We start from the raw sequence: 271,636 nt of genomic DNA, 5'->3' as shown, positions 1-271,636 counted from the left end.
ACTCAGAGTCAACCATCTATTTATAAATTCTGTAATGTTTGCGGCTAGTGTCATTTCAGCAGCCACTTAATTAAGCATGTTCAGTGGTTTTTAGAGCTTAGAGGCTGGGATCCAGGATCCTAAGACCACTTTGTTGAAGGCTGGAATCATCTTGTGCATGCGAAAATAAGGAAATGGCAGTCCAACCAAGTGACTCAAGTATTATGTAAACAGCTGACCATTTGGACTAATTTTCAAGAGTCTCTGTCCCTTATCATTAGCAATATTCAAATTAAGTCAAAACACTTACAGTGCTTTTCCATTTCTCTCAGACTAAATAGATTTCGGTTACTGCTCTACTGGGAATGAAGCTAAACTTTAAACAAGTTAATCTTAATGGGTTGTAAAGCAGCTTTTCTCCATAAAAATGTAAGCTACTTAAGAAAGCGTTCAGGTCAATACCACGTCTGCATGTCCACATACTTCTCCTGCCACAATCTATACATTTATTTGTGGTTTTATAAAAGTCAATGATACATTCAATATGTAATAAGAGCAAAAACACCATCTCATGTCATCACTTCTCCAGTGCAAATTCTTATGCATCACAACAGGAAATTCTGCTTACAGTTTGAGGGTACCAGCTAGGTCCACGGTTTTCAGTGAAGTGTTCTCCCTGAATCACAACCATCTCCTTTGGCCTTAAAAAATGTTGAAGAGATTGAGCGTGCTTAATAGCACATAGCAAAGAGAGGATTTCATGACAGGGGGTGGTAACCAGACAGATGTGATATAAAAATAACTATATTATGTTCTTGAGGAATAAAACAAGTATCTAAGACGGCTCAGCTCAACTTGACTTTATCAGCTCCTCAGGATGGAAAAGATGTGTCCAGGAGGGTCTAGACAAAAGGGATGCTTTTGTGTCTGTGGCTTGAGCTCTGGCAACCTGCCTCTCCACTCACCCTGCATTAAGTCACCACAGTAACTTGACTTCTTTTGCTGGATTGCCTACAAAAACCAGAAGGAAACTCTCGCCTCAAGATTGCGCTGCCATCTGGGAGCATGATGTGGGGCAGCAGTCTGCTACTTTAATTACATCTATTTGTTTAAAAAAGATGATGCTGCTCATTAAACAGATCAAATCCCTTCAGTTTATCCATCATGTAGGCTACTTAGATGGCTAAGACTGGCCCAGACCTGGATTGAAAGTTAATGCTGCCCTAATTTACCACTGTCTTAGCACTGCCTTACCTCCCACTACTCAGACGGAGCCGATATTTCTTACTGTCCTCAGTCTCTCAGCAGCAGAGCTCCCAACTGTAAACAGGCGGTAAGAGCCCAGCTGGCTCAGCAGAACTGGGATCCAGGAATTGTTATCTACTGTGCAAAAGCCAAAAATAGCTTTGGGGAACATAACAGAAGTGGCCAGAGCTGCTCTCAGACTGTACCACTAGTCTGTTGTATTATTGAACTCCAGAGATCCCAGTGAGGAAATGCTTCTAAGAAAAGCTAAGGGGAAAAAAAAAAAACCTCATGTTTTCAGACACACATGCTTTCAGGCTTTTTTTTTCACGCCTGAAAGAAAATCTGCTTGTTTGATTTCTCCGTGTCAGGTACTGAAGTAACAACAGAGTACTCCAGCGCAGCACAGTGCTCTTTTCATGCACTTACTAGCAGAACCCTTCTGCGCAACTTCCTTTTACATTTAACCTGTGCAAGAGTTGTCATTGAAACAGACTGAGGAAAAGTGCAATATCAGATAAGGCACGGTCATATCCTTTCACAGAAGCAATTAAAGGCCATAAGCACTAATAATTCAGTAGACACCTAAAGTTTTCTTTCCTGACTCGGTAGTGCAGTTGACCCATCCTGCACAGAGTTTCACCCTTAACCATATGACCTACTTTGTAGCTTTTTTTTTTCTTTTGGTACCGGTTTTACAGCCACGTAAAACCTCGTCAAATCATTCCTGCCCTTTCTTAACGAAACAAAACTTCTTTAGGACTGCTTGCAGTCTCGCAGAGGCAGAACCTTTACTGCGCCTCTGCTGCCCGGGGCGGTGCTTGCGTTCCGTCCTAGGACGTAGTTTGAGACACAACAGCACCATCTACCGAGACTAACCTCTGTGAATCCTAGTATGCCTTGCAAAGTCTGTTAGAGAAAAGGTATATTCAGCTGGTGTAAATACTTTGTTATTAGTGAGAACGTGCTGAGTAAAAAAGGAAGAGGAAACTTATTTTATCTTGTCATGAAAACCATTAAATTTTACCTGTGACTGCTGCTTTTCTCAAAGCTGAGGAAAACATTGCTCCCATCTCAGCGCTCAAGGTTAAGAACAAAATCAGTTATTCATCATATAACAGATATTTTGTTCTTAATTTTTGCTGCTGCACACACATATTAAAACAAAGGGGGAAATAAATGTATTTGCTTCACCCTGGTAATATAAAACAATCTCATACTGAGATATACAATCATTTAAACAAGTTTTCCACACAAGTAAATAATTAAGAAACTACACTTTTTCTGGGAAGGTGGTGGTTTGAATCGGCTTCTTTGTAGACTAGATTCAGGTGACACACAATAGTGAAGTGTCTAAGCAGCAGCAATCGGATGACATTCAGCCCTAGATACTGGATTAGCTTAATATTTCAAAGCATTTTTCATCACCCTTTTATGGCTTATAATGCAATTTCTCTTAGTCCCGTATCAAATAATCAGCCACAAGTGTGGCAAGATGATCTTTTAGTATTCTTTTTTTAATCTCATATATATTATTTCTAGGCACCCAGCTTAATATGTCTTGACACTGTCTTTGAGTCAGTGCCTAAAAATGCACACTCTGCCTGGCTGGCTGCCTGGATGATTTGCTTAAATCTGCTTTTAAGAAAGACTGAAGACATTGAGATTCTGTCTCACTTAAACAAATAAATACAGTCTGCTTTGTAGAAAGCAGATACCGTGTACTTCCTCTTCCTCTTTTTGTTCCTGTTTAATAGGATCTGGAGACTGATTAAAGGAAAAAAAGCCCCCAAAATTCCTCTAAGAGGTTTTGAAGGAGATAAAACTAGAATCATGTTTGTAGCAGGTTCTACAGAACTTCGCTGTCTCTGCTCATTGCTTTTCTGTACCTTGATGCGCCTTAGGCTACAGTAATAAACTGATGCATACTGATACATGGTGTTCAAGAGGCATCCTCTTTAATCAAACAACTGAAAATCCATCAGCAAAAAGAAACCTGGGCCAAGAATGTAATCCACCTCCTTTCGCATTTCCAGATGCATCATTTGCATTTGTCTGGACCTTGGGTACGGTCAGCTGCAAACCTGAATCTGCATGTCAACATTCAATCTCACCTCACTATCTCACTTTCCTGACTCCTACTTAGGTTTTTAAGTTTTTGGATCTGAATTTTAAGGATTGGTTGTATTAAGTAGCACAACATAGCCAGGATGACATTGTAAAATCTCTGTAGTTTCATATTAGCATTTTAATACACGTACAATCATGACGGTGCGATTAGCAAATGTTACAGGAATGACAGAGCAATTGCATGCAAATTGCACTAAGAGACTATTCAAATTTGTTTTATCTGTTAGGTTACTAAAACCAGGACAGATGCCAACTGCTGCCCATGGACAGGAAGCATAGATGCAAGGACACAGGCTGGTGCCTGCCTGGCCGGGAGCAGCTCTGCGGGAAGGGACCTGGGGCCTTGGCGGACACAGGCTGAGCGAGAGCCAGCAGTGTGCCCTGGCTGCAGGGACGGCCAACAGCGCCCTGGGCTGTGCTAACAGGGGCACGGCCAGGACATCAGGGGAGGGATCGTCTCCTTCTGCTCAGTACTTGTGAGGTTTCATTTAGAAAGCTGTGTCTGATTTTGGGCCCCTGATACAGGATGGACATCAATAAACCGAAGCGAGCTCAGTGTTTAGGGCCTGGAACATTGTCCTGTGAGGAGGGCTGAGGGACCAGGGCTGTTTCAGCCTGGAAAACAGAAGGTGTTGGAGGGACCCAGTAGCAGTTTTCCAATACGTACAATGAGGTCATTGAGAAGATGGAGTTAGGCACTTCACAGTGGTGCACAGTGGGAGGACGGGAAGCAATGAGCGTAAACTGAAACCAGAGAACTGCAAACTGCATATGACAATAGTGAAGGAGTGGAACAGATTGCCCACAGAAGTTGTGAAGTCACCAACCTCACTGCTTTTGAGCAATAAGTCACTGTCCCTGTATGCACCTTCCTTCTTTCCTTAACTCAAGTACTGTACATGTTGTCATTAGTGCCTCTTCGCTCTTCACTTTTATTGTACAGTAGACACAAGCACTGGCACCTTTTAACTATCCATATGCTCACCTGTGATAGTTTTAAGTGTGATGAACACACCAAGTTTAAGCTCTAACAATCTAATCACAAAAGGAAAAGCAACTCACTCCATGCTTTGTTCAACACTATTACACATACTAACAGACAGAAACAACAGCAACACCACTTAACCATTTTGCATACGTGGAACATTCCTGCAAGTTTTCTTGACGATGGAGATGAAGATATTATGAAAGAATTTTATTACTAAGACTAAGGTTTGGGTTTACAAATGTGAAAAACCTCTTCAACACTGCATTGTCATCAATGTAAAATGGAAGCATTATACTTAGCTGATGTTTGAGAAAAACCTCCCAAGTCTGAGGTGCAGCTGAAAAAAAAAATCCTATCAGTCATCCAATTAGGTTGTGGTGGGTTGCTCTTGGGAGCAAGGAACATCTACTTGTCCTCCATTTGTGCAGAGCCTAACACAACAAACTCCTCATCCATGACAAGGGCTCTCAAGCACTGCAGCAACATAGCAACATAAATCCAAGGGTAGGCATAGTAGACTTATACTAGTGTGTGTTATGAATAATGGAATGTGTCCCTTGGCAATAAAACCTGTGTCAGATAACTATCACGCCAGGTATGTATATGATTATGTATACAAAACTGGATCCAAGTTGGATAGCTGCTTTAAAAATATCCTTCAAGGCCACATTTTTGAAGTTCTTCAGTTTCACATGAGCAAAGGCACATAAGAAAGAATAATCTTTGCAACTGCATGGTTATCCAAGTCATTTATATGTACAACTGTTTTGTTTTTTTTCCTAGCAGCATCTTGTCTGCACTGTGAGCTCATTAAAACACTTAAAGATTAACATCAGGAAGGTGAACATGAACATTGTATGCATGCATGATCTTAAGGCCCTTTCAAAGTTTGGCTCTAAGATTACTGACAGCAGAAATTTTGAGAAATCCCTTCATGTATGCTGGTTGATGTTAAGGTATGTTTTCCATTCCTGAAGGACCCTGCCAAATCTAAAGGAAGGGAGAAGGGGGGGAAGATATAAAGTACTCATTGTTCCTGCTTGGGTTCTTTCATTTTATCATTTACAATGAGTATTGTTTTACTTCAAAAATGATCATACAATAGCGAAGAGAACTTGAACCCTTAATACAGCAAGTGAACTTCATCCAAGCTTTATGCATATGAATAGTTTCTGTAACTTTAGTTTAACTTATTACAGGTTTAAGTTGAGACATGATAAGACATTTTGTTAACTCAGATCTGTGTGTATATAACTGATTTTTTTTTGATCACTTCTGCAAAGCATTTGCCCCACTCACTCAAGCATATGGAAGGGAGGTACCAGCAGTACTCAGAAATTTATTCTGTTTGGATTCTAGTTAATATTATTACTATTTCTCCCTCTTCTTCCTTCCTGTGTGCTTGGCATCCTGCACAGGAAAGGGGGGGAGGTGGGGGGGAGGAGAAAAAAGTAGAAACAGCAGTATCTTTGTGGTGGGCAAGCAATGGAAATAATGGAAACAGCAACAGAAAGAAGCAGTCTGGTCTGAGAACGGGAGGTTTTTCTGTTTTGGGGGTGGTTTTTTGTTATTTTAATAAGAAAGAAATATTCCTTCATTTTTTCTAAAAAGATGAGACTTAAACTGTTTTACATATGTGAGGCTCGTGGTTAGGAGTTGAAAGGGAACTTGAGGGAGTTGTGACGTTGGAGTTAGGGCTACAGAGAAGGACAATACCTGAGTCTGAACAATGGGACAACAGGACCAAAATGAACTGGCAGGAGGAAAGAGAGAAGAAGGTGGAAGCACAGGCAAAAGCATCGATGTTATAATGGAGCGAAGGAAAGGGCAAAACAAATTCAACCTCCCTGATACAAAGGATTCAGCAGAGCCACAAAGTCAGGTTACATAGTTATAAAATACTACTGTCAGAGCAGCAGGATCAGTGCCCTGTCCCCACAACACAGATAAAAATACCAACCCTGTGCCAAGGGCTTCACACATCCACCTCACCCCAAGCAAAGGAAGCTAGACATACATCTTATTTTGAAAGTTTTTATTGCATTCAGTATTGTGTATTTTTGAAACTAAGTGTTTTCTGTCAGCTGTACATCCAAATTCACAAAGTCTGCATGGGTGGGGAGCAGGTGGTGGCAATTACAGTTGACAGTGCAGGGTAGAAGTCTTGTGATGTTTTAGATAGACTTCTGGTCATAAATCCTGCACAGATGCACAGAGAGAGCTGGCTGGACCTGCAGGAACTATACTAAGCTGATCTCAAGCTAGGAGGAGTTTGTTTGTTCTAATTAGTTTGTATTGTGCCAGGACTGAGATGACTAGGACCCCAACCACCTGAAGCAAAAGCCATATAGTATTCCTTGTGCTGTAGACAAATACTCAAAGCCAGAAGAAACAAACCCCCCCACACACACACACACACGAGAACATGCTTGGAAGTTCACAAAAATATTTCATTATCACAGTAACTGACAGTGTAAAAATATAGTTAATGATTCTTTACCTGCTCTATTTCATCACAAAAAATACCGTGCGTACGTTCTCTGCAGCTTCCCAAAGACACAGGCTGGATGCAGCTGATAGTCCACTGGCCAACTATATCTGCGAGCCTTGAAGCAGGAGAAAAGATGGCATATTGCTCAGGAGCCAACCAGGGCGTGATTCCCTTGATGGCAGCTCCATGCCACAACCAGCTGGAGAAAGGGAGCTGCTCCCACAGCACGGCACAGCACAGCACACAGTCACGTCTGCACAGCTGGGCAGTCTCATCTCAGTTTGCATGGGGCTTTCAGGTGATCAAAGTTCAGAAGATGGGCTGGTGAGGAAAGCATAGTTGTCACAAAGTCTTAATTGCAAAATGCCTACTTCAGTCATGGAAATGCAACCCTGTGAAACTAGCCAGTTTTCTCACAGAACTTTGGCAGTAATCAGCTATCTTCTTTCTTAAATCTCCAATAGTTGAAGGTGACATGGTAACGACACAGATATAGAACATATTTTTTAAAAAACATGTTTATGTCTCTTTTCCCCTTGCAGAACACAGTTTATACTGTGTTTTTCTTCACAATAGTGCCTGCTCCAGAGTTGGCCCAAAATATTTTCTAAAAATAACACTGTCATTCAGAAAAATAAAATGTTTGAAGTAATTCCTTGTTTACTAGGCTAATTCCAGATATTGTTTGACAGTATGAAGGATGGAATAAAGATGTCCAGGTACTCCTACTAAAGAAAAACAAAACAGCATTTGAGCTAACCTACTTGCCAGAAACGTACCTTAAGGTCAAAATTAGCATTCATGTTCTCTGTTTTTAAACAGAAAGCCCTTTCTCCTCCACGGGTTACATGTTACCAATTTCAGCTTTCAACTAATTTCTCAGAAAAGGCAAAAAATTAGACAGCATGATACAAATGTAAACAGCCATCATTTAAAAAGACAGCGAGAGAAGGTGTGGTTGGCCCGATCAGTCATCTTGCAGCACAAAAATCACTGAAGTTGGTACCTCTGCATTTCTGCACAGGAATGCAGGTTACGAAGTAAGATTGGGAATTACTGTCCATACCCATTCAAGTGGCATAGCTTACTCCTTAGCTGTTATATTTAGGCCAAATAGTTCTCTAGACAGGATACCCACTGAAGAAAGAAAATAAGGATCTGTGAAGTTCATGTATAAGGAGAACCTAGCCCTTTTACGGACCTGAAAAAGAAGTTAATCATGTCACTGTATTCTACCAAATACAGATAGTAACACATGGTGGGGAGTGGAAATTTCTCCCAGGGCCGCAGGGGGACCTCAGCGGGGGGCCTGGAGCCCCTCCTGCCCTCCTCCCGCTCTCCCCTCGGGGCTCGCAGGGCTGTTTCTCACCCCGTTTCCCTCAGCCCTGGCTGCCGGGCAGCGCTTTGCCCTTTCTTACCCAGGCTTTCCCCGAGGCGCCCGCCTGTGGCTGAGGGGCTCAGCTGTGCCCTGCGGTGGGGCCCTTGGAGCCGGCTGGAACCGGCTGTGTCTGGCACCGGGCAGCCCCGGCCGCTCCACACAGGGGCCGGCCCTGCAGGCCCCACTGCTCCACACACACCCCAAAACCTGGCCATAAACCCAAAACACTGGCTTGTACAAGGTCACTTTGTTGCAGGAGTCTCCATCCTTGGAGATACTCAGATCTTGACTGGACCTGGTCCTGACTAGCCTTGCTGGTGCTGCTCTGAGCAGGGAGGGTGGACTAGTTGATGTAGCTGGTCCTTCCCAACCTGAACTATTCTGTGACTGTATGGAAAATGGTGGTCATCTTTAAAATTAGTACTCCTCCAGCACTACTGTTAAAATTTGCAGTAAAACTGTCATGGTTTAACCCCAGCCGGCAACTCAGCCCCGCTCAGCCGCTCACTCACTCTCCCCCGGTGGGATGGGGGAGAGAATTGGAAAAGTGAGAAAACTCGTGCGTTGAGATAAAGACAGTTTAATAGGAAAAGCAAAAGCCGCACACACAAGCAAAGCAAACCAAGGAATTCATTCACCACTTCCCATGGGCAGGCAGGTGTTCAGCCATCCCCAGGAAAGCAGGGCTCCATCATATGTAACGGTGACTTGGGAAGACAAAAGCCATCACTCTGAACATGTCCCCCCCTCCTTCCTCCTCCTCAAGCCCTTTATATGCTGAGCGTGGTACGACATAGCCGTTTGGTCAGTTGGGGTCAGCTGTCCCGGCTGTGTCTCCTCCTAACTCCTTGTGCACCCCCAGCCCCCTCGCTGGTGGGGTGGTGTGAGGAGCAGCAAAGGCCTTGGCTCTGCGTAAGCACTGCTCAGCAGTAACGAAAACATCTCTATATAACAAAAACATCTCTTAAAGTGAAAGCCATGCACGCAAGCACAACTGAAACCAGGACAAAAACTGTAAGAAGGCAAAGCCATGTCTTCTGAATCTGGGCTGCAATACCAAACTGGAAGCTTTGCCTTTATCAGCTGAGCACCAACATTGCGGGGCTTTAAGTCCGGAAGCTTTTTGCTCACACCTGACACCTGTGGATACACAGATGCCTTTCCTCTCTGAACAACAGCCTGAGGCACTGGGGATGGCAGGGGGACTGGCAAAGGGAGAGGAAAGGGGCGTTATGACAGCACTGACTAGTTTTAAGGGGGAAACTGTGCAAATACTTACTAGAAAATAACGTATTAACCTTGCAAAGTTATTTATGCATACAAGTCAAATGCAATTAAGCAACAAATGCCTCAATTGAAAAAATGAGCAACAGAAGAGATTATCGTATTTGTCTTTTAGTCATGACACTAATTTAACTTGACTCCGAGGTTCAAAATATACCATTATTTTGGGTTGGTAGCTCACATTTCATTGACAGTTTTTCCCCAAAAGGATACCAGTAGGGATTTAAACTTATCATTAGAATTTTGAAAGATGTCAAAAGCTTGGCAACAGCAGTATGGCCCTCATTCAGCATTTAGGATAACCTGGAAAAGGCAATCCTTTCCCACTGTTTTCAGAGCTATTGCTCTGACCAACCTTACCTCACGAGTTTAACTGATTTTTTTTTCCTTTCTCTGAATGATCTTGCAAAATTATTTGTATGAGCAAACATCCTATATGTGAAGCAATTCACCTGAGAAGAAAGAAAAATTAAGCATGCTCGAGAAATCTAGCATGTGAAGTTACTTGTCTCCAACTTGCCGGGAGCACCAGAGAGGCCGCTGCGAGGGGGAGAAGGCAGGAGGGACATGAGTGAGCAAACAGCAGCTCGCAGCGTGCGTCAGCTTTTTGCGTACAGGTCAGCCTTCATCTTAAGACACAAAAATTTCTGAAAACACTCTCAGGAAATTATCTGAAGTGCTTTTGAATTCAAGCAGGATGAACAGAAATAGTTAAATATTTTAAATGATAAATAGCCTCTTAAAATCTCCGTTTTGGTAGTCTTAAATTACAGCAGATTATGGGGAAGCTTGGAAAGCTTCAAAGCTAAGGGACCAAGCTTTTCACATTGAACAGCATCGTATGACTTTTAAATGTGAAAAAAATAACTTTACTTGAGGCAAACATCAGAAAATAATAGTTTTTTAAAAGCCTCAAAAAAAAAAAAAAAGTTCTGAAGGTAAGATTTCCTTGAGTCCAAAATTCAATAGTGAAGGAGACTGGGGAGCGCTGTGTTTATTTTGAGCCTGAGATCTCCCTGTCTTAAGGAACTCATAATAGTCACAGCTGAGGAAAAACCTCTCTGCATCTACGTGCTCATTTCTCCTTAACTTTCAGCCTACTGTTTTGGGTTAGTGTCCCAAAATTTCATACTGTAACTCTGTAACTTTATATATTTTACAATGTCAAAGCCTTTGTCAGTCTGAGAAACTATTATTAAGTGTCCAAATGTGAATGCACGTGCCGCTAGAAAAAGGATCTTAAAAAGTGGTTATGGTCCATTAACTTTTAAAATGTTCATTTAAAGAAGTGCCTATACCATAGATTTATTAATGAAAATTACATATAATTTTAAAATATACATCAGCTGGAAAAATGACTTACAGATTGCAGGACATTGGTGAAAATATCTGTTGCCATATGGAGACTATTTATGGACTATACTCACAGTAATGGCAACGTATGAGAGAAACAATCACAGTGAATTATTTCCCCTTTCACAGGTGTAGATAATATAATAATGGAGCTTCATTTCATTTACAGACTGACAAGTGTTAACCTTTATGAGATGCTGCTGTTTCCACTGTTGAAGGAAACTGAAAGTTCACATTGAATGGAAATGTCATTTTTAAAATAAAATGCAAAAGGCAAATCATTTTGCTACCTTAGTTGTAATATGCAAGTTGGCTTTCCTAGATGATGGGACTTTATAAAGAAAAATAAATTATACTTTGATGATATGACTAACTGGTTCAGCTTTGGGAAGTAATTAACTAAGTTAAGGTACTAACATGAATCTCACTGATAGAGTTACCTAGGGAATATTTTCTTCTCAAACACCAGCAGCGCAAACTCATCTCAGGACCAGAGGACCATATTTGGTTCCTTTCAGACCTCATAATTGCATCACCAAAACCAAACTCTGGACTATTGTATAAAATAGTATGCGCTCAAATTCATTGCATGAGTTTACCTATGCACCAAAAGTTTACAATGAAACTTTTAAACGTAGAAGTACCCTTTAGGGCTGTCCATATATCCCATCATTTTGCTCTGTACCCAGTTCCCAGAGATTTTAGAGACTGAAGGGAAGAAGTAAAAGGGCGTATTGCAAACATGCAGAGAGAAAGCATTTCCCAAGCATACAATTATTCACAAGGAAATCTTCTTGTTATAATTCTTTACAATATGTACATTTAAGCTGTGGTAACACTGAACATCATCTGAGAATAAATCCCTTTCCAAAACAATCTCAAGAGCCACATTGTCACCCAAACTAGAAATTTCCTGGGCCGAACGGGTAAAGCTGGAGCCCATTCAGCCCAGGTCCATCTGGCATGACCAACATCACAGAGGAGAAGAGAAGGTGAAGAGGCCAAAGTAATCACAAGTGGTGAGATTAAACAAATGCCTTTGAAGAAATATGGGGACAATTTTGAAGGATACTTGAAGAGGTAAATAGTGAAAATTGTCAAGGATAGCCCCACGTCCTTCACCTAGGGGCTAAGTGTACACAGCAACAGACACAGAGGGCACACGCTGCCAATTTGTGGCAATACAGGCATTGCATGGGACATAGGGAGGAAGTATTTCAGAAGTGGAAGGCCTTTCTCAAAATGGATTTAAATCTTCCTAGTAATTAGAAGTGAAATTAAAATTCTTTTCAAGCCTGATAGGGCTTAAGATTTCCCTTAGAAAATACACTCAGCAGCAGACATAACTGAAAAGGCCTGTGAAACACTGGCAGGAGATGCCTCTGACTTGCCTGTGCGAAGCATTGGCTTTACAGGCCACAAAGGTAGTCACGAGCCACCTGCCGAGGGGGGTTGACGAGACACAGGTTGTCAGTAGGTGAGCAAAGAAACAGACTTGAACTGATTCAGGGTGTGAGGAAGTGCACAGAGGAAGTGAAGCCGCCTCATACTCTCACTCTGAATGAATTAAAATGTTAAGGTACATCATAGTGTCCGCTAAGAATAAATGAGGCCAGGATGAAAATGTGCGTTCTCCTGCATGCGCTGTCATGGTCAGTGGTACACAAGCAAATCAGGCTGGCAACTCCTAGGTGTAAATCAAAAATCTGTAATCATCTTTGGGAATAAAAGTAGTAGGTGCTCAACAGTGCAAAATGCTCCTGACTTTCCCGTAGTAAGAAACCCTCATCTCTATTACAAGTCCTAGCAAAACAAAAGTAGGGCTCAGAACAAGTTTTTTCCTCAGGTTCTCCTTTAAAGGCAGTGTCTAAAAAATGACCTTTTATATTACAAATGTACCAACAATGCAGTAACACAGCAGGGTATCAGTGTTAGCTTTCTGCAGTAGATTTATCAAATTTAGTTTGCAGCTTCTGTTACACCAAAATGCTTATGCCAAAAATTCTCCAAGAATCCAGAGGAAGTACACAAAGACACATATCAGCTTTTTCAGACTTTCTACCGTATTGCTACACGTCTTGCACACACTGTTTACATTATCTCACACTAAAAATTCTTGTCATACAACTCAATTACCAAATCACAGTTCAAGACAGCTATCTGCTTCATAACGATTTAAATATTTAAAGCAACCAGCCTCCATAAATATAAACATCAAAAGCTACGTAAATATATGGGGAATGTAAAGCGTGTGAAAAGTTGCAGACAAAGCAATAGGCTTATTTATCAAAGCAAAGAAATCCTCGAGTATCCTCAAACTGTAACCCTAACAAAAGTATATCTTGGAAACTGTTCTCATAATTTCACCCCCTACCTCCCTCCTCCCTCCCCCAAAACAGCAGGGAAGATGGGAGAAATGACATCATAGGTTTTGCTTGTCAAAGAGCCCCATAGGCAGCTAAAATATTACACAGTAGTTTTACATAACTATTGCTAAAGCCACAACAACATATTCCAAACTAGTCTCAAGCACTTTTCCAACTGGAACAGATTTTTCTTGCTCTGAGCTCATTTAAAAAGGAATTTTGTCTTCCCTTAGCACTATGTGCAATCAAGCCAACATAAGAAGCCCAAACAGTAAGTTTTCATCTACCAGTATGGGGACATGAGAGAAAATGGACATTTAACACTAATACCAGATAATAAGGCTGTTACATAAAATTCAGTAAGCTCAGTGGGGAACTTTTCATGTGCGGTTCCTTCAAACCACTAATTAGTAGAAGAAGCACACAGAATGTGCATGCCCCCTACGTTCTTCCTTTTATTGGAAGGAAGCAGCAGGTTTGATTTCTTTTTTAATACACTGAGATCAGCATCATTTAAGACAAGTACCAAAACTCATTTGTTGACAACCTGCTGAACCCTTGCGCTGATTCTTGTGCCCATCTTTGACATTAGTGGGGAACTGCAGAACACAGCATAAAGAAAATTATAATGATCTTGCCAGTGTTTGAGTACCTCTGAATAACTTTCTCCTTTTTATGGGTTCTCAGAAGACATACAAGTGGGAAGCATGTACTGTAAATCCCCTTCCACGAGCCGGTCACTCCAGACGGAGGAGGGGCTGCGTGGGGTACAGCTGAAGTCAGTGAGCCCTGCCAGGAGCCAGTAGCTGCCCTTTCATGCAGCAGTATTGGGGCCATGTTGTACTTTTTACAGCTATGTCATGAAATGCAAGATGCCATTCAACAGTGCTGTAGAAATGTAATAAAATCCTATCTTGGATATGTTTAAGCATTACTTTCCTCAGAAGTTACTGCTGGCAAGCTGCTAATGCCTCCAACTGCACCCTGGACAGGCTCATCAGAGGTGACCATACACCTTCTCTTGGCTTCAACTAATCCAAAAAACCTGTCCAGCCACCAGATTTACTACTTTTCAGAACAGCACAAATGGGTACTAGGAAAAAATATTTCTATTTCTTTTTAAATGTGAAACTTCAGCCATCACATGACATCAAATTGCATAGCATACACTAAGATATTTCACTCATTCAATCTCTCCAAACAACAGCAACTGAATTTTATGTATGCTTTCACCAGGGTGCCATCTCTCTGCCCCCACCCCCAGCAGTTTCCTTCCTTATATAAAAACATGTTATTACTGTGGGAAAATTGAAAGAAGATAATTCAAAAAACCAATACTATTAAATATTTGATTCCTTGGAAGCTCTCAAATTTATTTAGATTTATCTCTTCTTTCCCAAATTTTCATTTTTCCAAATATCACTATGAAAATTTATGATTCAATAAATTGTTTTTTATTTTGATATCATCATCTTGTTTATCAGCCAGAAGTGACTATCACGGTCTATCAGCCTACACGAATGCTACTCAAGGGAGTAGGAAGTGAATGCTAAGCATAGAAGATAGACCCTTTCACTCTCATTACCTATGTTAAAGAAAGACAACATACATATTAAAAATCAGAAGTCATATTAAGTTGGAGAGTATTTGCCCTAAAGAAGTATGCACTAGGTTCTTAACCCATACCTGCTGTTTTCAGAAGCACCTGTTCTTTCCTCCATCCCTTCAGACAGTGTGGGACAGGTATGTGTTAATACACACGCATTGACTGTGTGTTTTTCTACACACAGGGAATTAACACTTGATCTAAATATAGTAGGTTTAGTTCAATCATAACCAATCTCAGAAGAAAAAAATAATCAAATATTCAACTAAAGCATGAAACCTGTCATCAAAGTCAAGCATTTACTATGTCCTCAGCCCATAGCTAATTTTTTGTTCTTTAGTGCGTGTTATATTCAGTCTAGCATTTCACTTTTTAATATCAAATTATGTATTACAGAGCAGTGGCAGAAGACTGTATTCAAGGCAGATAATAGTCTCCTACTTGAAACTTTTCTCAATCCTCCCTTTTTCATTCAGACACCAACCACATTCCCAGAAGACCCCAAACAATATTCATTTCTCACCACTATTTATAAAGGTTTATAAGAAGTTTTGAAAGAGATCTGTCAAAGTATATTAAAACTACAACATTTCCAGAAAAGCTCCAACCGAGTAACAGGAAGCTAGGCATTAACAACCTACTGAACTTTAAGCTCTTAACATGCCATTTTTCCTGGACTGTTAGACTCAAAAAAAATCAGAATCAAAAGGTAAGGATGGGATTAGGCAAAACTGTAAGTCTAATGCAGACTCGTATCTGTGATGTACAGTTTTATAACTTGACCTATTCTTTTGTGAACTTTCAGAGCAGTGAAGATCTATGGACATCCTGAACCAGAAACTACTCCTTTGCAGAATTTCATGACAAGGTTATAGCACAGCGTGGGAATCTCAGATCCTCAGCAGTAAAATAGAAGAGAAAAGAATGTTCCTGCTAGCTAAGAAATAGAGACACCCCAATTCCAGGCAGCTGCTGTGGAGAATAACACATCCCTTTTGTGATTACAGGATGCATAACTACATGGTTACAGCTGGTTAGCTGTCATGGAACTAGACCAAAAAGATGTTAGTGGCAGCAGCAGCAAAGTAGAAAATAGCATAGTAGAAAAACCTATAGACATGATATCAGGGACATTACAATGAGGTCATTGGCCTCCACCAATAACACTGGAGATCAAATACTAGCTTTGTCCAAAGACCTCATCTCTCCTGCTGAAAAGGAGTATTGAGGTAAAGCCCTAAGAACGGTCTTGAGGGAGCATTGAGTGAAGCTAAGGCAAGAATAACATAAGCCTCTTTTTTTAATGTGTTGCTCTTATCATTCTCTACCTTTTCCATCTAGTTTTGAAAAAAACATTTGTATGCTATGCACATCCTATTGCCAGCTGTGAGTGCCCACATACCAAGTACATGTCCTTTTCACTGTCAATTTGAGTTTTAACTTATCATTACTGCCTAAGGTAAGGTTCTGCATGCTCCCATTAACCAACTCCATGTGGCTCTTGCCAGAATCTTGGAGATGCATTTCCACAAATCTCTGTTTTCCAGCCAACCCCAGCAAGTCCCATCAACCATTAACCTAATGTAAAATTCCATGTTCTTCTTACCCACTGAGTTGGCAGTTTTCTGTTACCCTCGAAATACCCCACATTTCACACTGACCTGTAACACCTGTGTCCCAAGGTATCTGCACTATTGCTGTTGTACCACATCCTGGTACCTTTAAAGATAAATCCATTTAATATTGAGAGCTCCACCTAAAATTGAATTCAGGAACCACAAAATTCCAACAGAAACTTAACTCTGAGCAGGGGCTGCAGAACAGACAAAGGTGGCATTCATTTCGTTTGAATGGATGAGCTGGGATTAGACAAGCTATATTTGCCACGTCTCTACAAAAAAGCACTGGTCATTCCAACAATAAACCAGGAAGCACTCTTAGTATCCTTCCATTTTCTCATACAAATCAAAGCAGAGCAGTGACTTGCTGACAAGAATTCCAAATTTAAATAAACAATAAAATTCATGCTTCCTCACTCATCACAGGCCCTGAAAAGGACTACTGCTTTGTGTTCCATACAACTGTATTTACTTTGGCCAAGAAAAGCACCAGAGCGGTATCTTACCGTGCACATCAAGAGTTGTAAAGGATAGCCTGGCTGGAAAACTGGTGCCCTCTGTAAGATACACACAGTTGCATACCAGCAGTTATTCATATCAAGTACAGATTTATATGTGTAACTCCTTCACTTAGTAAGAAATAAATAGATCCTATAGATTACACTACGGAAATGTTCACTTTTAGTTTATTATTGAAGAGACTATATGAGCACATTCTGCGTTAGAGAAAGACTGAGATGAGGAAGAGTTAAGCAAGGGGCTATGACAACCAGAGGTGAAGTGAGAGAAAGAGACAAGTGAAAGAGGGAGGTAAAGATAAACAGAAATCAGGTATTGGAAGTGCAGTTTGTAGAAACAAACAAACAAACATATGCAATTGGAACTGGGTAAAAAAAGAAGTGAAAGAAATATTTTGAACCTAAACAATGCAAATCTTGTCTCTTATTCTGCATGGGGCTTTATACTCCTTTCACTCTGGTTATTCCAGAGCCATGAATAGGTAAAAAGAACCAGTAGCTGCAGCCACAGTAGGAAAAGTTCATTTGAGGTTTTTGGTATCTCTATTTCTTATTCGTCTCTAACAAAGCCAGGTTCAAATGACTTGTCTGGAGTGCAATTATCCTATAAAATATTTTGATATGGGCAAAGATCTATAATGGAAACATTTTACTATCTGCTTAGTTTCCAAGTTGCAGCATAGTTCCTTCTTCTATTCTTCAACTCCTCTTTATGTAGGAATTGTAAAACCTTGACACGTTATCTGAAACTTTATCAGACATGCAGGTGCTTCAAATATGCCCAGGTGGGAGACAACGTACATGAAACTTAATATGCTGTCTAGGTTTTCGTTGCAAAGTCTGATTTAGAAAGTGGAGAAGCATTTAAACATTTTGAAGAGCCCTCTCCAACCCGATGACACAACTAGGACCCCAAATTGTCAGTTTTTCCGCTACAGCAAAGGTTGATATAGTGAGACATACAGCTTCTCCCTGTCCTAGACTTAGATCCCCACTGGTACATTCCACGCTTTATCACGTGTTACCAGGACTCTTGGGCTGCCTATTGAGAACTCCAATTTTCAAGTCTGTACAAAATTATAAATAAAACTTTTGCTATATTTAGCATGCATACTTAGGTATGTAAACATTAAAATCAGTACATTAGAGCTTTTATCAGTCCTGTTCCAGCTGTGTCTGATGTTAGACTGTATTACTGAAACACTGAATGTTGAGCAATGTTACAAGACACCCAAAATACTAAAGAAAATAAATATTAATTAAAATAACATGCACTGTTGCATCTAAGATGATAATAACATTTTACCATTTATTTTACTTGCTAAAAATAACTCCCCCCAAAAAATCAAAGCAACATCAATAAATGTTTGTTAATTTAACCTGAAACTACAAGATAAAACAAAAAAATTCTAGATGAATTATTAGCAGTGGAAATAAAAAAAAACTTTTTGATGTAAAAATTGAAAAGACTCAGGTGTTCCCAAACCTTACCAAGTCATGAACTTTATGTTCCAGCCACAAAAGAAAAACAAAGATCAGTAACACATAAACCAGAGTAACAGAAGCTTGCTTCCAGCACAAACATTGTCAAAAGTCCAGCTCTAAAATCAGACACATTCTTGGTTACTGTTATCAGTTTGGATGTTACACTAAAATGAATTTTCACAAAAAAGAAATGTTAAATTTAAGCTTAGAATAAATCCTGAGCAGAGAAATTCCCGGAATAGCAGCTCAGATCTCCTATAAACAAAGCAGAACTCTGCTTATAATACAGGTTGCTAATGAATGTTAATGGTCAGCATGCATGCATGACAACGTAAAGCAGTGGGAATATTTTGAACACTGCTTGTCTACTGAGGGCACAAGTGTGTGTTTTAATTAATGGAGCACTCCATCATTATTAGAAGCATCTGTCCTAGGATCATTTGGCAATTGATTGAAATTCAGACCCTACCAGCAGTTATACAATTTGTTCATATTTTATTTCCACAAGAAAATAAACCTGCAGGTGAATTTGTTCCAACTTTAACATGGTTAGTAATTTTAGAAACATTAACATGGCTTTTTAAAAAAAATATTCCTACATTCTCTTTGGAATTTTTCTCTTTGAAACAATATGTGCCTACATTTCTGCAGTATATACGTGTATAAGCATATGCAAAAAACCCCATTTTAATTTGGCAATGTGGTTGCAAAGTTGATCTTAATGTGCTTTTTCCTATGTCTTCCTACATATATATATATGCAAGTATATATATATGACAGTGCATTGCATTATGTCCACTAACTCTGTTTTCCACAGGATGCTCACCGGACCAGCCATGGGTGACCAGTATTCCTTTACAGAGCAGTTACTCAACATTTTGCCTTGTTCTTGCTGTTCAATGCACTGCCTTGGGCTGTATTTACTGCAGGGTATGATTCTCTAATTTTTTTTTCTAATACAGGATAGAATATTATTACTAGAACACAAGTGGCTCATGAAAATTAATTTGTATCCATACCCTGCAGTAGAAATATCCCCAACTTCCAGAGGAAAATACAAGGTACAACCATATCAACACTGTAAGCACCAGTCAACTCTCAGTGCTCGTATTCTCACTGTATTCCATACAGTGTAGTAATTCAAAGTCTAGTGGACTTCATTGTGGACATAAGAAACATTATCACTTAACTTTTGCAAGTGTCTGCTCTTGATTCAGTTGCAATTTTCACAGTATTTTTAAAGGTCTTATATCATAATGAGGTTGGGATTTTTTACCCTCCCCAGATGAGCAGAAGACTAATTAATATGAAGGTAGCCTCCAATTAAATGTCCAGTCATTTCTTCAAAGTACAAGGCTGCTAAACTTTAAGAAAGGAGAAGATATCATCTCCTTTGCTCTTTCACGTTGTTTAGTCTTCATCAAAGAAATTTTAGCTCATTTCCCCACCCCCAGGTCCACCTGAGACAGATATCCAAAATGGAAAATTTCAGTTCAAACTGTTAAAGCCTAGCAAAAACTTACAATGGGAAATACTGAGCATTATGGATTATGTTATCACCTAGGCTAATAGCATGTCCAAAACATTACCTTTCAAATACTCCAAGTTACACATGTAAATAATTTAACAAGCTTGCCAGTGAATTACAGGTCTTTTTCGTGAGTTTGGATGAAGAGAGCACACAGCTGTCAGAAGGCTGGAAAGTGACCTGAAAGCAGGAGTTTGCTGCCAAATTGTTTCAGCAGTACTGATGAGATCCAGTTTTGGGGATGGTTCAGAGATTCTCACCATCTTAATCTTGGGCCATTGGAGTCCAACACCACAACCTTTTTAGATCATTGCAAATTTGTGGCGTCTTTTTCCATTACCATACAACAATATTTATGTTTCAATTAATTCAGTAACTACAAACTCCAAATTTATCTGCCTAAAGAAGAGCCTGAAAATTTTGCCCATTCTTATGGGGATGATACATACTCATATGAATCAGAAAGCCACATAATTTAAACCACATTTTCAACTGTTAAGCGTTTCTTCACCAAGATGTTCATTATTCTGTGTGTGCGTGTGCGTGTGTGTGTGCGCGCATATAAAACAAAACAGACATTAGTCCACATCCTGCAGCTGAGCTCCCCAAATGCATATGTGAATGAGTGGATATCGTAGAGCAGGAGGAAACTTTGCAGGGAAAGGTAAAAGAATCAATTCCAGGGCTTAGAGACAATTTATAATTACTGTAGGTATTACCTGGTCTTTACCTGTAGCCAAGGGCTGGTGCTGCACATCTATGTGAAAGGGAGTAAGTTTAAATGTTTTATAGCAGCAGTAAATTAATGGTTAGTAAAAACATTTTTATGAGATGTGCATAAAATAGCAGGTGCTTTCCAGACAAAAAGAAACTGCCCAAGTTTAGTGAGTTTCCAGCTGAGTGATATTTGCTTTAGTCTGTCATGGCATGATTGGGAATATACGCAGAGTATCTCCTAGAAGAATGATACATATTTCTGTGAAAGAGAAAAACACATTTTCTGGATATGAAGAAAGGTATGCATTAGAAAAGCGTGCCAGTATTGTCAGCTCTAAGATATAAAATAGAGAAAGATGAGGGACTTAGCATTAGCTATACTGAGTATCATCATGCCTTTGAAGCAACTGAATCCCAGAGCAGAAAAACAGTCATGCCTCACGTGCCTTGGAAAGAAATTCACAGCAAAAAGCACACGGCAAGGGAAGTCAGGGGATTGCTCACATTTTTAATCGGCTGCTTTACATGCAAAATCTCTTGGAACCGCAAGCCACGTGCTCACGTATGCCATGTATGTTCACACACCCAAAACCCCTCCTGTGCCCAAGACCTGCAGCACCAGGTTAACCCCTTTCCCTTGCAATACGACCCCAAAGGCAGGCACCTCCCACAACAGTGACGTGGGGCATAGGGCACCCACCAGCAGATGGAGGACTTGAGCTCAGTTCCCTCAAAATAGGGAAATTCAACACCCATGTTCGCAAAATGGTAAAACTTCATATATCCTCTTGTGACTATGCCACCATACATCAGAAAATCCAAGACATTCAGAATCAGGGTGACGCAAGCGAGTTGGAGCCTGAATCCGAAAGCTCAGTGTTGGGTATAGGTTGAGGTCATAGTCGCCAGGAGGCATGATTCAGGCCTCTCTGTAGAGAGTGAACATCCCCACTGTCTTACCCTCACCCAGAGGAGTTTGCACCCTGCCCACACCTTCTCTTCTTTTGGGATGTGGGTGTTCTTAAAGGTTGAGAAAAAAGCTGTCGCTGCTTTTGGATAAGACTTTTTGTTGCGTACATCCCTCTGTGTTAAGCTGGGAATGCAACACAGTCTATCTGCCAAGAAGTGCAGGCTCGTCACGCTGGCCTTTTGCCAAGGATGGGTTGTACAGAATCACAAGAGAGCTTTAACAGGAATGAAGTAATAACACCAAAAAGAAGACAGATGGAAACTGGATTGATCTGATCTTTCCACTGTTGGGGTAGTATCTTCTCAAAACACAGATACACCCAGGTATGCAGCTCACAATCTCAGTTTTCTTTTGCAGGTAGCTAGATTTAGTGAGACCTACTGCAAGCTTGAAAAACTCTTCTCACTCTGACTGTGAAGCTGCTTTATGCAGCTACTGGAATAATTAGGGTGCAAGTTCATCAAACAAGTTTAGACTATTTTTAAAAGCATACTAGTATTTCAGGGCAGGGAAAACCAATGAAGTGGAACTTTTTAATGAATAAAAGCAATTTGCAACTCTAAGTCCAGACTTGCTACCAATCTCCGTAATATGTTTTCCTCTAAAATCATTTAAAAACATTGCAAAGCATTAAATCTTGCATTCGAGAGGTGACAATTCACTACATATAAGATGTCACATACCAAATTCTGTTGAAGGAATTATTTCACATTTTTGCTAGAGAAAACAGTGTTATGGGTATAGTAGAAGGCACCAGAATCCCCATCTCGGGCCCATGGGGAAAGTATGAAACCCTAACTTTATACTTCATTACCAATGAATTATACTCCCAGTAATCTGTAGTACACTGGAGGGGGATATAGATCTGTCACAAGTACCAGACTTAATATTCAAAATCTTAAGAGTGAACACAAAAACGTTTGGTATTGGTGACATAGACCCTACCCTGTGTCACCACAGAGCAGTGAGGAGTCCTCTAACCCCCCATTTCATGGCTGCATCAGGATGTAGGCATCTTAAACCGCTGGCATGCATTAACTAGCTATCAGCAAACTTCAAAAAGTATTAATAATGCCTTCTGTCAACCGTCATTAAATCAAAACTCTGTCCTTCCTCCCAAGCATACTGCTCCCCAGTAACTGCCAAGTAGGTAACTTTTCACAGTGTGTCACACTGAGGGTATCTAATGCAAAAGGGTGGAATTGTTGACCTGAATCACTTACAATAGCTCAGTTGAGCTTTTTTATGGAGTAAGGGATGTAAGCACACATGAAACGAAGACCATATGCTTAAAGTAAAAAATCCCTTCCATTCTTTATTTTACAATCAGGTTGTATTTTACAGCCTTATTTAGATTTATGAATAGTCAATTCTATATTTATAACTATCATAAAAACTGAGCAGCTTATTGTTTTTGTAAACCTAACCTCAAATCTAAGCCAAGAAAAATAAAACTAAAAGGTTTCTAAAAAAGGAACATTGTTCACCGACAGAACAGATAGAAAAATAAAATGTCTAAAATGACATGAGCTTTCCTGGTCAAGGGAAAGTAGTGTCACGCAAAAAGAAAATATAGTTCATAATCAAGTTTGCCACCTGACTTTCTGTAAGGCTTCTAAGCCCTCAGGTCCTTCCTTCAGCTTAGCCCGCTCGAAGGATTCTAACCATGGGACACAAGTAATTATGCTGACCACCTTCCCTCTCTGTCTTTATGGGAGACATAATTTATCACTAGGAGGTATGACAAATTCAAGAAACTTACACCCTTGGAAAACAGTCTGTGCTGTGGTTAAGCTGCAAGGCTTGGGAAAAGGGAAAGTGGATACTCTTGGTAATGCAAGTGCTAGACTGAACAGGAGGCTTGGTTGAAAGATAACAAACCACTCAGTACACGTACAGGTTCTTTAGTAGGACACATACCTCATGTTCAAGACGGAAAGAAAATTCTCTTCCACTAGCTAGTACAGTGAGGCCATCCCAAAAAACACTTCCTATATTTGAATTGACAAAAGCGACATCAACTATTTTTTCTAGTATTCAGAAGGTTAAGACAAAAAAAAAAGTAGTGTTAAAGGTATGTCAGTCCTACAATTAATGTAGGCTCCTGTTGTGCTGGAAACAGCACTAATAGCTTCTCCCATAGATCATAAAATTACTGCACTGAAGCCTATTCAGAATCCTTTGACAGTCATGAGAAAACCCAGCAGAGAAGTCTGGTACAGACAGCAATTGTTTACAGTAGCATGGAGATGGAAAGGCTCCCTGAAAAAGCAGCATGGCAGATTTCTCCATAAAGCACAGCTACCAAAATTTAATATATACTATACAAACTGTAACTAAAATGTTAAATCTCTGAATTTTAGGGAAAGAATTTATAAACTTTTCTAAAATCCTGAAATTCAAAACTTAGCTTCAAAGGTTTCCAAGAACTCTTTCCATTTAGGCTATCTCTCTCTACTAAAACCATACATCACGTATTCTAAACACTGCTATTGCATTGCAATGAAGCTGCTGCGCGCTAGCGGCTTGGACGCAGGTCGCCACACCTCAGTCATTCTACTTTTCCCAGGAGAGATGGGGGTCACTTCCCTCTATTGTGGTCACACCACTTCCTAGATCCCAGAGCTAACAACACCTGGACTCGTCGAGTGCACCCACAGCAAGTTTGCCAACGACACCAAGCTGTGTGGTGCTGTTGACATGCTGGAGGGAAGGGATGCCATCCAGAGGGACCTTGACAGGCTGGAGAGGTGGGCCCATGCGAACTGCATGAAGGTCAACAAAGCCAAGTGCAAGGTCCTGCACATGGGTCAGGGCAATCCCAAGCACGACTATAGGCTGGGTGGGGAATGGATTGAGAGCAGCCCTGAGGAGAAGGACTTGGGGGTGTTGGTGGATGAGAAGCTCAACATGAGCCGGCAGTGTGCGCTTGCAGCCCAGAAAGCCAGCCATGTCCTGGGCTGCATCAAAAGAGGCTTGACCAGCAGGTCGAGGGAGGTGATCCTGCCCCTCTACTCCGCTCTGGTGAGACCCCACCTGGAGTACTGCGTCCAGCTCTGGGGGCCCCAGTACAGGAGAGACATGGAGCTGTTGGAGCGAGTCCAGAGGAGGGCCACGAAGCTGATCAGAGGGCTGGAGCACCTCTCCTGTGAGGACAGGCTGAGAGAGTTGGGGTTGTTCAGCCTGGAGACAAGAAGGCTCCGGGGAGATCTAATTGCGGCCTGCCAGTACCTAAATAGGGCCTACAGGAAAGCTGGAGGGGGACTGTTTATCAGGGAGTGTAGTGACAGGACAAGGGGTAATGGCTTTAAACTAAAAGAGGGCAGATTTAGATTAGATAATAAGGAAAAAATTCTTCACTGTGAGGGTGGTGAGGCACTGGAACAGGGTGCCCAGAGAGGTTGTGGAGGCCCCATCCCTGGAAGTGTTCAAGGCCAGGTTGGATGGAGCTTTGGGCAACCTGGTCTATTGGAGGGTGTCCCTGCCCATGGCAGGGGGGTTGGAACTAGATGATCTTTGAGGTCCCTTCCAACCCTAACCATTCTATGATTCTTCTTCTGACACTATCCAGAAGGCTGACGGTAAGGAGAACTGCCAGGACATAAACCAGGAGAAGCTGGAGTTCAAAACTGAAAGTTAAATGTTCAGGCAGGGCAGAGGACTAAGCAAAGAGGTAGGGTTTGAGGTAAAAAGGAGGCAGGAAGAAAAGCTATCAAAGCAGCAGGTACAGGCAAAAGAGAAGGGAAGAGCAAGGAAGAAATGCAAATGCTGGAATATTTGAACTACTGGTGATTTTAATGGAGGAGGGCAATAATGCATCATCCCTTTCTTCTCAAATGCAGATTCTGTTTACAAGTTCTCCTCTGTGTGTGGGCTGAAGAACATGGTTAGGAAAATGCAAAGAAGGTTGCAGTGTACATGCCACTTCTGAGAACTATTAAAACTCAAACCTAACCAAAATTGGACCAGCAGGTCATCAGTCTAGACCTTTCCAAGAATCAGAAGTCACTCGAGCTTTTTGTTTAAAACTATATTAGTTTTCTTACAGCAACAGAGAAGCATTTACAACAAAGTAACAGCAGAGGCCTCATAACTGCGCTAGCCAGACAACTCACCAGTATGTTTCCATCTCCCACTACAGTTCATGTCAGAGCCCTGCAATATCCCCAGCTGCAAACTGTAATAGTGATGGATGAGTTATGCAGCTGATACAGAAAATCAGAGTGCACAGCTTGCCTTACTTCATCATTCCTCAGATATTTAGCATAGCTTCCCCCTCCTTCCACAATTCACAGAAAGGCAGATGGCTACATTTTTCCCTGCTTTGATGGAAGAAAAGGACTATCAGCTCTTTGCCTTTATTTAATAGTTGTTTCAAGAGCTTTTCAGGAAAAAAAAAGACGACGACAAAAAGCAAAAGGAAAAAACCTCCCCAAAACCAAACCGCTGCAATATTTCCAGGCCAGCAGGCATAGTCTGATTAGGCCGCTTAAATGATAGCATGGATTTCACTCTTACTAGTGGATCCTTTGACATACAAAGCTAGGTCAATCTTTCAGTAATGAGTAATAGTGGTTATGTATCAAAGTTTGTAACCTCTCAACACGAGTAGGTTTTCTTGTGGTTTTTTGCTATGTAAAGAAGATCACTTCATTGCTTCTTTTGGCGTTACTAAATGTGCGTTTGGGACGAGGAATGCAAAAGGGACATTTTTAAAATCAGAAACATACTGGAGTAACTACGTTACTATTTGATATTTTTAAGCAGTCTACTTAGTGACAAAGCAATCACCCATCGGTTGCCCATCTGCCTTGGAGCTCAGTGGAGCTCTGGTGTGAGTGTCGTCCCATATTCCAGAAAGCTATACACAGCAGGAGTGGAAAGGCCAGAGGATTCACATCTTTAGTAAGCCAAGTCTCCAGTGGATTAAGACCTATTCTTCTCCTTAAAGGATGAATGTACATATAAATCCCAGTGTTTCCATAAAACATTTATAGTTTTAGAACAGCAGAGCAAACATGGGCCAATTGCAGGGATTTTATTGTGTTTGCCTTCTGCAGAAATGTGAAATCTCAGTCATTCTCCTTTTACAAGAGCTTTTGCAACATGCACATGTGCCTTGCTGAATTAGCAGTGGTACTGTCTGGAAAACATATGTAATTAAATTGATGTAGGGAAAGAAAAAAACCAGCCCACTGTCTTGTTCCTAAAAAAACCACTCAAGTATCTGAGAAACAGGAGCCAATGGATGCAGATCTTATTAAATAGAAGACACAAAAAGTAAAGAGCAGCATAGGTTTGGACTGAATTTTCTGCCTTCCAAAGAAGTAATGCTTAGAATGCTATAACTCTTCCTGCTTTAAGGTTGACCATCACTTTAAAGCAGTGTGGAAATGCATTGGGTTGTTTTATTTAACTTTTGGTATGGTTTTAAACTCCAAGAATCAAAGAATTGATGAGGCAAAACCAAAACAAGTGTTCAGTTAGTCACATGAAGTACCCAGCTAGTTTTGTCTCCTAGGTCCCTTTATAACCTATGGAGCAACCACCCAGGCATGAGAACTTCAGATAACATAAATCAACATCCATAGCTCCACTGAAGTCAGAGCTATGCCAATGTACACCAATTGGCTTAGGAGGACAAAATTATTTCATCAACTAAGTCTGTGCACTGCTTGCTCACAATTATTTACTTATTGCATCTCTCCCAGAATTACAGCCAATAGAAAACATGCTCCCTAGCAAGGACTAAACAAAAGAAACATGTACATTTACTGGTATTTTACAAGCATTTTGCCAGCAAAGTTAAGACATTAAAATGGACATTGCTTCTGAATGGAATCTGAACAGTTTCACTAGGCACATGAAAAGATAAACAATCATTTTCTTCGACTTAAAACATTAAAGAAATAGGATGCTTAAGAACGAAGGAAAACATCCTTCCCCGATACTTCACATGTAAACCAATTTCCTCATCTGTAGGGTTAACAGTGAAAAAGTAGGGACCTAAAATGGAACAGGCATCTTCCACTACTGCCTCTCAGGAAGATGGTGATCTGTATAATGTCTCAGGTTTTGGTAACTGACATTTTTATGGCATATTTTGATGATAATGTTATTTTGCAGCTTCAAGAATTGAACACAGGTGTCTCTTTCATGACAGACATACTTTTGAGGACTAATACAAGAATTGTAACTTAACTTATGCCACTCAAAGGTCTATCATTAGAAAAATGATGTTTACAGGACAGCAAATGTGTATTCAAAGCAGTAAAAACACGCATTCCTTCATCCCTAAGCATGACAAGTCTATCTCCAAAGTATAGTGGCCCCCACACAAAGCTTGTGCTTCTTACACAGCCTTTCACAAGAAGTTCCCAAGGAACTGGAACCCTTAAGAAAAGTGGTCTAAAGTGAACTTTAGGAGAAGAATGCACAAGCAAAAGGCTTAGCATGTCTCAGCACTGGCTCAAGGACCAAGATCAATCTTTTCTTGCAAGAAACAGGAGAAGTAGCCATAGGATATGCACTTTAAATCACACTTAGAATCTCATGTGCTTCATGTTAAAAAGATGAAAAAAAAAAGAGTCTTCTCCTACTCAAGATTCAATTTCACACTAAAAGAAGAAAATTCCTCTACAAAGAAACTGCTCTCATTGAACAATATTGCATTGTATCTAATTTTAGTTTGTATATTTTCATAGGATCATATAGAAAGATTAGTAGTCTAAAGTTGGATCAGCAGATTTGATGAGAAGAGGGGAAAACATCCTTCAGCCATATCATCTCTTTCTGCGAGTTTGATTTTATATTTAAAATTCTCCAAATTCTGTATCTTCCGTAGTTACCTAAACAGAACAACAAAATGCTGAGGCCAGAAAGTCCAGAAAAGAAGAAACAAGTATTTGGTGGACAAACCCTTTTTTCCCCCTCCCAGCAGGATTGTTATCACAGTATATCTCTTGCCACTTGCTACTTGGAAGCAATCAGCACATCAGGGGCTGAAATGGTACCTCTGAGGAAAAAAGGAAGAATGTGGTCCTTTCTGTAAACACACCCAAGTTCTCTAATGTATATAATGTTTAATAGGTTCACGTTATCTGGGAATTAATCCTAAAACAATTTATCAACATACCTGTTCATCTGGTTTGTTTAAAACCGTTTTCTCCCAAATATACAGCCCACTTCATTTCCTTAAGCTTAAAAGAACAAAATATTTAGCATTTAATGTAAATAAAGCTAAGTGTTTCTACTGAAATGCAATACAAGTTAGCTGTAATTTCTGAAAGGGACAGTGCTTTAAACAAAAAGAAGGAAGAGTTACTCAAATCTCTAAAGGAAAACCAGCATTTCAGCTGACTGCAGTGAAAATTTGAACTAACTCCACAAGCAGCCTGTTTTGTTGGACAGTACAGGTGAAACAAAACCTAAACCATCTGTGCTAGGAAAGGATGAACAACAGGACTGGAAGCTGTGCTGGTCAAGCTTTTAATTACTACAGATGGCCAATAAAACAATACACAGTATACAGTTATATACAGTAGTTCTACAGACACATGGAAAATGGAATTTAATGAAAAAAACCCCTGTTTCCTTTCTTCGTATTTTCTTTGCTTCACTGGAGGCCACTGAACGGCCTTCTCTGAGCATTATGAGATGTGTATTTCTAGCCATTTTAAAGCCAGAATTAGTGTTGTTTTCACGTCGTCAGTCAGAAGCCAAGGTATATTGGGCTGTTTTCTACGCAGAGATTTTCCTCCCCGCCCTGCTTTTTTGTGTGTTCTTCATTGCTCTTCCACCCACTCATGGCACCTTTTGCCACATCTTCTCTGCAAGTCCAGGATCCTGCACCCATGAGAGTGGGACACCTGTCCACCAACAGGTACTGTGGATTCCCTGCGGGAGCTGCAAGGAAAAGGAAGAGAGCAGCATTTTGCTTTCATTTTCCCCTCAATGGAACAGGAGGTGCTGGCCCAGCTCTCCTTGTTCTTTTTCTCCACCAAACCTAGTACCATGCCTGTATATTTCTTTAGACCAAACACCATCATCAAGAAACCACCAGATGTCAGTGCCCAATCACATTTTTTTTTTTCCCCCATTTCCCACTACCGGCCACTGCTGAAGCTTTTACTGGTGGCCAAACATTGGACATAACAATTGTGCCTCACTCCTACACCAGCCTTGCTGGCTGTTGGTGTGGGCCCACTGCTGGGACATCCATCACATGCAGAGCAGAGAGAGTCACCATGAAAGGGAATTTCCCATTTGCGATCCATGAGGTACTATAAAAGTAAAAAGAGAACAAGAAACTGCCTTATTCTCAGAGAAGGCAACAAACTGGCCTGCAGATATAATAGCTACTTAGGTCACACACAGACAAAAAAAAAAAAAAAAAAAAAGATAAAAACCCAAGTGAAACAGGAAGATTTTCCTGTGATATATCAGGGCTGCATTTGTATCCCAGGCATCAGTTTGTGAAACTGATATTGTATTTCAGCCTCCTCTTTGCATATCATTTTAACTATTTATCTCACTATAATTTAAGGTAATTAAAAAAAAAGTGTAAAAGATACACTTTTTTTTCACATTTGCTTGCACAAGCAACAAACACCCATACTTTGAGTGACAATACTTGCTCTGCATACAGTGCGTACAGTGCATGGCTCTTTTATGACTACCAGTGTATCACAGCCTGCTAAAGACTCGAAACAGCTCCCATTCAGCTATTTCTTTCTCGGTAAGCAGAGACACTGCATGATCCAGTGGCAACCTGCTCATCTTCACCTTCTTACCATTTTTACCACAGCAAACGGTTGATTTTGCAATGGTAAAGCTGTTGTCCTGCAGGAAAATACAAAAACAAAACCAAAAAACACCACAAAACAAAACAAACCCCCACCACCTTTTCCTCTCACATCTCTGCAAGATTTGAAAAAACCCCAGCTCCTTCCTTCCCTTCAGAAGAAGATCAGAGGGGTCAAGAGAAAAAAGCATACATTTCTGCACGAAGCTGAACTCTCTCTCAGCCCAGTCCTCCTGCAGAGTGACTCCAACTTTCACCCTTTGCTCTCAGCTATGCCATCGAGGGCTCTGCCCCAAGCCAAATGTTTCCTATCCCTCCTTTTCTACATGGTCCATCTCACCAGCTGGCTGTGGGCAATGGGCAGTCGAGTGCTCCAAATGTGGTTCCCAGCTGTGGTATATGCATGCAGATATTTCCCACTAGTAACAGACCTTCACCTGGATCTGCCAAAGAAGGGAGCAGGACGAAGATGTTGGTGCTGTTTGTGATTTTGTGTGTGCTGAGTGTGTCTGCCTGTGATGATCTGTGTGGCCAGCCACGTGCATATGTACGTACATGTGGCATATGTGTGTTTGTCTATGTGTATGTACCCATTGGGAACACGTGCTCAGCCTTACTACTGATCGGACCTGGGGGGCATGGAGCTGCAGCAGCCTCCCTTCTATCAAGCTGCCACATTCAGACTCCCCATAACAGTCCCCTCCTGTTTGCTTTTCAGAAGGTGTCAAAAGCCTTTCCTGGGTTCTTCCTTTTGGGAATTTGTATATGACCAATCGCAACAGTGCTCTGGAGAGCATATCCCATTGACTTGTCTTGATGGGTTTCACACTAGGACACTGGAGCTGATGCTCTCCTGGGACAGCCCTGGGAGGCACCTTGACAGGGTGTCATCTACTGCTGGAGGGGACCTTTCTCTGAGTCCTTAATATAAGTTCCCGCCTGCCTTTGGCCCCCATGCTCCTCTAAGCTTCTGAAGATGGGCCTTTGATGGGCTCATGGCTCCTCGAATGGGCCTGGGAGTAGCTGCGTCAGGGTATTATTTGGGGTCCTTCACTGCCATTGTCTCTCTGTGCTCCTCTCTGTGTGTGCAGATGAGATTTGTGTCACAAAACCTACCAGCGATAACCATGAATTCCAGTCCTTTGGGGTGGTGGACAAAATGTCCTCAAGTCTTGCAAAGCGTGGCAGAACTTCTCAATCTCTCTGATACTTAGAGGGTCATACATGGAAGTCTTTGTATCCTCAGTTTCAAAAGAATAAATTTGACCCTTTATTATCCAAGCAAAATTTTCATCATTTGCTTTGTCACTGTCTGGATTTTGACTGATGCCAGAACAAGTTTTTAGCTAAAGTGGTGCTCAGCATTGCCGAAAAATCCTGATGCTGAACAGCAATGTCTGCTCAGAGCCTCAGGCCTCTGCAGAAACGCTTGCAAAGAAAAAAAAGTCAGGTACACAGTCCAGCAGAGCCTTTAGTTTCTCTGAGCTAGCTGTAGGGACCTGGGGCATATTTGAAGGGTTTCTGCTTTTCAGGAGTTTTAGCAGAGATGAATGGATCAGCTCTTGACTGCTCCTTCAGAAAAGTATACTTTTGTCTATTGCCAGACAAGAAGAGAATTATTTGAACAGAAATAGTTTGAAAAAGAAAAAAATACACAAAGAATTAAAAGACTGCATTTTGTTTTAAGTCATATTTCTTTCTGTTGTTTAGTTTTGTCTACATCTTAAATGACCGTAAGAAAAAATTAAACAAGAATGTCTGCATTCTCTAGTGCATTCTGTGCACTTCATAGATTTTTAACTGCTCTGCTTCCTGAAGTATTTCTATAAATAAATAAATAAATCACACACAGTAAGGAAAACTTCTCAAACTTTTAAATAAAACTTATTTTGAAAGCAAATGGGTAAAATTGCCACAAGTTTTGGACATATGCATTGGCTAGAATATTCTCCTTGCCCCAAATTCATGCCGGTTAGGAACCAATCTCAATTCTAAATGGTTTTAGAAAATCATTATGTGGCTTTTACAAAAGAACTTATGCTTCTGAACATCAGGGACATTGCAACAACAACAACAAAAAACAAGCTGGTATTTCTGCAGGGCTTTCCCCTCTTCCACCTTTCGGGACTTCCTTTGCACAAGCTCCAGGAGGTCAGACCGTCTCGAAACCCAGAAAGCCCTTTTTCTGTATTTGGCTCCACCTTTTGCCTGGACTGCAGAGAATCATCTTTCTCCCTCCTTTTTTTTGTACATTTCAATTCTTACCCTCGTTTTTGGTTTTCTTGTAAAACATGAAAAAAACTTGCCTACCTACTTTGCTTTGCTCTTTAGATCTTCCTTGAGACAGGAACTGAGGGTCGCACAAAGTGCTCCAGTGGCTATTTCTCAAGCAGAAGTGAGGGATCCCAGGCTCTCATAAAAGCATGTCTCAGTTATGAACCACTCCCGGTTCATCCTGCAGGCTGCTCAGTCTCCATCCACCTCATGTGGAAACCATGCTGCTCATCAAACCCTGTCCCCGGAGCCCTCCTGCTGCTTTGCCCCAAGCAGGGCTTTGCCTGCGCCGCTCCTGGCTCCTGCAACTCTGGACTCGGCCTCCTGCTGTAAGCAGAAGCCAACCACAGCTGGTCACCACAGCCCAGCTGGTGGGAACTTGGGGCTCCTACTGCCAGGGCTGCAGTTAAGAACAAGGATGGGATCACACCCAGGAGGCTGCCTTCAGCCGCACCATCTCTAAGCTGGCCATGAACCTGGGCAGCCACATGTGCCAGAGAGGGAAGGCCCTTACAACCCCTCATAGTAAGCAAATTATAATGAGCACAACACATTAAGACTACCAGGAACAGAAGTCAGAGTACTTGGCTAATGAGCAGGACAATCTTTTCGGTCGCTGAGTATGAGCCATCCAGTTAGTTCAGCCTCTGAATCCCTGCCAGTATTCTGTGATAGCATCATAGAATGGTTTGGGTTGGAAGCGACCTCAAAGATCATCTAGTTCCAACCCCCCTGCCATGGGCAGGGACACCCTCTGCTAGACCAGGTTGCCCAAAGCCCCATCCAACCTGGCCTTGAACACTTCCAGGGAGGGGGCCTCCACAACCTCTCTGGGCACCCTGTTCCAGTGCCTCACCACCCTCACAGGGAAGAATTTTTTCCTTATTATCTAATCTAAATCTGCCCTCTTTTAGTTTAAAGCCATTACCCCTTGTCCTGTCACTACACTCCCTGATAAACAGTCCCCCTCCAGCTTTCCTGTAGGCCCTATTTAGGTACTGGAAGGCCGCAATTAGATCTCCCCGGAGCCTTCTTGTCTCCAGGCTGAACAACCCCAACTCTCTCAGCCTGTCCTCACAGGAGAGGTGCTCCAGCCCTCTGATCAGCTTTGTGGCCCTCCTCTGGACTCGCTCCAACAGCTCCATGTCTCTCCTGTACTGGGGCCCCCAGAGCTGGACGCAGTACTCCAGGTGGGGTCTCACGAGAGCGGAGTAGAGGGGCAGGATCACCTCCCTCGACCTGCTGGTCAAGCCTCTTTTGATGCAGCCCAGGACATGGCTGGCTTTCTGGGCTGCAAGCGCACACTGCCGGCTCATGTTGAGCTTCTCATCCACCAACACCCCCAAGTCCTTCTCCTCAGGGCTGCTCTCAATCCATTCCCCACCCAGCCTATAGTCATGCTTGGGATTGCCCTGACCTATGTGCAGGACCTTGCACTTGGCCTTGTTGACCTTCATGCAGTTCACGTGGGCCCACCTCTAAAGCCCTGTAAAGGTCCCTCTGGATGGCATCCCTTCCCTCCAGCGTGTCAACAGCACCACACAGCTTGGTGTCGTCAGCAAACTTGCTGAGGGTGCACTCGATCCCACTGTCCATGTCGCCAACAAAGATGTTGAACAGTGCCGGTCCCAGTACCGACCCCTGAGGGATGCCACTCATCACTGGTCTCCACTTGGACATTGAGCCATTGACCACAAGACAGGCAACTAAGCAACACAGTAATCCTAATTAGACCAGTGCCTCACAAGCTTGTTTTTATAATCCTTCCTTTAAAATACAACAAATGGACCCTGCTGTTAAACAGCCTCTCACTTCCCCTACAGCAGAAGGATATTACAGAAACTTTTGTTCATTTCTCCATGTCAGCTATTAACACTTCCAAGAAGTTATTTTTCCTCTCCCATAGTACTAAACCAAACTACTTCCAAGTTAATATTATCTCTAAGGCATACTTAAAGACAAAAGCTGTTACTTTTTCTAAGGAACAAAGTAAAAGCGTGGCAAGGCTAAGGCTGAATAATGAAGTCGCCATCATTTCCATTTCATCCATTGATTACTTACCCAGAGGCTGCTTCTCTCAGATGTAATGATTTTTCATGCTAGCTCCAGCACACAAGATGGCATGTTGGACTGACATGAAACAGAGAAAACTTACTTTCCCACTCAAGTGTTTCAATATGGCAGTTATGTTTGCCAGATCCAATGGCTCCTTGCTGAATGAAAGTACAGCATGAGGTGAACACCGGTGTGCTCCTTTCAGTATTCTGCATGGCAATCTTTGTGGCAATAGTGACCAAGCTGGCAACCAGAGCCCACACCAGAACAAGGCATTTCCTAAACAAACAAACAAACAAACAAACAAACAAACAAAAACCACAACAAAAAACCTCCAAAACCCCAACAAAAATCGACCAAAAACCCCCAAAGAATGTAAACCCTCATTTCAGCCTCTGATAGCCATTAGAAGCACCTCCTTGACAAATACCTTAACACTATTAGGGCAGTGAATAAACTCTCCACTATGTCTTCAAGTATGAGCTCCTAGAGATGTGGACAGAAGCCACTGTCTTCAAATTCAGAAGTCCTGGAATTCTGCCCACACATACAGGCTTTTTAAAATTGCCACAGATGTTACAGATTTGTTCAGTCAGTATCAGGGTTTTTAGTCCTAAGTTAGCAAAGAATGTTTCCTTCTGTAAGCTATTTCAAGGTAGCAAAGACCAGCAGCAGAACAGATTAATGACAATTTGAAAAAGGCCAACTGCAAAAAAAGATGGTATTTTCATTACAAAGTATGCTGCTCTGGATGATGCTATAATCTAATATACTTTAATATGGGTCAAATATAAATCAACAACCCCACGTATTCAGCCTCTCAAGAAAGTAATATAAAGTGTATGTTTCATCTAGCACTTTACCCACTTTTTATCCGAGTTTAGAAAACAAGTGATAAAATGGTTATGATATTGAGCAGCCATTGCAATATTGGTTACAAAAATAAGCTTTCCATTCTCAGTTTCTGCAGAGCAATACTGGCATCCAGTGGCCACTTAAGTAAATCGTTAGTGACTGCATTCTGCAGAGATGGCTTGTCTCTATACCTGACATGAAAGGGTGCATCTACAATCTCAAGTCAAATACAACAAGACCATTCAGTTCCTCATAGCTGCCTATTGACTCTATTCTTTGATGATCAAAGCTATTATCAACAATTTTTAATAAAATCATTACGCTGAGACATACATTTTGTGCATGTTGTACAATCACAAGAGAAAATTTCACCTTTTGAACACCAAAGGGGTTAGATTGTGTCTCGTTTTTGTTTGGGGCTTTTTTTTGTTTTGTTTTTACTCCTTCACCTTTATAAATCCAGGCAACAGTAAATCCTTCAACAATTATGATATCATTACTCTTTCAATGCTTTTTGCCCCCTCCAGCTGAAATAAAATTAAGATGGATCCAAACAGCATTGTATTGCGTGGCACCTACAGTACCTCAGTTTTCATCAGCAATCATAAGACTCTGAAAGAAGCAACAGAATGTTCTAGTTCTATGATTTAAGTACTCAGAATTAGAAACCACAAGTTAGTCAGGCATCAACTGTTACCTGAGGGAACACCATGGAAATAGAGGATTTTAATGACCTTGACAATTCCTTGTCAACTCTCTCTGTAAACTGCTCAGTCGAAACTGGTGCTCTGCAAAGCCAAGCTGAGTGTCTACAGACTCATCAGCTGAATAAGAGCACCACGTGTGAGCAACTACCCATCTCCACAGGTCAGCTCATAACTAATTTCTATAGCTGAGACAATACAACTGATTTTCGTAGCTGAGGTCCCACTAGACCTGAGGTGGCTTTCTGGGATGGCAACTTTAACTTCCCTGTCATGGAAGCATGAAGGAGTGCAACACAAGGATAATCCGAGTGGAGCTCGGTCTTAGCTAAAGCAGATGGCCCAGCCCCTGCAAAAACAGGCAGGTGACTTTATCCCATGCTGGTGCTCTGGGAGGGCTCATTGTATTAGGTGCAGTTTAGTGTCAGTACCCACACCAGCCTTCTAGCTAACGCTGCATTCAACCTGTGAGACAACCCAGCATCCCCAGTACTGAGAAGCCTTCATCTTCTTCTGCAGAACTCAGAATGGACACAGCCACATCCACCAGCCCCCTGCCAACATGTACTCTTCTGTACTGCAACACCCGTGTTACCTGGCTGTTCCCTCACTGTGGGATTTTTGAGCACAACACAATCTTTGGCAACCAAGAGTTGATTGTGATAAAAAAAAAAATCTTGACCACATGAAAGTAGTACCAAGATAAGAATTAGACACACCAAGCGTTATGGGGCTATATAAGGAGTCAAACACAGGGAAAACAGGCTGAGAGAGTTGGGATTGTTCAGCCTGGAGAAGAGAAGGCTCCAGGGAGACCTTATAGCAGCCTTCCAGTACCTAAATGGGGCCTACAGGAAAGCTGGAGAGGGGCTGTTTATCAGGGAGTGCAGTGACAGGACGACGGGTAATGGGTTCAAGCTGAAGGAGAGTCGATTTAGATTAGATGTTAGAAAGAAATTCTTTCCTGTTAGAGCGGTGAGGCACTGGAACAGGTTGCCCAGAGAGGTTGTGGCTGCCCCATCCCTGGAAGTTCAAGGCCAGGTTGGATGGGGCTTTGGGCAACGTGGTCTAGTGGAGGGTGTCCCTGCCCATGGCAGGGGCGTTGGAACTAGATGGTCTTTGAGGTCCCTTCCAACCCAAACCATCCTATGATTCTATGATTCTATGAAAATTCCTGCCAAACTCCAGGCCAGGGCATACCGAGTGAACACAAACTTCTGGATTTAACAAAGGTGACAGGAATGCCCACAGAATGTAGGAGTGGCCAACCACGTCTCCATCACAGGGGCAGCCTCCCCTGGCAGCTCCCACCTCCCAGCTTTATAGAAGCTTTTTGAAACAAAAGCTTGCAAAAGCTGAACAAACAAGGAAAAATTCATTTTTCTGCTTTTTAACACTTGCGGAATTTCAGTTTCACACTTGCCATCTTCCCATGCCCCACCAAAATTTAGAGGCAGACACCCAACAAAGAAGGAGTTTCAAAATATGTTAAGGAAAAAATGGTTACAAACAGGTTGGCAATGTTTTTTCACATACAATTGCTATATAGAGCACAGTGCATTTAAGGGTTTACCTACTTTTCTGACCCAGAAACCAGAGTTATGTATACATCTACATAAGATGCAAGCACAAAAACGCTGGTGACAGTAAAACAAAGTATCTTTGGTGAATTCAATAGAATCATAGAATATCTCAAGTTGGAAGGGATCCATAAGGATCATGGAGTCTAACTCCCTGCTCCTTGTAGGACTACATAAAACTAAACCATATGACTAAGAGACTCATCCATCTTACTTGGTGATATCAATGCAAGTCAAGAGGACTCACAACAAAAGTCATGCTTTCTCAAACACAAGTGTGGGAGCTCAGCCAAGAAGGCTGAGCAGTTTCTCAGAGAGCACAGAACGTATATGTTGCAGGAGTAAAACAGCAGGGTGACTGAAGTACTCCTGACATATCTGAAAGCAAAATACAAATACCTTAAATCTTCCCTAGGAAGGCAAATAAAACATTAGAAATCTATGCTATACCTAATGGTTAGACAAATGGCTTCTGACTATTGGAGTTCTATGCTGGTTCCTCTTGTCTTGGAGTAACTACTTAATATAGCTCTGTGTTACTTGCATTGATTGCCTGACCCACAACCTCTGCTGTTAATCAAGCCAAGGAAATGCAACAAACACCAGAAGAACAAACCGAGGCAGAAGGTTGTATGTGTTGCTGTTACATGTGTTAAAGAGGAAGAGAGGCACAGGCTCAGGTAGGTTTTTTAATGGCAATGACAAGTAGCATGCCAGATCTCATTACAATGTGCAGCCAGATGGCTTGATTCAGGATAAGTACATCTCCTGCTTTTTTGCCCTACCCTTGAAGAGTATAAGCACATCATTACATACTTAATGCTTACAGAGAGTCTTCCCAGCATGTGCTTTGGTAGCAGTAGTTTTGTAGCTTTGTTTCCCCGTAAATTGTACTTTTGGTGCAGAACACCTAAATCCCATGCTGTAACATGATATACACCTTGGCTAAATTATTTTATTATTTGTCAACGAACCATGCACAGCTCCTGCTGGCCTGAATTTGCAAGCAGATTGACATCGCATTTTCAACTCATTATAATGTCATGGTATGTTGATTCAACCTGCTGCATGGCACACTCTTAGCTTATCTTTGTTCACAGAAGTTAGAAGTTGAAGAGATGGACTGGATCACTTGGCACAGTGTGGGTCAGAATTATTCCCCACATTCACATATTCAAGAACAGGTTATTTTGGTTGTTCCTTAAAGAAAAAAAATCAAACCCAAACCCAAACAAAACCAGAACATTTTAAGCTGATCAGTAAAGTGCCTATAAACTTGCTATCTGTCCTAAATCAACACATCTTCTTGACATAGCAATAAGGCTGACAGATGCCAGCATAATGGTCAGCTAGTATAGTTCAGCCACTTCCTTCCCAAGGAAGGACTTTAATAAGCCTCAGTGACACAGCCTACAATGACAAGTTGCTTGTGTTTTTCCTTGAAGTGTTGGATTCCCCACATTTTCCTAGTATCTGGCAGAAGCAAACCTGTCTGGAAGCCTTTCCAGTTCTCAAACTCTAATGCAAACATGACACGGCACTCTATTAAAGTCAACTAGTGTAAAATGCAATTAGCCATCAAAAAGGACTTGTTCAGTCCTCACGACCTCTCTATAGCAGGCTTCAAGCATTTTTCAAAATAACAGCTTTAAAACTTAACATTACAAAACCTACAGGGTTAAGGCTCTGTGACCCTGTTCTGAATCCAAAGGCAGAGATAAATACAACTAGTATATGCCACTGAAATTTTATGGAATATCAAGTTGCCTCAGGCACCCTTCTAAGCCAAACCAAGCTAAGCCACACTCTAACACTTTGAGACTGTGCTGCTCCTACTGCACTTGAAAAGCTCCCCACATGCTCTTACTCCAGACAGGACAGTTTCCCCAATGCCCATTCTCCAAAAACCACCCAGAACACATCTGCTTTGATACTCAAGCCATACCATGCACAGGAACACAGAGAAGTGTCTTACACATTCTTTGCTTCACATTTGCAATTACGAAGCACCAAAACAGCTTTTAAGTGCTTGGTCAGCTGTTTAAATACTCTGTGCAACTACCGAACAGTTTAAAAACAGGCAAACAAACAAAAAAACCTACCTGAAACCCTCATCAGCATGCAATGTTTTTCTTGTCTCTGCTTACAGGTGTACACACAAAGTGTTTGTAACTACTCGTGATGCCAGAGCCACACTTTTCTGCTTTAATATTTTCACCCAGAAAGCCCTTCAGAGTTCAGCTTTTCTACTATTGCCAGACATCTCTTCCTTACAGAAGTGGCAACCCAGTCATAGTTGCTCCATCTGTTGCCATCCTTCAGCAGTGTAATTCTGGCAGAACCTGACAGAAATTTGTCCTGATAAGGAGGATCCTAAAACTTTTGAATTGGCGCAATGATACTTTATAGCGACTCAATGAAAGGTCATGGTGATTGGAGGAAGTTCCTAATACTGTAAAAAGTCAAATGTCATAACCATCTTAAAGAAGGGTATCAAGATTCTTGGGAGCCACAGGCTAGTCAGTAAGGCTTCAGTCCCTGAGACGATTATTGAACAAATCTTTCCGGAAGCCATTTCCAAGCACATGGAAAGTAAGAAGTTGGTGCGGAAAAGCCAACATGGATCTAACAAGGGTAAATCATGCCTGACCAATTTGTCTCCCTTTCAGGAGGCAGCAACTGACTCTCTGGACAAGGGGAGAGCAGAGAATGTTGTATACCTTGACTTCAGTACAGTCTTTGGCACAGTAACCCTGGAGCTATTTTGGGGAGATATGGACTCCACATTTAGGGTAGTGTGTCCAGTTTTATGTTCAAAAAAACCCACAAACCCCAAAACCAAAAAAAAAAACCCAAAAAAACAAAGGCAGAACTTGTGCATCCAGTTATGAAGAATTTTTACAGATGTTCTGTTCATTTCTCCTTTTCAGTTTTCATTTTCTTACTTTATCATACTTAAAGAGATTAATCAAAGGGAAAGGAAATGCTTTCTATTCCCTAGGGTATACAAAAAATGAGGGGAAAAAAATTTTTATTTTCCTGGAATCTCATAGCTGTCATGGTAGTTGAGGATCTCTCAAACAGCCATTATGAATAAGGAGCTTTCATTCCCCAGATACATCAGCACAGACTTGTCACAAGTGTAGATAACTTAAAATATACTTTAAAAAACTGAGGAATTTATGAAGTGAAAAATAAATCTTTCCATTCCACCTGGATAACAGTGCATATATATTACCCCCTACTTTCCAGCTATGCTTCCACAGTTGCATTTTACTACAGGAAAATCATTCCTTATACAGCTACCTTTAAATAAGATAGTTTGAACTTTTACTTCATACAATGGTTGGTAGCTTCAAAGCTTGTTTCTTCAAGTCACTGCTTTTAGTTAGCCTAATGTTTTTCTTCTATTAAAATATGTTTTTCAACAATCATTAACAGCCCATCTCAGTTCCATTTTGCAGAAGGAAGCCATTTGTTGAACTATTTATGATGAAAGTGAATGGCAATAAGTACTTTAAAAATAAAAATAGGAAGGACTGAAGAGCCCTTCTTGAACAAAATTTCCCCCTTCACTTCTCACAATAATTTTAAAGTAACTGCAAAAGAGAACAAACAGTAAACAACTTTTTTATTAGTTTCTCATATTACTGTCTATTGCTCTATGCAAGAGCATTGTCTAATATTCACAGTAAGGATATACAAATTCAATCACATGAAGTGGTTCAGTTATACAGATGTTAAAACTCTGGGAATAATTCAATTAATTCTATACTGAAATGTTAAACTTTAACAGAGAAGAGGGAGGAAGTGCAGAGAGGGAAAAAAATTTTCCTGTGTTGGCCTTCACCTTCTCCTCCTTTCTCCCCAATGAGCTCTATCCCAACAGATGAATGGATTTAATCAAGTGCAGTAAGTGTTCTCTCCAGATGTTGTAAGTAGCAATTTTGGCTTCTTGTGCTCTTCCAAAAAATGTAAATCAACATTTGAATTTCATGCAAGTCAGCTGATGGAATATGATCTCATTCCTAAAAGGTTTGTACTGATAGACCAACCAATTTCTGTCATTGCACCATCATAAAACACGGCGAGCACATTGTTACCAAAACGAATATACCTTTGGGCTGCTGAGAAGTCAGAAACTTTTCACATTTTCTCCAAAATGACAAAACAGATAAAAATTGAATTTAATTACTCTGAGCAACTTCCCTATTTCAAAATTCACCTTGCAGATAAGAAACTTAAAACCAAGCCTGAAATACATAGCAACCTCACATCACATCCCTAAATGCTTATTTAAGGTCTACCATTTAAGTGGTATTCAACTTTGCAGGATCCTTCTTTCCTTTCTCACCTTCAGTGAAGATTTTACGATAGCCACATACGCTAGCCCTATACAAAGCCACAAATATCTGTTCTCACCTGTGAGCTAATTGACTGCTGACAGGAAGTTATAACACTGGACAGGATACTCCTGCCCTATTCTTGGTATCTTTCCATGGACCTTCCCCAAAGAGTCCTGACAGTTCAGTGGCTGCAGCAGTTGAGATCACAGGAATGAATGAGCCATGCGTCACACACTGTTGCTTATGCACCACCATTTCTTCTTTTTTTTTTGGTTAAAAAAATTCAATCATTTTGCTATATTGCTTAATACAAGATATTTAGACATCCAGATACTTCTGTACTCATACTACTAACTTTTTCAGCTACGTTCCTCAGACCTGTAATACCTGTACACATTGATGGGGATGTAATTGTGCTTGGGAGTCTCAGTCTGTGTTGGATCAAGCTATTTCTGCCAGAACAGATCATATAGTTCCATACATCTGCCCTGGTATCAAAAAGAGCTAGATAAAGAATGTAAGAATGGATTTTCTACAGATACTGCTACCTGTCACCAACAAGACAACTGGTGGTTTCTTGCAGCACTTTACTTGTGTATTTCCTCTGTAGACCTCCCAGCTTCCTGCTATGCTTATTCATTTTTTCAGCCAATACATAGCTCTATATCACTTGATCATATTCCTCATGAAAAACTGATTCTCAAAGGTTTTGTCTGTGATGCCATGTGTTCAGAAGGCAGATTTTTCAGACGGACCTTCCTATTCTTGGCATTTTAAAAAGTTTGGTTCCTTGTTTATATGACATAGCCCTTTATTATGACATTCCAACCAGACTGCCTTTTGAGACAGATAGGAGCTATGTAAAGAGTTCTGTGATGTTTCATTTGCTCAGTCTTCACAGCAGTTAGTTAAAAGTTGTGCAGCAAAATAGGCAAGACACTGCAGAAAGCCAGAATATCTGAAAAGCCCAGGCACCTTGACTTCTGTGCCAGGCTCTGGGGCACTGGGCTCCAGGTACAGAATGCTTGTAGCCCTGTGTCTGTTGGAGTAGGCTGTTAATCCTAGCTCAATTATCTTCATTCAGTCATTGCCAGTCTACAAACGCACAGACCAGCTCATGGTTCTTAGGTACATGGAGATGCTCAGAAACCATTAGGTTGCATTCCCCATATGAATGTTACCCTCTGCCTAGCCTGGAGAAACTGCTTCAGAGCAGAGAAACACTTGACCTTTCATGAATAGGTAACAATGGACTTGGATGCAATCAAAAGCTCAAGAGAACAGTCATTCCCTAACATCCATTTCAAGATGGGAAACTCTCTTTGCCTCTATTCATGAGGCAAATATTGCAACCTGTTTTGATATCGGTAAAATTGTGAAAGCTCAATAAGGGTCTTAGAAATGATAGGCAGCAAACCCAGCCTGTTCTGTAATCAACACAGTATACATGAAAACATCCTTTCCTACTTCCTGAAATTTCAGATTTTATTTAGACGGAATGTTTTCCAGGCTGTTGATTCCTAAATAGCAACTTATCATTGCTATCAAATTAAAGGAGAATTAGTAAAATAACATCTTTTTTGAAATATTGCCCATGCCTCCTTGAAAATGAGAAGCAGACACTTCCAGGTGATATCAAGTGGAAGTGGGGAGTACGTGCCAATCACTTCTCCCTGGTGTTCAGTGACAGGACACATGGGGATGATTCAGAGCTGCGCCAGGGAAGGTTCAGACTGGACCTTAGGAAGCATTTCTTTACTGAGAGGGTGGTCAAACACTGGAACAAGCTTCCTAGAGAGGTGGTCGACGCCCCAAGTCTGTCAGTGTTTAAGAAGCATTTGGACAATGCCCTTAACAACGTGCTTTAGCTTTTGGTCAGCCCTGAAGTGGTCAGGCAGTTGGACCAGGTGATCGTTGTAGGTCCCTTCCAACTGAAATAGTCTATTCTAAGTCATAAAAAAGTTCCTTAACAAAACTTTAATTTCCTATTATCTCCTTTATCCTAGAAACAAGCAATTCATGAACAATCACATTTGAGTTTGATTGGGTTATTCAAAAGCAATGACAATTCTGGAATTAAGAGTATTTAACTGCCACAGTTAAAGTAGCTACAATTAGGGTAGAGGAGCAACTTTCCATGGAAAGCTTTATGTTGGAACAGCAGGGCCAAGACTTTCAGATCTGCCTATAGCATTTGAAGATGTTAAATTGGGAATAAGTTATTGTAAAAAGCTTTACTATGCTTTAAAAAAAAAAAAAACAAAACACCATATATCCATTACATGAAGCATGCTGATGACACAGATTTGGATCAATGTTACAAAAGTACAGCATGGTCTCAGGAACATACAGTCCTTGGCAGAAACTGCAAAGGTTTATGCTTGGAGCTCAGGAAGCACCTGGCTTTTCAGGAACCCACTGCAGCACAGCTAGGCAACACATCTCCAGCTGCAGGGCAGCACTATGGCCTTCCTTCTCATACACCACACTTGAAAGATGTCAGGAGTCAAAAGAACTTGTCCTGCCCTCCACAGAAAATAGCTCTTAATTAGCATAAGCAGATTTCAGGTTTTTGCAAGTACCACTAGCAGGACAACGGCCTGAGCACAGCAAAGTGAGTTACACAGTGAATTTGAGAATAGCATTTACTTCACAGCAAGGGCTTACAGAAAAGTCCTAGAGAACCCTCATGTTTTATTTATGGTTTTCAATCTGCATTTCAAAGGGTGGGGTTTTTCACGTTTGTTTTTTGGTTGGTTGGTTGGGTTTTTTTCCAATAGGATTTGATTACTAAACTTAATGCTCGCACCATTTTAAACCTACCCATAAAGAAACATTGGATGTGGAATTCAAAACGTTTCTGCATGAGACTATACTGTAACCAACACAATGTCTGTGGTTGCTACTTACAGTTCAATTTTGATACCCTACAATCCTGACACATTCATCTTTCCAGTACAATTGGTGAGTTTGAAGTAGTTCCTCCCATCAGGACTTCTCACACCAGCACACTGAAAAGCAATTTGCATTATATTCCAAAAAATTTGCACCAGCTTACTTAAACTGATGGTGCTGCCTAAGGCGTACAGTTGCAGAACATGCAAGGAAAAATAAATGGTTGGCCTTGGACAAGGTTCTTCCTTTACCAAAGGTCAATGTAACTATGGCTGGTTGCTTCATCTGTGTTGCAATTCAACCCAAGACTGACAGACCTAAATAAGAAAAGAATGGCAAAGATACTAGCGCACAGGTAAAGGCAGGTTCATTCTCTACTTGCTGTTGTTACAGGAGGAATTTGACGGTGTTGCACAAAAATAAGAGCAGCTCAAAGTTTTGTCTGTACCATTCCACAAGTTGTGGCACTTCTAGCAAACCACATTTTGTTCTGCCTTTCACGTTATTAGACCCAAACAGGAACTGATATGCAACACTCATGTTATTGAGCTGAGCAGCTTTCAAAATGCCACCAGAATGCACAGCAGCAAAAGAAATCAGACTACTTGCTTTCAGTGAAGAGTGCCACCACCTCCCACAAGAGAATTTTAATTTTACCTCTCCGGAGTATGGTTTCCTTTTAAGAACATAATAATGGTATGCATAAAAGTAAATATCACATTACAAGTCCAGCTATGTAACGTATACCCAGTCATATAAATTATGAAGCTCCATAGCACTGTTTCCCTTTAAATAAATGATCTCAACTTGTGACTGGGACTGTAATTAATTTTTTCTCTTCCAACAGTCTGAAAAATTTATCCAGTGTCAGGCTCCCTCTGTGTAGCCTCAAACATAATTAGTGGAGCTCTTACTTTAATTAAAGTCTTTCCTAAGCCTTTTTTTTTTAGTATTTACCACACCCTGCCAGCTACTTGACTGTTGTGAAATGCAGCATTACACAGACTGGCAGGGTCTCCCCTCTTTCAGATCAGCAGAGTCGGGGGGCAGATGCGTGCCTTTCAGAACTCACAAGAAGATCTCATGCCCAAGAAGGGAAAAAAAGCTTTCCAGCATAAGACTTGCAATTTTTTCCATATGCTGGCCTCAGAAAGAGCTTGCAAATAGTTCATCAGCTTCAATAGGGGCATAGTTTTTGTCCAGGAAGGCTCTGCCAGTTAGGTGCTACCACACGCTGCTATACTTACACAGCACTACTTGTACCTGTGTGTTGTGTCGCCTCAGAGAAAGCATGTACTCCAAGAACCAAAGCAAAGCTATTTTTCTGGGGTTTTGTTTGCTTGTTTGTTTTTAAATGGTAGCTGCAACTTTGTAAAGCTGCAATGGCAGCTGCTTGCCATGTAGTGACTAATTGCGCACACTGTCATTAAAGCAGCTCGGAGCTGCTAAATCGCTGCAACCTGAACAATTACTTATGGGTACAATAGGCAAGATTACACACTTCTTTTCATGGAGAAGTTAAATAATATCCTTCCATTCTACATTATGTACTGGTAGCCTGATCTGAGTTCTCCCTGCTCTAGGCAGGAGGTTGGACCACGTGACCTCCAGACATCATTTTTAAGGCAAATAATTCTGTGATTCGACGTGGGAGAGAGAAGACAAAACTGTAATTTTATTATAAATTTTGTAACAAAAAAATAATACATTTGCCACATGGGTACTAACCCATGGGTGAGAAAGTGATTGCCTGCTTCTAAACTCTTCTGGCATAGCACCTGCTGTAGACTGAAGCTTTCCGGAACACAGTTTAGGTCTACATACACTGCAGCAAGTGCATCTTGTGAGATATACTTGAGAGATTTTTAATATGGTTACTTCCAACAGAGTTGATAAGATAGTTGCAATGATACTGAGTTAAGTGTGGACTACATCAGCTCTTGATGGATGACAGACTACAACAACGAACAGGAGCAAAGAGATCCCACCATCTGCTTATGAAATCTAGTGAGGTTTTGTAGACAGCAAGTAGATTATATTTCTATTAAAGACAGTCAGGTTTTAATTTTCCAGTTGTAGTTTTCACAGCATAGCATGTCCCATCAGTTCTTCCACACAAGCACAAAGAGGGATTTCTCTACACAGAATATTCTGGTTGCCAGCTCTCCTGCCCACAGAGTTGCACAGTCCTGCTGGATGCATGTTTGTAGGTAAACCACTAAACTGGAAAAGAATTATAGCAAGAAGTTGTGGGAACACAGAAAGCTTATAGTTCCAAGTGGTTTCAGTGTTTTACGATGCAAGTTAATATGTTTGCTCTCTCTCACTGCTTTTTTTTTTCTATTATCCAAACAGGGGAAGGAAAAAAATGTTTAAGATTTTTCTTAGTGATTATTTGATCAAAATAATGTTCTAGCAATGAAAAGCTGTCACGATGTCAAAAGTCTGCTTTTTATTAAGCAAACTATGATATGGAAAATAAGTAGTTTCCTGTTCATTCGTTCTTGACACCGACTAGAGGAAGTTCTGTTCTGCTGCTTAGCAGTCCTGAAGCATCTTCCATAGCTGCCTCAGAGGCTAAGAAATGCTTCATGAAAGCCTGGATCAGAGGAGGCTGTCCTCCTAGACATCCTATCAGCAGAGGCTCCCCCCTCCGGCAATTAAATACCCCTAGAGGTAGGACCCATTAGAGGATAATTAAGAGCAGGAACCTCTCCATTATTCTATCTAGTTTTTTCTGTAGTTATACTTGTAAGCCTAATTTAACCCTAGGTGGTAACCCATGTCCTATTGTCCTCCCACAACTTATACGCATGTTGTAGCATCAACACAACTCCATTTGCAGCAATGTTGACTTTAATTCCTATTAAAAAAAATAATCTTAAAGATAGTAATAATAAAATGGAGCCGCACACAGCTCTATTCACCACCGCAGTTCCCACATTTGGAAATACACTGCAGCCTGTACAAATTTGCCTTCCACCTGGAAAACTCACACGCCAGTTTTGAAGACACTGAAGCATTGGTTTCAATGCAGGCTACCTACATTGCTTTACACTACCAGTTTTATTGCTATTGCACCTAAGCCAGAACAACTATGCTAAGATATGATGTCAACCATTGCACTGACAGATCGTCAGTGCCTCTGTCCCATTAGTTCTTGGATATCTACTGATGGAAGTCCAGTGGGGTGAACAGTCATGGAGAAAACGTGGTCAAAGTTGCAAGCAACCAATATCCTCAAGCTTTGTAAATCATAATAGGCCAAGATCAATAATCTTTTCCATATTATGTCCTTGCAGCTGGCCAGCTGTTCCACAGATCATTTTTTACTTCTCAGAGCAGGTGGAATTACTTGTTGCTGGAATTGTTACAGCGGGATGGGTGGTCCACTTGGTATTGCAAGTCAGCAAATTAGGAATTTTTTATTCATGCACACCCCATTTGGTTGCTAAACAAGAGACAACCTTTCCTCTGCTTCTCTAATTCAGCTTTACAGCAGTGACAAAAACAAGCCTTCGACCCTCAGACTATCTTGCCAAGCCCTGAAAACAGCACCCTTGATATAGTAAAATTTACTTCCAAAATTCAAATAAGATGCAAACACTTGTCCTGACAGCAGAAGTTCAGTTTAGACCATTTAACAAACTCTAATCTGGGAAATTTATCTCTACAAAGATTCCTTCCCTTTAAACACAGTTTTCAGAAATAGCCAAGATGACAGCTCTAAGACTCATCAAATATAGCAAAGTTTCTGAAAATAGGAAACATCACCCTCCCAAGAGCTGGAAATACAGTTGCATTTACTAAAAGACCAAAGCAAAGTGAGATTCTTGAATTACATGAGCATTTCAGATTCTCCTATTGGAAAAGCTGACATAGTATAGAGGAGTACAATAAATAAAAAATGCGTACAAGCAACGTTTAGATACTATAAAAGTAGCATATTATCAGGGGAACAAGGAAACACAGGAGGGAGGAGAATAATTTTTAAAAAGGAGACAAAGCTAAATTTCAGACACATTTAGGTACTGCCTGCTGGAACATCTCAAGTACTCAATGCAATAGCACTAGGACATTTAATTAGCTCTCTTCAAATCATTATAGTTCTGAAAAAGTAGAGAAAATATAGAAATGACAATATTGGAAGAGACATAACAAGTTACAGATAGATCTTTTAACTCTGAGGTTTCCATTTGAAATTTCACTCAGCTCAGTCACTAAGCACTGCAGAACAAGATGACGGCCTGAATATATTCCTTAGGTTTGTGTCTATCCAAGACACTTACTATGGTAGTAATCCCACTCAGGCATGTGCTCGTTAATCAGATGCCCTAGGTAGACAGCATCTCATCAGATACAGTGTTCGAACCACCCACACGGAGCCCTCCACAGGAGACTCAGTCACAAAAAACGATATAAGCAGAACAAAAGCTTCTTTGGAAGAAAAGCAAAGAGCTGAACAAGACATTAGTCTCGCCACACCAATATCTAGCTTATGTTACTGTAGCAAGACTACCATGAAGGCAAAGCAGGGAAAAAAATTAAACATTTCTATGTGGTAGGAAAACACTTGTCTACCATCAAATTCAGCAGAAGTAATTTCATCAGCCATTTTCAGTTGTCAATAATATAAAACCAGACTGTGTGGTCTAACTCCACAAACAGAAAATGAAAAAAAAAAATCCCTTTTTAGGAGACAGGACCTATTTGTTTGGCAAGAAAAAATACCTTTTCCTAAAGGTCCTGGTTAGATCTGCACTTCCCAAGCTACCTCTACAGTCAGAAATCAGATCATATACTTAGAAACATATATATACTTGAATAATTAAAAAGTATCATATCACCATGGAAGACATATTACCAGTCTAACAGGTCTGAGATTATTAGAGCAATTAGTTACATGATGCTCCTGAGAGCAAAGAGATAAGACCTCAATGTGCTAACCCATACACTTATTATGTAGAGTAATTTTTCAATATTGTAACACATCCCATCTGCAATATCACTCTACAGTCAAAATTCTTTTAGAACAATTAATTGACCGATATGTGAGATGGTGCTTTAGCCTTAACAAGAATCTTAGCTCCTTTAAAGAATTTGTCTCAAAAATATTTTCTCATGAGCAAATTAACTCTTTAACAGCCATGCTTGATTTTCTCTTATTTTTAAAGTAGGGCTAGTTTCTTGGACAGTAGTAGTTTTTAATCATTGGCAAGGGAAGAAAAAATTGTTAACAAGGTTCAGAGGTATGCATCTGCAGCATAAAACAAACTAAGAATTGTGGCCAGGAACCTTTGGCAGCAAAACTGCTGAGACTATTAATTATAACTTTTGTTTGCATTGGCAGAAGCTACTAAAAAGTTAAAATATATGGTGCACTTTGATATCTTGGTGAGCACAGGGAATGATGCCAACTTCAACTCAGTCCAGTCTAAAATTATGTTTCAGAAGAAAGAAAAGCACTTACCCACAGATAATGCAGGGACTCCATTTAGTTAAGATTGATCATTGAAAAATTCACTAGTATTACGAATTTAGGCTATCCAAACTGGAAGGTTAGTAATGGTTTCCATCAGTTCTCCTTTCAAGTTTTAATATTTTTCAAGGTTAAACCACTTCTAGATTTTCAGCCAAAAGTATCAAAACCCAGTGGTTTCAAAATGACTGCTTCTACTTTTCTACTGTATACTTTGAGAAATACTGGAGGCTAGAGAAGACAATTATCGTCACTTGTACGTAATAAATACCCACTTTGTTATATATAACTTCTCAACTATTCCCACTCATCATCAGCATGACAGGGAGTCTGTCAGAGAAAGGCTGAAAACAGACTTCAATAACGCACATGACACCACCTGTCCCTTCAGCTACCTTCTGCAAGAAGTGCTCGTGTGCAGTATTGTACAAGCTGGCTACTGGATAAATGCCAGTAAAACTAAGAAAAGGTGTGTGTGAGTTGGAAGAGTGGGAGGGAAATGGAAAAGAAGGTGAGATCTCCAACGGAGACAAAGAAACCATCCTGTCAGCTGCAAAAACCCAATGCTAGCCCCTTGTAGAAGACTTTTTCCAGAGACAGTTTGTTTTAAGTCACTAGCATGATAGAAAATTTCTTTCACCATCCAAGCTTTTTCTCTTTAGACCATTTTTACCATTTTACTCATTAGGGGTCTTTAAAAAACATATGATATCCTGACCCCAACCCCTATGATGGTCATCTTTTTCCTCATCAAACACACAACAAGGAAGCATTGGTTTCAGTAATTTGCCTCCAGTTATGTTTGAAGCCAACAAATATAGAATCTATGTTACAGAAAAAAAGCACACCTTTCCAAATTTCACTTTTGGAATGTCAAATATCGGTTCAAAATTCAACCAGTACCATAAATTTTGGAAACAGCAGGCCAATTTTCTCCATCAGCACTATGCTTAGGGGCCATGAGCAACATTAACAGAATCAAAAGCAGAACTGAAGCTGATGTACTGAGCAGACACTTTTCTTGAGACATTAGTGTTCATACATTCAGGCCAGAAAAGGCTGGTCCAATAAAACATCTAAGTATGGGACGCAAGGCTTACTCTAGAAAAATCAGAAAAATCCCGTCTTTCAGACAGGCATCCTGTCTTGAATCGACAGGTCTGTCGGTACGGAAATCACTACTACCCTTTTGTCACTTTTTCCAAATGTTAATTTCTTCCACTATTAACCAAAGTCTTTTCAGTCTGCAGTATTATGGCTTTAGTTTCTAGTTGCTGCATCCCACCATATCTTTTTATACTATGAAAAGCCATTTCTCAAGTATGTGTATTTACTTTTTACCTAGTAAATCACCCTTAATTCCTTTTGGGAGCCTAAAAGCAACCGAAGCTCCTCAGGACTTCCACCGAATCGTGATGTCTGTCAGGACTGACTCCACAGCACAGCAGGATGCAGCATCCCGCCAGGCATTGTACACGTGCCAGCCAGAACGTCGTGTAACCCTCTGCTCTCAGTGCCCTTCTTAAATACTTAGGGGCTTTTATCAGATCCTCAGCATTCACCAGTTGATGATTATCAGGATCAGACTCATTACCTCATCTCTAAAAAAAAAAACCCCAAAAAACAAATCCCAAGAAACCCCAAACAAGCAAAACCATTCATGAAGGGCTGGCAGTGACTGCAATTGCTACACTGCTGATATTCTGCTCAAAGAGGTATATGATTATGAGGAAGTGCAGTACGAAAGAAAAATCCATAACCTCAATGTTATCACAGGTCAGAAGGCCAACCATAAGCTGCAGTTACACCAAGAGAAGTCAGAAGTAAACCTCTAAGTGGATTTAAATGAGGCTGATTTTCTATCATTAAAATTCCTTTAGGAGAAAGGAAGTGTTATACCAAACCAAGAAGTCAGAGGAATTCACTACTTTAAAATGAATACGTTTTATCACATTACCAAGATTTATCTTTGTATTCCTGACAGTCTCTTTTCTATTGACTTCTTCTAACTCACATTAGATGCTACTGTTCTAGCAAACTTTTGTGAAAGGTCACTGCCAGCCACTTCACTGCTTTAAACACAACTGCTTACAGGCTGGTAATTACCCAGGGTGCTCTATTTAGGATGATTCAGGAGGTTGAAAGGCTGTTTTCTAAACCCAGGAATTGCATGTGAGAATTTTATGGTGCAACCGAGCAAGCTTGGACGAGGGAAGTTTCCAGACTGCCAGGGGAGGGGGTAATGGGGAGGAGAGAAGCGGAAGGTGGGACTTCACTAACAAAGGGGCCTGTGCTACAGCTAAAAAGCAAGGAGAAGACCACTGAGAGGTGCCAAGACACTTATATTGACCTGGACATGGTTATGTAAAGTTTGCTGTAGCCCAGAAAGCCGCAGCATTGCTGTCCTCAAATCAATGAGCGGGTGTCTAAGCAAGGAGTTATGCTGTGCCGGTTTTGGCTGGGATAGAGTTAAATTTCTTCATAGTAGCCAGTATGAATCTATGTTTTGGATTTGTGCTGAAAACAGTGTTGGTAATATAGAGATGTTTTCGTTATAGCTGATTCTTTTCAAGGCCTTTTCTGCTTCTCGCACCGCCCCACCAATGGGATGGCCGGGGGTGCACAAGAAGCTGGGAGGGGACACAGCCAGGACAGCTGACCCCAACTGACCAAAGGGATATTCCATACCATATGATGTCATACTCAGCATATAAAGCTAGGGGAAGAAGAAGGCGGACACTCGGAGGACATTCAGAGTGATGGTGTTTGGCTTCCCGAGTCACCGTTACGCGTGATGGAGCCCTGCTTTCCTGGGGATGGCTGAACACCTGCCTGCCCGTGGGAAGTGGTGAATGAATTCCTTGTTTCAAGTTGCTTGCATGTGCGGCTTTTTCTTTCCTTATTAAACTGTCTTTATCTTAACCCATGAGTTTTCTCACTTTTACTCTTCAATTATTTCCCCGATCCCACCATGAGGGGAGTGAGCGAGTGGCTGTGTGGGGCTTAGTTGCTGGCTGGGGTTAAACCATGATGTATGCTCACAGCAGTGTCTATCACACTAAGGTGTCTGGCTTTTTTTAAAAACATAAGGGCAAAATGCTCCATTTCCAACTCGCACCAACAAGCTGTCTGCACCAGCCTACTAAGTGTCTGATTTTTTCCATTTCAAGAGAAAAACAGGAGGTTGCCAGTTACCACAGAATATCCCTCTGTTCTCCCCTTCTCAGATGCAAAATCAAACGTCACCATTGAGTGCTTCTGCTGTTTCTGCTGTCTCTACTGCTTTTACCTCTGCTGGTTTCTTCACTTGTAGATCAATTAGAAAAGTTCTTGCACAGAGGCAATAACTGTGCCTTTCTCCCTGCACACTTTCTTTCCTCAGCTTTTCTACAAGGGGACTTGGCAGATATCTTGGGAGATACCATACCAGATTCTATTTGCTGCAACATACTGGCATCAATTTTTAGGCAAGCAGAATTCTTTCTTCCTGATGAAGAGGCCATTGGATACTCAATGAGAATCTCAGCATAGTACACCCATTATCCCTCTTTCTCCTGCTTCTGCACTGGAGAAAGCATAGCTGAAAAACAACAGAAGAGAAGAATCCACAAATGGCATCACTCAAACCTGATTGCTAATGATTTTTAAGCTAACCACTACTGTCATAAAAAGGAGAAACTGGAAAGACTTAAAGAGAGGAAGAATGAGTGAGAATTGTACTAGTCTAAGTTCTGCAAACCAAGCACATATTTTCCAATATTCATCCCATCCATTCAATAGTAATGCTCTCATTGACTGAAAGATTGCTCTATTTAGCTCTATGCACAATACACATTGAACACCTCAGAGTGAGTATACTGAGAAAACTACACTTGCTAAGGGCAGGGTATATTAAATAGATACATACTGTGAAAAAAAAATCAGTTAAAATGCTATTTTCTTTAAAAGAATGCATACAAACATTTATCCTATACCTTCTAGAGACTGACTCCGGGGAATGCTCTGGGAAGGTGCAAGAAGGACTACAAATATGCTTGAACTTCTCCTCCAATCTGGTGGATGAAACTGATGCTTTGGAATGGTCATCATAGGTAGCACATTAAGACAAGAGACAAAGATACTTAAAAGGCCAGTTTGAAATTGGGAGGGAGGGGGAGCTGCTGCTTTTCAATTTGGCAATTAAGGGAAGGAGCACAAAAGCATTTCTTCTCATTGTCAAGAACAAAATAAAACAAAGTCAAGTCACAGACTTGATAGAATCTCCAACATGTTTACAGATTAAGCTATGTCACTGCCCTGATGACATCCTGGTTACTAATTTCTTTACCATCTAAAGCACTAGAAAGGTAACAAAGCAACTAAGGTACTTACATCATGGCAATAGCATTTGATAGACCTGAGAAGGGACATCAGAAGTAGAATCTGCATTAATGAGATCATGTGTGGAACTGGAGTCATTACTCAGTGAAGCTGCAGGAGACTTTGAAGTGACTGAGATTCATGCGTCCAGACAGTAGAATAAGCCTGTAAACGTTTCTTTCATCTTCCACCTAGATAAAGTTCTGTGGAAGAAGATCTTTTGGAAGCACATAACATTGTCAGATTTAAGAAGTGACCTGCCTTATCAAAACTTCATCTTGCAAACTTTTAGGAGGCAAGACAGATTCACAGCCAATAACTATTATTTAATTTCCATTTGCCAGTTTAAACACTCCCCACCCTTTGGGGTATCAACCATCTTTTCTTCTGCAATGGCTAAGCAAAAAAACAGCGAGGGCCAGACCTAGATGGTGTTACTATCAGCAAACTAGCATACAAGTAGACAATTTGCTTCCCCTTCCCTTGTTATTTTCCCTCTGAAATAACAATTTTAGAGACATTGTTATTTGTTACAGAACACTGAAAACAAGTTGTGGTGAGTTGACCCTGTCTGGGGGCCAGGTGCCCACCAGAGCTGCTCTCTCACTCCCCTCATTCACTAGACAGGGGAGAAAAGGTATAATGAAATGCTTGTGGGTCGAGATAAGGACAGGGAGAGATCACTGACTAGTTATTGTCACAAGCAAAACAGACCGAACTTAGAGAGGGAATTCATCTGATTTATTACTAAGCAAAACAGAGTAGAGGAATGAGAAATAAAATCAACTCTTAAAACACCTCCCCCCACCCCTCCCATCTTCCTGGGCTCAACTTCGCTCCCGGCTTCAACCTCCACCCCCCATCAGCGGCACAGGGGGACGGGGAGTGGGAGTTATGGTCAGTTCATCACACGTTGTTTCTGCCGCTTCTTCATCCTCAGGGGGAGGACTCCTCTCATTGTTCCCCTGCTCCAACTTGGAGTCCCTCTCATGGGAGACAGTCCTTCACAAACTGCTGTAGTGTGGGTCTCTTCCATGGGGTACGGACCTTCAGGAGCAGACTGCTCCAGCATGGGTCCCCCACGGGGTCACAAGTCCTGCCAGCAAACCTGCCCTGGTGTGGGCTCCTCTCTCCATGGGTCCACAGGTCCTGCCAGGAGCTTGCTCCAGTGTGGGCTTCCCACAGGCCACAGCCTCCTTCAGGTGCCTCCACCTGCTCCGGCGTGGGGTCCTCCACGGGCTGCAGGTGGAATCTCTACACCCCCTCATCCTTCCTCCATGGGCTGCAGGGGGACAGCCTGTTTCACCATGGTCTTCACCACAGGCTGCAGGGGGATCTCTGCTCCAGCGCCTGGAGCACCTCCTGCCCCTCCTTCTGCACTGACCTTGGTGTCTGCAGAGTTTCTTACATCTTCTCACTCCTCTCTCTGGCTGCAAAAGCTCTCTCTCTAAGTGTTTTTTTCCTTCTTAAATATGTTATCACAGAGGCGCTGATTGGCTTGGCCTTGGCCAGCGGCGGGTCCGTCTTGGAGCTGGCTGGCATTGGCTCTGTCAGACACAGGGGAAGCTTCTAGCAGCTTCTCACAGAAGCCACCCCTGTAAACCCCCCCGTTACCAAAACCTTGCCACGCAAACCCAACACACAAGTTTTCATCAAGCTGAGCAGCTTACAAATGGCAGTGGCACAAAGATGAAGACAGCAGAAAGTTGTTAGAAACAGCACGAGTGGGGCCGCTCCACAAGGCGGGTAAGCGGGCAGGGCAGCATCTTCATCTTCATGCACAGGTAGGGCAGCATCTTCATCAGGCCACAATCCTGCAGCACCTGAGCTGGTAGAGCAGAGGCAGGGGTTGATAGCAGGGTCCATTGAAAGTTCCAGATATGCTGAGGTGACGAACAAGGTTCAGGGTCTATCCAGGCAGTCTACTCAGGAGTAGCAAGAGACAGGGCCTCAGACAAAGCTACAACACAGAATTATAGAGTCATAGAACCATAGAATGGTTTGGGTTGGAAGGGACCTCAAAGATCATCTAGTTCCACCCCCCCTGCCATGGCTAGGAACACCCTCCACTAGACCAGGTTGCCCAAAGCTCCATCCAACCTGGCCTTGAACATTTCCAGGGATGGGGCCTCCTCAACCTCTCTGGGCAACCTGTTCCAGTGCCTCACCGCCCTTACAGTAAAGAATTTCTTTCTAATATCTAATCTAAATCTACCCTCTTTTATTTTAAAGCCATTACCCCTTGTCCTGTCACTATACTCCCTGATGAAGAGTCCCTCACCATCTTTCCTGTAGGCCCCTTTATGTACTGGAAGGCCAGAATAAGGTCTCCCTGGTGCCTTCTCTTTGCCAGGCTGAACAATCCCAAAGGATTAGGTCTGGGATCCATCCAGGAGACAAGACTGGAGACAGGTTTGGGGACAGGCTTGTTGTGGGTACATCTACAACATAATTCAGTAAAGTAAGGTCTGGGTCTAAGCTTAAAAATGGATCTCCTGTACCCACAGGCAGAGGGTGCACCTCTTGGAGCTCTCAGGGTCAAGACAGTAAGCACCCACTGGCCACTGCAAGACATCCAGTCCACTTCCTTAAGAGTCGATTCCTGGGGAGGAATGCTGCACTTACATTGCAGATACAGGCAGAGTTTCAGAGGTTCTTCTGATCCTTGTAACACATACAAAACAAAACAGTTCACCAATAATTTGGTCCTCTTTCTATGTTCATACACAACACTGACATTCTTCATGTGAGAACTCCTAGTGCCAGTAGCTAGTGATGAACAACATGCATGCTGATACATGACGTTTTGAATAACCTGGAGTAAACCAGCTATTCTTAAATGAGAAAATAATTAAGTTAATTACAAAGCATTCATCCATTCGAGCAAGATTTCAACTAAGAGTTGAAAATTCACTTGCCCAAGGCAATCTTTCACACATTTTTGTTCTGAATTCAAATTTTTGACACTAAAGCTTTAAAGAGAGGCCCTGACAAAGAAACCGTGCAGCAAAACTGGCTTAAGTGGGGATTTATGTGGTGATGAGACCACACTTGCTGGGTTTCCTTGAGTATTTGACAATAATTCTCCTCCCCCTCTGGGTTTGGCACTCATGGGGTCCCTGTGGTGGGTCCAAAGAAATGGTCTTACACTGAGACCTCTGGTAGTTTACAATGAAAAAATGTCTTCAGCCTGGAGACTATCCAAAGATAACTGCATAGCCAGTAATATTTTATTTCCTTTATTCGCTCTTGGAACTTCTGCATTAGACTTTGGCAAAGTGACATCACAGTTAATTCTGCAACATGCAGTCAAAAACTGCACTATTAAAAAAATTATTAACAGTTCACAGGTTACGACTCTTGCGCCCTGCAGTCATCAAAATTCTTAGAAGACCCAGCACTGAGTGCCAACCCAGATAACCATACAGACACATAGACTGAGGACAGAAGAAAGGGATATTTAATTCAAAATTGAAGTCTAGTCACATTTGTGAAATACGGACTGAACTGGGCAAACAGAGTAGTTTGGTTTTTCATTTGTTGGGCACAGGCTTCGTAGTATGCTATTATAAAGACACAAAGTTATTTCTATAGAAAGGATACCAAATGAACTCAAACTCAGAATGCTATCACCTGACACCATGTATGTGATTGCAACATCAAAATCAGTTAAAACATAATTTTAGGTTATTTAAAATTTAATTGAGCTAATAAGAGATGTGAGCCTAACACATGACAGCCTTTATCACGAAGGAAATAATCTCCATTAGACTTTCCCTTTAGTACAAGGCTGATAGTTTGCTAAAAATCAACTCCTGTCTCATTAAGCACAGAAATAATATTGCCATCTTGTGGCAGTCTGTAGGCAATACAAAATTTGGCAGCTTTCCACCACTTAAATTCCAGCAATAGCATGTCAGTGAGGACGAAAAGAACCAACAAAAAACCCAAAACCAAACGCAAAAGGAGTTTGGACAGCAATTTTATTTCATGGAGACACTGAGGCAGACTTCAGTAGATATACCTTAGGTATTCCTGGATATCTGGAATTTCAGTTTTATTGAACACAGCAGAAGATACTTGAAAGGCATCTTAATTCTGCATTCATGAGGTTTCTCTTTCTCTCTCGTCACCCTAGACAAAAGACCAAGAAGGCTATTAAATCTGACTCCACCTTAATCGTTGCTGTTATCCACCTTCATTGCTCACTATTTAAGTCTGTGTCCTTAAAAGCAGTATCCTGAATTTCCTCTATGCATCCCTTCCTGGGATAATAACTGGATGCACTCAGAGGAGGCACCTCAACAGTCTCATTTCACAATCCACAGGACAAAAATAAATCAGCTTTCCTGCCTTGACTCTTCACCACTCCCAGGAATAATCTGTTGGTCTTATCAGACTGTCATAATTACAAAGAGACAAAATTAAACGATGGATATTTGGGTTCCTAAGCCCCTCAGTGTCTGGGGAAGCAGGTTTCCTACAAGTTCAACCTCTAAACAAGCATTCGTGAAAACAGACTGAACAGTAGATCACATTACCAAGTGGTCTGGATTATCAACTACACTCACATATAGCAATACATATGCTTACAATTATACGTATAAAATCAACTATACATATTTACCACCATTATTCATGCCCTCTAAAATAAAAGGTAAACTCCAGTTGTGGTGAAAATGGAAGTTATATAAATATGCAACATATAATGTAAATTACAGAGTTGCCAAGTATGTGTACAATCAATGGTGACAACTTGTTTATAGCTTGCTAAAGTTCTGTTTAAGATAAATTACGGATGGCAGTCATATGGCAACAATTGTGGTCTTCAATTTTTAAATCACTTTACTGTTACTGTAAGGAACCAGTCTTCATTTTTACAATGCTTTTACTTCTCCACCCTTTGACTTAAAACTTCAGCATTATTTCTCAGCAGTCTTTTCTCATGTCTTTTGTAGGAGAACTTTCTTAGGGTATGCTCAGAATCATATTTGTGCCTCTTAAGAAATAGACTTAGGAGGTCTGTGACTTACAGAGAAACTAAACTTCTTGGGTTTGCTTTCATAATAAAATGTTTCAGAAAAGAGAAAATTATTTAAAAAGTCTTCTTGCAAGTCTTTCACTGTTAATAAAAATTAGTTCTATGAAAGTCATGAATTAAAAAAAAAAGAGTCAAAAAGTAGTTCAATAATTTTCTAAAATCAGCTGTAAGTCTTGCCTAAATATCCTTGACCATTGGCTTTGTGGAATAAAGAAGTCCTTGCACTGATAGCTTTTTCAGCATAGTAACACAAGTATTAAGACAACAGTTTTGATTCCAGTGCAAATTTGCAAAGAAAACCATCCTTTCAGATTTTAGGAGACTGCAGTTCTTACTCCCTAAGAAGCAATATTAGAGACACAGAAGAAAAATTACTGGTTTGGATATTTAAAAAAAAAAACACCTTAATTCTTACTAATGAAATAGACTTCCAAGCCCTCATTCACTAGTAAAATTCTTGCTATTTCCTTTCATTTAGAAAGTGATTCAGAATGTCTTTTATTTTTACAACATATTTTGTTAACAAGATATGAAATTTGAGTGCAATTCCAAAGTTAAATAGGCATAAACAGGTTGGAAGTGTATATCAGCAAGTCAGGAAGCAAAGGGACCTTCAAAACTCTTAGCCACTGTAGCTGTAAAAGCCAATTTATGTCATATAATACTAAAGTTTTTTTTATTGAAGATTCATTTTCTTTGAATACTAAGTACTTCAAAGGCAAGACCAACATACAAGGCAATCTATAAAAGCAGAAAAGCTTGCTACTAAATAGCACAGTAAAAGTCGATGTTTTTCTCATGTTTTTACTGCTAATAAAACTTACTAATTTTCCAGTCTAGCTGATCATGCAAATAAATGAACTTATTCAGAGATCTTTCCCCCTCAACTTTGGTGGCAGGACTATAATAAAGTGTTTATTTAAAAAAAAAAATCAGTGGAAAATTCTTCAGCATCTTGTATCAGAATCCTTTATTACTAGTTTTTCCCAGAAGAACATATTCTAGTGCTTTGCTTTTCCTACCTGTAGTAGTAAGCTGTGGTCATTTAAAAGCAAGTGAGATTGAAATAAGACTGAATGATAGGTCCCATTTCTTCAACAAACCTCAGCTCTGAGACAGACATGAAAATTACATCTTGTCCTAATAAGGCATTCTCATTCCAGCTGTCAGAGATTTGAGCAAGTGTTAAGTAAACTGAAATATATATTTACTAGTTACTAGAGCTTTTCTTTACATTTTTACCTTTTGATTTAATGTCTGCACCTGCTAGACACATTTGTTACAATATTCCAGAAAGGAAGGTATAGCATAAACTACAAAACATTCTGCAAATATCCTCTTTGCTTGGAAATTTCCTCCTTTTTCCAGAAAGAGTAGGGAAAAAAACCTAATGTGAAGCAGGATGGCTTTTTGGCACTATGAACTCTATTCATTAAGAGCCAGCTGTACTTCACCAGCTCCAACTCACAAAGCAGATTCACCTACGCTAACTCTGTAGCAATGAAAAGAGAGGAAGAAACCAACAGACTTCTGATCCCCTTTCAACTCCTACATTGTCTTGGCAAGAAGACTCTGCTAGGCTAATGCCTTTCTTCTTCACAGAGAGACATAATCAAGAAAGTGTGAAATCAGAATGTCTTTATTTTAGATAATCCACAAGAGATGTTGCTGTCAATGGCGCTTCACTCCCAACCCTACGGCTGGATTCTCCTCACGGCGTTGCAGACAACCAGCTCTAAAGAGTGGCGTGAGCAAGACGTAAATGGAAAGTACAACAGAGTTAAGAATCTGAATGTGGCACCTGAGGCACATCAGGGTCTGTGTTTTCATAAGCAACTATGTTATTGCTATGGTCTAAGAGTCTTATTGACATTATTACATTTGGCAGTTAAAGCATTTAGTTAATAGAAAAGGACAGAAACTTGTCTGGTTTTCATTGTGAAGGGCCAGTACCCAATGTCAGTTAGATACACGCCTGCGTCCCAAGCTGCCACATCTTTCACATCAGGATCTCATGTATGTTTCTTGGAGCACTCCTTCATTTAAAGTGACTGCCACTCCTCTCTTCCCAACCACCCTTACCAAAAAGCCTGTACATAGTCATGCAATCTGTTCCACGGTGTCTCAGTTATGCCAGTGATGTCCAGGTCCTGCATCCGCACACAGAGCTCCTGCACCTCCTGTTGGTTTCCCAGTTTGCTTGCACTCATGCAAGTGTGTGGGGTTGGCCTCTTGTCACCATTTTTACTTCTCCTGAGGGCTTTCTCCTGTCACCTTGCTACATGTACTTGTCACCCCAATCTTTGTTCCTTCTCTTAAGTGCAAGCTTTTATCACCTCATATCTAATTTAAAGCCCTTTTCACCAGGTTGTCAAGTCTGTAGACAAAGGCAGCTTTATCCCATTTTGTCAGATGGATCTCATCTGTCATTCCTTGAAAAGGGACATATAGTCACAAACACCAAAGCACCTTCAGCAACACTAGTCATACAGCCACTTGTTAATTTGAAAGAGATATCCATTCCTACCTGAGTCTTTCCCCTTCAACAGTGGGACTGAGGACAAAACAACCTGAGTTCTCACATCTTTCACTGTTACCTCCAGAGCTTCACAGTCGCTCTTGATTTGCTCTGGGTCTCACTTGATGGCGTCTTTGGTGTCCTTCAGGCAATCAATGAAGGGTGACAATCTGAAGGCCAGATTAATCTTAGCATTCCTCTAAAACACCCTGGATCTGGGCCACAGCAAGCTACAAACCTCCTGTGAGAGCATGCCTGACTGGCAGTTGGGTGTTTCTATCTCATGTAAAAATGAATCTCCAACCACTAATGCTCATCACTTCCTCTTGGTACCAATGCTCTGTTCAGGTCCAGCTGGCTCTGATGTCTCCCTTAACGGAGTTTGTTCTTCTGTGTTGGCTATTAGGGCACAATATCAATTTTGTAAATTCAGATCAAAAAGAAGAAAGAACCTTTCTCCTGCTGCTAAAGCCAGGAGCTTCCAGCCTCCTCCTTCATGGAAGTCTCTACCCACCTCTCCTTCAAGTGCGGTGTCTATCTGTGCCTCCTTCCTTATGTAGTGCGGCTTGGGCTCTCACCTCTGCAAACACTCTGTGAAGAACCTGTCAGTCTCCTGTTTGTCCTCCCTGATGGTGTGTGGCCTGCTCATCTCCTCCCTCAGCTCTGTCAGCTAGCAACTCAGTGCCTCAAACACAGCACACCTCCCACAGGTTAAACAACCATCACCAGCAGCCCTGGCCCCAGGGAGAGGCCCCAGGAACTCCTTCCAGCCCCAGACCTGGAGACTGGCATCCTCCCTCTGGAGTCCCACCTGGTCACGAGTGAGGGATTACAGGAATAAATAAGATGAACTTATGGGAGAGAAACTGCCTAAGTGAAACCCCACAAATATCAAAATATTCTTTCTAGTGGTGCAGAAGGGCTGAGAGAGCTGATATGGGTCTGCTCCTACTCTTGTTGAAAGGAGTAGAAAAGGTTTTAGCTATTTCACTTTTAAAAACAATGGCCCTGGGCTAAATTTGAGCTCGTCTGCAGTACACAAGAGAGTACACAGAGACTTAAGTATTTCAGGCAGGATAGCAGGGTGAGTGTTGTAAGAGTCAAGAGCAGATCTCAATGGAACACGCGGATTTTGATACAAGAGCACAGGTAGAAATATGGTTTATGAAACAGAGATGCTGGTGTTTGGGGATGGGTTATAGTTCAAATACCATAGGGTACTGGGATATCTTTAATACCAGAGTGAGTTCTGTACTATACTATGGACTGATTTACTTTAACTCTCCAAACTGAGCAATGTTCTCACTCTTTCGCTGTTTCCCCAAGTGCAGAAGCCTACAGGAGGCTATAGATACTTGTTCCTTCCTAATATACTCACAAGGAAGAGATGCTTTCTATTTCAATAGGAATCTTGGAGTGCACAAGAAAGCAATTTTATACCCTCTGGAGTTGCTACCTTTGCCAGTGGCACCACAGTATATGTGCCCACATACCTTCATCACCACTGCATCAATAAATCCAGCTCCATAACTACCAAAATAAGTGTTTCTTTATATATATTTATTTATACACACACACACACAGAGTGTCTGAGATTATGATTTTTCTTAGCGTCACAAAGCACATTCTTGCTCCTGAAACACAGGAGGAATGTCTTCCTCACAAGACCAAAAAAAACCAACCCCAAAAAACACCCAAAAAACCCAGAGAACTTAGAAAACATATAGCAAAAAAAGTTGGATTTATGATCTCATCTATAGTGTACTGAAACCCAAAACTGGATGTTCCAACTCCATGTCCTGATCATAGCCCTAGACCTGATCCCATTTTATGTTTCAGAACCTGCAAATGGTGTCAAAAGCAGTTTAAGGTCATTAAAAACCCATTAACAGTTTGGAAGTGAAGTCAGCTTTGTGATTTAGTCTATTCTGGTAATTGGATACATCTTTTCCTCCAAAAGATGGGTCACTGACCTGAGAGAGGTAATCCTTACAAAGGTTACACAATTTTGCAGAATGACTGCTGGATTAAGATCAATCCGACTTCAGACACTAAAATACTGTAGCCTTTACTCAGTGTCACACTAACTAAAGAAACCCCACTGACATAAAAGGCACTGTCTGCATGCTTCAATAACACATATATATAATTGTTCAAAGAAAAAAACCCAAACCCTTGCTATCTGTTCCAACCTAAATGAATCCATGAGTCTATTTCTTCGTAATGCAAAAAAACCCCAAATATCAAGATGTCATTCATATATCCAGATTTGTTTTCATCCTTTTTCTCAAAAGGATGATAGACATCAGGAATTTTTTTCTTCCTATAAGGCAGTCTATTTCTCGTTTACAGTGTTCCAGAAAGACATTAAGAACTTCATCAGCAAAACCAGCCGCTTTGCCAAAAGGATGGCGTGTACACAAAGCTTTTAGAGCTTTAAATCCCACCATGTGCCCACAAAAGAGGTTCCTTTACTATTCTGCACACCCCTGTAGCATCTGCTAATGCTTAACATAGTATTTAATTTCACTTCCAGTCTCAAAAAAAGCAGCAGCCAACATTTCCATGTTTAAGACACAAATCAAGAAAATATTCAATATTGTTAACTTCCCATTTAGTTAAGGGGACCCCCACTTAAAAAAACAGTCTCAGTAATTACTCTTGACAGATGATAGAATTTTGAGTGCTCAAGTGGAATCAGGATCCTCTGTGCTTCATACTGCATCAGCAGAGTAAGGACTCCTGCAGTACTCCTGCTTCCAAGGACCTAACTTCTAAAGCTGCATGCCAAGCCAATAGTGGGGAAATAAACAGAGCAGATGATGTGAATACTAACTTAATTGCTAAGAGGTCCCAGAGATGTAAGCAGATGGAGAATAACAGCTCACAGGGGATAATTCATTCTGAACTGCACCATAAGACTTGAAAAGGTTGTTTCTATCAAACATTATGGTTTATGCCCTAAAAAAAATTTAAGGCTTAAAAATTAAACAACTGTGGATGTTGCTGAGGCAAAAGCAGCAGGGCGATTGTGGACAGGAACAAGGAATTGTAAACATTTCTCCAGAGTTCTCACTTATTGCCAAGCCATATTGGTACAGACCTAGCTGCTTCTAAGAAACGCAATCAGCCCTGGAAGTAGTAACAAAAGTTGTACTCTTTATAACTCCAATTCTTCTTCTGTATTCAGTATCTAATTCCAGAACCAGATATCTTCTCCTGTCCCCATAGGAACTGTAAGTTCTTCTCCAAACCACATCTTCAATGAGAAGACACTTGGGCCAAATACTTCTGTCTAGAACCATAGAACCATAGAAATTCCCTCTATTTAATTAAATTCCAACTCAGAAGATTCCAGTAGGATGTCTAGACAACCACTAGCAATTTAGCTGAAAAGCTTTCTCATAATTGCATTAGGAAAATGCATGGCTTGCTGAGATGGCCTAATTATGTGTTAAAAGAGCTTTAAAATAAACTTTCCTAAAGGAAATATTTTGCATGGTTTAGTTTCACCTACTGGTCTGGTTGCACATCCTGTCATTATGCCACAAGTACCACAACAGAATGCACAGCTCCCCGCAGTAACTGCAGTCAGGGCACAGCTTTTTGTCTAGATGGCTTATACATAGTGCATTGTAGCCTAAAAAGACATAACAAGGAGCAGGATGTTCAAGAAACCGAAGAAGCTATGATTCACGAGGAAATCTAACACACCAGAGAAGTTGCAAGTGTCAGGTGGCAGCAAGTACTAAAAAGAATGATTTGTTAGAGTTACCTTCTTTGTATATAACTACTTAAGGTAGGTCAGGAAATAAGACTCTCTCATATATTTTTAGCAAATGAATTTGCCTAAAATAAAGACATTTCTTAGTCCTTTCTTAAGTCTTACCTTATTCAAAATATTTTTTTGGGAAAAAGTGGTAAAAATTGCTTTCAGCAACTGAAACCCGGAGTGTTTTCAAGTTTATTAAAAAAGAAATAAAAATAGACACTCCACCTGCCAATAACAAAAGGAGAGAAACCAATGTCTGGCTTAAGTTCTCATGGAAGCTTCTGTGGAGTTAGAAAGTTTTTTTCCATCCCCATCACCATAACCTTCCCTATAATCAAGCTGTGTTTGACAGTAAAGAGATAAAATATTTGCTTTCACATTTAAAGCAAGTGTACATGGCACACATACACAGAAAGTAATCACAGTTCATGTTTAAGCAAGGAACAAAAGTTTTCTCTGTATAGTCCTGTATTTTGTCCAAGTATCTTGTGATTATTTTTGAACTCCCATGCCACTCTATTTGCAGCTTTGATTGCCTGCTTCATTCCTTGTAGAGCAGAAGGTTAGACTAGATGAGCTCCTAATGTTCTTTACACATTTAATTATCCTAACGCAGGAATATATTACAAGTATCCTGACACAGGAGCATTATCCTAATAACGGAATATTGTAACTACCTCTTGGGTCTAGGACATTGTGCTTAGATTCCTCTCAAAACCCCATAGTTGTGCTACAGTCACAGTGATGAGCACATGCTCCTGCCAGCCCCAATACTGATTAAAAAAAAAATGTAGTTTCCTGTTCTAGACATAGAAGCAGTTTTAAACTTCTGTGGTCTGAACAACACTCAGTACATATTCCACAATACCAGACAACTGCAACAGATCAATGGAATTCCTTACCATGCTGTATTCTACACACTGCAGAGGCAGAGACAGAAAGTGTGTAAAAAAAAAACTTAAAAAGAAATAATAATAAAAAAAAATCAGAAAACCTATGATGTAATTTACTAATATCTCATGCTTTTCTGCTAAAATTTACATTCTCCATCAGACAGTGCGAACAACCTTGAACTACCCGACAGACTGAACACCGACTGTCTTTTGGACTTGCTTTACGCAGGTAGTTCTGCAAGCGGCAAAACTGTTCAATACTGATATATTGCCAGCAAATGAACAAACAATTGCCCTTAATATCCAGTAGCTATAAAGCTGAAATCACTGGCTACAGGCAATGTATTATTAGTGCACAAGTGCTATGGAGTACAGTAGTTAAGTAGTTACGGAGCACACTAAAACAGAACAGAAATTTATTCATGCATTCAGCACTTAAAGGGTTGCCATCTCTAGAGTCACTTACTTCTGAGCTGGTAAGTGTGTACATTTATACAAATATCTCCAAATCCAAACTGAAGTAGCTGAGCTCTGAAGCTGGTTTCTGCTGGATAACCTTAATTTTCTGACTATCCATAACCATACACAGAAAGCAAACATACACTTACTGTATTGCCTAGATTATTGCTTTCTAGTTTCTTGAATAAATTATGTTCAGCATGATCCATCATTATGATCCAGTGTCTTCTGAGTTTGTTTTTCTTAATAGAAAGCTACTAAGAGATTGACCAGATCTTTTCTTATACTGCAGCTTCAAATACCCAAACCATCAACTTTCCTGAAGAAGGGTCAGGCAGTCTGTGCCTGTCAGGGTGGGAAATAGAGAATCCCAGGCTGGTGAAGGCTAGAAGCTTGTGACTTCCGGCACCAGGAAGAAGGATCCTTCTCCACCTCAAGCTGTGCAGAACAGATTCAGTGCCCTCATAACCAACAAGGGTCTGGGAGCTCCGTTAAAGAAAGCACCCAAGCCAGGTAAACCAGGGCCATGCAGGAACACCAGAAGAAAGAAGCAAGGGATAGTAATAGGAGATTCCCTCCTATAGGAGACAGAGGCCCCCATCTTCCAACCTCACCCACCATCTAGGAGGGTATACACTGATCTGGGATGTTGCAGAAAGACTGCCAAGGCTCATCAGGCCCTCAGGCTTTTACCTCCTGATGCTGTTTCATGTAGACACCAAGGATAATGCCAGAGGTAACCAAGGGAGTTTCAAACCTGACTACATGGCCCTGGCAGTGACAGTCAACTGCCCACATGGTCCAGGTGATGTTCTTTTTGATCCTGCCAATGAGGGAAAAGGGCATGAGGAGTAGCAGATGGACCCTGCAGGTCAACATTTGGTTTCACAGTGGTGTTGATAACAGGATTTTAGTTTTTATGACCATAGGACCCTTTTTTTGAGGCTTAAGAATTTCTAGGACGAGATTGGATCCACCTAAGTGAGGTAAAAGCATCTTTACCATGGGTTGGCCTACTTGGTGAGGAGAGCTTTAAATTAGGAATGGCTGGGGGGGAGGAGTGAGGGGGGGAGGTGATGGCCAACAATCAGGTGAGGAAGTTGCCAATCATGTTGACGAACAAAGTTTGTGGGGTGATGTAAGTGGTAGGGACCTTGTAAACAACAAAACAGAGGGGCCCACCCCAAGCATATCCACACAAACAAGTGCCAATCAGACAGAATTATGGACAAAAATCTTTTCTGGGATATTAGTTCAGCTGGGTGCCTCTCAAGTGCACTAATGTGTGCAGCATAGGAAAAAAATAAGAGGAATTAGACGTCTGCGTGCAGTTGCAGTTGTGATCCCACTAGGGTTAGAGAGAGAGATGAGATTGCAGCACTCCACTCATGCAAGGTGTGTATGGCTACAGGCCTTTCAGGAAGAAGCCAGCAAGGAGAGAGTTGCCCTTTACGTGAAAGGGCAGCTAGAAAGCGTGAAGATCTGCCTTGGGACAGATGATAAACCAGCAGAGTTTAAGGGTTAGGATTAGAGAGCAGAACAACATGGGTGATATTGTGGTGCATGTCTGCTACAGATCATCTGAGAAGAAACAAGACAAGGACTTCTTCAGAGAACTGGAAGAACCTCAAATTTGCAGGCACTGGTCCTCATGGGGGTTTTAACCACCCTGACATATGCTAAAGAGACAACACATCAGTCCCTGGGAAGGTGTCCTGGTTTTGGCAGGGATAGAGTGAATTTTCTTCCCAGAAGCTGGTGTAGCGCTGTGGTTTGGATTTAGAATGGGAATAATGTTGATAACACACTGATGTTTTTAGCTGTTGCCAAGCAGTCAAGGACTTTTCAGCTTCTCACACTGCCCTGCCAACAAGAAGGCGAGGGGTGTCCAAGAAGCTGGGAGGGGACTCAGTCAGGACAGCTGACCCAAACTGACCAAAGGGATATTCCATACCATATGACATCATGCTCCGTATATAACTGGGGGACATTAATGTCTAACTTATAGTAGCTTTGTTTTTAAAATATTTTCACACTGCCTGGGCAGACAAAATAAGGCTGTAAGTATAGTAAGAATGCCAGTACAAGCCTCCTCCAGGAACTATACTTGTCATTAAACAGCTGACAGCTAAAACTGGAATTGAAGCCTATATCTCCTGTTTTGCATAATACTGCCTACAGTATAAGCAGTCTTTCTCAAAAGTTTTATATTTACATTTACATATATGTTAATGCCAGAGGCTTCTCTTATTCTAGAATATCCTGAAGATAACTTTGTCTTCTTCAGGCACAGAAGCTTCCAGGCAAAAATCCCTTTCAATATTGCAAACACACATATTTTTGAATATGTGGAATAAATTTTCGTCACATCTTTAAATCTTAAACTTGCAGGGAATACTCGTGTCCAAAAGTCATCAGTTTATCTCATAAACCAGAAGGACATCAATTCAGCTGCAATTAGCTTTTTAACTCTATCTCCCTAAGATTAACCATTCAGATAGTCAGCTAGCCCAAATCAACTTGAACAACTGATCATACATGGAAACTGCTTGTGCACTTCTCTTTTCCAAACATCTGCTTTGTGCCTGTACAGCAGATGAAATATCTACACATATGGAAAGTTTCAGACATAGGGTCACCATGTAGGCCAAGATAATGAACTTTTGTGCTTAATTTTTCTAGAAATAGATTATTGTATGGTTCTACTTGCCCCACTCTGGCAAACCTCAGCCAAGAGATAATCCTAAGCAATATACTTCATAACGTCATTGTTGCCAGTTTTAATAGACAACATGCATGTCAATAATCACTCCCATCACTTGTCATATCCTTACTGCTGCTTAACTTGACATCAGAATTTTATAAACTGTCAACAGTTTATCTAAGACTACAAGTTTCCATAGATTTTGTTTTAGTACCACCTGCAACATTTGGGAGGTTTGCAAAGGCTGGGCTCTGTTCCTAAAAGGGTTTCCCTTTGATCTTTTTTGCCGCCTTTGAAAATGAAAATAATCCTTTACCACCTCAACACCATACCAAAACAGCAGGAATATTTAACTCATTCTGTCATGGAGTTTGTATATACAGAAGGCTGTACAAAGGACCACGGACATACCCATTCCTTTTGCAGCTTTCATTAGGAGCAGCAATATTGAAGTCTGAAAGTCAACCATAGACTTAGTCATATGATCCCCCTCCCAGTTTATGAGATGAAGGACAAAATTGGTTATGTCCAAGGCAGACTAGGAACATTGTAAAGCTGGTTCTCAGAAAACTCAAGCGAGTGCCCAGAACAAGCTGATGTATCTAGAATTTTATAGTAGGATCTGTGGAAAACCTAACCTCTGAAACAAGCATTCCTACAAACAAATTTTCAGACCTTAATTTTCCCTTGTACCTCATGCATTGAAAATATGCTTAATTTCTTGTAAAGACACAACTGGGTAAATATTTTCTCTCTCTTCCTCCAGAAGTATACAGGGTTTGTATTCAGGAAGTGAAAAAAATAAAAATGAAATCTTGCCTGTTTAGAAAGTCATTATTTGTGAAAGTCAACTTCCAGCAACTAATCAGCTCCTTTCTGCACTCTTGCAAATTAGAATGGAAAGGGAGAGAGGGATTAGGACAAACACTAAAGGGCAATTGAGGAAGAAAAGCCAAGTGACCAGTAAAAATTTATAAGGTAGCAATAGGATTGGAGACATTGGAGAATTCTGCTCTCTAAAGTCTTCTATGGGCTACAAACCAGAGAAAAAGAAGAGGATGACTTCTACTGCTTTGCTCAACATACCACTGAACTTCTCTTTTTCCTTCTTTTGTTAAAAAGTACAGAAGAAATTCAATCAAGGCCACGACAAATAGTTGAGAGAACAATATTCAGCAAGCATTTTGTTTTGTTAACCTTCAGATAACTTCAAGAATCAATTTATAAAATTATTAATGAGCCTCTGCCAGGGCTGTGCAGTAACATTAAAAAAAATAAATCAGATTGTGTTTCAAGTATTCTCTAACAATTATACGGACAAAGCTACGGTCAGACTGCTATGGCAGTGAGTTTGAAGAGCAAAGCCAGAAGAACAGACCAGTAACCACAGCAGTAGAAAGTATTCTCAGTACAGAAAACTGATGATTCGCCACATGCACCCATGGTGAATAGCCAAGGGGATAAAAATACTTGACAACCTAGCTTTGTGATAAAAACAGTTGGAGGTTCCCACAGAAAATAAATTCCTGAGAATTGCCTAGACTTCAGGTAACAAGATGAGTCCCAGTCACCTCTTGTGAGTGAATATAAGGAATTCCTTTTAGCATAAAGAAAAGTCTCTGAGGCTTCCTGCAATTAGTCAATATTGCATTAATGCCCTTTTTCCTTTGGAGAAAAAAAAAGGGAAATTATGTGTGCAGATGCAAAAAACTTGCAATCAGTCTTCTCCTGGTTGCACACTGAAGACAAACCCTGTGTCCTTTCATGAGGTAGAAATATACCTACGGCATCAAGAACCGCCACTTATATTACTCATCCAAAGCATTGCAAAATTTCTCAGGTTAACAAATTCAATTGCACTACAGAATGGAAAGAGAAAAAAAAACCAAAACAACTCTGTGCTGTCATCTCATGACTAAAGTCAGATTTCACTGGCTACCAAAGGTTTGAACTATCTTCCATCTGAAGTCAGGACTATCATTACACGGTTTGTGCTGAATACACGGGTAGAAAAATAAAACACAAAACAAATCCTGTTTGAGTACACTGACAAATTCAGTAAAAACACAGTCTGAAATGACAACCAACCAAAAATACATTACAAGACCAAGCGCAGAAATTCTCCATAGTTTGGTAGAAGTTCATATATGTTTTATGCATAGACCAGAGACAACCTACAACTCCTCACCAGCAGTTGCTCCATCCCTGGAGACAGAAAGGTTGTTTTTAGGAGGTTCCAATCCATTGAGTTTGTCCAGAGAGGAAAAGTTTGTGATCCACAAGTTAAAAACACATTGGGTACATGCTTCTCGTAACCAGTGACTGCAAGTTTCATTTGTGTTGAGTTTTTTTGCCTAGCCATCTGTCGCCGTGTTCATTGCAAAAAGCAGTAGTTTGGCTTCAGCTCTGGGACATGAAGGGCAGAGTTGGACATTGCTCAGCATCACGGAAGATACTTCACTGCTGCCAAGGAACTGTTCACAGCATCTGTCTCTGCAAGGCAACTACTGCCAGTGGCCTAAACCCTGTTAACTACAATCAAGTTTAAAGCTAGCAATTTATATCTTGTCAGCCTCTTTCCAGCTTCCCTCTGTATCTTAACTGTGAATTGACGCCTCACATCCCGAAGCAGGGTTATGAAATCCATACCGGAGTCCACATCAGCAGCAGGCTGCTCTCCCAAAACAGCCAGGTTTCCCAGCACCACTGCCACGTGTTCCCAAACTTGTATTTATAATGTTTCTACTCTGGTTAATTTTTTCAACGTTTGTCATAGCTTGTCCTACTAGCTGGGATGAGCAAACAGGTCTGCCAGTCAGCCAGTCAACTGTTCCCTTGCTGCACTACTACTTTACACAACAGCATCTTGCAGCATTTAAGCTCTTTAAAAAGGCATCTGGGGCACATGAGATTTTAAAACACCCACCAGCACAGAAAAGACGGCTGGCCATTCAGTTCTGTCCAGGATTTCCTGCACCACCTGCAGCATTACCTTGTATTAGCCACGACGAGAAGAGGCAGCCTGCACCTCCCCTTCCAAGTATCACTGTAATTTTCCACAGCTTAAATGATTCTCATGCAAATCACAGGAAATGCCTCCCAAAAGTCAGCTCCCCCTTCCTTTCAGGTGCTGAGGGAAGGCTTCCTCCTCTGCATGGGGCAGCTCTGCTCAGCAGGAGTCCTCTGGGGCTGCTCTAAACATCCAAGGACATCACCCACCCTCAGGGCTTCCAACCCCAGAAGATCATGGAAGGTAGGAGCAAACACCACTTCAAGTCAAAAAAGCTCTACCAACAAACATGGTCACTAGAGCACGGTCCTGAAAGCCTCGAAACAATTGCAATGTAAATAAAGATGTCGTACACAGTCCTATAATAGCATTGGACTTATGACAGCTTTAACTTCTTAAGGGAACCTGCATTATACTGTGGCTGATAAGATGTGGGGGGGGGGGAGTTAAAGCCTTTTTTGTTTCTTTAGGTTTTCCCACAGAAATCAGTTTTACTCTCCCTCCTGTCAAAATTGTCAGCATTTCCCCTGTAAGCAGGACTGTAGGCAATCGGCTTTCCCAGAGTTCCTTCTGCACTTTCTGTACTTGAGACAACATGGGTAATCGTTACTCATGAAACCTACACAGCTCACAGGACAGTCCCACTCCGTGCTGAGCACAAGCCATGGTCTCTCTTGTAGCAAAGAGAAGGGTTTTCTCTGCCCTCTCAAAACGTTTTTCACACACGGTTCAAGTTATTGACAGACTGTTTATTTCTTTCGGAGAGGAAAGGCAGGATAAGGAGCTTGTTTAGCATGTCAAGAAAACTCAGTTTGCTGAGGAAATTACCAACAATATAGATATTTCTGCATTTGGTCATTTCTCTAGATCTGTCTCCAGAAGACCTGCAGCACTGTGCAAAAGCACCAGTCCAGAAGTTGATTAATTAGCCCTTAAAAAGAAAAAAAGGAAAAGAAATCCTTATATTAAAAAGACTAGATGCAGAGTGACCCTCTGGACACATCCTTCTCTTATAAAACCTGAACAAATAAATTCTCCCTTGCTCTCACGGGGTTCCTACATCAGTACCTTCAGTGAAGAGCCAAGAGGCAGAATTCAGCTGCCTGGGCAAGGCTGCTGCAGGAAACACCGAATATGAAGAATGCAGACAGCAGTTTTGTTAACATTCAGATGACACCTGGTACATGAAAAAAATATCCACATTCCTGTAGTAGATTATATTCCAAGTAATATCCTACAGCATGGCTTTTCCTGAATTCGTAACCTGTTGAAAACAGGACTTGCTCTTGTGAAGTATGTGTTCACGTGAACCACGGTCCTTGTGGGTCTCACTCATGTCACTTCAGCCTCAGATCAACAACTGCTCCAGCCCACAGCTGTGTGCATGAGAGTCCAGCCTTTTTTCTCATTCCTCCTAATGTAAGATGCCCAATTTCATAAATCAGACAATATAGCGAGCACTCCAGCTAAACCCTCTGATTGCATTACTTGCCCTGTGTCAGCCTCCGCATAACAAAGTGACTCAGCCAGTTGCCAGCAACTCGACCTTAGGTACTTCAGTGCTTTTAAAATGGCGAAACAGGGCATATGTTCATAATTCTTACTACCAAAATAGTGAGAAGTCACTTGTGCTCCTTAATATACACCTGGAGACAATATCAGATGAAAGGGAGGGAAGTTATTGTTGTGTTCCTTGGAAAGCACAAGGCACTAGCGCTGCAATAAACATCTATGTCTTCTCTCATAATTTTCTTTGAAAAACCTTTAGCCACCTCCTGTGGTCTCTGTTGTTATCATTACAGTCATTTTAATAGCACAGCCATAAATTTAAATGCAGTCAGCTGCATGACATCAGCACATCTGTGCAGCTAGTCCAATTGCTTAGAGCGATGTCATTCATCAATTCCAAACCTGTCCTACTAGACACCATTTTCCCCTATAAGGTAACTCGTCCAGTACTGAATTTACATCCAGACTATAATGTGTTCCAGAGAAACTGTAAAATTATTCCACTGAGACCATATGTCAGGCTGTTGTTAAAGACTGGGAAAGAAACAGGGCATTTTAGCTTATTCACATTGATAATAGCTCTTATTTGTGTGAGCCACAAGACAAACTTTGACAAGAGCCAGGCATTGTGCCTCACTTACATGGAAACACCAGCTTTACCTCCTACCTATAACTTCTCAGCCCCATACTTTGTTCCTAGTCCCTCTCAAGTGCTTTCATACAGTTCCTGTCTACTTGCACAGCGGTCTATTGAGAAAACTTACACATTTCTATAAACATTGCTTATGCTTGCGACAGCTCAGTACTCTGAATGTACCTACTCAGGTGCATGTCAAATATTTTCTTTAAAAAAAACACAGGACAAATTTATGTAGCTGTAGATGAGAAAATGGTAGTGACTTTTTATGGGAAGGACACTATATATATGCCATCTTGAAGAACTTATTGTTGCCTCTTACAACCACACACTGCTTTTATTTGCTTTACACTTGTTAAAATGCCCAAAACAAAGCTATCAATTCATGTTTTAGCAAAAATGCCCTAATCTAAAGCAATTATATCCATGCATTTCATAGCAAAAACTGAAATAATGAGATCAGATCAAAGGATTTACCTCAACTGTATTTATTTGGCATTGTCTATGACATTCATAAAACTAAGTTTTCAGTTTCCATTATACTGAGGCTGGCATAAATGTATTATCTAAAATAAAAGCCTTATTATTTTAATACAATGCATTACTGAGAAACTACATTACCACATTAAGTAGCATTGCAATTACCGATATTTTGTCAATAAATTCTATAGATTTTACAAGTGGCTCTGATTTGCTCTAAAGGCAAAATTACAGAATAAATTAAGGTAAATCAGTATGTCAGCTGGCACAATGATCTTGTCACTTTTGTGTTTAAACCAACAACCTTTTTGGTATATCTTGAGATACTACATCACCATCGAAGGAAATGCAACCACAGATGATTCATGTGGCTAAGTCCCTATTTATAAAAACACATCTACTCACCTGGTTCTCCCAAGACTCTGCAGCACAACCACTTCTGAAAGAAAAATCTCCAACAACAACAACAAAACTGTCAATATATATTAAAAAAAAAGCTTAGTTTGTAAAGTTTATATCTAGACAGCCTTCTTCTATAAAATGTATTCTAAAAATAACTCTTGGATTTTAACATACAACTGTCTGAATATAAACTGTTACTGTTACCAGCACTGTCTTTCCACCCAAGCAAAAACTGTTCTATGTGCACTTAGGGAACAACAAACTGAATGGACAGCTATAGCTCCTCCGTGAACTGGCAAGCAGCCAGGATGTCTCCAAAAAGTCTAAAATAATTGCGCAAACATCTGTTGGAAAAGATACTGCCTTTGAGAAAAGGAACAATAATTCAAATGCAGTCCATGCAAGAGTTCATATATAAGTCCCCACACTGCCAAATGCAAGGGGTATGCAAGGTAGAGAAGCACAGCAAATGGACATTTTTTGTAATCGCTACTACATGGTTAATTTCTTCTCTGTGCAATATCTTGCTCAGTCACCATGTCTGGGCCAAGAATGAAATGTTATCTAAAAGGGGAAGGGCAGTATGCAGTCAGCAGACCCCTGTATCACAATGTCCCTCTTGAGGAGATGAACTGCTTTGCAAATATCCCTTCCTCCGAAAAAAAAGGCATCTTGATCCAACAGGCAGTTGTCAGATATTTTTGATTAATATGAAACATATGCCAGTGTCCACACATGCAGTTTGCAATCCTTGCTCTTGCAATGGAGTGAGCTACCTTTTATGTTTGACTATAAACCAAAAGCATTTTGGTGCCCACACCTGTCTTCAAGTACAGGATTTCAGAAACACTAGGATTAGAACTGAACCACTTGTCCTACTTGGCCAAGTAAAAGCATAATTAGTGTCCCAGTGTTTGCTCATGAATAACCCCTATCAACAAGAGCAGTCCTACCGAACTGTGATGAACCAATTATTGCAAACACATATTTCATGGACCAAGTATTCAGTATCTCTTTTTGTTAATCAAGAATCTACTTATATTTTCGTGGCCAGAGATTTTCTGTTGTACTTGAAAGAGTTTTTCTGTTGGTTGACTCACTAGTTCTACAGATGGCAGGGCAGGACAGAAAAAAAAACCGCAAGAAATTCAGGCCTTGGAAAAAGCCTGGGTTGGCTTTCACTTTTAGTCTTTTTTTCACCTAGAAGTAAATTCTATCCTGGTGGGGTCCAAGTAGAAATTATACCTTTTTACCTTTCTTTCTTTAACATCTTAGTTGGTGTCCTAAGTGGTCTTGGATAACACGTTAAAGATTTATTAAAATACGTTGTCATTCTAAGACAGAGAAAAGCTAGTCTGACTTGAAACTTGAGCCGCAAGTCAAATGTAACATTTCATTTAACATAATTGCATATTTAAACCTGCTACAGTACTGTATTAGGTAGGAACAGATATTTCTAAAGAATCATGTATGAAGTATTTATCCATTGTTTATGCAGAGAGATCATCTGTGATGAAAACTTACCTACAACTCTGGAATAACAAGATTTTTCAAGATAAGCTAAACCCTTAGCAGAAAAGTTTTAATAAGAGTAATTTGAAGTTAAAAAGAGCATTGAAGTCAATGTGACAGAATCTCTCATCTTGAAGTTATTCTCCTTTTGCAGATTGCTACCTGAGGAATACCTGGAGGCAGGATCTGCCATTGCCTGTTTCCCTGCATGTTTATCAGATGCATTCATCACTGCCCTCTCTCTTTCACTGTTGTAAGAGGATCACTTGGGAGTTTCATCGCCATCCAGATAGGTAGGCAACTAGCAATTATCTTTCAAAATTATTGTTTTGGCAATGTTGCACTGTGTAAACACTCCTTTGCCACTTGGAGTCTTTTGGTCGTACTCTGGGTTTCCTTTTGCCTTTTTCAATTACTCGCACCAAAATACTAGCTATAATACTTGCTTGGTCAAATAAAAGACACTTCCCTCATCAGACATTAAAAACAAAAAGGCATATTCAAACTTTGCCAAGGCCATCTCCATTAACAGTCAGATGTCATGACTCTTGTGAACTGTTAAGCCAACAACTCCAGAATACTTTAGCTTCCCTAAACATTGTGATGGAAGAGTAAGCATAATTGCTTACCAATACATTATCCTGTGGGATAACCATTTTTCCTAACTCTGAAGCTTCCTTAGAGGAGGGGAACTTTTCCCATTGCCACTGTAAGAGACAATAAAGCCACGATGACCCCTCTTATTTCGGTGCTTTTAGTCATAGGACACAGTCAGGTACCAAAGCAAGTGCTCAGCATTTATTCATGATTCTGTCAGAATCAGTAATTTCTGTAAATCAATACATGAATCACTGTAAAGTGGCAAGTAAGTACTGTAAGCAATGCAAACCTTAATGTGAAGTAGAATGGTTCACTTCATCTTTAATAACATTGTGTTTAAGAAAAGGGCAATTTTGAAGCAAAAAAATTTATGCGATTTACAGGTACTATTTCATGCTAATGGTGAAACAGTCAAAAGAAAAAGCTTTATTTTTAAATCTAGAACAATTTATAACTACAGCTATCATTAACTATGCAATGAAGTGCTATGAGGCCTTATTTTTCAAGTATGTTCTTTTTATTGCCATGTACTGTAACAGAGAGCATGTACAGGTTCCCTGTTCACACTAAAATCATGGAATAGTTTGAGATACATGTATCAGGCTGTTATGCCAAAGACAAGCCAAATGGCACCAAGATTACTTCTGCAACACCAAACTGCCATGGGATCAAAATGCATGTTCAAGGTACAGTCAATACAGGCAATATGGCCACAACTATGTAGCACTGAGTTCACTACAAGCTGGGAACTCATGCACACCCTCAAGCTTCTGCTGCCTGTGATAAAGTAGGCATCAGTGCCATCGCTGCCTGTATTAGCAAGCTACAGAAGCCAGAATTCAATTCTGACAAAACTCTGTTAATTTTAGGAAAAAAAATTAATAAAAAATCCAATAGCCTCTCCAGCATCGCAGACCAGTATAAATGGATTAATACAGAAAAAAATTCCAGCACATTTTAAGAGTCCTACATGAAGCCAAAAGCTTTAATGTATTCCTTTCATTGGTACAACTGCTCATAAACAGATGACACCAACAAAACCATACAGGTTCATATCAGTTTCCCTATAGAATCTGCTCTGGCAGCAACTATACGATATATTGTACTGCATCAGTGGTCTGCATCAGGTCTTTATGGGTTCAGTTCTGGGATTCATTCTCCAGGGACTGAAATAAAAATTAAAAAAATGCTCACAGACACACAATACACAGTTTTCCTTGATCTACAAGTACCATACTCATCTTCTGCTCATTAAAAATAAAGGCCCCACCCCCAAGAAAAATGAATCATCAGAATTTGAGGACTTAGTTCTGATATTTTATTGTTTTATTAGATGTCTATTTTGCACACACTCTGAACATTCATCTCCTGTAGTCAATGAATAACTGAAGTAATTTCAGGACTCTTTTACAATTAGAGTTAAGGATACAGTGTCTACACCTTTCTCAAGGCATTACAAAAGACTGCCTCTAGGGTACAAATTCACTTCTTTCAAGGGAGTTTTCCTCACAAAAAATACACTAAAAATAAAGAACAATTGCATGTTTCTGCCACTAATATCTTCCTCATCCAAACTTTTCTATTAGCTGCTTGATTGCCCACTACAGAAGCAAATTAATCTGGTGGCCTTAGCCTACACATGGCACTGGATGCAGTACAGGTTGTTACTCATCTGATTCATGAAGATAAATTGTTGAAAGAGCTAAAATGTAAAGGTCTTCCAACACAGCATGAAGTGTTCAGGAAGGAATAGCCATTATGTTTGAGGACAGGTCCATTTCAGCTTCTGAATTTGATGTTCTGCTCACACTGGGATCTGCAAGTCTCCCAGTTTACCTAATCTCTAGTTTCCAGTTTACTGAAAGGGTTATGTGCACATGGCCCTAAAATTATAAACCAACCTTGCATCCTGAACTCCATGCCTGATACTACATAAGCTCCCTGTATCACCAGTTTGGATCTGTTATAAATTTGGGTTTTACCAAATTTATAAGCTACAGCAGCACTGGTAAAGCTCTGCTGGGCAGTCTCTCAGACACAGAACAACCTTCATGGTCAGGAAAGGCAGCCCATCCTCACTCTTACAATTCTCTCCACTATTTCAAAAAGGTCATTGCACACTTAGTAAAAATCTGCCCAGCTGCCCAAGACCCATGCTCCCCTCAGGAGCTACTGCTAAGTGTCCTTGAGGTCACTACCGAATACTACTGCTATAAGTGCTGCTGCTTCCTCATCAGCACAGTCACTGAAACAGCAGTAGCTAAGGGACTGTCTAGACTGGCTGTCACAGATTCCTCTCACATCTCTTTGATGAACACATTTTCTCTAAGGCACAAGAATCTTCGTCATATTAAAATCTTTGAAGCCAGTTTAACATCCACTTAGGGAAATCAAAAGACTTATTTTAAACACTATGAATAGTAACTCTAGCCCACAGGTAGGACTTGGCACTACAGTTTAAGATTTATTTTTTTATAAACTTTCCTTCTGAACAGAAAGAAAAGTTCAGGAGGACAGTATATAACAATACCATAATTTAAAAGCACATGAAAGAAGTGGCATGCAAGAAACTAATTTTATTTTCTCTAAGTGAAGTTTGATCATAATCCAGTAAGTATCTGAATTTGACGTGTTTGTCCGATTGTCAAGCTGCAGCTTGTGTTACACTGTCAATTTAGACATATCTTAATGATCCCCACCCACTGCCCTCAACCACAAGACAAAAAAGAAGTCTTTTTTCTGATCACATAACATACAAAATTTGATCTGCATCCAGGTAACAGAGTGTTTAGAGTCAAAACACATATGAGCAAATAAATACAGCTTGGCCTGCAGTGCACATCACAGGTCCCCTTGAAACTGTCCTGGCTACCGTTGCATGAATGGGGTAGAGAAGAAACAAGACACGTAGCTTCTTGCCTGAACGAGACATCCCATGAACGCAGCACATCTCAAGTGGCAGTTCACAAAAAAAAAAGCGCCTATTACACACACGCGCACATACGTGTGGATTTTTTCCAAAATCATGAATGAGCAAGATTTCTTAAAGGAATACTTGACTGAGTGGAAGAAAAGCACATGCTATACACCACACTGGGATTTCTGCTAGCACCCTGAAAAATTTCAGACATTTTCAGTTCTCAGCTGTGACTTGGGCCTAGCCTCATCATCCTCTTCAGCAACTCAAATCTCTCATGATTTCTGTGCATAGAGGACATTTCAGAGTTCACACGTCAGTATTTCAGCCCTGTGAGAAGTTTTTGTAAACCTGCACACTGTGTCTTCCCTTTGAAGGGGGAACACAGAAGCCAAGAAAAATGCAGAAGAAATCACTCAACCATGTACTGAAAAAGCTTTGGTTCAAGTGTGTTGAACTGAACCTGTCCTGCAAAATGAAAGGCTTTGTAACACCCCCCACTTTCCAGTCACAGTAAAAGTTTCAGTGAAATCAAAACAGCTGTCTGGTTTACCTTGGCTTTTGATGCCAGCTAGAAGCCAAATTAAATCAGGCATGTATTTAGTAAACTTTCCCACATAGTTTTGCTATGCATTTCAGTACATACTCAGCTGTTCCTGTAAGGGGGATTATATTTAAGAGCTTGCACTCACTTGGCTGCTACAAATTCACATAAGCCCATTACAGCATTTGGGCAATTTCTTACAGCAAGCATGGCACACCTCGTATTTGTATTTATGCACAGTTTCCGTTTACACAACCACATCCACGATAACATACGAAGAAAAGTAATGCAAACAAGTTCCTTTCTCGGTGCCTTGTACACCCGATGCCACTGAGCACCACGCCAGGATACAATCCCCTCTCTACTTCGGAGGAGGCACTCACACCGCGCTCCCGGGCGCAAGCCGACACGCAGGGTGAAACACTAGAGGGCAACAGATGCCCTTTAATAAGCTTGAGAGAGCCCTAAGAGGTTATCCTTCCTTCACTGCAAGCTCTAGTTCAGATCTTGTGCGAAGGAAATGAATGTTGTACCATGTAAATCAGGCTACATGAATATGTGTACGCTCATCGAAGGCCAACTGCTTTCCTTCCCGTTAACCCTTCTCCCGCTGCTATTCCTTCTTCCCAGTAAAGGGTCATCCACATCTTTCAATGACATAAATTTAATCTTTTCCATGTAGTGTACTCATTTGTTGCCTTTGCCATAGTAAAGTACCTATCCATAAGTGGAGATAATTGTTTTAATGGAAGACAGGACTAAGTCTTTATGAAGTGCATTCTAACATTTTTAACAAGGGGTGGGGGGCAGGGGGGGAAGGAGAATTGAGCTGATTTCCTTGCAGAATTCTGCTAACACTAGTGAATAGTCATATGGATTTACAATTTTTGATAGACAAATTCACCCTGAGCCCTGATATGATCTTCCCATGAACCATTTTCACTCCTTTCCAATAATAATCATGCATAGAACAAAAGTAATAGTCTTCTGCTTATATATGAAGATACTGTTTTCAAAAAAAAAAGGGGGGAGGGGGAAGAGAGTGCTCTTGAGTATGTCACTCACTTATCAATTTGCATATGAAATTAGATAAAGAGGAAAAATAATTAGACAAACAAGTTGCATGCAAGCCTTCCCTTTCACCGTTTGCTAAATTTGTCCCAGGTTATTAGGGGGAATAGTTTTGGCACTTGAAAATGTTCATACCAGTTGAACAGCATAAATCACATTCTGCTGGGAAGACCTTTCCTTGGGTGTCTGATAATTTAACAGGTTATTTCAGTTCTTAAGAAGTATAACAGTCCCCAGATGGGGCAGAAAGAGATGTAGAAGGCCTTCTCAGGGTTCATAATCATAGGTAAGTGTGGCATCATCATTTAAGAACTGACTGGAATAAGAACTACAGTTATGGATGAAGGAAGAAAGTTTGAAGTAGAATGAACTAAGCTCATGTTTAGTACAAACAGTCCCCTTGAAACAAATGCCAGATTTTAACAAAGTTCAAAGGGATGAGCACAGGCCCCAAGTGCTTTGAGCCTGAGCAGAAGTGGAGCATCTACTCCCTGAAAAAAGTACAGGCAAAAATCACTTTCAGAAAAGAAAGCTGCAGCAGCTAATACCAACTTTAAAACAAAACACAGCTGCTTGTATCAAACTGGACCAATATTCTTCTGAATGAGTCTTAGGACTCCATTCTAACACCTTACAATGGCAAGTCAACTTGCCTGCGTCTTCCCACCAGACATCTGCCAATAAAGTGATCCATCATGTCTTGCAGAAGACCTCTGTTAACATGTCAATCACTTCATTAATTCAAGCAGCAGTGATTTTTTGGTAGATACTGCAATTTAGGAAGTTGCCCCATGTGGGTGTCAGACCACTACTATATGACAACATTTACTTTTCCTTTAAGACTTCAGAAAATTCATCCACAAATTCTACAAAAGTAATTTCAAGAGACAGATTCCAAAGAGCTCTTTTCATAAGCCAGAAAATGCAATAAGCAAAGAGAAGGGGGGAAGGAAAACCATCATCTTTAATTACCCTATAGCATCCTTCTTGTATTTTCACCCTTCTAATGCAGAATACTTCTGTCTTAGTCAAAGCACAGGGATACTTGCCTTTGAGATGAATCAGAGCTATGTACCTAAAGACAGCTGTTTTCTACAGGTCCCTTTCCTTTTCTGGTGAAGTAAAACGAGGAAGGTGATGATGCTGGTCAAAGCAGTTCAGTTCTGCAAGAGAAAACCAAACTCTCTGCTTCCGCTACTTGAGTTCCTGGTTAAATGTGGCTGAGTAATAAGTAGAGCTTTTTAAAGGCAATAGCTAATTGAATACATCAGATTTTCTCAAGTGCCTGGTGTTACTGAGGTTGGAGTCATTAAAAAGCTGAATGCCTACAACTGTGATGAGAGATGACAGATCTTCTTTAAACATGCATATTTATAGCATTTCGTATGTTCTTCAGAAAAAACCCAAACCAACAAAACAGCAACCAACCTCCCTCACCCTACAAAAAACCTAACAAAAAAACCTCAAAAACACACACCACCAAAAAACCCCAACAAACCAACCCGAAGCAGGTTCTACCTGTTTTTTCCCTACCAGAAAAAAATTAAATCATAAGCACTTGTTTTGCCTATCTTCTTGGCCTCATTGCCCACCTCCATTTCCCACCCACCTTATCTAACTCAGAAGTACTATTTAAGAAACATGCAACAATCTGCAAACCTTCTGAAAAGCCATGGAAAAATTAACTTTGTCTAGACTCTGCTGTGAAGATGAGTCTTTTCAATAAAATACAAAATATTAGTGGTTGTTCATTTAATGAACATTTCTCACTCAGTGAAGGGATGGAGGCAAACATCTCAAGGGTGGTGGGGAGCCATGCTGTGATCTTATCAGCAAAGACTGCACATGACAGTGAGCAAAATTTTAAATTTGGTTTGTCTCAAATGTCTTATTATTTTGCCTTACAAATTCATTAAGGGTTTTTAATGGGATATTTGTGTAATACATATTTGCTACTAAACATTATAGGAATGGATGAAGTGTTGATGAGGATCTTAATAGTTCTAACATAAAGTGTGCTCCGTGACATAGCCAGGCTTGATACTAGCCCAGAAAAACACTTAGAAGACAAGCTAAATTTCTGTATTTTGGTGTGACATGCTTATACAACAGCAATGACAGTCTTATTCTTGCTGGGATTCAGTCCCTACACAAAAAGCAGTGTGCCACGGACCATCAGCAGTGTGTAGGAGCAGCTAGCTAGTATAAGAGTTCTGGGATGTGGGCAGGCTTGGTCTTTGCATAGGTCTCCTGGCATTGCAGATAAGCCCAGGTTGTAGTGCTTTATGTCATATCTCTTGTGTACAGGCTATGGCAGTAGTTACAAAAAAGAGAATAAAATTAAGACAGTCACATGTCCATCCTCAAACGCACACCACCAGTCTGCATGCCTAAGCCCAGCTGCTGGAGAGATCCAAGTTGTACATACGTGTGTACATACATAATTATACCAATAATTATAATTAGTAATAACTAATGGTAATTATTGGCAGTAATTCTATAATTACTAGTGATTAATATATAATAATTATATTAATGATATATAATTAATATATTGATAATATATAATTAATGGTGGGTATGTGTGTGTATATATATATCTTGAGAGAGACAGAGAGACAGACACATATAATTATGTATTAGTGTTTCACACTAAGAAAGCTTCATCTTGTTCACCCAGAGAGGAGAACAGGATGAGGCCATTGGTGCCATTTGTGTGCCTGCCTGTGTTGATCTGTATGGCCAGCTGGATGGGTGTGTGTTGTATATGTGCAGGGTGGTGCGTGCATTTTGTACATGTGCAAGCACACACACAGAGGAATACACACTCAGCCCCATCACTGGTTGAAACCAGGGGCTTGGAGCTGTGACAGCCTCCCCTTTGTTGGGCTATTGGAACCGGCCTCTCCCCTCCACCCCCGCCAAATACAGACTATATCTAGAATTCTTTATATATTCTAGATGTTCTTATAACCATCCACTGTGTAAAAATAACTAGCCGTGACATCGCCTCCGAGAAGTGCTTCTATTCCTGAAGTCACTGACCATTAGATAAATCCTAGCCTCTTCAATGGCTATGCTGGACTAGACCCCCTTCTCTGTACCAACACTCACTGTAGCTCACCTGGTCCATGAGGCTTGCTGGAAGACAGCAACTACAACATAAGTTACTGGTATCTGTTAAAAAATTCCATTGATATCCGAAACTTTTGAAGTGACACACTTCAAATTAGCATCTTTGAAGGCTTTGGTCTCAACCACAACACACTGAAAATAAATACAGCCCTGCATTTTGTCACATAGGAGAGGAAGAAGCAGAAAAATTACTATACCTAAAAAAGTTTTGATTTTGATTAACTGTATCTCAGGCAAACCAATCAGCTAAGGTAAGTCATTAGAGAGACATACACACACTTCCCAGAGAGCCTAACCCACCTGGATGGCCACTATCAACAGTCTTATCAAGAAGGCTGACAGAATGCGGTGACTTGACTCTCAGCCAAGTGCCCAACTCCTGCTTGTTAATCAACAGCACTTTCTGCCACTCACAGGAGCACTGTGCCTGGGCTTCCCAGGAGGGGTTAAGATTCTGTACAGGACTATATTTCTTCCTGCGCCCTTGCCAAGAGAGTGAAGACAGCCCTCAAAACTGTTTGACCAAAAGCAGAACAAAGTCTCATTAAGTTTTCAGACAAGCTTTCACACACTACATTCATTTTTCTTCAACATCAGAGCAGAAAAAATAATTTCCAACCTGAATGCCAAGAAACTAATAAAACTCCTCAGTTCCTTACCAATAATCACAGTAGTACAAAACAACACACCAGCTATCCTAAGGATAGAGGTGAATTCTGACTGAGAAGTATTTTAATATTTAAGAAAGGGAAGAAAATATTCCCTGCTGATAAATTCTGATTTGCTAGGTAGCACATAGTGATCATGGCAAGTACCAAAATTCACCAACAAGCTATTAAGGAATGTCAAACTCAGTTTTCTTACTTTCCATAATGTGGAGGAAATTAAACAGTGGCAGCTCTGCTCATGCCTTGCTATTGTCACCTCCTCTCCAAGTGATGCAACTGGCATAGTATTTTCCATGTCAGATGCTACCATACTTGTATCAAGGTCCTGACAAATTAAAATACTTCCTAGCTTCAAAATAGCAAAATTAAGATATTTGATTCCTGTTTTTTACTTTTCCACTCAGGGCCATATAGTGAGAATGCATGCAGTATAGCCACCTAATGTGTACCACTCAGTCATTTGCATTTAATGGTTTCTCTTTCAAGAAGCCTTTTGGCCTGAACACAGAGTCCCTCGCTGCCCAAGACAAACTCTGCCCCTACAAACTGCAGACAGTAGACAGTTATTAAATCTCACCAGTTGCCTTCTCTGGTAAGAAATATTTATTCTCCTGGCTCTTTCATCCACTGGCCAGATTTCCTCCTATCTTTCATCAGGCTCAAGAAACACAGATTAGGGTAAACTTTCCGTAACTATTGAAAGGCTTAAAGAGGAGCCAAAGAATGGAAAATTCTGTCACAGGAAAAAAAAAAAAAAAGAAAGAAAAAACAAAACCCACCTTTAAACAGAAGACAGAAAGTGGCATATTGTTTTTGCAGCAAAGAGATTTGGTTCCACTACAGACACCACCAACATTAGCTAGAGCTAGATCTCCTAGACACAGCTACAGCTCCAAGACTCAAAAAAAAAAAAAAAAAAAAAAAAAGATACTGTGAAACTACCCCAGACCAACTGATTCTCCAGAGCTGCAGGAAAACAGTGCCAAGGACTGGTCTCAGTCTGTGTATTTTACATATTAAATAGTAGAGTTTTACTGAGTTCCTTTGCATCTCTGTTCTCCTCTTACCAGTTCCCCAAATAAACATAGATTTAAAGCCCATATGGATCTAATCCGGGAAAATTAAGCTATGGGGCATTCGGAGGAAGCCCTGCTCTTCCCAGGAGAGAGGGGAAGCAGTTGCGGGTCTATGCTCTTGGGAACAAATGCTATATAGGATGACAAAGTTGAACCCCACAATCTAAACCTGTGGGAAGCATCCAGCCAGAGCACAAAACAGGTTTCTTACTTGAAGGAATCCACTTCTCTTTAAGGAATTTAAAGGACTAAAGCCACAGTATAGACTCGTCTGAGTAAGAGTCATATGCCAAGGCAAAACTGTGTTTTGACTTGGAGGAAAAAAAGAAATAGCAGAAGACCAGTGTGCCATGGAAGGCATTGATCAGCAGTGAGATTGCTGCATGTCAGGCCAACTCCGCCAAGTAGGACAGAGAAAGGGGGAAGACAAGAGGAAAAACCCTACTTGGCTGATGAGATGTCACCTCTCAGCTCTGATTCAAGCTTCTCAGAGCCAGACTCGTGCAGACTAGTGACCAGCTCCTCTCCTCACTTTGCCTTCTCACACCACTAGTACTATCCAAAATAAAAACTATTAGGACAGTAGTAAGGGGTTAAATTTGATACAGAACTCATGCCTTCAGTGCACAAGAAAAGTTGCACACCTACCCTTCAAAACACTTATGTATGCATATATGTACAGGCACATATTCAAGTCATATATATATATGACTAAAACTACAGGCAGACTCACTCACAGTTGCTGTTTTGTTACTGTCACATTACAGTGAATTTAAGGAGAAGGCCGACAAAGAAGAGGCCTCACCTTAAAATGGAGATTGCCTTAGAAGTACTTAATTTAAGCCTGAGGACTTGTAATAGAAACCACTAACAGCCAGTCTAGAGCACTGGCTACCTTAAAGTTTTGAGCCACTGGAAGAGCAGGTTGTAGCTCCTGGGAACAAGCCAGGAAAAGACATGGCATCATACATTGCAAGAAGCACCACACATGGCTGAACAGCTACGTTTTCCAGAAGTCATGGGATCTATCCTTCTCAAAATCCACAGGACCTGACTAGATGAGGGTTAGATCTCCCACATTTGAAACAGGCAAAGCCTAAAGGAGTTTAAGCTGTCATAGCAAATAATTCATCTCCAGGTATGCCTAGGACCGGCTGCATTGCCTGAGATCTCTTCCTTGGGTTTCATTCCCACAACGACTGCTTCAGTGCAGAGGCCTGCCTGCTTCATCTTCTTACCTCCTTTCTCTTGCTCAGCTGAAAAGCACAATTACCTAGCCAGAAGATCATTTTTTGAGCCCAGAAACATTTCAAATGGTGTATCACTGTGTAGCAACACGCTCGCACCTGCCCAGAGATAATTTGAGCACAGCATACAGTTGATGCAGATTGATTATTTTAGGTAACTTTTTCCAGCCCTCATTTCATAATCTATGACAAGGGTATCACTGTGCCTCAGCAAGACCAGGAACAATAACACAGGCATCTTTCGGTTAAAAGGGAGATCAGTTCATGCTGATAGGATGACTTACAGGCTTAAAGGCACCAGACCAGTTGAATTTAGCCACCAGAGCCACATTTTCAAATAAGTGGAAGAAAAGTGCAAGGTACTAATGAAGAGGAACCAGGAAGGACTAGCAGACACTTCTTGCAGTCACCTTCTTCAGTTTTGGCAGGCTCTAAGAGGTCTCCTTACCAGGAAGCACAGCCTACTCGTGCTTTTCTGGGGAAGGATCCTTGTTCTGGTTGACCGAAGGGGCACAGCTCCAAATTGAATGTATCCTAGAATAACAGTGGAAAAATTAAGGCAGGCCCTGGGCATAGTAACTTCTTATCCCTTTCTTGAACAACTTAAACTGAAGTTACTCAGAAAAAAAAGAAGGAAAAAAAACCCCAAAACACAAAACTGCAACTTCCCTCTTGCAGCCTATCCTTTCCTATGGGACATAAAACATCTATTTGTAAGACTGGAGCTTTCCCAGTGCGTGTTTAAAACTCAAGGAGCAGGGCCTAAGCTCTTGAGTTGCAGAGTCCTAGACAGGTATGCTGAGTCTGAAGAGAGACCCAGCCCAAAGCCAAAACCCACCAGGGCCCATACCAAACCTACCAAGCATGTAGCAGGCGACAACAGACATACCTGCACTAGTGACAATTACATTATTTGTACACCATTCTAGCACCCCGCACCAATCCTTAAAGAGTTTCTATTAAAATTAATAATAAAATTTAACTGCATTAGAGTCAGACTATTGGGTTGCCAAAACCTCTCCAGAAGCTTGGAAAGCCCTCCACAAAGTCAGTCATTTCACAGCTGCAGTTTTGTATGTTCTCTAATTTTTCAAAGATTTCGTAGCCCTCAGAAGAGTATCAGGGTGCTAGCTTATAGTTTAATAAAGTTAATTCCGTAACTAACAGGGAAGGATGCTTGTATCTTAGCATAAAAATGCTCATTTCTAAACTTTCGTTTCAGATAGGAAAGACAGAAGACAACGTATGCCCAGGTGGCTGAGTAAGTTCTGTGGGTAGCACATCCTAATTCAACTCTGCAATAAAAAGCAAAAGAAGGTTAACGCACATCTAGCTGTATCTGCATTTCTGACAATAATAACGCTTCATTAGGGCTCAAAGATACTGACTCCTAAGTTAATTTCAAAGCCTGGCAGACACAGAGAAATAAGATGCTAACTTCAGTCCCCAATGCCTTCCAAGCACAAGTACACACAGCAAACAAACAAACAACCTCAATGTTATTCCACTGAATAGCCATATCATCCATTTTCATGGCAGAAATAAGTTTTAATTTGTATTATGTGCTTTGAATTATCTGAAATGCAAACTGGAAACAAAGTGTGGTGCTTATTTTGAAATTTTACATTTAAAAAGGTTGGTTATGACAGCAAAACTTTTCACCACTAACTCTATCATTCGTTATGTGCAGTCACCACAGTCTCATAATTGCAGGGAGTTGTTTTTTAGGACTAGCAAGCAAGCATATTTATTGGCATATCAGAAATAGCTTATTTTTCACAGTTATAACCAGAAGGACTCCAAATGGAAGATGAGCATCACCAGGTGGGAGGCTGGGGATACAGAATAGAAACATGAAAACCAGCATTAAATTTATTCTTTTCGTTAACTACCAATACAAACTGTTTACAAGAAAACCTCATCATCTTTCCATGTCTTTCCTCACTGTCACTGAATGTTGACCCGTATCTGCCCTCTCTTTCTTCCTCCATTCAGCTCCTATGCTTCTGGCTTTAAATCAAGCTATCCAAGTGGCAGTATCAACAAGGAAAATAATAGCAGTAGGGGTATTTTTCCACAGCAAGGACACAGGCAGTACCAAGGATGTACTGGTAGTTTTAACTTACAGCGAAGTAAGGCTGCTGTTAGCCAAGCTCTCCTGAGGCCAACGGGCCCTCGAGACACCAGCGTATTCTTGCTTAATTGACACTAGTATGCTCCAAAACATATTTAACATCACAATTATTACCAGAATTTGGTAGACAGACATAAAACTGGGACTGAATTTCTGAGTCACCATGGTGGCTTACACCATAGTGTAAGTTCTTCCAGTGCACTAGGTTCAAAACAGTCTGAAAACGATGATGCCTTCAGTGCATGTATCTCCCTTATGGCAGACAAACCGTACATTTGCTCCCACACATGTATACAGACAGGAAACTAAATATGCAATTACCCAATTTGCAAGTGTGACACATGTGCACACATCTTTGAGGACACACCCTTTCAAGCTCCATCCTGTATTTCCCCAAATTTAATTCAGTGTCTTTCCTCCCACAGACACCCATCCTGCTTGCCAAATAAAATTCTGGAAAAAAACAAGAAATGAGTAGCACTGGTCACTCTGGCTGTTTGTGAACCAAAATGTTTTTTTCTCAATTAGTGCTTTATGTAGGTTCATTAAAAAAAAAAAAAAAATGGCAACAGGAAGAGAAAAGTAAAAGTCAGCCTTTTTTTCTGGAAGTCAATTACTCAGAGAAGAAAAAAAATTGAAAAACAGTATTTAAAAAGAGGAAAACAAATCCAGGGAAGCAGTCAATTCAGTGATGATGTTTTACTGCTACTGCTTATTTTAGGCCATGTCAGTACTGCTGGAAAGCAGTAGAGTTGAGTACATTGTTTCTTAAGTCATATCAATGATAAATGATTAAAAATTAAAAAACCAAACAAAAAACCCCAACCCAAACATGCTTCTCTTGATTATCTTCCAATATATATGGCAAGATTGAAGGAGGAAAGAAACTACCTGCAGACTAAAATTATAAAAATATTAACTACTATACCAGCCTATCAGACATTTTAGCTTTAAGCTACTCCAGTGACTGCCAGAGATAACAACTGACAGAAATACCAGTATAAGGCATACGGAATAAAATAACAGTTGCTGAAGTAAAACCAAATAGAAACTATTGCTTTTCAACAAACTGGCCAAGGGCTAGGACCCAAATGCAGAGGATCAAAAGAATGTAAGAAAAAGGCTGGGACTAAAGATAAACCAGTTACGTTTAGGAGGATTAGTACAACGTTAGAAAAGAAAAATTAAAAAAAAAAAAATCACAAATGCAAGATAATGAGAATTTAAGCTTTTTTTCATAGAATCATAAAATGGTTTTGGTTGGGAGGGACCTCAGAGATCACCTAGTTCCAACCCCCCTGCCATGGGCAGGGACACCCTCCACTAGACCACGTTGCCCAAAGCCCCATCCAACCTGGCCTTGAACACTTCCAGGGAGGGGGCCTCCACAACCTCTCTGGGCAACCTGTTCCAGTGCCTTATCACCCTCACAGTGAAGAATTTCTTCCTAATACCTAATCTAAATCTACCCTCTTTTATTTTAAAGCCATTACCCCTTGTCCTGTCACTACACTCCCTCATAAACAGTCCCTCACCAGCTTTCCTGTAGGGCCCTTCAGGTACTAGAAGGCCGCAATTAGATCTCCCCGGAGCCTTTTCTTCTCCAGGCTGAACAACCCCAACTCTCTCAGCCTGTCCTCATAGGAAAGGTGCTCCAGCCCTCTGATCAGCTTCGTGGCCCTCCTCTGGACTCCCTCCAACAGCTCCATGTCCTTCTTATGTTGTAGGCCCCAGAGCTGGACGCAGTAACCCCAGAGCTGGACACAGTAAAGCGTCCCTAAACAGGGATCATTACAAAAAGTAACTCTTTTCTTCCCACTACCTTGGCTAATTTTGAGCATTAAGGGACTTCCATAGGACACTTCTGAGTACCATCGCCTCTGAAGCCGTGCAATAAGGCCAAGCCGTGAGTGCCCTCAGGTCAAGGTTACACAAGCCTGGCTGTAGTTGGAGTCTACTCCCAGCTCCGCAGGACTACTACCTACAGTCAAGGACTAAATTACAGGACTAGCTGCTGAAATGCCCAGCTCTACAAAACCCGGACCACAGTGACACTCATGTGCTGGTTCAAGTGTAAACATCGACTGAGGTCATGCGGGAGAGGATGAATGAGGCCGGGCTGAGTTTCCGCCCCTGCCAGGAGGCTGTGCCCCTGCCCAGCTCCCGCCACATGCCACAGGCACCTCCAGCGAGCAGACGGGCCCCCATTGTCTCCTTACAGGAAACTCAGTAGGACTGAAGTGTTTTCTTTCATTTTTTATTTGGGAAGAGTGTGCTAGGCCACTTCAACTGAACAAGAAAGCTGAAATATTTAAAGTATACAGCAATTAATTAACCTTAACTTTACCTACAGTGGACTCATACCAAGACAAAATGCTGCTAAGAGAAAAGTCAATCAAAAAGACCAAGCAAGTCTAAGCTAGCTCGCAAGCCAGCACAGACGTTAATGTCTGCCACTGTAAGGGAACAATTCTCATTGCAAGAGCTATTGATTTATACACATACAGATATTTGAACCATAAGTTTATGGACACAGAGCTGCTGTCTCAGGGTACCAGCTCACATCTTGAAGCAATCCTGCTAATGGCCAGCCTCAAACTCTACCTTCAGCCAGCAAGTGACACGTGCTCTTTCAGATTACTATTATTATTATTATTATTATTCAGTTTATGAGATAGTCTTGGGAGCAGAGACAGTAAAGTTGAAGACAGCCTTCTAAATGGAGATTAAACTGAGTGCAACAGTAGGGTCTCCTTTGAAATGAAGGATCCTGTGCACTGGCATACCTTAGCAAGCAGTGGCAAGACAACACTAGATTCTGGTCTGCAGGAGCTATTTCTGGAACATGAGAAAAAGAAACCTCAAACTTCTTAAATCCCTTTGATTCCCAGGGCCTGCCTTCTAAAGAAGTCTCTAGGCTCCAGGACCCATGGGGATACAGGTGCTTTAACCCCCCCATCCGACCTCCCATGCTGAAACTCCAGAGAAAGGCAGGCGCAACACCCTGTTCAGCATTTCCTGCCAGCTGCATCCTGGATATGTGCGACCTTTACCAATCAACTCTCAAAACGACAGCCTAAAGAAGCCTAAGCCCCAAATAGCTATCATCACCTGGTGGAGCTTGATAAGCTTCTCTCAAGCTGTTGTATCTTCATACACACATATATAAGCAAATACAGTGAATCTGAACTATGTAATTACCTTGTATTCTATGCAGCTTCTTTTTTCCAGTTTTACTGCTCATTATTCACCATGCACACATCAGTATGAATGAAACAGTAAATTCACCTGCACAAGAGGAAGGGGGTTGTGATTTGCTACCAACAAACACCTCTGCTATCAGAGTGCTAAGATGCTCAATCAAACATTTTTGTCACTTACCTAGGAAGTAGGATTTTGGGGCATGATGAGAACTGGCTGCTGCCTCAGGACTAGGGCACCATGGGCTCCCCAGGGCCGTCCCACCACCCCAGCCAGAGAGCGGGCCAGGCTGAGGTGCAGCCCCAGCTCTGGGCATCAGGCACCTCCCCAGGGACAGGCCAAAGCTAGACCAGGACATCAGTCCACAGGTCAGGAATTAAAAATAAGAACCTTTTCTTCTCCCTCTTCATGTGTTCTTATTTCAAGGAAAAGACTAAGCAAATAACATTAAATTTCCATGGAAATTTCTGTAGGAGAAGGATACATTTGTAATTAAATATGACCCTGGCTGGATACATTTCAAACACCTTGGTTTTCACTGGATGTCATAAAGACTGGACAAGCACCTACTCTGCTCGCAGTGCTCACTAGCAACCTGTCTGTCCCTAAGAATTCAAACCTTTATGCCAAGTTTCGGGACTTTACCAGGGAGGTTACAGAAGCCTCACCCCAATTTCAGCAGTCTAAGCGTACTTAGTAGTTCCCTTTCATCAAGATACTAAACCAAATTACTGGTTTTCCTTTTTGTCTATCAAATATATATTTAGCACTAGGGTTTTTTTCAGCTGTAAGAAGTTGGCTGGCCTATACTTATGTTTCCAAAGAAAAAAACTTCTTCAGGCAGCTCAAAATCTAGAAGTTTAGGATATGACAGAGGAAGACAGAAATCATAGCTTCTAAGTATTATGCCACATTAGCCGTAAGGAAAAGAGAATCATTGCGGCTATTTTCTACGAACCAGCTGGAAAGGCAGCAGCCACAGCACTTGCCACCACATGGCTATTTCAGGACTGCAGATGCTTGGCTCTACTAGCCTCAAGAACCAGCTGCAAAAAAAAAGATCCCTAGGAAAGCATTTTCTTTCTCTTCCCAGCGAGAAACCCTCTAACACAGAGACCTAGGAGCAACCAAAAAGTTAGCTGTGATGTTCTGCAGAAAGATGCTGTTTTCCCTATACTTCAAAGGACTCTTGATTTATGCTACACCAGAAACTGGATAGTATTCATTTTACAGAGTCTGGCATTTTAAACAGAAAGTGGTTGGGCAGATTTTCAGTAAGAAAGGGTTAAAGAGCACTGACCCAGCCTAAAGACAGCGCACTGAAAGGCCCAGGTGATGTGATGGCTGGGGCTATAAAAAGCTGCAGCCATGTGGTAGGAGGGTAAAGGAAGAACATTTAAAAGCTTAAATTTTCTTTTCCTGACTGCTAGAGAGGGTGGGAGGGAAGTAAAGTCTCCCCTGGATTATACGGTACTGTGTTACTTTGTTATGCAAAAAACAAAGGTATGGAGATACTGTGAGAGAACTTGAAACCATCTATCTTACTAAAGATGAGGGATTTGGTGGGTTATGGTGGTATTTCCAATGCTCTATGTTTAGTAGGAAAATGAAGGAAATAAAAGTAGAAGAAAGTTAGCAATGAGTGTGTTCTTAAAGTGATTAGAAAGTGGGAAGAGAGGAGGGGAGAGAAACTTTTGGCAGCTTGATGAGAAGGCAGTTCCCACCATATCCCTCTCTCCTTGAAGGAAGGTGCCACCACCCTAGTGGATTTCTTTTACTGAGACCAATGGAAAACTTACCCTTCAAAGCTTTGGCACTGTTTTTGACAGCTCATTAGGACAGAAATGCAACCTGTACACTGATTATTTAATTCACTTGGTCGTGTGAGGGCACAACAATGTTACTTACTGGGTTTGAAAATGACAATCCAGCAAGCAAGCTAAACTTAAGTAAAAGTGGTTCATGACTTTGTTTCACCTGTGCTGGAATTTAGGTAGTTTCGCATAATAAGGCAAAACTTGGTTTTGTTAATTATAAAACCTTTTTCATACTCAGAGCTCATCAGAAACAACATTTGTTTGTATGACACAGGGTTTTTCTGCTTGATCAAAATTGCAATGAAAAATGAGTTAAGCATTTTTTTAAAGGGAAAAGAATAAAATACTAGCTATATACTTATGGCAGTTAGCTGTGAGACCCAGATTCATTTCAACAGCAATTCAATTAATTTCATTTGAAGTCACGTGTCCCACAAGCTATGTAATTACTCTGTCTCCCCTCTGTGACAGGACTGGAGTGTCTATTGTCTTATCCCTTACTGAGGATATGAAAATCTTCACAGAGTGCATTTGTGAAATACCTCCTTTACAGATATAACAGGTTTCTCTGGAAACAAAAATAATCTGACAAATTCCTTGACCATGATGAATACTGAGGCATATATTATGTGCATTGGTTTTATCTTAATGCCAAGCTAAAAAGATTAGTTCGCCCCTTTGTTCTTGAGCCAGTGGGCTGTAGACTGCATCTACCGCTGCAGCCTCTGAGGAAGAGTGCTTACAGCAGCGTGCTGAGCTTTGAAGCTAAATACCCACTTCAGGCAACAGATAGTCTGACATTTAAAATCACACCTACTACTGAATATACCTGGGTAGGTGACCAGTCTTCACATATGGATGCCCCTATACAGCAGGTTGCATAAATTTAACTTAGAACCTCACCAAAAGCTTTTATTTCTTGGTGAGGCTGGCTATGCCTTTAACACAAACAGGCTGCATTCAAATATCTGAAGGCACATGAGAAATTGTGAAGTTTTGGAAGGGCTTCTTAATTGACACTCTGTGATCACCTGGTTCCATAGGGTTCTGGTAAAGAAGTTGTGTGTGTATACATGTATATGAATTTGCATATATATATATACACACACAGAGAGATATACACAGAACAAGGTGGACTGAAAGAGCACAAGCAGACTATCTAATTGAAGGCAACCCTAGGGGCACACCTGCACGCCTTGCCTACTGCAAAGCAGTGGGTATTGCTTGGATTACTGAAAGAACAAAATAATGATCTGTACATCTGCTGTAATTATTTGCTTTGAAGGCTACATTTTAAATAAAAACAGAGCTGTCAGGGATGGAGAACAGTGGGTTATACCACTTGTTACTTCTCCAACAGGAAGCCAACTCAAAATGCATTGCACATCTGCTAACTCAATAGCATATGTGCCAGGTCATTGGTTAGGTTTACTGGTGACTGCTCTTACGTGGGGTCTCTAATACATGTCACCTGCTTTAGAAAAGACCATCTGATAACAAAAGGTTAAGGTATAGAGGCCTCTCAGAAGGCAGGGACAGTCACAGTGGCTAAACCTGTGTCTGTATTGTGGTGACTGCTGACCTCACAAGACAAATCAGCTCTGCCTTCCCAAATGAGAGTGGTGGAGACGACGCTTAAAATTTGATTTCACAGTGCACGTTACTTCTAATATGCAGGTCAAAGATCAACTTGCCTAAAGAAATATGGTGAAAATACGCACTCTCCTCTCTGCAACAGAACTACTGCACATCACTTGTCCTCCAAATCAAAAGACAGATAGGCCAAGCACTGCCTTTTCCATTGCAGTCACCTTCAGAGATTCCTTCTCTCATGTCACAGTTACACAGGCAGTTGCCTAAAGGATAAATCACTGCAGTCCATACACGGATTGAGGGGAAAAGCACTGCTCCCTTATTTCCCTCAGTCTCAGGAACAAAAGGACTGCTGTTGAGATTTTATCAATTATTTATACAGCTGACATTTCTTCTGCTGCTCTTTATTCCCCAGATTCAAATACCTCTCTCTCTGGACCAAACTCTGTCTTCAATTATTCATTCAATCGGGCAGAATTTTTCCCTTGCTCATTTATGTCCTTTTTTTTGTCTGTTTGACTTGAACTGTTGGAACAGCAGCAATTTGTAGATTAGATAATACTGAATTTGGAAGTTAGCCAAAAGCTATAGGTTGACCTGCAAAGTAAATCATCCAGACTTGTCAAGGAGGATGGAGCAAAGAATATTGCAACGACTGTCATGGGCTTTGCATCATATCATAATCATGCTAGCCTGATCCATGTGAATAGTGGCACTCGCAACAACTGGCAAGTAGCACAGCCAAAGTACCTGTGCAGTTTGCAGTTTCATTACATCAACCTGTGTATATCCATCACAGCAGACAAATCCCAGATAACCACACAAGCAACAAGTAAAACACCCAAATAAATGTGCCAGTCAGCTCCCTGTGCTAAGACTCCAGGCAACACATTTGGCACAAGTTCACTCTTTCATCTTTAAAAGAAACTTATTATTTTGCTAAGAAATGCAATCAAAACAAAATCAAATTTTGAAAACTAGGTCTACAAGCATATCCCCTTTTCCAACCAGTATTACATATGCAGAGTACTCTAAATTACCACAGAAGCTAATAAAAAGGAGGGAGAGGGATTTTAGGTCTATTTTCAGCCCTCAAAACCTCCACATCGTCTCTGGAAATCTCGCTCCTTGAGTCACTGAATTTTATACTGAATCTGTTGTCAAAGCACTTAAGAAGTTAAGGACTCAGAAACAGCATTCATTGCTCTTTTTAGAGGTTGTGCATGATGTCTTTAATGAAAGCACAAACTTTTAAAAAATGCTCAGAAAATAACTTCTCACTCTTCCTTTCCCATTCTTTGTGGCTTGCAAACTCTTGCTATTCATATAGAACAATTTTTTCCCCTATTGCCACTAAATTACAGTTAAGACAACTAAATGTAGAACCTGAAAGTCCTGAAATGAGAGGAAAAAGCACCAAGAAGGCTAATTACTGTCATTACATGGACAGTTGTTGTGCAATGGTTAATTATGGAGATAACAGTGGTGGCACCATGTCTATGGCTGAATCAAATATTTGGCTTCAAAAGTGTGGGTTCTACATAAAATTTCTGCAATTGTAATATTTAATATACAAGCAAGCCCTGCTTACATTGAAAACATAAAATGGAATCTGCGTGGAAGTCTCACCACCTTTCTCAGACTTTTTTTAGTGGCAAGTTCTCTTCTTGGTGGATAGACAACAAGGCACATTTTTCTGTCTTCTGGTCCACTCTGCATCATCTTACTCTACTAAGCAGAAGTTGTTTTCCCATCAGACAGGCAACAGGGTCCTATGGGAATGTACTAGAAGGGCTTAAACTCTTTCTTATGATGATGAACTGTATCTCTACCTTAGATCCACTGCACCCTAGGAACATGCATTTTCTAATGCTAAACACTTAGATAAATTGGCCAGATAACACATACTTACTAGCAATACTCAGATAACACACAGCTCTCTGTTGATAGAGCATTACTACTACACCCAGTGATTCAGCGTTTGGAGAAGACCAATTACAAAATGAGGGAAGCCTGGTTGAAACCAAAGCTGAGGCAGGTAAAATTGTAATCACACCACAGCTCAGCAGCCTGATTTTAAAAGACCATCTGCAACTTTAGGCTGACAGCTGGAGTAGGTCACTCTTCCTTTCTGATTTCATGGGTATCTCCTGGGGAGAGGAAGGAGGGGGCCAGGGAGGAAGAAGTGCTGGCTGCGTAGGAGACAAAAAGTCTCAAGTTCAGTCCATTAAATAAATGTTCAACACAAACCTCTTCCCCTCTTCTTTGCTTTGTCTATTCTAGAAAACTGCACAGAATAATTAAAAATGAATTAAAAAACCCACCCACAGGGCAATCCACTGCATTTCCGCCTCCACGAGGTGGGAGGAAAAAGCATGACAGATGTTAGGTGGCCTTGTAGAAGGTGATGAACAGACTGTAGAAATGTAGGGAGGCACGCAATGGCACAGAAGACAGGAGAACGAGACAAATTAATTCTAATGCTCATTAAGTGGTCTGGATTAAAATAAAATTATTTCAATCATTAATTCTACAACAAAGCAACATTAGCCAGAAATGAAATGCAGGAAGACTTTTAGGTCAGTATCAATCTGTTGCAGAGAATGAGTAAAGCCAAAACAGACATGTGTTTTAAATTCACATTTGTGAAATTGCTTGTACTTCACACATGGTTGGTTCAAACAGACCTGCCTCTAGCCTGTATCCCAGAGAGTTTTTTATAAATTTCAAGGTATTATTAATATGGCTACTACTTTAAAGTTACTTCTGTCATTAATATCCCATGTAGCTAAAACTAGAAAAAGCCAGTGCTTCTACAAAAAATTCAATTGGAGCATCAGCACACATTAAATGTCCCAGACTAAGTGTACAACTATTAGCCTTCATCCCCACATAGCTTAGAAGAGTACTAAAAACACTCCAAATGAAAGCAGACCCACTTCAAACACCAAAGCACAGCAAGCCTTTGCACATCTTAATAGGAGTGATGTATTTTGTGTCACTCTGACCATAGCCTGGACGCTAGATTAGTCACTACAACTTGGAGCTTTTCACTAAAGAGCTTTCTTTAAGGTCTTGTTCATGTAACTAGGATCTTTCAGCCCCAGGCAGTTTACCCAGTTGCATAGGTAAAATATCAGCAAAGTACAACGCAACCTTATTTGATTATAGCAGCACTCAGCTTTCATAAATAAGGAGAGGGAAAGACAGAAATAATTTACTCTAAATGCTCAGTAAAACAGTGCGTATTCCTGAACCTGCCAGTGGAGGTGAAGGGCTATGAGTGCAGTGCATCTATTTAGTTTCACTTGGTTTGCAATTCTACCCTTTCTGCTTGCACAGAGGAAGCAGGACTTCATGGACTAATTTCTTGGAATTGCTGAGCCCAAGGCAGGTAAGAATAACAGCTCTGGGTGCTCAGTGTCTCGAGGAAACCATACACTTAATTTTGAGACTTCCTCCACACACAACCTCAAAGCATGTTGTACAACTCTTTGTACATCCTCCCCCCCAAAGAGTCAGAGCCATGTCAATTCTACCAGAGCTCAAGGGTAGCTACTTATTTCAAGCCTGCTACTTATGACAACTTCACAAGAACACGATGATGTGAGTTAGGAAGGTCCTCCCTCTTCTCTGCTTTACCCTCTCCCAATTATTCCTTCCTCCAGAGAGAGAAGGATGTTGGATGGAACTAGCAAGCCCATGAAATCTCACTGCAGGCAAGAATTTGTTTCACTGCTGCACACTCCAAAGATTACCAATAGACGTTCTGCGTTCCATGTTGAGGAGAGAACACTTTGTATTAATTACATTGCCATCGATTAATCATTGCTATGACTTCAGTGGATTTATGCTCAGGACTCATTTGTCTGTGAGGCCTTTCAGAGCTGTGGCTTGAGCTACCCATTAGAACACCAGTCCCTTGGGAAAGCCTCAAAAGACAGTCTCTTCTTCCCCTTTTAATTTCATTCCGTAAATTTAATTCCAGTCATTATGTGCATTGACAATAGCCTTTCTATGCCTTCTGTTTATAGAAAGTGACATCATTCCCTTTGAAAAAACAGGAGGAAGAATCTGTAGAAATAAATGTGCCATGGCAGGGGACCACTTTGGAGTAAGGCTCCTTCACACAGGGCGAGCAGCTGTACAGGGAGCTCGCTGAGGGAACGAGTCCTTCGCAACTGCAAACCACCAGCAGGAAGCAGCCTGTGTGTAAGGAAGTGATTAGGTATTTATATCCTTCACTGTGGCCAGTAAACAGAATTAGTGTGACTTGGACCAAGTTTTAATTATACAGGAGCTTAATGATCTAAGCAGTTGTGGGAGGAGAGCGTGGGGGAAGAGAATGAAGGGTCAACAAAGTGCATCTGTCTGTTTTCTCTCCTTCTCTCTTCAGAAATGGCATTCACAGAGCTATTTTTATTGGGGTTTTCAAGGTGTTTTTTTCCCCCTTTAGTCCAAGGAATATTAGATTCATCACTGGCTCTTGGAGAAAAGCGAGGAGGTGCTGGATCATATTTCTAAGTACAACTCCTTATCAGCATGTAAGTCACTGAGCTTAAAACACCAGCAACCTCATTTCTCCACACACATCCTCAAACCTGCCAGGCAGGTGAGGAAATCCTCTCTGAGTGGCACCTGCCCACACTCTGTGAGCTGACAAGTTACTCTGCTGCCTTGACCACCAGCACAGCTTGAGAGTCTTAGTGAAGAACCAGCACTGATTTCATAGATGGCTGCTCTAACTAGAAATCTCGGTGAGAGCAGGTCGGTTCCTACTTCTCTGAAAGGAAACTAAGCTCCTGAATGCTTAAATTCAGGAACCGTAATTGGATTTGCATTTGCATCCTTATTTTTCCTACAATCTCCCAAACTGGAATCCACCCTTAGCAAATCGTATTGAATATCACTGTTTCATTCTAGCTACCAAAATAAGCTCTGAAAAACATGCAGGTTCGGCCCGTTGTTGTTTTGGACATTTTGGTCCTTTCCCATTTTCTTTTGCCTAGAGGGAGCGCTCCTTGAAAATGTCCTGTGCTTAGCTGGCCTAGGGATTCTCCTCAGCTCAGCTGACAAGCCCATTCTTGCTGAAGATGACTGTGGTAGCTAGCATGGCAGGGAAAGAAGAACACTTGCACTACAAAACTCATGTTTTGCATTGCTAAATGCACTTGGCAGGTCTTATTAGACCAAATGGAGAGTCCGTACAGGTTCTTACTAAAGCCTACTTGCAGGGATTTCATTAACCCCTGCCATTCATTTTTTGGCTGGAAATAAGTACAGAGAAGCGGCATGCATGCTAAAGTAGGCAATCTCAGAGACTTCTGGGTTTAGTCACCAATACTGGTATTTCCCTTTTTTGTCTTTCAACTGTGAATTGCTACACTGGCCTCCCAGCATGACTCCAAACTGTCAGCATAGACATCACTATCATAAACAAAAAATAGGGCCACCACATTAAAAAAATAAGGACCTGGCATGCACTACTTCCACAAAAATAGAAATGTTCTTATGCAAGTAGTTTGCAATCCTCTGGAAAAAAAGTAAAGGTGACCAACTCCATTATCCCTCTAGTGATGTTGAAAAGCACCCTAACAGTAAAGGTAATCTGAAATGTGACTTTCAAAGAACCTATTTTCTTTTACACATGGACTGAGTATTCAGATGACTTCCAGACAGAAAAGTACAGCACAAGAAATTGTGCTTCAGCTATGCTTCCTTCAGCGTAGCTCGTTATGATTTTGACTAACAAGCCTCCCTGTCCGCAGGGTTAAACCACTGCTTTGTCAGCTCAGTTGCCACTCGCCTAACCAGAGCACAGTCCTGTTATCAATCAACTCTGTCAGGACAGAGGCACCGAGTTAACAGATGGAGGGGGATTTGAGTCATATCAATTTGCCCAGTGAATGCTCAAATAGAGAAATCTCAAATCCGAACTGAATTACAGGCTCATGCCCTGGTCACCCGTGCTTGTGCTGAGCAGACACACAGTTAAGTACTCGCAAGCAATATGCAGAGCAGAGGTATGTAGGAGAGGCATTGACGCATAGCTCAGGTAAAGGTTACACAGATTTGAACAGCTGCAGGTTACAAAGCAGCTATTCAAGCAATTAAGTGCTCCTCACCCTATGCTGAGACTGCAGAACACAGCTTCATGGTTCTTACACTGCTATTGAAATCAATTTATCAAAGGTTTAGTTTTCTTTTCAAAATGGCTGCTACTAGTTTTCAGCTTAACCAGTACTATCAACCTATGCGGTTAAAGTAACCTCAAAACTGGAGTTACCTTTCTTAGTGTAAAGAAATTGATAAGAAGGCAAAATAAACCATTGGTACGATCAAGCAGATAGTATTAAGTGGATAATTCTGTACTCTCATTTAAGGGATGATCAGCTGAATTCAAGTGCCAAGTGAAGAAAAAATCAGGTTGCCACACTTGAAATCCCAGTCCAATACATCATCATCTGTGAGTCAGCTACCATAGAAACCCATGTCTTGTTCAGTGTGACAAAGTTTGGCACAGCAAAACCCTGTTTCTCTATGCCCAAAGATGAAAACGTGAAGTATCGAAAATGAATCAGAGAGGTTTATTCCGCAAGAAGCTATCTATCCTTTTGAGCCAAACTTCTGCAGTTTGTCATTCTGAATTAGACATCTACTGCAATTAAATTGGCTTTTCTTTAGGCTGTACTGTTCATAAATATAATTTGTGAATGTGCTAAGTACTGTTTCTTCAGATTCCAGTTTCTTTGCAGTGACAGTAATTGAAGGGATCATCACTTATTCACCCAGAATAAATGCCACACCAAGTAATTCATCCTTTAGTTTTTCAAGGAAAAGAAATTCTTTAAAACCCACATGATTTACAGGTTACCTCCTTTCATAAGGATGTTGTTACATCCTTCTTAAAGATGTTGTTACATATATTTACACAGAAGCCACACAACAGAAAACAGTGTTGTCAATTCCAAATGTTAATTATTTTCTTAACACCACAGTAAAAAAAAGTAATCAAAACCTGAAATTCTTTACTTCTTGACAAGCTCGTGTAAGACCGTGCGTTGGCATATGTGCAGAGGTTATGCACTGTCTAACTCTATCGTGCCTATCAATCCCATGCATCAAGGACAGGGTTTTCAGATTTTTCATTCTTACATGTAAAACTGCTAGTTCAAATCTGGAGGGCAATGCTTCAACACAAAGCACAATGTGTACATCTGGGATTTCCTGTATTTCATGAGTCCCATTCACCTTTAGTGAATGACAGTTTAAAAGGTTGCAGGCACTTGGTAAAACACTATGATGAGACAGCTAGAGAGCTACAAAACGGATTGCTTCCTAACATGGGAAGAGTTTTTACAAACACAAAATCCCAAAGTGAATTCTTTAACTCTGCAATAGTAAGCAGCAGTATTTCCAAACTATCGATATGAACTCAGAATGAAGGCTTTAACTAAAACATTTGTAAGGTTCTAGTCCTTCAATCAAATGCAAACAACATGCATTGAACATGTATAAAACAAAACATATTTGTCTGTTCTGTGGCTTCTGGCTGGAATACTTCTACATGTACCCACTTCACAATCCAGCAGTGTGACTACAACACAGACAGCTTTACTTATTTAAAATTAAATTTAAAACAATAGGAGGAGGGGAGAAAGAGTTTATTGAGCAGAAAACAGCATTTACCTACAAATAACTTTTTAAACATGCAAAGCTGTTCAAGAAGCTTAAAAAAACACATTTTCACTCAACTCTGAATGTTGAATAAGGAAGAAAAAGCAAAGGCCATTTGAAGTGAGCACCTCTGCCATTTCCCACTACAATTATGCTATTTGCAATGACGTGGAAAACTCTGCAGTACTTAATAAGATGGGAGACTAAGAAATGTGTCTATGCTTTCAGAATCTCAATCAGAATGATTTTAGGCAGCATTTTTAAAACAAGAAATAGAGATTAACAGTAGGCAAATGTAAAGAATACCGTTTTGGTTTTTTTTTTACTTCTCACCCTATGTATGTGTTTTTAGAATGAAATAATTTCTCTAGTTTCAAGAGTTTTATCGTGACACTTCAAACAAAACCTATCATTGCTTTTCAGCAGAACAGATCTGAGAACATGAAGTACTTGACTTCTTTCCTTTACAGAAACTATTCGCCAAACTGAAACCTCACTCCCCTAAACTGTTTGCTCCCAACAACACACAAGAAGTTACTCTGTCTCTCTGCTAAGCCCACCTGACCTGCAGGGCTCAGAGCCACCAGGAACAAGGGAATGTGGCGCAGATTAAAGCACAAACCAGCGAAACAGGTAGCCTGAGAAACAGGACATCACCGGGAGCAGGGCTCGGTTCTGGAGAAGGCGCACTCAGTCAGATCATCCCAAGATAAAAGCCAGTCAAACATTAAGACACAAGCTACCACGAAACTATGCACTGCCAATGCCACCGCACACTTCATCGCGTTGCATGGGAGTCACAGGATCAGAGTGGCTGCCCTGCACACGAAGTGGTTTACACTGCGAGGTTTTTCCATTACTTTTCCATTAAGTTGAGAGAGTTCTGGAAACTACTAGAGTCAAGTCAGGAGGACAGAAATCACCATGAGTGCTACCCTTATAGCACGGGTCTTTTAATGTCAATGGAACGGTATTTTCCAGGGAAAGAGTTTCAGATAGTTAGTCATTGGTGGTAGTGCAGGATAACAGGCTAATTACAGCACCATTTCTGGACAGCAACTTGCTGGCTCCTTGCAGAACGCTGTAATGAGAAATGAGACTGCTGGCATCATTTTTAAGGTACTCAAGGTGACAGAAGATAGCTGTTGTGTGCTGTCCCTACAAGCACAAAAAATATCACAGGGGCCTTGGAAACCCCAGTTAAGAAAGGAACAGAGTATATTTCTGTTCAGAGGCTAAATGGCAATCTTACAACATTTTAAAGAGAGTTTCGTGATTGGCAATTCATGTTCCCAGCATGAATCCTTGCTTTTGACAATTATGCTTTCGAGAATTTCACAATATAAGGGAGAAAAAAACTGAGAATTTGGAAAAAAATGAGCACAATATGCTTCACAACTCATTGCCAAGTCAGGTACTCATCCAACTGTAGAGTCAACTCACTAAAAGTAATAAACCAGCAAAACTTCACAGATGAAAAAAATGAAGCATTGTATTTTAACGCTTAACAGCATGGAAAAGAGACTATTTTGACTTTTATTCGGTTAAAGAATTCAGACATTTGTGTAGGTTCTCCATTAACCTCAAGGACATAAGCTACCATACAAGATATGCACTGAAGTACCTCATTGACTCAGAAACCTAACCCCTGACAAGTTGGACAAATTGTTAAGATTTGTTTCTCTTCCCCAGGAACTACTCAGCTTCTCTTGCAACCCCATTTTTCCAACTCTCATACTAGTTCTCCACTGAGTGCTTACTCACAGGTTTCTATCAGGTTCATGACTGTACAGCATCCTAAAGGTAGGGTGTAAATTGAAGTATGTGTGTATCAAACACCAACATTATTTTAAATTCATTGTATGGCTATTACCACAGAAGGATAAACAGGCCAGCCAGCAAAAGAGAAGAAAATGTCACATGGGTTTTCATATAAAGCTTCGATTTCAAGCGCTAAAAAATCCATAAAACTGCTTGGGTCACATCTACAGAAATGTGAACTTGTTTACAGAAGTCTTTGACCTGACTCATGGAGAGTTTTTATCCACCAATAAGCCCACGTTTTTCCACTTCAGCTGCTCGCAACTCAACTTGAAGCTTCTTATAAAGAGAAACAGGAGTTTCCCCTGTTCCCTCTGTGACATGTTTCATCAGCAGCTCAGGGCCACAGTTAATGTCTTAGCTTTATAGAATAAAACACTCTCCCCTTCAGTCTTGCAGGGATATCTTCAGGTACAGGACCCAAGACTCTTACTCTCCTTCCTCCCACCAGCCCAATATAAGATGACAGCAATTCTACCTTTTCCTCTGCACTCATACCTCCCTCATGAATTTTAAGAAGTTCTTAAGAAACAAGAAGCATCCAAACTAAATAAAAAGTTTAGTCTTTGCCTTGCTGATGTTCTGCAGACTGTAGCATTTCGCTTTCATAAGTCATCTTCAACTCATAATGAAACACCTTATCTACATCTGTTTTTTCTACTTGTGATGTTTAGGGAATATGTTAGCAGCATGGTGAAAGGAGGCTTTAATGAAAATGCACCACAAAGATCTATAAAATTAAGTGGTTACTTGGCTTTGAAGAGGAGGGGCTTTATTAAGACTTCAGTATATTAATAGAAGAAGAATGTCTTATCTGTGCTATTTCTATATAGTAGTGGGTCCATTATGGAGGAAGGGGCACCCAGGATAACAAAGGAATAATGCAAAGCATGTATCTTCCCTGCACACCAAGAATTACCTTTAAATATTCTGGAGCACATTACAGAATAGCCCCAGTCTACCAGAGCTCCAAGTGCACTAATACGCCTTCGCAGCTGTGACCAGCCTCATCTGAGGCTGCTTCCACACCCTTGGGCCCAGGAGCTCTATTCAAGCTCAGGCCTGGGTCTTCACTCTCTGCCTGGGCTATGACACAGGAGTTCTGGTCTCCGTGGCCATATCTGGACATGGAAGCCCCTTAATCTAGGCCCTGACCCACAGACCAGCCTCCTGGCTTGACCTCATCCTAGCCTTATTGCTGTGGACCCAGGCGATCACTGGACTTGACCCTTACCCTGACTTATAGATTGACTTCGTGGCTTGACCTTCAATATGCCTCATGGCCATGATATTGTCTCATGATCCAAATTCATGATCCAGGACCTGGTTACCATCTCTAGATCTGTCCTGCTTGGCTGATGACTGGAGGATCCCTGGCCATCGAGGCCCCTGTCCTGCCAGTCCAGGGATCTCCCATGGCTTCCAGCTCCCCATCCCTTAGGGAGCAGCCCTGATCTTGACACATTCTGTGTGCACAGCATGGGATGATCAGTGGGTGCAAAGCCTACTTTTAGAGAGGCGATCAAGAGATTATTTCCTGCCGGAATACTTTCGGGAGAGAAAAAGACAGGGACTGAGAGGTCTTTGCCTGCACACTTCTATCGATTTTCTGTTTTCTTCCCATGCCTAGAGAGATAATTTTCAAGTTTGTCATTCCTCTGATTCATCATATATCTAATCTTTGTGTATATTAGACATGTTTGGCTTAATTTTCTGAAGACAGCAACCATCTGAAATACTAAGTGAAATGAACTTTAGAAGCTCATGACACTCAAAGTCACACTTGTTCATGTTGAGTTCCATGCCCAAAACCTGCTTTAGTCAAAGACCATTTCCTACAGTGCAATAAAAGTAACTTGCTATAGATTGCCTAGCACATAATTGTCTGACTCAGTCCTGGGATTAGATCTTTCTGCCCTGCACAAGGATTAGAACAAATTCTTTTACTAACCAATCTACTGGAAAAGAAAGTCAATAGATAAGAATTACCCAGAATTTAACTTCATTTGGAGAAGCTGAAGAAAGGTAATAGGTATGCAGCTGCTTTTAGATGAAGCTATGGTGGCAGTTGCTTTTCACTTCTGTTATTGGAAAAGTGCACAAAAAATTAAGGGGAGACATCTCCCTCATGAGTGAAGAGGATAGCATCATGAGAACAGAAATAAATAGAATGCATATGCAAATAATAGTTTTCTCACTCTAAAGGAGAATTAGTGAACAATTTTTTCCAAAACACTAAAGGAAGAGTTACTTCTATACCTCTTCAAGGATAATAACCAGAAATAAGATTTTCATAATATGTCAGATCATCAGTCACTCTCTTACTAGCACAATTGTCAAAAGACTTGGACTTGTACGAAATGGCAGTATTGGAGTTTTATCTGAAAACTAATTTAACCCTAAAATAAGGAAAGTTTATTTGTAAATTTAGAGCTATAATGGATTCCTGTAAAAGAAAACAATTCTAATTCTTGGAAATACGTTTCAGGTTGCATTCAAGAAGTGGACTGACTTGCAGTGCAATCACATGAAAGTAACTCAAACATTTGAATTGGTTTACCATTTCCTAAGAGCAGATTGAAATGCCTACTTGTTTGGAGAGTTTATAGTGGGCCTTGTTAGACAACTTAAGAAAGTGCTTTCCAATCCTTGTATGAGAGTTGGACAAATGCAACTTATTGTTCACTACAACTTCAAAACAAGGGCCTTCCTTTTATGGGAGAAAAAAAACCTGCACAAAACCAAACAAAAACTTCTACCCAGATAAAGTATGCAAACATAGATCTATTCAGAACATACTTTGAATTACTCTGCAAGTAATGAACATGAATTTGCCCCCCAAAATGCTATATGTAGCCAATCTATATAACAAATTATTAATTTTAAGGTAAAGATACTTCATTTTTTTAAAGCAGTTTTGTAGATTGTTTTGCAAATATACTGCTTTTTAGATCAATGACCTCTATTTCTTCTTACCCTCAGGTTATGAAGCTTATTACAGAAATAAAAAATGTTGTTTTGTACAATCCTTTCCTGAACTAATTTAAACTTTATTACACAATATGATGAGGTCACAGTTCTGTTTTCCAAAAGGAGGCAGGAAAGACCTGACCACAGCAGAAAGAATCTTGGGAGGTAAGGGGTACAGGGGCAACATAATTACCAATTGCTTAAATACTGCAAGAAAAACAGGGGTAGTGAAGAGCATGTTGAGTGAAAGAAAAAAAGACTTCTGTTTACCAATGAAGGAGAGTAATCTTCTGTTTCTTGTGTAATCTGTCAAGTAAGAAATGTTTGATTTGGGCAAGAACCAGCAGTAGAAGAAAAAATACCACTACTGATCAGTGTCAAATCACCTTGTAGACCGAGAGTAAACTTGGAATGAGACTTCTTCCACAAAAATATCTGAAAACAAAGGACCACATATCTCTAAACATCAAAACACTGATGTTTTGTTCATCATACTGCCAAAGGAACTTAAAATAATTAAACTGCAAGAGGCACATCTTTAGGACTCACTTCATCCAACTTATCCCTACTATAAACCTGGAGCTCTTGTTCACACTGTATTTTGATCCCTATAAGTTTTCTGCCTCCTTCTGCCATCACTTAATTCTGTTTTTTTCATACTGCTGCTGGTACAGTATGAGAAATATCCTTTGATGTTCTAGGCTTGACTCCACCATTTTCTAGATTCTAAATAGAGACCAGTTTTGTCTGGTACGGTAAGGCAAATAGCCATGCTATGTAGCTAGTAAGCTAGCCAACATCTTTCCCTTTTAACACTCTCTCCTCAGTTCCCAAAAGACTTAAGCTACATCTTCCGTATTGGGTTCTTCCTCGATACTTTTGCAGTTTAGATTGAATTAAAATAAATTCTATAATTTCTAAGAAGCAGGAAGAGTCTTTCTTCCTGATTTAATAAGAAAAAGAAAACTATTCCTTTTTGAAAATTATGCTTGCTGTTTCCCAACAAGATTTCAGATCTGCTGGGATGGGACTACAGTCACAGGGGTAAAAGGAATCTGCCTTTTACAATCACTGTGAAATCCAAACAAAATACAAGCCTTTGTACTAGTCATAATCTACACATTCAGAGCAGACCACTTAACTGTAAAACTCCTATCTCCCCAAAGATTTTATCTGTACTTTGTACAATGAACCTTTCACAGACATATCTAATGATTCTACTTGTTCCTGGAAATAAGAATGATGAGCAGTTCAGGGAAAATCATGCTGAGGTTGAGTGTTCTTGCTTCAGGCAACTGAATATTGTGCTGGAAAAGGAAACCGTGTGCCCATCTCTGACACAGCCCCCATGGGATGCAGGGCACTCATCCAAGATAGAAATTTCAAAAGTGTAAATTCCAGGCACTTGCAGCAGACCCTTCAGTCTGGCTCAAAAATGCTCAATACAGAGAGCTACACGTGAAGTCGTAGAGGGGAACTCATGCTTTGAACATATTGTATAGTATATATAGGCTCTTCAACATTCAGTTTTAGGCATCTCAGACCAGGTACTCCAAGTTACCAAAGAGCTTTAATTTCTCTGTGGTTTGATTATCACCTTTAAAGTTAGGGCAATGCCCTTAGCCCAGCTCATAAAGTATCTGTGAGAATTAATGTTTGTGGAACAGACATTGCTCAAAGTACACAACAGAAATGTTCGCAAAGATCCTGTCAGCAGGAGTGGCACAGTCTGCCGTAAATGGGGTCTAGCATTATGAAGGAAATGAGGATAGAAGAACCTCGGAGAGCTGTGTGACAGTTTGCCCTGAGCCCTGAGTTGCCCAGACGCACCTCAATGTCTCGCTGCATGCCCAAGGCCCTCCTATCTGCTAATGGCCGCTGGGAGACATAGCTGTCTCCCCTCGCCCCACCATGCCAGCTCCTCACTCAGGCCCCACGGCAGCACGGGGAGAGGAGATGAGATTGCAAAGTCTGTCAGTACACTCGGATACCTTACAGGGTCATGTCCCGTAATTCATCTGGCTATTGAAGAACTCCTTGCCTCAACGAGGGATTGATTTTTTTGGTGACTCACTAGCATTTTTCTGTGTGAAAAGCGTTTTACTGTGGACATTATGTATCAATGTATATAAACAAAATATGTGATTCAGTCAATAACACAGGATAAATACAGGCAGTTTTCATTACTGCCTCAGACACAACAGTATTTAACCACTTTGGGATCATAGCAGTCTTGGGAGGGCTGATCCTCAATCTCGCCTCAGCATGAAAAATAGGATGTGGTGATCTAATTAAACACTGCATCGATGCACACAGTCAAGGAACCAAACTAGAACTGTAGACAGGAATGGAAAAAGACTGTCTGAACAGTCCCCACACCTCTATTCCTACCCCAATGACTTCACTTACTGTAATGTTTCAAGCAATTTTACTGCCATATACTTTCACATTAAAAATCACAGGGGTCAGAGGAACCAAAAGTTAGAAATAATAGCTTACGCTGGATGTTTTCACTTTGACATCACAGAGGATCAAGTCTATGCGGCTTCTCTTACTGATAAATTTGTCCTTTAATCCATGGGGCTCAATTTGATTAAAGATAAAGCACTGTATTTTCAGATAGTTTTAAATTCATGCTAGGCTGCCTTAACTGTCCCTGCCACTGCTTGGCCCAGATGGGGACTCTTGAAGGAGCAGGACCCTGTCACATCTCCTTTTCAGAACTGGCATGCCGTAAGACTAACCAGAGAGCCACTCCTCAGAACCAGGTCTATGGCCAGGGCACATCGCAGGAAGAGCTGGGTCAGTGCAAATATGCTCTGGGTGACTGTCTTCTCAAGGTGTGGAAGTCTGGCCCAGAAAATATAACAGGGGGGAACTTTATGTAGTGGAGCTCCAGATGCAGTCATGTCAGTCTCCCCTTTGTGTAAGAAATCAGTTTTCTTCTGAGAGGTGTCTCCAGCTTTAAGGACTCTCGGGTTGCTGTCACAACCTGATCATCTAGTTAAAAGCCAAACACACACCCCATCCAGGTGGAATCACAAGAAAAAAATTTTTCAGATAATGAATAACTTTCCCAGCCAATGTTGTGGTGCATTTTTAGATGGAGTTAATACAAATTCTTTAGTACAGTTGCAAATGCAACATAAAAAAATTCTCAAAGTAAAAAAAAAAATTATCGCATGTTTCTACAGACAAAGAGCCCAGTGTATTATGTTTCCACAGACTTTATGTGTATTAGTCTTAAAATTTTCCCTTCGTACAGGAGATTCCAGTCCCACAGTCTTACCACTGCTGTTTGAACGGAAGCCCCAGTCTTACTCAGCATGAGCTGTTTGGTTGTGTTCAGAGGAATAACTCTAAGAGGATAACATTCTCCTTGTAGACTCTACTGACGTTACTGTACATAAACATCTGGATTTACTTTACGTTTTCAATAAAATCACACATTTTCTTTCTGATTCACTAGACAGTACAATACAATGAAAACAAAGCTCCAGAATTAAGTAGCTTTTGCTGTACTTTTAAAATTATTATTCCAATATGAAACTTCCACTGTCTCTTTTCCTTCCCTAGCAACTGCTTTGTTGTAGTTGTCATTTCTACAATTAACATAGGCAAAATCAAAGAATTTCTTTTTTTTTTTTCATTATAAAGGAATATAAGACTGAAAAGTTTTAAGCCTGAAGGCCTTTGTTTTTAAGACACTGGAAGGGTTCTGTTCGTTAAGGTATATTAGTCATGTGCCTCAAGTCAGCAGTGGGGGGGTCTGCAACATCTCCTCTTCCTGCCCTGTGAGCAAATACAATTTCATTGCAGGCTAATGTAAAGAAGAGAAAACAAGCTGTTGAGGGCTTAAGTCTCCTTGTACCATGTAACTCAGGTTCTGATAGGGACTAACCAGATAACAATATGCAAGAAAGAAACTATATAACTACAGAATTAATTGTGGACCAGTTTTGGAAGCAAACTCTAAACGGTGGTACAGTCTACACCTCAGCCTTTCTGCTATGCCAGGTGAAATGTCAGGTTTATACTTAAGCTACCTATCCACCTGCAAGGAAATGAAGAACAGCAGCCTAGAAACCAGCCTACAATCAATCCTACTTCTAAATTACTCATAATGACAGCTATTTTGTGAAATTCTTTACCCACAGGTAGTGTGCTGTCCAGAAATCTGCACAGGGCCTAAGAGCAGTGTTTCTGGATGATGTTTGCAGAGCACTCGAGCACGCTGTTCCCTATGTCTTGGGTAACACAAGCCTTTCAATTTGATCAAGTTAGTTCTCTGACAGATGGAGACATTTATAATTTGTTATTGTTATTGTTAAAACAACTGAGGTTTTGAAAGCAGGAAAAACCCTTATGGAATGAGGTTTCTGAAACATGACCAAGCCAAAGCCACCAAAAATAAGTCTGGCCTGTCTGCAAAACAAAACTCTTAGTCTGTCTCGGTCCATTCCCTGTGTTGCAGCTATGCTTCTGGCAATACAAACTCACCTTGCCGCTTAATCACAAGAGGAAAAACAACCTAGCCAACCCCAGGTCAGTAGTTGAACCCCAAGTCTTAATATCATTCGCACAACAGACTGGGAAACATTAAAACAGTAAGTTTTTCACCTCATTGTGTTCCTCTTCAAAGCAAATATATACCGAAGACAGGGGTTAGAAAGAGAACCTAAAGGGCACGAACTGCACAAACATGCACTGACTTCAGTGACTGTACTCCAGGTTTACATCAGCAGAAGTGGATGATATCATGTGGCCAACTGACACTCTCCAGATGCCCTCAGGGGACCAGACTGCAAGAGAGATTGCTGAGATGGCTGTTCAAAACTTAGTGAAGGTTCAGACTGTTGTAGTTTCTTTTGAATAGTTAACAGCAACTTTTTGTGGAAAACTTCTCTTTCCTCAGTAACTATTGGCTAGAATGTCATCAACAACTAATCAAACTGCATAACATAAAAATGATTATATTAGGATACCTCAGCGTGGCACCTGAAAGACACTCTGAACACAAAACACTGTTCCCTTTTTCCCTTACGTCAAAACCACACAAAACAACAATTATAGGAAAACCATGATAAAGAGAAAAAGAGATCTTGAGTTTTCCTGTGAAGGATCCCACACAGGATATTTACTCGGCCAGTTGATGACTATGGAGAGAGAATTTCAGACGTGTGGGTCTCAGCTAGGAAAGCCTTCCCCTCCCCTACACACCCACACATATCCACTTTGTGCTACTCTTAAGAAAGCTTCAGGATGAAAAAATAAGAATTATGGGTGAAATATTTGACATGAACATACACTCCCTGGCTTACGCAGGCCTCTTGATGGATTGTCTTGAGAGTAAATGTGTACCATACAATTTTCCTTGAATAGAAGGAAATGGCAGACATTTACACAGCGATCAAGTTACCACTGAACTTTGCTGCCTCTACTAAAGAGATCTGTATATTTGATCCTGCTGGAAGAGGTTTGGTTGTCGAAGAGGTCACAGGCTTCGAGCTTAAGTAGATTATAGGCTAGTAACCATTAAGAATGCAACATTTATCTAGCAGATCAGGTCAGATATACTACCCTTATTTCTTATTCCAAACATTGGGAATTACTGAAGTACTGTAATATATGAAGACTTTTTAATCGCCATTTCATACTGGTATACCAGTGTTGACTATGACTCTCTTGTATCCTACACAGATAACAAATCTTTGTATCAGGCTTCCTCCATTCTCTTCAAGTTAGCAACTTTCTTTGAAACTAAAAAATTAATCAGAACATAACTAAAAGCACAAAATCATTATAATGTCTATACTAGTAAGAGAAAAACAAGTATCTTCATGCTAGTCACAGCTGATAAAATCTACTTATGTTCAGAGTATTAACAGACCATGTGAGGCATACAGTTGTGCAAAGAGACACAACTGCAACAGTTTTTACTCTGTATTGAGCTTAAGCATCTTGTGAACCTATTGGCCTTTCAGTTGAAAACACTCTGTTTATTCTTTTTGGTGTGAGAAGCCAACATTCATAGCAATTCTCAAGTCATATGACCTTCAGGAGAATAAAGAGCTGATATTTGCACTTCATGCTAAGTCAGGAAGGATGACTCCACTTCCTGATTTCTAAATTTACCATAAATCCCAAAAAGTGACTGTGAAAATAAAAGAAGTTTTTTCTTCCCGAAAATTTATCACAAGGGAAAAACAAAGTAGTTTAGCCTTCTTCCATGCCTACACCCCAAAGGAAAATAATATTCTACCTACTGATCACAGAGCTCTACCAACTGCTCCAGCCACTCTATTGTTCTGGTCTGGATTGGTTTCCTTGCTGGCTTTTAGTCTTGGATAAAATTAATCACTGAAAAAACAAAAAAAATCTCTTTCACTGATTTTCATAGAACATATATGCTTAGGCCAACAGAAAGTTTAGACTCATGGCTATAATTAAAAAGGAAAAAAAAAAAAGAGTTCTCAGATGCCAAGCTCAGGAAAGACTACTCTGTCCCACCTGGTCCGCTGATAGTCACCTTATACAAGTATTCTTTCATTGCTATTGCAAGTTACGGAGCCCTTAGGTATGAAGCATGCATCCACAGGCACTAAGCAGCTGAGAATCTCACAGACTTGATAGGATGGATAGCATTTCTAGCTATTTTTAACTAAAAACCCCAAACTATTGAATATACCAACAAGAAAAAAAGCACTTCTATTAGAAAATAATAAATTTAAAATACATTCTTTGCTTTTTCAGCTTAAATACTCCAACACTTAAAGGTTAGTGTCTTTGGGAATTCCTGTTTCTGGCAACTGTGGGACAGAAAGTGAAGCATGCATGTTTAGTGCTTGCATGTTTAATCTGCCACAAGATTTCTACAATTATATGCATTTTGTAATAGCCACATATCAGTCCAGATTCTGTCCCTAGTTACAAGGCTGAAGCTTCTTGAAGCTTGGTTGAAGAAACCCATCAATTCTGACTAAATAAACAGCTAATTATAGCCATATGTTGAGTGACAGAGCTGTAAAGGAAGATTTTTGTAAAAAATAAAATAAAATAAAATAAAATAAGTGGTGAAATAAAGGCTCAACTTCACTAAGAAAGTATTCATGTTAACTGCGAGCTTTTGGCTCAATATTTTAGTGCTGAACATTAATGGCATGTGTAGAGAGTAATCATAACCAATGAAATTGACCTGCTAGGGTATATAAATGCATTTAATTTTTAATACTGAAGCTACAAAACAAAATTTGCAGCTCGTTTTGGAAGAGCCCCATTATTTCTTACTAATGTTGGTCTTCATGACAGTTACGTCACTCTCTCTGGAGAGGCAGGAGGACATAGTCGTATTGCATTTTGAAATTTGCTGGTACAGAAATCAAGCTTGTCAAGATGATAGCATCAATCACCTAGATGTTAACCCCTGCCTGTCTGTTTCCATCCTAAAGAATGTAGTTAGGCAACAACACAAGGACTTCCTGTGTTTTAAAATTAGTATTTGCACAGTCTGATGGAAATGTAATGATGGGTCTTTGCTTCTGGTAATTGTGGGTTACACTGTCACAGTAGTTTTGCAAGGGACAAAGGTGGTGGGGGGTAAATGGGGAGGATGTGGCCACCCCATTAAAAAACAAAGTGGTGGGAAGCTGTCCACTTGACTGAGGATGCTTCCCAGAACCAGCAACCAACTGCTGAAATTCACCATAAAGCCCAGTTTATTCCCCTCATGGAACTGGCAGGTATGCAGTGCCTTCCCCACCCCCTTCCCAACCAATTTTCCTCCCATAGCAGAGTAAGAACTTGCTGATTAAGAACAGAAGTAAAAGGAAAATCCAGATTTTGAATGTAGGCATAATGCCCTACTACAAACGGAAAGGTGTGACTGCATCCTTGATGATTAACATGGCTAGACTCCCTTATCTCTAGGTAATCATCAGGGCGAAGCATGAACCTCGAAAAGGTGATTCAGCCCCTCTCAGCCATATCATCTCAAAACAGCCTATCTCCTTCCACCGTCTGAGGAGAAGGGTAGAACAATTTTCGTCTGAAGACAGGCCCCTCAGCTAGGAGAACGGAAGCTGATCTACCACGTTGATGCCACAGCCAGGCCCTGGCTAGATTCTCCTCTCAATTGCTTTTAAATGTGAGTGCCAGTGATACATGAGATATTTTGGCACAGATGCCTCCTGGAACAGTGCTGTTTCAAAAAAACACCTCGATAATCCTGAAGTTTTCTGACCAGAATATTTGAAGGATCCTGAGAGAGCTAAGGATCCGACTTTCAATGAATCCTCTTGTGCTGTTAGAGCAGCATTTATTTGCCTAGGTGTTTCCTGCCACTGGAATAATGGGAAAGAAGATAAAACATACAAGACACCCTAAAATCTATTATCATTTGGCATTACCTGCATCAACGTGATGCTGTTTTGTCAAGGAATAACCTCTTGGGCTTGCAGTATCAAAGAGTCTTTGTTTGCAGTGTATATAAAATCCAGATTTCACAACTGTAAAATGGCATATCTGATTTTAGCTGCAGATAAAAGCACAACACAATTCTTCAACAATTCAGCTGCTGCTGATTATTAGTATAAGCTACTTTTCAGGCTTCTAAAGAAAATAATCATCCTGTCCCAGTAGGTTTGTACTACGTCCTTACTCTAAAAAGAAGGCATTTCTACATATTTTTTTTATTATGCTGAGAGATAAGCAACATACATACAGTGTAATCCTTATAACGCTACAATTGTTTTTATAATTACTGCCATGTATTTGCCATCTCTTGCATTGTTGTTGAGTATTTCAATGAATGCTGTCTTTAGTCGGTATCTGGGGCAGAAAGTGAAAAATCACCTTGCTTCATTGGTGAGAATTTTCCTACAGACATTATCTATCTGTCTCATTCCTTGAGCTGACAGGGTCCCCATCTCTAGAAAGATGGCCCAAAGCGTTGTGAACATGCAGGTGTTTGTCTTGAACCCCACGCCAAGCAGTTTGGCAGTTATGAAATAAATAGTCAGCATGGTTTTTTTAGAAATGGTATCTGGCAGATGGATGAGCACCTTAACTTCATTCGCTGACATTGTTTTAGCCCAAATTTTTTATAGAATTTCACAGAATAAGAGATAAGCACTCTGGCATGCTTCACTGATTGTTCTGAAGAACAGTTTTCCTCTGTATCATGACAAGTGATACACAAAACGATGGTCACTCTTGCGATGATCACAGTTCAATCACAGCTCAGATGTCTCCATGCGTTCATGGCTTCACTATAAGAGCAGGAGACATTATTAAGTGAAGACTGCTGAGAGATTCCTGAAACTTGCCAGCTTGGTCAAAATCTCCAAAAGCTTTAAATAGCATTTATATTGTCAGCACCAACCACTAAAGCAAAATCAGATATAAAGCCTTCATATTCCTTTCCCAAAAGTTCATTCTCATGTGTTCATAAAATCCACCAGCTAGAGCACAAACGATCTTTTTTTCTGAGCACTTTTCACTACTGGCAGGATGTCATCATGGAGGTGAACTGCAAAATAAAATGTAACTAATTAACTTTGACAGCGCATTTATTCAATGATGTATCATCTTGCAAAGCACAGAGTCAGTTACAGACACCTGCTGCCAGACTGAAGAAAAGAAATCACTGTTAATCTGCTTAACTGCAAGGCTCCTCTAGACGCCTTCCGATGCAGGCTCGAGGGATCCCAGCATAAAGCTCGTGGTATCCCTATGCATAAAGCATGCAGGCAGCAAATCCTGGCTTCCTTCCTAGGTAAAACAGCAAATTGGTGTGTTGATTAATAAGAACTGATTCTGCTTAGAGTGTGGAATTGTAAACAGGATGGATTAATAGCAATCTGCAAAAGATTAAAAATGAGCATCACATTTAAATCTCTATTCAATTAATTGACATTCACAAAGCATGTCCAGTAACTAGCACATCTCAGATTATTTACCTTGGATAAAGCAGTGTCAAGGGGACAGTCCTGTGCCGGGACCCCTCCTGGAGGGTTGGCTCCCCGGGCTGAGGGCCAACACAGCCGCAGACTGTCCATCGCTAATAAATGCATTACATTTCACACTGCACCCAGAAAAATTAATATTTCCACTTATTCTGAGATGTGAAATGAATAAATGACTCTTGGCGGGTGCCATGTTGCAACAAGGGATCTGCCGAACTACATACAGGTGCCCATGTGCACGGTGAATAACTAGCGGGGGGCTGCCCGGCCACCTGCTCCCACAGGGGTGGCCCCCCTGAAGAAGTCCTCAGGCAGCCTGATATCCTCACAAGTCAAATAAGAAACCTAAAGTGCTGCTGCACAAACTGCAGCCGGCAAAGGGACATTGCGTCTGAGTGGTGAAGTCCCCTGTGTGCAGGATGGCCCCTGGGCTGAAATACAACCGGCAATGAAGTATGCGACTCATCCACCTACCAACTACCTTAAATTTAGCTGCTTCAGTCCCTTAGCCATGTATCTGAGGTTGTATCGCATGTATCTGCATTAAACCCGAGATGAGTATTGCATGTTCTTCCCCAAGTCCCGTACCTGTTTGCTCTGGAAGCATGACAGGCTTACCCCTGAGAAACAGCTGGTAACCAAACTGACGGACCCTCTTCGTACAGTACAAAATGGTGACAGACCTCACTCGGACCAAGTTTCCACTAACTCAGTAGTGCTGCAGGCCAGTTTTGTGACAGTGAAGGACCTCCATTTTCAGACACTAGGGAGGACCTCGCCTCAGGGGAGGACCTTGCCTCAGGGGAGCACCTCTGCGTCCTATCCACTGGACCCCATTACCTTTAAACAAAACATGTTGCCTGCTTTACTGCAAAAGTGGCCAAAAAATGTAGTGCTTTCTGACACTTTGCCAGCAACAACTAGACGGAAGAAAAATTTGGAACAGCTTCAGCACTTGAAGGACAACTCCAGGTCAAATGCCTTTATGGCAGTTTCAACAGGCCATGGTGTTTTCCTGGTTGAATGAACAATTTCATGGACTAGAAGAACCACATCTCTCGTGTTGACCCATGGCCTGGAAAGATTACCATCTTTGGTCCAGACAGCCACAAGAGATCTAGCGTCCAGTCATAGCTGGGGTTTCAACCAAAATTAGAAGATTACTACCAAGTGAAGTGGGAGAACAGCTATCACAGAATTTCCCATATGCTACATTTAGCAAACTGAATCACAAATGTATTTATCCTTCAACAGAAGTTTCTCCTAGATATGATACAAATTTAATAATGAAAAGAGAAGTTAATTTTAAAATAGTTTATACCTGGTTATGCTGTAGAAACATTGACACAATCAAGGTGTCCTTGTCTCTAAATTGGAGACACATGGATGTGACAGATGGACCACTTGGTGGATAAGGAATTGCCTCGATGGTCACACTCCAAGAGTTGTGGTCAATGGCTCAATGTCCAAGTGGAGAACAGTGACGAGTGGCGTTCCTCAGGGGTCAGTACTGGGACCGACGCTGTTTAACATCTTTGTCAGCGACATGGACAGCGGGATCGAGTGCACCCTCAGCAAGTTTGCTGACGACACCAAGCTGTGTGGTGCAGTTGACACGCTGGAGGGAAGGGATGCCATCCAGAGGGACCTTGATAGGGCTTGAGAGGTGGGCCTGTGCGAACTGCATGAAGGTCAACAAGGCCAAGTGCAAGGTCCTGCACATGGGTCGGCGCAATCCCAAGCACAACTACAGGCTGGGTGAGGAATGGATTGAGAGCAGCCCCGAGGAGAAGGACTTGGGGGTGTTGGTGGATGAGAAGCTCAACATGAGCCGGCAGTGTGCGCTTGCAGCCCAGAAAGCCAACCATGTCCTGGGCTGCATCAAAAGAAGCATGACCAGCAGGTCGAGGGGGGTGATCCTGCCCCTCTACTCCGCTCTTGTGAGACCCCACCTGGAGTACTGCGTCCAGCTCTGGGGGCCCCAGTACAGGAGAGACATGGAGCTGTTGGAGGGAGTCCAGAGGAGGGCCACGAAGCTGATCAGAGGGCTGGAGCACCTCTCCTATGAGGACAGGCTGAGGGCGCTGGGATTGTTCAGCCTGGAGAGGAGAAGGCTCTGGGGAGACCTACCTAAAGGGGGCCTACAGGAAAGCTGGAGAGGGACTGTTTACAAGGGCATGCAGTGATAGGATGAGGGGTAATGGGTTTAAGCTGAAAGAAAGCAGATTTAGATTAGATATTTGGAAAAAATTCTTCTCTATGAGGCACTGGAACAGGTTGCCCAGAGAGGTTGTGGAGGCCCCATCCCTGGAAGTGTTCAAGACCAGGTTGGATGGGGCTTTGGGCAACCTGGTCTAGTGGAGGGTGTCCCTGCCCATGGCAGGGGGGTTGGAACTAGATGATCTTTGAGGTCCCTTCCAACCCTAACCATTCTATGATTCTACAGTTCCATGAAGGTAATTGCTGATCACAGCAGTATCAAACTTTAGCTTAATGTTAATAAAGCAAAAGCATCCCTCAGGGGAAAACATGTAAATATCTTCATCTGTATTTGGTCATTTAACAAGTGAACAGAAGCCACAGTGAATCTGTGCTATTGCTTAAATACCAGAAGTACCAGAAGGATTCAATACATATGTAATAATAAAAATTGAATATTCTGGGTTTTGTTAATTTACTCCTGCATTCCAGAGATGTCTAGATGTGCATGGGGGATAATGAAATCTTAGGAAGAAATATCAAGATTTGTTCAATGAATTGTGATAGGACTAGAACTGTCACACCTATTCAAAATATACAGAAAAGTTTGGTCAAGTTTCACATGGAGCATTAATAAAGACTCTTTCATGAAATCTGATGACCCTGAATGACCTAAGCAGTTCTGCATCTACATCTGGAAGAAGTGGGAATCCCATCAGATGGAATGGTTTGGTACATGTTAGTAAACACTTCTGTACTCAAAACAAACCCAAGGGTTTACAGTCAGTTAATGGAGAACTGGTTATCAGCTTCAATTGATTTGCTCTTGAAAAGGAAATCTTAAATACATGTTAGTTTTTTACAAAAGTACTGCTTGATAGAATGACAAAATAAAGATCTATTTCCAAAGAATAATTTAGTTAGGATGGTAAGGAGGGCTGTAAGAAGCAAAACCTGAGAAAATATATCTTAACTCTGTCTCTTCAGAGCAGTTGTACACTTGTATCTCCAGTGACCTCAATGATAATGTGTTCTGTACATAAACAGTTCAGGATCCATCATTTAAAAAGTTTAATATTTGATCTATCCTCAAAAGGCTGCAATGAAGCAGCCAGTCTGTCTGAGAATTACCTATATACACAAAAATGCCAAAGTTTCATAGTAATAGATTTTTCTCACAATAGCTAAACTTGTCTGCACTGAACAGTATCATCAGCCGGAATCCCAAAGCTGATTCTGGACATCTGGCCACTACGAGCAAGTGATCAGCCCCAAATTTAACATTGTAAATAACTGCTTCTCACGAACCTAAAAGCTCAGCAGAACGCTACCAGGGGATTCTCCTGTCACACTAGAGTTATCAAACACAGTAAGGAACTGCTGCTTCATGGTGCACAACACCCCTTGTCCAGGTTCGTCCTTATTTTCATGCCCAGGAGAAAATCTCAAAGCCTAAAAAATCTATGCAAAAATCCCCAGAAGAACCACTCGCTCTGCTCAGCCTGACTCCCGTTGATGCCACAGAACCCACCAGCAGCGGGACACTAACACACGGGGACAGACAAATCCCACAGCACTGCATTGCTGTCCTCCACTCATGCTGATTCACACACAGCAAAACGAGTGCAGCATGGGAACTAGTAAGTGAATAATTAAAATGTCGCATGCAGTACAAGAATGCATGATAAAATAAGACAAAAAGAGTGATTTTTCTATGCTAAAACTTATAAGGTGAGTATAAAAACTAAGATACCCCCCAGCGGAAACGAGCAGCAATTGCTTTCTTGTTGGTAGAGGTCTTAATTTGTCACAGAGACTTACTAGCAGCACAATGATGTAATTGCTCTCATGCTACAAAAGCAATTATTTTTGCAAAAAGGAATCGCTTTACATTCTGAAGCTATATAAATAATTAAGATTCAGCTAAATTTGTCAAAATATATAAGCGTACCACTCTATGACATTAAAGACTGTGCTTTATTCATGCAGTTTCAGCTCAGTACACATAACGGAACCCCGTCACTTTGCCCAAAGGGGACGTGAAGCCTCAGGAGCTCTACTCAGAGCTGGAAGATCACATGGCAGGAACCTGGGGCTGGCAGATTAGCTCACGGTATTTGTAACATCTTCCACTACCAAAGCCCCGAGTTCAAATAATTGTTTGGGCAGCTGGCATGCAGTGAATCAAGCAATGCTTAAACTTAACAGGGAGATTAATCTTTAGGCAAATAGCACTAATTCTAACTTTGTATTCCCAGGGATTCATGGCAGCCAAACAATGTTCACGGGGTTTTTCCCTATGTGCCTTCTATCTGCACTAATAGGTCTTAGCGATATGCCTTTTATCTGTGTTAATAGGTCATAGGGATTCATTACACCTTTATAAAAACCTAACCTAAATTTTCCAATTATTTTGCATAAATTAATATGTAGACCTAAAATATCTGATAAAAGTAAAAACTTTATCTTTCCCCTCCTCCCCCATTTTAAGGATCAATACAGCTTTTAGGCTCAAGGCACAGTTATTACAGGTCATATTTAACATGAACAAGTGTTTCCTAAGCACGTGAGGCAGTCAGCCACTCTGCTGTTTGCCAGTCCATCCATTTGTCCCTGCCTGACACTCTTTAAGCCATCTGACCACCTTCAACTAATTTTTGCCAGAGGAGAAAAAACTTCAGAAAATCTTCCGAGTTCTCCAAGGATCAGCCATTAGGCATTTGGGGATCGTAAGAGCATCTGATAAACCAAATTTTATTGTCTGGGCATTCAAAAAAACCCAAATAGCTTCCTGCTTGCAAGAAAACCAAGTTTTATTGGGAAAACACGAACTTGTAAAAACCTGAAAAAAATAGCAGCAGATGAAACTGCCATCCTTCTGAGTAGACTGGCAAAAGTCCTGACCTAGTCTGCCTCTGTCCACGGTGAGTAGCTAGAAAGGAATTCCCCCTTCTGGTGGGACCATGCTGAGGGAGATCGGACTCAGCGGATCTCAGGTGAAGGGGAGGTAAAACTGTTGCCTTTGAGGGATGTTTGGTTTTGAGGATTGCAGCATCTAAACCCATCTGGGAAGAGAGGCTTCTGAACGGTTCAGGCACTAAACAGCGGTGCCTGGGACATCTGCTACCTTGTCTGATCAACAGCCGTCCTCACTAACTGCATTCACAGCTGGCTGCTTGTTACAGCAACCGCTGCAGTGCCGTACAGCTCTCTCAAGACATTGAGGGCAGATAGCATCCTCACAGAATCCGTGTTTCAAAACAGGTAACTTTTTACATGGAATCTTTTCCTGTCCTTTAACAAACAAGGAAAAAACCCCTTCCCACGACCAACAAACCTCTACCATTTTAAAGTGCAAACTACACCAAGCACCACACCTTCGTTCAGCAAATTTACATCTGTTCTTCTCAGCGGGGCCGATCTTAAACAGCTAAATCCCAAGCCATTACCCACCACCAAAGTGAGCCTGACCCACTGCAGATGCTTTCACATGTTCTCAGGCGGGTGCTGCGAGATGCTGCTGCTCCCCGCACCCCACCAGGCTTTCAAAGTTTCAGCCCTTAAGCCTCATGACTTACTCAGGTTCAGCTCCCAGACCCTGAGAGGCAATTCCATTACAAAACACAGAGCCTTTGGGAAAAGTCAAAGATTTTACTGTCAGAGTAAAACTTTCCTGTTAGAGTGGTGAGGCACTGGAACAGGTTGCCCAGAGAGGTTGTGGAGGCCCCATCCCTGGAAGTGTTTAAGACCAGGTTGGATGAGGCTTTGGGCAATGTGGTCTGGTGGAGGGTGTCCCTGCCCATGGCAGGGGGGGTTGGAACTAGATGATCTTTAAGGTCCCTTCCAACCCAAACCATTCCATGATTCTATGATTCTATGATTTACCCTGGTGTCACGCCATAAATGCACAGCCCATTAGACCAACACCTCCTAAAGCAGAAGCAAGGAAGCACAGCACAGCCTGCTTTCACCACCGAGCTCCACCCACACAGGCAGAATATGAGGTTAGACACCTGCTGTCATTGCCACTGACCCAACAAGTCCTGCTCCAAGTGCGAGGCTTGCTTTGACTCCCTCCCTGCTCCCCTCGCCACTGCTTCCAGCCGATCCCAGTTCCCCTGCACCCAAAGCGGCGTGCTGGCTCTCTCTGTGCAACTTTCTGGTATCGCAGGGTGGGATGCATCTGGCCAGCTTGATCCCCCTGCCAAGCTGCAAGAGAGGGCCACCCCCAGCCCCTTTCCATAACAAGGGTTTCCCAGAAGCACCAAGCCCTCCCTGACACATGTGGTTTCTCTGTTACCTCCTTTCGCCCACTTTTCCCACCAATCCATAGCATGGCTGCCGGATGGAGGATGGAGTAAAATCTGTGCTTCACTTTCACAGGTAAAAGTCCTGGCCCATCTCCTAAAAGATGCTGAGATGTCAGAAAGAGCAGTGCATGACCAAAATGGGGCCACGGGTCTCCCCCTCCTTCTTCCTCCCTCACTCATGTGGGACTAGGGCAACTTGAATCACGCTCTCCTAGACTAGGCCTTGGCAGCTCAAGCTTGACAGTTCTGGTTGGAGGAGCTCTGATTCACCGAGTTTATGTCATATTGTGGTACTGTAAGCAGCAGCTGTGATGTGTTTTGGATGCGAGAGAAATTGAGTACTGCTACAGGATTTTATTTGTCAAATCAATCTTTGTTCAAGACTGCCTCAGGTCTAATGCAGTTCTTCTTAAAGTATTTACATGTTGCTGGAAGGCTCTTTTCTAGAAAGGAAAGGAAAATGTGGCGATCAACTGCTGAATACATTGGTGGGTCTGGAGCTTGTCTACACCAAATTCCTTGTGGTTCATCACCAACTGAGACAATATGCTTGTTAGACAGTTTTAGTAACAAATCCATCCAGCACACAATTTTAGTTTCATTATTAACTGAGTAGATTAATTCAGTTTTATTCCATTTGATATGACAAATCTTTCTTCCAATTTTAAATGGTAACATGTTAATCTGAATCCCCATAACAGAAATGACTATGACATAGTTGCTCTTTTTTCAGGCTTATCTTAGCACAATGTGGTTAGTCTCATTCCACCTGCATGTGAAGAACAATTCTTTGACTATATCCAGATACAAATACTCCTAGTTTAGATGGTAAGTAGGTGATCAGAAAACTGATTGCACTGCACCTGAAAAATAAGGATGCAATTGAAAAGTTTGATAACCTAACCTAAACCGTTTAGTTTTCCATGTCCTAGAAAGGACGTGAATCCTGTTGATGAAAACTCTGGAAGGGAATGCAGGGGGATTTTGAGAGAATCCCATCCAAGATATTTCATGCCCACATGCAAATCACAGCCAGTACTGTGCCTAGTCTCTTCTGTCCATAATACTGTTTTGAAACTAGAGAAAAAAAGGACAGCAAAAATTTTGGGAGGAGGAAAAATGCCGATACTTATGTTAATCAGCATCTTTCATGAAATAAAAGATTTCTATACTCCTTTAATAGGCTTACAGGTGCTCTCATACTGGATTTGAATATAAGCGCAAGAAAGTACTTGAGATTTTTTTTAAATTTTTAGATTTTTTTAAATCTCAAATATCATCTTTATATGTGGGAATGCAATGATCAAAATAACAAAGTTTATCACTGAGAGACCTTCTGTTGAAATTTATCACCAACATTAAAGGATCATGCAAATTGAATTCTTTCATCTTTCCATCACTACTGCCTTTTTCAGAGGACCTGACCATCCTGCCTTTTTGGGTACTTGTAAACAGTATAAAAAGAGGAATTTTTGTATAGCTGAAGTTAAATTGCTTTTAGATTTTTACCATCAATTTTTCATCAATTCACCAACTGCCTTTGTTTGGATAGGCCAATATGGACTTTGTCTCTCTAACCAGGGAATGAAAATTGAACAGAGTCCCTTCAGTTATCCAGTATCTATCCTTCCCTTATTAGAAGAGATTAACATCTTGCAGGGACGGAGAGAGATGATCAAGGGCCAATCCATTTTTCAGGGGTAAGCATTTTGAAAAGTCATGTAAGATACTAATTAGGTTGTGAGAACAGCTTACATTCTTCTACCAATTACACAGGCTACTTCTTTTTTTTTTTTTTTTACAGAATCCAAAATATCCAGGCCTTGAAAGAAATATTTTCAACTTGCAGATGAAGCTAGTTCTTTTTTTTCTTCCTGTAGTTCTTTGTAAGAGAAGACAATGATACAACTTTATCTATAAAAGAACAATAAATGTCTGAGACCTTGGATAAGGACATTATCCACACACAAATAACAGACTATACTTGGCTTTAAAGTTCTGCTTGTTTTCTAAATACTTATAAACTTACTAGGCAGATTAGACTCCCTGACTGTGAACCAATTCTTCTTCTTTTTTTTTTTCTTCATTTAGGTTCAGCAGAAAAACTTGAATAAATCAGAAGATGCAAAAGGGTCAGTTACAGGTCTGGAATACACGTCCCCCTGCCTAACCTGCACAAGCCATTTGTTTCCCTCTGTTTTGCCCATCTGTAAAATGGGGGCATTTCTTGTCCTTGGTACTTCTGGTATTGTAGCATATATCACGAGGACAACTCAGATTTCTAAAGCACTTTGGGTCTGGCAGACAGCAAGGGCAATGAAAGTGATGAAAAGTGTTTTTCCATAAATTGTCTACCCTGGCATCTTAACATTTCCTTGTATCCTCTTGAATAACATCCTTATCATAAAAGTACAGAATGCTCATTCCAAAAAGCAAATATTTCTTAAAAGCTCCCAGTGGGTAAGAAGAAGTTAGGAACAATATCTTGTTTCTCTAAAAGAAGGAAATTTTATCAAATATTCTCACCAGATGGCCAGACAGTAGCAGTGTCTTAAGATGGCAAAGAGCAGTACTGTACATTTTAAAGACAAAACTTACTACTACTTTTAAGTTCTAGAGTACTCTGGGAATACTGGCTTTAGGCATGCATATACTGTAGCATTTTCATTCATACAAGCACTAATAAAGAATGCTTATGCATTTGCATATTACTATCTTTTCACAAATATGTTAGACTACTCATTATTTTACTATAGTTGCTGTACAGAGGCTATTTTTATGATTGCTGCAACAACACAGAAGCCATATTTGGCAAGACACATATTTAAGCTAGACCGACCCCCTTCTGACGAAACCTGGAGAATAAGAAGTATCGCAAGCCTATAAATGCATATTTCTGAAACATTTCAACATATTCTCAACAATTCATCTAATTACTGAGCTCAATATCATAAAAGGACATAGAATATTGGAGTTTGGAACACAAATTTGCCACCACCGCCTACAGGTAAATGGTGTTCAACTACACCAATAATCTCTGCAGACAGCTAAAGTCTAATATTGATTACTGTTTTAATGATATACAAAGCCATAAAGATTGACCTTTGCAACTTTACATTATTGGTAAGGTAATGTGCTTATTACATTTCATGTATAGCACAGCAAGTGATATTACATGTAGATGTTTTAGTGAGAAGCAAACAGGCTGCAGGAAGCCCTAGCATGTCCTAATGCTTGGAGCAAAGATGTCAAATGTACATTAAAAATGGATTCTGAATTCCAGGCAAATCAAAGCTTATTAAGCATCTAAACACATTTTGATTTATTAAGTAGAAATAAGTTCTGGAAAATATTTTAAATTATTACTTGCATTTCTTTCAAGATGTTTGAATGCATATGTTATAATCATTAAATAAAGTGTACTTTAGAAATTTAGGGGGAGTAAATCCCTACACACAACACAAAAAAACCCCTGTGTTTAAAGACTTAATTTCTCCCACGCTGAGGAAACGCAACATTTGTATATGTTTGCTTTGATGATGAGAAAGCTTCTCTCCCTCTGATCATGAAACAATGCCGGAGCCTCAGGCCTGATGTGAGGACAATGCAACCCCCTCTGCAGCGTACAAGGTTCATAAGCACCGAAGTCCCTCAGGATCGCAGATGCCACACTGGAAGCACCTGAAAGACAGAAATCTTTAACTCGGGCAGAGCCTGGTCCAGTTAGCCTCCTGCAATGCAGTATTCACATGTATGCAACCGAAAAAGGAGCTGCTGGGATTAGTCTGCTAAGAGACAGCACAGCATCGCCTCCGTGAGCGGAGCTGCAGTCGGGCATCGCTCCGTATCTCCGCCAGCAGCCTGCAGCTTGAGACCAGCTGCTCCCACCGGCCCCCTTGTTTCAGAGCTGTCACGCGCCTCGCGTCTTAGAAGAAGAAGATACAATTTTGGACTTGGAACGCAGGCCCAAAAGACAAATCAGGCTATTAATTCCAGGACCACAAATCACACATACGTCTGGGATTACCCCAGGCCCTGAGCTCAAGTGAGCAGCGGAGCAGACGCTGTTGTGAAGACAGAGGGTAAAGGGCCAACACCGCTCCCGGATGCCCTGCAGCAGAAAGCACCTTCTGGACTGGTCCCATTCTGCAGGTGACCAGAGACAGCACTTTGATCCACACCCGAAAAATGAGTCAGGCACTTCTGACTGACCCAAGTCTCCCTGTGCCACTGAAAGCCGACATTCTTTTTATTTTGGTATACTAAGCATTAATACAAAGCTTCTCCTGCTTCATCAGCTGGGAAACAGTTTTGCCTGAAGCTGTCACGACACTTGTGCCAGCCAAAAACAAAGACGTGGGCTTCCTGCAGGGGCATCGTCTTTATCATCTAACTTGACAAGCCAGCTACGGCCCGAGCAGACTGGCCTTAGAGAGGGGACATAGGATGATTGTAAAGACCATTTTGATTCTTCTGTCCTGGTTTCGGCTGGGATATTCCATACCATATGACGTCATGCTCTGTATGTAACTGGGGGGGTGGGCTGGGAGGTGGTGCAGCTCAGGAACTAGCTGAGCATCGGTTCCAGGTGGTGACCCATTGTGCTGTGCATCACTTGTTTTATATATTCTTCTTCTTCTTCATATTATTATTATTATTACTATTACTATTTGTATTATTACTATTATTATTATAATCTTCCTTTTCTGCCCTATTAAACTGCCTTTATCACAACCCACGAATTTTACCTTTTTCTTTTTGATTTTCTCCTGTGTCCCACTGGCGGGGGGAGTGAGCAACTGGCTGTGTGGTTGTTTCAGCTGCCTGCCGGGTTAAACCACGACATCTTCACACAGAGCTGTGGCTAAATTGGAATTGGATTAGTCAGACACTTGTCTGACTGACAACCCCAATTCCTTTGGCTGTTTACTCATCTTTCAATTCAGCTCTACCCATTCACGGAATAAAACATTATATAAATATACAGACTTTTCCTGCAGCACTTCCGTAGTCTTTCCAGTTAGGAACTGTGATAGCCTGGAAGTCAGGGCCAGGCACACAGCCCAAGAACACAGTGCCCCTTGATCCTCAGGCTGATGCATGAGTAAGACAAGTAGATTCCACCAACCCTTTCAGATGAAGGCTTTCTGCAAAACTCACAGTAATTGCAGTGACGTAGGCTTAGTTTACACCGAAGAAGAGAAAATTTTGTGTGTACAGCTCTCATTTGCCCTGCAGGAAAAGAAGGGGCTGCGTGTACTTTTCTCCTAGGCCCATGGAACAGGCTTTCTGTAGAACTGGCGTCCCAGGGGAAGAAGGGGACATTCAGCTAAGGTCATGACGATTCCTTAAAACTGAGCTTTATGTCTGGCCAGTTCCCTAAAAGAGCTAGTGTGTAGATGATTTTTGCTTTTTATTCCTCAATACAAAATACGAATGCTTATTTTTCCACTAAGTGCACAAGACCCACATTCTGAGCGTTCCTGCAGTAACATTCAGTCATAGTTTGACAACATTTTCAAATGACAATCTTATTGTTTTAATTATTGTTGTATAAAGAGCTGGAAATACGCATCAGACTCAGTTGCAACTTAAAAGTTGTGTCTGCAAGAGGCAGATGTTGCAGGGGGAGGAATAACTCAAGATAGAAGCAGAATATGACTGTTGAGATGTCCTTCCACATTGTCGGATAACAGAGAGGAGAAGACAGTCGTCATTTAATCTCATCCAGCCCAAGGACATTCAGAGACCAGAATTACTGGCCATTCTGTAGCCTGGGAAACACTGTTCACTTGTCCCTTACGGAGCGACTGGCTCACAAATTTTGATATCTGCTAGTTTGAATTCTTTACACAATGAGTGCTTCCCAATCGCTAGAGTATAAGGAGAAAAAAAAAATCCTAGGTAGAAGATAAGGTTTGGAAAAGAGCCAGTAGCTCCAAAAAGCAGGGGTGAAACTGGGGATGGAAGGACCAAGCACAGCGATTAAAAAAACCCAACCAACCAAGACTTGTTTTCTTTACTAGGTAATAGCACCAACCTCAACAAGGAAATAGAGGCATCTTTCTGAAGCAAGGCAATAGCGTAACAGGGTCCTCTCAAGATTCGCACCTTGTAGTTGTGGTGAGGAGCCTGCTTTAAGTTCGGGAGAGGGCTGGGACTCTAACACACGTTAAAGCTCATGTGCTGATCTGCATGTTGGATTTCTGACTGCAGGAGTGCTAACATGCACTGCCCTGATATGATCTGCTGCCGGGGACACCTTCAGACTTTGACCCCGTTGCTTAAGCAACAAACACATTTTGCTACCAGGCACAAGGGAGTTTTCTGATACATTTCATCATTTATACTGTACTATATGGCAGAGGAACATTACAGCACTGTACTTGATCCATATGGACTTCCATCTCTAGGGAGATGCCTCCATTCGCAATACTCCTGGACCAGATCATTTTTCTATCAAAAGCAGAGAGATTACGTCTCATTATTTCCTGCTGTCCTCTCTGTGTCTTTTTTCTTCCATTAAACAGACAGTGTTTGGTATATGAGTAAGAAATGTAGCATAACAGAAAATATGCTAGAAAGGAAATGATTACTAATCACTGCTTTTTGTCCAACACAGCTAAAATGACCTATTTCCTCAGCTCATCAGCTGAGCAACTACTGACTTCAAGATGTGAGAAACCATCCTTGTTCTTTGGTTCCAAACACAATTTTGTTTCTGTAATGAACTCGAGGAGAAAATATGACCTGGGCTGAATGAGCACACAAGAACTACATTCATCCCATAAACAGAAGACATGAATGGGAAGCAGACAGACAAACATAAAACATAGCCTAGCAGTATATTGAATGAGTTTAATGATTTCAATATGCAGGACCCAAGAGAGCATCAGTTAGGTTAATATTTGCCCAGGACATTCCAGTATATGTTAGAAAGTAAAACCTAAACTATTGTTAAAATAAAAATGTACCATTGCTTTGGGCAGCAGGAAAATAAAAAGTTAATCAGAGCTCTCAAGCAACCAATCAGATGGAAATTAATTACAGATATAAGGGGCCTGATTCATTATCTACTGGAGTTAAAAAGTATCAACTACCTTATGAACATATAACAAACCCCCAAATGGATATGCTTCTCTTACATTCCATTAAACTACTCAGGTGTCTCAGTATTTGCAGGACTGAACATAATTTTGTGACAAAGTAATTAATCACTATGTATGCTTTATAGTTAGCACTGTGAGCCACACGCTCAGTGTCCAAATGTTTTGATTCAAGAAGCTTTAATTTTGTGGCGGCTTGTTTTTGCCAGAAATGAGAAGAGGTAGTCCTCAAACATCAGCTCACCTGAAACCTTCAAAGGGCAAGTTAAAATCATATATTTACAAGTGGCTTTGGGGCTTCCCCTTTACTTTTCTCTGACTCAAGAACAGCACTCAACATTTCTTTTCCCTAAAAAAAAAATCCCTCTATCTAAACTCAAACAAAATAGGGCCACTTTACTGAGAAAATATGTAAAATTATGGAGCTGTGAACAATATTCTTCCATCTTCCCAGAGAAGCTGTGGCTGCCCCCTCCCTGGAAGTGTTCAAGGCCAGGTTGGATGGGGCTTTGGGCAACCTGGTCTAGTGGAGGGTGTCCCTGCCCATGGCAGGGGGGTTGGAACTAGATGGTCTTTAAGGTCCCTTCCAACCCAAACCATTCTATGATTCTATGATTCTATAATTTCAGCTATACATTGTTCTCAGACCCATGGCAAGGAGGAATGACCACTCCCAATAAAATCTAGTCTTATCAGGAAGAAGTTACTGGCAATACAGCTATCTAAAACCAAATACAATCTCAGGAAGACAGAATTTAATAGTGAATTAACAAGGCTTTGAAATATATCCAGCCTTGTCTTCAAAAGCCATGAGACTTGCTTCAAAGAAGCTGACCTACTGTGCAGATCTTCTACAAGTCACACCTAAGCATACACACAGGCTACGTCTAAACTAGCAAGCAATCCAGCTCAATGCAAGCGAACAAGTAAAAGAAGGCAGCTGGTGCTAAGATCCCTGCATCTACATGAGAGTTTCTATTTCAGTCCAACTGCAGTATGGTTGGTTGGAGACTGAATGTTCCTCATCATGGACGTGGTTTGAAGCTGTCTGATGGACCAACCACTGGTCCATCTGGAGATGATTAGATGCATACCTACAGCAGACCTTCCCATTCAGTTTTCTTTGGAAAACGAGACACTTCGTGCTTTCCAGCACCAGCCTGATAGATAACCAGACAGCATTCACACTGATGAGTTGTGCTAGTGCCCTGAGCTCTGGATCTCCACTTCAGAAGCGTATGGTTTGCCAAGGGAAGATGATCTTCCTTAGGATGATGAAGATTTGGTGCTGTTAATTCAAAGACACAATCAGAAACAACTCCTGCTCCCCTCTTCTCAGTGTATTGTCCTCTCCTGCTTTGCACTGCTCCATCATCCCCAGGACACCATGCCTGTGGCCTTTCAAGTGATGTACAGGGCAAAGGCAGGTTCGCACTGTCATATCTCTCATAAGCAGTTTCAGTTTCCTCCTGTGAACCTACGAGGAAGTCTGTACCAACATAAGGGCTGCTAGGTGAGACAAACTCCAGCTGTAGGAGGGAAAAAACCTCCAGCGACAGCTGAGGCTGACTTTGCCAAGTCACCCCAGGAACCGGGGACTGTCCCACTCCAACCCCACCCCACAGCCTGTCATCTGCCTGTCACGGATTTTCAGAGCTCACCTCCTGTTGACTCTCCAAAATATGTGGAATGGCTCTTGGTTACAGGAGCACTTTAGTACAGGAGTTTTTGGGCGAGGAAGGCTGTCCACCACTTCCTCCACTGGCCACTCACCACCGTGAGGATCAGATACAGACATTTGATTCCTTACAGGGATTACACCTTCCCGAAATATTTGCCAACCCTCCTTGAAGGTGGCAAGGTGAAGGTGACACCACAAACCTAAATGCCCCAGAGAAACTCCATTACAACGAAACCCCGCAATCCCTGTGAGTTTGAAAATGTTGAGAAACTTCCGCAAGGCGTTCAGAAGGGGTTCGCTTTGTCTTCTTTCCCCCACCCCTTTTACGCTGACAGAGCCTCTCTGTTCGTCAGGGAGGCTCCTTAAGGACCCCCACCTTCCCTGCACTTCCCCAAGTGTCCCTGCACGAGGCCCGAAGCCCTGGAAAAGCCCTCCTCTGCCCCCGGACGCAAGAGGAGGGCGAGGACCACGCAGACGGGGGGATCCCCACTGCGCCCAGAGAGACCCAGCGGCAGGGTGGGGGATTTCGGACAGGTGCCCGGCCCGGCCCGGCCGCTGCCCCTCGGCCTCGCCGCCGCTGCCACTGGCGGGGGGCGCAGCGCGGCCGCTCCGGCGTCAGGAGGAGCCGCTCGGTGCCGCTCTTTCCCCCGCCGCCGCCGCCAGCCGGCCCGTCTGCCGAGCGTGTGTCAAACCCACGTGCTCCGGCAGCCCGCGCCGGGGAGCGGCGCCCAGCAGCGGGGCCCCGCCGCACCGCCGCCGGCCTCGCACCGCCGCCGCAGCCTCACCGCGCCTCGCCGACCCGCATAGGGACCTCCGGCGGCGGCGGCGCTCGGCCCCGCACCGCGGCCCGCGGCCTGCGCCGGCCCCGCGGCAGCGGCGGCGGGGAGGAGGGCGGCGTTTTCCTGCGCGGCGCCGCAGCCGTCGCCCCGCCGCCGGCGAGCGTCAGGCGGGGGGGGGGAGGCCCCGGCCTGGCCCTTCCCCTGGCCCCCGCGCCCCGAGGATGGCAGCGCTGCCCGCACGAGTGGCTGGCGGCGGTGTCCCTCCTCTTTTTTTTTCCGGCAGCGGCGGCGGCGGCAGATCATTGTTGTGTGGGAGGAGGGCGGCGGGGATGGACTTGATCTCTCGGGTCTCCTGCTAAGGCGGCAGCACAGCGCGCCCCGCCGCCCAGCCAGCACCCGCCAGGGCCGAGCCGCGCCGGGCAGGGAGGGACCGGCCCCCGCCCGCTCCCCCAGCTGCTTTATTTTTAGGGGGCTCCGCTGCTCCTCTCCCTCACCCTTATCCCCCCCTCTCCGCTCGGCACACGCACAGGGACACGCACGCACCCTCCTCCTTTGCCCTTTCATCCTTCCCCCCCGCCGTCCTCCCGCGCCGTCTCCTGCCGCGGCAGATGCGCTGGGGGTCACCGCACAGCTGGGAGTATGGTGAAATTTCCAGCGCTCACTAACTACTGGCCCCTGATCCGGTTCCTGGTCCCTCTCGGCATCACCAACATCGCCATCGACTTCGGGGAGCAGGTAAGGCAGCGCCTCCCCCGGGGGCGACCCTCGCCCACCCGACCTCCCGCAGGGCCGTGACGGCGGGGCTCGGCGCCTTCGCGGGAAGGGAAGGGGAGGCGGGCCGAGCTGTGCCGGGCCGTGCCGGGCCCCGCCGTCCTCCCTCGGCGCATCGCGACGGGCGGGGACGGCGGCCCCTGCGCCGTTGGGTGCGGCGGGCGGCCGGTGCCGCCGTGCATGCCCCGGCGGCGGCCCGAGCGCACGGGCTGCTCCGCACCCCGGTAGCTGCGCGGGGAAGGACGGCGGGTTTTGAGTGGTTTTGTTTTGTTTTGTTTTTTTCCTCTTGTATTTTAGGATTATATAATCTGACATTACATAATGCCTTCGCCGGGGGCTGGTTTGGGGTTTATTTCCCCCGCTGACACGGCTGCTCAGGTGCAGCAGCCCCTAGCGCAGTGCAGCGCAGCTCGGCGGCGGAGACAGCAAGCCCGGCGGCGGCGGCCGGCTCAGCCCGGGGACCCGGCGTGCTGGAGCGCGGCGCGGGGAGGGAGGCCCGGCTGCCGCCGGCTGCCCCCACCGGCCGCTGCCGAGGGGCGCCGGTCCGTCGTCCCCCCCCGCCCCGCGGTGCTGCCGCTACCGCTGCCGCAGCGGCGCGGCCCCCCCCCTGCCCCACCGCCGGCAGCCTCCGCCGCGGCATCCCGGGAAAAGGGCGGCAGCCCGGCGGGGAGCCGCTCCGCATCCCCTCGGTGAGGGGGCGGCTTCCCGGCGCGGCTCCGGGCAGGTGAGCCTCTAGCTGCGCCCCTTCCCCCGCCGGTGTTTTGTGAGCCGGGAGTCCGCGGTGATGGCCACAGGGCAGAAGCCTGGAAAGATGGGAGCACAGCGGGAGGAGCTGCTGGCACCATACTTCAGCCGTGAACGCATCTGTGCACTATAGCCCTGCTGAAATTCCCTGGCGGTGTTGGTGACCTAAGGCTGTCCCCTGCCCTGGGCACTGAGAAAACGCCGCGGTGTCCCCTGACTCGCCCTCAGTCTCCCTTACACGCAGCCCTCCTGCTTCATCCTCCTAATCCCCGCTTGCTGCGTTTGCACTAAAGCCGTGTTTTGTGCTTGAGGTACCCACTCCTCCTTCGCCCGAGCTTTCCACGCAGGGTGCTGGTTTGCCACAGCACTGTGGTGTGGGGAAACCTCTGCTCTCGTTTCAGTATTTATGACAGGTAAGGCTATGGTTTTGTGTCAGGCTGCACCATATAGGGCCTGTCGTTCATTTTTAGTAGGACGGTATACACTAATACTTGCTCACAAGTGTTAAACTGGGCAGCCACACTAAGTATTGCAACTCAAATAGCTTTTATCTTTGTCCTAAGTCACTCCGTTTTGCTGAGAAGCTCTTGTTTTCTAAGCAGAATAGGCACTTGCTCTCATGCTTCTTGAGTAAAGATACCAGAAAATTAGTGGGTGCTTTCACCTGTTTGTAAAGAAGAAAATGAAAGGAAAAATATTGCAGTGGGAAAAAATAGCTAACACTAATCGTATGTTTGTCATGGCTGTCTTAATCGTGTTTTGCTTCCTAGTCCTTGAAATTTAAATGAGCTGTGATACTAAAAAATGAAATTCCATCCTTGTCTAACAACTACATACTTTCCTGCTAAGTCAGTCTTCTATAAATCATACTCAGGAGGGGAAAAAGGGAAAACTAAAGATAGAAATGACAAGGGAAAAGGTGATTTAAATGCTAATAACTGTGTCAGATTAATAACGTACAGAAGTTAAATTGAAAGCAAACTGAGTATGACAGGTGCGTGTATACAGTTTGCTTCATACAAGGTCAGCTTGATTCAAAATCCACGTCAGCCCATAAAAAGCTTCCCCTGGACTTCAGTGTGCTCTGGACTAGGATTTCAAAAATTAGCAAACAAAACACTACAATTTTATAAGTGAGAGGCCTTCTGTCTGGCCTCGTACCAGTGACATGGGAGGGATGTTAACACGTGGGTGATACATGTAAGCACTTATCAAACCACCTTTGACAGCGTTAGGGACAAAATATCTCGGAAAATGTGTTTTATTTGATAAACAAGTCATAGGATTGGCCCTCCAGGAGAGTTGGGGTTATCCCCTGTCTCAGAGGGCAGCCTGGGGAGGTGCTTAATGAAAAGGGAGAAATCTAGTGAGCAGGGAGACTCCTGCAGAAAACCCCAGCTCGGGAGGGGGAACCTGAAAGATGCTTTTTGTACCAGCCTACTTGGGAGGCTTACCTACATTGAAATCAGGAAACCAAGGCAGGGACAAAGTTACTCCAAGTCCGAAAAGATCCTCTTACAGACAAAAGGACAGAGATTTTATTTTCCTGTATATAATATAGGAAGTTATTTTTTACACTTGTAGGCATTATTGTTGGACTTGTGTTGCTGAAAATGTATTGACTTGCTGAGCCAGTCACCTTTCTGCTCTCCAAAATTGTAATAATTTTAATAACAGGACTGAATGGAAGCAATGTAGAAGAATGGGTGTGCCAACAGATAGCTCTGAAAAGGCTGCCGTACCTCCTTCTGTGAATGTATGCTGCAGATAAAAAAGATTTCTAAGAATGATAAAGGAAGTAAAATTTGCATGAAGTAATGTTACCAGCTCTGGACAACACTGGAAAAGAGACAGGAGAACTATAGGTCAGAAGTAAGAGAGGACTGTAAAAAACTAGGAAGAGAATGGACCTTGCCTGACCGGGGAAGAAGACATGTTTAAGAAATGCTGTCAGTCATAAACCCTTTTGATGCGTCTTATTCATACGTTGCTCTTTCAAGCAGGAAGAGTATTTCGAAGCAGAGTGTTCAAAGCAGAGCCTTTTTAACAAAACCTAATACTATTAGGTACTTGAGGCTGAAAACTGAGAAACAAAGAGAATCTCACTTTTTTTTTGTTTTTTTACCTTGAGAGGCTTTTCTGGGTGTTGAATGGTTTTATTCAATAGCAAACATCACTAGGAAATTGCCAGATCCTTGGTATGTGGCTGTCTCTAGATTTCTTGCTAGTTTAAGGGAAATTTACAGTAAGGCTAGACAATATTTGCAGAACAGAGTTTATGACTGTCACCGTTGCCCCATATGAGGTGTTTGCTATGACAAGTCTGCTTAGTATGTATGAAGTAAGAAATGCTGGAGCAATGCTCATAAGAACTGACAAGCTCAGCTTCTGCACTCACTTCCAGAACCGCTACAGCCAGTGAAAAGCCTCCTGTTGACCCTTGGACCCTAATCCAGTAACGCTTTTAGGACAAGGCTGTATCACAGAGTTATTCCAATCTAGTCAGCTAACCTCAGCTGTTCACCTCATAAAATCTTCTTAGACAAGTATCTGAATTTTTTTTCCCCACTAAAAAGGTAGTCCTGATGCTAGAACATTAGAGAAATAAACCATTTTAACCTATTTCCATGATTTCCTTCTGCAACCCATTTCCCTTACAATTTATTTACAGTACTACATAGCTTTTATGAAATTTTCTTCTTAGAGTAAGGCCTTTGGGAAAATAATCCCAAATATTTTGACTCAACATTCTTTCTTCACACAAATATATGTGTGTGAGTGCATGCGTGTGCATGCATCTATTTATTTATTTTTCTCTAGGTATATGCACACACACACAAATACACACAACAGAGCATTTTCATCCCAAGAGCTTAACACTTAACACCAGGAGAGAAATTCTCCCTTTCATTCTGCTGGTGAGAGCATTCAACTCTCAACATCTTATCTTGAGAGTCAGAATAATTAGTGTTTTATTTAGAGCTCAGCTGTTGGAGAGTAGAGTTTGCATTAAAAATGCCAGCTCCCATGAAAAATGTTGTTGGATATACTTGCTTGGAAATAAATCATAGAATCATAGAATCACAGAATGGTTTGGGTTGGAAGGGACCTTAAAGATCATCTAGTTCCAACCCCCCTGCCATGGGCAGGGACACCCTCCACTAGACCAGGTTGCCCAAAGCCCCATCCGACCTGGCCTTGAACACTTCCAGGGAGGGGGCCTCCACAGCCTCTCTGGGCAACCTGTTCCAGTGCCTCACCACTCTCACAGTAAAGAATTTCTTTCTAACATCTAATCTAAATCGACCCTCCTTCAGCTTAAACCCATTACCCCTTGTCCTGTCATAAAAAAAAAAAAAAAACCAGCTCCCGTGCGATGGAGCGCAGCACAACCTCAGACAATACCATAGCACCTTTACTCTGTGCGCTCAGAAATCTGTCACCACCCACATCAGTTTTCCTTTTGACACAATTTCAGAGCTGCTCACATTTATTGTGGTGGTACGATTTGTAATGTAAGCGTACATTTGCATTAGCCTTATTATAAAGGGGGAAAACTGATGTGCGCATTAGTTCACTAACTTTCTCAGCAGCACAGTCAGCCTTAAGGCAGCATTAAATACAATTTGCAGATGTGGCTGGTAACTCTGTCCGCTGCTCACGGGGTAGCAAAGGCCAAGAAGAGAGTAATATTTTGAACTCGAGGCCTGTCTGCAATAGTCCCTTAATTGTCAGCGGGAACAGTAGGAGAGGGGTTTTTTTTTTCCTTTCTAGCTATCATATGGCCAGCCCCTGAATCATTAGTTTCAATTGCTGTCACTAGCTGTTGGTTGGGCAGTTTTATTTGCCAGCATAACTGGTATGCAGACATAATGTTGTTCAGCGGCTCGCAGGTCCTTGGAAACTAAAACGGAGCAAGCAGAGTCCTGCTGCCGCTTTCTCCTGAGGTCACTCGGGTGCTCCCGTCCTGCCAAGAAATTGCCAGAGGTCCGGTGCAGTGTAGTGGTTGGGATCAAACAGGCGAGCAGTAAAGGAGGTGCTAAATGTTTTGGATTCCAAATTATTTTGCAATAATTGCTTGAAAAACAAACTTTTTTTTTCTTGTATTTGAATGGGTTTTGGTTTTGTTTTTCTTAAGGAAAAAAAGTGTTGCCAGAAAAGGAGAACAAGTCATGAATAATGTATCAAAAAGAATTAGTGAGCTTATCGTCTGCCCATGCCATTTGCAAACTTAGTAGGGGGTTAAACATTTTGATTAATGCTTTATGAAGCTCATTTTTTGGGTAAGTGTTATTGTCTGGACGTTCAGAACAAGCAATGGGAGAGTTCACATTCCCAGCTGTTCCCCGGGGATTTGGGCCAAGTTGCATAACCTTTCCGTGGCACAGTTCCCCTGCCTTTGAAGTGTGCCTAGACGCCTACCTGTGTCTCACAGGGATGTAATGAAAATTCATGTGTCAGAAGCGCTCCGAGATGAAAGGTGCTGTATGAGTGCAAAGTACTCCTGTTATTGCTGTTGTGAGAGGTCAGGGACTCATTTAAATCGTGTAGGACTTTAGTACCATATAAACAAGAAAGCTGACAAAGTCTTATAATTAGTGTAGACCATGACTGTATGTTATTACCGCAACCACATTATTAGTATGGTATATTGATGGAAGTGCCCTATTTGTTTTAAATTAATGATGTGAACTGTACAGCATTTTAAATTAAATTTAGATGAAATTGTGTTGAAGAAGCAAACGTCTACAGAGTATGCTATCAACAGATTTTTATTATTTTTTTCTAAGTTTCAGTGGTAATATTTTGAAGGAATTCATTTCTCCTGTAGGATTCACAAGGCAAACAGTCAGGGAAGCGGCTGGGCAAGAATGGTGAAATGCATCTAACTTCCCTGTTCGGAGTGAGAAAATCCAAGTGAGACCTTATATGAAGGGCTGAAAACTGAACCACACACACCTGAAGTAGTAATTTTCAGGATTTATACCTCAGTACTGACTCCAGGGACTTCTTTTTCTAAGGAGCGCAGCTTTACTTGTTTTGCATGCCAACCTGAGCCCTACAGCCTTGACTCCTAAATAGTCATCTGCCGAGCACTGGGGGTTTTCAAGCCAGTGCTAAAAGTGGCCTGTAGACCACACGGACAATTCTCGAGACTACACAAGTGATTAATTAGACTTAAATGTCTACATTAGTTGCTGTGGGCATTAGATAGCAGGCATTGCATTCACCAGTCAGGCAGAGCATTTGCTGGAGTTTCACAGCAGGCAGTGCACACTGAGATCTGGGAAGAAGGCAAAGATCTCATAAAACATTTGCAGATAAAAGCCAAATCTCAGCAATGCGTTAATGTTCTTAAAGGTAACAAAGACACATACTCCCGGCAGCTAAACCAATATGTGTTTGTATTTTATAGCACATGAGGTACAAAATGAACAGGTTAGGAAGAGCTGGGAAGCCACTGAAGATTTCAGATGGTACAAGAAATTACGTGAATGAACCTACAAAGTGAGGAGTCCATTCCCTGCAGCGCTCCATGTTGCCATAGTGTAAGATATATAATCAATCTGTGCTATGCCTCATTTGTCAGTACCTTCTTTTTTTCATCCTAACGTCTCCCTCCTTCACAAACTCCTCCAGTTGCCACTCCCATTGCCTCCCACCCCCATGGCTGTAAGGACTTCTCTGAACTTTCTTACGCTTCACCGTTAAGAACTGGCAGGTTTCGTACTTGATGATGCCCATTTAGCATGCCTGAAGTTGTTGGCTAGCTATACGACTGTGGAGACAGCCCATTTCCAAGAAGGGATGGAAGGAGGAAGGGAGAAGCAACCCCGTGCAGCACCAACCAGCCACTTATTTTTTTGTGAAGTAGTTTAATTCACTTCAGAACTGTGAGTTGAGGTGATATTTGTCCAGTAGGTTGTTTGAAAATAAAATTTTTAGGTCTGTGGGGTGGAAACTATTCTCCCTACCAGAAGAATAACCAATGCATTGGGAGATCAGGACTATCTACCACTTTGCCGAGCAGTCCTGAGCCCCAGTGTCCAGGGTGGAGGGCTCTCTCTGGAGATGCTCCAGTCATAGTATCACTGGATATTCACTGCAAAAGGGTCTTGTGGTAGCCAAGAACTTCTGGTGCTTGTTTGAAGGATAGGGGAATTGGGTTCTCCTCCCTATGCCAGTGAAAATCTAGTAGAATAAGACAGCATCAGGAAGGAGAGATGAAAATACCCTGAGCCTAATTTTAAAACGTGTTCAAAATTGAAATTTTGAAAGGGGTTTGAACCGCCGTATTCTGTGTCTTGGAGAGAAACCCCCAAAGTAAAGCTTTGAGGGGGGGTTGAGTTGTACTGACCATTTGATTTGTTTCAGGGGTTTTCTTGTTTATTTCTATTGGCTGCATTTTCACAAAACCAAGAAAGCTGATTTCTCTTCACATTTGATTTGGTCTGAACTGATTTCTTTTTAATCTTTGCTCATTTTGCTGCTGCGTGGAGAACTTGGTTGTATACAAAGGCTTATATGACATGACCAATCTTATGACTGTTTGAAGATAAGTGACTTTTTATATGCAAAGAAGGCATTATGCAAGGCTCCAGCTCTAAAAGTGCAGATTCTAGCTATTAATTGACTTCCTATCTTGATCCTAGACAAGACATTTATCTCTCTGTGTGGATATTGTCAGTTCTAAAATAGTGATGTGTTTCACAAGGCAGTTACAAAGTTTATTCCTTCATGTTTGTAAAACATGGATGTAAGTTGCTGTATAAATAGAAAATTTAAATATATCTGCCAGCTCATGCAGAAACCTCCGTGCATAAAACTGAGCAATTCCAAACAGATTTTGCTTTGTAGCTACTTTCGGAAATCTGTGATGTTTTTAAATAACACATATATTACTGCTGAGCTCAATTCCAGTTTAAATGGCATATCAGAACATGTGTTTCTTAAAAAAAATTATGGAAAATTTGTAATGACAGATTTTAACAAGCTATTCTAACTACTTATTGGTACCTCATCCTACTTGTACTTGGAAACCTGCGGATTTTGGGGAGAGGGAAGCAGGAGTGTTAACATGCAATTAGATCATCAGATTACTCTTCCTTCTGCTTGCTTGATTTTCTACTGACATGATATAGCTGTAGCTATGGGTTTAGACACTGCCGCTGCCTTTTCAGATAACCATTACCTGGAGAATTGAAAAAGAACTGTCATAAGAACAAGAGACCTAAATGACCCATGAACTTCAGTGTCTGAAACAGCAAAGCTCTGCAGTTCTCTAACTTCTGTCTCCTCTATGGTATCACTTCTCTTCAGGTTTTCCACAGAACTTTGCTACCTTGCTTTAGAGATTGTCTGCATATGCAGTTTTTCTTGATTAGTTCCTTTCTGATGTAGCGCAGAATAAAAGTGCTTGCATGAAACATTAACTAAGAATAATTCCAGGTATAAACATGTGTTTGGTTCCAAAGAAGGCTGAATTACAGCATTGTTATTTGCAAAACCACAGGTGATTTCCATACCCTTTTCAAGAGCATTCTAGAAAAGGATAAAGGAAAAATACTGGAGAGTTGAGAGCAGCTTGTTAAAAAATAAGTACTACAATGGTGTGAAATCTCAAGTGCCAATTTCATTATTTTCCCCAAGATGATGCAAAAAATTCACTGTTTCTGATGTGGCAGGAGTGTCACTGTTGGAGAAAGGGTGGTCACTGTTGCCCAGCATGCCCAGTTTGCTTTACTGATGTAGTGGTTCAGCAAGAGTTCAGCTTTTAGCATGGGAAACAAATAAACTACAAGACACAACTGATTTTCAAGTTATTTGTTTCACATAGCTTTTTTGCATTGCTGTTGGATTGCTAAGGCAATCGTTTCCAACCTTTTTCAGTTTTTGGAGCCCAGAAAATTTTCCAGTGGCGATGCTGAGAAGATTCACATCTATACAAGCTGGAGAGTGTATTTGTGTGTTTACATTTTTTTTTTAGTTGCCTGTCCCCAACTCCCTGTAAATATTCCCTAAGGTACAGGGTTCTGTGGGGCTCACCACACCAAAGCACACGCTCGTACATTTGCTGACAAATACATTTGAAGGGCTTTTGGCAAAGAAATGGTGTTCTTAGCTTCTTACCTGTGTTTCATACTTAAATTAGTGAATGAAGTCAGATGCAGGCCATACCTGAACTTTCGTGTACTGGCCTTAGATCTCTGTGGCTTTGACCTGCTCTGGCCGAAGAAAGTGTTGATGCATGCCAGCTGGGACTGTTGGTTTTCCTTCATTGAGCCAGATGGTCAGCGTGTGTAGGTATAAGGGGTGCGACCACACTGCACCCACTGTTCTTGCCCTGTTGTTTTGGTTTTTTTAAATGACAGTATTTGACTTTTCCTTCCCTGCAAATGCAGGATTTATATTTAGATTTTGTTAGATTCTTTTTCCTGTTCACTTCCTACCCACACCATGTTACCCTTCTTAGATTCTGCTGCGTATCGGTGACCAGTATCTTCTTCGTAGAACCTCTCTGTCGGTGAGCAGCGGCTGCTGTTCCCGCAGCCATGCCCAGCTAAGGTGAGGTAGCTGTGATCCACCTCCAGCAGCTCCCTCCCCGTTGCGAAGACTTTCCTTGCTACAGCATACCAACGTGCTCCAAGAACTTGGCAGCCTTTGATCTCAAATCTGCCGTCCTGCAGATGAAAGACAGACTCTTGCACAAGTCCATCGTTACCATTTCCTCTGTCAGCATCTTATCAATTAAAAAGCATTTAGCCTATTTGAGAAGAAAATGAATAGTTAGCAGCATTACTGGCCAGGAAGACACTTCACATTTTTGGTTCTGGTGAGAGGGGAAAAAAATGTCAGTTACATAAGATGAAAGATTTTAGAAATTAAGCATTTATAGCTTGGACAAAAAAGGGAATTTGATAACTGTCTGCAGTTATATGAGCTGCAGTGTGGTCATGAAGGAGAGGAAACAGGGTTAGCTAGGTCACTGCTATGGAGGAGAACTTGGCCAGGAGCAATGAGGGAGATCGGGGCAGTTAAACCCAATTTAGACTGAAAAGGTTTTCAGATGATTTTCCAAGTAAAAAGCAGGAATTTGCACATTACTGCCTTCTAAAATGCGTTGGCATGAAGAGTGCTGTGCTTTAGATGGCATTAGGTGGTGGTGGCGTTTTACGTAGGCTCAAATTCAGTGAGTCACTGAAAGCAAATAGTGTTGTAATCAGTGTAAAGTGCTGTATGTGGTGGGTCAGACCTGAAGACCACATCTTCTGGTGAGGGAGACTAGCAGCTTGGGAACTATATACTCCTCAAAGACAGTCTGGAAGGGTAATGTAGTTATGGGCTGTTAGCATGGCCTCTTCCTATTAAATTGTACATACTAATATAAAATATACAAAACCTGCAACTCAGAGGTGTAGAATTTCTGGTATTAAGCACTTGTCGTATAGCTTTCTGTTTTTCACATGACGCCTCCCAGGTACAGTGTACAGAGAGCACTTGCTAGGGAGAGAAACCCGAGTTACCTAGCTAATGAAAGTATTGACTGTGGAACCCCTGTCTTGCTCGTTTTAGGAATGTAGCGCTGCGGTCTCCCCAGCAGAGCTAAGGAGGAAAGACCCAAATGATATGAGCCTATCAAAATACCAGGACCTTTCCAGTATGAGAGAAGTGAAGTGTTGAGATGTCCTCAGCGTGGAAGTAAGGGAGATCTTAACTCTGCTTTTAAACTGGAGGCTTGCTGAGGTTTTTAAAGGCATAGCTGCTGTGAGATGAGACTCGGCGAGCACAGGGGATGTTTCAGGTCCTGCGATGCCATAAAGTGCACACCCTGCCCTGCACCCTTACCATCTTACCAGTTTGGTTCTGCAGATCCTTTGATTTGCTTGGTTGTCCCATGGGTGCTGGAGCGGTTTAGTTACGCAGATGTCCACGTGGCTTTGTCACCAGGCTGGAGCCTGCAGTGCAGCTCCTCACCCTAATTGCTACCAGGGAGCCCATCCATTTTGCCCTCATCCTGTTATTAGCTCTTGTAACTTACTCCATCAGTCCATCCCACTTCCTCCCCTACTATGGCGTTTTGGAGATGACTTTGAACGCTAGGATTATTTGCAATCCCCTGAGCCCAAGAGGTCAGCTATGGAAGTGAGTTCAAACCAGCCACCGACTCTACCTGGCGGAAGTGAACGTACCGCAGATGATGTATTTGGAAGGGCAGCTGGTCTCCCCCATTTGCACAGCCTATGGGCTGCCTCACAGGCAATGGAGAATACATCTTCCAATCTGAGTATTTGGATCATATTCTTCATTAAATTTTAATTTTTGCCCTCTCTTGCTCATAGTTTTTTGAATCCTGTCAGAATAACCCCAGTTGTCCTTGGTTTTGTACAGTCACGGGGACAACTCTGATCGTTTTTCTCTGCACTTAAGTAGTACAAAACAACTGGTAATGTGGGGCTCCAAATTTAGTATGACAGCACTGTCAGCTTCCCCTGTGTTTATGTTGGGGCATAATGATTTTGCAATCTTAAGCACTTGCTTTAAAAGAGAGAGGAAGTCCAAACCACAAAACATTTTCTAGATCCTTAAGACGTCAAAGGTAGTCATCCACAAAAAGCTTTCTGTTTGCCACAGGTAAATACAATTTTCAAGTGCTTCTCTAATACAAAAGATGCACACATGCACGTGTACATAGTATGTTGTGAGCAGGAGCCTGCCTTTATAGGAGAATTATACACTGAGTGGTGCTAAAGTACTGTCTTGATTACTTGCTGGCTTATACACAAGGCAAAATGGTTAAGGAGATAAGGACAAGAGGGGTGTGTGGGACTACTTAGCTAATTGCACGTGCACCTGATGTGTCCCTTACAGTTTGAGCCACCTCTGGTTACATGCTATTATGATGGTTGCATGTGCAAATGCTGTTTTATTTTTGAATCAATGGTTTTGTACATGGATTTCATCTTCTCAAAATGTCACCTTGAGAGCGCTCCTGATCACTGCACCGCTGTTCTTTATATACTTGTGGGCAGTCATTTTGCTTCAGAGTGTTTTATTTCAAAGCATGAAAGCATGACGACCTTTCAGCATTCACCGTCTTGTTCTTATATGAGCTTTCTGAGATGCAGTCAACGGTCTACTGGTTAGGACATGCTCCAGCATTGTAATAGTCTTGGGAAGAGCTTTCGTCAGCAATGCCTTCTGGATCTTAGGTATAAGTAGTGTGCTTTTTTCTGCTGATACTGTGCAGAGGCCAACATTTCTCTCTTTAATAAATTTATGAGAAATCACAGCAGGTAGCCTGCTTGACATTTTCTTATTGTGCGCTTAACCTGTTGGTGAGCTTTGAATCACTGTCCAGAAAAGGCTGCTATAGTTGTGGGCTAGCTATTCCAAATCACGGCATGCCTTTTTTGTCAGCTGCAAGCTCCTACCGCATTGTGGGTGGTTGCATCACTGAGGAGAAAATAGCTAGCGAAGGCACAATCATTGCCTCGGGACTTCGTCATGGAAACCTCATGTTAAGTTGCATATTTGTGACTTGAGCTCCAAGGGTTCGGTCGTGCTTGCAGTAATCTGCAGATGTGGAGCCTGTTGTATTCTGTGTGCATCCACTGATTTGAAAGGGGAAATGAGTGGTAAGAGAGAGAGGTTTAGGTCAAAGGGGAAGCTGCCTGCAAGCAAAAAGCCTGACAACTTTGGCTTCGAAGTACCAGCATATCGCAGAAGTCCCGATGTCCAGCAAATGCCTGTCTTGGGTCATGAAAGCTTTTCACCACATTGGGAAGGCTGAGATGCTTACAGATGAAGCAGCTGCGGGGCCATAATTTCATCACTGATATCTTGCTTTATAATGAACTAGATATTTTTCCCTCCCTTATCCTGCTGGAAGTCTAAAGTAGCCAAAGTAGGCATGCTAGTGTAAATTTAGCTTAACGAGAAGGCAATCGGGTTCTCTTTGATCAGTACCAAGAAAAAAAAGCAATACTTGTCCAGCTTGCGATAAAGGGTAACCTGTGTTGAACTGTAGAAATAAATGGAGGAAAAACCATGAGTCATTAATATCCTTGACCTTTTTTCAAGAGCAGATAAGAATACTAGCAGCACCTGAACCCATTAGATATGAATACAGTGATTTCTAGATGAGTTTGCCTTATCTCTTGGTAACTCTGGGTATGGAGTGCTATGGCAAGAAATAAGCAAATTGGCCGGACAGGGAAGTAGTTAGGTCTACAGCCAGAAGAGCAAAGCATATTTACATTTATTTATTTTTTTACTCTTAACATGCTTATAGCATTAGGGACCCTAAGCACTGTTTCACTTTGCTGTTGACGTAGTGTAGGGGTGAGGGATGCACAGACAGCTTGGAACAGTTACAAAAAAGGATTAGTAGCTGTTTTGCAAGAGGTTATTATTGCAGCTTCTGGGAGTTGGTTTCAAAGGCAACTACAAGCATGAGCATCTCTCATTTGCTCTCTGTAAAGAATAGTGCCTCTATAGTCTCATGACATTTAGCATCAAATACCTATATGCTTTTCTTCTTTCTGTTTTTGCCAGATAAGATTCTCTAACCTCAAATCTTCTGTGTATATCCCTTTGTTTTGTGATTCCTTTGTGAAAGACAGAAAACATCCCATTGAGAAAAAGGGAAACAGGATATAAAAATCAGGAGCAGCGCACAATTCAATGCTTTTTTTCCCTGCCACTGAAGCCCTGCGTGGCAGTGCACCGATGCAGCACCATAACTAACAGTCTGGCATGTGCAGCTTGCCAAGCCGAACCCAAAAGGATTAAGCATCATCAGTCTCATCTTTTACCGTCTTTTTTTTTGCTTTTTGTTTATACTTGTTTATTTAAAACTGGGGATGTGTTGGTTTCAGCCCTGGGTTGGGGCCTGCCGTGCACTGCTGTGGTTTGTGGCCCTGGACAGCTCCTGACCCTCCTCCTCGTCACCCTGCCACCCATTTGCTGCTTTTTTTTCCCTCCTGTCTGTAATCTTCAAATATCTGCTTCCTTTCTGTCCTCTCCTAAATATACTTTTCCTTTTCTGTGTCTGGCCAGGGGCTGCCTCCAGAGCATGTCCCATTGCTGTTTGCAGGCAAGCAGCCCACCGTGATCACGACAGCAGGGTTCCCACTGCCCGCCCCGGCAGATTCCTCCCTTGCAAAAAAGGGGCCCAGTTCAGCAAGAGAAATGCTTAACTGGAAATCTTTTTGATGCTTGTGGGCTTTAAATTTAGGCCTGAGTTAAGCTCACGCACAGGTATTTATCTCATAAGAGGCAGCCAGGCTTCAAGTGGAGAATGTTAGTTCTGTAAAGCTGCAAAACTTTTATCTAGCAAAGGGTCTGTGCTTGCTTCTTCATGTTCCTCCAGACATGCAGCTGCGGTGCCAGGGAACGTGCTGCCCAGCTATCTGTACTCCTCCTTTCACATCCCACCGCATCAGGGCCACCTCCAGGTCAGTCTGGTTCAGGTACTTCTCTAGGAGCAGTCATGTCGCAGTGCTGGTGAGACGTGGCTGTGACTGCCCTGTCACCGCCGGTGACCGGTGGCTCCCTCTCGTCCTCACCACAGTGGCTTGTTTTGAATTCCTGCTCAGCACGATGCTGTGTAGGAGAAGCAGTGAAATTTTTCTCCCTGCATGCTGGTGTCTGATGGCACATGGTACAAGCCTGCTGTCCTCACTGATGGGTTTTTTTTAAAGATGTTGCAAACGAAGGTCAGGGTGATTATACTCTCACTAAGTCTTAAAGCCAATTTCTGGATCACAGACGAGAATAACATTGCTGGCATTCCTCACATGCCTGCTCATCCTGCCATAGAGGTCTCATTGCTGTAGCTGACCAGTGATGTTTTCTTACCTGCAAGGTCAGAGATAAAGATGTTGAAGTGCTGAGAGAATCTAATCTCAGCAAAGCCTCTTTTGGATCAGAGAGTACTTCTGCTCTTTGGTGTATTCTTTCAAAGGCGATCCTTTGAGGAAACCTGGGAGAAGTATGTCAAGCTCAACATTTGTAGATGGGCATGAACGCATTGTGCGGAGTGGTCCAGATGTTGAGAGGTAGATGTTCAGTGTGGACTTCAGACAGAAACGTACCCATTGTGAACCTGTGCATCACAATTTCATCTTCAGGGACTTTGGAGATGCTTAGAACCATTCTTAACATTATAAATATTTTTAAAATGCTATATATAATTTGGCTTCAGACATTTTCAGGTCATAACTAAACTAGTAGGCTTGTTCCAAATCAGGGATAGATGGCATGAATAGCACTGTCTGAGTCAGACCCATCACATGTTCTAAATTAAACTTGTGCTGAGCCAACATTGATCTTAAGACTCTTTTTGAAAATCTCCCCTCCTTACAAAAATTGCTGATAGCATATCTACAGAGGCTGATAGTGAAGAAAAAAATAAAGCAGAAGAGTGGAGGAGAATAAGGAAGCAACAAGCTGACTGGTGTAATGGAAAGAATCAAAACATGCAACTAGGAGAAAGCATTCTGAATAAACAAGTTAGTGAAATAACAGCTTCAGTAGCAGATAGCATTTTGGCTTGCCTAGCACTCTCAAGAGTTCAGATTGCACATTTCTAAGTTTATCAAAACAGGGTCATCTCCTAACGAATACGAATGGGTGTTTTCCTACGTAGGCACTGGCAAGCAGCCTGAAGTATTACCATAAAGGGCTCCTGTTCTCTGGGGAAAAAAAGAAGAATATGAAATATGTGAGGATGACATAAAGATGAGAAGATTGGAGATCTTAGAGGATTTATCTGATGACCTGTCTCCCAGTTGAGATAATACATGCCTCAAGTGAGATTTCACCTGGGATACTTTGCACAGTTCTGGCCACACATACTTAAGGCAGGTCAGTTCAAGCTTGTTCAAAAGGTGAGGTGAAAGAAACCCCAGATATTAGTTTCTCTGTTTTTCATCCTATCTGTCTGAGAAGGAGAAACTGAAGGACCTTGATGTCTGTATCCCAGCAAAGACCGGCAGAGCATGAATAAGTTTGCTGTCTGTACATAGATAAGGGACGATGTTAGCCTACCCGCAAACAAGAGCTAACTAGGTAGCAACATCTGACTGTAAACAGACTGCGAGTACTTTTAAGTTGGAAATGAAGAAGGCTCTGGGCTAGCAGAAGCATGAGGCTCTGGAAGGAGCAGGGGCAGGAAAGCTGAATTACCTGTTTTTAGTTAAGAGCCAATGAAAGTCATTGTATTGCATGCATGCCTGGAGCACAGCAAAGGATTGAAGCCTACACCCGTGCAAGTTTTTCTCATTCCGTGTGTGATGGGAAGAAAGGGAGAAGGCAGAACTTGGTATAGACAACTATTATTTTGTGTATATATATATCCAATATATGATCCATATATACACAAAAAGGAATGGGAGGCCCTGAGTGGAGCTGCAAGAAAGCAGATGCTCTGGCTTCAGCTTATGCTGTCCGGTGATTACCTAAGACAACCTGCTATTGCCATTTAAGCCCTAATTTCAAATGCTTTTCTCTTTTCATAGCAAATTGTTTAATCTCTCTGAATATGCCGTCGTTCTAAAATACTCGGTTTTGAATCTCTCTTCCTTTTTTTTTTTTTTTTATAATCATTGCTTACTTGAGACCTCCACAAACCCTGTTCTCCCAGAGGAACGGCAGCTCTTTGGGATGCCTGACTCCCAAAAACACAAGGTGTCCCCTCAGCCATAGCCGCAGAGGCAGGGTGGCTGCTCCTGCGGGGCTGACATCGCTGCTGCTGCTGGCACCGGTGAACAAATGAAGCTCTGTTCATTTTCTGCTCCAGCAGCATGAGAGGGGGCGGGACATGCCACAGAAGAGGGATGAGCTTGGGGATGGAGGTTGCTCAGTTGAATGAGGAAAAATGTAATGAGAGAAGACAATGTATATTCAGGTATATAAAGAAGAGATTTCAGTGATAACACATTAAACAAATATGGAAGGGTTTGGCAATGCCCTTTTATCACTGTTCACAGGACAGCTTATCTGTTCATTTTTTCTGTTTTGTATGCTAATGATAAAGCCAAGCATCAGTGTTTGCTTTGTTGTTGCCATTGACCCTGATTTAGGACAATCTCCAAACATGATATAACTTCCCATTTTTCATTGCTTATGTCTTCTCCCAGCATTCCAAATAGCAGGCTGGTGGTGTGATCTGAAAATCCTTTTAAACATTGCTGCTGTAGCATATTCTTAGTAAAAGACAAGAGTGCCAAAAGTACACCAGAGGGGGAAGCATCCAGACTGTGCTGAGAGCACTAGGAGAGAAATGCTTAACTCCCATCGGCCACTTTGAAAATCTCAGTCTGTGTATTTCCATCCACTTGAACTAGGCTGCTTTGGTCCTTCTGAAGGCTGTTATTAAAGTAATGAGATATTAAAAGAAAAAATCTATCACATGCTTAATAAGATGCAGTACCTGCAGAAATGTGGCATTTTAGAAGTGAGGGCATTACATTTGTTGGCCTCTGCGTAATTGCAGTGACCAAGAAGCAATATTTGTGTGGCTTTTGTTAATAAAAAATGTGATTTTAAAATGATTTCATGATGTGACTAGAACGCTGCATCCTGTAAGGAGAGCAAATGATGAAAATTGGAGGCTTACTTCTGCATTTCAGATTGAGCGTTTTCATTTGGCTGAATCAAGGCTGAGGAAAAAGGGAGTTTTATTTGACTTGAGTGCTTCTGTATTGTCCTTAGTTACACCATGTATGTGCGAGTGTCTAAGCGCTGATTGAGCATGGTCTAATTACTCTGCTGACAGCAGATGGAAGTAAACAACCAGACCATCAGGTGTGTCGTACCCGCTTTGAACTGCAGCCATCATCTGTCCCTACCCCTTGTTCAACCATGCCAGGGAGAGGGGGAGGCAAAAGTTTTAGAATCATGGAGTCATAGAATCATTTAGGTTGGAAAAGACCTTTAATATCATCGAGTCCAACCGTTTTGTCTCATTTTGCCCACTGGTGTACGTGCAGAGAGGTGAATCCACCCACCACCCTTCTTCTCAAGGACCTTTTTGCAGCCCTGTGCTTTTATTGCTGTGAAGGGACATTGGTGTGGTGGGACTGGCTGCAGACCCTTGGCCTGCGTGCAAGGGGGCTGGGGGTGTGTAGCAAAAAGAGAATTCCTGTCCCCCGAATACATTGGGATTAATCACTGTTGGCACTTAAAAGACTTTTGCAAAGTAGTTGTTGTTGTCTCCAGCCATCCCCATCCCTGGGTGCTTCAGGAATGAGCAGGAATTCCCGTGGTGCATTCGGTTGTGAGAACTCTCTCCCACAGGCAGAAGTAGCTGCATCCAGCTGCATTCAGCTTGAGTCCTCATGAGACATGAAGGCTGTTGACCTTTATTTTTTTTTTAAATCAAGGCAGAGTTCTTCCTTCCACAAATAAAGTGGAAGATCTGTTTACTTTATACTTAACATCCTAGAGTTGGAAAGGTTGAAATCTTTCTGCAGCATAGATATTCGCTTTTTATCTCTACGGATCATTCTTCATTGCTAGACTAATGCATAGGAAAATGGGTGCAGATTTGGCATTTCTCTGAATATGTTTGCTCCTTCAATAGTCATTATGCTCCCCGTAGCCACAGGTAGGTAGCAATGTCCTTAGAAAGTCAAAACCTGATTTTTTTTCCCCCTAGTCTTTTAAAACACTGATCTTTTTCATTCACTGTTGGTAGTGAATTAGAAATTTGCTGTATCATTGTTAACTTAGGCAGAATAAAGACAGTCTGGAAACAGAAATTGCTGCAGCCTGTGCAAAGCGATGTCAGCCATTGCTCAATGTCATTATGAAACTGCGAAGTCATCAGAAATAATTCTCACTGGGAATATGAATATTGGGCACAACGGTGGGTTTCCATACTGAAAACAGAGACACAGAAGTCTGGGAAAAAGAAAGAGGAATATCACATGACATAGAAGCAGCTCCAGTTCTTTTTTGCTCGCTGTAAGTTTTTGGCTGTCTGTAATATCTGATACCCACAGAGAAGATAGCTGAAGATCCGTGACAAATAAGTGTGCTCCTAATCCAAGATGGTCTGTAGAGTTTCCATAACCTCGGTGGGAACTTTCTGCACATGAACACTGAAGCCATGCAAAAACATGACCCTTGAAAGTGAACAGGCGTAGGAGATTTAGGAAAGGATAACTTATCTTGTTAATGACACCAAAGAATAAGACACTCAGGAGAAACCCAATAGCATCAGCAGTAAAGGTCCTCTTACCGCTGTCAAGGATGAAAAGGAGAGCCTTTAAGAAAAAGAGGCAATAAATTTGCTTTCCAACTCCTTTATCACCCATTACATAAAAAGCCTGAGGGAACGAGATCGTACAATTGGAAAGAGTCTTAATGGCCCAAAACTCAGCCTGGATCTTGGAACAAAAGCCATAGTCATCACATTTCTTTGCGAACAAAGAACTTATTATGTGAAAAGCAGAATAAAACTCAAGAGCCTGGGGTATGCCAATAAGCAAATCTCCCTTTAACTCAGACAATAAAAGAAAAGATCAGGAGAGGGACAAATGCAAGGCTTCGAACAGCAGTCTGTTAACCCATCAGACCAATGTGAATTTAAGATGAAGGCCCACCAGTTTTTCATCTACAGGGAATGACACCATCCGTGCCCTTGCAGTTTCTCTTGTAACATCAAAACCGGTGGCTATAGCAATTCTGCAGCTTCTGTCACAAGTTAGTGCTGTTGTAAAAGTGAGGAGTATCTGCTTCTTCATATAGCGTGATTCAGCATCTCTGGCTTCAATAATGCAGAACTGAAATCACTGCTGAGTGCTTATTGCATATTAGTGGTGTTTCAGAAAGGAAAGAGAGGAAAGATTAGAGAATTTAGTAGTTGAAACACTTGTTATTCTATTACTGCCTCAAAAATACCTTTGTTTTGTACTAAGTGTATCACCAGGACTTGTTTGCCATAGACTGAGGAGTCAGCAGGGAAAGAGAAGGTAGCTGGCACTGATCACTGACAGAAAAAGAGACAGCAGCAGTGTGTGAAAAGGCATCTTTACTTGTGAACTATTACCAGATAATCCTAATGAGGCTGTAGGATGTCAGTTTTTGAAAGCAGTAGCCAAATCTCACAGATTTCAGTGAAACTAACAAAATGAGGCAAAAGATGTTCTTTTCTTTTACTGCTCCAACAGCCTGGTCTTTATTTGTAACTGAAGGGTGCTTCTATGAAGAAGTCATTATTATCATTATAGTAAGATGCAGAGCTCCCAGAAGAGATGAGGAAACCACCACATCTGCCTTCGGTGGGTACCCGAGGAGTGTTGTCTGTGATGCCTCTGTCAGAAGAAGTCATTTTTGCCCACTGGTGGAGCTGGATGGCAGCTGCCGGGAAGAGCAAGCTCAGACCTGAACAAGCAAAAAGCTGATTCTCACTATACAGAAGTGCGAGATTTGTTCTGGGAATAAAGTTCAGATAAAGCTGATCTCATAACATTAATTCCATGAAAATGGAATTTAAGGCAGTGATTCAGGCAAGAGTGTAGTTTCTGTTTGAAACTAAATTGAGAACTGCTGTACATGAATAGTTCTATTTTCCACATTTTTCTATACAGGTAAATGTTTATATTACTTACAGAAGAGCAACAAAACATACTGGCTATACCCATTCTTAACACGGTTAAACAAAGGAGGAAGGCTAGTTAGGGCCATGAAACAGATTGCTCTGAAGCTATGGCCAATATATTTCACTCCTTTTTTGAAGATGGATAAAGAACCAATGTTTCAATCCTGTATTGTCTCAATTATATTTATAAAGCTAATAGCAGGAACAGAAAACAGCATTAGTCTAGCCAAATTCACTAACAGGTAGTGAACAAACCTCAGACAGCTCAAAATCAGAAAGGCTGTAAAACAGCTGTGGAGAGCAGACAGCATCAGTTGCAGTATTAGGTTTCAGAAAAAAAGATTAAAGAAAAACGTTGCAGGTGATGAGACAATACAACCCTGCACAAATGTACAGTCCTACTCAAAAAAAAAAATCCCCACAATGAAATTCAAGTCATTTACTTGATTCATCTACATTTAGGAATTCTGTGTTTTGGTCTTTTGCTGTAGACTGTCAGTATCTATTAAGTAGTGAAAATGCAGACTTACAGATACTAAAGCAAAGTAAGCAAAGCTTGGCATAAAAATTACGTGTGTTTCTGCAGAAGAAGGGATTTTTTCATTATGATGTCTTGGCTCACTTACTGTGTCCGTGTCCAGAGAGTTTAGACTCTGAAGACAGGACAGTTTCCGTGTTTAAGTAAGCATTGCTTACTGTTCAGTTACAGTATTCTGTATTTTAATGCCATGTTTCATTGTAGATCACTGTAATTTCTTAGTATCTGAACACCTCGGATCTTCTGTTTAAAAAGAACCACAGAAAGTACCAGTCGTTTTTTTTCTAATGTTCTGTCTAGTTCCTATGACACTGCAACTGTAATCCCTGATTTGCTGTTACAGCAGTAGTCAAGAAAGATTGTTTCCACCAGAAACCTGAAGACCCGCCTTTTCAATGGAGCTCCTTGCTTCTAAAGTTTACACTTTGCCTGCTAGCAAACATCTGCCCCCAATTTCTATGCAGATGCTCTTGATCACATGTATCTGAGTCATGCTTCTTTTGGAAACATAGGTAATAAATTCTCTAAATATCGGGCTGACCTGATGTTATACGGAACAGCCACCTATTCACTGCTTCCATCACTGGAGTAGCACTGATCTCAGCGATGCTGCTGTAGTCTCAGCTTAGGTGTCAGCACAGGGTAATTCACAGCCTCGCGGTCAGTGTCCTTTAAGATGAAAAACGAATAAAACACATGCCTCAGAGAACCTCACAATCGTAAGGAAATTCCCTCTCTTCCACAAAAAAACACCTCCCCCCCTCACCAGATCTTAGGTGCCCTGTCTTGCTCAAACGGCACCTAAGTTTCTTTCCTTCCCTTCCCCAGCCATCACGGGGAACCGCTGAGGGATGTTCACACTGCTGACACTCTCGCTCTCTCCTGGGTCCCAAAGCTGTCTGTGACAACGTCAGCGTAAGTGTGCGGCAAACCAAGCCAGAACTTTGATCACCTGTGAACTGGGGGGCAGTGACAAGCAAGAGGACTTAGTGACAGCACAGCTCTCTACTTCCTTGTAGCTTGTCTTAAAACTAATTTTTGCTTAAATAATTGGTTTACTTGTAAGTCATCAGCTGAAGAAGTAAAACTTAGGGACAGGACTACTGTAAACAAATCAAATGATAATTCACAGTTGAGCATTTGTCAGAATTAAGAACTCTGCTTTCAGATTTTTCTTCACTGTTAGTGACTGTCACCATTTCCTCTGCTCTGTCTGATACGTGGAGTTGTGTGATGCAAGTCACTTGTTACTTTGCTTAATTTCTTCCTCCCTGTTCAATGAACGCTTACCTGATCTGAAAATAAATGTGAGTTAGTCTGTAAATACTGTCCTTTGGCTGCAGGCTGTTAGGTGGAAGCAAATTCAGCCAATCATTGTCTATGTGTGATAAAATGAAATCTGTGCATTGATTTTTTTTTTTCCTGCTTTGAACTCTAGGCCATGTTGTATTTCTGGCTGCTGCTAGCAGAATGAGGCTGTATCTGACAACAGAAGTGGTCTTTAAAAGGCAGAATATAAATATTTGGAATGTGCCCAAGGAGACGAGTCTTGCTTCCTCCTTTTTCCCCTCAAGTTTCACTTCACGGTTTGTGACAGCCAGTCTCGTGCTCTTCACTGAAACAGTGAGAAGTGCCCTTTGCCAAAATTCAAGTCGGTGTTTTTGAACTGAAGAAACAAAGTGAATCGAGAAAATGTGCCACCTTGAAAACAGATCTCCTGCTGTGGATGCGACAGTTCAGTAGCAGGCACTTGGTCCTGACCATCCTGTGGTGGGCAGGGGTCGTGGAGCCTCCCAGGGAGCCTGGTAGCTGTGCATCCGATGCTGCGGAGATCACTACAGATCTGGCATACCAGACCTGGCACCATGAGGTAGCTCTGAAGCCATCATCCAGAACCTGGTGATGCTGTTGAAGGGCTCATTCAGACTAAAGAGAAAACTCATAATATGTGAAGTTAAAACACCTCCCTCTCCCCACCATGCCAAAAAGAAAGATCGGCGTTTGCATTGGCGATGCTGACTGTGGTAGATGAACGTGGTGTTGCACCATTGCTCTTTCTGTGCTTTCCTCATGGCGAACATGAGTGCTGGCCGCTGCGGGCTGGAGAAAGGATTTCTTGCTTGTGGCTGTTTGGGGACGGTGCAACTTGTGAGCTGTGTTTCAGAGATGATGAGCTCTGTGTAAGCACCTTTATCGTACAGCAAGCTCCATTTTGTTTGTAAGCCAAGTCTCTCCTGCTCTCTCGATTACCTCCACAGTCCACATTTGGCTGAGTTGCAAGCAGTGATGTCGCAAGGGTGTCCATAGAAGGTCACTAAACCTCAATGACCCTTGGTTATCAGGAAGAACTTATCTTGCCAGCCATTTTCAAGAGAAGAAGAGATGCAGAAGCCAAAGCTATGTCAGTGAAGGTCCCTGAATACTTTAAAGGCCCTCAAATTCCCTAGCAAACAATGATAAAAAGGAAAAATTTCCAAAGCTGGGAAATGCAAACAGCAATTTTTGGTTTGTCTAATTCTGTTTATTTCTTGTGCAACTGTAACAGAAACTTTTGCAAAATCTGTGTGCTGTATCTCAGCCATATCTGCTCCTGCACTTACAAACCATCAACCAGCAAATGCATAGAAAATGGAAAGTCTAATGCTTCAACGAATGAGGATGGTTGGGCATGTGTGTGTATGTCAAGGCAGGCATGTGGAATTGAATGGGAATAGGAATAGTTCTGACTGGATACTTGGACCATGAAGTTCTACTTTCTTATATGTTAACAGACTGAATTTGTGCGAAAGAAGTATGTCTCGGGGCTACTGGAGAGAGGAAAAAAGGTTCACAGATAGAGGTACCCCAGGCCAAGGGAAAATAAAGATATACAGGTCCACATCCAAACTCAGTTTTCTGGTGAGCATAAAACTCTGGAAACTTTTAAAAAATTTTGATAGACTAAAGTTAACTGGACACACAGGAGCTCTGGGGTAGCAGCAAGCAGATCCAAATATGAAAGCCTGTTTGTTCATTTGTTCTCTCTTTCGCATGCTGATATTATCAGTGATGGCTGATACTTCAGCGTTAGATTTTGGGTTAGTATTTGTTAATATGTAAACCTGCATGTTCAAATAAGAGGTCATTCTCAACAGTTAACAAACTAATTATTAGCATGGCATGACTTACGCAGCGTTAACATCACTTAAGGATGATCTCTATTCCCTCCTGTGACATTTTGTTTCAGGAGACAGAGACTTTATCTACAGTATTTCTTCCATTTTACCTTGATTCCTATTCCATCTTGGCTTAAGCTGATTTTCGTAAGACCTTGGTTTGTCTTTGTCTCTTTGGACAACCTACAGCTGAATTAGTGTCTGTTAGGCAAGGTTATGCAATTTTACATATTGTCTTAGAGCTCTGAAAACTCAGTCATTCAGCATAAACTTAAGAGTTCCAGCTCCAGGAATCTGGAAGCTGTCTCATTTGTGAGGTGTTTTGATTCCTGCCTCAAAGCCACCAGAAGATTTGATACCATTGGGCATCTCCATTCAAGTGAGAAGAAACACTTGCAATCATAAAAATATAACAATAATCAGCTAGAACCTCCTAATATAGCCAGGATAGTCTAATCTGATAAATTACGTGTCATTTCTCCCTTTAACTCCCAAGTATCAAGTCCATCCTGCCCCATATCTCCTTCTGGAGTGTTTTTTCCTGCCTTTCTTTCCTGTGGCCTCACCTATTTCTTGACAATTCAGTCTCTCCTTTCAGAAGAAATTTACAAGCAGGAGAAAGCTCTCTCCTCCATGCTACCCCTTTACTTCCTACTTCATAGTAGCTAAATTTGTAGACCTTGCTGCCCATGTGCCACATCCCCATCTAAAGTTCTGAGGAAGACAGGAAAAATGGTAAAGAAAGAATATGGTGCTTGCCTTGCTTCAGTTCTGAGGTGAGCCAGACATTATTATTCTTTTTAGAGGACACCAAGTTCTCATTATTGATACTTTAAGGGAAATGCACGTCGAAATGATTACGAGACTAGCACCCTTGGAAGTATGCACTGGGACAGAAGTGGCTTTCTAGTCTTACCAAACATTTTGTACCTCTTCAGTGATTTGAATGAACAGCAGACTGGACAAATATGTTGAGTTGCGTAATAGAACAAGGGAAAGACAAAGATCTTTTGTTTGTATGATTGCCAAACTGTTTGTGAGTGACAACACAAGTTGAGTTAAACATACAGACTTCATCGTTTGTAAGCATGGATGTTTTACAGTTAACTTTTTCACTTCCATAGTAGTTTAGAAGGGCATCAGAATAACTTCACTCAGTGTTACTGCTTTTTGAATGGAGGAAAAGAGGAAAGCAAAGTTCATAATTTTATAATGCAGGAATAAGCATCCTCTGCAGTCTTAATATTATTTTTTGTTGTCATTTTAAAAAAAATCTATGGTTCCAATTTTCTGTCTTTTACCCCAGCTAATAACCAACCCACTGTTGATTTCAGCAACAGCCATGGGGTGAAAATGATACCGTAAATACTTCTAAAAGGAGAATCAAGTCCATCAAGTCCACAACTTTCTCCTCACAATGTAATAACCATAAACTTCCCAAATTATTTAATTTGACATATATTAATTTAAAAATAGCCAAAAGTCACCATGTGCTTGAGCAGTATCTTACAAGTAGTCTGCAAGTAATAATTTCATGGTCCGTGTCAGTCTAGTCCTGGCACATGATGGATACGAGCAGATGCCTGTAGTGCTCCACTGACTTCAAAGCAGCTTTGTGCATGCCTCAAGAGATTATTTCATGGTCAAGCCTGAAGACACTCAGTGCCAGTCAAGTGTAGTTGAGTGCGGCTCAGAGATAGAATAGCAAAAGGCACCGAGCGTGGTTTACAGATCCAGTCTCAGGTGAGCATGTTCTTGTGGCACAGCCCGGGATGCCAAAATGCGTATTTTGTCCAACATGATCTGGAGTGAGTTTTACTAAAGTCATCTCTTTTCCTTTTTCGATGCAGCCTTTCCCATGGTATTTCCTACTCAGGTGTGCTTCTGTTCACCTTCCTTCAGCACCTTCACCTACCTCTCTCCCATTTTCCTGATGGCCCTTGGGTATCAACTGTTCGACAAGCTGCTGGCCTGTCAGTGCTCTGAATGGCTCATTTGCAAGGGCTGACTTGTCTGATGTCTTCAGTTCATGAATAATCTCTTGAATTCGCTACTGACATCCGTTTCATTTCAGTGAAAGTAATTTCATCATCTACAGTGACTACTCCTTGGCAAAGCTTAAAGCCTTTACTTTCCTCTTACCTTTATCTTTCCTTTAGTCTGTATTGCAGTTCACCACTCTTCGCTGCATACCCTGTCCCTTGTTAGTCTCCTTCTCATCTTTTGTTTATTCATTTTGTGTTTTTTCTTAACCGTCTGTTATCTCGGACTCCTCTTCTAACATTTTCCTTTGTAATCGTACCCGTTTTCACAGGCTTTCTTACTGGTACTGCCTGATGACTGTGCATCTAACTTCTTCGCCTGCTACACAAGAAACCCAGGATCTGCTTATTCAAATCTATACCGATACTGTTATTTATTGCACCTTCCAAACCACAAATTATTTCATAGAATCACAGAACCATAGAATGGTTTGGGTTGGAAGGGACCTCAAAGCCCATCTAGTTCCAACCCCCCTGCCATGGGCAGGGACACCCTCCGCTAGACCAGGTTGCCCAAAGCCCCATCCAACCTGGCCTTGAACACTTCCAGGGATGGGGCCTCCACAACCTCTCTGGGCAACCTATTCCGGTGTCTAACCACCCTCACAGTGAAGAATTTCTTCATAATATCTAACCTAAATCTACTCTCCCTCAGTTTAAAGTCATTACCCCTTGTCCTGTCACTGCATGCCCTTGTAAAAAGTCCCTCAGAACAAATATTGTCAAAGGAGAAATGAGACTGAGTGGGGCAATCAGTAGGAAAACCACATCCAGATGAACATATGTTATTTTGCAGCATGTCCCGTATATCATCCAAATACTTTTTGGCACATGCAAAAACTGCCCGGGACACATGGCTCTGCTACCTTGCCTTCTGTCCAGCTGACTGCCTCTTCAGCCCGGCTGGCTGCTCTCCTTCCCCTAACGACAGTGTTTGTGTTGACATTGCAATGGCAGCGCCTGGTAACAGGATCCCCTATTTACATGTACAGCACTGCATGGCTCTTGCCCTGGCCCTGCTCTAGGAGTGGGGTCTCTTGCTCTATATGCTGAACCTCTGCAATTATTTATATGCTTGATAAAGACAGTCAAAACCTTGTCGGAAACAGGGTAAGCCACTGTTGATTTGAATTTTGTTGAGTTAATACTTTTCCCAAGTTTCTTTTTGTCAGTAAAAAACATTTACTATACTAGTCTGGGTAGAATTCATGGGGATAATCAGCAATTACAAGCAGATCACGATTACTAATTCACTGCGGCGTTCCTGGAACATACTGTTTCCATTCCTGGATTGTTATATTGGCATTTAAATTATTAAAGCTGAATAATAACAAGTCATAAATTCCCCCTGGAGGACCTGAAACATTCTGACATTTCTATTAATGAAAATATTTCAAAAAGATTTTTAAAAAAAAAAGTTTTAATGAAGTACCATAGGAGCATGCAACCATGCTAATAGGTTAACTACATGTCCACTCAATTTAGGACAAGATTAGCAAATTTAAAATAAAGACAGCTTGTCGGGTTGCCTTTGAGAGCATTTTTTCATTTCTTCATTCAGATACGTATGTATTTATTTAGGCTTCTCAAGCCAAATTCAGTCTTCTTGAGTTACTATTTTTAAGGAGTGCATTAGGATTGATTTAGTACAAACTCTTTGCAGCATGGCTCTGCAATGTGTTTTTCCAGTCTTGCTCTTTCACCCCCATACACATGACTCGGTTTGGACCAAAACTGATTACGGCGTCCATGTTACGGTGTTTCGTCTCAGACCGCTTCCTTCCCTCCTCCACGTAGGCTGGGTTGTTGTGCTTGGCCACCTCTCCCCCGGGCCGAGCGGTGCGGAGGGCCAGCGTCTCCCCCCAGTTTCGTGCTGGTGGTGCCAGGGGAGGCAGCTCCCCGCAGCCTGACGGGGCGTGAGCGCCGTGCACGCTTATCGTTTTTTTCCACCTGAATTTAGGTTTATTGCGATCACTTTTTCTGCAAAGGCAGAAACTGCTCCAGAAGAAAATAAACAAGTTCTGTCAGTGATAGAGGACCTCGTCCAGTATTGACTGAAGCCAGAGAAATGTTTCCGTTGACTGAAGCGGAGGCTGGGTTGGAGGAGGAGGAGGAGGAGGCTGTGTCAGGCAGCTGCCTTGCCTTCTTCAGCCGTGTGGCCGGCGAGGCCAGCCTGCTGGTGGGCAGCTTCCTGCATCTCCACAACCAGCGTTGGGGTTTTTAATCTGCATTTTAAAGAAAAGAGCAATGGTTGTTCATACATGATACTGCAATTTGCCAAAAAAGCTATTAAGCAAGATGTGACATTTATTTCACTGTGAGATTTCTCATCACACGCTGTCCCGATAGGGTACACAGCAAAACATAATCCACCAGTAAAGACCACGCTCTTGGGACGCAGAGACTGAGAGATGTCTCTTCTTCCCTCGGGACTGGGCTTATTTTTAAACTTATTCCTATCAGGTAGTTGCTTGTCCTGAACTTTCTGGACTACTTATCCATGCAGTGTTTTTAGCTTGCGTGTCTTCTGCTCTTCCCATGGGAAATCACTTAAGATTTACGCTGGGAGCTGAAGGGGGAGATGAGCAAAAGTAATGATGGACAACCTGGTGGGATGGTTCCTGCTGTCGAATTGTGAAACACACCTGAGGTGAGAAGCCAGCTTTTTAGGAGAGACCAAAATGAGCCTGGTGCTCCTGCCTGCTGAAGGAGAACAACCCACCATGCCTCGGTTCAACAGTGCAGCGATATGGAGAAGGTTGGGAAGGTAATAAATACCCTGACCCGGCATCAGCTGAGGGATTTAGGCTGCCTGCTGCTGCTGCTGTGAGCCCATAGCAGCTGGGTGCCTCATTCTCTGGAGGGTTTTTGGAAAAAAACCTCTCTCTCCTAATTGCACTGAGGAAAAACACCAACTGGAGTGTCAGCTCAAGTATACATTTTAAAAAAAAGATCAATTAATGCAATTTTTTTATGTCAGTTTATTAATTTCTATATGCATACTATAGAAATTATTTGGTCAGCCACCTCAGAAAGTATCTGAAGATTTACAGATGTAAGAGTGTGACATAATGTCATTTTTACCCAAAAAATTAACTCTGCAAATGCTGAATGATCTGGGCTTGTCATTTTTCTTGTCACCATTGTTTTTAAGCAGACCAGCATTCCATATATAGGTTTTCTTCTTTTAAATACTTTCACAGAAGACAGATGACTTCCCATAAACTTAGGTGCATATTTTGTGCGTAGGACTCTTATTTCAAAGCACACCTCAAATACCAGTAAATATCCTCTGAGGTAAGTTAGTAGCATTTCAAACAGTATGAATAAGTAAAATTATGTTATTAACACCAGAGCAGCCAGTGTCCCACTAGTTGTCCATCAGCATCCTCTCAGTTGTCCATCTAGTCTAGCAACTCCTTCTGACAGTTGCTAACATTTGTTAGAAGCTGGTGCGGAGGGACGTTTGTGGAATAACTTGTTCCCTGCGGAGGTTTTGTCTGTCTTCGGCAGTGATGCTGCAGTGGGCGCGGGGGCTTAGATGCCCCATATTCATGAAGAGGATCATCCTATTTGTGTAAAAGCTCTTGTACAACTTAACATTAGTTTCCTTTTATTCTGTAAAATTAAAAAAGAAGTTTTTTAGGATTCAGATTTGATGAACTGCAGTTTCGTTAAGCTTGTATTATGCAGAGGTTTACACAGACCTTTTTTTTTTGTAGACTGCACTCAGTTGTCTTTCCTCATGAAGGTGCCTTATGCCTCCTGCCGGAGTGCAAAGCGTCCTATCATTCTCTGAAAATCACAGCTTTTGCATATAGAAATCGGATATCCAAATCCACACAGTGAAGGTCAGCATGAGGTGTTCTTTATTTCTATACTACTATTGCATTTCCCACTATGTGGTTTCTACGTACTTAAATTCCCAATGCACATTGCAAAGACACTATTATAATGAAGTCCATGGCTGGACAAGAAAGAGGACCCACTTTCTTCACTTCAGACCACATCCAAAAAACTCCAGGCCATGTGGTTTTTCTCCATTAAACAGCTCATATGTCAGCAAGATACTGTCACTTGCTGATCTTTCTTTTTAATACAGTCTGTGCTGCTTCTTGCTGCCGACTGAGTATGTGCATCCCTCAAATAGGCACGTCTCTCTCTTACACCGGTATTATCTGCAGGCCTGTATTTGTGTTTTTCTCAGCAGTGTAAGAGCTACAAAGTCCTTTACCTTTTAAAACAGTATTTAAATTAAATTTAAGAGAAGCAAATGTCACTTTCTGGAGAAGAACAGTCTTTAGACATAGAGCTCTTCTTTTGCACATGGGGCCTAATTTGGTTTATATGATGGTTCCCCTTGTGATATTCAGGATTCAGGCCAGTTACCTGGGGACACATCGTGCTAAAGCTTTTAGTTGTGACAAGCACCACTAGCATCTTACTCTGTGTCTTTCATATAACATTATGGTGCTAAGCCGTTGCGGTGTATGCAGAAGTGATTTAAGATGCTTGCCTGAAAGGTGCAGCTCTTTCTTCCTCCAGGCCAGCTATGTCATGGTCGTTGTCGCTTATTTTCTCTCCTCCTTTGTCACGTCCCCAGTAATGAGGCCTAGTTAGCCGGCAGCCATGATCTGACTGCACAGAAATGCTGGACCAAGGAAAAGTTATTCTTACCTCCGCTGTTGTCAAAGGATGTTCCTGTTCAGCTAGGTGTAACGTAATAAATTACAGCACTAGCTGTTTGTAGGCAGAGCTACCTTTAGGTATAAACTCCACACTCTAAGCAGCTTGCATGGAAGGTGCTTCTGATTTTTTGTATTATAATTTGTATTTCAGTTGCTGGTGCAGGCAGATCAATTTTGCCTTCTGATTTTCTTTCTTTTTTTTTTTTTTTTTTTTTTTTTTTTGCTGCGTCACTGCACGGCTGTTTTTCAGACACTGTGCCAAACTCATAATTAATCTGGTGTCAGAGGAGAGCAGTAAGAATTACCAACAAAGGAGACTAAAGCAAGGTACAGTTTGTGAATAGTGGCAGCAAAGGAAGGAAATTCACTTCTTCTCCCACTTCAATCTAGCAAGTCTCCTGGGTGAATTATTCATGCTGTTCCCCCCAAGCTGTATTAGAAAAGGTGTAGCGGCCGCACAGCCTTGCCTGGGAGTCGCTTTCTTCCTGTAGCTTTTCACACACGCTCCAAGGGATGGCTTCTTAGGAAGGACCCTTTTTTAATACTGTGGCCGCCTTTCATGCAGCTCAGCCCCTGCGGCTGCAGCACGCATCCGACAGAATAACCACCATAAAGAATGTGACTCTATCTCTCTTGTTACTGTTGTGTACAGTATTCCCTCCTCTTGTGGGTTTTTTCTTCACCCTCAGAAGGAAAGCAAAGGATAAAGACCAGCTAGGAAGACTCTCATCATTTCATGTCATTTTTCTAATTAGCCCTTAGGGTCCTTCCAGGAGTCTCCAGGGGGCTGAGCCTAATCAAAGGCTGGAGATGTCGCAGGGAAGCAGTGCATTCATTCAGAGAGCGTGCTTTCCTCCTGACACTGCCGGTACTTCCTTTCAGGTCCTTTTAAGTATCCTTTTAAGTCCCTTTCAAGTATTATTGCTCTTTTAACCTCCCTGTTTTCCTGCTACTATCAAGCAGCAAAGGACTAGGAAGTCAGTAGCAGAGTTTCTTCAGAAATGGCAATACCAAGGGAGAAAGACTGAGAAGTAACAGGACTTGTGAAGAACATCCTCCTGCAGTCCAAGGATGAAACATCTGCCTATTCAGCTTTATAAGCAAGCTCCAAAATGACAAGCCAAGCCACCAGCAGTTTCCATATATTTAGATTTAAGCTGTATCTTTTGAAGTCTATGTGTTCAGTGTAATGCCATTATACATTTTTGCTGGGTTATTTTGTATCACTTTAATTAGATGTTTTTGAACAATCAGTCTCTGGTAGGAAACAGCAAAAAAAGGGAAAAAAGTCTCTTCTTTTGAACAAAATACGGTAAGATTAAGGGTTAGGAATGGCCCATGGAATTAAAGGCAAGAATACTATGTGGACATTAGTAGTCATAGTATTAATTTCATAGGTATTTGTATGCAATAAGCCAGTACTGGTCAGCATAGCATCTCTTAATGGAAATCAGCACAGATGATCTCACGGAACAACCAGAAAGGAACAAGAACCATGAATTACTTTTTGAGAAGTTGTTTATATGAACACTCATGTAAGTGCTTCTAGGCCCACTACTGTAACTTAGTCAGACTTTTTAATTGTGCTATGAAGAAGAGAGATTTAATGGCAACTTTATTTTAAATATTTTATTTAAGAAAAAAAATACTAAAATGGAGCTCTATCTTCCTACAAAACCAAGCTAGGTCATTTCTCAGCATGCACTGAAAGCGAAATGTGATGGAGCTGTCAGTCAAGGATCACAACCTCTTTAAAAGCAGACACTGCTTACCAAACATCAGCAGGAAAGAGTGAAGCTCCTGAGTGTCTAAGCAAGAAGGTACTCGGGTTGGTGAAGAACCATCCAGAGATGGCTCTTATGCCAGTTCAGTCATGAATTTAGAAAGAAATTTGTCCTTTCTTTAAAAATAAAAAACCCCCAACACTTTATTTTTTCTAACTAAAAAAAAAAAAGCTAAACTAAAAATCACTTCTGTTCCTTTTGGTAGTAGAGGCTGCGTATCCAGTCCCTGATCTAATCTGTTTTCTACAAGTAATTTTCCTACCTTGATTTCCATCCAACTTGCTTTATTTGTGCTTTGTGACTTGGCAGGAGCAAGGTATAGAGGCAGAAGACTTTTTAATAGCAGTCCTCTCTGACTTCCCACTTCTGTAGTACTCTCTATTTTCTGAATTTAAGAGGACTAGTGAGAACTTTGAAAGAAGGAATGCAGCAGCATGCGCTACAGCTCTTTGCAGAAAATTGAGTTGATTTTGCTATGGAAGAGGCATGTGTGCTTAGGTAATCTTTACCTGGAGGCTGTCATCTTTTTATCATTATGATCCTTACGAAATGACTCGCTGGCATTATTTATTTATTAAATTAATTTTTCTATTTCACTTTCTTTGAAAGTCTGCAGCCCGTGGGAAGGATGCGACATAACTCTTTCTTCTTCCAGATCTTTCATCTTCCCAGGACAGTCACAGGCTCTTCTGCAATAGGAGCCAAGTTTCCTTCAGCAACAATAGCAATTCAGTTCCATATTTTCCCCGCAGTTCGCTGCATCACAAATTTGCATGCTGGTGCTTAATTTCTTTCTACCTGCCTATAACCTCACTGCCATCTCCACTAGCCATTTTTGTTAGTAAGATGCTCCAGGTGCCAGTTCCCTGTTTTGTACTGTTGGCCTGCTGCAAGAGCCCTGTTTAGGGTGTCAGCTTGCATGAGATGCACTTTTTATGCTGCTCAAAGACAGATTTGGTGTTACTACAGTTACAGTTTTAAACGCAAGAATTCCCAAAAGAAATCCTGACTTTATTCCTATATAGCCCTGTATGCTTTCATTCTGTGTCTAGATAAACATGAATCAGCAAAGCCACATATGCTCTCAATGTGACAGAAAGTTGTTGACAATATTTTTCTTTTATCAAAAAAAAGGCTGAAACCCAAGCTTTGGCAGGAGCAGCAAGAGAGTTTTTTAAATTACTGTTTTGGGGCATCCTGCCATCTTTCTCAGTGTATGCTGCCTTCCTGTTTATGCCCTTTACTCCCCCAGAACCCATGGTGGGGAAAAAAAGGCTACAACTAATTTCAAGCCAGCCTATGGAGAAAGGTGGGAGATTGAAAGGTTTTGTGGTAAATACATACATCCTGTTTAAAAATAAATAATTTCTCTCAGCGATGCCTTTTCGGCCTGCTGAGCTTCCAGGGAGCGTTCAGAGCTATGACAAGTTGGCATTGCTGCTGCGGTATCGTAGCAACTCCAGCAAATCAAGACGGCGCCCTCCAACAAAGAATCATTCATTTAGAAACCATATCTCCTCTTTCCCTTACTTGTGAAAGATTTATTCCTTTCAGGAGGAAAATTTATATCCACCATAGAGACGTGGGCTGCACAGTACCTTGTGGAGCGTGTACAATAGCTTTGCAAGGATTGCTCAGGGCATTGCCTTTTGCCAAGGTAGTAGTTTTAAAGAAGCCTGAAAAAGGCAGCAGCGGTAGCTGTTTGGATAGCTGCCAAACTTCCCAAAGCTGTTCCCCTTCAGCCTCTGCATTTTACCTGTCTCACTGAAGGGAATTAACATCACATCATTATATCCTTTGGTTTGTCTTCTTCTGGTAAGGGAGGTGAATCACCTAGTGACCCAGCAGCAGAAAGTAACGACACTGCCAAGTTAGTTATTAATGATCAGCCTCTAACAAGCATCGAAGCTATAAGAAGGAAAAAAAAGAAGTAATTATTTTCTTACTAGGAAATCCCAGCTGAGCACATTGTTAAGAAACACATCAAAAGAGTCTGCTTAAAACATACTAAGTCCCATTTTCTAAACACTGCTAGACACCTTTGAAATCAATGTGAACCTCTTGTAAGAAGCCATCCAAACGAGCAGCCTGTGAAGACGAAAGGTGCCTTTCCAGACCTGTGTCCAGTTGATGGAGTTAATAACAGCATCGGAGCACATGCTTTCTTTTTCATTTGATGTGCAGATTGAAAGAGAAGACTTGGCTTAGGACAAGTAAGCCAATTCAATTAAATACAAATATAGAAGTGAAATGTCTTTGCACAGTAAGAAGGCATAAAGTTATTCTAGCACTGGAGTTCAGCCCTTCAGGGAAGTAATATGGTAATTTGATTAATAAATACAGGGATATGTCATACTTAGGCTTGTTGACAACAAAGTAAACAGTAAAAAAATTGCTTGGGCATTCACTGCAATCACATTTTATTACATTTGGCATTTTCCAAAATGCTGATTCTTGATTTTTGTGATTTTACCAACAGTTCAGCTTTTTGAAGTTGACAGCACTCCAGATTAAAAAACTGAAAACATGCACTTCAAAGGGTTAAAAAAATACAAACTTTAATTTTTTAAGCTAACCAACAGATATTTTTATATCAGATGTAGATTTTTTATTGCTTCAGTGCTTCTAAAGCACTAGGGCTTTGTTTTTTTAACTCAGGTATGGCAAGGTTTTAGGTAATGCTGCTTGAAAGAATTTACTGGATTTGAAAGAGAAAGTGAAAGAAAAGTTGCATGGCTGAGCTTGTCAATAAAAGCCCCACATTTCCCCTTTCTCTGCCACCAGCTTTCTTACCAGAGCTGTGCAGGAGAATAATGATGAGCGAATAAAAGGGTAGTTTCATTGGCAAATACCCTCTCTTTTTCATTGGGTACAGAATGCTTGCTAATTCAGTTAAGGTACTTCACATGGAAGGCCTTGATATCTGCTTCATCACAGCGTGCTAAACTTTAAACATAACAACTATTTGTGCTTTGTTTCAACCATGCAGTAGTGGAGAAATAAAACGAGCTCAATCATTCATTGCTGCCTTAAGGAAGCATCAAGTTATCTGTTACACTTCACTGTAGAATAGGATAGCAGACAGGTGACAGAGAAGCTTTTTTGAAAAAGTATGTGGAGATACCTTCAAAAGCTGTAGTGTCCCAGTTGTTTTGTTTGCTTTTTTTATCTGAGGGCTTTTTCTTCCTATTTCAATGTGAGGGAAATAATGAATGCTGAAAAAGTCATGATCGGGGTTGAACCTACAAATACCTTAAATATAGCAGTGCAAAGTCTAGTTGGAGGCTTGCAGCTAGCAGTGTGCTCCAGGGGTCAGTACTGGATCCAGTCTTCAACATCTTCATCAATGACCTGGATAAAGGGACAGTGTGTACCCTCAGCAAGTTTGATGATGATTGATACAAAACTGATACACCAGAAGGCTGCGCTGCCATTCAGCGAGACCTGGACGGGCTAGAGAATTGGGCAAAGAGGAACCATATGAAATTCAACAAGGGCAAGTGTGGGGTCCTCCACCTAGGGAGGAATTACCCCAGCACCAGTACAGGTTATGGGTTGACCTGCTGGGAAGCAGCTCTGCAGAGAAGGACCTGGGAATCCTGCCAGGCAGCAAGTTCTCCATGAGCCAGCAATGTGACCTTGTGGCCAAGAAGGCCAATGGTATCCTGAGGTGCATTAAGAAGAGCGTGGCCAGCAGGTCAAGGGAGGTTATCCTCCCCCTCTACTCTGCCCTGGTGAGGCCACATCTGGAGTTCTGTGTCCAGTTCTGGGCTCCCCAGTTCAAGACAGACAGGGAACTACTGGACAGAGTCCAGAGGAGGGCTACGAGGCTGATGAGGGGACTGGAGCACCTCTCATATGAGGAAAGGCTGAGAGAGCTGGGTCTGTTTAGCCTGGAGAAGACTGAGAGGGGATCTCATCAACGCTTATAAATATCTAAAGGGTGGATGTCAAGAGGATGAGGCCAGACTCTTTTCAGTGGTGCCCAGTGACAGGACAAGGGGCAACGAGCACAAACTGGAACACAGGAAGTTCCACCTGAACATGAGGAGAAACTTCTTTACTCTGAGGGTGACCGAGCATTGGAACAGGCTGCCCAGAGAGGTTGTGGAGTCTTTTTCTCTGGAGATACTCAAAACCCGCCTGGACGCAATCCTGTGCAACCTGCTCTAGGTGATCCTGCTTTAGCAAGGGGGTTGGACTAGATGATCTCCAGAGGTCCCTTCCAACCCCTACCATTCTGTCATTCTGTGAAAAGAACTTCTCATGCATGTAAACCTTTTCAGATACATCTCTGATTATAGGATCATCACTGTCACAAATCCAAATTTCAGTCAGTGCATTTCAGCCCTTAGTTTATTTTCTCTCCTTTTGATCATCAGAAAAGACTGGGAACAGTGTTTTCAGTTATCGTGATGTCTTCATTGACAATAAATATGTGCACTGCCGCTAAGCAGTGTTCAGATATAGAGGCAGCGCTCCCTATCCAAACAGGTCTGGTCCTTGAGGGGCAAGGAGATTAGAAGAAAACACTGCAGTATTTATAAATAAGGCTATGGTCTGGCTTCCAGTTCCTTAGAGTTACATGGTCTATGTGCATTATTTTCTGTTCACCATCCTGAAGAAAGTTACCAGCTTTCTAGGGAATTGCTCATATCCTCACTCTTCTTTGGCAAATAAGGGAGAGAGGTTTGAGAGGTTAACCTCTAACAGAAAGGTCTGTAAAGGTATGACTGCTCACTAGGGAAGGAGGCAAACCACCTCATTTTCCAATGCAGATCTGCTCAAATTGTTCAGTTGAGTTTCAGCCTTAGTTAAACAAAACTTCAGAACAGTGGTTTAAGCCCCACTGTTTGGTTTGGCTCACAGATTAGGACTTTGAAAGTGTTGTTAGAATCCATAATATAATTCTGTTTGTGAGTTTCTACTTAAATGTGGATAGATTATTTTTTAATTAATGTCATACTTTGTCTCTTGGTTATCATTACATTACAGTGCCGCCTCTGAGCAGAAGACAAGCAACACTGAACCCCTCTAGCCAAAGGGGGAAGCAGTTTCTTTATGTGGAACCCATGTGACTGCTTAGATCATTATATTGTCTTCACTTAGAAGTGAATACTCTCTTCTCTCTATTAGATATCTTTTAAAGGTATTTAGGCTTTACATCTCTGGGGAGTAGAATGGTAGGTTTTCATTCATCCTCTGCCAAATTGGCTGTATCAAAATTTCAGGTCTGGCATTTGAAGTCATGCTTGCCCTCATGCCCATGAAAAACTGAAGATACTTTCATAGCCTAAATGAAATCTTTTCCTTGTTATAGGAGATGATTGTTTTTCTGGACTATGGCCTCTGGCCTTCAAGTGTAGTATCCGATTTTTCCACTCGTGTGCTGTGAGTACTTAGTCATCAGGAAGTACACTGCCAGACAAATCATAGCTCTGCCTTTCCTGTTGTCACTTTTTAGTATCATTCTTTGAACTATTCATGTGCTGATGAGTTTTTCAGCAATGAATGCCGGGGAATAAAGTTCATGATTCCTCAGTGAACTGCTCGGCGCTCATCATATTTCTTCAAAGGACTGAAAAAATGGAGGAGATAGATACACTCAGTTTTTAATTACTCAAAAGATGTCCAAGTTTGCTTCTCCTTCCTCCAGACTTTTACAAGATGTTTATCCTCACTTTAGCAGTCATTTGCTCTCTCAGACACGCAGATGAACACCACTCCCAAAGGGGCAAAGTGAATAAACTTTGGTTCATTGACTGGCCTGTGGTAGGAAGAAGAGAAAACTGTAAGAAACCTTTCCATCTAGGTCTATTTGGCAAGAAGGAAAAAGGAAAAAAATAGAGGAGTTGCTATCTTCAGGAATTCAAGCCTTCTGCCCTGGAGCGTATTAAATTTAGAAAACATATTAACGTACCGCAAAACCCACAGGACAGATTGCAATTGACTCCACCTAGATTTTGGTGGCAAAACATCCTGGCCACATAAACCGACAGAGCATTTTGTGTGGAAAGGTTGGCTTCAGCAGTTATTACTCACAAGTCCAAACAGAAAGATTTATTTCATTTTCCATTTCAGTTCTCCTCCATCTTATAACCTCAGGAGGAGAGCTTCCTTCTTTTCAGTTTATCCAGATGCAAATACCTATAGAAAGTAGAGGCAGTGAAAAATCCTTCCTGAAGCTTCCTCCTGCTGCGTTCTTCTTCTGCAGAAGCTTATTGGAAGGGATTTCTGAAGTCAGAGAGGACGCCTGGGATTCACCTCTGAAGCCTCTGCAAATGCTCCAGAAAACAAATGCAGCTACTTTTATGGTCGGGCATGTTAGCTAAGTTTGTCCCAGTATATACGTTTTCTAGAAGTAATACTTCAGAGCAGGTAAATGTATTGGAAGGGACTGTGGTTTAAGGTGGGCAGGCTCTGTAGGCCTTGAAGATCAAAAGGTGTCATGCAAACCAAAGTCGAGCAAAACTGAATCATGAAAAAAAAAAAAAAAAAGGGAGGGGTGGGGGTGGTGTTAAGGAAAAGAAATGTTTCTTTCCAGTGGACTAAGGTACCAAACTAACCAGGGTCTTTTTAGTTCCTAGCCTAAAGAGTGATTTTGAGCAAGCCTCAAATCATTTTGAGGCACAGCAGCTGGGTCCTATACCTAGCTGGTGTAGGAGGTCTCGCGCTGTTCCCTATCTTGTACACACTTCAGGTCTTTCTGAGATTTAAGCCGGGAAGGATGCTGATACTGTTACACTCTTACTAAAATAAACTGCAGAGCCTGCACCCTTCCAAGCCTGAGCACCTTATTGAATGCCGAATTCTCATGATATTTCACCTCTAAAAGATACAATAAAAAGTCCTTAATCAAATTTCTCAGCATCTTGGCTTGCAGTGCACACACAGTTATCTCCATTATATCTTTTAATACACATTCATCTGTTCTGTTTGCACATGTAGTCAAGTAAAAACAGTGATGCTGATAAAATACCGGTTTAACTGATGCTAAAGGAGATAACTTGGGGCAAGGCTAATAAAAGCTGAAGCCAGCATGATTAAAGAAAAAAAGGAGACAATACCTGTAAGTGTATCAGTATTGAATGGTGCTGGCAGGCTGGTGCGATGTGAACACAGTGTACAGAGAAAGTGGAGCTGGGTGCCATGGTGGCTGATAGCACAGGAAAGTCAGGGCGATGTGGTCGTGACCCATCCTTCCCTTACAGGCTTTTTTTGAACGACTATAAATCTGCCCGGTTACTTGTTGAAGAGAAGGAGGAAATGGAGAGGCAAAGAAAGAGGAAGCTGTAACCATAGCGTGGGGTGACAACCAGAAAAAAGCAGGACTATCAAACCCACACACCCAACAACCTGTCCCTGCACAACAGAGCTGTTGTACACCCATACCGGGCTCTCAGCAGCACTGAAACATGCTGCCTCAGAGGCTAGCCCAGCTGTTCTGTGTTAGGAAACATCTGGAGAAGGAGGGGAAAACACCTCTGGGATAGGACCTAGAGCACCTAAGCCAGTGCCTTCTGCTGAAGATGTCCTTGGGAGCATCCTCCGCAAAAGCAGGCAAGGCCCCCTTGGTTGAAAGCTGCCTTTGGGGGTGTTTTCTCATCCTCATGCTGCGTGTTGTACTGAAAGAAGGGGTGAAATGGGACGAGAGATCCGAGCGACATTAATGCCTATGGAAATAATGAAAAAATAAGATGCAGGCACCCCTTTGGTTTTCCAGGTCATGTTTCTCTACCTTCAAGTGCACAAGTTATATATTGCTGAGAAGGATTGTGCCGCATATCTTTTTGCTCTTGTTACCTCTGGAGGAAAAGCAGTTTTCTGTTTCAGTGGTTAAAGTTCCGCCTTCTAAACGACAGCCAAAATGTATCCAAGTCCTGTTTATACCCATTTGTTCTAATGCCAGCGCCGTCTTCTGAATTAAATGGCTCTTCTTCCCTGTTTTTTCCATCATGGCTATGTTGAAACAGAGCAGCCTCTCAGCCTTCCCTTTGCTACGGAAAACAAGCTCTTCTGGTTTCCTCTCACTTGATCAGGTTTCCCTCTACCCCTGGATCAGCTTAGTAACCTTCCACTCGATCGGGGATGCTCTAAAAGCCTCCTTGATCCGGTGCAGAATTATTCCTGCTGTCATCTGAACAAGGCCTTAAAATGGCAACAGCGTTTCTCCGTTTCTACCAGAAATGCCTCACCAGGCCCATTCTCCAATTGCATTTGCCTTTTTCCATGGCTGCATCGCACTGCCAGTCAGTCATTTGGCAACGTGTTAGTCTAACTGATGAGTTCCTGGCTTGTGGCAGAAATTTTTGTTATTAGTCCCCAGTATTTGGCTTGGCATTTTCTGCTTTTTTTTCATCCCACTTTTATTACACAAGTCTCAAAGTCATCTGTGCCGGTGGTGCTTACTAGATTTGCATCCTTAGCATATGTAATCTGCATATTCACAGTCTTTGTGATGTGGTGAATAAAAATTAATGAAAATGCTAAAGAATATCAACTTGATCTTCAGGAGCCCCACCAATAAATTCCTTGGAGGCTGGTGCATCTCTTTTCAGCATTGCTGATTGCATTTCTCTTTCAGCCAGCCCCATAAGCATTTCAGAGGTCCTCTTCTAATCCATGTAATTATGCAGTCTGATGAATCCTCTCCTTTGTGATACCATATCAGATGCCGTTACCTAATCAGATTGTACAAACACCAGCATGACAAATTAATTGAACACCCTGCAATTTCATGCACTGGTTCTTTCAAAGGTTTGCAGTGTAGACGGTCTAGCTGTTGTTGTCTGGACCCTTCATTAAGCTTACCGAGTATAGCTTCAGTCCTCAGCTTTGCCTGCGTTCAATATTGCTGCATTTGCTGAAAATACAGCAGTGAGATATTCTTTTGATTTTGGAATGATGTTTATTATAGTTTGAACGATTTCGAGTAATAATAGAAGGAGAATGTTCTACTGCAGTGGCCATTTTCTGAAGTGTTCGTCATTACTTTTTCTCTTGTGCAAGCACCGCTTGAATATTTCCTCCCATTTTTTTGTTTTCACTGCTGCGATATGCAAGCTTGGTTGTTTACTTGATGTGGGCAAAGCCTGTAACGTGGTCAGAATACACTGGAGTACCAGTGCCAGCAGTACTCCCACAAACCTGTGCAAAGGCGTCTGCAGCAGACTGGGATTTTTTTGCGAGCTGAAACCAGCAGTCCTGCTTCCCACTGACTTGGTGCCGTTCCACCATGAGATCCACCAGCGCCTTGAAAATAAAATGTGCGTGTACAGCCAAATAGGCTTGTCAAAAGAGCATTTGTGATAGGTGTGCAGCTTTGTTTCCCCCGGTTGACTTCGTGGTCTCCTCTGTTGTTAGTGCTCTTGGTAGAGATGCAGAGGTAGAGCTGTGGAAGAGGGAAAGATCATGACTCTCTGCCAAAGCTGTACCTTGCGAGTATTTTTTGGTCTGAAGTCTTCAAGTCTCTTCCTCTGTAAGCCTAATTAATAAGCTTTTTCTCACAGCATCTTCCAAACCTGTCCTCTCCCTCCATTCCACATCTACCAGCACAGGCACGACTGCCTGTAGGTTTCTGTATGGTTTGCTGCCTCCCTGCTAGCCACAAATTGCTTTCCTACCACAGGCTTCCTGGTGAGTGGGCAAACTCAGTAAGCATGCTGAATTCACATTACCAAGCATCCCAAAGAACTCGCTGACTTGTTACCAAATCAATAAACCTTAGGATCCAAAAATGTTTTTAATGTCATGAAGCATAAGGACTTAGACTGTATGTATGGCTTCAAAATGGAATATCCATTCTTGCACTGACCTGGATTTTGCTTTTCTCTTTTAAAATCTATTTATTCCAAGCTACTTTGTCCTGATAGGAGGTCATAATTGTCTATGACATGACATAATGCTGGCACCGAAATAACTAACAACAAGTGTGTGGTGATGTTAACATTGGGTTCTCTAGGAGCAGGAAAAAGAAAAGACTTCTGGTTAAAAGCAAATTATTGAAGTGCCCTGTAGTACCAATATGATTAAGGTATTTTGTCTAGGTCCCCTGTAGGCTTGCTTTGCAGTTTATTAATTTGCTGTAGGCAAACAACGGGCAGGGAGAACTCCCAGCCTGGAATCAGAAAGTCAGAAAGCCCTTTGGCGACGGCTTCCAGAGTCTCTGGGGCAGTGGCTCGCTCACCAGGCCCTGTGCAGCCCCCGCGTAGCTGTGGCACCTTGGCTTGCTTCACACGGCGTACAGACGTACCTTCCAAAGCCTTTTGAGTTCATGGGTATTTTAAGCTACTTTAGTTCTTCCGATCTCCAGAGAAGAATGGTAATCCTAATCTGAACCAGTATTTTAAAAACGAAATAAATAAATCAATGGCATTTCTACAATTCTTTCATCATAGCACAATGTAAGCTGTGAAATGTTCCTAATAAACATTGCTCTGAAATGTAAACTTGCCTGGAAGATTACGGCACCTTTGTGAACAGTCCTCAAATATCCAACATAGGAATTTAGGACAGAAAGCAAAGGCAGTTATTTAACCGAAACTTCAGGACCATTTCGCCTAACATCTGTAAGAGAAACATGTCCAAATCTTACAAAACATGTGACTTTTGTCATAATCACAGATGGCAGGGTTGAGTACCTTTAAAAGATACTACCTTTGGAATATTAAAAGCAATACTAAATTCAACAAAGCCAAGCTTAGCATCACCACTTCATGTAGAACTGTACCGTTGCTTTTTTACATTGCTGATATAGTTTCATCTGATTAAGTTTGTGAGGCTGGACAAGATGAGAGGGTGAGGTCTCAACACTCAATATATCCTTCCGTGTCTCCTGGTAAGATACCTGGGGGAGCAAAAGCACTCAAGATAAGTTATTCCTCAAGGAAAAAACATTTTTGAGTTGTTCAGAGGCTACTGGATCATGTCCTACCATTTGCATAAAATAGCATTTTAAGTACATTTACTTTCCATTCATGAAATGTGAGACTGAAAAAAGAAGTTTATGTTTTAAGTTATTACCATATTACCGGTTGGAGCCTCATCTCGAGAAGTCCTTATGGCTGTTAGAAAATTCTAAGCAAAAATATAATGGCCTTTTTCAAAGGCTTTTAATTTTTTCCCTTTGTTTTTCACTTTATAGCCCTTGTTTCTTTCCCAGCAATGCTTCTGACAACACAGCTTGGTATTTAATGCAGCTCCACGGATTCCTCCAGGACACTGCCTGCCCATCAGCTGGCACCTGCCCCAGCACTGGCTGCGAGGGCGAGAGCTTTCCCGCTGCCAGCAGCAGCGATGGTCCTGCCTGGGCGACCGTCCTTTCGCTTCCCATCCCCGAGAAAGGAATGCTGCCTGCAGCTAGTCAGCAGACTCGGGTGTACCTTCCTGCGCCCTCGGCTTCACTGCTCGTGTAAATTAAAGGCTGTCACTCCCCCGGGTCCGTTAGGAGGGGTCCTCTGTTGCTGAAATGCCTCGCGCAGGGCCGGGGCTGGGACGTGGTCCAGGCTGAGTGTTTGCCTTGCGAGTCTCCTTGCACAGGCATGAAAAGCGTGTGCCACTTCGTCCTGACTCGGCCCTCTGGGGTTTAGCAGAAAACTTTGGGTTTTACAGTTGTTGACAGTACATCCATTAGTGCTGTAGATCTTTCTCCAAAAGTCTGAGAGCAGAGCGGGAACACAGTTGTGCTAGCTCATACTGGGGCTCAAGAGTTGATCCCCAAATTGGGGAGTCAAATAAATACTGTGACTGAAAGAGGTTTGAACTATTCTTCTTTGTCCTGTGCTGTTCGGGTTTCAAGATAAGCGTGCAACAAAGCTTCAGTAGAATTGCCTTTTAATGTTACAATGTCTATAATTCAAGGCTGTTCAGTTATAAATCCCGCCCCCCCCGGTTTCAGGGCTTAATCCACTAGATACCACTGTGACAAGCATCTGCTTCCTCAAAGGCATCTTTATTAAAAGGAATCAAGATAGTCTCCTGGGGGAAAGACATCACAAAAGCTCTGTAATAAAAAGAAATACCTTATTTTCCTTAAAGCCTTTTGATCAACAGCAGCAGCTTTGTTGCGGGCTGCAAAAAAGAATTTATAGTATTTGAATATGTAATTGAGTCAGCCTGTCTTTTGTTCAGAGTGAAATAAGTCATATAGCTAAAAAAAAGACATTAAATTCTTCACCCGGTTTTGAACTGTATTTGTTTAAGAGATTGTTAACTGAGTTACAGAATTATTGCAGCTCAGTTCCTAATATAAAATAAGATTTTCGCACTCTTGCTTGGAGTTGACAAATCAGTCAAACTGGTAGCTTAAATTTGCAGTGACAGCAACAGTTCCCCTCCACTTTAACCTCATCAAAGGATTTTCCCCAATCTCAAACATTAAAATTAGGTTGAAACATAAAGTCACATCTTCCAAAAAGAGAATGTAGAAGTAGTAAGGGAGTTGCCTAATGGAAAAGGAAATATGCATGAATAGATATAATATATATGTATTTCCTCTACTTGTAATTTCGTGAGTATACAACCCTTTTCTTAAGTTTGAGGCAATTTGGTCTTACCCCATGGCAGGGCAGGAGGTAATCTGCAGTGCTTTTAGAGCTAGTTTAGCTGTCTGTGATGAGACCCAAGATGTAAGAATGGTTGGAGCCCACCAGGGTCCAGCTCGGCTGGCAGGCGGGGGAATGTGTACGTACCTGCCCCATGGCCGAGCGAGAGCTACCGGGGATGCAGCCAGGGATGGAGAGCGTGAGAGGAGGAAAACATGAAAAAAGGTCTAAAGCGTCTGAGAGTGGGCAGTGGTGAGAAGCTGTTTTCTGTGACGCCATCTACTGCTCTTCGGTAAGGTGCACGACGACCTAAAGAAAGGTGAATCTGTTCCCGCAAGGGACAAACCCATTGTGGTTTGCATGTTACCCACTAGCAACAGGCATAGAGGTATATTTTCCTGGGGATTGGGCTTCAAAGCTCACTGGGGGTTAAAAGTCCTGGCCTACGCTGTTGTCACGGTAGAGTAACCAATTTTTGGAAATTCACTGCCTGCGGTAAATTTGGGGTCGCCCCAGGGAAAGGCTCTTTTTGGATCATCTACCCTTCAGGTTAGACTGTTCAAGAGAGGTGTCATGACACCTGCTTTCACTTTGCTCTTACCACAGTCATGTTTTTGACTCTTTGGGGCAAAGAGTTTCAAATAGAGAGTTTAGAAAAGATATATGCTGTGCAGCATCACTAAAGTCTTTAAATACCTGGAGTAGAGAACTATGCTTTTACAGTTCTAGTAAGCTGGGTTTGAACATCTATCTCTTTAGGGTCACCACTTCCAAATGACAGTGCTTTAGAGGACCGTCCCAATATTCCTACAGCTCTTAGACTGCAGTTCCTGAGCTAGAGCACTTCTTGCATTCCAGCAGAATATAACCTGGTTTTAGCTCCAGTTATAAATTTTCCTTTGAGACCTATGACTAATATGAACAAGTTTCTTATTCTAGCCTGCTCAGAACAAACATAGTAGATTATCAGCAAGAACATGACCAGAGGGAGTAGTGATTAAAACCATCACACAGCATTCTCTCAAAGAAATTTTCATTTTCTTTGCAAGCATATCTTCCAGCTTTTGTTGTAAGACATCAACCAGCATTGACTGCTTCAAAATATTTCAGATGTTTTCTCCCATTACCACTCTACAAGGTCTGTTCCAGGACCTCATTTCCCTGATGTCCAAAAGAATTTATTTGTCAAGACCAGCATAGACAAATTTGTTCCTGACCTGCACCTGGAGACTCAGTAGTCTTTGTGCCTTCCTGGCACTGACTTCCCAGAAGTGTTCCACTGTGGCTGTGGATATCCTCATTTCAGTTTTTCTACCATGCAAGTAAAAAAACAGAGTTCTGTCGGGATCGCTGTGCGCCGTTGGCTTCATGCATGCGTCTGCAATGTTTGTATTCTGGTATTACACACCACCCCTACAAGAGCGTCAGCATTATATTTACCCCAAGATGGCATGCCCATTGCAGTCCAAGCTGGTGGCCTTAGCATCATCACATTTCAGAAGCTGTTTTGGGAGCACTTAATGCTTTTGCCTGACTGCCCTGCAAGCCTGAACAAAGCCCAGCAGCCTCCAAGGGCTAGAGTTTCACCAGCGCAGAAGCTGGAGTCTGTGGAAGTGCAATGATGAGCAGAGCATCCACTGCTTTCTATCGGTCCATCTCATCGTGCTTTCAAAAGGAAGTATCCACTGTGGATGTTATCTTCGGTAGAAAAACAGTGCTTCTAAACAAACAGGTGAACGAGGATAGAATATGTGTGCAAGAGGAGTTTTAAACCCTGTTGTTAAGCCCCAAATACGAAGCCATTAGAGTTTCTTGTGCTATGCTTTTCTGAGGACCTGCAAATACAACATAAGCTATTTACACCCACAGTTTCAGAAACCGAAGCTGAGCTGAAACGTGTCCTTTGTTTCTTGCTTTATTGCTAAGCCCTACCAGACTTGTCAGTGCAGTCAGACAGAATGCAGGCCGTTTGGATAGTTTATCATAGAAAAATACTGTGTTTGGGTTTGTGTCCCTCTGCAGCAAGTTTGTTTTTTTTTCTTTAAGGCAAAATACAGCTAGTTACAGAGACCATCAACTTGTCCATAGTAATGTTGGTCCTTTTATTACCTGTGCATCCAGCGCTTTGCAAACAAGAGTCTTTTTTAACTCTATTTTTTTCAGCTTGTACCTTGTATTGTATTTTGTCCTCTGACACTGAATATTTTGGCAAAGGATAAATTGTAATCTATTGTTCTTGTAGACAGAGAAGTGTAGTGAAGAATTCACGGAGTAAGACTAGCTTGTAGGCCATACTACGCTATCAGAGCAAGCCAGCTCAATTTTTCAATCCCCACGACGTCAGTAGTGTGACACCCAACTCGACTCTCTCCCCCTTAGTAAGAATCCTGGCAGGATGCCCATCCAAAGCCGATTTTGTATTTCATATTAAAGCAGCTCAGAGATAAATTTTAGCTGTGCTGAATTAATTTTTTACATCTTGTATACTTCCCTGCCCATCAGCAAGATGGACAGCAGAGGACAAAAAAAAAACCAGCCAGGTATGGAGAAGATAGAAAAGAGATTGCATCTCCTCTGACTTTGTGGAAATAAGGTGTTAAATGACTCAGAAAGCAGAACAAGACTGGTCTGGGGATGGGGGGACTGTGATGGGAGGCTGTTCTCCCATTAAAACCTCTCCACAACGTAGAGTACTACTGCGAAAGAATGATAGATAGTCTACCTTCGTTGCATTTCTTACCATTTTTGAAAACCAGGAGTAAGGAAATCCATTATTTAAAACCAGTGACTCAGAGAACCTACTAGGCAAAATTGCCTGTTGCACTACCATGTTTCAGCATCGGTTTCACTTAACCTTCTGGGAATCCCTCAGTGTTTTTACTGAACTTAACAAGCCAGAGTCTTGTGCTCGTATAAAACAAATGAAAGTGAGCTGATAAGTTTTAACTGTGCAATTCAAGTTGAAGAGTTAGATGGAGTGGGTTAGAAAAAAGTGTTCGTTGATATTGAAAAAATCACTTTTAATAAGGAGAGATCATCGCATCAGGTCATAAGGAATGCAAGAATGAGAAAGGATGTCAGTAAAGATAGTTTTAAGTTTGGAGTTAAGTTTGGTGTAGGCACAAGGCTAAGAGAGTATCGAGTTTACATATCAGCTGTCTTGTGATGGCAAGTGCTCTGTTGCTGAAGGTGTCTGTAGAGATGTTGTTAGAGAGCAGAACCCATTTAAGTATTACTGCAGCACCATTTACAGTTCCTCAGTTAGTGGAGGAACCCATCCACTGTGTGTCTGATCACCCCTTCAGCTGGAAGAGATTTAAAAATTTTTATTTTTTTTAATGTGGATTTTGTGAACCTGGGGTAGACACCTGTGAAATTCAGCATCAAATTATATCACATATTTGGCATAATCAAGAACACTCATAAAGTCACTTGTGACTGCACTTCTGGTTAAGACTCAGCTCTGCCAGACACATAGAAGTTAAAGTTAGGCGGCTTGCTACAACTCCACAGGTGCTTCCAAGTCTCCTCTTCCCTGAGGAGAAGGCTGCCTAGATACTGCTTAAGGAATTCTGAGTAGAAGCATTAGCCAAGGATTTGGTGAAGGTGTAACAGGATTAATTATTGCCAGGCATTTAGAGGTTACTCCAGTGAACCCCTGGCTCTAGGGTTTGTATGTCCCAGTATATTCAGAAAGAATGCTGTTTTGTTTCCCTCTGTAATTTATGTGTTCCCAAGAGATATAGAGGAAAAGCTTGAAGCATTGATACATTTTCCAGTCTATTCCTTTATTGTCGAATCCAGTAAGGACAGAGCGTGTCTAGCCTGACTGCATTTCAGGTTAGTTGGTATTTTACCTGTATTTCAATTATCATGGAAAGCCAGTTATAACAGCAGCAATTGGGCTCCCAGCTACCATGAGATCACATAAACAACGGTAATGAGGTTCTCCCATGGTTTCCCACTCTTCTAGGTGAGAGAGGGTATTTTCATCTTTGCTTGTGTAGAAATATTACTGTGCTTCCCCAAGTGAAAGATAAGGGGGTTTCAAAAAGAGTGTATGATTTCAAGAGAAACTTCTTAGTTATCTGTGCTCCGTACACCCACTGCCTGGAAAAACCCATGTGCAATAATTTCATTGTGAGTTGAGTTGTTGACTTCATGTCATTGGATACCGAGAGAACCAGTTGAGCTATTTTTAAAAGGAACTGTTAGCCAATCCTGTCAACACCACCTGAAATAACTGGGAGAGAAGTTCAAGGTTCTCAAAACTTGGGCTGTGGGCATAGAAGATTGGATTTTCTGAGAGAAAAAATTTACTTTGCAGAAAGTGTACCTGTTCTCCTTTCTGTCTTCCTCCACTTCCACATCTTTACCACTCACTTCCCATTTATTTTAAACAGATACATTAGGTCAAATTCTAGAGGCAGAATTACCAGTTTAGTGAGACTGTTGCTTTCTGCAGGTATTGGAGTATTGGAAAGTGCTGTAATACCTGGAAGTGCTTCAAAGTGTGTTTTGCAATAAATTCACCAGCCCTAGAGAAAGGAAATCACTGTCACTATCCACAGTTTGTTTCCAATTCAACTAAATAACTTTAATCTCATCCTAGTAAAGACGGTACAAAGAATAAGAATGGAAGGGAAAGAAAAACAGATACAAATGAAAGGTTTTCTTCCCAATGTTATGGACTTTGTTTACGATGGGTGTTTCCAGCAGCAGAAACACCAAGTTTGTATTTAGGTTGGTGATCTGGGTGCCCTCTATTTGTCGCTTCTAAGCAATTAAGACATGAGCTAATCTGGCAGCTCTATGCTTGCAGTCGCAGGCACTCACACCTAACAAACTCTGCTTTGTGTAGCCCAAACTGTGCTTTGCCTAGCCGGCAGCGTGCTGGAGGGAACAGCTGCTTGATGATGGACCTTAACCAGCCCTGCTCCCTGCTCCTGACACAACAGCTGATGAAAATCACAGACCTCAAATAGGTTCTGCTCCGCTGAAGTTGGGCAAAGCCCTAGAACATAAGTAACAAGTCCGTGCTGGGCCATATGGGGAAGTAAATGCTTTAAGGGTAAGCTAATGGACAGCAGATAATAGCATAGTGCACTAAGTACACATAAAGGTGGGGCTGTACTACGTGTTCAGGGACAGCTGGGCAAGCTCCCACTTCTCAAGTCAGGCACAGAAGCCTTAGTTGGTGGTTATGTGCAGTTTTGTAATCATAATAGCTTTGACATGTACTTTATAGATTGTTCTTCTTTTTTTTTTTTTTGACATAGTGCAGTACTGAGGAGGATGAAAGACCAAACTGCAATTATTTGCCTTTCTTCTTCCTAAGCCCAACCATATCACAAGTCAAGAATTTTGTGCATTTGCTCAGCAGGCTCCTTACCTCTCCGGCCTGCAGTGAGAGAGAGAACATTTACCCAAGCTGAATGAACAAAACCTGCAGACACTTGCTTCAGTTTGCTTTAGTCTTTCATCATGTACAAGTAATGTTCATTAAATGGCAGAGACTCGGTCACTTTACATATTTTTCCTAGCAGACATATGTGATGACACTTCCAGGGAGCTCTGAGTGACTAGGGGAGCTCCACTGACAACGGGGGGGTTGCAGTTTGCAAGCTACACTTGCTTCGGTCTGCTGTTGGCTGCTGATGAATTTGAACTACACTGGGGGGAGAAGGAGCAAGGGGCAGGTAACAAAGGGTGGTCCCGTCCCCAATTCTGACATTTTCAACTTTTGAGTAACTAACTTGCCCTTTAGTCACACCTGAAAGTGACTGAAGGAAAAAATCTATTTTTGCACCATGAGTGTCTTCCCTTACAGCCCCATTATCTGAAACCATTTTGGTCCCTTCCTGTACATTGTCACCGAGGCTGAACTTCACCATCTTCTGCAATCAAAACATCCTGGACATCTACAACTGAATTAGGTGTCTCAAGGGTTTATTTCCCAAGGGGATCAGCTGCTGATTTAAGAGAGGGTTCCCCTCGCAGGATATCCGTCTTGGGAGGCTTCCACTTCTTTGTTACACCAAACCCCATAATACCTGTTTGCATGGCCATACTCCAACAAAGTAACCCACCCCTCCCAGCTGACTACCGGTTCTGGCTGTGGAAAAATTAGTAACTCTAAATAATAGCAACAGTAGGGTAATCTCTAGAGCAGCCATAAAGTGATAGGATAGTATGTGCAATGATACCAAAATATTTTGCTGCAGTGTTGGCAGCCTTGAATTTGATTGCTGGGTATAATTATTACATCCTTTAAATTCTACGTGGAAAGGGAATTGAGAGGAAATGCCAATTTTTTGTCTTCCAAGTAGGAGGACATGGGATCTTAATCACTAACAAAGAGTGGAAAGTGTACAGTAATAAGAGACCTGAAACAATAGAAGTAAATTGTACAGATCTGGCCTCCAGGGTCGTTTCCACAAGAGCCAAAATAGGAGAATAAACCACGTCACAATTCCTGAGAGAAAGAAGTCTTAGTAGGGTACCGCAACTTCAGTCCATTGAAGGAGAAATGCTTTCTCTTTTGCTTTGAGCGACTGATTCAGGTAGTGTTGCCTTGTCTCCTGGTACCTTAAGGACTTGAACCTATATTGTCTCTGCTGTGTGGTGCTTGACCTTCACTGCTGTAAGCTTAATGCCCAGAAGCACACTCGGTATATATACAAGATTTCTGTGCAGTTAAAGTAGTTTAACAAGTTCTGCTGAACCTGTGCAACTCATATTTTGCAGATGCTTGGCCAAGTTTTGGTCTGTTGTAAAGGGACTTTTGATAGCCCCTGCGAAATTTCAGAAGTTTTCACCAAATGCTGCATGCATTAAGATTTTTTTAACATAGAAGTTTAAGGAAAATGGTTAAAAAATCTACAAAGCCAGGGACAAACCTCATTAATTTGGCCTATTCCTGCAATTGGCAAAAGTATTTTTGCAGATACATTAAAGTATTTGCTTGGATTATTTTTTTACTTTTTTTCAATTTGGGTCTTTGCCTAGGCTGATTTTTTTAAGGCGAAAAAGTGGACTTAACACTAGATACAGGATCTTGTAACTGGGAGTGTGACCTTATGTGAAAAAATACCACTTAAGAGAACTGCTTATAATATGTGAAAAAATGAGAAAGCAAGAGCCTAGCTTCGTATGCGATGCATGAACTTAGAAATACAAAAGAAAGAAATGGAACATCTAAATTACTGAAAAATACTATTCTACTGTAAGTTGTATCTATGAAAAAGCCAAGAACAGCAGAACAGTAAGGGTGAAAATTGGAAGGCAAGTGGAGCTAAATAATTTCTTGCCATGAGGTGATAATATAGGCGAGTTATTGTCAAGGACAAGGTCTTTGGTGAAAGCGAGGAGAAGTGGTATAGAGCAGGTCTTTGGAGCAGCAAGGAGAAGTGGTGCAGAGAGATGAAGCAAAAGATCCTTCCGGATCGGAGGGGGAAGTGTGGGAAACAGAGGTTCAGGCCGATGCTAGCAGCGTGGCCTTCGCTGGCAGGAGAGTGTGTTTTAATGTGCAAGGGACACGGCCCTGGATCTTCAGATGCCGGTTCTGGTTGCATGTTAAGGTTCAAGGTGAGGATGGTTGCCCACAGAAGGTGTGGGGTCTCCTCCACAACATCTGCCAGATGTTCCGCCTGGGGTAACGCTCTAAGCTGTCCCACAAGGGCCCCTTCCGACCCAAACCTGTCTGTGCGCCTTGGAGCCTAGTGAGAAGGTGAGATCATGGAGAAAGTGGCGATCTCCATTTCAGGAGGAGAGAGCATGAGGTTGAGTTAATGCTAATAAAAAGGCAATATGCCAGAGTTGTGAGAGACTGACAAGTATGAGACCTGTGTAGATTAAATTTGCTGTGTGCATACAAACAAGTCTTATAACAGTCCTTGCGGAGATTTAATTTATAAACATGAGAAAATGTAATTCTATCAAATATGCAATTGATAGTAAATCAGCTTACTTTTTACTTCTGGGGTATAATGTGAGGAAGAGAACAGAGCCTGTTTCTGTGAGAAATTAAAAAACAAAGGAGCACTGCCGCATCTCTTGATCCTTCAGACTGGGGTTTGGGGCTGCAGTCTCTTGCTGGGGACTGGGATTATTTCAGTGGGTTGAACCAATGTCAGCACTTGCAGCGCTGTGGACTGGGGTGACTGGTTGTTTTCTTAAGACCAGCTTTAGTAAGGGAGCAGGGGGAAAGTGTTTTAATAGTGGGCTAATAGGAATTGACCTCAGATGACATTTCAGTCATCTGACACATGATCTACAACAGATGCTGAGATACTGAATTAGACTAAAAGCTTTGCAAACCAAACCAAACCAAACTCCAACCAAAAAAAAAAAAAAAAGGCCCAAAACAATGAACACTCCTCAGTCATAATTTTCAAGCTACAAGGTCAGACTCCCTCTACCCCTTCATGTCTATCTCTTCATGTGCTATGTTTGGGCAGTCTTCTTGAGCCAGACTAAATGTGCGTGTGCTATTTTTATCCCATTTTCTCCCATGTCTATGTCCATGGAAGTCTTACACAGACCTGTGTCCGAGCACTAGCTATTTCCCTCAAATTGCCTACCGGTGGCTCCGGCCTTTACAAGAAGCCCAGCCAGAAGCAGCGATGCAGATGGGATAACGCTGAGGTAGCACTGACACAGCAGTCTGATTATGCCATGCTTACAGAGCATTGGACCTGTCAGGTGTCCTTCTGGCAGTGCGGTTCCTGCAGCGGTGATGGAGAGGTGCAACAGCCAGAGCCAGCTGGCACATTTGATGCTGAAGATTGCAGTGTGACAGGATTTAGCAAATGAAAACTCAACCAACAGTCATCAGGAGAGAGATTATTTGACACAGGAGAAAGACTGTTCCCTACATCACCTTGCTCTTTAACTGGACACTTTGGCTCTCTTCCATTTTCTTAGAGGAGGGCAGGTAGGAATAAAGACGTAGGGGGACAAGGAACATCTTACAAATGTTTGCTAAACCGAAGATACATTTGGCCAAGTTACTGCCAAATTGAGAAGGTTTTTGATGTCACCCTTAGGTAGCTAACTAGGCAGAACAGATGTGAAAACAGCTCAGGCAGAATCTCAGCTTCAAACTGAAGAAGCCATAGGAACGTGCCAGCCTCCACTAGGTCACAGTCTGCTTCTCCAGGATAAGCAAAATTGAGGACCGACAAGAATTATAATTTCTTGGATTTTATTTGCTCTTATGTGGAACACATGCACTGGTTAAGTATTGACTGCATAGTCAATAGTTAACTTCAAATGAAGTAGAAAATGTGCGCTTCTAGTTACATATAGAATATTGAAATTTTATGCAGTACATAGGTAATAAACCATTTTACAAGCAGAAGAAAACATATACAATAGACATGGCTTTCTCAGTGGATTTTTTTATTCTTTTGTATGTCTAATCTAATACAAAATAAAGCATCAGTCATCCAGTAGTCTCTGGGAGGGGAGGATCATGTGCGAAATGGTCCAACTCTATAGAACCAGCTTAAGAGATGGACTTTGAATTTTTGGCAACGGAGGTGTGTAGCTGTAGATTGGAACCAAACTGTTTCTGCCAACATTAGTGAATAGTGCTGAAAGCTCGTGCAAAATAGGAGAAGCTAGACCCTTGACGTTTTTCTCACAATTGTTGCTTTTTAAATCACTGCCTTTGCATGCAAAAGTTTGTTGGATTCATCCATTATGCATGTCCTAGGAATTTGGTAGAGGTCTCATATGTTCCTTCTAAGAGGCCAAAGCCAGCTGCAGTACCCAGTTTTAAAGATGTGGTTACTGGCTTGAAATGTCATTAAGAGTATTATTTGGTATTCCTCTGACTTGAATCTTTTGGATGGGAACTTAAAAATGCTAGTCTTCTCTGATTTTAGTGAACTTTAGAGACAGCACACAATTATCCATAAATAAAGTTTCAAGGGGTTGTTACTGGGTTCTCTAGTAAAGATTTCATCTTTCTAGTGATAACATAATGGGTTATAGAAGACATTGCATAGAAGTAGCTGTAGATCTTGGTGCCTGCCTTTTTGAGAAGTGTTTTAGGAATATGACTTCAACTAGCTGGTTCATGTACCTACCAGATCACACATTTTTTGTCATTTCTGAAAGAAGGGTGAACAATATCAGTGGCTTTGTTTTAATCGCATTTGGTGAAAAGCCATTTACTGTGCCACTTCCATATACTACCAGACTAGGTTAGCTGTTCATTAAAAACTAATGAGAAGGTGCCATCACCAATAGTCTTTCTTCCAGCATCTGGATTTCCTAGTTCTCCCTTCAAGTTTGGTGTGAATAAGCCAGCTGAAAGTAAGATGACATCTGAAATATGTATGATCAAGCCAACTTCCAGTATTAAACATTGTCATTATCACTACCTAGTTCTGTGTGATTTCATTGAGAAGATACACAAATCTTTGTAGAGATACAAACATGGAATACAGATGTTACTGATGAAGTTTTATTATTGATTTTTGTTCACACAGCATGATAAAAAAAAAGGAGACCTTGCCCTGGTTCATATTTTTCTTTCTTTATGAGAGATTTAATTGGAAATCTAACAGGAAATTAGACTGGAAGATTACCAACTGCATGACTGGCATGCCATGAAAAATCAGGTGGATGTGTCTTTCATATTGCACCCAAAGCAGCTTTATCAAGTATCTGGGAATTCTTGTGGATCTAAGTATATCAAATATGACATTAGCAGCTTCAGTAGCAAAAATATTCTAAGGTACCTGGGGTAGAAGAGCTATACAAGTTCTCATATAGTGTTTGGAAGTTGAGAATGAGGAACCATTTGCATTGTCATCTTAAAGTGAAAATGGAAAAAAAAGTTACAGAAGCTAAACCATCTGTACACAGCCCTGTTGATTGTTCATTTCCTAAGGATCTTTCCAAAGAAGCATTTAGGAGGATTGCTTTTTCAGGTCTAGCCTCTAGACTATTTCATCATATCAGCCGACTGTTCCACAGGAGTATAAATTAATGGCAACGTACCTCTTACAAAAGTCCCTTTTGGATTTTGCCAGTTTATCTTACCTGGTACACACTGTGTGTCCGGGGAAAATTACTCAGAAGTATCTACTTGACTGACATTTGTTCATACAAAAGGGATCAGCATTCAGCCTGTAAAACCAGAGGGGGAGAGAAAGAGGAGTGCTCAAGTCTTTCTGCCTGTCCTGCTTAGGTGGGAAACTTAGTTACCCTGGGGCCAAAGGCACACGGAGCTAGTTTCACTGGGTTGAGGACTGTGCTTGCCCAAGATTTGTGGAGGGATCATAGTGCCATGCCTCTTGACGGAATGTGATTTATTAAAACCACGTTAATCCCAGGGACCTTGTCACAAGTCATCCTGAATTGGTATTCATCAGAATACCATCCTCCACAGACTCTCGTATTCAGTAGTTGTCCAAATCAGGAAGGAAGCACTTGTGCTCGTGCAACTGTGCTGGAAATATATTCAGCTCTTTACATGTGATGGGAAGCTTTTAAACCAGACTACCCAGAATTGGTTAGCCGTTTCTCATTAAATTGAAGCTGCCAGAAATATTTCACTATTGACAAAAGAAAAGGGGGGAATGGCCATGATCAAGGAACCCTCTATATGGCATAATCTCAGGCTATTTTTGTATTACTGGCAATAGCAACAGGGAGATTCAGCATCTTCAGGAAGATTAAATGAAAAGACTGTAGCGCTGTATATACCTTAATATCAAATACAACATCATCACAAGCATCATCACAAGAGACAGCTAAGTTTGATTATTCATTTCAGAGGTCACAGTCTTTTCCATAAGTTGTTTGACTACAGTTTTATTCACCCACTAGTGTATTCGGCATCTGCAGATTAAATATAATTTGAATTCTTATCAATGCAATAGATGGAATTATCTATACCCTAGAAAAGATTGTATATAGCATCTGAAGATATTCAGTATCTAATATTTTCAGGAAGGGACAAACTAGAGCAAAACAGATGAAAACATTTGGAACCTCAGATGTTCAGGTCAGAGCACATTGCAAGAGAGAGATCTGGCAGATTTCAGGGATGGGGAAGTTGGTATTTTCTACAGCTTTTTGCTATGTTGATGGTGCAGCTTTAGTTTCAAAAATTAAGCACAACTTACAGAAAGAGTGGAAAAGAATAGTAGGAAAAATGCTTATTTCTGCTATGGGGATGTGTTTTTTCTTTTGAAGTCAATGGGAGTTGCTTGCTTATATGGTCTTTGGAAGAAAAAAAATCAAAAGATGGCAATAAAAAGGCTATGCTTACCTTTGAAATGGAAGGATTTCACCACGATTACCTGACGATACTCTGTCTGGTCATTTAGAAAAAAATGGTGTTAGAACTGCTATGTAAGTGGATAGACTGAGGTTTGGAAGGTGGGTTGGAGAGATGTTCCTGGTTGGCCTCCTTGCCATGGCCCTGTCAGCACACATCAGCTGTAACCCATAGGAACTAAATACTTGTGAAAACAAGTCATATTTCATCCTTCATGCTTTTTGAATCTAATCTTGTTTTAACAGTTTTCTGAGTGTATCAGATGATTGATGCTGTCACACTACAGATAAAATTTGTCATTCTGTCATTTTTATTTAATAGTTTAGAGGCATTTTGGTGCAAGCTGGAATCTGAAGCAATGTTACACATTTTTTCTACGGTTCAATCTAGTTACAAAAATAATCCGTCCAATTCTCAGTGATTCATTAGCAGATATTTCATAAATATGGACCTAGAATGAATTAGTAGGTTAGTTGAACCTGAATATGTCTTGAAATACATGTGCTGTATTTCTTTTTAAACGTGCTACAAGGAGATATAAATTAATATAGGATCAGAACCTTGTGAAATACATGAAAGAACAGATATGTTTAGTCATGTGCATATTTGGCCTAGTTTCATAATAAACGTCATAGGATAGTATCAGCTATTCACAACAATTACGTGGGATGTAGTGAAAGGCTCATTACACTGAAAAAAAGTGTGAGCTCCTGAAATTTCAGCATATAATAATGTCAGAGTTTTTACCTGTGCGGATGGCCTACAAGGACTATGCGCTGTTCAGTTCAGAGCTAAGGCCTCAAAGTGGCATTTAAATGATCTTCTATCATCCATGGTTATTAGCAGGTCATAAAATTACTCTTAAAAAGGAAAGAGACTGAGTTCTGGTATAGTAGGAGTTCTGTTAGATGCTTTAGAAATAGGTATTTACTTCAGTACGAAGTTGTCTATGTCACAAGTCACAAGTTACTGACGCTGAGCCCAGAGAAATAAGGTCCAACTTGGGGTGACAACAATGAGAGTGGAACTTGCTTGTTCCTTCAGAAACCGGCTGCAGAAGATGGGTTTTTGTACCTGTGCTGGCTTTGGCTGGCATAGAGGTAATTTTCTTCACCGTAGTTGGGATGGAGCTGTGTTTTGGATTTGTGCTGAAAACAGTGTTGATAACACAGGGATGGTTTCGTTACTGCTGAGCAGTGCTCACACAGAGCCAAGGCCTTTGCTGCTCCTCACACCACCCCACCAGCGAGGGGGCTGGGGGTGCACAAGGGGTTGGGAGGGGACACAGCTGGGACAGCTGACCCCAGCTGACCAAAGGCATATTCCACACCATATGGTGTCACGCTCAGCATGTAGCTGAGGAAGCTAGCCAGGAGGTGCGATCGCTGCTCAGAAACAGACTGGGCATTGGGAGTTTTTTCACATGTGGTGACCAATTGGATTTGTGCATCACTTGTTATTTATTTGTTTGTTTGTTTGTTTATAATTGTTATTCTCTTCCTTTGTTACCTTATTAAACTGTCTTTATCTCAGCCTACGAGGTGGGGTTTTTTCCATTCTCCTCCCCATCCCACTGTGAAGAGGGGAGTGAGCGAGCTGCTGTGTGGTGCTCTGTTACTGGCTGGGGTTAAACCACGATAGCACACTGCCACATGCGCTACATTATTTTCTCTTGCTGTGTTTCAACAGGCCTTGAATAGGGGCATCGCTGCTGTCAAGGAAGATGCTGTGGAAATGCTGGCCAGCTATGGGCTGGCATACTCTCTGATGAAATTCTTCACGGGGCCGATGAGTGACTTCAAAAATGTAGGTCTGGTGTTTGTGAACAGCAAGCGAGACAGGACCAAAGCAGTTTTGTGCATGGTTGTGGCTGGCGCTGTAGCTGCTGTATTTCATACCTTAATAGGTAAGGTCACTTCACATCTAATTAATATGTCTTTTAATTTACTTACCTTGCCTGTTGTTCAAACTGATTAATCTGTAGGCTTAAGATTTCATTTGTAAGTGCAATAGGAGAGGCAAAAGAGATTAAATCTCTTGGGCTGGTGTCATGCCCATCCACACAGTTTTTATTACTTTTTAGACAGGTTGTTAAATGGCAGATTCCACCCCCAGGGCTCCCCTGCCTGGCAGCTCAACATGCTGCTGATATCTTTCAGCCAGGTGTGTGAGCAAAACTCTGGCAAGGCTGACAGGTTGCATGGAGCTGATAGCTCTGTCTTACTACCAGTATCTGCCCCATGGGTTTAGCAGGGCTTCAAGGTGTTCTTGGTAGGGCTGTTTGACAGAACATTGTGAGTGTACTCCCTCTGTACCTATCCCTTTGCTACTAATCTCACATTACAAAATTCTAAGCAAGTAGGTGCCAGCATCCTCATTAAAATAGCAGGCATTACTCTCTGCTAGACCTAGTCATCGTCCAGTTCTGTTGAATAATTAGTCTGTAAGAGAAACAGTTACTAAGAGCACTTTATATGAAACTGAGACCAGCTCCCTGAGTGTACTCTGAAGCAAAGAAAATACACAAACAGATATGAGCTGAACATAAAAAATAAGGCAGCCACAGGATTTACGAATTCCTGAGAGCCTGGAGAAATGTGATATCAACCCAAGCATCAGATGGTACCACAGCAATGAAAAGCCATGTGACCTGGAAGATTTCAACTTCATCCTCTCCAAGAACTGCACCAGATTCCCTGCACCTTCTGGCTCATTCCACAGAGCTGAAGCCTCTGGACCTCATCAACGAGGAACAGGAGATGCTGGAGAAAGACACAGAGAGTGCATTGCATTCAACAGGTACAATCCTAAAAGCTGGGGCCAATAAAAGAATGGGAGGAGGGAGGTATTGCAACAGCCTGTGGAGGCACGTGTTGGTTGACCGGCAGTTGGGTAGAGTTGGATGACTAGCAGTAGGGGGTCATTCCGTCGCAGAAAGATGGGAAATGTGAGTGTGATGGCAATATCCAGAATTGCCGTGAAATTACGGAGAGGCCTGGAAGTGAGGCACCATTCATTATCAGGCTGTTAGTATCTCAAGAGCAGCACATGCTGCTGGTCAGCATGCACTTCCTGCCTGAGTAGGTACAAGAGCCATCTGGTAAATACGAATGACCCCTGCTCTTATCCTTTAAGATGCTGCCAGCTATGTCCACCAGCTTTACATGCCTCCCAAGCACTCTAGTTTGTTTGATCATCATGTCTCTTATTCCACCGCTGATACGGCAGCCCTATGCTGTTTACCTTTACTTCATGTTATGGTCATAATAAACGCTTACAGTAACGGCTCACTAGCCATGGCAGCTCTGTGCCAGGGATTAGCTGTTCCTGATTTTCTTAGCTGAAACCATGCATTCAAGTTAATTTAATTTACCGGTATTAATTGGTCACTTCTTCAATATGTTTACAGTTGAGGCTGCTGTATTGAGTCAGTATTATAAACTGTGGGCCATTTGTATGTTTGGCTCTCATAATTCTTTGCTTGCTTGGAATGTTTCTTCAGCCCCCAGAGCTGCTCTTCTACTTGCTCACTTGTTTTTCTGCCAGTGCTGGTCAAAGTTTCTGGCTTTGCCAGCTGGATAAAGAAATATTTTCTAGTCATCCAACATTTTATTTTAAGCTATGATAGATTTTAAGAAAATTTAAAGTATAACTACCAATTTTCCAGGTGAAGGACGTAGCTGGATTTTACATATGGGACTTTTTATTGAAGGGAGATGTTTGGGGCAGCCATTTGAAAAATATGCCAGATAAGTTTCTTGCCTTTGCCTGGAAATAGAGCCCGACGGAGTTCAGAACCTCTGAAATGCCCTCTCTGCAGATATTGGGGGAACAAAAGAAAAAAGAGGAAAAAGAAGGCTGTACTTACCATGCTTTAAAGTCCTGAATTAAAAGGCTTCACACAATCTTTCAGCTGCTTATGGTTGCAGACTGCAAAATATTTTTTAGTATTTTAACTTGTCTATGCCTGAAAATATGCAAAGGCCACAGCAGAGACTGGCAGAGTGCCCGAGAGAATGGAGTTAGTCAGATTCTAGCACCATTTGCCTGGGTGATGTTGCCAAGTTTTATGTTCCAAGTTTCCTTTGAACATCTTTCAAATCCTGATTATTCTTCTCTGACCCCCAGATGCACAACCTGCTTAGCAGGAGGAAGAGGAGTCCAGTGATGGACAGGCAGCCTCCTAGGACCTGCAACTACTCCCCAGCAGCTGCAAGCCTATCACAGGCTATCTACAGGAGACACAAATACAGGTCACTGATGCTCGGCGGATGAAAGAGAGAAACAAACAGCGCTCAGGGGACTGAATTTCTTCCACGTCATGTGTATGGGGCTAAGGAAGATGACATGACTGCCACAGACTGTCGAAGCCCAGGAAGGAACAGCGAACAGAAAGCCCAATGAAATAAGGAGGAGTACCAAAAGTCAGAAGGAAGAAAACAAGCGGTGGTAGAAACACAGCGACCACAATGAATCACCACATTTCCAACTGTGATAGAGACTGTTTGCAGTCTGCACACACAGCTCTTCACAAACAGCAGCCTCTACTTATTTAAAATATCAAAACGGATTGTTTCACCCACCCGACTCATGCTTCATTGCTTCAGCACCAGCTCCCCACTACTGCTCCCCCACAGGGGCTAACGCAATCCTCTGTGGGAGAGACTGGCTGAGCCAAACCACTCAAACTCACAGTTGCAAGCTCTGGGTCCCTAAGTCATCACCCCACCACATTCCCATGAACATCTGCAAAGTCCTCACCAACAGTTCTATCGCTCCCCTGTACAGGTAGCTGTAAGAACCAAGAACCAAGGTGACTTGACCAAAGGGATTTGAAACCATATTCTCGTCCCACTCATAATTCTGCTGCAAACCTTGGTCAGTGTGGTATTCCTGCATTTGCTGTTTTGTTGCAATCTGGAAATAGAAGATAGCATGCTGCCTTCCTTCCCTTGCGCTATTTTGGGGGCAGCTACTGCCACCAGTTAGGGTTTCCTGGTGCGAAGTTCGCTATGTAGCCAAGGTCTAAAGCATCTCATTATTTCAGAGATTGCCTTTTGGTGGCAATTCTGGGCTATAGGGGAAGGGGTTCAAGATGCTAAGCCTGTCTGTACATATTTTTGACATCTTACTAAATTGCCAGCTTGACAGAGGAGAGAATTCATTTATATAACATCATGGTACCGTAATGCATTTCATGGTGCTGCTGGTAAGCCCTCCATACTAACTGGGTCCTTTGAACACCAGTGTAATGAAAGACATGCACATTTTCTTTTGCAATAAAACAGCATTGTTCAGCCCTTCACTAGTTTACTGAGAAACAGTGTACTGAGAAAGTTTATATCCTTTTGCATATTAATATTACTGTCCACAGCTCTCTGAGGTTCTGGAAATGACAAGGCAGAAGTTACTTTGGGGAAACATCCTCTTTGCTTAGACATCCTTAACTGGTGCCCACTACACCTGATTAAAAACTACTTGATGGATCATTTGTCATTACCAGGAAAAAAGGTTGGAGCTTTAGTAAGCAGGCAAAACTGTAGCAGACAGCATGGTCAAGACATGCGAGTGATTTCTTTTGTGCCAGTTTATTACTGACAGGCTAGTGGGCATGGGCCACTCCCTGCCCAGATTGCACAGAGGAAAACTTTAGCAGTTGCTAGTAATTCCACTGATTCTTTTGAACTTCCAACATCCGTGGTCACTGCATGTACCTCAAAGAACTGCATAAGAAGTGAGACGTAGGTATAATCCCACCACTTACAGTTTAACACTACTGGAATTTTCTAGAGACTGGGAGTTACAGGCTTAGGACAACCTGAGCTATTTTTTCCAGTCAGTCTTGTTCCGGCATGCCCAGTGTACTGGCTCGTACTGAACATTTTGCCCTGGAAAAAGGTGATAGCACAGGAACACAAATCAAGGTATAACCCAGGCTTGCCTTTTTTTTTTTTTTTAAAAAGATGATAAAATGTTATTCATTAAAAATGTGTCTTCACAATCTTCAGATGGCCACTGCTAAAGCAGTAACATGCTTCCCAGTTGCCCCAACCCTTCTCCCACAACAGGGGCAGATTCTTATCAGTAAGGTATTCAGGCCAAAGGGAGAAGGAAGAAAGCCTATGACCAAAGCATTTGTGGATTTTAGGTTAGTCATGATTGGTTTTTAGTTAAAATAGGCTAATCTTGAAACTTATGAGATGTTGGCCTACCTGAAGGTGTTTCCACCGGTCATTGATAGATTTGGGAAAATCAACTAATGAAATTTTGGAACTAGAGCTGAGCGCAAAAAAAAGATGATTGCAGTAATCGTTCTGCATTGAGATGCTCCTAAGCTGGTTTTTTTTTTAAATTCATTTATTACTGTGAGCAAAAAAGTCACAAAGCCTAAAACACTGATCATCTGGGCATTTACAAGGGGGACACAGGCTTTTGTTTCTGCTTTAAGTCAGGCTAATCAAAGACATAAAGAAATCTATGTACCCTGTGCCATCTCCAAATGAAGATTTGCCATTCAAATGTGTGTTGGTTGGTGATCGGTGGTTTTTTGGAGTTTTTCTGCAAATTGACATTTTCCTTTCTGCCCAAATCACTTAGCTGAACAAGATTCTGACTAGCACCAGTTTTGGCCATGCAAGCCATCTTTCTGACAAGCAGCAGAATAGATTTTTACTTCTCAAGTCTCCAAGTTAATTTTTAAATGTGACAGCAAAGTATGAAAATGGAGTGCATCTAAAAACAACACATTTTAACCCAAAAACACTTTTGTTTTTTTTTTTCTTCAGTAAAGCTAATATTGGTAATGTAGCTCTGTGTCTGGAAGTAAATGGTATAACTTCCTAAGAAAGTTTCTTTTTGTTTACTTTATGATGTAAGTATAACATGCTGGGTAGTAGACAGCTCCAAAATGACTGCGGTACAGCTATTTGTTTGAGACTGCTGGCATCATTAAGAGTGTGTTCAGTTGTTTCAAGAATGTCTGAAGTTTATGTGATAGTAATCAGGTTGTTAGAGAAGTCGGTGTAGGGAAGAGGAGATCCAATTAGGTACACGGTGTTTCAGTGTCATTTCTTAAGCTTCTGGGTCTTAAAACTGAAATGGAAAAGACAAAAGCAAGAATTCCTTCTTAAATGATGTAGCAAAACTAATCCATAGGCATATCAAATTAAATGAGGTAGTAGACGAGCGCAAACAAGCAGTTTGTCTTGGAATTGGACTTCTCTGTTTTGATTGAAATGATGCAAGGAATGGGAAGAGCCATCTGCTTTAGATTCATGTAATACTCTTCAGCTCTGTTATTAATTTTGTACCATGCTTCATAACACATTTGTGAGGTTGGCCAAGGTTAAGTTCTAGTTGCATCAGCAATTGCGTTATTCACAGCTCAGAGATACACGCCTGTATATTTGTCAGTAAATCTCAGCTCGCCGAATCCTTCTTTCTGAGGATGGAAATATTCACTGACATCAGCAAAAGTGATTGTGTGCTTTCACTGACCTGGGGAAGAAAATAGTTCACTATTTTAAAACCATCTTTTATCTTTAACCATTATGGTTTTAAAATCAAAATCACATTAAAAAGTGCAGTTCAACTTTTTTTTTGATAGGGGGGACAAAAAAGAATCTTATAGCTTACAAAGCACAGCACCGATATCCCTAGAAATCTTAAAAATGTGGTGCTGTGGGCTGCAGTGGTGTAAGTTGCTTGAGAGTGCCCTGCCAATAAACTACAACCCTGTGGTGCACTGCCTGTTCCTAGAAGTGAGAGCAGTTTGGCCTCTGATTCTGTAATTTTTCTGTGATAGTAAACTTAAAAAAACCCAAACAGACAAGAATTTAAACATCTCAGTGGCTTTTAGAGCCAAAAAAGTTACTTATTACTCACTTTCTAAACACTTTAAGAGTCTCCTTTAAAGCAGGAGCAGCCCAGCGGGTGAAGTGCATGGAGAGCACGGAGGGTGCCTTATGCGGCATGCTGTCTTCCCAGCACTGCACTACTGGTGGAGGCCCCTCCGCAGGAGAAGGTTCCTCAGCACCCAGGCTCTGATTCTGTCAGTCCCCATGTGGGGAATAAGGCTGGTGTGTTTCCTGCAGCAGTTTTTAAGTTTTTGTGCAGAAGAAGTGTAAAGGAACTTCAGTGGGATCTAAGAGACAGCTCAATGAATCTGACCCTCACAGGCAGCTTGCCTTCCAAACTTCTCCTTCATTCAAGTAAGTCGATTTTTCGATAAGTACATGGAAAAACATCCATGTACCGCCCTGCTGTAAAAGCAGCTGTCCACCAGGATTTATGATGCGAAAATCCATGCATAACAGAGAGTTTTCAAAATACTGAGAAAAAATTGGTGTATGGATATTCATGCACAAACAAAAAGAGGCTGTGCTTGATGTGTGACTGGACTGCAGCAAGCACATGAACACTTAAACAACTAAATTGGCTTCCCTGGACTCGGGAGAGGTTGGAATCGTGTTTAAAGATTTTTCCTAATCCTATTTAAAAGAAAGCAAGTCTGGGAGTGCCTCAGGATGGCTAAGCAACTTGGGGATTAGTGGGTGAACTGAGAAACTGCAAGTCTAACACTCATAGTTCAGATGAAAGACATATAGATAAGGACCAGCATAGGGAAAGGGGGAGTTTTTTAACATTTTAGCATGCGCAGTCCCAGTTATCTGGAATGAGGCTCGTGCCTGATCCCAGTGCTGTCACACCACCTTCTTTTTTACTACCTTGTTTACTCTGTCTTGTTCTGACTGAAAACGTCTTTTCAGTCCTGTTAACCATTTTAACTGCTGTATCCTTAAGCCATCACAAAACAATGATGACTTAAACTCCTCTTCACTTGCTTCCAAACACTGTTTATGAGTTATGAGAGTTAGTTTTAGGCTAAAAAGATTGAATTGACCAACTAGTGTTAGCATTTGTCAATCTGATTATGTGATCTGTATGCATGGAAAGGATAAGTTTCCTGAAATACCCTATATGAAGGTCTGTACAATGATAATAGCATTGTTTTAAATGGAAAATCAGATAGATGGTCACATTTGAAATAATTATCTTGGAAAAGACACAAATGGAAGAGAATTGAGGTAAGATTCCCCAGGCACAAGTAATTCTGCCATTACTTGTGCTGGGAGGTTGGCTTTGCAACCTAATTATTCTTTTAAGAGCTATTGCAAGTGTACAGATGAAACTACCTAATAATATGTGGGTCTGGAACATAGTTTATGAAAGGTGAAAAACTATTTGGACTATTTAACTGTGCATATTATGTAAGTCCCCATAGCTCAGAGACTCCAGTCACAGCTAGCTCTTCGTTATTCCTGGTCATGGGGAGAACTCAGGGGTTATTAAAACAGCTGGATAACCTGGGTACTAACAGAGACAGACATAAGCAGTTCTTCAGAGAGACATGTGGTGAGTCCCTGCGTTGGTGCTCTCTTCAACCCAACATCTTGGGAAGAGACACCTGGCACAAGGCGTGTTGCCCAACGCTAAAAATTATCATCTTGGGTTGAAACAGGATGGCGAAATAACATACTGGCAATGGGAAGTCGCAACCCCCGATTTCTAGTGGTGCCCTTTTCTGACTTGTGGTTCCAGAGATGCCAGCTCTAGATAAGGAAGGAAACTAAGGCTGGTCAAGGCTGCCCAGAGACTCTACAGTGAACCATGCGGTGCCCTGACAGGTCCCAGCAGAGGTGATCATTAGGCAGAGTAAGGGAGAGACATAATGAGTGTGATTTCTTGCATGCCTTCGCAATTCATAGTATCCTTTTACAGCTTTGGGCAGGTTTACAGGTATTGTCATGAGAACGCAGTAACAATAGGTGGTTTCGGCATTTATAAGGTACTACATCCCATGAAAGACAATGCCTGGTGAAACAGCTTTTCTAACAAAGAGCCTTGAGTTAATGAAAGAGCAGTAGATTTTCTGAAGTACCAGTGTGTTCATTTAGCAAGCAGATGTGGCACTTACTATATCCATCTCCCAACCCAGTCATTTGTTATCACTCCTCTGCCAAAGGTTACTTGAAAAAGAACCATGAGAGCACTCCCTAGTCATAAACGGCAGCTGGTGAGGCTGTAATATCCTGAAGCCCCTGCAGCTGTTTGCTAAGTGGATGCACGTCTGAGCTCCCAGGCGTCAGTCTTTCAGGTACTTCTGAGTATCTCACCCAGAGTCCATATGTAACCTTTATTATTCATTCCTATTCTTGTGTCTCTACAGCATATAGTGATTTGGGGTATTACATTATTAATAAGCTGCACCATGTGGATGAATCAGTGGGAAGTAAAACTCGGAGGGCCTTCCTTTATCTTGCTGCCTTCCCTTTTATGGATGCCATGGTGAGTGCCTGATTTAGAACTGAATTTTAATATGAGCATTATTTTTTTAATTTTTTTTTTGTAACCTTAGTTTGCAAAGTCTGTTACGTGATGGGAAACTGGAGGTGTGCAGAAGGAAGGTGTGTCCTTTGCAAGCAGTACCTCTGGAAATACCTGGATACATCATCTCCTGCTACCTGGAAAAAGCATCTAGGTGGACTTTGAACATCCAGAGATCATGACAAATGTAAAAAACCTCAGCTGCCTTGTTAGAGTTACTGTATGTGCATGCTGGAAAGCACTGGTCATCTTGTGATGAGCTGCACCGTTTGTCTGTGTCCTCTCATTCCAATTTGTAGTTACAGTTGGATTTGCCTTGCATTCCCAGATCACCTGCAGAGCTCACAAGGAATAAGCTCAATACTTTATCAAAGCAAATTTGTTGAAAAGGCATTTCTTACCGTCAATTTTTGCAAGCATAGCTAAGTCCAGTATATCTCAAATGCATGGGCAAGAGAGCCACACATGGGGTTAGGCTGCTGCTCCCGAGATCACCAGGCTTACTGCTTGTGGCCTGCACAGCATAAAAATTTGGCAGCTCGCTCTAATTCCTCTACTTCTATGTGAAACTGGTAAAGGATAACCTTCTCATGGCATGCCTCCACCACTTTCTCTATGGCTTTGTCCACTTGAAACAGTAGCTGACAATAAAAAGAAGTTGGATCATTAAGTTTTCTTTTCCAGAGAGGACTCGGTATAACTCAGTGAGCCAATGGATATTACCTTCAGAGGTGCATCCAACTGGTGGATGACAAGAAATGTTTTTTCCCTCGGATTATTTAGTATGATAATCCATCCTGTGTAGCATCTGTTTTATGAAGAAGGGGCAGTTTCTTATTAGATCTGCTCAGAATTTTCTGTACAGTCTGTAAAATTATTTCTATTCTCCCTTTCAGCCCTGGCAACGAGGAACTGAATGCAGTAGTGCTTTCCCTGCATTACCGCCTTAACAGGTTCACACCAGGTACTGCTGGTGGAAAAGAGCTTTATAAGTTGTTTGTGTACAATGTAACAACCAGAAAACAGCATTCCAGGACCTGAAATCATTCGCAAATATCATAATCACTTCCCTCCAAATTCTTCTCTGCCTTCTTTCAGGCATGGACCCATGCTGGGATTCTGCTGAAACACAAGTACAGTTTCCTAGTGGGATGTGCCTCCATCTCAGATGTCATAGCTCAGGTAAAGACTCCTCTTAGCAGCTGCTGTTTCCATTGTGTTACGGACTGGATGCTTTCCTAAGCAGGGGCTCCTTTGCACAGAGACTGTCTTCGCTCTCTACCATGAATAACACACCAGAGGAAATAATCTTGTGTGTGCTGTTCTCCAGCTCTTTCCCCATCGCGTGGAGGCTCTTTGTTGACAGTTGTGGTTTAGGCTGGTCTCACTTGGCTGGATCAAGTCAGTCCCAAAGCAATGTCAGGAGAAAGGAACCAGGATTGTTTGGGCTAGGATCATGTCTTCCAGCACCTCCACAACCCTATTTCAGAATGGTTCGGAAACAAGCATTGTATACACGTGTATGTCTGGGAAAAGGAGAGGTCAGGCAAAGAGACCGATGTCTGCTACCAATCCTGAGGCTGGCGGAGTGCTTTGAAAGAGATCTTTCTCCACCCTCTGCATTCTTCCCCACGCTTCGCACAGTTGCCCTGAAATCTTGAGTGGGTCTTTTATGTGGGGAAGTGAAGGCTTGATTCTCCAGTTCACCTGTCAGTTTTTCACACGCTGTCTAATGCAGTGAAATGCAGTAGTGTAAGCCATCTTCTGAGTGCCAGTATGGCACTGTTCTTGGTACTGGTCCAAAAGGTGAAGGCTCTGAACTGCAGCAGAAGGGATCTCTGGTGATAGCCCCCGGGTGATGCAGAGACCAAACGTGGTTTGAACTTCCATTTGTGAGGGAGGTGTTAAATATCCTGTTGCTTTGTATTAGATGCACTTAAAAAACAACATTCATGCACATCGCTGATGGCCAGTGTTGTTGCATTTGAGAAACAATATACAGCCCTCTTAAAGCATATATAAAAATATTACGAAATGGAGAGTCCTAGCACCTGTAAAATAGTTGCTGTACTGCCTCATTACCAGCTGAATGGTGTAATGACTGGGTAAGAAGGAGGATAATAACAGTACAACATCAAAGGAAATAAGAAGTCAACAACACTTAGTTCAATTTTCCATAGCATTTTCTTCCCACTAAATTTGAGCAAACCGTAAACCAGGTTGAACCATTCAGTCAGCTGCTATTCTATGTTTGGCAGGTCTGCCCCTCTACAGTACTGCACTAAATCCCTGAAGATAATACCAATTACTGTAAATGACCTTGCCCCTCAGGATCTGCTCTTGTTCTGACATGACCTACAAAGTTTGCTGACCCTAGATGCATGTCGGGTCATATACAGCTAAATACAGAAACAAATTCTTATTTTGGCCGTGGTACACATGCCCTTTCCACAGTAGTTGGTGAGTGGGGTGCCAGGGTTGTGAAGAATAAGACACCTGTCATCTTCTCTCAACAAAATGCACTGAGCAAAGGCAAATCCAGAAGACAAAAAGTTGTGACTCTCCATACCCCAGAACTCCCTACACCTACATCTGCTGTCTGCACAACAGATGTGCAGGCAGTAGCTAATTCTCCTTGGGTAGCTTTATATACACACTTTTTGTGACTGACTTTGCTTCTGTTTACTGAAAAACAATTCTTTTGTAGGGTTCAAAAGAGTAGTTTTGCAAACTTTGATAAACAGTGTGGTCTGCCTAATAAAACATTTGCACGGTGTGATTTTTCTTAAGCCTTTCTTGAGCTCTAGCAATAAAGGAGACAACCTACTCCTGAACAATGTGTTTTGTATTTCTTGTAACTCACTTGAATGCCAGCATGTCCCGGCAGGGTTGTCCTTGATTCTGCTGTTCACAGCACCAAACACAGTTGGCTTTCCAGTTGTACCACCCCATCCAGAGACATTTGGAATTTAACAGGCACGCCATCAGCTCTGTACTCTGTGAAGAGAATAATACCATATTAATCAATTCCTTTGCATTTTCTGGATTGAGCATTTAATCTTATGAGACTGAATGATGAGCTGTTCATTAGCTCAAAAGTTCCTATTTCAGTTACATCAATGTGACACTCAGCTGAAGAGAGAATGATGAAATACTGAAATTTCACTCAAAAAAGCAGAAAATTAGGATGACATAGGACTTCCTGCTTCTAAATATTGAAGTGAATACTTTAAAAAAAAAAAAAAGGCTTAGAAGCTGACCCTAGAAGCATGCCTCCAGCCTCGGTGTATATCAGAATAGCACATTCTCCTAGGAAGGGTGACACTCAGCCACATGCTTGCTGCCAGACCTTGCCAGACTTTCATGCTAACCTTCTCCTATTTATGGCTCCTAGTCTGACAACCTGCCTATACCTTCAAGTACTGTTTAAGAGAGCTTCTGTGTGATGTTAACTCTTGTTCTTTTCATTTGCATGACCGAATGCAGGGGGGATCCTGACTAAAGTTTCAAATGCCACAAACTCAAAGTCAGATAGGTACTGTAGTCACACATGGTTGTTGGTTCAGATGGACTAGCTTGGAGTCAGACAGGAGATATGATAGCCCTAAATAAGCACACAGACAAATTACTAACCATTTATTTGTTTGCCTTGCAGGTTGTTTTTGTAGCCATTTTGCTTCACAGTCACTTGGAGTGCAGGGAGCCTCTCTTGATCCCAATCTTGTCCTTATACATGGGAGCACTTGTCCGATGTACCACGTTATGCCTCGGATACTACAGGAACATACATGATGTCATTCCTGACAGAAGCGGGCCTGAAATGGGGGTATGTCTTAATACATTGTGCTTTTTCAAATTCAATAATTTCAAACTTGCTTTTTGTGTTACAATACTGTACTAAACCACTGTGCATGAAGGGCGTCCTCTCTCCATCCTGCAGGTAAAAACATTTTCACTTAAAGAGGCGTCGTAGAAACTATTCCAGCAACAGTGCACATGAGGCAATGCTTCCCGTGGCATGATGTGCTGTCTGCTGAGCACCTCTGTGCTGAGCTCTGTTCTGAGCTGTAAGACAGCACAGCACGAACTAAGTGGACACCTTATTTCACAGAGAGGAAGGTCTCAAAATTCCTCTTTTTCCTCAAATGTCATATTGGTTTTCACATATCTTTGTCTGATAGCCAGAACAAATTATGCAGATAGGTATCTTATGCATTATTTATTGAGATCCATGACACAGCTTCTTTTGAATCAGTATTACTAACATGAGTGAAAATATTTTAGGCTCCTCATATTGAAAACTATTGAAATGGATGTACCAAACTGACAATGGGTGGGAAAAGCAAAAATCCTTTGTGCATTTGGTTCAGTTCTGAATGTGTTTTTCCAAACCTACTTCTCTTTTTTATTTTTTCCTATGTGTTGCAGGGAGAGGCTACAATAAGGAAGATGCTGAGTTTCTGGTGGCCTTTGGCATTAATTTTGGCAACTCAGCGAATAAGTAGGCCCATTGTCAACCTTTTTGTCTCCCGGGACCTAGGTGGCAGTTCTGCAGCCACAGAGGTAAGAAAGTCAGTGCTCCCCGTTGCTGCAAATGACCATTTACATAGAGTTGTCTCTGTGTTTCTCTTCTCAGCTGTGCTGGCAAGAAAAAATTGGCCTAAGTGCACTTCCGTTTAGTGCTCTCTTTATTCTTGAAAAGAAGACTGCTTGGACTCTTACCATGAGCATTTCTGCCAGGCCTAGTGGGACCTCACCTTCAACAAGACCAGTAGGATTTTTTCACTGAACAGTTCCAGCGTCCCAGGTTTTCATGCTCTACAGATAGGTACCTATGCTCTGGAGCACTCAGATCCCAGAGATTTTGGGACAGTCATCCTAAACCAGCCATGTCCTGCTGTTTCCTGTCATCTATATTTATGGCTGTGCAAACTGATGTGAAACTGCTGTTAGCTGTCAGTGCATCACACAGAATAGGGTAGAGACGTAAGGAAACACATTAAAAAAATCTGTCTCCTGGCTGGGATATGAAATGCACCCTGTTTCTCTTGAGGAATTTCAGATTACTCCAATAGTCTCCTGCAGCTGACAGGAGCCAGACTTCTGGTTGTAATGCAGAGCCTTCACCGATGCTCACCGTGAGCTGACCTATTCTCTTAAGAAGTCTGAAGGACCTTTGCTGCCAGTTTCAGTGGGAGGACGTCTAGATCCACGTAGTCATTAGCAAATCTCTCCTGTTTTTTCTCTAAGAAAACCAAATGTAAGATACTAAATGGAAGGGAAAATTCAAACAGCTGATGCCCAACAAACATTCTCTCAGCACTGCTTTTTGCGATAGCGTGTAATTCACTCACACAGGAGTTGCCAGTGACTGCAAATAAACAGCTGTGGAGAGAGAATTTAGGAAATGTAACACTTTTACATCTGTAAATCAGGGATCAGCCTGTGTATTAATAGCAGTCTCAGTATAAGGGGAGCCAGAGCATGTTAGCAGGGATCAGTTTTGTATTTCTTGGTGACTTTTGATTTTAGATGCATCACATTTCATGGCTAGCCAACAGCATTTTGTGGCTATTGGGATGACTCCAAATACATGTCATAGCTGGTGGTTTGCTGGCCTTTTTACACTAACAGTAACTGTCGCATTTCAACTTTCTCTGCTTTCTGAAATAATTGCCTCTGAAAAGGGAGGTGCTGGCAACACAGATAACATCAGAGTCTGGAGCCTCAGTATACACGGGAGTTTTACAGATCCGCTGTTCGATAATATCGGCAACTGTCAGCGCAGGCAGGATGTCCACGGGAAGGGCTAGGCTGTAGCGTGTTCATGAGGACGGCAAGTCCGCTTGCATAGGCGAGCTCCCAGTGCTTCTGTTTGGACTGCCAGCACCGTGATGGTGACTGGGGTACCTTTTTGGTGTTGGCTTTGATGGGGGATTTTTTCACCTGTCAAGTACTTCTGTTCTAGACATTTAGGAAAGCTTTCATGCATGAAAATAATCAAAATATATTTTATATTCCTTACTTGATTTAACCTAGTTAGTTGTCATATAGATGAAAATTCTCCTGAAAATACAATAATGAAGAGGAAAATTACAATTAAAAAGGGTACTGTCTTAGAATTCCAATTTGTTTTCTTTGAACCAATTACTTTTTCAAGTTACATTAAACATTATTACAGCTGCAAGATTAGTAGGGAAGAATCTTTCCCCCTCTCTTCCTCTCTGTGGACATTACTACTTCCCCACCTCCCTTTTAAACAGCACAAGGAACAAATTAGCTCGTTACATGGTCCTGTGTTTGTATAGATCTTTAACCAAGCAGGGACAGCCATTACATTTAAAACAGGAAAATGGGGTCAGATAACCAACAAAACATACATCAAAAGTTTAGGAGCAAAACAGAGACAGCAGTAGTTAAAAAAGGTTTTTCTTAACACTACCATTGCCAGATTTGAAATGAATCTGAATTTAGATGAATTGTAACAGATCTGAACCTGCAAACAAAAGGCAGTCAAACACTTTGATTTCTGGAATTAAGAGAGGTGAGCTTCTTCTTCAGAAATTGAAAACATTGGTAAAATCTTTCATACATGACTGTGTTTTTGATGTACCACTTGGATTGTACTTGTGAAAGTGCAAAAGGGCCTAGTTTTAAATTGCAGGCAGTGAGTTCCTCATGATAAAAATGGTCACCTGGAATTATTTTTGTCTGGTTTTCATTGATTAAAGTGGGGAGAGCATTTGCTCGTAAGTGCTTCCTGCCCCAGAACAGTCGGTTTGATGTCTGAAGTCAGTCAGCCACTGAGGTCTACTGTTTTCTAGTCGATCTGTCTTACTTAAAACTGTTTTACTTACAAATAACCAAGTAAAACGTATATAGATTAAGATTCTGCTACTCGGATGTCTGTAGGTAAAATAAGTCAGGAGCAACGTGGGAGGGAGCTGAGGAGCACACGCCAGCCCAAGTTAACTATTATCCCAAAGTATCAGAGTGATGGTGAAACAACAAAACTGAGTAACGTAGCTTCATGGCACGAAAGATTCCCTAAACTTAAAATGCTGGTCTGAATGATGGCCACTCTGATGGTGTTCCTGAAACAGAGTTTCCAGTCGCCTGCCTGATATCTCATTGCGTCAAGGTCAATGTGGTGATGATATTGGTGGGAAATGGCACCCTACGTTAGTTTAACTGTCCTGTTCGAAGATTTGAAATTTGTGTTTTCCTGTTCCTTTTCATAGGCAGTGGCGATTCTGACGGCTACGTATCCTGTGGGACACATGCCGTATGGCTGGCTGACAGAGATCAGAGCGGTATACCCTGCTTTTGACAAGGTGAGTGCCCATGTTAGGGGTGTAAGAAATACCTTTCGTGTCATTTCACATCTGTGGGCCTCCTCTTTCTCTCTATTACAGCATTTTAATTTAGGGATGGGTTCAGTGATGTCAGAGGAATTTCTGCCAAACAAATAGGAAGAAAGTTAGTACATGGCTCCATAATCAAGTGTAACAGATTCTTTAAAAAGTAAACAACCAAAGATTAAATAGAGCTGTATTAATGGCCATTTATTGTTTTGCTTCTCTTTACTTTTGCTTTTGATACCTATTGTTCCTTGTCCCACTGATAAGGTTTTCTTAAAATCCTGGTTAAAATTACTTGGGTTTTGATGGCTTCAAGCCATCATGTTGTTTAATTTATGATTTTAACCTTAGCTCTGTGTTACAAGGTACTAAGCTACCTTTTGAATAGATAGGTGCTGTATTTTTAAGGATTAAAACATGTCCTCACTTACTAACTAACTATGATGTAGCTACTTAGCTAGTGAAGTGATTTCTCACAAAGCATCCAGTGGTGAGTGAGCAAGCTCACGCCTTTTCTCCAGATTCTGCAGTATCTCTCAAATGGGTTTAATTTCATTTGCTTATGTTAGTATTTAGCAAAGGATGTTTTACAGACTGACGGTAACACAGATAACATACATTAATTTAGTAGCAATGACTTAGGTGACCAAGACTATGAAGATTTTTGTTGGCGAATCATGTAAGAATGCAAGGACTGCTCCTGGAACACAGCACAGTGTAAATATATAACCAAAATTAATTTTGTTCAGACTCTTTTTTGCTCCATTTTAGAACTGGTACTCACTAGCCCATCTGTTGTGCAAAGAACAGTTGTGTCCTGTGACACTCTAATTCAAATACCAGATCCCATCCTTCCCTTTATTTATCAATTAGTAACTGAACTTTCTGGTTCCAAATATTGATGAAAACTTTGCTTGCTTGCTCAGGGACATATTTAACTGAAGCAAGCCCCATTTGATATGATCCGCCATATTTCCGAGGAGAATTTAAAAACAAAACAAAGAGAAGGCAAATCAGTCATAACTTCTTAACCTGCCTGTGTACAGCTAAGTTGACCTGTCAGATAAAATACAACATGCAGACTTTCTCAGAGGTCATGCTGCTGAAAAGGAACTGCAGATGCAAAACCAATAAACTGCAAGATAAAAATGGTTTGGGACAGGAAACACAGGGGCTGCTAACTCCATCTGTTTTGAGCGACAATCAAATGCGCTATTGCCAAGCAAAATTAACAGCAATTAAGACCCTAAATCCAGGTCTCATTTAGCTGGTGGAAGATTTGCTGAAAGCTTTAGTGGTGGCAGGATTAGACCATGATTTGTCTGTTTGTTTATTTCAGTTAAAAAGCTTATTATAGAGCTCTTGCAGAACAAATGCGAGGAAGAAAAGCTGTGGTAAGGCACAAATAGGTACAATTTATCTAGTTGCCGAAAAAGTATATAATAGGGATTTTAGTTGCACATTTTAAGAGCAGTTTGGCATAAAATGTGCTAAGTGAGATAGCAGCGGTATAAAGTGTATCTCATCTTGGCAGCCATGTGTGCAAATGCCTCCACCATTTCTTTCAGACAATAACTACCAAACCAGAAACCCACAGTGGGTTTTTTCAGATCGCTGTGAGAATTGCTTTACCCTTGGTCATACGTCATTCATGTGTCACCATGCCTTTCAAAAGCTTTGTTTCCTTAAGCTAAGGTGTTCTCTGAAGAGTCCAAACAGAACCACTTTTTATTTCCAATTCTGTAAAGCCTCCGTTGTGATTTTCAGATGCTGAAACAGTTTCCATGCATGCAAACTACATTTTCTTTTGTCAGTTACTCAGAAAGCTGGTGATGCTGGTGGCCATCAGAAGCACACTACGTTGCCTTAGCTGGCTGATGGGATTTGGGATCCAGAAAGTATGGCCCTCTTCAGTGGCTCTACCAGAGAAGTCAGATTCTTGTCTTCACAGGGAAATAGTTATCTCTGTTCATATTTGCAGGAGGGATGTGGAGTCCTGCTTCAGACTTTTATACGACTCCATGTCCAGAGCAACCTCATGGCCTAGCAGTTAGACTCAGGTTAAGGTTACTACTGATTTGCTGAAAGAAAACTGGCATATCCTAGTTCTGTGCTCTGTTTGCTGTTTTATACCGTGATAATGCCATTATTCTTAATGGACTGTGCTGTCTGATTCAGAGCAATGACACTGACTGTGAGAGGACTCGTGAGCGCTATTTATCTGATTAATAAATGGGAATAGATACTCTTTTTGCTCCATAACCTGCATAGTGTTTTGATCAAAGAAGTAAACAGTGTGCAAGAGATAGGAATAAAGAGTACGTGGTCAAGAGTTAAAGGGCAGAGTAGAGCAAGAACAGAGTTAGCAGCGGCGAGATAGGAACGAACAAGAGCCCTTTTTCTTTGCAGCCCTTTTGGATGGCTGGTTTTGGGTGTGCTTTCCTTCCTTGATGTTATTTAGCCTTGATAGATAGTTGAGCCATGCAGCAGAGTTCGTTCAAACACTGATGAGCGATATAAGCAAGGCCTATCCTCACATGTGTAAAAACTAACAGCAACAAAGTATTTCTTCAGAAACACAAGAAATAAGAATAGATGTGTGAAAAAAGTGTTTGCAGAGAGTTTTCATAACCTGTTCCCAAAAAGGGCAGATATGGGAGTAGCTTCCTGCTTTAGAGTCTGGGTTGCCTACATGCATCTTCATGCACCCAAACTTCCAAGCAGATATTTAGGCAGGAGTGTGGGGGTGTCCAGGTGCCATCGCTGCACTGATCACCACAAAAAGCTTTAAATTGCAACATTCCATCAACTACTTAAATGTGTGTGAAACGATGTTCCCTTCACAGAGCTCACATTCCCTTTGTCCACTCCCAGTATGTGTTTGCATATGTTCCTGTTTCTCTTACGAGTAACTTCAATAAAGGAGGCTGACCATGTGGCAGACACTGCTGTTCTACCCGAGTTACGTCAAGGATGAATAAAAGTTGTACATCTCATGGTACAGGTTTTATCAGCGTGGGCGCATACTTGTGTATCTCAAACAGCCCCAGCATAAATGCAATAGATGCCCCAATAGCCTGTTGCTACAGGGCTCCTAATGGTGCCCTGCTTTTGATGTCCCATCCTCTCCTTTCACAGACCATTTAGTTTGTTTTTATGTGTTCCCTGAGGGCAATTTAAATATTCAGCTTCATTTGCTATATTAGACATTTGGAAGAGGGTTTTTGTTGTTGCTTTAAATAAAACTTCGCAGCCATGTGAGTACAGAGCCCACGTTCAAGGTGGAACATCTAATAGTCCTAATGATGTTCTGTTCATTAAACTGCATTAACGGAGCCAGCTGTTCCAGGAGCTTTGTTTATATTGCCTACTTGTCTAATTGGATCAGTAAAGGTGCTTGCGTTGGCATATGGATTCAGTACCACTCTGTGGTAAAAAGGAATGAAATCCTAATTTTCCTGTGCAAACATGCTACAAACTTTAAACTAAGGTAAAAAAAATCACGTGGAGTTTCCTTAGAAAGAGGTACCACCCTTTTTCAAAGCTGAATTTGTTAAATAGGACTTATTCCTTAGAAAAGTAGCAAGATTACTCAGCCCTCCGTGAACATACGGGCAGTTGCTGTCAGTTTAAGCGGAAAATACTCTGTGGTGGTACAAAGTACTCAGAAAGCTCTAGGTTAAAAAGCAAACAAGCAAAGACAGACCTGCACGCACACAGACAGTCAGGTCCAACACATGACCCTGGTGCCGTCAGCCTCCTGCTAGGCTGGAGCCAAGCTAATGCTCGTTATCTCTTTCTCTCACCCTAGAATAACCCCAGCAATAAACTGGTGAACACCAACAGCACCGTCACAGCAACACATATCAAGAAGTTCACTTTTGTTTGCATGGCATTGTCCTTAACGGTAAGAAACCTTTGTTCAACTCTCTGGCTTTCATCTCAACCAGAAAATTATCTCCTCCACCTAATGCTAAAAGCACTAGCAGTTCAAGAAAGGTGAGTTGACTTTTCTTACGAAGCTCTGTTGCTTTTATCTGGAGGAGAGAGTGTGATCATAGTACAGGAGTACTAAGAAAATCAGCTGTCATTAACTCAGGCTAGATATCTTAATGGGCTAGAGTTATTTTATTTAATTCTTCTCACTACTTTTCAAGTCAGCCTCCACATGTAAGGAGATATCAGAGGTCTCCTTTTTTCTCTTTTTTTAATGAATAAAACTTCTCATAACTGGCGCATCAGGAAAATGAGAAACCACATTTATTTCATGTGCAGTGGGATGGCAGCCTGCCCCTGTGTGTCCTTCATCTGCCGTGAACGGTGGGAAAGGCAGCGTGTGTCGAAACTGCAGTAGCTGTTCCCTGCCACCTCACATGGCACTGGTCTTCCATGCTGGGGGTATTTTCATGCATGTTGGTTTTGTTTACTCTCAAAATGAACTAAAAAGGACAATCTCGGAGATGGGGCTGACACTGACAAAAGGATCTAAAGCCTTGTCTGTGCTGGGAAGCATTGCGAAGGGCTGACATTCAGGGAGAAATTTTGCTGAGCCTGCAAAATGACCAGCTTGCACAGACACACAGTGCATCTTCCCCAAGAAAACTGTTCCTGCACAAGTTTTTTTAGCAACAGACGAGAAGTTGTGGAAGAAAACTCATGCAGGTGGTGGAGATCATAGCAAATAGCAGAGCAGATGACCAGGGTAGATGCAACTTCTGTTTCCACAGAGCTCGGATTTACGTTAGTGCTTGAAGCTGGTCGAGCCACCCTCTTCCCACTGGGGGTGGACTTGCACTAGCAACCATGAGCAGATTTGTGATCTGTGCACAGTTTTCTCTCTCCCCTTCATTTTAGTGTAGAGCCTTTTTGACTGAGTTGCACATAGCCTATGCATGAAGGGAAGATAATTTACATCAAAGGAAACCTTACAGTACACAAGCCAGAAGTATTTGTAATCATCCCCACCCCTTTGTCACAACCTAGGAAACTGAGATATGGCACTCTCTGTCTTTATTTCACATATGAAAATGAAGCGACTCAATCCATCCATAGTTGAATTAGAAGATTTCTTCTGCTCTTTATTTCCTATACTTTTTTCCTAAACAGCTACAGGTGGCCACCATCAAAGACAGAATTGCATGAGTCAATGTGGCATCTCTTCTGTCTATTAATTTCCTAGAATTAAGCTCAAACTCTCTTTTCACATGGCTTAGAGACCAACAGCTCTGGCTCTAACTTGTATTTCCTGCAGCATGTAATGGAGACAGACATATGCCTCCACTGAACTGGCCATTGCCTGGAGACTTTCCGCGGCTCTCATGTTATCTACCATCACACACCTTGAAGTTTTCTCTTGTGTCTTGTATGAGGCCAAGGTTAAGTCCTCTACAGCTGGAGCCTCCATTGAAGTCTGTTCGTGGTGTTAGAGACCCAAAAAGGGGAAAGCTTTCCTCTTTATAAATTGTTCTGAGAATACTATTTCAGTCTCAAAGCTTTCTCTGAACTGACTATTTTCTTAACCCTTCCAGGCATTTATCAGCTTACTCGAGTTCTGATAGATCATGAGCTTCTTATATTACCATCACCATCCTCTACAGAGTAATTTTTAATTACTGCAATAGGCTTTTTTTTTTGTAACTTTACAGGATTTTTTTTTTCTCAAAAGTTCTCCATAGTACTTTCAGGAGCAGTTCTTTCATAAGCTCATCATGAGAGATTTGTCTGCATTGAAATTCCAGAAACACTTTGGAGGTCCATAGCTTTTCCTGTGCTGTTTCTATTTTTGCCTACTAGTGACAGATTCTTAGGATTGCTTGTCAATGGACAGAGTGGAAAAATAGACACAAGCTCTAAAGACTCAGGTTGGTTCGAGGGCCTGAGCCTTAAGTGCTTCAGCACACAAGCTCAGTAGACATTGGTATGTCTCAAGTTATTATATGCCACAGGTTCTAAGGAACTGGACTTCCAAATTTTCTCTGTTGCACGCAGGTCAGATGGTCACTGTAGCTGAGCGCGCATGGCCATTGGTGATTGCTTTGTTTTTCTGGAGGGTCTCTACTGCAATAAATGGCAGTCAGACTAGTGGCATCACTGTTGGTAACAGTGTTCTTGTTCTTCGAAATCAGAGGGAAAGTGGGAAACAGGCTCCCAGGCTGGCCAAGAGATCAAAACAAGTCAAATATTTAGACTTGTCATGTGAATCCATTCTCCAGTGGATGATCTATAGAAGGATTCCAGTAGATGGAAAGATAAAGGAAGTCCATTAACCATGGGAAAAAATAACAGTGAAACTTTTAGTATGAGCAGCAACGATGCAGGAAAGTATCCTCACAGTGTAAAACCCTGGGAAGCCTCCCAATCATTGAAGACATGCTGTTTCATAGAGTTGGAATAAGAATGTCCTACCTCTTTCCACAAACCAGTTGTGCCTGCGCAAGAAGTACTGCAAACCTACTCAGCAGAAGCGCTTTTTCACCCTTGTGGACAGTTGCAGTGTTGCATTAGAGTAGAAAACAAGACATAATTCTGTAAAGAAACATAACTTTGGAGGTTTTCTTGAAATCTTCATGGGATCTGAAAGACTGCACTTGAACCTTCCCGGACTGACTGGGCAGCATGCAAATGTGTTCTTCTGAGCGTGATCATAAGTACTGTCCCATGGCTTTGAAGCATCAGGCGGGTATTACAGCTGCTTCTTCAAAAAATGAGAATTAGTTGTATTGCTGAGTGAAAAACATGTCGACAAGCCATTTTATATAAAGGCTGTAAATAGAAGCCATTAGACTCTCAGTATGTAAGAGCTGATGGGATTAGTCATATTGGTGTGGTTTTGGTTATAATTAAGCGGTGACTCCTTCCAACAGCCCTGTTGTGTGGCTGTGTAACTGAATGTGAAATTTATATAGGAGAGTGGAGGGACTCAGCTGAAGAATTTTGCCCATAAAATTAAGGGACTGGTTCTGATTTTAGAAAATAATGCATGCTTGGTAATTTACTCTCAGCTTAAAGAGTGTGCATAACGCTGCTTGCCATTATTTGATACTTCATTGCCATTAGGCACTTTGGGAAAAAATGCTTCTTTCTATGCATAAGTAGAGATACTGCTCCAAATGCCAGTCTTGCTGCCATTGCCAGATAAAAATGTTGAAGAACTAAACATTTTGCTTCAATGCTAGACCTGTTTAGATGACACTACAATTCATCCCTGAGATCATTGCACAGTTGTAAACTAAGTGAAGACAGAATCCCAAGAAAGAAAACTGGTACATTTGTAGCACACATCCCTTTGGTTGTGGGATGCGTCAGCCTTGGTACAGTGTAGAAATCCCAAAATAATTTGTCTGGGTGCTAAATTACTGCATTTCTCCATTGCAGCAAAGGTTTGCTCTGTCAGGGGAGAGCATTCCCTCGCTTGCGAGCAGTGCATAAAGGGGCAGGCTGTGCGAGGAGTGAGCTACTCAAGGGAACCCTGCCTTACCCAGCAGGACTAACAGCAAATAGGCTGCTCTTCAGCAAGGGCTTTTCTCAGAATAGCAGCAGTGTCTTCGAGCTCAGACACCACAGTACAGAATTCAGGGGTTTTCCAAGGTAGCCTGAAGGGCACAGCTCCTGCTGACTTACCTTTCTCTTTCTTTGTTTTTTGTGTTTTTTTTTTTTTAATTCTGTCCCCATTTCCCAGTTGAGCTCTTCCTTAAGCCTTCTGTGATGACACACAAGCTGCAGTCAGTTAAGATCCTTTCCCCAGGCTAATGTTGGCAGCCACGTGATTAGTGTTTGGTCATCTGCCCCTGAGCTGCAAGGCTTCCCAGGCTGACTTCATGTTAGTTAGCGCTTGCTCTATGAAAGTGATGAGCAGAGGGCTCCTTTGGGAGGGCACAGGCTCCTTTGCTGCACCTGCTGCTGCCCACTCCACGTGGCGATCACAGCCATGCCCTCACGCACTCACCTCTGTGCAAACCCTGCACAAGTCGGTGAAGTTGCGTGCCCTGAGTTGAAAGGAGGCTATCAATTGTGCAAGCAGCACTAGGGAAAGTGGGATATTTAACTCTCTGAGGGGACTGGGAGTGGTGGCCTCTGTGCACATCTCGGAGTTGGCTTGGAAGGCAAGTGATGTCTTAATGAGATCTGCGAGCACCCTTGTTTAAGTCGCTGCCATTGGGATAAAAGCATGGGCAGCTCTATGCAGATGAAGCAATATCACTGCTTGAGGAGCATACAAGACGCTGATAAGAGAAGGCAATTTCTCGGAGACCACCGTGAAAGCTCCCTAGCTCACCATCATTAAAAATGACCCAGAGTAGTCTGTACTTACTTGTTTGTTTATACCGGGGAAGGAGCAGTCAGTTCTTAGAGCAGTAGTTGGGGAACTACGCCATTCAGTTCAGCTTCCTCTTCCAGCAGCCTCAGCTGGGACAGACCACAGTGCTTTAGGGATGCATTTCCAAACACCAGCTCCTGTTAGCTGCATGGTTCCTGTTAACTCCAGTGTCAGCAAGACACGTGGCTGGTTGTATCTTCATATTCTTGAGTGCTCCATGTACTACAACAGGTTTTCCCTTACCAGTAAGACAAGCTGAAGGTGCCAGGGGTGACATGCTGTGCACACCATGCCACGTCCATCCGTCTGTCACCAAGTTAATGCACAGCAGGAGAGCTGCACAGTACTACGTGTTTTAACATGTGTTCTATTAGAAACACCTCAAAGCTCTTTCCAGCTTTAAGTATGATAGCACCAGTGCAAAAAAAAGCACCAGTGCTATTACAAAAGGAATTTCAATGCTGCTTTGCCTTTTTTTTAAATGGACACGTAGTTACAGACAAACAGGGGAAGAAGCAGTTTTCATGAATAAACAGACTGATTAAGGGGAGAAGCTAATTGTGTAGAATGCTATCTTATATTTAATTAGCAGGTACTGCTTAATAAACAAAATCCAGATGTTCAAGTTTTCCCTGTGATTTTTCATTCCTTTCTATTCCAAAAGGAGACTGAAAGCTAGAGTGGAGGGAATGCTTTCACATTTACACTTGTATGTGCGTGTGTGTGGTTTATGCAAGGTTTACAAATTTCAGATTTACTTGTTACAAACCACAGAGAAACTAGTAAAAACTGTAAATCCCTTTTGCCATGCAGTTTCAACTAAAGTGAAGGCTTGGGCACTTAAGCTGAACAAATTGATGTGCATCAGTTGTGTTGTGGTAACCAAATTCAAATGCCAGCTAACTTGCATGAGATTTAAATCTCAGTGAAAGTTTAAATTTAATGTACTTAGGAGCAAACAGCTGGTCAGTTTACTGGCTTATATGTTTGGGCCTGAGAGTCAAATATGTGTGTGTCGGTACATGTCAAAATGTCACCTGCTTTACAGTCAGGTTTGTCCGTAATTGAGGAGTCTAATGATAGCTTTAAAATGTTTCTAATACTTACAGTATTACTTTCTGTATTATATATTAGGCCATTTTTTAAATTCTATAATAAAATATTACATTTTTTTATAAATAGAATGTAATATTTAGATTCATATCTGAATTTATTCTTTTGACAGGGGAAAAAACACATATTGATTTCTAAGGGCTCCTGCTGATGAGCATCTGTAGTTTAAGGAGTTACTATTGGCAACTGTCTGTTTCTTTCATTTACTGGAAGTTATCAGCCCCTTAGGAGGAGCAGCACGCAGGCATTGTGTCAGCTCTCTAGTGCTTACATCTTCTAGCACAGCAGCATAAGCTACCATCAGTTGGCAGTTATATTCAGCTTATATATTAATGGATAGTGTATGTAATTATATGCTGATAAGCATATAATCGTATGCAGAGTGTAGTTATATATAAGTGGGGGTTATATTATATTATAACAATCAGAAGTTTTAAGCTGCAGCATTTAACGTGTTTGCCTGATGACTTCCTATTTCCCCCCTACCATGGGTAGAAAAATGGGACACACTGCTGGGGACCATAGGCTCTTTAACTGATCTTGCAAGATTCAGTAGAGGGATCCCATCACAGCCTTAAAACAGCAGAGAGGGCCGCAGAGTCACAAGGTTTCCTTTGCTGAGGCCCTGTGATGGGATAATTCAGTTTTGGCCTGAAGTGGGGAGGAGGAAAGTCTCTCTCTCATTTGATGACAGTTTACTGCAAACCATCCCATCATTTGCCTAACGTCCAGTCATATCTGCTTGGTTATCTTCTATAATTAATCATCAAGCACCTCAGCGATAAGAAGAAAACCCTAACCGAGAACAAGGAAGCCGGTGTAGCAGGGAAAATTACCTATCTGAAAGAATTAAAGTACAGAATACAGAGCTTAGTAGTTGCTGCTTTTTACTTATTTCTTAATCCTGTAAGAGCCAGAGCCAGTCACTGGAAGAGAAGCAGCTGTGTTTCATTCGGGCTGAGAAGCCTCATCTGTTTGAAAGGCAACTTCAGATGCCCAGGCTTTTGCACTCTGCTTTGGATTTGGTTACGCCAAAGTAGGACCTGCCAAGTGGATACCGTCTGCTGACTCTCCAGTCCTGTTGATCAGCAAGGCTTCACCAGCCAGTGAAACGTAGGCACTGGCAGATAAAGTTGGAGCCCACGTGAGTGAAGACAGAATATTCATATCAACTCAATATATTACTGAAATAGGATTGGTTTATTGACTTGTTCCCATTCTGATGCTATGCATCTACCAAATGTTTTTTACTCAATAGTTTAATTTTACTCAATTGTTTAATTTCCGGTTGAACTCAGCAAATCTTGTTATTTCCCAGCCATCAATCCTGCAGCTGATTTTTCCCATGAGGGTCACCAAAGACTATCCAGTTTTCAGTAGTCCCACTCAATCTCAAATTTTCAGTCTCCAGTTTAATAAATACGCCATTTCATGTCACTTTCTTCATTTACCTATAAGTTCATTTTCCACATGACAAAGTATCCTGAGTAAAGCTCCTGTGTACAGAAGACACTGACGTATTTGATGTTTTCAGCTATGCTGTCCCGCTCAACAATGAGACATAAAGCAATTGGTGGTAAACGACAGAAGTTAAAGAATTCTTTGCATCTCTGCAGCAAGACTGACGGCTGTCCTACTAGGCATCCTTAGCTTGCATTCAGGGTAACGTCAATTCGGCTTGCAGACCTAAAAACACCAAGGAACATGTTCCTGTTTCACTGATGAAACCTTTTGAAGGCAGAAGAGGAGTGTCCGTAGCGTGACATAACTGCACGGCAATTCCATGCAGTAGGCGTCTCTTGCTGCGTGCCAGCTGGTTAGTTTCTGGAGTCCCATGCAGGCTGACATTTAGCCACTGTGAATGCACTTAATGAGTTGCGATACCTACAAAAGTATTGTGTGCTTTGCTTTGTTTCCATCTTTGGAGACCAAACACCTGAAGGGTCTTATTTCAAGGCTGACAGACAGTAAATTGCATTCAGGACCTGACAGGAGATTGCCTTTAATTTTCAGATGCCTCAGGCAGCTAGCTTCGCTGTAGCCAGAGGGCGTGCAACAAAGTATTTTAAAATAGAATTTGCCACAAGCAGTATATATGAACATACGTTCACAAAAATGTAGTTAATTTTTTTCTCTTTTCCTAAAGAAAATAAGGTCAGTTACCACTACGACTGTGAAATCAGTATTAGTCTGTCAGGTACCAGGAAAATGTAGGAATTCTAGAATTTAGGCCCCTACCTTCATGCATTTTAGCAAACAGAGTGAGAAGGTTTCCATGTACACACTTCATTAAGTTTGGTAACCTAGAGTAGAGCAAAGGGATTTGCAAATTTTGACCAATGCAAGCCTGTCAGGGCTTTCACTCCATTATTCCTCCTTCACTCTCACTTAAAAGACCCTCATCCAAGTATGTGCTGCCTCATCCCCATGGTTTCAAGTGATTCAGATGCTGGAAAGGGGAACAAGAAGCAGCAAGGGATACTGTTTCTATTTCCTTGTGACTAATGCCACAATTCTTCTGTGTGTGTTGAGAGAGGGTTTCTACCTGAGAAAATCACCCAGTTATTACAACTCTTACAGCTTTGATAGCTATATACATTCCAGGCTGCTAATGCTGGTTCATAGTTCACAAGCTGAAGAAAGCATTTTCAGATCAAAGTGGTGATTTCTGAGATCCTTAATGTAGGTGTTCCTCTCTGTGCTTTATGCCTAACCTGCATGCAATGCTGAAATCTTCTCACTTGCCCATCTCGACTCTCCTGTAGATGACTGATAGCAGACATCTAGAAAATGGCTCGCTAGGGCCAAGTTGGGAATTGGGAAAGGGGTCGGGATTGTGGAGGGGAAATATGAGAGTATTTAACGCTAAAAGAGAGCCAAAGTATAGTCTTTGTGCAGTGACGGTGCAGGAGAGCCCAGCAGCTGAACAAATAGTTACAAATGGACTGAAGTTAACAAAGCTTCAGTTTTTCATGAATTTGTGACTCATGGTCGAGGGAATAGCATCAGGGTCTGAAGAGGAGAAGCTGTACTTTAACTTCCTTGGCCTTTCAGATATTCTACATCTTTCCTGCAAAAGGGGAATGCAGTATGACATTCAGGTATAAACTTCATTAATCTCTTCTGTCTTGAGGATTTGGCCATTATAGCATTTCTACCTTACTAGAAGAAACACCATGGAAAACAGGATTCATTGTGATGATTTCTTTCATGTAAACAATGAAAATTGTGAGTTTATCAGTGTTCATGTGCTCAAACATTGCACAGACTAAGTTACTCTGTAGAAATCAAAAATTTGAATTCTGGATCAGAAAGGTAACATGACTTATGATGGCAATAATGCTTTTCAATTTTTGAGGTGCTTGTGTTTAACAAACACGGCCAGGGACACAAGCTGGAGTTTTGCAGTGTTGTAATTCCAGCACATCAGTTACCAGCCACTGCACTAGAATTTATAAATGGAAGATTACTCCTTTTCTGCTTGTGAGAATAATTAATTCTCCCTGTGTAGTGCTGAAGAGGTCCAGACTCAGAGTAGCTACTGCAGTGTAGCCCTCCATTCCTGGTATTTGTTGCTTGCTTTCAGGAATACCTTTTAATAACAAAGAAGAGCTGAGGCATGGCTAGCAATTGGCTTTAAAAAACAGTACAAACTACATTTTCTTCAGAATCGAAGTACTGTATAGCATTATTTAGCCTTCCATGTAGTTTTTCCTCCCAAGTTTAAAGACGAATGAAAGGAAACGTGCATAGGAACCGTGTTTTGCTGCCACCATATATACCTGTGACATTCAGTGTTACAGGTCAAAAAGCAACCAAAAGTTTAAGCCATTGTAGAGGCCTTTGGGTTTGTGTTCAAGGTTCATTCATTTTTTCCTTTGTTTTATTGGTTGTCTTTATTTTCCATCTCTGCATTGCTTTATTATCAAAGGTTACAATGGGGCTTTATTAGAGTCATGGGATAATAAGACTGAGAGGCAGTAAAATCCACAGGAAGAAATGTTGTGGCAAGAAACTGGTCCCTCTCAGAGGACACAACCCCAGCTGCCAACAGTGCCAGTATCTGGATTTCCCGGGGGGACTGAGTTCAGTGTCATTACCTCCCATGAGTATACAAAGAAAGGAAATGAAAAAAGAGGAACAGAGTTCCCTCACAATCCCCAATCTCATTTCATCAAAGGCTTCATTACAGCCTCATTGTATTAAGGAGATTTCACAAGTTCTATCAAGGATATTCACATTTTCAAAACCAGAATTAAGTTTTTAAGATTAAATCCACATTCTTTTGACCTTACTGTCATACACTATATGGATGCCAAGGACAGCTTTTAGAAAAATACCACCCATCCAGTGGATGAGTTTGTTTTCACTGCTTTGATTTTGCCTGTCTCTGAACTCCCAGATTGGTTTTTTATCTTCAGGGTTCTGGCACAAAAATAACAATTGGAAAATGACATATTGGCAGACAATCGCTCAAGAAGTGTGTTCCCTTTTCAAGGTTAGATTTAGTTCCCACTTCAGTAAGGATTATTTCAGACACGAGTGGAAGCATTCCTGCCTGCTCTGGAAGATGCTGGACCACCAGAGGCTGACTTTATAAAATCCTCACGAGGGCCTTGTTCCATCCGTGGTACCGCACTGAGCCTTTGTCCCGGAACAAAGGATTTCTGTTTGCTCCAGCGAGGTGGAGACTGATGTCTCCTTCATGATTGTTCAGGTTTCACACAAAGGGTCTATTCTGCACGAGTGGCTGGAGTAAGCAGAAAGGCAAGGGTCAAATATTGCCACTGCGGCATGTTTCTGCGCAAACTCCGTAATCGCGATAGGAAGCAGCAAGGGCTGCAGAAAACTTAGAACAGTAGAAAATGGCTTAAGTTGTGAAGTCAACAATTTTCAGTAAGATCCTAGGAATCTGCCAGCTTTGTTTTATTCAAGCTTTTTAAAGTAAGGCTGTGCTGAGTAAAATATCCTGCTTTCTGTAAAAAATAATGCAGCATAATTCAACAGGGATATATAATGACCGTCTTAAACAATTTAGTGACCCAGCCCAGCCTGAAAAATACCACCTAAGTATTTTCAGCAGCAGCTGGGGGGAAAGCAGATGTGGCATTATGTTAATGCTATCAGAGAGTCAGTGTATTGTGCAGCTGCTGGACCTAGCTTTATTTCTGAAGAATGTCGTGCTTCGTCACTCTGAACTACAAGGAAAGCTGGGGAAGGCAGGGGGAGACTTAGATCTGTAGAAACCCATTATTTCAGGAGAAGATGTAAAGTTAGGGAGTTTTCCTGCAGGCAGGCTCTGGTTTCTTTTGCTCCCCCTGCTGCTTGACAAATTTTATGACAGCTGTTTTCAGCTTTACACCACCCTTTGCAGAACACAAAGTTCACAGAATTCTATACTGACTTGCGTGCGCCTGAGGGATAATTGCTGTAAGAGAATGTCCTTGTGATTCAAGTCATCAGCATTATGATAAACTGCTTTCAAATACGACTGCGGTCTGACATTTTACTGCACGCAGATCCAGGGTTTTTTGCTTCGTAGGATCACAGGATTGTTCAGGTTGGAAGGGCCTCGGGAGTTCATGAGGTCCAGCCTCTGGCTCAGAGCAGGGTCAGCTGTGAGGTCAGGGCAGCTTCCCCGGAGCTTTGGCCAGTCCGGTCTTGAAAACCTTACAATTCCCACACAAGAAAAGGACTGACTTTCTGCCAGCTTCAGAATTACAGAACATGTGAGCACATCATCATGATATATCCCAACAGAGTGTGGGAACCTTCAACACCTTCCTTTGGGCCGATCAAATTTATATTTTTTTTTGTTTGTTTGTCTTAAAAGCTGTATATCAAAAATTCAAAACTGCCAAAACGGGTGGCTGTGCAAAGACTGCTCTGACATGATTTACAGGAAAGACAGCATAGGATTCTGCAGGTCCATTCAGGTGCCAGGCTGTGGTATGCAGCAAGGCCTCCACATGATTGTTTATAGCAGTGTGCTTAAAAATAGAACCAAAAAACCAAAAAAACCAATCCTGTGTCTTTAAAGGCAGCAAGTTTTTCACTTGATTATTTTCATGTTAAACTCACATGTGATTTCCTGTCAACAGGGAATAATGTCTTTATGATAAAACCTAGACCTACTGAATTCTTAGTCCGCAATAAAACACAACATCCTTTATTTGTGTAAATTGATGAGTAGTTGGATCTCCTTCCTTCATAAGAGCCGTATTGAACATTTTCCATGTTGCTCAACTACTTGACAGACTGTATAGTGGAATGAGCACCTCAGGAGGTATTAGGAATTTGTATTCTGTTGCACAGTTATATTCAACATGGAAGCACACTCCAACTGTAGTCTGAAAAGGGTTGTGACTAATAACCATTCCTATAGTTTCAGTACTAGTACTTAATGGTTCAAAACCATTGTTACTTTTATTCTTCTTCATAAAAATACAGGAGTAGTGCAGGTTCCTTTAACATTAAGATGTTAGAGTAAGGTTTTGAGTGACAAGCCCCAGTAGTACACAGTCATTTAGACAACTAAATTTTCAAGGTCAATGAAAGTAGGGATTTGTAATAGTCATGAGAACAGCACTAACAAATTAAACATTTTTTTTCCCAACATCTTGCAAAATAGGTGTTGTACAGAGGAGTCAAATTCAGTTTTTCGCACTGATGCAGGTTAGAACAAGATATTCTTTTGTCTTACAAACATACCTGCAAGATTAGCTCATCTTGTAAGTGTGATACAAGCTCTGAAAGGGGACAGAATTATGGAAGCTCTGCTTATGTGAGAAAGAGGGAGGCCATGGAGATGTTTGGCACATCAGGACATTGGACCACATAAGACTCAGGCTACTTTTTGATTTGTTTATTGCACACTTCAAAAGGCAAAATCATATAACTTACGTTCTTCCATATTCATAGAAGTGATAAACTTAACTGATACTATCTCAAAGATCTGAGGTGCAGTTCAAAACTGGGATGTGTAATAAGGCGTAAAGTAGATTTCCTCTGCCCTCACTGGGCACCACATAGCATAAATGGGCATGGAGAGGTCATGAACAAGGCATGGGTTAAATTCGTTAATGTGCAATCCTCAGTACATACATAGAATAGTATTTTGAGGGTAAAACACCTCTCTTGGATGGCCATACTTCTGCAAATATAGCAAGTTCAACAAATGATAGAAAACATCTGCTGAGAGTTGTTTTGCAGGAGAAAAATATGAACTGCATTTCATCACAGAAGAACCTTTTACAAGTTAACGGTACCCTTCCTCATGGTAAAATCTGTTATTCCAGTCTCATTCCAGGCTGGCATATGTCTAACCCATTTTTAAAAACTTCCATTTTGGATTCCATAGCTTCTTTCTCAGGAACATAGAGCCATATCATGTCTTTGTCATCAGGCAGCGTTTCTTCTAACTGGAGACTGCACTGAAATCTAGAAGTGCTGTACTGTTGTTCATAGCTCACTGAGATGATACTCTTTTGTGCCTTATATTTATCAATGAATGTCCCAAAAGACAGGCAGCTTTCTACAAGTGCCTAAAAGCAAATCAGTCTAGCACCCTGCAGATTATTATACACATGACAATAGCCTTTGTTAGCATAATGTATTATAATGCATTATGTAGTGGGTCTCTGAGGTTTAGTAATCCCTGTCAGCAACCAGAATAAATGGAAATAGCTTCCAGGAGATGCAGAGCCTATGAAAAGACTGTTAGTTTTCAAGAACTACTAGCATTCAAACTCACACGTGCAGCATCTGAAACAAACTATCATGAATAGTCTTTTGCGACAATCATTTGTGAAAGTCAAATGCATGAAGTGTACTTAAGAAAAGACGTTAAAGAGAAGTTGGACTGAGCACCAGCAGTTTGGTACTTTCCAGGCCGAAACAAAGATTTGGTGCATTCTCTCAGGCTTGTCGACAGCAGAAGTTTTTGATGTGTAACCTTTTAACATGCCTAGGTACTGGATTTTCTAGCTGAGAATAGCAAGGTTCCACATGAAAGTACGCCCACCTAGTTATGGAGAGTGTCTAAGCCACAAGCGAGAGGGTATTTTTCACTTTTTTAATGCACAACTGGATTGCAAAAAAATTAAATCATTGATATTAGATATTTTGTATGCACAGCATAATGCTGCATGGGATGAAGGTGCACCACAGTTGCTGAACTCCTGAAGCTGTAACTGCCAGCAGCTCAGACCACGCAGTTGGGAAAGGGCATCTCTTACTCTGCCCTTGCCCTGCTCTTTGTGCCCTTCCCTGAGCAACCACCAGTTGCCTTTAGCAGGGGGGTGGTACTGGTCTAGCTGGAGCTTTGGTCTGATCTAGTACAGCTGTACGGGTTTTCTTATACCACTGTAAATTATTGACATATTTAATAAAGTCCTTCATATTTTACTACTGTAGATCAGTTGAAGACACATTACCCAATAGCACAGCCCTTCAGCTGAGTTCAAATGATTAAAACACGTCCAGAAATGCTTAGGCTACTGTTGTTTACACGGAGATAACACCACCAAAATAAATACTACTGTCATTACTCAGGCCTGCAGATTCTCTGTAGTGTTCCACTCTGCTGTTCATATCTTAATTTTTTCCTGTATTTGTAAAGCACTCATCAATGCTCAGTTGAAGTTCTGTTTAAATGATCAAAGGCTGTAACAAAACTTTCCTTTAATATCATGCTGTACTCATACCATATGACAACAGAAAATCAAATCAACTCTGTTGCTAGAATTCCACGAGCAAAATCCTTACCCCCAGAGCATTAAAAATTCCCACTCCCAAAGCATTAAAATGCTTCAGCCTCAGCAGAGTTGCCAAGTACGATATTCATTGCTGTACATAGCCATTGCAGCCAACTGCAATTGCAACCTGAAGCTGCAGTGCCATTATACGCGCGTGTTGCTAGCCTCTGCAGAAGCTTTTACTGTTTCATTTTCACCTCTTGATTAGATTACATGAAGGTATAACTGTAACCCTACCCAAGCCTATTTATTCTATTTTTAACCTTGCCAACACACACAGAAGGACGTATGGGGGAGGGGAAAACAAACTTTCTTTTAACTAAAGGAAAGATAGGAGTTATACTATAGGTAAATCTGTTTCCTAAAATCTTTCCTAAGTAGATCCCATCTCTAACTGTGTGGGCCACGCTCCCTGTTACACTGGACTACTTGCATCATTTAATCTGTTACCATCTTCTCCACTCCCCTTTCTGATCAGTCTTCACCCTGTACCAAGGTAATCGCAAACATCATAGAGACCACTCAGCATCACAAAAACTCCCTAAGACTTCATCCTATTTTCAGTATACCTCATCTGTAATAGAATCGATAGGCAAGATACCTTCCCGCTTTTGCAGGGTTAGTGTTTTCCTGAAGTAGAGCCTGTTTTTTTCTACCACATTTTGAACTTGTCTTTGAAATAACATGGAAGCTTCCTGAGTTGCAAGAGCTCTAAAAGTTAAATTGCAGAGGGCTTGCGTGATGTAAAGTGTTAATTTCTTTTCCTGCAGCTTGTCCCCTGTGGGCAATGAGAATATCATCTGCTCATAAAATGACAGAGAGGAATCTCTGCAAAATGAAACTAGTTATCAATATTGCGACCAAAAGATGGAAACATGCTGAGACAGAAATAGAAGGTCCTTCTGCTGCCAGGCCTCACCTCCTCAAACTGCTTGTTCTTGAGCTTAGCAGTCACTGCTGCCTTTACCCACCAGCTGCTATATAAGAAGTGCTCTTTGAAGCCATTTTTCAGCACTGACTCGCTGCGGATCAGGGGAGCGGGGAGCACTGCAGCTTGCGACAGCTGAGGAGGAATGACTGCATACCACCTGGGTATAAGTCATTACCCCTGATTTGCAAACTGACCTTCCTCCTGTAGGAGCTGCATGGAGATTGAGTCTGTTCTTATTAAGGCCAGAAACAAAGTTTAACTTCAAAGAGAACAGGATTGAAAACAATACTTTTGGTCACTTATGTCTAACCATGTTAGAACACTCTTTCAGGCGGCTGTTGAGGAAGGAAAGCTGCTGTATTTGCCTTTTGCTAGCGGTGGGCAGACTGCTGTTAGCATAAATGTATGGAATCTTGCAGCAGGATATACTATACTGCTTAGCAGGATGCTAATGGCATTGTGCAGTACAAGCAGTGTAAAGGTCTTTGCTTTCATGAAAACAGCAAATTATCATTGAAGAGTGGACATCTTTGCATCTTATTTTGTCTATTGGACTTTGAAGAACGATTTGACAACATATGCTCTACATGGTTGCTTCAGAGGTCATTTGCAGTAAGACTACAAATAACTGCCGTCTGCGTAATGACATCAGTGACAATGAAAGAATTTTCTTTGTCACTGTACAGTTACTTTTAAATTACTGGATTCTCAACCACACAACCTCCTCTGCTCTGGATTGTCCCCTCTGCTTCATTTGTACCCTGTACTTGTAGTTTGTCAGGGAGAGAAGTGCTGGCTAAAGCAGAAAAAATTTCATGCTCAGTTCATTTGTCTTCTGCTCTTACCTTCCTCCACTTAACTATTCTCTGTATAGATGATGGAGATATACCACAAGACAGCATCAAATTAGTCAAGCAAAACATTCAATTGTAAAAAAAAAAAAAAAAGTAGTGGTTCCTACCCTAAGAAGTGGGGAAGAAAACTGAGGATGAGCTTTTTTGGAGGAAGGTGAAATGATTTGTTCACCACTCCGTCTGTCAGAACATGAGACCTCCCACGAGCCACTCGGTCGCTGACTTTGGGAAACTTCCGCGGTCTGGGTACTCGTAGGCTAAACAGAAAGGACAATCTGTGGCACACAACCAAAGAATGAGAGTGAAATCCCAGCTGCCTTGCAGGTGGTAGGACTTCGAAGACTAGCTTTAACAGCCCTCTTGAACATGTAGGGATGTGACAACTGGATAATAAGAGAAGAGCTAGATACTATGACGCTAACTCGTAGGCTAAATTATAAGAGAGTGGTTATAGAGTCTTACAGAGCCATCAGATTGTACAGCCAGCATGCATAATTTACTTGGTACACTGGTTTGTCACCTGACAGAGGAGTGCCAGAGCATTTAAGGTTCCACGTTTTTGCCCTGTTCAGTCAGCTTGCTTCATTAACATCTGCTTTACAGGAAAAAAATCACTTTTTGATTTGCAAAACCAAATTAAATAACAAAGTAGTTATACTTGAAAGGACGTCAGGTACCCCTTCTTAAAGAAAAAGTCCTCTAAAGGCTGTCAGCACCCTTCTTCGGCGAGTGCCTTGAACCTGATCTGGACCCACCAGCTGCTAAGAGCCCCCTCAGCCCAGCCTGAAGTCTTGCCTCAGGACTGAACAGAGAATTAAACAGCATGTACTACCACTGTACCATTCGTTGTGGGCTTTTTGTGGAAGTTTTCCATTCATGTATGGACGCTATTTAAAATAACAAGACCTGGCAGATTTGTGGCCTGAAGGCACCAGGTCTGCAGGACTATGCTGAACACCTCTGCCTTGGTATCAGGCGTATTACATACTAACAGTACTAGTATCAGCAGCATCTTTAAACCCCTAATCTTAGGTTTAGGTCAGATCTCTGGGTCTTGGAGTACTTCAGATCTTTAGTTACTATAACATTTGATAATCTGTTTAGGAATATAGGTGTCTTAACAAGGAAAGTACTGTAAAAATCGAGTTCTTACTGGTTTTGTAGCAATTAGACCATTCAAGTACAACCATTTGCAGGCACCGTAAAAATTCTTTCTGTATGCATCAGTCTTGGTATGTGCAGGGCCTGAAGAGTAGGAGTTGCTTCTGAAGTCAACATGCTTCTCTTACGTACACTTGTGTACTCTGTGTATTTGAATGCAAGCTGAGTATAAATATGCTCTGTACACTAGAGTCTTACTGCATTTAAGTATTTGAAAATATCTTTCAATTGTTGCAAAAACATTGCTTTGAATACATTTCTCAAAGTAAAGGAAAATAATTCTGACTATGAATTTTGCTGATGATTGTTTCTTTTCCCGTATTTTTTAACTGTTTTCCACTCTTTATTGAGAACAATAAAGTTGGATGTGACTTTTGGAGCGCTCAGCATCCTCAACTTAAGTTAAAGACAAGTATTGTTGATGGTTGGGCTGGCTCTCTGAAGAATCTTTTCAAAGCTTCCCTCCAATTTCTTCTTGGTCACAGTCAGATTGAACCATAACATTTGAATTGGTGGAATCCAAGTCCAGCAAAGAAATATTCTGTTAGGTTTGCATGCGTGCGATATTTTTTTTTTTATGACTGCTTCATAAACTGTTGAGTCAGGACTATTGCTTAACACATAAGTTTTGTTATTTTCTTTCCTCAGTCTATGTGCAAAGAAGCAGAAACATAGGAGAATAGTTAAATAGTGATTAAATTTAGTCATAAAATATGCCTGTCTTAGTGATGATTGAAACCTTAATTGTTGCATACTACAGATCCCTGAATAGTGCAGAAAAGCAAACTTATTTTTATTACTTTGTATCCATCTTCATCCTTCATTTAATACCAAAAATACCCATCAGCACAGTAAACAAATCTTTTGGACCAGGAGGTTCTATCGTTTGTTGTGCTTCCCTTCTGAATTATAAACATTTTTTAATTTTGTTCTTCCTAGCTCTGTTTTGTGATGTTTTGGACGCCAAACGTGTCAGAGAAGATTTTAGTTGACATAATTGGAGTAGACTTCGCTTTTGCAGAGCTGTGTGTTGTTCCTTTGCGCATCTTCTCCTTCTTTCCAGTCCCAGGTAAAAAAAAAAAAAAAAAAAAAAAATGGCCATGGTTATTTCTGAACAGTACTCTCTGCATGAAAAAGCTTCATATGAAGTGACTGACTTTTTTTACTACTCTTGCCTCCCTTTCTCCCCATCCCCTCCCCTTCCCCTGTTTATGAACAGTGACTGTCAGAGCGCACTTGACTGGTTGGCTGATGACTCTAAAGAAGACATTTGTGTTGGCACCCAGCTCAGTGCTGCGGATTATCGTCCTCATCGCTAGTCTCATTGTGCTGCCTTACTTGGGGTAAATCCTTCTCTCCACAAAGCTGATGGGTTTGCTTTCCTCTTCATTCCCATTTCCTGTCACTTGATAGCTGAATTTGCATATCTCAGAACATTTTCCCCAAATACTAACTGTAATATAAAGCCTAAATAGTGTCAGTATCTGGAAAAGAAACATTTACAAATTCACAATTGTGACTTTGCTCTAGGCAGGCGTGATAATGATGATCCTTTTGAAAAAATACACAAATGCCAGAGAGGCAAAAACATGCCCTAAGGGGAATTTATTTCCATTCTGTTAAGAAAACTAAGGGAAAAATACCTTGTTTGTAAGTTAAATAATCTATTCTACAGCACTCTGTGTAAGACTTTAAATTCTTAGTCCATAATTTGACTGAGAATGTGTTTCTTTTACTAAACAGTGAAGCCATTAAGAAATAAAAGAAGTCCTTTAAAATACCAGTTATTCTCTCTGGCAGTCTATTATGTCTTTGAAGGAAATATTTCTAGCAAGAGATTGATTCTATATGCCAGTGGAAATAAAATTATGAATCATGCATTCTCACACAACCATGACTACTTTCTTTTTATGCTGCCCACAGAGTTCATGGAGCCACTCTTGGAGTAGGATCCCTTCTAGCTGGTTTTGTAGGAGAATCCACCATGGTTGCAATAGCAGCTTGTTATGTCTATCGGAAACAGGTAAGAATTAGGCTCTGCAGGATCTGGTGAAAGCAGTTGATGAATATAGTTGATGAATAGATGATTTTAGTTCAGATTGAAAGTACACTTTTGAAATGTAACTCCTCAGCATCTCCACTTACTGAATTTAGTTTGCTTCCCCATGCAATCTCAAGAGTGTGCAACTTGGGAATTCTTTGGGTTGAAATAAAACCAAAAGGTGCCATCTAACTGCTAGTGGGCATTCAGCCCATGGCACCCGCTGGTCTGAAGTAAACTCTTGGTCCTCAAAACATGTGTAACATGGGTATCACGTCCTTATCACCACCCGTTTTGCACTGTAAATCTGCTACTACAGTACAACATCATAGCTTCTTTATGTAGACATAGGAACTACTCATCCAAACTTATTACATGGACATGTGTATGTGTTTGTATATATATGTATGTATACTTTTATTTCTTTATAAAAGCAGCTCTGCTGAAAATGGACAAAAAGTACAGTTGCTTTTTTTTTTTTCCATCTAAAGAAGTGTCTTAAAACAAGATACACTCCTGCAGCAGTAGACGATAAGAGCTTACAAATACTTCAACAGGCGAGGATTTCTCATAGGCATACTTTGACATATTTCACACACTACAGTCCTGCGTGTACAGAGTAATAGCAGTACATGGATTTCAAAGGATATTCCGCTAAATGAAGTCAAACATAGGATAAATATTGGCTTGATGACTGGGTACATCACAGTACCTGTGTGTTGTGCCCTTCCAGTTAAGTGCCCAAGTCACTGTGTAGGGCACCAGGCCCAACTCCAAGCAGAAGCATCGCAGTGCGTACATCATTGCATGGTGCAGAAGGACTCTGTGGATGGGAGCAGAAAATATAATCTATGCATTTACTTTTATCTTTCTAATTAGACTTCTTACTGAAGGCCAGACAAAGATGCCCACCACTTCTATTTTTAGCAAAAAAAAATGCAGAACATGGAATATTTGAAAGCCTTATGTTGGAACAAACTAAACCCAGTTTTGATATATATTAGCAGTGCGGGCCATGGCAGTACACCAAAGCATACAAGGTTCATAAGACAATACAAGACCTTGATCTCTGTCATGATTAGTCTGTCATGTTTTTCTTGAGCACCAAAGAGTAAAACCTGTAGATACTGGAATGGCTGTTCTTGGCCTGTGGTTTCACAACACAGTTTGGACTAACCTCCTCGTCACTTGTTTGTCACAGTAGTAGCTCATAGAGTGTTTCTGGCCAGGGACATGGTGCTTAATTTTTTGCAGTGATGAGTGCAGGTAGTAGTGCCAACCTAATTTATTCCCTTACCAGAATTAGTATGTAGCTGACAGCATCATCTCAATGACCAGTGTGACAATGGCAGAGCCCACCGGTAGCTGTATACACCAACTTGTTTTCACCGACAGCGGTAATAAGTGGGCGACATTTGAGAGCTGCAAATCAAGTGTTGTGTAGACAACTCTGAAATTTCAAAGCTCTGATATGCCCAACTCAGCTGAATCAATAATACCTGTGGGGGATTTTTTGTCAGCTGTACAAGTGTTTTCTGTAAAACTAGTCAGCCTGCTGAGAAATGGATAATAAGGAACAGATGCTTCAACTTGTTTTGTAGTGGGGCTGAATGCTTCTTAGCTTTACTAATCCAGGACATCCTGGATGAATCATAGGACTCTTGAATGCCCTCCTGCTCCTGCTGGCCAAAAATACTCTTAATATTACTTGGCCCTAGTGGGGTGGGGGATCATAGTGGATCAGCAATACCAAGAAATGCCAGAATGCTTACATCTTGTAAAATTCCTGAAGTTTGATATTTGAGAAAGTCGGTTGCTACCTCTCCCTCTCCCCATAGAGCAGCTTATCTTCTCTCATATTTTGTTTGCTTTTCTGTTGTTTTTTTTTTTTTTAAATAAAGTCTGTGATGTAAAACATTCCAGATGCTCTCTTCCCTCCAGTCATGCTGAAGCCTGTTTTGGATGTTGCTTAGCATAAGAAATGCCTCTATTATTGCATTTATGTTAGAAAGGAGAAAGCTGAGCCCCAGGAAGGTTATGGAAACCTTCTAAGTTAAGACAACTTATTAGTGACAAGCCGTGAATATGACACAAATATTCTAGCTCTTAATAATGTACTAAAAAAACCCCCACCATTATTTGCACCTCGCTTCTCCCAGTGCCCAAAGTTTGTAGGACTGTGTTCACGCACAACTTACTGATGGGTGTCTGAATACTTGTTTCAATCTAGAAGAAGAAGCGGAATGAGAATGAAACAGCTACAGAAGGTGAAGACTCTGCAATGACCGACATGCCTCACACAGAGGAAATGACAGACATCGTAGAAATGAGAGAAGAGAATGAATAATAAATGGGATGCAATTGTTCTCTGCAGGGACGATTGGAGTGACACTTCAGCATCTTGTCGTCTCTCATACTTTTTTGTTTGTTCGTTTTTATTTTTGTAATAAAGAGGCCTTGATTTAAAAGGTTTCAGATAAATTCTCTAGCATACTGAGTATGCTCTCGCTGATGAGGGACCTAAAAAGAGGTCTTTGCTTTTTTTTTTTTTTCCTCAATTGAATTTGTTTTCTCACTCCATGCAAACATAAAAGATACAATTGCATCACTGTAGAGTCTTCCTTACTTATGCATCCACCTTCTCTGGACAATCTGCATTTGTCAACCAAAGCCCTGCTCTCTGTGCACGTGTGTGTGTGTGTGGGCGTTTGTGTGGGTGCATGCACTTGCACGCTCACACACGCACACGCACGTGTGCCACTGGCTCAATGCTACTGCCATAATCCTACTCCCTCCCCTCTTTCCTTTTCCTTCCTTTTCTTTATGAGAAATGTAAAGGAAAAGAAGTTTGGAATACAGAGCTTTATTTTACTTGCTTGAAAATGACTTTGCTACATAAACTAATATACTATGGTGAACTATATCCTTTTGTTTGGCCTCATCACTAGAGCTTATACTGCACAGGGTACAAGACAGGCAGGAACGTGTAAGTCTCCGCATTCAAAGTGGAGAAAAACAAGTTCCTCTCTCATGTTAAAAGTTTGTGGATGTGTATATACACACACAGGTACATAAACAGAGACGTACATATATATATTTATATATATGTATGCATACAATAAATAAAATACACATGGGACAAGAACTCTATTTAGCTTTCATTCCAAGAGAAATGTAGTAATCTTTTGAAAAATGTAAACATTTAATTCAGAATTTTCTTGAATCGTTAAGCCCCACCTTACATGTAATTTTCTTTAGAAAAAAAAAAAAACCCAAACATGCACTTTCCTCTTGTGAAGAGGGTGATGGCAACTGATAGACTTTGACTGTATTTGAATTAAAAAAAAAATAAATATTGACAAGCTTTACCAAAGTTCTTGTCCACTGATTTAACTTTAATTTTTAAAGGTTGATTTGCTCTACATACCTATTTCTGGTGCCTATATATTTAAAAAAAAAGAATCAGATAATGTGCTGGATACCATGGTATATCGCATTACTACATCAAGCTCCATGAAATTTTTTATGTAGAGATGTATACACACACACACACACACGTATGTTTTGCTATAATATATTTACCTATGCAGCAGATCAAAATCCGTATGGTGAAGCTCAAGTACTGATGGTCCTCCAAGTCATTAATTAGGGACCTTGGTCATACGTTAGTTCTCAAAGCAAGAGTTGGGTGGAAGCAGGGAGCTGCTCACATCAGGCAGCAGCCAGTGGTGTACTCTGCTGCGTGGTTGTGGTTGAAGTGGGCCTTAAGTAACAGAGCGTCAGGTCGGGCGGGTGACTTGCATCGGGTGGAAACGAAGCCGATATAAGAGGTGACCAAACCAGAGAGGGTTTGGGTGCCACCACCGATGATGGCTGCAGTAGCAGCTTCTGTTTCTGTGCTCCTCTGTGTTTGGCTGTGGGGTGGCGTTCGTTACCAGTTTGTAGTAGCTTGGGTACTTTCAGATTTAAGCATGCCAGAGTCTGGAAACCGTTACCCTCCATGCTATATTCATAAATCAGTTAATTTAAGCCTTATTTAGTAAAAGTATATTTTTCTAAGTTGTGGAAATGATTATTTAATTGTGGATGAATTCCGTTTCTAGATTTATTTGCCAGGTAGTCCCAGCACTCAGAGAACTGATCAAAACTAAACATTACTTTAAATGTTATATCAATATATGTGTATGTAGACATACACATGTGTATAAATATATATATATTGTATATTATGTACATTTATTTTAAGCTACAATACATTTCCTATTTTTCCAAGTTCAGCTAAAAATGTCTCTAAAAAACTAAAGAGTTGGCTAGTAACCAGTTATGGCCATCATGAAAGGCATTGTATCAATGAACTTTACATTTTGTTGTAAACATTTGTACCAATTTGTTACATGTGCAAATGCAATAAGACAAAAATGTGGAAATTATGGTGTTCAGTGACAGATTTGCAAAATCAGTTCATGGTTAATGAGCAGTGACACTGGGAGGGTAAGACTAAATCCAGTAACCACGCATTTTTGGTGCCACCACAAGGTTGTTCTCCTTGTTTCTGACCATAGTTTAAAAAAAAAAAATTAAAAAAACCCTCAAACAAATAAACTTTGTGCAGTATGTAGACTGTACACATTCATGAATACAGACTCTCAAACAGTCATATGTATATAATGTGTGTATAGACTGTTGCAGATCACAGTGGCCATTTAAGGTCTCTATTCATGTGGGTTTTGCTTTCTCCAGTGCATTTGTATCCAAGATCACAAGATGCAGTTTTTCAGGAACTGTAGAGATAAAGCAAGGAAGTATTTTAATATAGTAATTCTTTTGGTACATGATTAAAATTCAAAGGGCAGTATTTTTGAAGAATTTTGAACATTACCAGTGTAGGTTTCAAGGTAATAATTGCACCAAAACCTAAAAATTTGAAAATAAATGAAACACTGAAGCTTTTGCTTTAGATAGAAGATTAAAAATATCAAAAACTGAATTAATGTTGATACAGAACTAAACTAATAGTCCTGTAAAAGATACATTTTCAGTTGTGTGGGTAATACATAATAGTCCTTTACTTTGCAAGATGCCAAATGAGCGCAGGAGCGGTGGGATTTGGGCAAGGATTCAAGCAGTGACATAATGACGCGTGCCTCGCATCTATTTCTGTGTCCAGCGGGTCGCGTATTTCTTTACATCGCTCTGCCAGAGTAACAAAACGTGCTGGTGTTTCTGCGGGGAGCGGGTCCGAACCAGCCCCTCGTGCCGGCCCGGGTACTGGCTGCGGGGGCAGGCAGGGCGCTCAGCGGGACGGTGCCTGCCCAGGGACCCCCCCGGCCCCCGCAGCCGCGGGCTCTGCTGCTGGGTAGTGCTGTCAGGAGCTTCAGTGACCACCTGAAACCCCACTGCTCCGGTTCCTGGTCGCTGCCGAATTGAGCTGGGCCAGTGAGGCAGCCGGTCTGGCGGGTTACAGGCCGGGAGCGGGCAGCCATCCTGTGCGGCTGAAGCCCCAGTCAGAGCATTACTGGTCCCTGTGTCTCAGTCAGGCAGATGCTGGTGCACGCCCTGTCCTGCACCTCTTCCTTCCCAAAAGGGCTTTCCTGAGTTCTAATAAAATGGCTCAGCTGCCTCTTCTGTGTTACTGCTTATGAAATTGCTGCCTATCTCTGCGATAAACACTTTACAAGAGAAACTCGTTCAGTTTCTGCTTCGGAGAGCCAGAGTGCAGTCATCTCAGTGAATTCACGTGGAGGTTTGGCCTTTCCAGACTTTCTTGAGAATTACTGAATTACACAATTGAAGTTACAATAAAAAGAGGAACAAAGTTGATCTGCACCCTGCATCTTAAATTTCAGACTATGGGAGAACAGCTCACACAGTGGGAAATAAGAGCAGAACACCGATAAGCAGTGGATTAATGTTCCTTGGCTTTTAATACGTACGTAAAATTGTGTTGACTTGTCTTGAGTTTTCCTTTTGCAGACTTAACAGGAAACACTGGTGTATTTTTTCCCCTCACTGCCCTAAGCAGTGGACTCGATGGAAGAGGCTCTGCGTTTCCCAGCCAGTGCTTTTGGGTGCAGCGGCAGGTTCCCAGGCGTGGGGCAGCCCAGCTCCCCGTCCCCCCTGCACAGCCGTTCCAGGCAGCAGCGCTCAGTTGCCTGCTTGTTAGATAGAGACACCCTGAGTGACAGGATTGGGTGAGTAACAGAGAAGTCTTTTGTTTTCTACTCATTTTGCTGCTAAATATTTCCTTTGGGGGGGAGAGATTTATATCTGGCTCTTGGTCCGTGTTTTGCCGAATCTGCAGCCAGAGAAGGACCAGACGGAGATGGAGGGCGAGCTGATGAATGCAGCCGATTCAGGGCAGGCCACGACGCGTGAACAGAAACCTTTTGAAGGCGAGATCGCCTTCTTTTGTGGGATGGCGCCTCGCGCTTAAAAAGGAGGGAGAAAGGATGCTTTCAGGCCCGGGTGCTCCTAGTCGCCGGGCATAGTTGTGCGTTGGACTGCAAGGTGGCAACGGGGACGGGGCGTCCTGCAGCTCCGGCGTCCCAGCCCCGCCGACGCCGTCCTCGGCCTAATGCAGGACGGCGCAGGGGATGGGATGGCGAGGCGGCAGTATCAGCTCTGTCTCTCACTGGGATTTTGTGGTTGTGATGTGATCCGTGCAGATTTGAGTGCAGCTGGGTGTTACCTGAGCATGGTTGCAGTAGCCACTGGTGTATTGGAAAGCCACGCATATGTTTATGTATATGCATATGGGTATGTATAGGAGAGTGTTACGCAGTCAGTTTTATTATGGCCTGTATATAGTTGATTGGAACAAAGATTCAAGCCTAATCATGATCTTAATGTGGGACTAATACTAAGCCATTTAAAAAAAATTACAATTTAAAGCTACGTAAAAAAGTAAATAAAAGACCCTTTCAGCAGACCTTATACCAAAAAGCTAAAGCATGCTTTAGATCAGTAAGCTGGAATGGAGGAGAAAGGGGAAATGTTGAAAAGCTTATGGGTCTTGTATATCCAGCCTAAAGACAACAGCATGGCATGGAGACGAGTGAAACTGAGAGCAGAACACACCAGCGCTGTGGCTGCTGCCATTTCCCTTTCAGCTGCCCTGGAAAGTGAAGAATGAGGAGCAATGTGTCCATAAGACACCACTTCCAAATATTTTGGTTTCTGAGTGAAGGACCCATCAGAGAGAGTACTATGAAACATCTTAGAAGATTATTTGCCCAGAGAAGTTGTGGCTGCCCGCCCCCCCCCCCCCCGGAAGTGTTCAAGGCCAGGTCGGATGAGGCTTTGGGCAACCTGGTCTGGTGGAGGGTGTCCCTGCCCATGGCAGGGGGGTTGGAACTAGATGGTCTTGGTGGTCCCTTCCAACCCAAACCATTCTATGATTCTATGATTATTCAAGCAGAAATAAACTGGCATGCGGGTTTTATAACATGCCAAGAGGAAGCACTACATAGCTTGCTGTTTCTGAGTAACTGGCAGGGCTGCATTGAGGAAATGTCACATAAACATTACTTAAACACAAGACAAAATTAGCACAATTTTGGTATCAACTTGGCATTTCCCAAATACCAACTTAACCATAAAATGTTAGGATTCCCTTCACTCATTCATGTTTACTTTTTTACTAGAATGCAAGTGCAGAATACCGTATTTTTTGAAGGGCGCAAGCTCCCGCGGAGGGGGACCTGCAGTGCAGAGCAGACTGTGGTGGCTCTTTGCAGAGCCTCGGCAGCAAGAGGAGCTCCAAATTTATTCTGCGCCCTGCAACACACTGTATTCAGTTGCAGCCTGACAGCGTCATGAACCGAGGCAGAATTGTTGGCTTAGCAGCAAGCCCGGTCCAAGCATGGTCCCGACCTGCAGCAGCACTGTGGAGCAGCGGGAGGATGCGGGGCGCAGCGGGAGCCCTGGCTCTCCGCTCCGGTTTGGGCAGCTCCAAAGCGTAGATTTGCTTTGGAGAGCCAAGTTCAATTGTTGGTACGTAGATGCACTCCTCAGCAAAACTGTTGCCAGACTTCTGAGTAATTGGCACCTTCTGAACAAAAAGGCCAAAGACAAAATACGGGGGCAGAGAGATGGAGCTTTAAGCTCGGCTTGGAGCGCACACACACAGAAGGGCATTCTGGCTGCAGCTTGTGCAAGTTAACTGTACGGTTAGAGAGTGAGCTTCAGTCTCAGCACTTCATAATCAAGATATCCACTCTATCTCAGTAAAACAGAAGAATTGTGGTATATTTTTAGGTGCTCTTTTGTCTTTGTAACCCAGAGGGGAAAGTTTTCCTTAGTATTACCAAGCCTTGTCACTGCTCAAATCAATTTATTAGTTTTACCCCATCGTTGTTTTCTGTCGTTCCTAAGTCAGTGTCTTCAGACGTTTCCTTATTTTCTTCTGAAGGCTCCTGCTAGGCTGATTTTGTCTGTTGGCATTTTGAGAAGGAAAATGTAACCATCATGCTGACTGAATGTCAAGTAATGCTGTGATTAAAAAGTAGCTTACAACAAAACTCTTCTTTGACGGACTGTTTTTTACTTTTCATTTGCTAAGCTGAAAAGGAGACCGAAGAAGTAGAAGGAATTGGGGGGTGTCTTTATTTAAAATCAAGAATTAAAAGAATTAATTCAAGTTCATTACTTAACTCCAGCCACTTTGTGACTTTCTAATGATCCGTAAGACCGTGACCCAAACTTTTCCAGCAAAGTTAGCACTGCAGCGCAGAATAGTTTGAAACACTGGGAAACACAAGACTTCATATATTTCACAACTAAATATATAGCTTAACGAGATGGAGAGCCTGCTCAACAGGGGCAATCCATTAAGTTTAAAATTCAGCTGGACGTGAGCAGCCTGATCCAATGTCTAAGGTGGCCCTGCTTTGAGCAGGGAGGGCGAGATAAGATGACTGCCTGTGGACCCCTTGTGACCTAAATTGTTCTCTGATTCAATCAGGAACCTAGAGAGGTTCCTTCGTGTTAAGGGACTTGAGACAGCTTGCCTTTTTTAGGCTTTCAGTTCAGGGTTGAGAGACAGTGCCTACTAGGGCACTACAATGTAGCTATCTAAGCAAAAATCTGAGCCGCACAGATTATTTTGCTGATGACAAAACTTCCAGATTGCAGAGCCAGCTGTAAAGTGCCCTCCCACCCTCTGGGAGCCCACAAGGAGGGCAAAGCAAAAATAAGCTATTGTATCTGCAGATGAAATATTTGAGTACTGTACCGCATTTTTTCAATTAACTCTCTAAGCAAAAATGCCTGAAACCATCAAGCAGTTGCATCTATTACCTGAGTCCTCCCATCTCTCATGTGCATCATTCAGCATTTAAAAAAAAAGCTACCCTTTCCGATAGCTTCCCTTTGTAATCAAGGTAATGCAAAATAAATACTTACATTTACATAATAAAACAGCTTGGCATATCTACAAATGAGAGCATATAAATCCCGTCTTAGGAAAAGATGCATTTTAAAATTGGAACAACGGCTTTATCCGTAATTCAGCAAACACACAACAGAAAAGCAAAGAAAAAAATGCAGAACTGGAAAAAAAAATTGCAAATGCATTCACTTTTAATGAGAATACTGCCTGGGTGGAAAGTAAAGTGTATGTACAGATGCAGAAGACAGCAGAGCCTGGAACCAACATGCACTGCTCAACTTTGTAGTTTGCTCTCCAAAGCAGCATTAACATAACTCTGCTTTTGTGTCCTAGTACAATAAATGAAAAATCCTTTGTAAGCTATAATGAAACAATTGGAAGGCTACAGGCAACAAGTTTACTGGATACTTGGATCAACTGATTTTATCCACAGAGTTTGCAAGCACAACAAAATTGCAAAAGCAAAACTTCCAAAAAAGTTGAAGGTCCATACCTATTTTTGGAGCTGACACACCCTTACTTATTACCATCAACAAACTTTTTAAAATAAATCTAATCGCTCTTTGAATAACGTAGTTCAAAGTGCACTTCACTTACTTTAGGTTTAATAAAAATCTACCTGCAGTATCTTGTATATTTTTAAAAAGCAAACGCACAAGATGTGAAATTCAACCTGTGTTTTTAAACTGGGCAGAAACCCCCACCACCATCATAAAGGCAATCAAGCTTAGATCATGTCAGCTTTTGATTTTTTCAGAACATTGCTGTCACTGCTCCGTTATTTTAGATCAGCTTTTGGTGTCGCTGCCTCTGCCTTTCTTTCCTGAGGCCAGGAGCCTATGGAGGGTTTGTGGTAAGAGACACAGGCATGGCTGGAGGACCCCAGCGCTCGTCTGCTGAGAGGCAGGATGGCTTCAGGTGGGAGGCACGGAGCTCCTTCAGCCAGATGCGGCTTGATGGCTCGTCACTCCACTGCTGCGCGGGAGCTGGCGGCAGTGGTCCTCCCCAGGGCTGGCTGGTTGGAGGAGGAGAAAAAGAAATAGACGTTCCCCATTGTTGCTGGTGGGGTTGAAGTTGGGATTGCAGGTGGTGTCAGAGCCCCCTACGCTGCTTGTGTTATTTGTTCTGTGACACTGGCAGAGTGTGTTACTACCACAGGCCACAGAAATCCAAACTGGAGACCAAGGACTCGACTCTGCATGGTGGAATGGCTGAAATGTGTTTAATGGTGTTTGGGCAGTGCGGCATTCCCAAGCTTTGAGAAAGCCTTGCTTCATCTATAGCGGACAGAAAGCTTCTGGGAGTGCCTGAGGAGATGCACACGAGTGTCAAGTGAGTGTGTATGTGGAGAGAGAGGGTGAGATGGCTGCAAATGAATGAGTTGAAGTGTGTTTTGCAGGCACCCCACACTGCATTACTCTGCAAGGACCATACTGGTGGGCAGAGAGAACCATAGTCCCTTCATTTATCAGCTTTAGTGAAAGGTTCAAAGGCCTTTAAAGGTTATCAGGCAGCATCACTAGGTACTAGATAAAACCAAAATTTATAGTGGTAGGAGCACAAGAGACTGCAAACTTTGCCATGCCTTTTGCAATGGAGAAAGAAGCAACCTTCTCACATCCTGCTCTCCATCTTCACATACATGAGCAGGGGAAGCCACAAGGTCACTCTAGAAAGAAACTGAAAAAATTGAGCAAAAACTAAAGGTCAGAGCAGAAGACAAGGACTATTTTGTCTTCACAGCAGGAAATCATCATGGGGGAGAGCCAAATTTTATGGAAGACCCCCCCCCTAGAAACTCTCTCGGAGAGGATGCAGTTTCTGAAAAGAAGTTCAATGCAGTGTTGATCGCATTGTGTGAGGTCAGACTGCACCATTTGTAGAGTAATACTGCAAGGATAGCAGGTTCTCCAATCTCAGAGAGGTGCTATAAGGATAAAATTCACTAATGCTGGTGAAAGATGCTTGGATACTACAGGGAACAGCACCACAGAAATGCCTAAAAATACTGAATTCATATTTGCATGTTCTAATTGTGCCTTTGGGTTCTCTAAAATTGACTTGTTCTTAGTTTCATGGAAATACTTTAAAAATTGGGAGCAGGGAGTAGTGTCTGGAAGCAGCATCCTAAAAAAGGGCAGCACAAAGTCTGAGGAGTCTTGCTTGGGCAAGAGGGGAAAGGATGCTTGGGGGCCTCGTCTTTTCCCCACCTGACGCCCTGACCATGGAGTATTCTGCAGGACAATGGCTTGTTCTGTTCTCAGCAGGCTTACAACACCGAAAGAGGCAAGGGCAGTAGCTGGCCACATTTCAGGGCATGCTGCAGTGACACTGGGATTAAGGTCAATTCTCTAAACACCTTTCTGTAGAGAAAAAGCCTCATTTTTTCGGTTCATTTGTGTAATTTGAAGGTAAATCTGAGAACTAGGCAAATGCATATTTGACCTGAGAGGTATCACTTGTTTTTCATTTCTTTCAGAATATCTTTCAGTAGCAGATTCAGATTCTTTCCTTCAGGATAAAGCTGTCTTTATGCAAAGCAGTGTGCCTAATAGCCATCCACGACTACTTAAACAAGTCAATTTTGCAAGGACTGTAGGTGTCAAGCCAGAGCACCGTTTGGGACTACAGTACAGGGATCCTAGATTTTAAATGAAATGTTACCTCACGCATCATTTTCTGTCATACTTGTAGTATTCCAGTTGATTTTTCTTAAAATATATGTTGCTTTCTGTAAGTTGGACACATGCTAAAGCTACGGGTTTGGTTTTTTTAATGACCATTTTGCTTTGCTTTAAACATGTGGGTTTTCTTTAAACTCTAAAGAAACCAATGAAGGTTAAAACTTTGTACATTTTTAAACGACTGCTAAGGTCAAAAGTATAAAAATACATGTTGCATTAAAATTGAGTGCTGTTTATGTATTTAACAGAGATGTATGTTTTTGCATTGTTAAAAAGAATGATCTATGCTTTCTTTGGGGGGAGGAGAGGGATCTGTGCTCCAATATTGTCCAATAGCTTTCATATTCCAATTGCTTTAAGTAAAGTTCTGACACTTTGCATATGATTCATGATTCTGATTGCTTCTGTTTTATTAATTCTGATAATCTGACATGGTCTAAAGTGCTCTTCTCATTTGGAACAAGCAAAATATACCTCCTGGTAAGACATTAATCCAACACGCAAATTGTTTTTGAATTATGAGCATGATACTGCCAACCACAAGGTCTTGACTTGAAGTTAATGAAATCCAAGGGTACCCATAAAATGATGCAAGACGAGCTCTTTATTTCTACAAAGCCTCCAAGTGTTGTTGATATGGAAATACCATGGTGAGAGTACTTTTTCTACACCAAATCTAAAACTTTTATCATTCCTGTTAAATAGACACTTAGTACTTAATAGGAGAGCATTATTCTCGTCAGCCCAGGGCAAACTCAAATGTCATGAGAAGATGCTTCATCCATCCATCCATCTGGCAAGCCACCAAAGCTGTTCTTATGAAGCTGTGAAAACATTCCTTAACCAAAAAATGTGTAGTGTTTGATTTTGAACAACGTGTCCCTTGATGGGGCTGGGAACAGCAGCTCTGTTTCTCCTGGCCCTTGGTGCGGGGCAGCGCAGGGGGCCTTTGGAGACCCCTGAACTGGCCGCGGCTCTTGCCACGTCCAGCTCCCCCTTCCCGCTCTCCAGCCACCGACTGCTGTCCCCACGGCTGGAGAAAGGATTCACTCATGGCTGGTCACGTTCCTGCCTGAGACCAGGAATGCCGAGCGGGGCCAAGAATGTAATTAGGGCATCTAAATCAGCAGATGATAACTCCCTTAGCTGCTCACAGGCACACACTCGTTAGCTGCTGGCATCCGCCGCTGCCTTCCCATGGCCACTTGCAAAGAGCGTGGCCTGACCTTGTCCAGCTCTCCCTGCTGAGAGCACTGGCCTGGCAGTGGGCTGTGATAAAAAAAAAAAAAAAAAAAAAGGGGGGGTTCAGAAAAAGATACTGCCTTTGTGCCTGCCGGTCCTCTGCAGCCGCCCATGAGGGCAGGGGCAAGTGAGCCAACATCCCCAGGGCTTGGAAGACTAGAGCCCGTTGGAAAACAGGTATGAGGGTTATGCCACACGCTTCGTTTTGAGCAGATTGAGCAGGGCCAAAAAGTCTAACCAGTGTTACATGCAGTGAGTTCGACTTCCTCAAACTATGCTTTCTCTTTCAGGGACCACGTAGACTTTAAACGCTCTCCCTAAGCAAGAAGGGGTCAGATTGTAAGCAGGTAAAAAGTAAGACATGCAGTATGATGGCAAATAGCATTATTCACCTTCCTTGCTTGCAGTCTTGAAAGTCTCCTCTCCCTCCCTCCCTCCTCCTCTCCCATCAGCAGGCTCTCCTCTGACTGTTCCTCCACCAGTAATGAGGATAATTAGCTCTTCCCTTGATGGAGTATACTGAAATATAATCCAGTTTATTGCCCCAAAGGACACACATAGACCTCAGATGAGAGAGTCCTCAACCACAGACAGAAACCCTCCCGCTTGCAGACGGTACGGTACAGTATTTGCTTTTGTGTCTGATAATCAGTGGTAAAGGGGGGAGGAAGGGGTGGGAGAACAGGGCTCTGCTAGAGGGCTATAGCGGATGCGCTGCTGGAGGAAGATCTGCTCTGCGCCAAGGAACGGAAGAGGACTCGTTACCACAGACAGGTGAAAAAATCCTGAAATAACAGAGGTACGGCACAAAGACAGCAAAAGCATCGCCGTCACCTTTTGGCTGGGCTTGTCTGAAAAAGCACTTCTGAGCAAGGTGTCAGACGACCACGGCGAGAGCTCTCCCAGTCCCTGCGACACGGCAGAGAGCCCTGCAGGGAGGAATACTGAAGCCGAGGAGTGGCTGCTGAGGATGATATTACCCAGAAGAACATCAAGCAGTAATTAACTCTCTACACAGGCTGTTCTGTAGCTGTGAAAAAGCAAGCCCCCTTCCTCTAGGTGACTTAAGAAGTGCAGCATCTTTCCGTGTCTCATGAGCAGAGGAGCATTTTCCCAGCGTCTGGAGCCAGTGCTCCCAAACCTACAGTCAAAAGGGACTGCTCCGTGCCGAGCCCACCTACCACGAGCGGGCAGTTTATTCACACATCACCCAGTGCAGCATTTATTTGAAGAACCAGGTGTTTCGGTGGCAAGCCCCATCAACGACAATATAGGCCCTGCAGTGCAACAGGACCACCTTCACAACCGCAGCTCTTACACCTTTTTTCCTAGTTCCGCAAAGGAAATTTCACACCATTATTTCCTTTGACTTTTCCGTGAGCATAGACCTCTGCTGCTGTTTTCCATCTTCTCGCTGGGAAGGCGGACACGTTGGAATGGAGCATCCATGTGGTGGGGTGATGGGGGGATGTAGTAACACCTGGACATTTCATCCGGGTGTTTTACAAACCAAGTGGTTATGGAAGCCATCACAGATTTGCTTTAAACAACCCTGAGCATTGCTCCAGCTTGTTTTTTAAAATAATGTTTCCAATCACCTACTACCTTTAAAGAGGCCCTCAGTTATTTTAGTTAATTAAAAGAGGTTTTTTGTTTGCAGCATGGTTTGATGAGAAAAAACCCAGCACATCTGAGTAAGGAGGGCTCTGCAGAGGGCTCATCAGTAAATGAACACCATGAAACCACTTAAGAGTCTAAAAGTGACATTAATATTAGATACTAAAAGCTAGTAGATAAGCATTGCATGCCAGCCCCCTGTGGTAATTCCTGCAGGAGGCCAGTGATGCTCCAGCTGGGTGTTTTCTGGGGACTTTCTTCGGGGACTTGGATGGAACATGAGTCTGAGACACACAGCAGGAGACAGCATGGCCTGTCACTGTGCAAGTGCTATTTAATGCAAGGGAAATAAACTGTTAACTCCCTGAAGTTTGGGGTTTTTCTTGTTTTAGTTGTAAAAATCCCCTTCCCTCTTTTCAACCCTATTAGCCAAGGAGCTTGATGATGACCCCAAAGAAGAAATTTTATTATTGTTTTTTCTGCCCCCCTCAACAATATAAAATCAAAAGACAAGCTCAGGTGAGGGAACATAAACTGCAGTTAACTCCTGCTTGCCAGCTTGCTGAAAGGAACACAGTCCTCCAAAATGTAAGTACTCTCGATGCAGTCGGTTACACCCTGGCACAGAAGCCGAGCTTTGGCAGCAGGAGGTGAACCTGCCTAGAAGTGGCAGGAAACAGGCTCTCACCCAAGCGCGCGCTTTCAGCTCTGCAGAACCACTCTTTCAGCAAAATACCCAGGTCTTCTGCTGTAAAACAAAGGCCGAAATGTTACACAATACTTTAAAAAAAAAAAAAAAATCCACCTGAAGAAGGGGGCTCTAGAAAGAGTTGGAGTCTCGTAGCCCATAAACCTGCCATCTGTACATCTTCCTTGCTCAATATATTATATATATATGCGCTAAAAAAAAAAAAAATCTTATGATGCAGAAAACATTCAGAAACATGAAGAGAGTAGCAATCCAGCAAGTGCTCACCTCTAAAGACATAACCTCTTATAGTTACTTCCATTAGTGTATGGATGCAGTGGTTCACACTGAACACATTCCTCTCAGCTAGAAATAATTTCTGTCATCTCAGTGGTTCAGGAACAACAGTATAGGCAGTAACAGAGAATTATTATCATGTTTATTCTGTTTTTCTAAGTACTTCAAATCTTTACAAAACATCTATGGCTAGAACTATTTTTTGGCCCTATATAATAAAGATAGTAAAAATAAAATATGCTCTGCGCACCTGCAAATGTGGTTGGAAACTAATAGATTTATATATTTTTAAAGTTATTTGATTTGCTCCTGGACCATTTGAGAATCCAGCCTCACCATCTCTCAGCATACGTTACTGTTGATGCTTTATAGCCTTGTGTTTGTGTAAAGAGAGTGGGCTATCCTAGAAACACTGCTCAGAATCACACAGCACGGCTCAGCTAAGCTTCTGTTTCTTACAGGAATTATGCTGGCTGTGAAGACTCAAATGTGTCAATACATCAGCTGAAGGTTTGGATGAATACATAAACAAAACCAGATACTTCAGAAACCAAAGAGAGGGCTTGCTACAGATTTTGACCCCTACTAGCAGATTCTTATTCAAGATATTAACTTGATGAACTACTTGATATTCAAAAAGATTAATAAATTAAATAAAAGTTCTCAAGTCTCTTGCCACTGCATTTCACAGCGTTCCACACATCTTCAGAATCTCTTTCATCTACCTATGCACTATTAATTTTTAACTAATATATGCCTTCACACGAGTCTATAAAGGTAACTGATGCTGCTAAACCGTGATCCTTTGAGACCGCTAGATCAGAAGGAAAAGAATCTTGGCCAGACTATATTTACTGAGTATGACTGGCATTTATGTATCGTAAACGCGTGTTGCGTTTGCTGGAGTTCCAAGGTGAAGTGACGAGTTGGCCGATCCCCTCGCTGTGCCTTGGGAAGGAAGGTCTCCAAGTGCCACCCGCTGGGAAGCGGGTGAGCCCGGGTTGTCCCGCCGTGCTCTCCCCTCGCCTGCAGTGGCACCTGCTGGCAAACGCCCGCTCCTGGTCCCCGGGTCGGGGCTCCGCATCGGGCGAGCATCGACTCCTGGGCTCCTCTGCAAAGCCACCGAAACACCAGGGGTACGTACTGGGGTCAGCTGTAGACTAGAAGGGAATATTTCCAGTAAATGGTCTTTGCAACACAAGACGACTGTTTGAGAAGGGCAATACTAGTTTCATAATTATTATAGCAGCTTTTTTCTTTTTTTTCTTTTTTTTTCTTTTTTCTTTTTTTTTTTTTTTAATAAAAGATGGATGGGTGCACAACAGATTTAACAAGGACAATATCTAAATTCTGTCCCATCCCAGCAAGTCACAAACACTTGCAGAATTTTCTGATTCTAGAAAGGTAAGGGGGGGGAAGTAATTGTACTTGCCTACATTATAGCATTCTTTGTATAAAATGAGACTTTTTTGTTTCAGTTTAAAAAAAAATGTTGGGCTGACTGGTCTTGATTGTCAGACAGAAAGCTTGACACCGAAGAGCATGCGCAGAGGCTACCTGCTGCAGTCCCTGTGGCAGCAGTCTGCTGCAATAGCCTGAAGGAAACGTATCATGTCAAAGACCTGGTGGGCAGGTGTCTGTAAAAACAACCACAAAAAAACTACAATTCCAAAAAGGGACAAATTGGGGAAACAATCCTCTGGAGGAGACAGCTGGCAATCACATTCGATGTGCTGCTCCTTCTTCAGCATGCCACAGTATTCATCCGGCAGCCCTGATAAAACAAATTTTTAGTCAGTACTGACTAGTTCCTCGATGGCTCAGTACATCTTGGGGTGGTTTTTATGGCATCCCACCTTCCCTATTTCACTTTTAACTCTTTGGAAGTAATAACATTTCCTTTCCATTTCTCAGAGGTTGAGGTTCTCCTCCTCAACAAACATATAAATGGAAATACTCTTTGAATCTGGCCTGAAGCATGTTAGTTGATGTCATAGGACAATTATTCATCTAGCAGCAAGCTTCCACAACATGCCACTTGTCATCTTCCACCATTACCAAAAAAGGGAGCATTCATAAAGTATGTTTGGCCATCTTCAAACATTCTCAGAGTCCTGTCCTGCCAGCTAGCATACTGGGGGAACAAATGGCAATGATGTCCAGAAGGCAATGAGATGCAGGGGCTGCACAAGCGACACTATTAAATGTTAGGGACATGAGATCATGAGTCGAGCCCTGCACTTGATACACAATGCAAGAGCTCCCTCTCCCCACCTCCTTTAACGCCTAAAAAAGGGATACATGAACATGGCCACTGTTCTGGTGAGAGACACATTCCCACCTTGCTCTCCACCCTCCTCCACTAATTTTTGATGATAGGGCTGTCGCTGTCACACAAAAATAAACTTGGCCAAGATTCGGTCAAGCTTTGACTCATCCATCTGAATAAAGTTACAGCCCTGAACCAAGCACACCTGCATCTCCCCAGCCAGCCAGGTTCTGGGGTGAGCTCCCACGGGACACCACCAGGCTGGTTCCAGCACAAGCTTCTGAGCTGCACCCAGCCTAAGCTTTGCTACCTCATGGCTGCAGCTTCAGCTCAGCATATCCCTCTCCTCGCAGCCAACTGTTCCTACATGGAACAATGCAATTTTGCTCCCTCCCAGCCCAGCGAGATCATCTGAGCCTCTCTTTTCCTTCACACAAAGAGCTTCTGCTGTACGCTTCCATCAACAGAAAGCAAGATGGAGGATAAGCGTCATAGAATCACATAATGGTTTGGTTTGGAAGGGACCTGAAAGATCATCTAGTTCCAACCCTCCCTGCTGCAGACAGGGACACCCTCCACTAGACCATGTTGCCCAAAGCCCCATCCACCCTGGCCTTGAACACTTCCAGGGTGCATCCCCGGAACGGGCATCCACAACCTCTCTGGGCAACCTGTTCCAGTGCCTCACCACCCTCACAGTGAAGAATTTCTTTCTAAAATCTAATCTAAATCGACCCTCCTTCAGCTTAAACCCATTACCCCTTGTCCTGTCACTACACTCCCTGATAAACAGTCCCTCACCAGCTTTCCTGTAGGCCCCTTCAGGTACTGGAAGGCCGCAATTAGATCTCCCCGGAGCCTTCTCTTCTCCAGGCTGAACAATCCCAACTCTCTCAGCCTGTCCTCACAGGAGAGGTGCTCCATTAATTTTATAACATCTTCCTTACTAGGAGACTGAAGAAAGGCAAAATAAAAGCTTTGTGTAGACTGCAACTGTTTTTAGTAAAAAATACATACTGAAATGCTTTTTAAAAAGCAATCAAATAGTCCAAGTCAAAGCATTATGATAGAAAGCAGGATGTTTCTATTTAATACCTGTAAATATGCTAAAATGGTTCTGAAGAACCTGATGAATATGCTCCTCCATCTCCAAAAAGGATACAGAGGGCAGAAGTTGGATCTGACAACAATAATGTTACAGTAGAGATTAAAAAAAAGATGGGCCTAAAGTGGACACCAGTATCTTTTGCACAAAAAGCACACTAACTACAACAGCGTGAACTTTCTTCATCTCTATTAAATTCCTAGGATCTCACATATTTCAGTATGAAAAATCTGGACTGCATGTAACAGTATGCTGTGTGTTGAGTAAAGCTTCTGCTTTCTTTAGTACATTGATTTTGGTACAACAGCTATTGTATATGTATTCCCATGTAAGACTCATGGACAGCAGAGCAGCCCAGAGCAGTGGCTCTCAATGTATGACCAAGATGTCTTTTTCAAAGAGGTGTTAAACTTTAATATCAAGAATATATCACAAGAAATATAATTTCAGTTGTTTAAATCATAACTACAACTTTTCTATCAGAGTTCAGTGTGTTGCAAAAGTTAATTTATTTTTCTTTCCCCTTCAGCGTTATTTGGATAACAGTCATACAGGGATTTTTTTTTTGCTGTCCATGTGCAAGCAGCAAGCCAATAATTACTATTTTACATATGTTATTATGCTTTGCAGCTTTTAAGAAATAACTAACTTGAACAAGGATTTCAAAATTAAAACCTCAAAAATATAAAGCTAGGGAGAAAACAGGGCATAAAACAAGAAACAAAATACTGTCAGATGAATTGGTTTATTTTTATTCCCTTTCAGCTCTCAGAAATTTTCAGTAACAGATCAAACCAGTTTTAAAAGGCAAAGACAACATGATAAATGTAACACTGAGTACCTCACAGACCTCATTAAGATGTGTCTAAAACACATTTTAGAACATAGTGAATACACATTCTTGATTTGTAATTACCTTTCACAATAAAAGGAAAGCTAACAATTTCAAGTAGAACAAACCACAAGAATTAAGTTTTGCATGCCAGACATTTTGCATGTCATTTCCTCCAGAATGTTTGAATGAAAAAGAGTTTTTATCCCTTTTATATAGGACCACCTCTAAGAGAAGCCAAGTGATGTGTGTATGACCAGCATTTCATTTAAATCAATTTTCACTCTCTTGTTCCGAGAATCATCCATAGGGTGTACTTCCCCCTTTAAGCTAAAGGTGAAGGGTTTGTTATTTAATTATTTTTAAAGGTACATCAGCACTCCCAGCATCCGATATATTCTGTATTCCTTCAATTTAAAGCAAAATGAATAAGTCTAAGCAGAAACAGAACCTCCCACATACTCCTCCCAAGAGTGGAGGAGTTGCACCAGAAGTTCACCTCCATCTACTGCACTCCCTGGACAAATTAAAATCCTGATGCCCCCCACAGCAGCTACCAGCGAGGATTAACATTACAGGAACAGTAATACGAACAGACATGGAAGTGAGTGGGGACATGGTTCTCTCATATCAGCTATCTTAACTAAAGAGGGAATTCTGCGTAGGTTTTGAATTTGTGACCTAGTAACAAACAACTTTTATACTCCCTTATTATCACGTCTCTTTGCCAGGATCCTCACAAGGAGCTGAAGGGGAAGAGCTCTTTGTTTTCACTGTAACAGACAACTGGCTTCTAAATAAAAGACATTCACGTCAGGAAAAAACCCAACGTACTGGAAAACTTTAAATGACATCTCTCTTATAGCATAAACCATGGCAAGCATTGAATTCCAACTGCAGGAGAATTATATTCCTTCCTGAGACCCAAGATTTGTACAATTTGGTTCTAATCAACATTACAAGTATCAGTCAGGACACTACTAGCTTACTTTTCCAGAAATTTCAATTCACATTATCTCGATATTTTGGGGAACAGAAGGTCAGCTCATGTCTTACCATAAACCCTCACCTATCTTCTTAAAAGAAGTAAATCTATAGTTTTTGCATTCCTATTGAGAGTAAGCCCTTCAAAAAAAAAGGATTGCAGAAGTTTCCTTTTTTTTGTTATGGGCAACAAAAGCCATACTTGCAAAATTTTTCCTCTTTAAACTAGTACCTATTTGCTATTTTAGTTCAGATGTAAACTTCTGAGACATGGATTTCAAGTTATTGTAGATTTAATAACAGATTTCATCACCATCATCCTGTTTCAAAACAGCAGTGGAAACCTCAATAAGCAGCACAGGTTTGTCTGCCAAAAATCACTTGTTCACAGCATAGTCTCTTGGCACATTCTGACTGGAATATTATAATGTCTGTCATCTTCAGTTATGAGAGTCACCACAGGCCAGTTCTCCTCCGGGTCATTGGGATAAAGCGTGATGAATTCATCAGTACTGTATTTATACAGTCGATACACTTGGATGGTATACTGCAGAGCATAAGCAAGGAGAAACATTTCCACCTACATTGGAAAAAAGCAGAAACATGATGCGTAAAATAAACATACCTTTTACAAGATGTTTCTCATAAAAGTACTAAACTAATAACTATCTGATTTAATTTTTCAAAAAATATATGAAGAAAAGTAAATGGGAACACATATACATGGGCATCTCAATCATTCAAGCCATTCTTAACTTGCTGCACAAATGCCTCTAAGACACCATGCCTTTAGCATGGAGCTCTTCAGACCCAACAATGGCACACTAGGATATTAGTCCTAAAGAAAAGCTACTTTATCCAGAGAATCCCACTTCCCTACTACCACGAACAGGTAGGAAACACACTCTCCTATCAGTATTCATCCCATTAAGTCACTAAACGAGACAAGAATGGGTTTCAAGCACTGATCCTTTCTCTTTTAGAGGGTACTCTGAACTCTCCAGCCAAATAAAAAGCAGATAGAAACCCCTTACAAAGCCTGTTGATATCTGAAGGAATTCAGAGAAAGAAGCTGGAAAGTCTTCTATCTTGTCTACTACAGTGGCAAGCATATCCTGTTCTAAATAACAATTTACAAAAGGATATCACTAAAATAAATCTAGTCAGCACAAAAATATGCACCTTACTGGGCAGCAAAAAAAAAATCACCAAATAATCAGCTAATTTAACAGCAACAGCAACCTGTCTTGTCTATACTAATGAGATTTTTAAGCCAATAATACAAACAAAACATAATACTTTCATGTTTCTAGTGAAAATTCAAGTAGTGAATTTAACTGCTGTACCACACTTGTAACATATTCAATGGGATTTTTTTTAAATGGATGTTCTAAAAATCTTTCAGACTGTTCAAGCTCATTAAGCGCTACATTTTGTTTTGGGACTTTTTTGCAATAGGCATATCATTTCTGCAACATATAAGGTAGTAACTGTCATTGGTTTATCAGAATTCACTAAGTATATGTACTACACATGACCTTCTCATAATTTGAGTATTAGCTTTAATAATGATATTTTTTTAAAAGCTAGCAATTAAGAGACTAATACAAATGTTTCTATTAATAGAATACCATACTTCCAAAGAATGATGCTACCTAAGTGTCAGCTGCCACGCAAACAAAACAAACAAAAAAACATCAATGTTTAAAAGGAAGGCTTTTACAGACTCTTACTACAAGCAAGCAGTTCTACTATGTTTTTCCCAATGAAAGACCACAAAAAACCTGGAGGATTTCTTAAACCACTTGAAACAAAAAAAAGTCTCCAAAACAGGAAAATAATACTGTAAGAACAATCTCTCCTTACTTGTTCAAGGCCTCCACTGTGACCAATATGATTCAAGTGATTATGCATTAACTGACAAGGGTTGCTAGATGTATCCCGTGCAAACAGTAACCACGAGAAGACAGGAACTCTCCTTCCATTTTTATCATCATTGTATAATTCTATGGCGGTGTTAAGCATCAAAAATTTCAGTGCTTCATAGAGACAATACTCCTCCTCTTCATTTTTAAACAATTTATCACAAGCTTCTTGTTTCTCAATAGGACCCTTGATTTCACTTATACTCTTCCACTATGAAAAAAAAGTAACACACACAACATGTATCAATAACCATCACGGTGCAACACCTGCAAAAAGCCACTTGTGAATTGTCAGATGCACAGCACGGGCACTCAGAATTTAATTTATGAAGGGCTTTGTGCCTTTTTAAAAATATTTCCACAGCTGTAGTCCTATCAAAGTCAAGTTGAGTTAGTCTGGTTTTGCTTAAATTAGCTCTTAAGCAAAGCAGAAGAAAGGGATGGTGGAAATTGTTGCAAGGTGGCACAACAAATATTGTCATGGGACAACAGGCAATAAGATAATAACCTTTTTGTTTCCTGTATCATAAATCCCACATCCTTCATATTTTTTACATTTGAGTTACTCAGAATGCATATTTCATTCCCGCCCTCAGAAACTGCAGCCTGTAAAAATATTCTTAAAACCCTTCAAAAAAAGAGAATATGCATACATAGTAAGACAGGAACAACTGAAGAGTCTGTACACAGTCTCCAGGCAGGGGAAAGACAGGGCAAGGCAATGCACTACAAACACCAAAAGGGCACAACCATTTTCCTGTTACGTTAACCTCAAATAAAAACATATAAACATGGAACAAAAACTACTCCTTTGAAATTACTTCAGCATTATTCTGTTTGGTTGTTTTTTTTCTTTTCTTTCCATGACCCATTCAAGGTAACAGCAGCATTTATCCATGGTGTACATAATTCCTTCAAATAAATACAAGAAGTAACAGAGGCAAAATGTTACTGTTACATTAATTTCTTCATTGAAATCTGTCTGTGTTCTGCAGAGCTTACAAATTAATTACATGATGCAAGCAGTGGAAGACCAGAAAACTGGTCAGATCTGAACAGACATTCCTTTTTTTTTTTTGCAGTATACATAGAGAAAAGTGACTTTTTTCAATAGTGAAAACATCTTTATGCTAAATTCACCACATGAAAAAAAATCTTTGGCATCTTCCTTATTTGTAAGTGACCAAGAATAAATAAAAATTTTTCCAACCTTTTTCCTTAGAAGTATTAAATATTCTTTAATTTCATCACTTATTTCTCCCATCCTCCTGCCCAGGTTCTGTTTTAGCTGCCACTGCTTGATCCAGTCATATTTGCTCAGCAAGTTTTCAGGAAGCTAGAAATTGAGAGAAGAGAAGGCAGCTTATCAAAATCAAAAAATCTTGAAAGGAAAAGCCACCAACTTGCACATTATTATTTCATTGATTTTTTTTTTTAACATTTTGCACCTTAAAACAATCTCTCATACGTTCCTCTGAACAGATGTGGTACTAAGATGACCATAATTGAACACACCTGGCTCTTCACAATACATGCTGGATAACAGTCAGAATACTGGTCTACTGGATTTCCGTATCCAAACAATAAAAATGTACTTGAAAAATTAATCACCAAGGTACTCATGGCTTTTTTTTTTTTAATTAAAAAACACCTCCCACAGCAAATGGCAGTGACTGTGTTCAAAAGTGCCCCTGAATCAACAGAAGAGAAGGTTAAAGATGTGATCATATCCACCAGATAATCCAGAAGTCTTGCTGGAGTGAAAACTACTTTGTCCAGACCACACAAACTGTGTTTCCTTTTCAGGGAACATAATTAAAATACTATGGGACAGGTTTTCTTATAAAGAAAAAAAAAAACAAACCTGGGGATTAGTTGATACATCAGATCATACGTTAGCCTCAGATCTGCCTCTTATATTACTCAGATGCTACACCTGGTCAGCTAAGAGCTTTTACACTTCTCTTGAAGGACATTCCTGGCAGTTGCATGCCCAGGCTTTTTAGCCTCATTTATTAACCGATTTTACCACTAGAACTGGAAAAGTGAATCGTGTCTCATAATGAATTAAATATTTAGCTAGAGTAGCACATACGTCATTATCTATCACCAGCCAGTTTTCATTTTATCAGGACTCCAAGTTAGTAATACTTTAACGGCAACAAAGTATTTGTCAGATACACATAGACATTTCCCCACCCCAGCCTGGCATCCTATGCTAATTGGAAATATAGAATCATTTGGTTTGGAAAAGACCTTTAAGATCATCAAGTCCAACCATTAAACTAGCACGGCCAAGTCCACCACTAAACCATGCCCCCAAGCACTACATCTACGTGTCTTTTAAATACCCCCAGGGATGGTGACTCAACCTGGGCAGCCTGTTCCAGTGACTGACAACTCTTTAGGTGAAGAAATTTTTCCTAATATCCAATCTAAACCTTCCCTAGCACAGCTTGAGGCCATTTCCTCTTGTCCTATTGCTTGTTACTTAGAAGACCAACACCCACCTAGCTACAACCTCCTTTCAGGTAGTTGCAGAGAGCAATAAGGTCTCCCCCTCAACCTGGCATATACTATATTATTTAGTATTATATATAAAATATACTTACATATATATAATATAGAACTAAAAAAACCATAAATATATAATATATAGAACTAAATAATCAAAGATTCTATGCCAGTAACTTCTACAACTAGAAATGTGCATGTAAACACCATTTTAAATTAAAAAACCAAAACAAAACCCAAACAAACAAAAAAACCCTTTAATAAAGTTGTACTGCCAGCTGTCACCACACAGATTTCTCTTACATGCCCTCTGCTCTGATGCATTAACAGTTTATCATTTCAATCAGTTCATTTTATAGTTTTCAAAAAAAATGTTAATTACCATATGACACATTTTCCTCTATAAATTAGTAGGAAAAAAATAAGTGAACATCATTAAAAACTGCAAAGTATACCATTTTAAAAAATTTGCATGTTCTTTAAAGGACCACTAGTAAATCAAGAACAGTACGACTCTACCTGGACTGCTAGCCTACAACACATCAGAAATGCACCTGCATCAGACATTTGTCATTTACATTTCCAGCAGCAGCCAGGACAACTGTAAACTTACTCCCCTGAAGTGGGCCACTTCGGTATAGGCAGCTTCTTACATGTTTCTTCCATGTTCACTGATATCACCAAGTGGACTCTGGTGATGCAAGACAGTTTCTCAAATATTTTTCTTCTACTCTTAGTAAGACACCTTGCTTTGCTTACCCATCAATGCTCCATAAGAACCATTCTTCACATCAGGTTGGAGTTGTTCTTACACTTGTTTTAAGTAACATTTAAGACACAGATAATACACGCATTCTGAAAAGCCTGCAGCATTCAATTTGTTAATCCACTTTCTAGAGAAACTATATATGGCACACAAGAATACATACAATTTTGAAAAGCTGGGAGTTTTTTTTCAAATGTTCTTAGAATAAGTTGTCTATATTTTTTTGTTATTACCAGCTGTCTTGTGGGGAAATCCCTTACTGCTGTTTTACCTGCATTAAGAAGAGACCAAGAGGGCAAGATGAAGATAGACAAATTAAATTACAGTCAGCACTATAATAACATTTATACATTATAAACTGGAAACTAAGGGGACCTGAACTCAATTCCAAGTTGAAAGAATCACTGTAAACCTACAACAAAACACTACCACTTCTCAATTCAAGGGATACTGAGAAGTGAGCATATATAACATAATAGAGAAATGAAATCACAAAATTATCAAATAGGTTAAAACCAACAATGCTCTACTGTCAAAAGATCACAGTTTGGCACGCACCATAGTAAAATCCTCACTCTGCAGCCAGCTTGGTAACTGGGTAGCTTGGCTTAGTGCCTGGAACAGAGTTGCTCTGAGAGCACAATAGTTATCACCTCGTACTCTCCGTATAGATGCAAACTTCTGAGCAACCGCTTCATATCCCTAGGAAAATATAAAATTCGAAATAACATGAAAGCATTAATAAAACACTTTAAGGTCATGCACTGGTATTATAAAAGATATTGGAATATTAGCAGCCAAATACTATTTTAAAAAAAACCAGTTTGACCCATTACCCATTTTGGAATTTCAAATGCTTTTATGTCACAAATTATGTTTTGAAGAAAAAGCTTCCTTAGTTCTGCTGAGTAACAAACAAGAAACCAAAGAAATCTAAGTAGATAACTGGTTGTGGCATTTATTTGATGAGAGAGCAGAAATATCATTGAAATGTGGGTAGCTAACCCACTTAAGTTTCAAAAAAATCCAAACATACAAACATACACACACAAGACTATAAATCTAAAAATATATCAGGCTTACAAGAAGTTTCAGCAATAGTTTATTCCATTTACCCAGTAAGTGTCACATGTAGTTTGTTTTTGCCTCAGGGAAAATTAGTGTTTACGCTGAAATATCTTGACACATGCCTCAGCACATTTGTCGCCTCCCTGCTGTTCCCATACGTACACTTTTAGAAGCAGCAGCAATGTTGAAACATAACTTCTGAAGCTCAGTATGTCTCTTCAGCTAATCTAGCAAGATCCAATGCCTTGTGCAGCTGTATTTCTCTTACTAATCTCTTGAAGGTGACACATGGATCTTTTGATTTATGGAAAGTATTTTTTAGGTTTACTCACACATACCACTAAGGTTTTCAAATTGTGTTGAAAAAAACCCCAACAAAAACACACAACAAACCTTATGCTTTATTTTCTACCATTCTAGCTCAAGATTAATATAAGAAAACTAGTCTAAATCCTACAAAAAATAAGAATTCAGGAAAAATTTAAGAAAAACCAAGGCTGTTCACTAAAGCTCCACATCTTAAAAACCATGCAATTCACCAACTCCAGTTATTTGCCTTCTGTCAAAAAGTTTGGTTAATCTGCTCTGCCATTTCAACTGCCCACAAGATTACCATTTTATGGCAATAAAACCAATTTAAAACTTTAATTGAAAACAGTAATGAAGAACAGTATTCATCAAAACCCTACACTATCAACAAGTACATACAACAAAAAACATATTTCGAACAAAACCATCTTTCAGTTGTCAGCCACTTCTAAGACCAGACATTAGAAAACACTGCTATTGTATTTCCTGTTTTAAAGATTGTTCCCATAGGACATCATCTACTAAACATATAAATGAAAACCAAAAGCCCAACAAAATTAAACACAAAGAGATCTGATACCTTTCTCATTGTTTTTGCTACTGGTGTATTTCCTCTCCATTCTTTTCTGCAATACTCCATAATGTCCATTTCAGGTGCAACACTTAATTTATAGTCTGTCAAAACAGAATATGTAACATTATACTCAGAGCTGTGAAACAGAACAACATAGAAAAAGCACTGAATTTCTAAATACACTTTATCACTTTAATACTGGTGCCAAAGGAGACTGACAGCACAACCTATAGCTACCACGTAATTGTTAGTATCGGAGGGGAAAAAAACCCAGCTTGCTCTGAGAATGACAAGTGAACAAAAATAATGATTTAGTCCAACAAAACAGAGAACACTGCTCCTCTCTTCTGAAAAATACTAATTGGCAAAGAGTAGAAATTAGTACTCTTCATTTTCTTAGCAATCAGAAAAATGTTGGGCAAAAGTTTCTCTTCTCTCATCAGCCAGACTATAAAGACGACAGATAATAGATCTTTCTGAGTAAGCTAGAAACAATGGTAGGAAGAAGAAATAGTTTTCTCTTGGAATCCCAACAGCCTTCATTCCAAAACAGATAATAATAAGGTTATCAAGGAATCCCAGCAACAGATGCTGCTACAATGACAATAAATTAGTAATTTTCAAGCACAACACTCCTAACACAGGCCCCCTGACTGCTTTCCAAAGGACTGACATTCTCTTGTAAAGTAACTGCAGAAATATGGGAAAAAAATATACTAAGAGCAACTAGTTTTACATAAAATTGATCTTTTGTGAATTAAACCATACAATGTACTCAATTATTATAAGTAGCTTCTATTGCACACAGGGACACGTGCACAAAAACCTTGGAAAGGAGGGCATCAAATCGTAACAAATTAGTGCTACAATGAATTGTAATACTGTATTTGAAACAAAGTTCAAACGTACCTGAAGAGCTTGTCTCACCAAGTAATATTTTCTCTCTCTCTATTTCTTCTGCATCACGATACATGTCCTCCTCACTGCAATAAAAAACACAACACATACTTCATGTAACAGCACAAATCTTACAGTATTATAATATTCCTCTGTTTACAGCTACAGGCAAGTACTTAAGTCTTTCTCCAAGTATTTTTTCAATTTGATTTGCTTTCCATCTTGCACATTTTCATAAAATCAACGTGAGATCTCAAAAAAAGTTTAAAAATACCTCTCAACTGTTCCCCTCTCTTATGTATGACACCTATGCTGGCAATGAATCACTGCCTGAATTTCTGTTCTGCTGATTGTATGGAGACTACAGAGTACTACAGTCCCTTTGTATTTGTAAATTTTACAGGATAAATTTGCAAAAAAACCAAGCCAAAATGCCTTATTTGCCAAGTATATCAATACTGCAACCTAAGCATGCAACAAAGAATGCATTACTCAAAGCTTTGTATCTACACTCCACTGGGGCTGAGCAACCTGCCTAGTAATGAGCAGAATATTTGACAGAATAAATACCATGAAGAGCAGCAGTCAGCTATCTGCAGCTGGTTTGAATGTTACAAACTCAAAAAAACCCAAAATTCTAAGCATGGTCCAAACTGCAGCTTAGAGGCTAACTGAAATCCAGACAAACATTTTTTCCTCAAATAATTTTGGTCAAGGTATGCTGTCTTAAGAGTCAAATGTCTCCATCTGAGCCTATATACAGACATTCTGAACTGAAGTTATGACTACGAGGGAGGAAATGATGGCCTAAAAGGATATTGTTTCTATGCATAGCCTAGCATTATCAAGAAGAGATCTCAAAGCCAGGGTGTGAACATTACAGTTGAGAATGGAGTTCCATACAGTGTTCAAAAAAACATTCAAACACTGAATTGTAAATTGCACATTCCTTTAAATGTGATTCTGAGTGGCATTTGTCATATAATTACATTTAGCAAATAAACTTTAAAATCACAGTTTCACAGCTAAAATACTTCAAAACCCCCAAAAACATACATCACCAAACATATCAGTAAATCATTTAGGCTTACCACTAAAAGGAGGTTACATTGAAAGTTTGTATTTTGAAGAAAGTATATGTACAGGGAAAAAAAAAGTGTAAGACTATTATTAATTGCCTACTACTATTAGTAGCTTCTAAATTACTAGACCAACACCCCCCCCAAAAAACAACAAAAAAAACCCAAAAAACACACACACAAAAAAAAAAAACAAACCAAAAAAACCCAAACCACAGTGTGCTTGCAAATGACCAGGAAGAAATTAAGGCAGTGACCTTGCCACATCTTACACTACTAAGAGAGGACAAGCAGTTAGGAAGACTACAAGGAAGGGTTTAATGTAGCCAGCTGGTAATTAGATTACTCTCATTAAACTTGAAAGAATACACTGGTAAGTTACAGCTCTGTATTTTTTTTTTTTTTTAATATCCAAACCAGCTTACTTAAAAAAGGTAACATTTATAACCCATTTGCATATATTTCCCTTGAGAACAAAAGAAAATGTTTAGTATAAAGACAAATACAGGTTAACATCAGGAAACTCATCTACTGTGCAGTCATATGGAACTACAGTTTAATTTTCACTCAGGTTTCAAACCTTTAACTTTCAAACTGGGTTTCCTGGGTGCTTAAGTATCTGCTTGAAATCTGATTTGCAACAATATGAAATAATTAATAATTAAAAGAGAAACAATAGGTGCAGTAGATATTAAACTCAGTACTCCATAAAAATTAGTACCTGCTGAGAAGAAAATATCACAGAAATACTTATGCCAAGTTCTTATCCTTGTTAGTGTGGCACTGGACAAACCCTAATTTCCATACATAATCTTATTTCTCAGCAGAGATTAGAGTCCATTAAGATTGTGAAGAATTTCAAGAATACTTAATAGCCTTGAAAATACTATGAAAAAACCCCAAACAACTCAGTATCTGACAGCAGCGATCTCTAACCTAGCTTATCTATAAGCTAAGTATTTAAAATATAAAGCCACAACCTCCCCCTCTGAGCATCAAACAACCTGCTTCTACAAGGTATCTCTTGGGAGGTGGCGGGGGGGTGGGGAAGCATTACTTTGGGATACATCCTTGAATACTTTAAGTTATAATGCACAAAGAGAAAAAGTGCTCAACTTAGTAAACTAGTGAGGTCACTCAAAAGAAGTTTGGTATGGAGTAAGCAGCATCATGTTCCTTCCGCAGATATTACCCCATATTCTTTTTGGGAATTGACAAAATAGAATCCACAGATTCAGAACCTGACAGATTAACATCCATCGTAAACAAAGTACTGCAATTTAACCGAGTTGTTTTGAAATCAAGGTAGCCAAGAGGTGCAATCCAGCTGCACAGGCACTCTCATTTCAGAGTTCAAAATGCATCTTAACATTGTTCTAGCATAGCAACTGTTAAGTAAATCTGTGGAAACAAGAATGTTGAAACTAAAACTTTCCCCGTTAATCCTCACAGTAATACTTGACAATAGAGTGAAAATAAAATAACAGATAGAAAAGAGTAGTTAAGTGAAAACATGCATGCATGACAGAAAATCAATAGTGCATAGTGGTGTGTGTAAATTGTTGAACTAGTAAATCAGATTCTGCTGAACTAAAGATACTAAGGAAAAAAAAAATCTCAGGATGTCAGATTTTACTTAGAGTATCCTGGGCTTGGCATTTTAAACAGCAAACACCACCACAAAAAACTAAACCCCAAAAAGTGAAGATGACAGCAAGCAAAATTGAGCTGGAGAAAAGGGAAATGACTACTGGCAAAAATAAAAACAGTTTTATACTAATAGATTTGGAGGACTAGAACTCCCAGTATTGAAGATACCATGCACAAGCAAAAACATTGCTTAAAACATTTATTACCACGAAGGGATGAATTTTTTTTTTATGACAGATTAAATTCATTGCTATTAACAGTTCATGTGAAGGCATATTAGATCAAATAGAACTGGTATGCCAAGTAGCAACTAATTTAAAAATTCAGGAGAAAGATCTTTATGTACCACACTTTTGCCAACATAGGAAATGCACTTAATACATATTTATATGAATCTGCGTATTAATGTTAAATGTGCATTAGTATTAAAAAAAATCACAGTAACATAATAGATTGTGCTTAAATTACAGAGTAAATTAAGCATGAAATAACCCTTGAAAACATGTACTTATTTTTAGTGACTTTTTCACTAAGTCAGCACTTATTGTAGATTTTGGATGTTGTAAAATAGTTCACAGGCTACCTATAGAAAAAGGATTAATTAGAAATCACTTTCTTCTCTTACTTTATTAATGTATTATTCAACAACATAAAGCTACGGCTAATGTGCCTTAATTTTGTTTTCAGAAGTTTGGAATATCTTTTTTCAAAACCTTCATGTATATTTCTTCCTCGAGATACCAAATATTCTTGTAAAGACTTCTACAGTCAAATCTGAATCACACAACTAAATTTTTACTTCAGCCTATAGCAGGAGGTTTACAAAAAAAAAAACCAAACAAAAAGCTGAAGTGCTAGGATTAAAAAAACCCTTCTATGTTTGTCAGCACTGCACCTAACAAAGTGTTCACAAGGTTAAAACCAAACTACCAGAGTATCTGCCTTCAATTCTTAGTTTCCCGTGGTCTTCATCCTACCCTTAAGAGCTTAATATTGCATCAGTTATTTCCTTTAGATGGGGAAAGAACAACACTAAAACTATAAAAATAAGCAATTTATCTAAAGGGTGAAGGTGGCCAACAAAGTTTAAGATTTGACATTTAGACCTATTTCACTAAGGCACTAACAGGAAATTTTGCCAAGAAACTCACTTTCACACACTGAAAGTACCCCGCCCTTTCTATAGAAAAACTGTTAATATATTAAAAAAAAATCCTCACCTGTCCTCAGATGACTCCATTGCTGAACAATTACTAGACACAGGTAGATATAATCCACAGTTTCCAGGTGCATCCTGATCTGTCACAAGTGATTTAAGCATATCTGTCTCCTCAGGTCTGCCAGTACTTCTGTATACATAGTCTTTTCTTATTTCCGATGTAGACTGCTCTTTCTGGTCAGCAGCTGTGTTTGCTGAAACAAGTTCATTAGACAGAACACCAACTTCCTTTTCATGCTTCATCAACTGTATGGCAACACTCTCTTGTTTCTGTGTCTGTTGTGCACCCGCAGAAAGGCTGGTTGGTTCAGTCATCCACCCTTGAAAATTATCCTGGCTTTGAAGAACGGAGAAATATATGAATAGTATCTCTCATGGAAGAACAAAAGCACACGTTTTAAGAAAACTACAACATTTCAATAGTTACATTCTGAAGATTCAGAGGGTACTTAAATTATGGAAAAGCAGGAATAAAATCCAGAACAGAATCATAGAATCGTTTTGGTTGGAAAAGACCTTTAAGATCATCAAGTCCAACTGTTAACCTAGCACTGCCAAGTCCAGTAGTTTGGTAAGATGACACCACACCCAAGCTATTTTCAAACTCATCTCCTTGGCAAGCCAATTTCGTTTCTTACTGAGGCTAATCTGTGCTAGTTCCTCAAACACGACCTGCTAGAGTTAGTGCCCTGACTGAACACTTTGTCTTCTCAAGGGGCATTATCACCTAAAAACCTGAAGACTAACAGAAATCCCAAGGAAATAAGTTTCAGTCCTGCAAAAGCAGGAATTTTACAAACTCCGTGAAACTTCCCATTGCACTGGGATTATTGCTTAACGCAAAAATGTCTGATCTTTGTTTTTTCTAATATGATTTCCAAGTTTTAAAGTTAAGACAGGACTTTCTACAATCCACTCTACCAAGTTCTCCGAAGGCTTAGGATGTGCCCGTACGGAAAATTTTCAGGGATATTTTGTGATACATGACCCTCCCATAAAATTATGGGTTGCTTCGCAGTTGCCACATTCATGTTCTAGACAATTCTTACCAATGCTACCTGGGCTGGTCACCTCAGAACTGATAATCTTAATACGCACTATATACACCTTAAAACTGTACAACAGGTTTCTACCTTCAGGTTAAAGCCTCCCACCTGCCACAAAGCTTTCATTCCCAGACGTCACTGTCCTGTCGCACTCGAGCCCTGCTACGTACCAAGCTGTCCCGCAGAAGGAAGCTCAGGACGAGAGCGGCACACCTTGTCCCGAGTACTCCCAGCCCTGCCCCCCAGGGAAGGACGACCCAGGCTCTGCGCAGCAGAGTCAACCACACCCACACCGCACATTGCGCGGGGCAGCCGAGGCCTCACCTTTCCGTCATCCTCTGTCCTGCGGCACCACGGGCCCGACACCGATGGGCGTCGCCTGCCGCAGCAGCCGCGTCCCTCCGAGCGCAGGGCACCGCCCCCGCTCCGGTAGCCCGCTCGCCGGGGCCGTAGCGGGGACGCAGCGCGCCGCCTCCCGCCGCACCCCTGCCCGCCCGCCGCTCGCCGCTCATGCCGGCGGGGCCGGCCCCGCTGCCGGGAGACTCCCTGCGGAAGAGGCCGCCGTTCACCGCGCGGAATCCGCGCAGCGCCCGCCCACAGGCCCGCGCGCGAGCCGGCTACAACGGCTGCCGGCACGCGCCCAGCGCGCCCAGCGCTCCCATCCCAACGGCCACGGAAACGGCCACGGCCTCACGCGAGCGAGCGCCCGCTCGGCTCTTACGCGGCTCCGGAGGCGCTTCCGCGTCCCCGGCCGCCGGCATATCCCGCCCGCGCGTCATCACGCCGGAAAGAGCGTTTGTACGTGCCCGCACTTCCTTCCTTCTTTCTTTCCTTCCTTCCGGTCCGGAGATCGTCATGCAAAAAGCGCCGAGACGCAGCGGCGGAGTACAACGAGGGCTGGCCTTCAGCGCATGCGCGTTGGCGGCGGAGGGAGGAAAAAAAATATCGCTCCCGTCGCCGGGGCTGCGGGACGGCTGGGGCGGGGGGGTGGGCGATACCAATGCCGAGCAAGCTGGGGGGAGAGGCGCGTGACCTTCCCCCGAACCCACAGCGGGTTCCCCCCGCGCCTGGTCGCGGCCACCCTCTCATTAGCGGTAACGGGCGCCCGCGAGCGGTGGCGGTTGGTTGTTGTTGAGGGCTTGGGGCCTCGCTTCAGGGTTGTGGGGTTTGTGTTGGTGTGGGTTTTTTTGTCAAACGGCCAGCTTCCAGTAAAGTGCAAAATCCAGACTTGAATTCACATAAAATAAAAGCAGTTAAATGATCTCCTAAGCTTGGAGACAACAGTAAGTTCTCTCAAATATCAGAGAGGAAGGAAATAGGGTTGGTTTTCAGTCATCATATGCTCTCTATAAAAATACTTGTTGAGGAAGCCCAGTGCTGTAAAGCTGTATGTATATGTGACAGTCATCGTAGGGAGCTTGTCAGAGGCTGGAAGTCTCTGTTCCAGGAGCAAAAAATACATCATCAAATTCTGATGTACCTTTATTAAACTCCACACAGAACAGAAACCTACCTAGAGAGTAAACATTTCCAAATCAAATGTTGCTCAAGAGTTAAGCATACCCTATACTATTAAAAACAATCCTGAGAATGAAAAAAAGTAGGAAAGCCGTTACCGTGGTAGAAAAAAGTTGACTGAAGTCAGCGTTTTGGAGGGTGTTCGCCTTGAAATTGGGCCAGAAAATGGAAGAGAAAAGTGTTCGTCCTCTTTCTGGAATTTCCCCGTAAGATACACTTTCTCTGAGTAACACAAGCGATGATAAGACAGGACGAAAATAACAACAAACATGCTGACAGGAAAGGAATTTGATTTAACTATTTTTGGAAAAAATCCATTTATTTAGAGTATCAAACAGTATAGGGAGAACGTTTTAAAGGTGGAGGTCAGGCAGTAAAACTTACAAAATGTTAAAATGACTATGCTAAGTAATTTGCAATGT

At 41.5% G+C, this 271,636-nt stretch overlaps 2 protein-coding genes across 6 annotated transcripts; one reads left to right on the top strand and one right to left on the bottom strand.

The window, feature by feature from the left end:
- The first annotated feature begins 137,054 nt into the window (after window positions 1-137,054).
- On the top strand, window positions 137,055-247,952 carry ANKH (ANKH inorganic pyrophosphate transport regulator). Of its 2 annotated transcripts, XR_008575836.1 has the most exons (13): window positions 137,055-137,187; window positions 196,313-196,529; window positions 204,852-204,970; window positions 206,108-206,191; window positions 208,665-208,835; window positions 209,438-209,572; window positions 212,251-212,343; window positions 216,182-216,277; window positions 234,442-234,571; window positions 234,722-234,845; window positions 235,426-235,525; window positions 237,774-241,734; window positions 243,187-247,952. XR_008575836.1 is itself a non-coding variant. In XM_054816354.1 (12 exons), the coding sequence occupies exons 1-12, from the start codon at window positions 137,092-137,094 to the stop codon at window positions 237,888-237,890; spliced, it is 1,482 nt and encodes a 493-aa protein (XP_054672329.1). In that variant the 5' UTR covers window positions 137,055-137,091; the 3' UTR covers window positions 237,891-247,952. The 2 variants fall into 2 exon arrangements, 1 of the variants encoding a protein (XP_054672329.1); XM_054816354.1 differs by having other exon boundaries at window positions 237,774-247,952.
- Window positions 247,953-255,562: 7,610 nt separating this feature from the next.
- On the bottom strand, window positions 255,563-270,899 carry OTULIN (OTU deubiquitinase with linear linkage specificity). Of its 4 annotated transcripts, none has more exons than XM_054815136.1 (8): window positions 270,418-270,899; window positions 268,652-268,987; window positions 264,715-264,788; window positions 263,812-263,906; window positions 262,413-262,556; window positions 259,785-259,910; window positions 258,516-258,785; window positions 255,563-257,229 (listed from the first exon to the last, which is right to left on the bottom strand). In XM_054815136.1, exons 1-8 carry the CDS (start codon window positions 270,783-270,785, stop codon window positions 257,035-257,037), a joined length of 1,608 nt encoding a protein of 535 aa, XP_054671111.1. In that variant the 5' UTR covers window positions 270,786-270,899; the 3' UTR covers window positions 255,563-257,034. The 4 variants fall into 4 exon arrangements, with proteins under 4 accessions (XP_054671111.1, XP_054671114.1, XP_054671112.1 ...); XM_054815139.1 differs by having other exon boundaries at window positions 268,652-268,983; window positions 270,418-270,518; XM_054815137.1 differs by having other exon boundaries at window positions 270,021-270,488.
- Window positions 270,900-271,636: the final 737 nt, after the last annotated feature.

This window comes from Grus americana, chromosome 2 (assembly GCF_028858705.1).
Source record: "Grus americana isolate bGruAme1 chromosome 2, bGruAme1.mat, whole genome shotgun sequence".
Classification (NCBI taxonomy): Eukaryota; Metazoa; Chordata; class Aves; order Gruiformes; family Gruidae; genus Grus; species Grus americana.
This window is presented reverse-complemented; position numbering and strand designations above follow the sequence as displayed.

Coding starts and splice junctions, on each gene's coding strand:
- ANKH (XM_054816354.1), top strand. CDS start 137,092: ATGGTGAAATTTCCAGCGCTCACTAACTACTGGCCCCTGATCCGGTTC. Junction 208,836..209,437: donor GAAGCGGGCCTGAAATGGGG/GTATGTCTTAAT, acceptor TATGTGTTGCAG/GGAGAGGCTACAATAAGGAA. Junction 216,278..234,441: donor GCATGGCATTGTCCTTAACG/GTAAGAAACCTT, acceptor TGTTCTTCCTAG/CTCTGTTTTGTGATGTTTTG.
- OTULIN (XM_054815136.1), bottom strand. CDS start 270,785: ATGAGAGGGTGGCCGCGACCAGGCGCGGGGGGAACCCGCTGTGGGTTC. Junction 262,557..263,811: donor TAGCAAAAACAATGAGAAAG/GTATCAGATCTC, acceptor ATATTTTCCTAG/GGATATGAAGCGGTTGCTCA. Junction 257,230..258,515: donor ACAGTGGAGGCCTTGAACAA/GTAAGGAGAGAT, acceptor TTTCCAATGTAG/GTGGAAATGTTTCTCCTTGC.